Below are 214,784 nucleotides of genomic sequence, written 5' to 3'. Positions count from 1 at the left end.
CGTCGCCATGGAAACGGGTCCCCCACTCCGGTCACCTCCACGCTCCCGCCGCCGCCCTCCATCCTCCACCTTCCTCCTCGTTTTTCCCCGCCAGCCAATGGGAGCCCTGTTGCCAGGTGGAATGCTCATTTGAATCGTCCAATCGCGGGGCCCGTCCTCTCGCCCTGCCTTATTTGGGGATGCGAGCAAAAAACTGCCCCCCCTCACCTCCCACCCCCTCCCCTCCCCTCCTCCCCGCGGGGACCCGGGACCCCGCTGCCGCCCCCCGTCCTGCCCCCCCCCCTCCCTCGGCTCCCCGGGGCTGGTGGAGGGGTCCGGGGTGCCCCCGGTGGGGGCGGGGGACGGGGGGAGGGGGAGGGGTCCCGGCCCGGGGCAGCTGCAGTGGAAAATTCCAGGGAGGGGAGGGGGCGGGAACACCGAGTCCGGCCGGGCCGGGGGGCTCCGGGAGCCGGGATGCTCGAGGTCCTCGAGGGCTCCGGACCCGGGGCTCAGCTGGGCCTTGAGGGCCGCGGACGCGGGCTGGACAGGGAAGGTGGCGGGCAGCTGCTGAGCTAACGGGGCAGGCCAACCCCATTTGGGTCCTTCAATCGATCGATCGTATTCATTATCGTGATTATCATTAGACTGGTATTTGTTCAGCGCTTCCCAAGCGCCAGGCACTGTACTGAGGGCTGGGGTAAATACGCTCCTTCATTCATCCTCCCTCCCTCCCATCCCACAGCTCATATATATAATAATGGTAATAATGACGGCATTTGTTAAGCGCCCACTATGTGCAAAGCACTGCTGTAAGCGCTGGGGAGGATAATAATAATAATAATGTTGGTATTTGTTAAGCGCTTACTATGTGCCGAGCACTGTTCTAAGCGCTGGGGTAGACATAGGGGAATCAGGTGGTCCCACGTGCGGCTCACAGTCTTAATCCCCATTTTACAGATGAGGGAACTGAGGCACAGAGAAGTGAAGTGACTTGCCCACGGTCACCCAGCTGACAAGTGGCAGAGCTGGGATTCGAACTCATGAACCCTGACTCCAAAGCCCGCGCTCTTTCCATGATCAGGTGGTCCCACGTGGGGCTCACAGTCTTAACGCCCGTTTTACAGATGAGGTCACTGAGGCACAGAGAAGTGATGATGTTGGCATTTCGTTAAGCGCTTCCTAGGTGCAGAGCACTGTTCTAAGCGCTGGGGGAGATAACAGGGAAATCAGGTTGTCCCACGTGAGGCTCACAGTCAATCCCCATTTTACAGATGAGGGAACTGAGGCCCAGAGAAGTGAAGTGACTTGCCCACAGTCACACAGCTGACACGTGGCAGAGCCAGGAATCGAACCCACGACCTCTGACTCCCAAGCCCGGGCTCTTTCCACTGAGCCACGCTGCTTCTCATATATACCTGTATGGGTCTCTAATTGATTTAGTTATCTATTTATATTAGTGTCTGTCTCCTCCTCTAGAATGTGAGCTCATTATGGGCGGGACTGGTTCTGTTATTATATTGTACTCTCCTGAGCGCTTAGTACAGTGCTTTGCACACAGTAAGCGCTCAATAAATACGATTGAATTAATGAGTACTTGTTGTGGGCAGGGAATGTGCTTATTGTTTTATTGTACTCTCCCAAGTGCTCGGCACACAGTAAGCGCTTAATAAATGCCATCCAGTGAATGAATGAAAGGTTGGACGCGGTCCCTGACCCACATCGGGCTCACAGTCTTCATCCCCATTTTACAGATGAGGGAACCGAGGCACAGAGAAGTGAAGTGATTCTCCCAAGCTCACACTGCGGACAAGTGGCAAAGCTGGGATCAGAACCCAGGTCCTTCTGATTCCCAGACCCGTGATCTATCCACTAGGCCATGCTGCTTCTCTGCTGGGCGTTTACTGTGTGCAGAGCACTGTACTGAGCGCTTGGAAGAGTACAGTATAGGAGCTGGTACCACGACGAGCTCACAGTCTAGAAGGGGAGACAGACGGTAATAGAAATGGATAAATAGAGGATAGGGACATAAGTGCTGTGGGGCTAAAGTAGGGGTGAATAAAGGGAGCAAATCAGGGTGACGCAGAGGGAGTGGGCAAAGAGGAAACGAGAGCTCAGTCAGGGAAGGCTTCGTGGAGGAGACGGGCCTTCGGTCTGTCTTTCGTATATGGTAGAGAGGGTGGGGGGTGGGTTAAAGTTCATCCAGACTCTGGAAGTTCAGTCCAGACAGCTAATAATAATAATAATAATGTTGGTATTTGTTAAGCGCTTACTATGTGCCAAGCACTGTTCTAAGCGCTGGGGTAGACACAGGGGAATCAGGTTGTCCCACGTGGGGCTCACAGTCTTAATCCCCATTTTACAGATGAGGGAACTGAGGCACAGAGAAGTTAAGTGACTCGCCCACAGTCACACAGCCGACAAGTGGCAGAGCTGGGATTCGAACTCATGAGCCCTGACTCCAAAGCCCGTGCTCTTTCCACTGAGCCACGCTGCATCACGCAGCTGTGATGTAACAAGGGCAACGCCCCCAAATCTCAAAGCCAGGGCCACCAGCCCGTCGCCCACACAGCTGGGAACGGAGTGACACCCAACCTCTTGCCCTGCTGGAGTTGGCATCCTCAGACTGGACTCTTTCTCCAGTTTGGCTACCTCAGGCTATCAGACTCATTTTTTTCTTCCTCTTTCACTGATGTAGTTTCCTCTACAGCCCCACCTTTTTTTTTTTTTTTTTTTCAGAAAGGCAGGGGCCTGTGGTCCTGATTTTCCTTTTTCTCTTTTCAGAATTAAAATCTGGATCCGAAGCTCCCTGGAAGGCCTCGACCGGGCATAATCTGGAACCTAAAGGATAGCCTTACAGTCCGGGTCACAACAGCCAGTTGCATTGGTGACGAGAACACCCATCAGTCGACAACCACGGCCTAGGTCAGTGTGTTGGGAGGACGGTACCAGCCCCCTCCTCCCCCTCCCCCAAACCCACTTCTCACTGAGCACCCAGATGGGGGGCTCTTCCCCTAATCTTTGTGACCTGGGGGCTCAGAGGAGGCCTGGCGGAAGCAGTGAGGGTCAGGGAGAGAACTTGAGGCAACTTGTCTACCAACTCTGCAATACCGTTCTCTCCCAAGTGCTTAGTACAGTTTTCTGCACACAGCAAGCGCTCAGTAAATACAATTGATTGATTGATTGATTGAAGGAAGCCAGAGGAAGCTCTTGGAAGCGGCATTTGTTGAGCATCCCTTGAACTGGACTCCCGTATTGTGCTGAGCACCGTGCACAGCTTCTGCTAGGCCTTTGGGAACATATCATTTTCGTGGATGCAAATGATAATGGGTAATTGCCAAGTGCTTAGTACAATGTTTTGCACACAGTGCGTGCTAAATAAATACAACTGAATGAATGATTACATAAATAAACAGATTAATCCTTGAGGGTTGAGGTGACTGATGGGAAGACATTCATTCATTCATTCAATCTTATTTATTGAGTGCTTACTGGATGCAGAGCACTGTACTAAGAGCTTAGAAGAGTTCAATAAAACAATTAACAGATGCATTTCCTGCCCACAGCAGCTTTTTTGAGCAAGAAGATGGTGATCAATCAAGGAATTCCTCCCGGAGGAGATGGCTTCCTCCAGCCCTTATGTATAATATCTATACTTGATACATTTATATCAAGGAGCAGCGTGGCTCAGTGGAAAGAGCACGGGCTTTGGAGTCAGAGGTCATGGGTTCGAATCGCAGCTCGGCCACTTGTCAGCTGTGTGACTTTGGGCAAGTCACTTAACTTCTCGGTGCCTCAGTTACCTCATCTGTAAAATGGGGATTAAGACTGTGAGCCCCACGTGGGACAACCTGATTCCCCTGTGGCTACCCCAGCGCTTAGAACAGTGCTTGGCACATAGTAAGCGCTTAACAAATACCAACATTATTATTATTATTATTATGCTGGACTGTAGCTCACTGTGGGCAGGGAATGTATTTGCTAAATTTGTGGTATTAAATTCTCCCCACTTCTCTCTCTCCTCCCTTCCCTCTTCTGTCTCCCCTCTCTCTCCAGTCCCCTCCCTCTCCTCCTTTCTCCCTCCTCCTTCTTCTCTCCTCTCTCTTTCCTCTCCCCTCCCTTCCCTCTCCTCTCCCCCACCTCTTCCTTCTCTCCCACCTCTCCTCTCTCTCCAATTCCCTCCCTCTCCTCCTTCTTCTCTCCCCCTTCCTCCTTCTTCTCTCCCCTCCCTCTCCTCTCCCCCATCTCTTTCTTCTCTTCCACCTCCCATCTCTCTCCAATCCCTTCCTTCTCCCTTCCCTCCCCTCTCCTGTCTCCCTTCTCTCTTCAATCCCCTCCCTCTCCTCTCCCCCACCTCTTTCTTCTCCCCCACCTCCCCTCTCTCTCCAGTCCCCTCCCTCTCCTCTCCCCCACCTCTTTCTTCTTTCCCATCTCAACCTCTCTCCAATCTCCTCCCTCTCCCCTCCCTCCCCTCTCTCTCCAACTCCCTCCCTCTCCTCTCCTCCTTCTTCCTTCCTTCCTTCCTCTTTCTCTCCCCTCCCTCTCCTCTCCCCCACCTCTTTCGTCTCTCCCATCTCCCCTGTCTCTCCAATCCCCTTCGTCTCTTCTGCTTCTCTCCCCGTCCCCTCCCCCGTCCCCTGCCTTCCCTCTCCTCCCTCCTGTCTCTCCTGTGCCGTCCTGTGCCCTCCGCTCCCCTCTGTCCCATTGGGCCGGGGAAGGCCTGCGGGTTTCCCTCCCGGAACTGTCCTCTTGTCTCCCAGCCGCAGCCGCCCCCTCCGGGCCCAGTGACCTGGCCCAGGCGTCGGGGCGCAGTGTCCGGCTCCCGGGCCTTCTGTTTACCCTGCGCCCTGTTGTCGGTCCAGTGGCCAAGCGGTGCCCCCAGGTCACCCGGTGGGCCGGGAGGCCGGAGAGGGATGGGGAGGGATGCGGGGGTCTCCCGGTAACTGGCCCTCGCTCTCCCCTGCGGCCCACCCGGGCTGGGGACCGCAGGGCGCCTCGGCTTCCCCTCGGAGAGAGGTAGTTGGGAAGCAGCGGGGCTTAGTGGAAAGAGCACAGGCTTGGGAGTCAGAAGTCGTGGGTTCTAATCCCAGCTCCCTCACTGGTCTGCTGTGTGACTTGGGTAAGCCACTTCACTTCTCTGGGCCTCGGTGACCTCATCTGTAAAATGGGGATTAAAAGTGTGAGCCTCACGTGGGACAACCTGATTACCGTGGATCTACCCCAGCGCTTAGAACAGTGTTTGGCACATAGTAAGCGCTTAACAGATACTATCATCATCATCATTATTATTAGTTGTGCCCCCCGGCAGAGGGACGGGGGTGAAGAGGACCCCGAAGGAAAGGGGGGGGACCGGAGTGGGGAGGGGATCAGCCAGCCGGACCCAGCCCAGCGGGGAGGATGGACCAGAGAGGAGGGAACAGGGGTCTTCCCCTGGGGTCTCCGTCTTCCTCAATCAGTTGTACTTTCCGAGCGCTTACTGTGTGCAGAGCACTGGTCTGAGCGCTCGGGAGAGTCCGATGTAAGAGTTGGTAGACACGTTCCCTGCCCACCACGAGCTTACGGTCCTCTCCCTTACCTTCTGGTTCATTCATTCATTCAATTGTACTTATCGGGCCCTTACTATGTGCAGAGCACTGTACTGAGCGCTTGGGAAGTACAATTCGGCAAAGTGTCCTCCACCTTGGCCCTCTTAGAAAGGTCCCCAACAGCCGGAGCCCCCCGAAACCCATCCTCCCCCATCGGGTCCAAAAGTAGCATCTTTTCCTTCTTCTCCTCCCGGAGGGGCGCAAACCCTCCAACCCTCCAGTGCCCTCGGCCGGCCCTGATTCTTCAATCAATCACCGTGTGCGGAGCACTGTACTAAGCACTTGGGACAGTACGCTACAGCAGAACTGTTCATTTGTTCGTTCATTCAATTCAATCGTATTTATTAAGTGCTTACTATGTGCAGAGCAGTGTACTAAGTGCTTGGGAGTCCCAGACCCCGTTCTAGACTGTAAGCCCGTTGTTGGGTAGGGATTGTCTCTATCTGTTGCTGAATTGTACTTTCCAAGCGCTTAGTACAGTGCTCTGCACACAGTAAGGGCTCGATAAATACGATTGAATGAATGAGTGAATGACAGTATAGCAATAATAATAATAATAATAATGTTGGTATTTGTTAAGCGCTTACTATGTGCCGAGCACTGTTCTAAGCGCTGGGGTAGACACAGGGGAATCAGGTTGTCCCACGTGGGGCTCACAGTCTTAATCCCCATTTTACAGATGAGGGAACTGAGGCACTGAGAAGTCACACAGCTGACAAGTGGCCGAGCCGGGATTCGAACCCATGACCTCTGACTCCAAAGCCCATGCTCTTTCCACTGAGCCACGCTGCTTCTCAATAAACGGGGACGATCCCTGGCCACCACGAGCTCACAATTTAGAGTGGGGGGCGGCGGACACAGGCATCCATACAGATAAATAGCCATTGAAACAAATAAATAGAATTATAGATATATACATAAGTGCTGTGGGGCTGGGAGAGGAGGGAAGAGCAAAGGGAGCAAGTCAGGGCGACGTAGAAGGGAGTGGGAGATTAGCAAGCAGGTTCCCTGCCTGTAAGGAATTTACAAGGTAGGGGACCTTAGAGGACGGCCGGGTCCTCCCGGGCTCTTCCCCGGCTTGTCTGCCCACCTGTCATCTCCACCTCCCCTTCCAGAGGCCCCCAGCCCAACCCCGGATCCGATCTTTCCCTCCCTCTCCTCCGGCTCCACCAGCTGGAACTTGCCCCCACTCCCGCTCCCCGCAACCATATGCCACCTGAATAAATCTGAACGCTTAGAGTTGACTCCCTTCCTCTCCCGAAGGGCCTCCCCTCTATTATTTCCTTTAATCCGTGGTTGGGGGTGGGGGGGGGGAGCGGGGAAAGAGGGAAGAAAGGGAGAGAGGTGGGAAAGGAAGGAAGGATGTGGGAAGGAGGAGAGGTGGGGCAGTGATTATTCCCTCTTTTGGGACTGGGAAAATTGAGGCCAAGGGGTGGAGGGGGGTCCCAAGACCTCCCAGAAGGCACAGGCAGAGCTTGATCTGGGATCAAGGCACCTGCCCCTGGCCCAAGGTCTTAGCCCCTTGACATTTGTCTTTTCCTAGCATTTGTCGCTCTGTGGACAAACCAGTCTCTCTGGTCATCCCCTCCCATGGGTGCCATACCCCATGGCACCAACTGCCAACCAGAGTGGCTACCCCCAGGTCCTCAGCTGGTGCCCTTAACTGGCCCCAGTGCCTGCAGGGCCTGCCTAATATCCATATCCTCTTCATCCCCGGTGCCAAATCCCTCCTTCTCATATAGTAAGCGCTCAATAAATACCGCTAATCGATTGATTCCCGCGACCAAGGCAGGCCTCTAGTTTCTATAATTTACCAACCACTTCTCCTTGCATGCCTCTCCGCTGTACCCAAACCGTTATCACCACAGCCCACCAAATAGGGCCCCTCTTCTTCGCTTCCTGCCCTCCTGCAAACAAACCCCAGCCCAGCCCAATCACCCCTGCTCCCAGGCCTGACCATTTGAATATCCACCGGCCAAGTAATCAGGCCTCTCCCTCCTCCTCCCTAGATTATCTATTTTATTGCTTCCATTCATTCATTTAGTCAAATTTATTGAGCACTTGCTGCATGCAAAGCACTCTACTAAGTGCTTGGGAGAGTCCATACTCACCATAAACAGACAAAATCCCTGCCCACAAGGAGCTCACCGTCTTAAGGCCCAGACCATCCCTACCCCTCATAGCGGGGGACTGCTCTTCTCCACGGTCGGCTGTGTGACCTTGGGCAAGTCACTTAATTTCTCTTCCCTCATCTATAAAATTAGATTAGAGGAATTAGGATTTAATCCCTCTTACCCAGACGGTGAGCCCCATGCTGGACAGGGACTGTATCCTACCTGATAACCTTATATCTACCCCCGCGTTTAGAACAGTTCTTGGGAAATAGTAAGCGCCTATTAACAATAATCATAATAATGATACTTGATAATAATAATTTTCATATTTGTTAAGCACTTACTGTGTGCCAGGCACTGTACTAACGGCTGGAGTGGATACAAGCAAATCGGGCCAGACACAGTCCCTGCCCCACATGGGACTCACAGTCTTAATCCTCATTTTACAGATGAGGAAAGTGAGGCCCAGAGAAGTGAAATGATTTGCCCAAGGTCAGACAGCAGACAAGCGATGGAGCCGGGATTAGAGCCCACAACCTTCTGTCTCCCAGGCCTGTGCTCTAACCTCTCTGCCATGCTGCTTAACAAATACAATTATTATGTGTCTATATCTATGATTCTATTTATCTTGACGCTATTGACGCCGGACGACTCGTTTTGTTCTGTTCTGTTTTGCTGTCTGTCTCCCCCGTTTAGACTGTGACCCTGTCGTTGGACAGGGATGGTCTCTATCCGTTGCCGAATTGTAATAATAATGTTGGTATTTGTTAAGCTCTTACTAGGTGCAGAGCACTGTTCTAAGCGCCGGGGTCATCCGATTGTCCCACCTGAGGCTCTCAGTCTTAATCCCCATTTTCCAGATGAGGGAACTGAGGCACAGAGCAGTGAAGAGACTTGCCCACAGTCACCCAGCTGACAAGTGGCAGGGTCGGGATTCGCACTCATGACCTCTGACTCCCAAGCCCGGGCTCTTGCCACTGAGCCACGCTGAATTGTATATTCCAAGCGCTTAGTACAGGGCTCTGCACATAGCAAGCGCTCAATAAATGCGACTGAATGAGTGAATAGTATTGCTGTCGTTGTTATTCTGCCCATTTCCCAGGTGGGGAAACTGAGGCCGCCTTCCCGCATGATCCTCCGCAGTCCGGCGCAGCGGGGCCAGGTACGGCGGGCGGGCTCCCCCTGGCGGGCGGCGGCGCCCCTGCATCCCGGAGGGCTGCAGCGCCGCCAGGCCTCAATCAATCAATCGTTCAATCGATCGTATTTATTCATTCAGTAGTATTTATTGAGCGCTTACCCTGGGCAGCGCCCTGTACTTAGCGCTCGGTACTTGGGAGAGGACGCCGGAACAATAAACAGACACATTCCCTGCCCACAACGAGCTTACAGTCTGGAGGGGGAGGACAGACGCCAATTCAAATAAAGAAATGACAGATAGGGACATAAACTGCTGTGGGGCTGGAGGAGGCATGAATAAACGGAGCGAGTCAGGGCGATGCCGAAGGAAGTGGGAGAAAAGGACGGGGGGCTCAGTAGGGGAAGGCCTCCTGGAGGAGATGGCCCGTCAAATAAGGCTTTGAAGAGGGGGAGAGTAATTTTCTGTCGCATTTGAGGAGGGAGGGCGTTCCAGGCCAGAGGAAGGATGTTGGGGGGGGGGAGGGGGGATGTGTCTGTTTATTCTTCTATTGAACTCTCCCGAGCTCTCAGTACAGTGTTTTGCACACAGTAAGCGCTCAATAAATACATTTAACGGAGTGATTGAATGAATGGGAGCGAGTTGACCGGGGCCCGAGCAGGGGGAGAGGGGACTAGGGATGGCACTGGGACGGGATGACAAGGATGAGGTCCGGAGGAGGGATTGGGTGGCCGAAGGGAGGGCTGGGATGGACTGGTTTGACGGGGGGGGATTGAAGGGTCATGGTGGGGCCTCTCTGGGTCTGGGAAGGAGGAATTAGGATTTAATCTCCGTTTTATAGATGAGGGAAGAGAAGTTAAGTGACTTGCCCAAGTGTTGTAGTTGAGGTCAAAGACTGCAATAGCTACTTAATCAGGTGATACCCTGAGGAGGTGGTGGAATCCTCCCTGGGTCCCTGAGGGTGAAGAGACCAGTATTTTGGAGAATTGTCCTTGGGCCCTTGAAAGTGAAGAGGCCAGTGATTAGGAGTAAACAGGCTGGGGTGAAAGTAGGAAAAAGCAGGGGGTGAGTAGGTGTGAAAGCAGGCAGTCCTTGAAACGTTTGATGTATGTATGACGTATGAAATATATGAGGTCATAATGTATGATCATGTATCATACATTATCATTATTATTTTTGAAATGTATCAACCTGGGTCTCTGTCACCTGGGGGTTAGGCAGCCACACCCTGATCTGACTGTAGGGAAAGGGGGAAGATGAAGAAAATGGTCGCTTCTCGGCCGCGGCGGAGCGTGAACGAAACGTCCCGTAGTTCTGGTGGGCGGGCAGACGGTTGGCAGCGGTTCCGATGGGTGATGACCCAGTCAGGTTGACGCCGCTCCGCGGAGAGATCTCGGTGTCCCTGGTCGGATCCCATTTGATGGACCGCGCCGGTTTGTCACCCCCAAACCTCCCTGGACGGACCGGGCTCAGGAAGTTATTAACGGTAATAATAATAGTACTTGTTAAGTGCTTACTATTCATTCGATCACATTTATTGGGCGCTTACTGTCTGCAGAGCACTGTACTGAGCGTTGGGGTAGATACAGATCCCGGCTCTGCCACTTGGCAGCTGTGTGACTGTGGGCAAGTCACTTAACTTCTCTGTGCCTCAGTGACCTCAACTGTAAAATGGGGATTAAGACTGTGAGCCCCACGTGGGACCACCTGATCACCTCGTATCCTCCCAGCGCTTAGTACAGCGCTTTGCACATAGTAGGCGCTTAACAAATACCACGATTATTACTATTATTATTATCTCTACAGTGGGGATGAAGACTGTGATCCTCCCGTGGGCCAACCTGATGACCCTGTATCTCCCCCAGCGCTTAGAACAGTGCTCTGCACCTAGTAAGCGCTTAACAAATACCAACATTATTATACAAGTCAAGCAGGTTGGACACAGTCCCTGTCCTACACGGGACTCACACTCTTAATCCCCATTTCACAAATGAGACAATTGAGGCCCAGAGAAGTGAAGTGAGTCGCCCAAGGTCAGAGAGCGGACATGTGGCGGAGCCAGAATTGGAACCCAGGTCCTTCCGACTCCCAGGCCCGTACTCTATCCACTAAGGCACGCTGTATTTTACGCTGCTATACGGTGTCCATCCCACCTCCTCCCATCCTATAGGGAACCTGCCCCACCCCGCCCCTATCCTTACCCCTGCCCTATAGGGTGTGTGCCCCATCTCCTGACCCATAGACTCCCCCCATACGGTGCCCATCCCATTCATTCAATAGTATTTATTGAGCGCTTACTATGTGCAGAGCACTGTACTAAGCGCTTGGTACTATTATTGTACTATTATTGTACTAATCCCAACTCTTCTTGTCCTCCCGTGGCCTGGTGGATAGAGCCCGGGCCTGGATCCAGAAAGACCTTGGTTTTAATCCCTGCTCCGCCACCGGTCTGCTGTGTAAACTCATGGTTTAGTGGACCGAGCATGGGCTTGGGAGTCAGAGGTCGTGGGTTCTAATCCCGGCTTCGCCCCTTGTCTGCTGGGTGACCTTGGGCAAGCTCCTTAACTGCTCTGTGTCTCAGTGACCTCATCTGTAAAATGGGGATTAAGGCCATGAGCCCCATGCGGGACAGGGACTGGGTCCAACCGGATTAACGTGTATTCATTTATTCCTTCATTCGGTCGTATTTATTGAGCGCCTACTGTGTGCGGTACTGATGCTTGGGAGAGTACAACGCAACAAAAAATGCGTATGTTCCCTGCCCACAGCGAGTTTGCAGTCTCTACCTCAGCGCTCAGTACAGTGCCTGGCACATAGTAAGCGCTTAATAAGAACGATGGTATTTTGTCAAGCGCTTACTATGTGCCAAGCCCTGTTCTAAGCGCTGGGGTAGATACAAGGTGAGGTTGGTTGTTCCACGTGGGGCTCCCAATCTCCATCCCCATTTTGCAGATGAGGGGACTGAGGCCCAGAGAAGTGACGAGACTCGCCCAGGGTCACGCAGCTGACAGGTGGCGGGGGCAGGATTAGAACCCACGACCTCTGACTCCCCAGCCTGGCCTCTTTCCACTGAGCCCCGCTGCTTAAGAAATACCACAGTTCTTTATTATTTGGAGGGGAACCCGCCCCGCCTTCGCGCCCATCCCCTGCCGACCTATTCATTCATTCATTCGATAGTATCGATTGAGCGCCCGCTATGTGCACAGCACTGGACTGAGCGCTGGGAAGCGGCGTGGCTCAGTGGCAAGAGCCCGGGCTGGGGAGTCAGAGGTCATGGGTTCGAATCCCGCCTCTGCCCCTTGTCAGCTGGGGGACTGTGGGCAAGTCACTTCTCTGGGCCTCAGTTCCCTCATCTGTAAAATGGGGATGAAAACTGCGAACCTCCTGTGGGACCACCTGATGACCCTGGATCTCCCCCAGCGCTTAGCACAGTGCTCTGCACCTAGTAAGCGCTTAACAAATACCAACATTATTATTCATTCTATAGTATTTATTGAGCGCTTACTAGGTGCAGAGCACTGTACTAAGCGCTTGGAATGAACAATTCGGCAACAGATAGAGACAGTCCCTGCCGTTTGACGGGCTTACGGTCTCATCACGGGCTTACAGTCTAATCATCATATCTAATTATTATTCTCTGGGCCTCAGTGACCTCATCTGGAAAATGGGGATGAAGACTGGGAGCCTCACGTGGGACCACCTGATGACCCCGTCTCTCCCCCAGCGCTTAGAGCAGTGCTCTGCACCTAGTAAGCGCTTAACCGATACCAACATTATTATTCTTCTCTGGGCCTCAGTGACCTCCTCTGGAAAATGGGGATGAAGACTGCGAGCCTCCCGTGGGACAACCCGATGACCCTGGATCTCCCCCCAGTGCTTACAACTAGTGTTCTGCACCTAGTAAGTGCTTAACAAATACCAACATTATTATTCTTCTCTGGGCCTCAGTTCCCTCATCTGTCAAATGGGGATTCAGACTGGGAGCCTCCCGTGGGACAATCTGATGACCCTGGATCTCCCCCAGCGCTTAGCACAGTGCTCTGCACCTAGTAAGCGCTTAACATATACCCTCATTATCATTATTATTATTGGAATGTGCCATTGGGCGACAGAGAGGGACACCTATGTGGGGCGGGGGGAGGGGAGGAAGGGCCCCGCCCGGCCTCGCGCCGCGGCCGCCGCCGCCTCGCGCCGCCTCGCGCGGCGTCACGTGCGGCCGCGCGGCGTCACGTGCGGCCTCGCGGCGTCACGTGCGGCCGCGCGGGGTCACGTGTGTCGGCTTCCCGCCGGGCCCCCCCTCCCTGCCCGGGCGGGTGGGCGTGGCCTCGCCCCGGCCCCGCCCCCCTGGAGGGAGGGGGCGCGTCCCTCTCCTGACGTCACTTCCGGCCGGGCCTGGCGGCGGCTCGCTCGGCCTGCGCGGCTTCGGCGGCCGGGATCGAGCCGGCCCCCCCCCCCCCCCCATCCCCGCCCGCCGCGCGCGCGCACGCGCGCCCCCGCAGCAGCCCCCTCCCCCCGCGCGCCCCCGCGGCCGGATGGGCCCCTGAGCCGCCCCGCACTTCCGCGCCCCGGGGTCGGGGGCCGGTGAGCCCGGATTCGGGGGGGGACGGGACGGTCCTGGGGGGGGGCGGCGGATGCCTTCCTGCAGTAGTATTTATTGAGCGCTCACGAGGTGCAGAGCACTGCACTAAGCGCTCCGCGAATTTGCTATTTGAGGTCCCTGCGGGGGGGGTGGGGGGAAGCGCGTCCTCCCCCAGCTCGCTCGACTTCCTTTTCTGCTTGCTAACCTTTTCTCTCCCCCCCCCCCCCCACGCTCTCAGTGCCGAGCTCCGGGAGCTGCAGGATGTTCCGATTCCTGAGGGATGGGGAGCCCGAGGACCCCATGTTCCTGATGTGAGTGACGCCCCCCACCCCCGCATCCTCCGCTCCCCCCCTCCCCCGGTCCCCTCCCCCCTTGCCCCGCCGGTCCCGTCCCCCCCGCACCGTCCAGCCCGTCCCCCCCCCCGTTCCGCAGGGACCCGTTCGCCCTCCACCGCCAGCAGATGAGCCGCATGCTGTCCGGGGGCTTCGGATACAGCCCCTTCCTCAGCATCACGGACGGGACCGTGCCGGGGGCCCGGCCCGCCGGGCGCCGGATACAGGTGACACGCTTGGACGAAGTCACCTCCTGACCCGACGTGACCCCTGGGATGGCGGGAGGGGGTGTCCCCCCCGGGAACTGGCAGTGACTGTTTCAAGGAACCCCGAGGGGGGGTGGGGGGAAGCTTGACCTGACTCCCTTTGACCCCCCCCTCTGTCCCTTTAGGCCGGGGCCGTCTCCCCCTTCGGAATGCTAGGAATGGTGAGTCTTGCCTCGGGTTTCCCCTCCCGGATACCGTTTCCAATCCCCCAGTCTATCTTTGGAGCACTTACTACGTGCAGAGCGCTTCGGAGAGGACAGCGTTGGAGAGTATTTGCTGAGCGCCTACTATGTGCAGAGCAAGCGCTTGGAGTGGACGATTGGGCGACAGACAGAGACCATCCCTGCCCCTTGACGGGCTCGCGGTCTGACGGACAACAGAAGCGAGGGACGCCGTGCTCCGGGAATTTACACCGGAGCGGCCGTAGACGCGCCTTCTCGGGCCCCGTCTCTTCGGCAGCTCGCCTGAGAGCCCGTTTTCTAAACTTAACCGGCCCTGGCTAGTTGTACTTTGATAGCCATCGATGTCGGTCGCGGGTCGGCGGGTGAAGTGGGGAGATTCGAAAGGGGCCGAAGGGGTTGTACGGAGGGAAGAGAAATCTGTTCCTTGAGACTTTGGACACTCCAGCAAGCAGGCCGAGACTGCTTTTGGAGATGTGGGGGGTAAGCCCCGTGGGAGCGGAGAGGGGTCCCGCGACTCCAGCCTCCTCAATTTCCTCCCTTCTTTTTCTCTCTCTCTCTAGGGCGGCTTCATGGACATGTTTGGGATGATGAATGACATGATCGGGAACGTGGTAAAGCCTCTCAGCCGCCCTGCCCAGCCTCCTCCTGCTGTCCCACAGGCGGCAGGCTCCACGAGGACCCCCCCCCCCCGCCCCCGCCTCCCTCTCTGACCCTTTGGCAGCCTTGGTCCTGGAGGTGGGGTTCGGTGTTGGGGCGGGGAGGATCCCCCCTTCCGGGCTGGAGATCAGGGAGGCCTGTCCCTCCCTGCTGCCCTTTTCCAGCTGCAATAATCGTGGTAACTGTGGCGCTTCCTGGGTGCCAGGTGCTGTACTAAACCCCGAGGCACCGTCCTAAGCGATTTTCTCCGTGTTCGAAGAGAGCCCAAGATGAAAATCAGCTGATGCCAACCTAGACGGGGATGGTGGCGGCTGCAGGGCCCCTTAGAGTTTGGAGGTGGCTCTCGTGCTGACGGGTGCTCCCTCCCCTCACCCCCTCAGGAACACATGACCACTGGGGCCAACTGCCAGACCTTCTCCTCCTCCACGGTCATCTCCTACTCGAACCTGGGTGACGGCGCCCCCAAGGTCTACCACGAGACGTCCGAGATGCGCTCCGCGCCCGGCGGGGTGAGTGCAGCCGAGGCCGCCGGGCCCGCCGCGGGACTCCTTGGGCGGCCCAGGTCGCCCCGGAGAGGGTCCCCGGGGCCGCGCGTCCCGGGCACGTCGGCCTCGGGGAGTCTGGGGCGGGACTGGAGCCCGGCGCCCTCCCTCCCTCTTTCCCTCCCCGCAGATCCGGGAGACCCGGCGGACGGTGCGGGACTCGGACAGCGGGCTGGAACAGATGTCCATCGGGCACCACATCCGGGAGCGGGCCCACATCCTGCAGCGCTCTCGCAACCACCGCACCGGGGACCAGGAGGAGCGGCAGGACTACATCAACTTGGATGAGAGTGAGGCCCCGGCCCCGTCTCCCAAGCCCGGCCCCGCCCTCCTCTGGTCTCCGGCACCTCTGGTCCCTGGCCCTCACGCCGTCCCCGCACGGGCGGGAGCCGGGCGCCCGGCCCCACGCTGCCCATCGTCCTTCCGTCCACCCCGCAGGTGACGCGGCGGCGTTCGATGACGAGTGGCGGCGGGAGACGTCGCGCTTCCGACCACAGCGTCCCCTGGAGTTTCGGCGTCACGAGGCTGGGGGCAGCGGAGGGCGCCGGGCCGAGGGACCCCCTCGCCTGGCCATCCAAGGCCCCGAGGACTCCCCCTCCCGACAGTCCCGCCGCTACGACTGGTGAGGGCTCCAGGCCCCCAGCCCCTCTTGTAAGTGTAGCAGGGAGAGGGGCGGGTGGGGAGGGGCGGGGGTCCCGCACCTTGCCCACACCCCGGGGCCTGATTTGGGGGAGTCGGGCGGGAGGAGGTGCGGACCCCCTTGGCCAACATTCTTGCCGCAGCGGGAGCGACGACTCGTCCCTCCTTGACTTTGGGCACGAAGCCGGGGGTCCCGCTCCCCAGGAACATTTCCCCTCCTCCCCCGCACCTGACCCCTTTCTCCTTCCTCCCCTACGCCAGGTACAGACCATGAGGCCGAGGATCCAAACCCCAAAACGACCCCTCCCCAACCCCGTCCCCTGATTTAATATTAAAAAATGAGCAGGTGAGCCAGCCCTCTCCTCCCCTCCCGCTGGGGAGGCAGCAGGGGGCACCTTTGACCCACCCCTCCCCCCTCCTCTTGCATCCCCTTCCCTCCCCGACCGACGCCCCAGGGGTCCCCCAGGGGAACTTCTGTGGGTTTGGACTCAGCCCGTGATTTTGGGTCCTTTCCCACCTCGGAGCCCCTGCCGGGGAGGGGAGGAATGCGGGACCCTACATTCCCCTGCCTTCCCCAGCCCACAACGCGCCGCCCTCCCCCCTTTTATTTTTTTTTCTTTTTTGATTTGTGCAACTTGTATCTGGGTGTTTGCGGAATAAAGGAGGATGGAAAGGAGGATGAGTGGAGCTCTGGTTTGGTCCCTTCCTGGCTCCCCAGACTGCGCACCCCCTTCCCCGCGTCCCCAGCAACCTGTCCCACCCCCCTTTCTCCATCTCGCGACTCCTCTTTAATTTTTCCCCTCCCTCACCTTCCCTTCCTGCCTGTCCCTTCTCTTCTCCGCCCTCTGTGATGGCCGGACACGGGACCGACTGCGGAAGCCCGGTGTCCCGATTCCGGACCGTCTCCTTCCCCGGGCTCTCCCCGGTGTCCTGCCACAGGCCCCGCATCCCACTGGCTCCATGGTGAGGGGTGGAAGGAGCAGCTGATGGTACTCACCCCTGAGGGCCGCGGCCCCAGGGAGGGACAGGTGCCTGGTCAAAGGCAGAGGCAAGAAGGGATACTTGGAAAAATCCATCGCCGAGGCCGAGGGCCATCCAGAACGGTTTCTCCTGCTGTATCGGACCCTGGTGTTACCGCACTCCCACGAGCTTTCCTTCCCCCCACGTAAAAGACGCTTTGATGGATTTAAAGTGCTTTTAGCTTGGTCTTCTCACTTAGAACGGCTCGCAGCAGGTCTGCCCCAGGCCAGGGGGAGGCCACGGTGATCGAGGACAGCCAGGATCTGGAGTCAGTGCACAGCGGGAGCTGTAACTTTATTACCGAGCAGCTGCAGAAGTGGAGGAAGGCGAGGAGAAGCGGTTTGCGCCCTCCGCACCGGCCCCGGGTTCAAGGGAGGGTCAGGAGGATGACATCCAGGAGCAATCAGCGCCGAGGGCAGGCGGGCCAACCTAAACTCACTCCTCCCCGGCCCGGCAGCGGGATTAAGTCGCAAAGTCCCGACGTGGCGGGACTCCAGAGTTGGTGTGGCCAGTGGTGTGCCCCAGGAGGAGGGTTGGATGGGCACAGCCAGTTTGACAGCTGCAGAGGAGGGAGCCAGGCTACTTCTCTCTGCTTCAGTTAACTCATCTGTAAAATGGGGATCGACAGCCTCATTGGGCACGGGGACTCTGTCCAGTCGATCAGTGGTATTGAGCACTTGCTATGGGCAGAGCACTGTGCTAAGCGCTTGGGAGAGTTCAACAAAATTAGCAGATACATTTCCTAACCATAACGAGCTTACGGTCCATCCTGATTAACTCCATCTACCCCAATACTTAGTACCTGGCAAATAGTAAGTGCATAGAAGCAGCGTGTCTTAGGGGAAAGGGCACGGGCTTGGGAGTCAGAGGACGTAGGTTCTCATCCTGGCTCCGCCACTTTCATTCATTCAATAGTATTTATTGAGCGCTTACTATGTGCGGAGCACTGGACTAAGCTCTTGGAATGGACAATTCGGCAACAGATAGAGACAATCCCTGCCCAATGACGTGCTCACAGTCTAATCAGAAGAGAAAGACATTTGTCTGCTATGTGACCTTGGGCAAGTCACTTCTCTGTGCCTCAGTGACCTCATCTGTAAAAATGGGGCTTAAAAGTGTGAGCCCCACATGGGACAACCTGATGACCCTGTATCTCCGATTAGACTGTAAGCCCGTCAGAGGGCAGGGACCGTATCTGTTGCCGACTTGTCCATTCCAAGCGCTTAGTCCAGTGCTCTGCACATAGCGCTCAATAAATACTATTGAAGGAATGAATCTCCCCCAGCGCTTTGAATCGTGCTTGGCGCATAGTAAGCGCTTCACAAATACTGTTGTTATTAACAAATACCATTTGTTGAGGAAGAGTGTTGGGGAGACCCCATGGGAGGAGGAGGTGGGAAGGGGGAGTCTTTGCGGGCTTGGCCGCACGGTCAAGACTGGGGGGGGGGGCGGTCAGGTGCAGGTTGGCGTGGCCGGCTTGTTGGACAATCAGTGGTCTTGAACGCTGTATTAAGCGCTTGGGAGAGTCCACTAAAATAGAAGACAGATTTCCTGGCCACGAAGAGTTTAGAGGGGGGACAGCTTGAGGCCTGGGAGGATCCATCCTGTCCATCTTGTCCCCTCAGCCTGTGGGGGTGAGGAAGGCCAGGCCCCGGAGCATCACGGGAAAGGCGCTTCAGCCTGGCGGGCGCGTGGGCGGGCGCGTGGACGCGCGCGCGGCGGGTTCCGGCGTCCCTCGCCCCGCCCCTCCAACCTCAACCCCCCCCCGGGAACCAATCCCTGGCGTCGGCTCCGGTGACGTCACTGGTATCCGGGCCGGAGCGCCACGGGCCAGGGAAGAGCGCGCGCCTCCCCGCCCAACCGCCCCTTCATTCCTTCCTTCAGTCGTCTCGATTGAGCGCTTACTGTGGGCTGAGCGCTGCACCGAAAGCTTAGGAGAGGACCATAAAACAGATACTTTCCCCCGCCCACAACGAGCTTACAGTCTAGAGGAGGGGGAGAGAGACATTAATAGACTAACAATAATAATGTTGGTATTTGTTAAGCGCTTACTAGGTGCAGAGCACTGCTCTAAGCGCTGGGGGAGATGCAGGGTCATCAGGTTGGCCCACGTGAGGCTCACAGTTAATCCCCATTTTACAGATGAGGGAACTGAGGCACAGAGAAGTGAAGTGACTCGCCCGCAGTCACACAGCTGACAAGTGGCCGAGCCGGGGGTCGAACCCATGACCTCTGACTCCCAAGCCCGGGCTCTTTCCACTGAGCCGCGCTGCTTCGATGACAGATAGGGACAGAAGTGGTGTGGGGCTGGGACGGGGCGATGCAGAAGGGGGTGGGAGAAGAGGAAAGGAGGGCTTAGTCTGGGAAGGCCTCTTGGAGGAGATGGGCCTTCAGTAAGGCTGTGATGGTGGGGAGAGTCCTAGCTGGGCGGAAGGGATGAGGGGAAGGAGGGCGGCTTCCCTCAGCCCGAGCCTCTCCTGCCCGGAACATCCCTCCCAAACCGCTCCAGGACCCCCTCCTGTCCAGCCCCTGTGGGTGGGGGGCCAGAGGAAGGGGTGCCTAGAGGGGGGTCCAGCCCCCCGACCGCAGCTGCCCTGCACGGAGGCACCGCTGGCTCCAGCTGAAGGGGCCGGCGTCCCCGGGTGCCAGCTTCGGGGGGAGCTGCCCCTCGGATGCCAGCTGTGGAGGCGGTGGGGCCAGTGTCTCCAGGTTCGAGTTATGGGGGCGAAGGGGCTGCCGCCCCAGTTTGCCAGCTGTGCGGTTGAAGCCATTGCTTCCCCTAGAGTTGTCAGGGCCCCGACTCCAGCCTCGCTCCCCATCCTTCACGCTGGAGGGGATGTTGATTCCCCCGATCCAGGGTGTGGTGACACGGCCGCACATCCCGGTGTCCCGAGCTCTGGGCCAGGTTTGAGGGACAATGTGGTCTCCCCTCTGCAGACTGACCTGAGATTCAGGGCCCATTGCCTCCTGGAGGCACCCTCTTCCCACTGCCTCTCTGCTCATCCTCTGGACGCTCCCCTCCGCCCACTGATTCCAAGTCCCGCCCTGGGTTCAGGTTCACTGGACCAGCTCTGTTAACACGGGCAATAAGGAGGAAATGTACCACAGCCATTACTGCTGCCCAGAAAAAATGCCTGTGACATTTCTCTGCTCTAACAATAATAATAATAACGCTTGTGGTATTGGTTAAGCACTTCAATGTGCCAAGCACTGTACTAAGCGCCGGGGTAGACACGAGATAATCAGATCCCACGTGGGGCTCACAGTCTAGGAAGGAGAACAGGTATTCACCCCCTATTTTGCAGATGATGGAACTGAGGCATAGAGAAGTTAAGTGACTTGCCCAAGGTCACACAGTAGCCGAGCCAGGATTAAAACTCAGGTCCTCTGACTCCTAGGCCTGTGTTCATTCCCCAAGGCCATGCTGCTTCTCATTGCTGGCAGCAGTTGGATCCCTCCCGTACGACCTACTGCCCAGCTCCGTCATCTGAGCCCGGTCAGAAACCCACTGTGGCTTCAGGTCCCAGTTCAGGCCAGCTCTAAGACACACTTGGGCACGAGAGGTAATAATAATAATAATTATGGTAGTTAAGTGCTTACTATATGCCAAGCACTGGGGTAGATACAAGTTAAATCGGGTTGATGAGATGCCAGCAAGGCCTCAATCCTATCCATCCATCAACAGTAGTTTTTGATTGATCCCATTGACCCATTTCACAGAAGCATTTGATTCCACTGAGAACCTATCTCATCCTTGTGTATTTGTACCCTTTCCTGTTGAATGCCTATTTCTTCATTCTTCCTCTCACTCTTTGAAAATGATTCTTGTCTGTCTCCCTAATTGGTAAGCTCCTTGAGGGCAGGGAACCCTACTCATCCTCGTTGTACTCTCCCAAAAAGTACCATAACCTGCACACAGTAAGGGTTCAATAAATACTATTGCTGGATTGAAATCATTCATTCAGTAGTATTTACTGAGCGCTTACTATGTGCAGAGCACTGTCGTGGCTACTGCCCTGCTTCTCCTCCTCCTTCCTCTCCCCTCTTCCTGGTCCCCTTTCCAGCACAACAGGCGGAGGCCGGTTTCATCGAGGGAGGCTTTATTGTCACAGTTGTGCGGCCCGTGACCCGGCCACCCGGCAAGGCACGTACTGTTGCAGGCATTTTGGCCGACACGGAGTCAGGCGCGTTTTCCATCCAACGGGTGCAGGGGTAAACTTCACAGGCCGGCCGGCGGCTCGGCCCCAGGAATCCAGGCCCCCAGCACCCCCCTTACACAGACACTTTAAGAGTCCCCTACTCCTCCCCTTCACCCCCCCGAGACGGGCTGTACTTGAGCAGGGGCCTGGGTTGGGGAGGGTGGGGACCGAGGGGTGGTCGACATCCGAGTGACTGGTCTGCCCCATTCCCGGGAGTCACCCCGGGACCCTGCCCCCCGATTGACCGAGGCAGTGAGCACTCGAGGTGAGGTGGCGGGGAAGGGCGGAGGGGTGCTATCGGTCCTCCGGCCTCGTCCCCGGACCAGGGACCTCACCACGGTCGCCACAGGGGGAAGGTAGGAGACGGGGGATTGACCAGATTGGAAGGGGCAGGCAGAGGTGGGGGAGCCCTGGAGAGGGACGGGGAGGTCGTGGGCCCACTGGGGGGTATTGAGGAGGGCTGAGGGGACCCCATGGAGAGCGTGTGAGGGAGGGGGCACTGAATAGGAAGCGAAGGCCCCCAGGGGGTGGGCCAGTGTTCCCCTAGGCCCTCGGGGTGCCCGTCGGAGCCCTGTGGCCGCCACAGCTTGAGGTGGGGGTGGGGGTGGAGGTGAGGAGGGGGCTGCCTGAGCCTCTGCAGCAGGTGAGCGTGGAGCCCTGGGTGCAGGGAGGGGCCAGCTGAGTGCAGGAAGGAGCTGACGGCTTCAAGGCAGTGGCGATATCCAGCCTCAAAGTCCCGGCCTTCCGAGGGCTTCTCTGCGGGGAGACAGAGGGGAGGGCAGCTGGCTCGAGTGGGGGCCGGCGACCCCCTCGCCTCCCGCCATCCGCCCGTCAGGGAGGGGGCCGAGGGTGGGTCACAATCTGTAGCTGGCAGCCCGAGTCTTCTTTTCCAAAATCGCCCGTCCCAAGGGTAAGGGTCGAGCAGGCCCAGTGCCCAGGGCAAGGTGGCTAACTGGGAGAGACGGGCAGAGACAGAGCGAGGAAAGGATAGAGACGGAGACAAGCAGAGAGATAGGCTGGAAGCTCCCTCTACTCTGTCAGCTCCTTGAGAGCAGAGATGCTGTAGACCAACTCTATTATACTCTACCAAGCACTTAGTACAGCGCTCTGCACATAGTAAGGGCTCAGTTGATTGATTGAGAGATGGGGCCAGGGAGAGACAAGAGCACACAAATGTATTTAAAGGCACTGGGGACATTTCACAGATTTCTGGTCATCTCATTTTTAAAACTCGGCCGGCTAAATAGTAATAGGTCAAATATTTGGCCCAAATGGGTCCCGCCTCAAGGGTGGGCGGGACCGAGCCCTTCCCCACCGGTCCCTCCGGGTACCTCCTCGGTGGAGCCTCTGCAGGTGCTGAACGGTCATCTCCAGGATGTCGGCCTTCTCCAGCCGAGAGGCAGCCCGCGCGCTCTGGGGGAGCACAGTGAGATGGGAAGCACGGTGAGTTGGGGAGTATGGGGAGCACGGCGAGGGGGAGGAGCACTGAGATGGGGACAGGGCTGGCTTGGAGGTGTGGTGTGGGGGCCCCAAGGAGGGAGGATTAGGGTCCGGAGGACACCCCCACCTGCCACCGCTCCCCGGCCCATCCCGTAGGTAGCCAGAGACCTCGGTTACCTGCCTCCCCACGGGGGCCTGCGCCAGGAGCCGCTTCAGCTGGTCCAGGCTGGCGTTGATGCGGGCCCGCCGCCGCTTCTCTACCAAGGGCTTCACGGCCTGTGGGCAGCGGGGGCGGGTGAGGGAGGAGGGTCAGAGGCAAGGAGGAGAACCCGAGAAGGGGACTGTCGGGGAAGAGGGGGTATTGGGGACCGGTACTGTCGGGGGGGTGTTGGTGAGAGGAGGTCTTAGAGGAGGACGGTCGGAAGGAGGGGGATCCTGAATTCATTCATTCGTTCAAACATGCATTTATTCATGCGTTTGATCGTATTTATTAATAATTATTATTATTGTATTTAAGTGCTTACTCTGTGCCAAGCACTGCAATAATGATAATGTTGTATTTGTTAAGCGCTTACTATGTGCAGAGCACTGTTCTAAGCGCTGGGGGAGATACGGGGAAATCAGGTTGTCCCACGTGAGGCTCACAGTTAATCCCCATTTTACAGATGAGGGAACTGAGGCACAGAGAAGTTAAGTGACCTGCCCGCAGTCACACAGCTGACGAGGGGGAGAGCTGGGATTCGAACCCATGAACTCCCAAACCCGGGCTCTTTCCACTGAGCCACGCTGCTTCTCTGTACTAAGCGCTTACTGGGTGCGGAGCACTGTTTACAACAATAAACAGGCACATTCCCTGCCCACAGCGAGTCTACAATTTAGAGGGGGGATAATAATTGTAGTATTTGTTAAGCGCTGACTATGTGCCTGGCATTTTTCTAAGCAATGGGGTTGATACAAGTTAACTGAGTTGGACACAGTCCCGTCCCACATAGGGTTTACCCTCTTAATCCCCGTTTTCCAGATGAGGTAACTGAGGCTCAGAGAAGGTCACACAGCGGACGTGTGGCGGAGGCGGGATTAGAACCCGGGTCCTTCAGACTCCCAGGCCCGGGCTCTGGCCATGCTGAATCGGGGGGTGGGAAGGGGGGGGGTCCCCCTGCTCTTCGGACTCACCTTCTTGTAGATGAGAAAGGGGGTCTGCTGCGGGCGCGGCCGGTCAGCTCCGGCCCGGCTGAGGTCCATCCTGCCGGTCAGGGCCGGGGGTTGCGGGGTGGGGGGCGGGCTGGGGCAGGGGGCGAGCAGCTCTGCGGGGCCCGAGCCCGGGGGGCGACTGTCAGACACCCCCCACCAGGGCCCGGATCCTTCCTCCCTCTCTTCCCGGCTTTGGTCTCTGCTCCTCTGCCCCTCCTGCCCCCTCCTCCCTGCCTTTGTCTCTCTGAGAAGGGTCTCTAGCCCCTTCCCTCCCTCCCCCCTCCCCCAGGGGTGTGGCGACCGTGATGTCACCTGCCCCCCCCACACCCCAAGACCCTTCCCCAGGAACGGCCCCGTCCCTACCCGAGCGACCCCCGACGCTCTGCTTCCCAGGACCGGACCCCCCAAGAAGTCCCGGGCCGCCCCGACTTCCAGGACCCGAGGGAAGGGCGGAGGAAAGGTGAGTAGGGGGGCGGGGGTCCCGGCCGGGTCGCTGAGCCTTTGGGGGGTGGGCGGGGGCGGGTCCTCGAGGCCTGCGACAAACGTGGCCCCCCTCAGCCCCCCAAGGCCGCCAGGTCGGGGAGACCGCAGGTGGGAGTTGGCAGGTGTGGGAGGAAGGAAGTCCCGGGGCCTGGGTTCTAATCCCCGCTCCACCGCTTCATTCATTCAATCGTATTTATAATACTTCTACTAATGATGGTATCTGTGAAGCGCTTACTATGGATGAGGCTCCGTTCTAAGCGCTGGGGTAGATAGGAGGTAATCAGGTCGTCCCACGGGGGCTCGCCGTCTTAAATCGCAGCGTGGCTCGGTGGAAAGAGCCCGGGCTGGGGAGTCAGAGGTCATGGGTTCGAATCCCAGCTCTGCCACTTGTCAGCTGGGTGACCTTGGGCTGGTCACTTCACTTCTCTGTGCCTCAGTTCCCTCATCTGTCAAGTGGGGATTAAAACTGTGAGCCCCACGTGGGACAACCTGATCATCTTGTATCCCCCAGCGCTTAGAACAGTGCTTTGCACATAGTAAGCGCTTAACAAATACCACAGTTTATTTTTTATTTTTATTTAATCCCCATTTTACAAGATGAGGTCATCTGAGGCACAGAGAAGTTAAGTGGCTCGCCCAGGGTTATGCAGCAGACTAGTGTCGGAGCGGGATTAGAATCTACGTCCTCTGATTCCCAAACCCGGGGCCTTGCTACTAAATTATTGAGCGTTTACCGTGTGCCGAGCACTCTCCTAAGCGCTTGGGAGAGTACAATGCAATAATAAACAAGTCACACAACAGGCAAGTGATGTGTGACCTGGGGTAAGTCACGTCGTTTCTCTGTGCCTCAGTTTCCTCATCTGTAAAACGGGGATGAAATTCGTGCTCCCTCTTATTCGAAGTGCGAGTCCCATGAAGGACACAGAATAGCCGATCCGATCGTCTCGTTTCTGGCCCAGTGTACGAGCTTATCAAGGACCACGATTATTATCGTTATGGTTAGTCCGGAAGCCGCGAGCCCCCCGAAATTTGCACTGAGATTCCGGGGGCCCCACCCCCCTCCGCACCCGACCCGGGCCATTGGTTTTGCAAATCAAAGCCGATCGCCGAGATGCTCGGTTCAAAGGCCCGAGAGGGGGACGGGGAGAGGGTTGGGGGGCGGGGGGTGTCTTGGGGGGCTGCGGGAACGGGATGTGCGAGGCGCCCCCCAAGGCGAGAGCCCGGGGCCTTGTCTGGCGCCCCGCCCCCGCCACTCCCGCCGACCATTAGCGGAACACACTCCTGACACCTAGCCGGGGGTCGCGACCTGATGGCCCATTAAGAGAAATTAACTGTTTCCTCCGAGCCCGGCTGAAAGGCCGGGGTGTGGGGGGTCTCGCGGTTCAAAGGGGTTTCTGGAGGCTGGATTAGGCGCCGGGCTTCCGCTCCCACGGGAGCAGCCGGCCGTAGGTCTGGCGAGGGGGAAACTGAGGCACGGGCTCCCCTTGGAAATAGAAAGCTGTGTGACGGTGGGCAAGTCACTTCACTTCTCTGTGCCCCAGTTACCTCATCTGTAAAATGGGGATGAAGACTGGGAGCCCCACGTGGGACAGCCTGATGCCCCTGTGTCTCTCCCGGCGCTTAGAACAGTGCTCTGCACATAGTAAGCGCTAACAAATACCGACATTATTATTATTATTAGAAAGAGACCATTAACCGGCCCTGAACCCTCTCTCTCTCCCCCTTTGCCCAGCCCTCTTTGAACACCTCCCCAGACGGGAGGGCGGGGGGGTGCCCCTAGGCAAGTGTGAAGGCCCACACCCGCCCCCTTCCTGGGGACCCTTTCCCCTCTGAACTAGCAGACCCCCAGATTCAAGGCAGCTGGAAGCTTGGCCTCCCCCACCTCCCCATTCCCCAAACCCCCAGCCCGGGGGGACCCCCTTAGGGAAGGGCTTCCCTGGCGAGGGGGAGGGTGTCCCGCAGGCGGCCCCCAAGGAGTAGAGACGGGATAGATAGATCTCATAGATTTATTTCTGTGTTGTTATATAGTTCTCTATATACTTTTTTATACAATTTGCAACTCAATCCGAGGGAAAAATACATTCGGCCGGCTTGCCCCCCGGCCCCTCTCCCATCCATCCTCTGCGGCGGGGGTAGCAGGGCAGCTTGGGACTCCGACCCCCAGCCCTCCGTGGGGGGCCGGGTCTATGGCTCTTAGATATCTACCCCAGGGTGGAGGGGCCGGGAGAGGGCCAGACCTGCTCTTGCCCCCTCCCAGGCAGACCGGTGGACGCGGACTCCCAGAGGCAGAACTCGGCCCGTATCCACACGTGTACAGGGTACGCGCACGGGCACCTGGGACCTCTCGGGCCGAGGGGCAGGCTCACACACACACACACACACACACACACACACACACGTAGATCCCGCCCCGGAGGCACCGACGGGGCACAAGAAGAGCCAAGGAGGGTCGGGGGGAGCCACAGAGCGGGTGGGGAAGGGGGCGGTGGGAGATGACACACAAAGGGGGCCTCCCCGGGTCCCCCCGGCCCAGCCCCGGGGAGGCATGGGGGCTCAGCGTCCACACGCTCTGCCCGGAGCTGGGGCGGCCCCTTTTAGTTGGACTTAGACCAGATCTTGGCGCTGCCCCGGAGCCTGGGGGGGTGAGAGAGAGAGAGAGAGAGAAGAGGGGGGAGAAGGAGGGTCAGGCTGGTTGCTTGGAGGGCCCCCCCCAAATCCCATCCTGCTCCAGCCGGACACACCCACCCGGGGCGGGGCTCACCCCTTGCCCTTGGAGGCTTTTTTGCTGGGCTGGCGCTGGCTGGCTCCGGGCGCGGGCTCCCTCAGCTCCGTCAGGTGCTGCTCGGGGTCCTGGGATGTGGCCGCGGCCGCGGCCGCCGCCGCCGTGGTCACCTTGATGGTTTTCTTCAGGTTTGCCACCTGCAGGGGATGGGGGTTGGACACCTCTAGCCTGACCACCCGCCGCCCCGGGGGTGGCCCTACCCGCTACTAGGCTCTGGCTAGGTCTCTTCACCAGCCCCGTGCCCATCTGATGCCGTCAACCGCCCCCGCCCCACATCCGTCATCCACCCCCAGCCCAACCGACGCCCACCCCCCACCCACCTCGCTCTCAATCTGCTGCTTGAGGCCGAGCTGCTGCTCCTTGTGCTGGTTGGCCCGGCTGACCTGCTCCTCGATGCCGGCCAGCACCACCTCGCAGCCCACACACCTGGGGGCGGGACGAGCGGGCGGTGGGCTGAAGGGGGCTTGGGCTTGCCCAGTTGGGAGCGGGAGTGTTCCCAAGGCTGGTTGCGGGCGACAGAGGAGTGCTCTAACGGGAGGAGGTGGAAGGGGACTCTGAGGGGATAGGGGAGGGAGAGGAATGGGGGCGGGAGGGGGTCGCACTCCACTGTCAACTCCAGCCAGGGTCAAAAGACAGCGGCACCGCCCCCACAGAGCCGGCTGAAGCCTTGGGGAAAGTGAGGGGACGGAAGGAAGGCACCGCCTGGGGTTCTGGACAGGCCGGGGAGGAGACCGACCCTACCTGGGGGGCCTTCCCAAGCTCGCTTGGGGTCGGCCCGGGTCCCCCGTGCCCCCTGGGCCCCCGTGCCCGGGCTCGTGGGCCTCACCACTCCTGCAGGGTGCGGGCGATGGCGCTGAGGTCCTGGCGCTGGATGTCGCGCCCGATGCTGTAGTCGACCTCGAGCCGCTGGTTGCGCTGGTCCAGGGAGCCGCGGAGGACGTCGGCGTACACGGCCTCGATCACCAGGTCCTCCAGCTGCCGCACGTTGTGCAGTGCCAGCGCCTCCAGCAGCACGGCGTACGGGATGCACTGGGCCAGGGAGGGGGACCAGTGGGTGGCCGGCGAGCGGGTCGGGGTGCGGGTGGCGAGAGGGGGATCGAGGGGCAGGGTTGTGTGGGTGGCGAGCGGGGACAAAACCCAAAAGTGACACGCTCCCCGCCCACAGCGAGCTTCCACTCTAATAGCCCAGTCCTGAGATTTCCCACCATTTACATGTCTCTCGAAACCACGCTTTGATTAGATTGGAAGCCTGAACCATTGGATCCTCTGTTCCAGCGCGGAAGGCTAAGACGTCGCCCACTCTGCCCCCGTGTCCCATCAGGCCGGACCCCGGCCGAACAGGCTGGCGAGGACTTCTCCCACGACGGGGGCTCGGGGAGGAGACCCCCATCCCCGGCCTCTACCCCAAGGCATCGCTGCGGACAAGCCCCTCACCTTGACTTTGGCGGCCAGCGTGACAACTGAAAGGTGCCTCAGTTTGTTCTTCTGCGCTTCTGTGAGGGGGGGCAGGTTCCGGGCTTCCGCTGGTGTTGGGGGGGGAGAGGTTTGGGGGCAGTGAGGGGGAAGGCCCCATTTCAGCACCGTGGAAACTCCCTCCCCGGGACCCTCCACCAAGGCCCGCTAGTCCCCGCAGGCCCTGGGTCTTCACGAGGCTCCTTCCGAGCCGCCCTCCTTCCCGGGCTCCCCGTCCACCCGGGCCCAGGTCCGGACTCACCCAGGTAGTCTGAATACGTCCCATACGCAAACACGGTGAGCAGCCGGAACGTGGAGGCAAAGTCGCTCTCGGCCAGCTGACGGAGAGAGGGGTGGGGGTTACCCGCAGCGGGGGTTCCCCACCCCCAGCCCTGCTGAGACCCAGGCCTGCTGACTCTCTGCCCCTCAAGAGTATCAGCCCTATCCTGCCCGAGAAACTGAATAAGAGCACGAGGCCCATGTGAGACAGGGACTGTGTCCAACCTGATTAATTTGTATCTACCTCGGGCACTTAGAACAGTGCTTGGCACGTGATAAGGGCTTAACAAGTGCCATTATTATTATTATCTCTGACCTCCAGCCAGCGGCCTCACCTGCAATAGCTGAGGCTACTGTGGTAACTACTGTGATGGGGGGGAGTTGGGGTGATGTATGTGTGTGGGTGTTTTTGTGTAACACACGGCGCTAGGGGTGGACCCGGCTAGACTGCAAGCTCCCTGTCTGCTAACTCTATTATTTCTCTCCCAAGCACTGAGTACAAGGTTCTGCACGCAATAGTCTGTAAGCTCCTTGAGGGACAGGTACCTTGTCTAGCAATTCTGTTATACTTTCCCAAGTGCTTCGTGCAGGGCCTAGTGGATAAAGCCTGGGTCTGGGAGTTGGAAAGGCCTGGGTTCCAATCCCGGCCCTGCCACTTGTCTGCTGTGGGCAAGTCACTCGTTTTCTTTGGGCCTCAGTTACCTCATCTGTAAAATGGAGATTAAGACTACAAGCCCTATCCAGGTCAGGGACCGTGTCCAACTTAATTAGCTTGTATCTACCCCAGCAGCGAATACAGTGCTCGACGAACACCGTAAACGAGCAACAACTGTAGACTGTAAGCTCCTTGAGGAGGGAGGTCGTCTACTAACCCTATCGGACTCTCCCAAGTGTTCAGCTCCGCACCCGGTAAAGCCCTCGTTCAATGCCATCGATTGACTGGAAGGCCCTGGGGGACCCGTGTCCAATTTAATTAGCTTGTATCTACCCCCCAAGTGGTGAATACAGTGCTCGACGAACATCCTAAAGCAGCTTAGCTCAGTGGAAAGAGCCCGGGCTTGGGAGTCAGAGGTCATGGGTTCAAATTTCCGCTCCGCCACCTGTCAGCTGTGTGACTGTGGGCAAGTCACTTCACTTCTCTGTGCCTCAGTTCCCTCATCTGTCCAACGGGGATTAACTGTGAGCCTCACGTGGGACAGCCTCATTACCCTGTATCTCCCCCAGCACTTAGAACAATGCTCTACACCTAGTAAGCGCTTAACAAATACCAACATTATTATTATTCTCTGTGCCTCAGTTCCCTCATCTGTCAAACGGGGATGAAGACCGTGAGCCTCACGTGGGACAACCCGATGACCCTGTATCTACCCCAGCACTTGGAACAGTGCTCTGCACCTAGTAAGCGCTTAACAAATACCAACATTATTATTATTCTCTGTGCCTCAGTTCCCTCATCTGTCAAACGGGGATGAAGACCGTGAGCCTCACGTGGGACAACCCGGTGACCCTGTATCTCCCCCAGCGCTTGGAACAGTGCTCTGCACATAGTAAGCGCTTAACAGATACCAATATCATCATTCAACGAGCAGCAGCCGTAGACGGTAAGCTCCACGAGGGGGGAGGTGACGTCTACTAACCCTATCGGACTCTCCCGGGTGACCCCCTCCCGCCGCCCGGCCGGGCCCTCACCTCCCGGACGTTGGGCATGTCCAGCAGCTCCCCGAAGACGTAGACCCCGGGGGCCTCCAGCACCTGGTGGATGAGGGTGGCCAGGGCGGCGCCCCGGGCCGACTTGGCCAGCAGCAGGAACTGCTCCTGGTTCTGCCCCGTGACCTTCAGCTCGGCGCTCATGTCCGGGCCGCCGGGGGGCCTCGAGCTGAAGGGGTGCGGGAGACGGGGGGCGGTGAGCGGCGGGGCGAGGGGAGACGCGGGGCCCCTGGGGGTCGGCGCTCGGCCCCCTCCCCGGGGTCGGGGCCCGCCCCCTGCGCCCGCCCGCCGCTTGGGGGCGCCCACCACGCGCTGCACCCCATGGCAAGCGCCCCCTAGCGGCGGTCCCGAGGAGGCGTCGTTGAGGCGGCCACGTGCCCGACGTCACACCCTTCTTTCCCGCCCGCGCCGCCGCGCACGCGCGCCTCCCCCACGTGACCTCCCCCCTCCCCCCCCCCCCCGCCGCCCTTAAAGGGTCCGGAGGCGGCGGTCGGGCCGCGCCCGACGGGGTCGCGCTGACGCACCTCGTCCGGGGGCGCCGCTCCGTCACCTGCGGCCGCCGGTGCAGGCCGCAGCCGCCCTCCGAGAGGGGGGGGGGGGCCCCTCTAGCCGACAAACTCTATGCCCCGCAGCCCCGGCCGCCGCTTCCGCTCCGTGACGACAGAGACCGGGCTCAGCCCCGCCCCCACGCGGTGGGGAGGGGGAAGGCGCGGTCTGGGCTAGGCCCCGCCCACGCCGCGCTCCCATTGGTCGGGCGCGGAGAGTGACAGGCGCCCTCCGCTTTTTTTTTTTCCCCTCTTTGGATTTGAATAAAACTTTATTGGGGCGGACACTTGGGAGGCCGAGCAGTCCCTGATCAGGGATGGAGGACGGTTGGGCACAGTGGGAAACCGAGAATTAAAAGACGATGGGCGGGGGCAACCGAAGCTAGCGGGGACTTAGCGCTTGGCACAGAGTAAGTGCTCTGTAAAATGAGGATTAAGACTGTGAGCCCCATGTGGGAGATGACCCTGTATCTCCCCCAGCGCTTAGAACAGTGCTTGGCACATAGTAAGCGCTTAACATCTACCAATATTATTATTATCCTCATCCTCGAGTCTACTTTCCCAGTGCTCTGCACACAGCGCTCAAAGCAGAGTGGCTCAGTGGAACGAGAAGCAGCGTGGCTCAGTGGAAAGAGCACGGGCTTTGGAGTCAGAGGTCATGAGTTCGAATCCCAGCTCTGCCACTTGTCTGCTGTGTGACCTTGGGCAAGTCACTTCACTTCTCTGGGCCTCAGTTACCTCATCTGTAAAATGGGGATAAAGACTGTGAGCCCCACGTGGGACAACCCGATTCCCCTGTGTCTACCCCAGCGCTTAGAACGGCGCTCGGCACATAGTAAGCGCTTAACAAATACCAACATTATTATTATTATTATTAAAGAACCTGGGCTTTGGAGTCAGAGGTCATGAGTTCGAATCCCAGCTCTGCCACTTGTCAGCCGGGGGACCGTGGGCAAGTCACTTCACTTCTCTGGGCCTCAGTTCCCTCCTCTGGAAAATGGGGGTGAAGACTGTGAGCCCCACGTGGGACAAGCTGATTCCCCTGTGTCTCCCCCAGCGCTTAGAACGGCGCTCCGCACATAGTAAGCGCTTAACAAAATACCAACATTAAATACGCCTGAATGAATGAGCGAAAGAAATACCATCATTATGATTACAAGGGGAGGGCGATTCCCAACCGGCAAAGACACAGTTCAAGAAGTAGAGGTGATAATAATAATAATGGTGGTATTTGTTAAGCGCTGACTATGTGCTGAGCACTGTTCTAAGCGCTGGGGGAGATAATAAGGAGATCAGATTGTCCCCCGTGGGGCTCACAGTCTTCATCCCCGTTTGACAGATGAGGGAACTGAGGCCCCGAGAAGTTGACTTGCCCCAAGTCACACAGCTGATAATAATATTGGTATTTGTTAAGCGCTGACTATGTGCAAAGCACTGTTCTAAGCGCTGGGGAAGATGCAAGGTGATCAGGTTGTCCCACGTGGGGCACACAGCCTTAATCTCCATTTTACAGATGGAGTAACTGAGGCACAGAGAAGTGAAGTGACTTGCCCAAAGTCACACAGCTGACAAGCGGCTGAGCTGGGATTTGAACCCATGACCTCTGAATCCCAAGCCCAGGCTCTTTCCACTGAGCCAACGCTGCTTCTCTGGTGATGAAACCCTGAGAGTTTTTTTTCTAATGATATTTATTAAACGTTTTCTATCTGTCAGGCTCTGTACTAGGTTCTGGGGTAGTTACAAGCTAATCAGGTTGGACACCGTCCATGCTTCACCTGGGTTTCACAGTCTTAATCCCCATTTTACGGGTGAGGGAACTGAGGCACAGAGAAGTGAAGTGACTTGCCCAAGATCAAATAACCAATCAGTAGTATTTATTGAGCCCTTACTAAGCACTGGGCATTGTACTGAGCGCTTGGAGGAGTACAGTACAGGTCACATAGACAAGTGGCAGGGCTGGGATTAGAACCCAGGTCCTACTGAATCCCAGGCTCGAGTTCTATCCATCAGGCCATGCCGCTTCCCCTGGGAACAAATCCCCAGACACGGAGACAAAGACCAGACAGATAGAGACCCAGAGATTCAGAAACAGCCAGTAACCCCACCAAATAAAGAGTCCTGGGCAGAAGACCCCGAGACACAGAGGCATCAGGAGAAAGAACAATAACAATAGTGATGATGATATTTGTTAAGCGCTTACTATGTGCCAAGCACCGTTCTCAGCGCTGGGTTACTTGCCGGTACCAACCCACCCTTATACCCACATACACGCACACGCGGGCCTGCAAGGGCTCGGACGGCTGGATTAGCACCGTGGTCCCGGGGGTCCCCGGCCCCCGGCTGTTGTTAGAACCCCCGGCAGCCTTCCTAGATGAGCGCAGGCACACCATCGAAACGTCGATACACACGAACGCGTGCACCCCCATGCACGTGTACGCACAGACACACACACACACACTTCCTCTACCCCAATTTAGAGGCCCACTTCTCACGGTCCCCTTTCGAGGAACATCGGATGCAGACGGCAGCGGTCACCGCAGGTGCCGGTCCCCAAGACTCCTGTCGTCATGGCAACAGAGGGGAGTTTTTTGCTAATCGCAATAGCTGGGGACAACCGGGGATCTAAAGGGCTCGGGGGTTCGGCGGGTTGGAGTCGGGGTCAGGAGAGAGCTCCCGAGACCCAGACCCAGACGGGAAACTCCGAGGGCAGAGGGTTTTGACGATCCCCGCCGTGAAACAAGGCCCTGTCAGAAAAGAGTAGGGGGGTGTATAGGTGGAGTCGGAGTCTACGTGGAGTTGGGGTATCCCAGCCCAGGTCCCTGGAGTTGGGGCGTTGGGAGTAAAGGTGGCATTGGGAGGGTCACTCGGGGGTCGGGATGAAGTCGTTTCTGGGATCTGGGGTGACAGGGCGAGACACATGAGGTCACGGTGATGGATTCTGTGCTTCTGAGTCGGAGAGGCAGAGGAAATTCCGGGGAGTCGGGGTGATGGAGTTGGGGCTCCCGGGAGCTGGGGAGACCGAAGAGGTTCCATGGAGTCGGGATGATGGAGTTTGTGTTCCTGGGAGTTGGGAGAGACAGAGGGGCTTCCACGGAGTCGGGGGGATGGAGTTTGCGCTCTTGGGATTTGGGGAGACAGAGGAGGCTCCGTGGAGTCGGGGGGATGGAGTTTGTGTTCTTGGGAGTTGGGGGAGGCAGAGGGGGTTCCACGGAGTCGGGGGGATGGAGTTTGTGTTCCCGGGAGTTGGGGGAGACAGAGGAGGCTCCATGGAGTCGGGGTGTTGGCATTTTTCTTCCTAGGAGTTGGGGTGACAGAGGAGGTTCCACGGAGTCGGGGGGATGGAGTTTGCGCTCCTGGGATTTGGGGAGACAGGAGGCTCCGTGGAGTCGGGGGGATGGAGTTTGCGGTCCTGGGAGTTGGGGAGGCGGTCGAGGGTCCCCGGAAGGACGGGGTCGGTGGGGGGGGGGGGGTCGGTGGGGCTCCCGGGAGCGGCTCCGGCAGAGGGAGGGTTAAATGGGCGGGGGGAGGCGGAGACGGAGCCGCCGCCGCCGCCGCCGCCGCCGCCGGATCGAGGCGAGCCCAGCCGAGCTCCGCCGCTCCCGCCGCCTGCCCGCGCCCCCCTCCCTTCCCCTCCCCTCCCTCCCCTCCGCCCCCCACCCCCGGCCATGGTCCGGGCCCTGCGCCCCCCGCAGCCCCGCCCCGCCCGGAGCCCCCGCAAGGCCCCCGCCGCCGAACCCCAGGTGAGACCCCCGAGCCATCCTCCTCTCCCGGGGCCCCGGCCCCCCCCCGGGACCGCCCCTGCCCCTGCCCCCCGGCCTGCCCAGCCTGCTCCCCTCGGCTCTCTCCTTCCCTCCCTCCCCCCAGCCCGCATCCCCTCTTCTGCCCGCGCAGCCTTCCTCCGGCCGCCCTTGCTCCCCTCCATCCATCCCTCCATCCATCCCTCCATCCGTCCCTCCATCCCTCCCTCCCTCCCTCGCTCCCCTCCATCCATCCCTCCATCCATCCCTCCCTCCCTCCCTCCCTCCCTCCTCATCCCTCCCCCGCCTGTCTCTGCTTCCATCTCTCCTTCCCTCCTCCCCCGGCTCTCCCGCTTCCCCAACCCCGGGGGCGGGCAAGGGGCGCCAGGTGGGGGAAGCCGCCCCTGCCCTGGGAGGTGCGTGTGTGTCGTGGGGTGGGGGGGAGGCCAGATATTCCCAGGGAAAGGCCTCTGCCCAGCCTCCCAACCGGGGCCTTGCGCACAGACCTGTTGTGCAGGGGAGGGGGCGTGGAGCTGGGGAAAGGGGGAGCCGGGAGGGGGGGAGTAGAGGATGTGGGGGGGTCGGGGAGGCTGCAGGGGGTCCGGAGGGGCCGGGGTTTGGGAGGGGAGGGAAAGCCAGCGGGATCTGGGGGCTGAGGCTGGGGGTGGGCTATTGGGGGAAGAACCTGAAGCCAGAGGGTGGGGAGAAAGGAGGGGTCGGTCCTGTTGTCCCCTCTGGGATCCCCCCCCCCCCGCCCTTCTCTCTCTCTTTCACCCCTTCCCTCCCTCCCTCCGCCAGCTCCCTCCGGTCCTCTCCCTCCAGACTCATCGCCCCTGTCTCTGCGTCCTGCCTCCCCTCATCTCTCCCCCCTCTCTCCCCGTTGCTATTTTCCCACCTCGGGTCAGCGGTCTTGGGGGGCGCGGGGGTGGGGGTTGGAGAAGAAGGCCGTGGATGGAGCTCCTTCGGCGTTTAAAGAGAGACTCGTCCCTTGGGTTGCCCCCCTCCCCGCCGCCAACTTCCACCTCATGCCCCGGGGCAGCCTCCCATCGCCATCCCGTGTCTCGGGGCCATCCATGGGCCATCCATCGCTGGGGTTGCCAGGTTCGGGAGAGGGGTGATTTCTCCCCCACCCCTCAATGGCTCAGAGCCCCTCCGCCCCCCGTCCTGCACCTCTTCCACCCAAGCATTAAAGATCAAATCGTCGAGCCCCCCCACCTCCCCTTTACGCCTGGGCTGTGGGGAAGGGGCTGGGGCCCGTGCTGCAAGGTCATATCCAGGGCTGGAACTCCAGGGGAGGGAAAGAAGCCCCTCCCCAGACACACGGACACAAGGAGTCCGTGCCCCCTCCCTCTCCCCAGGGCTGTGGTTGACTGTAGGCGATCACCTGCTGGTTTACTGGCACAAGAAGAGCGGAGGGAAGGAAACTGGGGGCCTGAGGACTTTGGGGAGCAGAGGCTCGCCCCATCTTCACCCCTGGGATCACCCCCCCCCCCGCCAGGCCCCACCAATGAGTCTGAGGGGCAAGAGGCACCGGGGAGGGGGAATCCCAGTCAACAGCCAATACTGCTGGGATTGGGAAGAGTTAAGAGACGGTGAGCTGGGAAGGAAGGTCCTAGGCCAGCAGAGAGGTGGCTGTCTGGGTGTGGGGGGGCTGGATTTAGGAGGGAGGGGGCTGGGAGGTGGGGGAGGGACTGGAGGGAGGAGGGAGGGGGCTGGAAGTGAGGGGGGGCTAGGAGAGAGGGGCTGACTGAGACCTTCCCTTTTCTCCCCCAGTGAAGGCTGAGCATCAGGATCCAGGCAGGTGCCCAGAAATGGACTCCAAGATGTGGTAGGTTCTGGGAATCATCGGTGAGAAAATTCTCTCAGGCCCCCCCCAGCCCTTCTCCCCAGCCTGCCCCCCGCCCCCCCACCCCCTCCCCCCACCCCGGGAAGGGGAAGGAGGAAAAGTCCTGACAGGAATTCGGGAGGGAGGGCCTGGGCGGAGTTATTCTCACCCCTCGTCGTCGACATCCCGAACCCCGGGTTCCCGGCCGGGCCGGAGTTCAGGCCCCATGCCTGGCCCTTGTCTCCCCGCCCCAGGCCCACGCTGCTGACCTCCCGCCTCCTCCTGCCGCTGTGGCCGTTGCTCCTGCTGCCTCTCCCACCCCCGTCCCAGGGCTCCTCCTCCCCCTCTTCCCCCTCTTCCCCGTCCCGAGCGCCCCCGGCTCCCGCCCGCCCCCCGTGCACCCGAGGGGGTCCCTCGGCCCCTCGCCACGTGTGCGTGTGGGAACGGGCGCCGCCCCCCAGCCGGCCGCCCCGGCTCCCCCGCTCCCGGCGCCAGGCCTCGCCGGGCACCTCGCCCCCGGCCACCCCGTCGGGCTTTGAGGAGGGGCCGCCCTCGTCCCAGTACCCCTGGGCCATCGTGTGGGGGCCCACGGTGTCTCGCGAGGACGGAGGTGACCCCAACTCGGCCAACCCCGGCTTCCTGCCCCTGGACTACGGCTTCGTGGCCCCCCACGGCCTGGCCACCCCCCACCCCAACTCCGACCCCCTGCGCCACGGCGGGGGTGGCAACGGCCTCATCCTGGGAGAGGCTCCGGCCACCCTCCGGCCCTTCCTGTTCGGGACCCGCGGGGAAGGTGAGAGACCACCGGGCGGGCGGGCTCTGGGTGACTGAAGGGGTGGGGTCAGGGGTCACCGAGGGGGCGGGGGTCAGGGGTCACCGAGGGGGCGGGGGTCAGGGGTCACCGAGGGGGCGGGGAAAGGGAGGCCGAAAGGCGGGGTCAGGGGGTGCGGAGGGAGCCGGGTCAGGGCGGCTGATGGGGCGGGGTCTGGATGGCCGAAAGGGCAGGTCAGGGGGTTGCCGAGGGGACGGGGTCAGGGAGGCCGAGGAATTGGAGGAGTGAGGCTGGGGTCGGGGAGGTGGAGGGTTCGGGGGCTGTGAATTGGCAGGGGAGTAGAGGAGGAGGGTCGGGAGCCGGAGGTGAGGGGGAAAGTAGAAAGGGTGGAGGGGGGAGCTAAGGTTGAGGAAGGGGGGAGAGGGGCGGGATGGGCCGGGGCCGGGGCCGGGCAGGGGCAGCTCTGGAATCCTCCTCTCCTGAGCTTTCTGCACCGAGCCACCCCCCATGGATCTGGAATTGGGATGGCGGCTGGGGGCCGAGAGCCCAGGGAAGGCTCGGCAGGGCCAAGGGAGAGCCTCGGAGGGGGCGGTAAACGGAGGGGAGGGGGCCGGGCCGAGGCGTTGAGGAGCGGAGGAGGAAAAGGGCGGGAGTTGGGAGATGCCCTCCCCCCTCCCCCGCTCCAGGAGTCGACCCCCAACTCTACGTCACCATCACCATCTCCATCATCATCGTCCTGGTGGCCACAGGCATCATCTTCAAGTTCTGGTGAGTGACAGGAGGGACGTGGGGGAGGTGGGCAGGGGGCCTCTGCGAAGCGACCCTCCGGAGAAGGTGGGGGCATCGGAGCAGTAAAGCTGGAGGGAGAGAGGTAGGGAAACCGAGGGGCGGACAGATGTGGGGGGAGGAGGAACGAGTCCCCCGTTTACCCCTCCCCATCAACCTCTACCCCCTGCCCAAGTGCAGCTGGTCTAGTGGAAAGACCCCCGGGGTCTGGACCTTACTGGCCTGACCTCAGGGAAATCACCCCCCGCATTCTGGGCCTCAGTTTCCTCACCTGTAAAATGGGGAGGACAACGCGAGCCTCCTCTCTCCCCGGGAATGAGGACAAATAGGTGGCCGTGAGCAAGGCTTTGGGGACAGTAGGGGGTGGCTGCGAAGAGCGCGGTCTTCCCTCTCTCTGAGGACACACAGAGTGAATCACGGTGCTCAATCAGTCGTATTTATCGAGCGCTTGCCGTGTGCAGCACCCTGTACTAGACGCTAGAGAGGGTACAATATCCCGATGTAGCAGCCACGTTCCCCGCCCACAGCGTCTAGCGGGGGAGGCAAGGCATCGGTATTCCGGATGCCGATCGACGGTATCTATTGAGCGCCTCCGCTGTGCAGAGCGCCGTACTGAGCCGTCGGAAGCGTCCAGCACGACAGGAGGAGGGGACACGTCCCGGGCCCGCAAGGAGAGTAGAGGGTGGGGGGTCCAGGGCGGCGGCTGGGGAGGTCGGGGGTCGCTCGGCGGTGACGCGGGGGTCCCGGCGGGCGGGACGGGGGTCGCAGCTGGGACCGCAGCCAGAAGCGTCGGCGGCCGTCGGGGCAGCAGGGTCCGCTGCGGCAGGAGGACAGCCAGCAGCCCCTCACCGACCTGTCCCCGGCCGGCGTCACCGTCCTCGGGGCCTTCGGGGACTCGCCCGCCCCCACCCCCGCCCCCACCCCCGACAGGGACGAGCCCCGCGCCGGACCCCGGCCGGGGCCTCCGCAGCCCAAGGGGCCCCCCGCCTTCCAGCTCAACCGGTGAGCGCTGCGGGACACCGGCCGCGCACCCGGGGGGGGCACGGGGGGGGGCGGCGTCCGACCCCGAACCCCAGGGGCCCCACCTGACTGACCCTCACCTGACCCCCACCTGACCCCGAACCCCAGGGCCCCCACCTGACTGACCCCTTCCTGACCCCTACCTGACCCTGAACCCCAGGGCCCCCACCTGACTGACCCCACCTGACCCCGAACACCAGGGGCCCCACCTGACTGACCCCCACCTGATCCTCACCTGACCCCGAACCCCAAGGACCCCACCTGACTGACCGCCCCCCACTGACCCCGAACCCCAGGGATCCCCACCTGACCCCCCACCTGATCCCCACCTGACCCCGAACCCCAGGGGCCCCACCTGACTGACCCCACCGGACCCCGCCCCTCACATCTGACCCCGCCCCCACCCTGCTCCTGCCCCCACCCCTTTCCAACTGCCCCCGCCCCCTCTGTCTCTGCCCCCACCCCTTTCCAGCTGACTCTGACCCCGCCCCTCTCCCTTCTGCCCTCTCCCCACTTAGGATCCCCCTGGTGAACCTGTGACCCTCCCGGTGGGAGCTTGGGTCCCTCCCTGCCTTCGAGGCCCGGCCTCCCTCCCCCCTCCCCAACCCAGGCCGGGGGCGATGCCTGCGGAGCCGGGGGGGGGGGGGGTCCCAGGAGCCCCCCACCACGCTTCGGCCTGGGGCTGCCGGAGGTGGGGGCGGGGGGCGGGGGGATGCCCCTCTCTCTGTGAGGCGCCCGGCTCCTGCCCCTCGGCTCCCCTTCCCCCATGTGGGGTTGGCACACCCTCGTGTGGCTTCCGACCCCCCACCCGCCTCGCCCCCCAGACTTCCCCTGGCACACCCACTCGCAGATCTTGCACACTCACCTCCACGCTTGCACACGCACACTGTTGCACACTCACCGTCTTGTACAGCCGGCCTCTCGCTGGTCCTCCCTCACGTCCCCCGCTCCGTTCGTCGCCATCGTGCGTCCCGCGGCCTCTGACCCCCTTCCACGTGTCCGTCTTGTGCCCCTGCATGCTGGAGGGTGGAGGGGGCCGGGGGGCGGCTGGGCCTGCGCTCCCCAGGCCTTTCCTGGGGGACCCCCAAACTCCCCCCGAACTCTGTGTTTGAGGGAGGGCTGGGGAGAGAAGGGTAGCCCCTCCGCCCCCCTCCAGCCACCTCCGTCTTGCCCTCCTCGTCTCTGTCTGTGTTTGTCTTGAACTCAGAACGCCCTTGAGCTCCCCAGGTTTGCCTGGGTTTCTCCCATTTCGCCAACCTCTCCCGTCGCCCCTCGCCCCCACCCCAACCCCTCTTGCTCCCGCTTTACATCTCTCTCTCTCCATTTCTCTCCCTCTCTCCCCCTCATCTCTTCCTGCCCCTTATGCTGTGATATATATTTTTGTATTCTCTTTCCCCTTGTGGTGAAATCTTTGATTCTTGTGGGATGTCAGTTCAGGATTTTCAAATAAAATCTTTGCAAAATAGCTCGGCTTCAGCTCTGCCTGGCAGCTCTGCAGGGGGGCAGGGATGGAGGTGGAAGGAAGGGAGGCAAGGGGGGGGCGGCTGGGAGCAGCAGAACATCCGCACTCCCCCCCGCCACCGCCCTTCGCAGAGCCTCTGTGACTCCGGCCGGCCGGACGCGGGGGTGAGTCCAGCGGAGGACAGTTCCCACCTGGGGACAGTAAGTGGGGACGAGGGGGGATCCCCGGATCACCGGTGGCCGGATGAGGTGGGTGGGGTCGATGGGAGAGGAGAGTCGGAGGAGATCGGGGGCAGAGCGGGGAGATAGAGGAGGCTGGTAGGGAGTCAGAGGGGAGGGACCTGCCCCTTCCCGCTTTATTTCAGACCTGGATCTCCTCCCCTCCCCTCCCCCCCGCCATGATGAGCTTCCCTGCTCCACTCCATCATCTCTGGAGGGAAGGCCTAGATCCGGCCACGGCCGGTCCAGGGGGCCAGAGCCCGGGGAGGGGTGGGATGGAGCTTCGGGGGGCAGGCACGGGTGGGGTGGGGCCCTGCCAGGAGAGAAAGTCAGCCTAACCCGCGGCTTCCGACCGTTGCCGGTATCTGTTGCCATGGAGACCCTCTGGCTGGGACTCCCAGCCCATCGTCCCTCTCTAGGACGATGTCACGGGGCGAGTCAGACCTGGAGGGTGCGGACTGTGAGCGCGTCGTGGGCAGAGAATGCCACTGTTTATTGTCGTAGCGTACTCTCCCGAGCGCTTAGTACAGTGCTCCGCGCCCAGCAAGCTTTCAATCAATCCGCTGGAACGGATGTGGACGGCGGGGCAGGAGATGCGCGCTGGAGGCCGATGGGGGAAGGGACGATGTCACCTTCAGGACCCAGGCCACGCTCAACCGAGCACTCGGGGCTCATCCATATGAGGAAGGCGGAAAACCCTTGGGCGCCCTAATTAGCGATTAAATTAATTACCGACTGATTGAGCTGCCATTTCCACCCCCCCCGCCCCATTTAAGTCTATTAAAATAGAGCAACAAGAAGCGGAGCTTTGAAAGGCTCAACTGGCCTCCAGGGCTCGGTCAGTCTCCCTTTTTGCTACCAGGGGGAGTTCGGAGGCCGGCGGGATGTGGAATCCCCCTCCCGGGGTGCAGAGCACTGTACTAAGCGCTTGGGAGAGTTCAATTCAATCATAATAATAATGTTGGTATCTGTTAAGCGCTTACTGTGTGCAGAGCTCTGTTCTAAGCGCTGGGAAGGATTCAGGGTCATCAGGTTGTCCCACATAATAATAATGTTGGTATCTGTTAAGCGCTTACTATGTGCAGAGCTCTGTTCTAAGCGCTGGGAAGGATTCAGGGTCATCAGGTTGTCCCACATAATAATAATGTTGGTATCTGTTAAGCGCTTACTGTGTGCAGAGCGCTGTTCTAAGCGCTGGGGTAGACACAGGGTAATCAGGTTGTCTCACGTGAGGCTCACAGTTAATCCCCATTTTACAGATGAGGTCACTGAGGCACGGAGAAGTTAAGTGACTTGCCCATAGTCACACAGCTGACAAGTGGCCGAGCCAGAAATCGAACCCATGACCTCTGACTCCGAAGCCCAGGCTCTTTCCACTGAGCCCCGCATAAGGCTCACAGTCTTCATCCCCATTTGACAGATGAGGTCACCGAGGCACAGAGAGGTGAAGTGACTTGCCCACGGTCACCCAGCTGACAAGCGGCAGGGCGGGGATTCGAACCCATGACCTCTGACTCCCAAGTCCGGTGGTCTTTCCACCGAGCCACGCTGCTTCTCTAGAAGCAGTAGAGTTCACCACAAGAGCTGGCAGACACCGTCCCTGTCCTCAAGGACCTTACGATCTAGTTTACGGGATCTTCATCTTCCACCATACTCGGTTTATTTCGGATTACCTTTTCCTTCCCTGACCGAAGCCCCGGGGGCAGAGGGAAAAGGTGGGCAAAGGGTCTTGCGTGGGGCCGGGATGGGTCCAAAGCAGGCTGGGCTCCACCCTCCTAAGAAGGCTTGTGGCGTCTCTCCAAGGAAGCAGCCCTGCCCAGTGGGTAGAGCTCGGATCTGGGAGCCTGAAGGATCTGGGTTCTGATCCCAACTCCGCCATTTGTCTGCGGCGTGACCTCGAGCGAGTCACTTCTCTGCGCCTCAGTTACCTCATCTGCAAAATGGGGATCAGGACTGTGAGCGCCACGTGAGACGGGGACTGTGTCTGACCTGATTAGCTCTGTCTACCCCCGGGCTTAGTAGAACGTCTGGCACAAGGTAAGCGCTTACTAAATACCACTTTAAAAAAAAAAAGGAACCGAGGCTTTTGACCCTGGCTCGCAGGGATCCTCGGTCCCGCCGATCGAGGCCCCGTAGCCCGGCTGCTTCGACCTCTCAGACCTGCAGCCTCCCTACAATCTCCTCACCCCTCCGTGGGGGGTCGGGGGGCAAGAAGGCTGCGGAGTAGATGCGTCGCCAAGACCCGGTTCGGGGTCCTTCCAGTCCCGGCTGGGAAGTCTCGCGTCTCGGAGGAGAATGTGGGCAGTGAGCCTGCAATCCGGACCGCGTAATTTAAACCTGGATTGGCCTCCGCAGTCGCGACCAGCCAGGGAGTCCAGGGTCCTGTGGAGCCCCGCCTGCCCGCCAGCTCCCGCCCGACCTGGCCTAGTGGTTAGAGCCCGGGGCCTGGGAACTAGAAGGAACGGGGATCTAATCCCAGTTTTGCCACTTGTCTGCTGTGTGACCTTGGGCAAGTCACTTCACTTCTCGGTGCCTCAGTTCCCTCATCTGTAAAATGGGGATGGAGCCTTGATGACTTTGTATCTACCCCAGCGTTTAGAGCAGTGCTTGACACATAGTAAGCACGTAAATGCCATCGTCATCATCGTTATTATTATTAAAGATCCATCTAGCTGCCGGTCTGCCTCGTCCCCGTTTTCTGTGGACTTTTCCTAGGGCAGTGTGGCTCAGTGGAAAGAGCCCGGGCTTGGGAGTCAGGGGTCATGGGTTCTAATTCCGACCCCGCCACTTGTCGGCAGTGCGACTTTGGGCAAGGCACAGCTTCTCTGTGCCTCAGTTATCTTTCAAATGGGGATGAAGCCTGTGAGCCCCACGTGGGACAACCTGATTACCGGGTATCCCCCACCCCCAGCGCTTAGAACAGTGCTTGGCACATAGTAAGCGCTTAATAAATGCCCTCATTATTATTATGAGCGTCTTCTCCAGAGAATTTAACAGGGACCACGACGCTGATTAGGGGCCGCCCCCGCCCCTTGGTGGTTTGGTTCTTTCCTCTCCATTCATTCATTCAGTTGTGTTTATTGAGCGTTTTACTGGGTGCAGAGCACTGTCCTAAGCGCTTGGAAAGTACAATTGGGCAACAGATCCCTGCCCAACAAGGGGCTCACAGTCTTACCGTGTATCCCCCACCCCCAGCGCTTAGAACAGTGCTCTGCACAGAGTAAGCGCTTAACAAATACCAACATTATTATGATTAAACGGGAGACAGCAAAACGAAATAAGTCATCAGGCATCAATACCATCAGAATAGATCATGCATTCAATCGTATTTATTGAACGCTTACTCTGTGCAGAGCACTGTACTAAGCGCTTGGAATGGACAATTCGGCAACAGATAGAGACCGTCCCTGCCCAGTGACGGGCTCACAGTCTATTCGGGGGAGAGATCAATAGAATCAGAGGTATATACACATCATTAATTAGTGTAATAAATACTATATGCAAATATACGTAAGGGCTGTGGGGAGGGGAAGGGGGTAGAGCAGAGGGGAAGGGAAGCAGCGTGGCTCAGTGGAAAGGGCCCGGGCTTGGGAGTCGGAGGTCATGGGTTCGAATCCCGCCTCGGCCACTTGTCAGCTGGGGGACTGTGGGCGAGTCCCTTCACTTCTCTGTGCCTCAGTTCCCTCATCTGTCAAATGGGGATGAAGACTGTGAGCCTCACGTGGGACCACCTGATGACCCTGGATCTCCCCCAGCGCTTGCAACAGTGCTCTGCACCTAGTAAGCGCTTAACAAACACCAACGTTCTTCTTCTTATTCTCTGTGCCTCAGTTGCCTCATCTGTAAAATGGGGATGAAGGCTCCCGAGGGGCAACCTGATGGCCCTGTCTCTCCCCCAGCGCTTAGACCAGTGCTCTGCACACAGTAAGCGCTTAACAGATACCACCATTATTAAGGGAGGGCTCAGTGTGGGAAGGCCTCCTGGAGGAGGTGAGGCTCAGTAAGGCTTTGAAGAGGGGAAGAGAGCCAGTTTGTCGGCTGTGAGATGAGCGGAGTGGGCAGGGAAACTCGGGGGCCCGATCAAGCCCCAACTTCCGCCCCGACTGGGCCCGCTTCCGCCCCAACTGAGCCCAACTTCCGCCCCGACTGAGCCCCACTTCCGCCCCAACTGGTCCCACTTCCGCCCCGACTGAGCCCCACTTCCGCCCCAACTGGTCCCACTTCCGCCCGGCCTCCACAGCGGCTTCCGGAAGCGCAGCCCCCCCCTTCCCGCCGCGTCCTTCCGCCCTTCCCCGAGGCCACTTCCGCCCTGCCCCTGCCCAACTTCCGCTCCCCCGCCCCCCGCGGATCTCCTTCCGCCGCTTCCGGAAGTGACTCGGCCTCCTCCCCTCCACGCCCCCCCCACCTCCCCTTCTCCCCCCCCCTCCGCTTTCTCCCCCCCCCGTGGGGTTTCCGGTTGTCCCGCCTTCTCGCCGCGGCGGCCCTTCACTCGGACCCGTCCGGGGGGGGGGGAGGGGAGGGAGGGGAAAAGGAGCCGGGGGGGGGGAGCCTGGCCGGCGGGGAGCGAGAGCGGCCGCAGCACTTCCGGGTGAGTGTGGGGAGCTGGGCGCGCGCCGCGGGCCTTCCCCCCCCTCGCCCCCCCGCGGCTGTCTCGCGCCGTGTGCGCGCGCGCGCGCGCGCGGGTCTCCTCGCGCGCGCTCCCGCTCCCCAACCCCCACCCCACCCCCCCGCGCGCGCGAGGCCCGCGCCAGGCCCGCGCGCTCGGCTCTCGCGGGGGCCGCCGGGTGAGTCTCGCGCCGCGCGCGCGCCACCCCCTTCCCGCCCTTGGGGGGGGAGGGTGTCCTCGCGCCGGACCGTAGATGTGTGTGTGTGTGTGTGTGCGTGGGGGAGAGAGAGGAGGTTGGTCCGGCCCGGAAGCGGAAGTGGTTGCGGACTTGGGGGGGGGGGGGGATGGGGTGGGGGTCTGCGGGTCTGCCCGGCGGAGGGCGGGAGGAGGGGGTGAGGCTGTGAGTGCGACCCCCGGGCTCTCCCGGGGCTGGTCCTGGGGGGAGGGGGAGCCTGGGGCAGGTCCTGGGGGGCGGGGCACAGCTGGGAGGGGGCGGGGAGGGGGTGGGGGTGACCCCCCTGCAGGAGAGGAGGTCGGCCCATTGTGTCCCCGAGGCCCTGGGGTCACTAGGAGGGGTCCCGAGCACCCCTCGTTGGGGGGACCTGGGGCGAGCCGGGGGCGCCTCTTCTGCAGCCCCCCAACCTGCACCCCCGGGACCCCCGCCCTTCAGCAGGCTGCTGCCCCCCAGTCTGCCCGGGCGCCGGGCTCCGGCCGCCCCCCAGCGAGACGTCCCGCCCGCGGTGGGTGCCGGGGGCGCAGGCCGCCCGTGCGGGGACCGGACCGTCCTCCCCTAAGGAGGGAGACGGGCTCCGAATCCCCATCCCCTCGTCGTCGTCCCCCACCCCGGCCTCCCCCTCCCAGGGCAGCGCTTGACCGGAGGGAGGTCTGGGTTCACTCCAGACCGCCAGCTGACAGCCCGGAGATCCCCCGAGCCCTCCTCGCCTTGGCACTTCCCTCTCCGGACCCCTAACGCGGGCGATTTGGTTTGCAGAAAGCACAGGAGGCCCGAGGAGGAGGAGGAGGAGGAGGTGGACAGCGGGAGGAAGAGAGAGAGGGTAAGGCACGCGTGGTTGGCGGGCGGCGTTCGGGGCCGGAGCCCAACTGTCCGTTCCAAGGCGCTCTGCACCTAGTATGCACTCAATAAATACCGTTGAATGAGTGGATGAAGAAGAGGGGTCTCCCCTGAGCGTTGGCCGAGGAAGGGGGATTCCCTCCCCGTGCCAGGGGCGGGGCCGCCCGGTCCTGGTGTTCTGAGCTTAGAGCGCGACAGGGTGGACGGCGGCCGAGGCCCCGGCCGGACACGCTGTCGTCCGACGTCGCCCCGGGGTCCCAGCCGCCCGTCGGCCCGCCGGCTTTCCGGGTGTGGAGCGGACCGGCCGGGCGCCGGCCGCCGGCGTGCCTGGGTCCGCCGTCCCCGGGCCTCGCCGCCGGGTTGGGAGGGAGCTTCAGCGGCGGACCGGCCGTCTCCGAGGTGCCCGGTCGTTGCCGTCGGTGGGTGACCTCGCTGGGATGGAATTAGGATGGGCAGTGGGGTGCACGTCCCCGAGGGGGAATCTAGAGCGAGGCGTCACCCCGAGTCATTGCGGCGGCCAGCCCGGGGAGCAGGGACCGAGGTCCGGAGCATGCGGCCCCGGGTTGACGGTGGCTGCCGGTCTGTGGCCGGTCGCCCCTCCGCCTGGCTTTCTCCTCATAGATCCCCCTGACCTTGAATCAAGGACCTAGGCCATCCGGTCTCAGAGGCCTCTCCCCCAAACCGCTTCCAGAGCCTGGTTCGTGGGGCCCCTGAAGCCCCAACTGTCCCACGTTCCGCCCGACTGAGCCCCACTTCCGCCCCAACTGGTCCCACTTCCGCCCGGCCTCCACAGCGGCTTCCGGAAGCGCAGCCCCCCCCTTCCCGCCGCCGTCCTTCCGCCCTTCCCCGAGGGCCACTTCCGCCCTGCCCCTGCCCCAACTTCCGCTCCCCCGCCCCCCGCGGGATCTCCTTCCGCCGCTTCCGGAAGTGACTCGGCCTCCTCCCCTCCACGCCCCCCCCCCACCTCCCCTTCTCCCCCCCCTCCGCTTTCTCCCCCCCGTGGGGTTTCCGGTTGTCCCGCCTTCTCGCCGCGGCGGCCCTTCACTCGGACCCGTCCGGGGGGGGGGGGGAGGGGAGGGAGGGGAAAAGGAGCCGGGGGGGGGGGGAGCCTGGCCGGCGGGGAGCGAGAGCGGCCGCAGCACTTCCGGGTGAGTGTGGGGAGCTGGGCGCGCGCCGCGGGCCTTCCCCCCCCTCGCCCCCCCGCGGCTGTCTCGCGCCGTGTGCGCGCGCGCGCGCGCGCGGGTCTCCCTCGCGCGCGCTCCGCTCCCCAACCCCCCACCCCCACCCCCCCCGCGCGCGCGAGGCCCGCGCCAGGCCCGCGCGCTCGGCTCTCGCGGGGGCCGCCGGGTGAGTCTCGCGCCGCGCGCGCGCCACCCCCTTCCCGCCCTTGGGGGGGGAGGGTGTCCTCGCGCCGGACCGTAGATGTGTGTGTGTGTGTGTGTGCGTGGGGGAGAGAGAGGAGGTTGGTCCGTCCCGGAAGCGGAAGTGGTTGCGGACTTGGGGGGGGGGGGGGGATGGGGTGGGGGTCTGCGGGTCTGCCCGGCGGATGGCGGGAGGAGGGGGGTGAGGCTGTGAGTGCGACCCCCGGGCTCTCCCCGGGGCTGGTCCTGGGGGGAGGGGGAGCCTGGGGCAGGTCCTGGGGGGCGGGGCACAGCTGGGAGGGGGCGGGGAGGGGGTGGGGGTGACCCCCCTGCAGGAGAGGAGGTCGGCCCATTGTGTCCCCGAGGCCCTGGGGTCACTAGGAGGGGTCCCGAGCACCCCCTCGTTGGGGGGACCTGGGGCGAGCCGGGGGCGCCTCTTCTGCAGCCCCCCAACCTGCACCCCCGGGACCCCCGCCCTTCAGCAGGCTGCTGCCCCCCAGTCTGCCCGGGCGCCGGGCTCCGGCCGCCCCCCAGCGAGACGTCCCGCCCGCGGTGGGTGCCGGGGGCGCAGGCCGCCCGTGCGGGGACCGGACCGTCCTCCCCTAAGGAGGGAGACGGGCTCCGAATCCCCATCCCCTCGTCGTCGTCCCCCACCCCGGCCTCCCCCTCCCAGGGCAGCGCTTGACCGGAGGGAGGTCTGGGTTCACTCCAGACCGCCAGCTGACAGCCCGGAGATCCCCCGAGCCCTCCTCGCCTTGGCACTTCCCTCTCCGGACCCCTAACGCGGGCGATTTGGTTTGCAGAAAGCACAGGAGGCCCGAGGAGGAGGAGGAGGAGGAGGTGGACAGCGGGAGGAAGAGAGAGAGGGTAAGGCACGCGTGGTTGGCGGGCGGCGTTCGGGGCCGGAGCCCAACTGTCCGTTCCAAGGCGCTCTGCACCTAGTATGCACTCAATAAATACCGTTGAATGAGTGGATGAAGAAGAGGGGTCTCCCCTGAGCGTTGGCCGAGGAAGGGGGATTCCCTCCCCGTGCCAGGGGCGGGGCCGCCCGGTCCTGGTGTTCTGAGCTTAGAGCGCGACAGGGTGGACGGCGGCCGAGGCCCCGGCCGGACACGCTGTCGTCCGACGTCGCCCCGGGGTCCCAGCCGCCCGTCGGCCCGCCGGCTTTCCGGGTGGTGGAGCGGACCCGGCCGGGCCGCCGGCCGCCGGCGTGCCTGGGGTCCGCCGTCCCCGGGCCTCGCCGCCGGGTTGGGAGGGGAGCTTCAGCGGCGGGACCGGCCGTCTCCGAGGTGCCCGGTCGTTGCCGTCGGTGGGTGGACCTCGCTGGGATGGAATTAGGATGGGGCAGTGGGGTGCACGTCCCCGAGGGGGAATCTAGAGCGAGGCGTCACCCCGAGTCATTGCGGCGGCCAGCCCGGGGAGCAGGGACCGAGGTCCGGAGCATGCGGCCCCGGGTTGACGGTGGCTGCCGGGTCTGTGGCCGGTCGCCCCTCCGCCTGGCTTTCTCCTCATAGATCCCCCTGACCTTGAATCAAGGACCTAGGCCATCCGGGTCTCAGATTGGCCTTTCTCCCCCCAAACCGCTTCCCCAGAGCCTGGTTCGTGGGGAGCCCCTGAAGGTTGCTGGCGGAGAATCCCAGGCAGCTGACCCGGTTTGGCATGGGGCAGTGGTGCGTCCCCTCTCCCACCACCCCAGAAGGCCACCTTGCCCCCCCATCAACAGCCTGGGCCGCTCCCGAGTCACCTGGCCCCCGAGAACCTGGAGCTGAGAAAAGAGGGAGAGAGAGAGACAGCTTCATGGGGTCCGAGAAAAGGGAGGCCTCTCCTCCTCTTCTTTCTCTACCTTTTCCTCTTCATCCTTCTCTTTTTCTTCTTTATCCTTGTCCTCTTCATTCCCCCCGACCCCATCTTCCTCTCCTCCTCCTGTCCACCTTGTCCGGCAGGGCGGTTTTCGGCCTAGGCTGAAAAAACAGGCCCACCGCAGTTCGGGTCTCCCAGCTGGGAATGATTTCCGGCAAGATGGCCACAGTAGCATTCTCTGTATCTAGCAGCTCTGCTGCTTTCTCTCCCTAGCCCCGAGTGTGGTCCAAGGGGGCCCCTGTCTCCACGGCCATATATTCGGAGGTCATGTTCTCTAGCCCTTTTTTTCCCCACTGAGATCTGGGAATGAGTAGAGTCTTTCCTGGGCTCTACGGCAGCCGGGACCTCGTGCTGCCATTGTAGCGTGATGCCAGCTCACCGCTCCTCGCCTCGGCCCGTCGCTGCTTCCTTGATGCCTCCCTCCCTGTGCTCCTTCCACCCCTGCCCTTCCAGAGGGAACCTTCCGATCGACCGCTGGCTATCCTCCTGTCCAACAGCTGACTCCCACTTCCCTGGACGGTCTCTTCACTCACTTCCTCAGCTCATACTCTCCACTCCTAGCTGTCCCTCCTAGATATTTCTTCCTCTCAACTCTCCTAGTCCCGACCCCCCCCCCCCCTTTTTTTTAAAGATGGTATTTGTTAAGTACTTACTGTGTGCCAGGCACACTTTTCTAATTGCTGGGGTAGATACAAGCTAGTCAGGTTGGACACAGTCCCAGCCCTCATAGGATTTACAGTCTTAATCCCCATTTTACAGATGAGGTAACTGAGGCGCAAAGAAGTTAAGCGACTTGCCCAAGGTCACAAAGCAGACGAGTGGCAGGGCTGGGATTCGAACCCAGGCCCGATTCCCTGGTCCGTGCTCTATCCACTAGGCCGTATCTGCTTCTCGCTCACACCTTTCCCCTTCCTGGAACTGAAATCTGCCAGGCTACGTCCCTCATCAACTTGGGGATTTACCAAAGAGATCTTCCCCGATTGACCCATCCTCCTGGTCATGCTGCCTGCTTCCTCCTCCTGCCTCCCAGGACTTTTTAAAGTGTGTACCCTTAAATTTATTTCCCTAGCCTTAACTATGGTAATTTCAATACTGAGTTTACGTCAGCACTCTCTCCCGTGAAACTGTAAACTCCTTGAGGGCAGAGGGCACATCTCTTCCTGGTTTTGTATGCTTTCAAGTGCCTAGCGCGGTGCTGTGGCCCACAGCGAGCAGACTCCGTAAATACCATCGACGCTGACCCCACTAACAACCTCACATACCGTTGTGGAAGCTCTCTGGGCTTTTCTGTTAGTGTGCCCTCTGATCCCGTCCCACCCCTCTCCCCAATGTACCCAACGGAGGGGTTCAGTCGAGGACCAGAGAGAACCGGCGGTCACCGGGGCAGGCCGGGGCCGTGGAGTCCAGGCTCCCAGTCCTGGTGGTTTTCCCCGGGATTGGACGGCGGAAGCGGTTTCTTCCCACCCCAAGACAGGAGTCCGCCGGCCCCTCGTGGGAAGACACCCCTCCTGTGGGCCGGGGGGGGATGGCTCCGGTGTGGCAGGAAGGGTCCCCTGCCCTTGCCAGTCGACGGCGCCCGGCAAGCGGGCAGAGGCCCCGGCTGGCAGACGCGCTCGGGCCCTGGCTCCGGCTCTGTCCCGGACCAGCCGAGCGATCAGTCTTCCCATCTGAGGAGTGAGGGCGGATGCCCTGGGCTCCTTTTCTGTGCCCACTGGGTGCTCGGGGCTAGATGCCAGCCGGTTATTATCGATATTAATGGAGACCACCAGAGCGATTCCCCCAGGAGTCCCGGGAGGAAAGCGTGGGGGTCTGGAACCCCCAGCTGCCCCTTAACTCTGATAACCAGACCCCTTGGACGGTGGTGAGTCTTGGGACGCTGAACCCCGGAATTAGGACCAGATGGGACGAGGCTCTTGGCAGAGGCTGATAGGAGAGAGGATTGGAAAGAGCAAGGGAGTCAGAGGTCCTGGGTTCTAATCCCAGCCTAGACACTTGCCCGCTCTGTGATCTTGGGCAAGTCACTTTGCTTCTCTGTGCTTCAGTTGCCTTATCTGCAAATTGGGGATTCACTTCCTATTCTCTCTCTCTCTTAGGCTGGGAGCCTCGTGCGGGACAGGGACCGGATCCAACTTGTGTTTATCTGGGGCTTAGAACAATGCCGGGTACATCGTAAGCGCTTAAAAAACCCCACAGTTATTACTGTTGGGAATATTGTGTGTTTCTAGAGCCAGGGTCTGGCCTCCTCAGGCCCGGGCTCATTCCTCCACCTGACCTTGGGCAGCTGAGGGAGGAGGAGAGGAGGGGAGCCAGCAGACGGGGAGGTGGCCCGGCCCCGTTTTTTAGTGTGTTGTTTTGTGAGGCGGGGGGGTGTGGAGGAGGATTGTCCCGGGGTCGATAGCTCCTGTTTCTGCTCCTCATCCCCCCCTCCCGGGTCTCCTTCCTGGCTCCAGGCCGGCTAGTCAGCCCATCGTAATAATGATAATAGTTGTAGCGTTTAGGTTATTATACGCCATGCACTGTTCTAAACGCCGGGGTGAATACAAGCAGGTGGGTTGGACACTGTCCCTGTCCCAGTTGTGGCCCTTAATCCCCATTTTACAGATGAGGGAAGTAAGGCCCAGAGAAGTCGTGACTTGCCCGAGGTCACACGGCAGACACGTGGTGGAGTGGGGATTAGAACCCAGCTCCTTCGGACTCCCAGGCTCGCGCTCTATCCGTTAGGCCGCGATGCTTCTCCGTGTAAAGCTACCCTGGGCCCCGGGATCAGGAGGCCGGCGGCTGGGGCGAGCGGGGCCTTGCGGGGGTGGTGGAGCCACTGGGACTCCGGCTGGCAGCTCTGCCCCGGGTGGCAGGTGTGTCACTGTCCCTCCCTTTGTCGTCCCCCCGCCAACACCACCTGCCCATCTCTCTTGCCCACCCTGGCGAGAAATTCCCCGCTCTCCCCCAGCCTCCAGCGGCCCTCGCCACTCCTGGGGTCAGCCGGGAGCCCGCAGCAGGTGCCTCCCCCAACTCTCAGGCCCCGGACCCGAGGTCCGCAGTCCTCCGGCTGACCCCCGAGGGCCCGGCCCCCGGCACGGGCCCTCGCCCCACCGGCAGAGGAGGGAATGGGCACTCGGACGTTGCCTTTGCGGGCCGCGGCGTGGTTCCGGGAGAGCCGGACTGGAGGGTCCTCCCGGAGGAGCGGAATGAGGAACCGGGCCCTGGCGGGCTTCGGCGTTGGGCAGGAGCCGTGGGCAGCGGCGGAAGGCCTCAGCCCCGAGCCGCCAGTCTGCCCGCCCACCCGGTTCACCGGTCATCCCTCCTTGGGGCGTGGTGGGTCCCGTCCGCCTCTTGTGGTCTGGAGGGAGGCGGTCCCCGGGAGCCACGGGCAGCCTCCCTCCGAGCTCCCCGGCCCTCGGTGTCGCCTTCTCTTCCCCTCCCGTCCCTCCCACGGGGCCGAAGCATCCCTGACCCTACCCAGGGACGCTTGGGACGAGGCACTCGCAGGCGGCCGTGTGGCGCCCGCTGCCCCCCGCCCCCCCAGACCGGCGGTCCGGTGGCAGGAGCGTGAGCCGGGGGTGGGCGGTGACCGGTCTCTGGGTTCTGTCTCCCCCCTCTTGAGTCATTAGCTGCCCCGGTCCCGGTCTCCCGGCAGCGTGTGCACCAGGGGCCCACGGCAGAAGGGCTTCAGGCACTGGGTTTGAGAGAACTGCCGCCTGCCCGGCATCCCGGCTCTCTTCCCCTCGGAGTTGTCCCTCAGATCCAGGCGATGGGGGCTGCGAGCTTTCAGGCCCACCAGGAGGCCGCAGGCCAAAAGAACCCTCCCACCCCCATCCTCAGTCCCCCCTCTCCTGGAGCGCGTGGGCCGCCCCGTGCTCGGTTCCATGTTTTCGTAGTATCGGTCCCTCGAGTCCGTGAAAACAGGAACAAGGCCATTCCCGGCTCAGTCCCCGGCCCGTCCACCCGACGGCGACTCCAGGATGCTTGGGAGAGCCCAGTGCCCTCCCGGACACCCACCCTCATCGTTAGGAGTGGACCGACGTCCCTGACTCGCCTCGAGCCACCCAGCGCGGACCATCCAACCCCCCTGACTCTCCCCTCTCCGTCCCTGCCTCTAACTCCCCCCGCCTCCATCCTTGACTTTCCCCACGGTGATCTAGGCACGGACCATCAAACACCCCTGACTTTCCTCCTGTCCGTCCCTGACTCTCCCCCTCAGTGACCCAGCATGGATGTTAATCCACGGATCTGCCCCACCCCCCTGGGAGCCGCCGGTATTTCTGGCTCCCCGGCGCCCCGTGAGAACGGATCCCCCGTGCTCGCCCTGCCGCTGGGGAAGGTGTTTTTTTTTTTTTAATGGCATTTGTTAAAGTGTCAAAACACTGTTCTGAGCCCCGGGATAGGTAATAATCATAATAATCGTGGTATTTCTTTAAGCGCTTACTATGTGCCAAGCACTGTTCTAAGTGCTGGGGTTGATACAAGGTACTCAGACTGGACTCAGTCCCTGTCTCACATGGGGCTCACAGTATTAATCCCCATTTGACAGATGAGGTAACTGAGGCCCCGAGAAGTGAAATGACTTGCCCAGGGCCACACAGCAGACAAGTGGCGGAGCTGGGATTAGAACCCAAGACCTTCTGACTCCCAGGCCCGGGCTCTATCTATCCACTACACCACGCTGCTTCAGACGCAATCCTTGTCCCTCATGGGGTTCACAGTCTTAATGGGAGGGAAAACAGGTATCGAATCCCCGTTTTACAATTGAGGAAACTGAGGCACGGAGCAGTCAAGTGACTTTTCCAAGTCACAAAGCAAGCAATTGGCAGAGCCTGGATTAGAACCCAGGTCCTCTGACTCCAAGGCCCCTGTTCTTGCCACTAGGCCACGCTGCTTCTGGTTCTGTTGATCCTCGCTGCTGTTGGTGCTCAACTCACCCCGTCCCAGGTCCAGGATCGACCCCTCACCTTGGGGGTGGGAATTGGGGACAAACAGTCCTGCGATCGCCCTGTCCACCCCTTCCCTACTCCCGTAACGTCCATCCCAGCCTGCATCTGTCCGGACTGCAGAGTCTTGACCCTTCCTGTTTCTCTTCAGAACTGATGTTGAGTATTTCTAGGTCTGCTTTGGTTCTGATGAAGGGGCATTGGTCCTGTCTCCCGAATAGTCCTTGAGGACAAAAAGAACATGCCTCTGTATAGTACCTAGGGTAGGCAACATCCCGGAGCACCAACGCGCCTTGGAATAGTTTGTGACGATGCTCAGAGGGTGGGTGGAGGGGTGACCCATCCCAGAAGAGGGGGCAAGGGGGTCTTTTTCCCCCAGACAGGAATCGGGACCCAGCCAGGTCAAACTCTGCCCGGATCCTTTGAGCCGCCCGGTCTTTTATCCCCGATCCGGGCGGCCCTGGGGCCGGGGGAGCTGAGGGCCACGGGCCGAGGTTGGTGGGTCTGGGGATGGGGGCGGGCCTGCCGGGGGCCGACTGGGCGACCCGGGGCGGGTCCCGCCCCTCTCTGGGACACCAGGAGGCCCCCGGCGCCCCCTCCGCACGCACCCGTGAATCTCGGCTTGCTCCGCTCGGAAAGTGTCCTCCCCGAGACTCGGGAAAGACTAGGGCGCGGGAGGAGGGAGAGGGTACGGCGGCGTCAACCACCTCTTCCCCGACCAGAGGGCCGCGGTGCCAACCCCGGCACCTGCCAGCCAGCGGCGCGGGGAGCGGAGCGGGGGGGCCGGACGCCGACGGTCTGTGTTTCTCCCGCCAGGTAGAATGGAAGAATCTCACTTTAATTCTTCCCCGTACTTCTGGCCGGCCGTCCCCACGGTCTCGGGACAGGTGAGCCCTCCTCCCTCGGCCCTTCGGGGACCCCCGGGGACAGCCTCGCCTGGCGGGGAGGGGGCCGGGTCGCCGTCCCCCCGCCGCCGGCCGACGTCTCTCCCTCCTCCCTTCCCTCGGCGACCCCAGATCGAGAACACGATGTTCATCAATAAGATGAAGGACCAGCTGCTGCCCGAGAAGAGCTGTGGGCTGGCTCCTCCCCACTACCCCACTCTGCTGACCGTGCCCGCGGCGGTGCCCCTGCCGTCGGGCATCAGCATGGAGACGGACGCCAAGCCCGACCAGCTGGCCCCGCACAGCCAGGCCTCGGTCACCCAGAACATCACGGTGGTGCCCGTGCCCTCCACGGGGCTCATGACGGCCGGTGAGTGTTATCCGGGGGTGGGCGGGCGGGTGGAGTTGGGGGGCGCGCGGCACAGGGGATGGCGCGGGGCGGGACGGCTCGCCGGGGGGCGGGAGGGCATCGTGACGCGTCTCCCCTCTCTTCCACCCCAGGCCCGGGGCTGGTGATCACCTCCCCCTCCGGCTCCCTGGTGACCACGGCCTCTTCGGCCCAGACCTTCCCCATCTCGGCCCCCATGATCGTCTCGGCGCTGCCCCCGGGCTCCCAGGCCCTGCAGGTGGTGCCGGACCTCTCCAAGAAGGTGGCGTCGGCCCTGGCGGAGGAGGGGGGAGGGGGCGGCGGCGGCGGCGGGGGAGTGCCACCCAAGCCCCCCCGGGGCCGGAAGAAGAAGCGGCTGCCGGAGTCGGGGCTGCCGGACATGAGCGATCCCTACGTGCTGGCCCCGGACGACGAGGACGACCACCAGAAGGACGGCAAGACCTACAGGTGGGGGTGACGGCCGGCGGGCGGCGGAGGGAGGGCGCGGGCCGGGGCCGACGGCTCGGGGGGCCCCGGCCGGTCGTTACCCGGCCGGGACCGGCGGCCTCGCTGGCCGTGAGCGGGAAAGGCGGGTCGGTGGGCCGGCCGAGTCTGACGCTGCCGGCCGCGGGGCCTCGGGGTCCCCCTCACGGAGGGTCCCCCTCGGGGAGGCGGGATCCACCCGGGGCCAGTGGAGCGGGGGCCCAGGCAGGGGAGTCCGGCCGGGGCGGGGACCCAGGGCCGAGCGTCGAGGTCAGGGGGTCCCCTCCCCAGGCGCGTACCCGGAGGCGGGCACCTCCCCCGGGGTTGTCAGGGCCCAGGGGAGCTCACCACCACTGCCCGTTAGGGCCCCGTCCCTTGGCCACGGGCAGAGGATCTCTAGGGTCCGGACCGGGCCGCCCCACACCTCGGTCTCCCTGTGCCCTCGGTGCCGGGCCACGGCACCGTTCCAGAGGTCTTCCCCCCAGTGCCGGCTCAGCCCACTGGCACTCAGAAGGGCCCTCCCCGCTGCCACCCCCTTTTACCGGAGGGCCGTTGGGCCTCCGGCCCCATTACCGCCGGCAGCGTCCCGCCTCCGCAAGCTCCCCTCCGTCCCCGGTGGGGTGGCAGAGTCCCCAGATACCCCGTCGCTCCGTCCATGCAGGGTGGTCCGTACGCCGGGAGGGGCCGGGTGCTGACACTGGCCCCTGCCCCGTGCCCGCCTCCTCCCCCGCCCCCGAGGAGATCCCCCACAGACCACGGTCGGTCACTAGTATTTGCCGAACGAGTCCCGTGCACGGGGTATTGGGTTAAACCCAGAGACCCTCGTCGGCAGCCGAGAGCCCCCGCTCTGCCTGGGCCGGGGGGCCGGGGTCCCGGCTTCTGCCAGCCCCCCGGGGGGGGGCCGCAGGGCCCTCCACCGGCGGTGAGGGCGGGAGAACCGAGGGTCTGGGGGAGGAGGCGGATGGGCAACGAGGCGGTGGAGGAGCTGGGGCAGCCTCCCTAGCAGGGGCGCGGGGGAGCATCAGAGACCACCAGGTTTATCCCCGCTGCCCAGCCGGGGCCAGGGGTGACCCCGGTTCGGACCGGAGGAGTCGGCGATGGGGGCGGCCCCGGAGGTGGTGCGGTCGTGGGGATGTCCCCTTTGGGACTCCCTGGCCTGGGCCCCCCCCCCCCCCAGCCCCCTGGCCGTGAGGCAAAAGTCTGGGAGCTTCCTAACGCTCGCCCCGCTGGGCCCAGGTGCCGGATGTGCTCGCTGACCTTCTATTCCAAGTCCGAGATGCAAATCCACTCCAAGTCGCACACCGAGACCAAGCCCCACAAGTGCCCGCACTGCTCCAAGACCTTCGCCAACAGCTCCTACCTGGCCCAGCACCTGCGCATCCACTCGGGGGCCAAGCCCTACACCTGCTCGTACTGCCAGAAGGCCTTCCGCCAGCTCTCCCACCTCCAGCAGCACACACGGTAAGGGAGGGCGGCGGGCGACCGCCCCCAGGCCGGCCGTGCCCGGCCCGCTCGCCTGGCTCTGGTCTCTCTCCTGCGCTTCCCGCCCAGCTGTCTGGGAATCCAAGCGGCAGCGGCCACTGGGCCGGATCCCCCGGACGGCAACGGGGACCCGGCGATTCGGCTAGACCCGGGTCCCGCCCCGGAGCCGGCGGCTCGTGGCAGGGGCCCGTGCCCGAGGGCCTGCGGGGGTCCTCCTTTCGGCGTCGGCTGTGGCGCGGCGCCCGCCGGGCTGCGACCTGATTACTTTGAGGGGCAGCGCCACGAGCGGGCCCACCGAGGGTCCGGGGCACCCCGGGCCGTCTCTTAGGGGAATTCTGGAAGCGGAAGGAAGTCACCCTCGACCGCCTTCGCTCTGTGCCGGACGGCCGCCCCCGCGGTCCTCGCCGGGCGCCCTCGGCCCGGTCCGGGCCTCCCGGGAGGTTGGGCCGGGAGGGGGAGGGGAGGACCGCCTCCGCCCCTCAGCGCCGTTCGTCCAGCGAGGAGCCGAGCGCCACCGGCTCCCTCCCTCCGACCGTCCGTCCTCCGCTCCCTCCCTGACCGGCTTCCTCGTCGGCTCCGCCGCTCCTGCGCCCTCCCTCGCCCCCGCTCCCCTCCCTCCCCCCCTCTCCTCTCCGGCAGGATCCACTCCAAGTCGCACACCGAGACCGTCAAGCCCCACAAGTGCCCGCACTGCTCCAAGACCTTCGCCAACAGCTCCTACCTGGCCCAGCACCTGCGCATCCACTCGGGGGCCAAGCCCTACACCTGCTCGTACTGCCAGAAGGCCTTCCGCCAGCTCTCCCACCTCCAGCAGCACACACGGTAAGGGAGAGCGGCGGGCGACCGCCCCCAGGCCGGCATGCCCTCCCCCCCCGCCCGCCCGTCCGCCCCGGACCCACCCAACCACCCGCATGCGGGGGGCGGGGGAGAGACCCGGCCGGAGGACGGCACCGGGAGCTGCGAGGAGGAGCCAGAGACGGAGCGAGAGGGCGGGAGAGCCCGGCGGCAGAGGCGGCGGCGGAGGGACCCGGCGGGGGCCAGGCCGGAGCGGGCCCGCCCGGGGAAGAGAGACCGCCGGCGGCACCGGGGCGACGCCGGCAGCGGGCGGCACCGGGGCGACGCCGGCAGCGGGCGGCCCTCCCCCTGACGCTTGAGGGGCACGGATGGACCCGGGACAAAGATGACTCCCTCCTCCCCCCCCACCTCCAGGCTCTGACCCGCAAGACCCGCCCCGGTCGGGCCCCCGAGCGGAAGAACACAGGAGGACACCGGCCCCCTCCTCTCCCTTCCATCTTGGCTTCCCCGCCCCGGAGGGCGCCAACCAAGAGCCGTGACGGCACCCAAGACGCCGGATGGGCCGAGCGGGGCTGCGAGGACGGTCCGGGCCCCGGGGCCTCGATGAGAAGAAGGCGGACCCGAGACCCCGGCTACGCGACAGCTGCCTCCGACCCCTCGGACGCGGACGCCCGGCGGAGAGGCCGGGCGGTCCCTGAGCCACGCCGGACGTCGCCCCCCCCCGCCCCCCCACCCCGGGCCGGGGCCTCCAAGGGAGCGAGAGACGGCGGGAGCGACCCAAGGGACAGACGGGCCTTGGGCCGACGGGGGCCCCTCGGCGAGGACGGCGGCGCCGCGTCCGGCCAGGAGGCCGACGGAGGCCGGAGTGATGGGCCTTCCCACCCGGCGAGGCAGGGCGGGCCTGGGGCTGAAGAGCCGAAGCCAACAGGGCGGCCCGAGGGGCCCGGGAAGAGCCGCGGAGGCCCGGCCGGGTGGGCCCCGGGCACGGGCCCTCCCAGACGCCGAGAAGGGCCCGGCACACGCCCACCTCACGACCCCCACGCCGGGACGCCCGCGCCGACCCGGAGACCGGGTCCCGGAGCCGGGCCCGAGACGAGGCGGAGGGACCGACCGGGGCAGGCGTGGGCTGCGACGGACTGCGCTGGACTACCCTCCCTGACCTTTCCCTCCCTCCGCCCCCGCTCCCCTTCGCGGGCCAGGCCCGGGGGTGGCCGCCCCGCTGACCGCCCTCCCTCCCCCGCCCCCTGCTTCTCTCTCCCCTGCAGGATCCACACCGGAGACCGGCCCTACAAATGTGCTCACCCCGGCTGCGACAAGGCCTTCACCCAGCTCTCGAACCTACAGGTAGATGCTCCCCCCATCCCCTCGGCCCCCCCACCCCTCGCCGCGGGGATCGGGGTCGCTGAACCCGCCTCTCGCCCCCTCCCCGCCCCCCAGTCCCACAGACGGCAGCACAACAAAGACAAACCCTTCAAGTGCCACAACTGCCACCGGGCGTACACGGACGCGGCCTCGCTGGAGGTCCACCTTTCCACGCACACGGTGAAGCACGCCAAGGTGTACACCTGTTCCATCTGCAGCCGCGCGTACACGTCGGTGAGCGTCCGGCCGCGGCCGCCACTGGGAGAGCCCGGGGAGAGGGGGCCGTTGGCGGGGCGGCGGGGGGGCGGACGTCGACCGAGGGGAAAGGGCCCGGCGGGGAGGCGGGGTACGTTGACCCCAATATTGCCAACGCTCCGCTCTGGCCTTTAAGCTCCCCGTGGGTGGGGAACGTGTGTGTTAACTCTGTTCTGTTGTCCTCTCCCAGGCGCTCAGTACAGTGCTCTGCACAGAGTAAGCGCTCAATAAATACACCGCCTGAACACTCCTCGTTAGCACAGATGCAGAGAAGCAGCCTGGCTTATTGGAAAGAGCCCGGGCTTGGGGGGGGGGGACGGACGTGGGTTCTATTCCCGGCTCCGCCACTTTTCTGCTGTGTGACCGTGGGCAAGCCACTTCATCTCTCTGTACTTCAGTTACCTCCTCTGGAAAATGGGGATTAAGACTGGGTGTCCCACGTGGGACAACCCGATCACCTAGTATCCGCCCCAGCGCTTAGGACAGTGCTCGGCACGTAATAAGCGCTTAACAAATACGGTCGTCGTCTTTATTATTATTATTACCGGGGCGGGAAGGGGGAAATGCCACCGATCCCCCACTTCTGACTTGGGAAATGATAATAATAATAATGATGGTCTTTGTTAAGTGCTTACTGTTTGCCTGGCACCGTTCTAAGCGCTGGGGTAGGTAGAGGATCATCGGGTCGGACGCGGACCCCGTCCCAGATAGGGCTCACAGTCTTAACCCCCATTTTACAGATGAGGGAACTGAGGCACAGAGCAGTGAAGTGACTTCCCCAGGGTCACACAGCAGACGAGTAGCAGAGCTGGGATTAGAACCCACGACCTCCCGGGCCCGTGCTCTGTCCACTACGCCTTGCTGCTTCCCCAATTTTCGCCTCTGGACTGTAAGCTCCCTGTCTGCGGGGACCGCGTCTGTTCCGTCGTTCAGGACAGTGCTCCGCACACCGTAGGCGTTGAAGAAATACGCTCGATCGATGGATCGACCCGCCGGCCAGGGAGGGGGCTAAATGCGGCCCCGTGGGTCCTTACCCGGAGCCCGGGGGGGCGCCCGGCCCGGGTGAGCCCGGAGCTTCCCTCCGTGGAATCTGCAGTTGCCCTCTCGGGCGGCCGAGGCTCTGACCACCCCCGTTCCCGCCCCACAGGAGACGTACCTGATGAAACACATGCGCAAACACAACGCCCCCGATCTCCAACAGCAGCAGCAGCAGCAGCAGCAGCAGCAGCAAGCGTCGGCGGTGGCGGTGGCTCAGGCCCAGGCCCAAGCCCAGGCCCAGGCGTCCCAGCAGCAACAGCAGCAGCAACAGCAACAGCACTTCCAGCCCCCCGGGGCGGCTCCTCAGGGAGCGGGAGCCGGGGACAGCAATCCCAACCCTCCGCCCCAGTGTTCCTTTGACCTGACCCCCTACAAGACGGCCGAGCACCACAAAGACATCTGTCTGACCGTCACCACCAGCACCATCCAGGTGGAGCACCTGGCTAGCTCCTAGAGACCCGCCCCTCCCTCTCCCTCCCCCCGCAGAGGAAGAGGCCCCCTCCTCGCTCCCCGCCCCCAGTGAGGGCAGGGCCCGGACCCCCGGCCCGACCGGCCCCGGAGGAGCAGGGCCCCCGGGGCCAGGGAAGGACGCCGGGCCGGGAGCGTGCCCCGGCTTGGCCCCGGGCGGCGGGGCAGCGGCCCGGGCCCTCCCCCTCCCCGTGGCCTGCTCTGCCCCCGCCGTCCCCGGCTCCAGAAGCCGGGGTCCCTCCTCAGGACGGGAGGGGGTCCGAGCGGAGGCAGCGGTCCGGGCGGGCCCGCGGCGGCCCCCGAGGCGGGGGGCCGGGGCAGGGGGGCGCGGACCCGCCGCCGTCAGGAGGTGGAGCGGACCGCGTCCTCGGGCGGCGGAGCTCGGAGTCCCGCCCGCCCACCCCGCCTCAGCCCGCCCTCCTTCCGCCAGCCCCCGTCGTGGCCGCCCCGACGCCAGCCCCCTCGGGGTGGCCGCGGGCCGTCGGCGAGCTGGGGCCCTCCGCCTCAGACTGGAGTCGGCCTCTGAGGTGCCGTGGCCTCCTGCCAGGACACGGGTTTCTATATAAATATATATAAATATATATATATATATATATATCCCTCACGGCTGTCTTGGTTGTAACCGTTTCTCTGTTTATAAATGCATTATCTTGGAGAATTTTCATTTTCGATCCTTTTGGCATTATTTTTCCCTTGTCCATTCTTTTCGTCTTCACTTTCTTCTTCCCCTCCTGCCCCGGATATATTTTAATTTCCTCTGTCTGCCCCGCGCGCGCGCCCCCCCCCCCCTTTTTTTAATCTGTAAATCATGACAGGTTTCAGAGAAAAGAGAAAATGGAAAAAAAAAAAAATCAGAGGCAAACCAATTGTTAAAAACCGATTTAAATATGAAAAAAATAATGTACCAAACCAGGGGTGTTTTTAGAACATTGTATAGAAATAAATTTGTGTAAAAGGATGCAGGCAGTAGAGGTGCTGGTGTGAGCAAGCGTGGGAAAAGCTTGTGGGGTTGGGTCTTGGGGTGACACTGTGGGCTCTCCCAGCTGGGGAAGAGCCCCTTACCCAGAAAGGGTTGTGGGTGGTTCGGTCGGGGGGCTGTTTGGGGGTTAGGAGTGGGGCACAGACCAGCTCCCGGCCCCTCCGGAGAAGCTGGCCCGAGAGGGGCACCCACAGTGAGTAGCTCAGTTGTTGCCATTGGCAGTGGGACTGGGATTCTCTCCAGTCCCGGGATCGGAGCGCATCGGCGGGCATCCCCCATTTAATTCTCGGACCCGTCGGGACTCGCTCATGGTACCTGGGGCCACGAGACCTAGCTCGGGTTAGCCCAAGAGGGTCAACCCAACGCCCTTCGCTTGGGCGGGGGGCAACGTTGGGTTTTATTGCACTCTGGCCCCCGCCTGGCACCGGTGGGACGGGGGAGGTGGGCGAAGCAGCGTGGAAAGCGACGTCGTGGCCTAGCGGGTAGAGCACGGGCCTGGGCACCAGAAGAACCTGGCTCCTAATCCCCGCTCCGCCGCTTGTCTGTTGTGTGACTGTGGGCAAGTCACGTAATTTCTCCACGCCTCGGTTACCTCATCTGCAAAATGGGGATTAAGACTGTGAGCCCCGTGTGGGACAGGGTCGGTGTCCAACCTGATGAGCGTCTTATCTACCCCGGCGCTTAGAAGGGCGCTTGACACATAGTAAGTGCTTAACGCATGCCAGCGTCATTATTATTAGTAAGAAAGGGGTGTCTGGTGTTCTCGAGCGGCCGCTCGAGGTGTGGGCCGGGCCCACGAATCCTCTCGGGCCACCTTGACCCCCTCGTGCCCGCCAACACGGACAAGGGCAACCCGGAAGGGAGAAGAATCCCGGAGAGCGGAAACCCTCTAAAAGAAAACGCAAGGAGAATGTGGTTTGGGGGAGTGATAGCGAGGCTCAGTGGAAAGAGAAGGGGCTTGGGAGTCAGAGGTCATGGGTTCAAATGTCGGTTCCAGCTGTGTGACTTTGGGTAAGTCACTTGACTTTCTGGGCCTCAGTTCCCTCATCTGTCAAATGGGGATGAAGACTGTGAGCCCCACGCGGGACAACCTGATCACCTTGTAACTTCCCCAGCGCTTAGAGGAGTGCTTTGCACCTAGTAAGCGTTTAACAAATAGCATTATTATTATCCCGCTGTTGCTCTTTTTGGAGGGAAAAAGTTTGGTGGCGGGTTCAAAATGGCGGCTGGCCGGTGACGTCAGTCTTCCCCTCCCTCCCACCGCCGGGCCGAGGGAAGCAGGTGAGGGCGGAAGTGAGGCCCCTGAGGGCGGAAGTGAGACCCTTGAGGGCGGAAGTGAGGCCTTTGAGGGCGGAAGTGCGCCCGAGCCGGGGCAAGATCGACCTTCCAGTGGGAAAGATGGCCGCTGCGGGCGGAAATTCGTCGCGGGAGGTTTCCCCCCCGACCCTGAGGGCGGCCCTTTCCGTTCGGAGAACGGAAGAGCCTTCGGGCCGGGGGCGGTTCGGGTCCCCCAGGGGTCTCGCCTCACTTCCGGGGGCGGACCGGAAGTCGCTTTGTTTGGCTTCAAGATGGCGGCGGGAATGTATTTGGAGCATTACCTGGACAGTAAGGAGGCGGGGGGCGGGGGGGGAGAAAGAGGGGCAGGGGTCACAGGAGAGGGGGGTGGGAAAGCGAGGCAGGGGGTGACTACAGGAGGGGCGGGGCCGAGGGCGCTGGGGGAGGGGCAACAAGGCAGGTCCTGGGGGGAGGGGCGGTGCAGGCAAGGGCTGCAAGAGTCGGGTGACCCTTTTGGACGCCCCTCCCTTGACTCGATTAGACCGTCAGCCCCTCATTGGGTAGGGGATGGTCTCTATCTGTTCCCCAGTTGTCCATTCCAAGCGCTTAGCACAGTGCTCTGCACATAATAGTAATGTTGGTCTTTGTTAAGCGCTTCCTCTGTGCAGAGCACTGTGCTAAGCGCCGGGGGAGACACAGGGGAATCAGGCTGTCCCCCTTGGGGCTCACAGTCTCAATCCCCATTTTACAGATGATTCATTCAATCAATAGTATTTACTGAGCACTTACTATGTGCAGAGCACTGTACTAAGCGCTTGGAATGAGGGAACTGAGGCCCAGAGAAGTGAAGTGACTTGCCCACAGTCACACAGCGAACAAGTGGCAGAGCCGGGATTCGAACCCGTGACCTCTGACTCCAAAGCCCGGGCTCTTGCCACTGAGCCACGCTGCTTCTCAATCAGTAGTATTGATTGAGCGCCTACTATTGTTGGTATCTGTTAAGCGCTTACTATGTGCAGAGCACTGTTCTAAGCGCTGGAGGAGATACAGGGTCATCGGGTTGTCCCACGTGAGGCTCACAGTCTTCACCCCCATTTTACAGATGAGGGAACTGAGGCCCAGAGAAGTGAAGTGACTTGCCCACGGTCACACAGCTGACAAGGGGCAGAGCCGGGAGTCGAACTCATGACCTCCGACTCCAAAGCCCGCGCTCTTGCCACCGAGCCACGCTGCTTCTACTGTGTGCAGAGCACTGGACCCGCCGCTTGGAATGGACAGATGAGTGAATGAACTCGTGGTGGGCAGCTGGGTGACCTTGGGCCAGTCACTTCGTTCATTCATTAGCCTCACGGGGGACAACCTGATGACCCTTGTACCTCCCCCAGCGCTTAGAACAGTGCTCTGCACCTAGTAAGCGCTTAACGAATGCCAATACCAACATTATTATTCATTCAGTAGTATTGACTGAGCGCTTACTAGGTGCAGAGCACTGAACTAATCGCTGGGAATGGACAGTTCAGCGTGGCTCAGTGGAAAGAGCCTGGGATTGGGAGTCAGGGGTCGTGGGTTCAAATCCCGGCTCTGCCATTTGTCAGCTGGGTGACGGTGGGCAAGTCACTTCACTTCTCTGGGCCTCGGTTATGTCATCTGTCAAATGGGGATGAAGACTGTGAGCCCCACGCGGGACAACCTGATGATCCTGTATCTCCCCCAGCGCTTAGAACAGTGCTGTGCACATAGTAAGCGCTTAACAAATGGCAACATTATTATTATTATTGTTTGGCAACAGATAGAGAGACCATCCCTGCCTAATGACGGGCTCACAGTCGAATCGGGGGCAACAGACGGGCAAAACCATGACTCTTCTCTGGGCCCCAGGGACCTCCTCTGGAAAATGGGGATGAAGACCGTCAGCCCCACGTGGGACAACCCGCTCACCTGCTGTCCATCCCGGCGCTTAATAATAATAACGGCGGCATTTGTAAAGCGCTTACTAAGTGCAAAGCACTGTTCTAAGCGCTGGAGTAGGTACAAGGTAATCAGGTGGTCCCACGTGGGGCTCACAGTCTTCATCCCCGTTTTCCAGATGAGGGAACTGAGGCCCAGAGAAGTGAAGTGACTTGCCTACAGTCACACAGTTGACAAGTGGCGGGGATTCGAACCCATGACCTCTGACTCCCCAGCCCAGGCTCTTTCCACTGAGTCATAATGGTGGTATTTGTTCAGCGCTTACTATGTGCAAAGCACTGTTCCAGGCGCTGGACGGGGAGACAGGCCGATCAGGATGTCCCACGTGGGGCTCAGAGTTTTCATCCCCATTTTTTACAGATGAGGTCACTGAGGCACAGAGAAGTTAAGCGACATGCCCAAAATCACACAGCTGGCCAGCGGCTTAGCCGGGATTAGAACCCATGACCTCGGATTCCCAAGCCCGCGCTCTTTGCACTGAGTTACGCCGCTTCACTGTCTTAGGACAGTGCTTGGCGCAGAGTAAGCGCCGAACAAATGCCATCGTTATTATGGGCAGGGAACGTGCCTGCTGACCCTGTTGTAGTGTACTCTGGGCCTCAGCGACCTCATCTGTAAAATGGGGATGAAGACCATGAGCCCCACGTGGGACAGCCTGATGACCTCCTATCTACCCCCAGTGCTTAGAACAGTGCTTGGCCCCTAGTAATCGCTTAACAGATACCATCATCATTATTATTATTACTCTCCCAAGTGCTTAGTACAGCGTTCTGCACATTGGAAGCGCTTAGTAATTTCCACTGACTGACCGAAGCGCAGGTATCAGCGTGCGAGGTGGCAGCCGACCCGGTAAAGAGGGTCCGGTCCCCCAGACGACCTGGAGGAGAGCAGCCTCCCGCAGAAAAAGGATTATCATTTTTAGTTTTTGAGGGATTTGTCAAGCGTTTACTATGTGCCGGCATGGTACTAAGCGCTAGGATAGACACCAGCTGATCAGGTCGGACACAGGCCTTGTCCCACCTGGGGCTCACGGCCCGGACCCCCCATTTTACAGACGAGGTAACCGAGGCACCGAGAAGTTCAGTGACTTGTCGGAGGTCACCCAGCAGACGAGGGGAAGAGTGGGGATTAGAACTCGGGTCCCTCGACTCCGTTCGCTACTCCCCGCTGCTTTACCCCCCAAGTTCCCGCCGAGGATCAGTATCCACGCTGGCCGCCCTCAGCAGCCCCTCTGTGGCCGTCGGAATCCGAGGCCTCGGTACCCACCGGGAGCTTTCGGCCTAAGAGCTGAGTTCCGTTCCCGCAGCTCTCCTGTGCCTGCAGGGAGGGATCCCATTTCCTACCAGCAGGAACGAGGGTGGACTGTTTGCCTCTGCATTACTCACTTCCGCTTCCCTGAGTCCTTCCCTCTTCGGACTGTGTCAGCGGCACCGACCCGCAGCCCGCTTAGGCTCCACCCAGCAATCGATGGTTAATATCTGTCGATCGCTTCCTGTGTGCAGAGCACTGGTCTGAGCGCCTAGGAGGGCCCAGGCCTCCGCGGCTTAGTGGAAAGAGCCCGGGCTTGGGAGTCAGAGGTCATGGGTTGTAATCCCGGCTCTGCGGCTCGTCAGCTGTGTGACCTTGGGCAGGTCACTTAACTTCTCTGGGCCTCAGTTACCTCATCTGTCCAATGGGGATGACTGTGGGACAAGTTGATTACCTTGTATCTACCCCAGTGCTTAGAACAGTGCTCGGCACATAGGAGGCGCTTAACAAATACCAACATTATTACTACTGTAGCGGTAGAAGACCGCAATCACTGCCCTCAAGCAGCTTACGGTCTAGTAGTCTAGACTGTAAGCTCATTTTGGGCGGGGATTGTGTCTGTTTATTGTTATATTGTACTTTCCCAAGGACTTTAGTACAGTGCTTTGCACACAGTAAGCACTCTGTAAATACGATGGAGTGAATGAATAGCAAGGGAGACTTGGTAGAGTATATCCAGGGAGAGGAGGAGCTGGGAAAGATGGAGATGTGGATGAATAAGTGCTTAAATAGTAGCGGGTGTGAGCCGATGGGTACAGAAGGCTCCGGGCGGTTTGATCCCTGTTTGGGAACTACGGATTCGGGGAGGGACCGGTGCCCCACGGCGATTCTGAGGCCTCTCCCCGTCTCTCCCTCTCAGGTATTGAGAATCTCCCTTTTGAGCTGCAGAGAAACTTCCAGCTCATGCGAGATCTGGACCAAAGAACAGAGGGTGCGTATGGAGTGGGACACTGGGGGGGCGGAGGGCTGGGTCGCCAGGAGACGGGGGACGTGGGCCGGGGCGGGTCGAGGGGAGTCGGGGCAGGTGGGGAGGTGTTCCTTGGCTGTAGGTGACCAGTCGGTCCCCTTGAGGAGAGAGGCCGGCTGTCCCCGTCTGCCCCATTCCCCCAGTTCTGTTTCCCGGCCGAGGTTCGGGCAGAGAGGGCAAGGGCCGGGGACGGGACGAGGCTCCCGCGTGTAACCGTCTTCATCCGGCTCATCCGGCTCCGCCCTCTCCGTCCTGGCCAAGGCCCCTCCAGGCCAGCCACTCCGCACCACCACCCTCCGAGGGCTCCTGGGGCAGCAGGGCCTCCTTGGAGCGAGCCGGGCAGGCTGGGGGCTCCCTAGCCACACGCTCTCGGGGACCTGCTTCCGGAGAATTAGCTCCGATCTCCCTGCACACCGGCGTCCACATCGTGAGCGTCTGCTTCCTCCAGAGGCCCGGACGCTGGCAACCGCCAGACGCGTCCAGAGGAGCCCCTTACGGTCCCGAGGTCCCTCCGAGATCCTGGGTGAAGATCCCATCCGTTTGCCTTTTCCCGGCGGGGAATGGCTCCGTCAGTCGACGGCGCTTATTGAGGGTCCGGAGCGCCAAGCTGGGCACCGGCAGAGCGCTGCTTCTCTCTGCTGGAGGAAGGGCACCGTACCCGCCGCTCGGGGCCGCCGCGGAGGTAAAGGGCAAGGTCCTTCCCCGTCAAGGAACTTCCCCTCTAATCAGGAAGATCGATGGGCACAGGCTGCCACACGTAAAGTAGGTAACAGAGAAGGAGCACAGGCGCAATCAATAAAACGCATGAGTAAGGAATTAAACAATGTTGTGTCTAGATAACGAATCAACGGAGATAACCACCGGAGAGCCGCAGAGGCCGATGGGACGACTGGCCCGGAGAAGTGGGGGGGATCGACGGATGAAGGGGGCGGGGGGCTTAGGACAGCGCTCCGCACACAGTAAATAAATACCGTCGATTGTGTCTCTGGAGGACTCTGTTGGGAGGGGCGGGTGTGGTCTGGCGAAGCCGCGGGGGGATGAAGTTCCGTGCGGGGGGAAAGGCGAGAAGAGTGGGTCCGAGAAGAGTAAGGTCGTTTCGGTAAATCCCCCCCTTCGCTTGGACGTGCAACTAGCTCTGATTGTCCGCAAGAGTCTCAGAAGCCAAAAAGGCCCCTTGAAGCAAAGGTTTGTAGATACCCAGCCAAGTCAGCCCAGGACTCTGGACTGGTGAAAATAAGCTTAAAGGGATCCGACACGGTGTAAGATTCGTCCCCGAGGAGACCCTCCGTCCCACCCGGAACTTCCCTCCGCCAGACAAAGCTCAAGATGGTCGCTGGATTCTGCTGCCTTGCCGGCACCCTGACCGCAGACGTGCCTGTCGATGATAATTACCGAACCGGAGGCCCGGCTGGCGGTGGACTGGAGGTGTGGCCCAGGCTAGGGTCTTCCTAAAGCGTTGTACGGAGCGTGAACCTCACCTTCTGCGAAGCCTTCAGGAGCTTCCCGCCTCCCTCCTCATCCAACAGAAGCTCCTGACCGACGGCGTCAAGGCTCCCCGCCAGCGATCTCCTTCCCTTTCTGCTCTCTCCTTCCATTGCACCCCAGCTCGCACTCTTCACTCCTCCCAAGCAGACCCTTGAACAGAACCTTGTTCTCAACTCATCCCCTCATCCCTCTCTGGCCCGCTGCTCAGAACTCCCTCCCTTCCCACCCCGGTCAGTTCCATCCAACCGGTCAATTAACACTAGTATTTACTGAGCGCTTACTACGGGCAGAGCACCATACTAAGCGCTTAGGAGAGTAAAACAGTCGGTAGACACATTCCCTGCCCACAACAAGCCTGGAAGGGGGAGACCACTGCCCTCTCCACCTTCGGAGCCTCATAAAACCTCCCCTCCTCTAGGAATCACACAGTAAGCGCCCGGTAAATACAATTGATTGATCGATGGATCGAGTCTTTCCCTATCGGATCGGGAAGCGGCACGGTGTAGTGGATAGAGCCCGGGTGAGTCATGGGTTCTAAACCCGGCTCCGCCACTTGTCTGCTGAGTGACCTTGGGTGAGTCGCTTCGTTTGTCTGTGCCTCAGTTCCCCCACCTGTAAAATGGGGAATGAGACTGGGAGCCTCAATGTGGAACAGGGAGCGTGTCCAACCCGATTTGCTCGTATCCACCTCGGCGCTTAGTACGGTGCCTGCCACATAGTGGGCGACTAACAAATACCGTCATTATGACTATTGAGACCTCACCCACGTGGTCAGCCGTTCCGTCGGTTATCCCGAGCGGTTCATTCAACCGTATTTATTGAGCGCTTCCGACGTGCGGAGCACTCTGAGTTGTGTGGCTGTCGGTTTATTCCACTTGCTCATGTTTAGTTGGCTCTTGCCGGTTGTAGCCGAGATTTTCTTTTTGTTCCCACCGTGTATTCGCGCATTTGTGCCTGCCTGAATTCTCCATCAGATTAGAAACTCCTCGTGGGCAGGGGTTGTGTCTTCTACTTCTACTCTACGTCCCCAAGCGCGTTTTATAGCCCTGGGGCACAGCGGGGGCTTTCTGCAGCCCTCGGGGCACAGCGGATGGCCGGCGCAGCGCTGGGCACGCGGTCCGTGCCCACTCAGGCCCACACCCGTGCACCCGGGGCCAGGCCGTCCCGGCCGAGCCAAGCCCCTACGCCCTCCTGGTCCGTCCGTCTGGCCGTGACACAACCCTCCCACCCCCACGTCGGGTCTGATGGCCTGGCACCCCCTGGGCTTGGCCCGAAGCGCGGAAGTAGGGGTGGGTGGCGTGACCAGTCTCTGTGCCGCTCTCTCCTCCCCGTGTCCCCGGCAGACCTGAAGGCGGAGATCGACAAGCTGGCCACCGAGTACGTGAGCAGCGCCCGCAGCCTCGGCTCCGAGGAGAAGCTGGCACTGCTCAAGCAGATCCAGGAGGCCTATGGCAAGTGCAAGGAGTTCGGGGACGACAAGGTGCAGCTGGCGATGCAGACCTATGAGATGGTACGTGCAGCTCCTTCTCCTCCCCGTGCCTGGCGCGCACACTCACACGCACGTCCAGCTCCCCCCGGCCCCAAGCTCCTGGCCCCGAGGAGGACGGGCGAGGTCCACAGCGCCCACGGACGCTCTGGGCTGGGATGCCCCGCGGGGAGAGGCCCGCCTGGCCCCAGAGAGGGTCGGGGGCCGCACGGAGGCCCCCCACGCCGGCCTAGGCCCACCCTCCCCGCCCCTCCCCGGCCAGGTGGACAAACACATCCGGCGCCTGGACACGGACCTGGCCCGCTTCGAGGCCGACCTGAAGGAGAAGCAGATCGAGTCCAGTGACTACGACAGCTCCTCCAGCAAAGGCAAAAAGAGTGAGGATCCGGGGAGGGCCGGGCCGGGCGGGGGGCGCGGCCCGGGGGCTCGGCCCCAGGCCCGGCCAAGGGAGCCGGGGAGGGTTTGACCCACCTCCCGCTCCCCCCGCCCCCCGGCTCCCCCCTCCCCCCCAGAAGGCCGGGCCCAGAAGGAGAAGAAGGCCGCTCGGGCCCGCTCCAAAGGGAAGAACTCAGACGAGGAGGCCCCCAAGGCTGCCCAGAAGAAGCTGAAACTTGTGCGCACGTGAGTTCCCGGGGCCAGTGCCGGCAGACCCTCCCCAGAGGAGCGCCCCTGGGTCCATGCCCAGCCCCCAGGCTCAGGACCACACCCTTCTCCCCTCACGCCCCCCGACCCTCTCCACCGAGCCCGGGGGTCCCACCCCTTGCCCCCCGCTCTGTGCCCGCAGGAGCCCCGAGTACGGCATGCCCTCGGTGACCTTTGGCAGCGTCCATCCTTCTGACGTGCTGGACATGCCCGTGGACCCCAATGAGCCCACCTACTGCCTCTGCCACCAGGTCTCCTACGGGGAGATGATTGGCTGCGACAATCCCGACGTAAGCACCCGCCCTGAGGGGGAGGGTCTCCCCCTGCCCCCCGCCGGCCCCGGCCCCGGGACGTCCCCCTTGGGGGGGGCCTAATGGATATAGAGCAGCAGTCTGGGAGTCAGAAGGATCGGGGTTCTGATCCCGGCTCCTAATCCTGGCTCTGCCACTTGCCTGCTGCTGTGTGACCCCGGGCAAGTCACTTCACTCTGTCTCGGTTACCTCACCTGCAAAATGGGGATTGAGACTGTGCGCCCCATGTGGGACAGGGACTGTGTCCAACCCGATTTGCTTGTATCCACCCCAGCGCTCAGTACAGTGCCCGGCACACCTTAGGCGCCTAACGTGGGTTCAAATCCCGCCTCCACCGCTTGTCAGCTGGGTGACTTGGGGCAAGTCACTTCACTTCTCTGAGCCTCAGTTACCTCCTCCGTAAAATGGAGATGAAGACTTCGAGCCCCACACTGGGGCAACCTGATCACGTTGTATCCTCCCCAGCGCTTAGAACGGTGCTTTGCATGTCGTAAGCGCTTAAAAAATGCCATCGTTATTATTACTATTAACAGATACCACAGTTCTTTTGACGTGGATGTTCAGGTGCAAATGCTGTGTGCCAAGCACTTCGGAACGTACAGATGATCCAGGGCACATTCTTTGCCCACTAACCCCTTTGCCCTCCAACCCCTCCCTCCTTGCCTGTGCCCGGCGGGGGACACTAGGTAGCTTAGGGCAGCCGGGGGGCAGGCGGGGAGGGAGTCCTGCAGGGATCTACACCCCCACTCCGTCTCCCACAGTGCTCCATCGAGTGGTTCCACTTTGCCTGTGTGGGGCTGACGACGAAGCCACGGGGAAAATGGTGAGTCGGGGGATTGGGAGGGGTCCCTGTGCAGCCGGCGGTGGGGGAGACACCCGGGGGGTGGTCAGTCACGGCCTCTCTCCAGGCCAGTCCTTCCTCGCCGACGCCCGCTCTCCCTCCCCAATGCCCGGTTCTCCCTCCCCAGTGCCCAGCTTTCCCTCCCCGATGCCCAGCTCTCCCTCTCCAACGCCCAGCTCTCCCTCCCCGACGCCCAGCTCTCCCTCCGCGATGCCCGGCTCTCCCTCGCTGACGCCCAGCTCTCCCTCTCCGATGCCCACAGGTTCTGCCCTCGCTGCTCCCAGGAACGGAAGAAGAAATAAAGCGGAAACCCCGTCACCCCTAGCTCCGAGCGCCGCTGGCCCCGGCCCGGCCCCGGCGTCCGGGGTCTTCAGGCTGGGACCGAGGGGCTTGGGGGTGGGGGGCGCCGGGGCGGGGTGTCACCACGCCCCCTCCCCACCCCACCCCGACTCCTGGTGCTGCGGCCGCCTCCGGACCCGTCGGCCGCTAACGGTTCGGGGCCTTTCCTTCCCGCGTCCCGGGAGGGCAGAGCTCCCTGCCTCCTCTCTGCCTCCGTGCTGAAGTTGGTGCTGTATCTCGGGGGACCCCCCTCCCCCTCCCCGCCCCCCACTCACTGAGGGGGCCGGAGGGGCGGCACGGGCCCCTCTTAAAGGGAGGGCTCGGGTGAGACCCCCCCCGTCTCTCCCAGGCCCTTTCCTGGGGGGGCTTCTCTGGGGTGGAGCCCGCCCCCCCTCGAGCTTTGGGGTCTCAGCCCCCCCAGGGAATGGGGGGTGGGAATAAAGCTGTGGAACCTGCTCCGTGCTGGCTCGTCGTTTGCTGGGTGGGGGGCACCGTCCACATGCCCTCTCCCTGCACGAGCCGCCCCAGTTTCCACCCGCCCCCGTGAAGCCCACCGCCCTGTCCCTTCCCTTTAGCCCCCCCCCCCCAATAATAATAATTATGGAATTTGGGAAGTGCTTCCTACGTGCCACTGCTCATTAGGTCGTGCCTACTGGGTGCCGGGCACCGTTCCAAGCGTTGGGGTCGGTAGGAGGTGATGGGGTGGGGTCCGGCGCCCGTCCCACCGGGGGTTCCCAGTCTTCGCCCCCGTTTTCCAGGGGAGGGAACCGGGGCCCGGAGTAGGGCAGTGACTTGTCCAAGGTCACCCGGCGGGGGGGGGGGGGTTGGCGGAAGGACCTCCAGGCCCGGGCTCTGACCCTGAGGCCGCGCTGCTCCCACCCGACCTCCGCACCCCCACAGCCCCGCACCCCCCGCCTCGCCCCTTCCCCCCGGGTTGCCCCCCGCCCCCAATCAGGCCCAGCCCCTCCTCTCCAGGCCCCGTCCCCTTCCCCGGGTTTGGCCCTGCCCCCCTGCTCTAGAAGCAGCGCGGCTCAGTGGCAAGAGCCCGGGCTTGGGAGGCAGAGGTCACGGGTTCGACTCCCGGCTCTGCCCCTTGTCAGCTGGGTGACTGGGGGCGAGTCACTTCACTTCCCTGGGCCTCAGTGACCTCATCTGTCAAATGGGGCTGAAGACCGTGAGCCTCCCGTGGGACAACCCGATGACCCTGGATCTCCCCCAGCGCTTAGAACAGCGCTCTGTACGGAGTAAGCGCTTAACAGATACCAACATTATTATTATTACCCCCCCCCCGCCCCTTTCACCTGGTTTGCCCCGTGCCCTGACGAGGCCCCACCCCCTCTTCGAACCCCCCCCCCCTCCCCCCCACCCGCCCGGTGCGGATGCGTTGGGACCGGTTGGAGCGGACGGGTAGGCGGGCGGAGCGGCGGGGGCCATGAGCAGCCCGGGCCTCCGCCTCTCCCTCCTGGCAGGTGAGGGGGGGTGTCCGGGGGGGCGGGGATGGGTCCGGGGGGGCCGGTCCGGTCCTGGGGTGGTGAGGGGGGGTCCCGTCTGAGGGTCCGGTGCCCGCAGCGCTGCTCCTGGCGCCGGTGTGGTCGGGCCCGGGCCCGGGCCGCCCCCCTCCGCCGCGCCGGACGGCCGACGCGCTCTGCCGCCTCCAAGCCGCCCAACGCTGCCTCCGCAACGGACCCGACCCCCGCCACGACCCCCGCGCCTCTCTGCCCCGGGGTGAGGACCCGCACCGACACCCGCACTGCACCGGACGGCGGGGGCCGCCGACCTCCCGGCTCACACTCCGGGGGGTCTCAGGGGAGCCTCCCCGGACCCCTGGGGAGGGTCTCCTGGGGCCGTTGGGGAGGGTCTCCTGGGAAAGTTGGAGAAGGTCTTTTGAGACTCCTGGGGAGGGTCTCCTGGAGCTGTTGGCGAAGGTCTCCTGGAGCTGTTGGGGAGGGTCTCCTGGAGCCGTTGGCGAAGGTCTCCTGGAGCCGTTGGCGAAGGTCTCCTGGGACTCGGGGAGGGTCTCCTGGGCCCCGTTCAAGTTTGGAGTCGTCATCCCCCACCCACCCCCGCACCACGGCACTGTCCATCGGCACCTCTCCTGGCCCCCGGACCCCCCCAGACCACAACCCACTTCCTCCCAGTCCAACCCCTCTCTCCCCACAGCCACCACAAACTCCAGCCCATCTCCCCCTCCGGGGACAAACCCTCAACGTCCACCGGTCTCATGAATTTATGCATCCATCCAATTGTATTTATGGAGCGCTAAGTGTGTGCAGAGCACTGTAGTAAGCGCTCGGAAAGTACAGTTCGGCAACAGACGATCCCCGTCCAACAACAAGCTCACGGTCTAGAAGGGGGGAAGGTGAGGGTGGGAGGGGGAACGTTACCACCTCAAACGCCCGCTCTGTGCTCTCCCCTCTTCTCTCCCTCCCCTTACTACCCCTCGTGGGGGGGGTCTCTCCCAGGCCTGGTCTGCTCAGATTTCCCCTATACCTACTGGTTCCCGTTCTTCTGCCAGTTTGCCCCTTCCCGCTGTGTCGGCCATTTCTACTATGCCAAGGTGAGGCTGGGGGCACGGGGTGGCTGGAGGCAGGAGTGTGTGGGAAATGAGGCTCCCTGAGGGCACCTGGGGTTGGGTTGGGTGAGGTTGGGGGCGATGGGGCAGAATAAGACCTTAAGACCCTCCCCCGGGCCCCGACCCAGTCCGGGACTTTGTAACAGAGCCCCAGAACGGCCTACAGGTTTCCCTCCCGCACCAACCGTCTTCATTATTCGGGACCGATAATAATAATGACAGTGGTATTTCTTAAGCGCTTACTAGGCGCCAGGCACGGTACTAAGCGCTGGGGTGGAGACAAGTCAGGTAGGAAACAGTCCCTGTCCCTTGTGGGGCTCGCCGTCTCCCCATTTTACAGATGAGGTGGCTGAGGCACAGAGAAGTGAAGAGACTTGCCCGGGGTCACAAAGTGGTGGAGCACATGACTCGTTGTGGTACTTGTTAATTGCTTACTATGTGCCAGGCACTATACTAAGCGCTGAGGTGGATACAAGGTAATCAGGTTGGACACAGCCCCTGTCTCACACGGGGCCCACAGTCTTAGTCCCCACTTGACACTTTCCAGACACCCTTGACTCTTCCCCGTGTCCTGGTTGCCCTGTTGGACAACCATCCTACTTTGAAGGGCGAACCATCCGGTGCTCCTAACTCTCATCATCAATGGTATTTACTGAGTGTTTATTTACTGTGTGCGGAGCACTGTACTAATTGCTTGGGAGAGTACAGTACAACAGAGCTGGTAGACACGATCCCTGCCTGCAACAAGCTTAAGGGTGTGGATCCACAGTCCACAGTCTAGAAGGGGGTGGATGAGGGAGATAAAAGGTATTCGTCCGGGAGAAATGTAATTTTAAGGGGGTTTTGAAGGTGGAAAGAATGATGCGCTGTCAAGTATTAAGGGGGAAAGGAATTTCAGGCCAGAGAAAGACCGTGTGCGTAAGGAGTCGGTGACGGGGAGAACGAAATGGAGGAAAAGAGAATAGACTGGCACTAGAGAGATACAGGAATATATGGGGCTGTAGCAGATAAGTAAAGTAGATGCCAATACTGATTTAAAAAGCCACTACACAAATTTGCCCCTGAACACTCAAACTCGGCCCTTTAGGAGCTGCATCTTGGTTTTGCAATTACTCACCCCACAGTGACCCAGCACGGACCACTTAACATTCTCGAACTCCCCTCTCCATCCCTGACTCTCCCTCCGGTGATTAAGCATGGACCATCCGACACCCCCTGACTCTTCCCCCCAGTGATCCAGCAAGAGCACAGATCCTCAGATCTGTCCAAACCCCGCTGATCCTGCCGGCGTTTCCGACTGCACGGCTCCCTGTGGGAACAGATCTCCTGTGCTCACCCCCCCTGCTGAGAAGCAGCATGGCCTAGTGCCTAGAGCACAGGCCTGGGAGTCTGAAGGACCCGGGTTCTAATCCCGGCTCTGCCACTTGTCTGCTGGGAGACCTTGGACAAGTCACTTTATCTCTCTGTACCTCAGTTACCTCATCTGCAAAATGTGGATTAAGGTGGGGAGACCCATGTGGGACAGGGACTGTATCCAATCTGTTGATCTTACTCTTCCCCATCGCTCAGTAGGGAGCCTGGCACATAGTAGGTGCTTAACAAATACCTGAAGAAAAAAAAAAAAAGATACGTTTCCCAGGGTTTGCTTCGCATCTGTCACACTTCAACTCTAGCTGGGGGACTTTCACCCTGGGAAGGTGACGAGAAGAACATCAATTCCATGTGGGTCCTGGTTCTGTAAGCTCCAATCCTGCCCCCTCTCAGACACCGCCAAGGTCTGACTCTACCAAGCGTACTCATCCAGAACATGTTCCGTCCCCAGACTGTGCCCTTAGTGTCTGCTCCGGCTCTAATCTGTCCTTCAGTAAAGAAAAGAATTATCATCATTAGGACTTCCCAATGCCCCCTCCATCCACTCCCCATGTAAATCCCGTAAGCGTCCCGTGCAGTTAGACACTGTAATATCCGATGCTGGTGCCCCATCTCTGCTCACAGCGCCCGAGTGCTAAACATCTTCCATCTGGGGCATCCTTCTCGCTGCCCTGGCTTCCCCCCTCGGCTTCCTGTCCCTCCTCCACTCCTCCCTTTCTCCTCCCCCAATCCCTCTTCTCCTCCTCCTCCTCCTCTCCCCCCTCCATCCCTCCTCCCACTTCCACTCTCCCTGCTTCTCTTCCTCCCCCTTCGCCTCCACCCACCTCCACCAGTAAAAATGTCTTCCTCATACCTATCATCCCACGCCCCACCCCCCTGCCCAGAGTCTCTCACCACTTCTCCAGTTAAAATTCCTCCAGAGCAGAAGTGAAAACCTCGAGGGCACCCCCTTCCCTCCTCACCCCCACCCCTGGCCCGGTGACACCGCCCCCCTCCCCGCCAAGAACCTGGGTCCCCTTGGGACTCCTGGGAAGAGCTGGAGAATCTCGATCATCCAAAGCAGCGAGTCCAGGCACCGTGGAAGCCCTGGATAGCCGTGTTCTGAGCTCTGAGTGGGAGCGCGGGTCTTTTCACACGCATGCTCCCTCCTGGAAACAGGTCAGAGCCCCCTGCCCTTGTCCCTGCGCCATCAGGAAGAGGGGAGGCCCTTGGCCCTTCCTAGGAGACTCTGTAAAGACTCCGTTGCTCTCATAAACACCCATCATCTGTTCTCCCAAGCGCTTAATGCAGTGCTCTGCACACCGGAAGCGCTCAATAAACACGACTGAAGGAATGAATGAAAGGAACTCCCCTTGATAACCACATCTTCAACTGTGTCCTCAGATGTGCACTTGCAAGGGCTCTGAGCCTTCAAACTACTGCTCTCTCTCTGTCTCTCTCTCCCTCTCCTCTCCCTGCCCCTCTCTCTGTGCTCTCCCTACATCTCTGTCACACCATCGATCAATCAGTGGTATTGAGCATTTACTGTGTGCAGAGCACTGTACTAAGCAGTTGGGAAAGTAATAATGTTGGTATTTGTTAAGCGCTTACTATGTGCCGAGCACTGTTCTAAGCGCTGGGGTAGACACAGGGGAATCAGGTTGTCCCACGTGGGGCTCACAGTCTTAATCCCCATTTTACAGATGAGGGAACTGAGGCCTAGAGAAGTTAAGTGACTTGCCCACAGTCACACAGCCGACAAGTGGCAGAGCTGGGATTCGAACTCAGGAGCCCTGACTCCAAAGCCCATGCTCTTTCCACTGAGCCACGCTGCTTCTCCAAAGTACTTTAAAGTACTATAAAGCAATATAACAGACATGTTCCCGGCCTACAACCAGCTGCCCCTTTTCTCTTTCAAAATGACTAGAACCTCACCTCCCCTAAGAAGCCTTCCTAGACTGACAGACCCCCTCCCTACCCCGCCCGACCAAGAACCCTGGGGAGAGGGTGCAGGCGTATGCAGATCTCTTTGCAATAGAGGTCTATAGGTTTCTGTCGTCTGTGTTGGACGGATCTCTATTCAGGACAGAACGAGGATTTGGGATCCAGGGGCAGGAGTTCTGATTCTTCACCTACGGGTCACAGAAAGGCTGAGTAGGGAGGTGGGGGTGTTGAACAGACGGGAAAATGGAGGTCCGGGGTGTGGGTGGCTCCGGGTCTCCCTGGAGGTGCTGAAATTCCCAAGGCCACTCATTGTCCGCGGCCTGGCCTTGGCAGCCGGGAGGCCCCCGGGGTCCCTCGGGCCGAGCTACCCTGAAGCCACAAGAACCCCCAAACCCCGGGACTCTGCCTCCATGGCCGCCTCCCGGGCCCTTCTGGAGAAGCAGCGTGGCCTGGTGGATGGAACCCGGGTCTGGGAGTCAGAAGGACCTGGATTCTAATCCCAGCTCTGCCACTTGTCTGCTGTGTGACCTGGGGCGGGTCACTTCGCGACTCTGTGCCTCAGTCACCTCATCTGTCAAGTGAAGATTAAGCCTGGGAGCCCCATGTGGGACAGGGACTGTGTCCACCCTGATTAGCTTGTATTTACTGCAACGCTCAGTAGGGTGCTTGGCACATAGAAACACCATTAAAAAAACACACACTCATAAATAGGTGCCCAGAAAAAAACCTGCCCTTTTGGGAAGCAGTGTGGCCTAGTGCAAAGAGCACAGGCCTGGGAGTTAAAGCACCTGAGTTCTGATCTCGGCTCTGCCACCTGTCTGATGTGTGACCTAGCCCAAGTCATTTTGCTTCTCTGTGCCTCAGTTCCCTTATCTGCAAAATGGGGAATCAATACCTGCCTTCCCTCCTACTTAGATAGTGAGCCACAGGTGGGACCTGATTATCTTGTATCTACTCCAATGCCTAGCGTATAGTAAGCATTTAATCACTAAAAAAATAAGTAAATTGCCCATCTTCCTGGTGGGGCTGAACCCCTCCCTCCTCCCCGGGGTAGGGATTGCACCTTCCCCTCCCTCCAGCGACTCTGAGCCCGGCCAGCTCCTGGGCGATGGGTGGACAGTGTGATTGCCTAATACTTTCATGGGTATCTTTGGCAGAGGGAGGGAGACGGGCAGGTGGAACCAAAAGGCAGGTTTCCTGTCCCGCTCCCAGCAGAGTCGCCCGCTGGGCACCGTCACTCCCTCAACGGTTGTGTCCGGGTGAAGGCGTGGAGCGGGAGAAGGGTACAGGGATGAAGCGGGGCTCGGACAGGTCTGCGATAACCACCCACCCTCCTCGCATGCCAAGCCGGGCACTAGGACCCTTCCCAACCAGCTGGGTTGGGCGGGGGCTCTGCCCGAGCCCTTCTCTCTCTACAGCGGGTCCTGTGCGCCCAGGGACCTCTGTCATCCCTGCCCTCCAGGCGCCATCGCAGGATTGTCCCCCGAGCTCTGGACCCCTCCCTGACCCCTCCCACCCCTCCGCATGTCATGGGTGAGTTCCCCCGTGCCGTTTGGCAGCCCGTGGGATGGATCGAACGCCTCCTGTATGCCGAGCGCTATCCCGAGCGCTTGGGAGAGCAACAGAGGTGGTAGTCAGGCTCCCTGCCCGTGAGGACCTTATGATCTGGTGACCCCAGACTCCGAACCCCGGCGGGGACGAAGGGCGCCGGCCCACAGCCTCCGGGGGAGCCCCGCGGTGACTGCCCACTCTGACTTATGCTGTGGGTCAGCCTGGGGCTCACGAGGGCCGCCCCCCAACCCTCCCGACAGCCCTCCTTTTCTCTCACGTGAGTTCTGAGGTGGGTCGGCCTGAGGAGAGGAGCGTGGCCTAGTGGAAAGAGGCCAGGCCTGCGAGTCAGAGGACCCGGGTGCTAATCCCAGCTCCGCCGTGGAACCGCTGTGCGACCTCGGCCAATTCGCTTCACTTTTCCGGCCCTCCTTTCCCTCATCCGCAAAAATGGGGTTTCGATACCTGTGCTCCCTCCTACTTAGAATGTGAGCCCCACGTGGGGCTGGATTATCTTGCATCTACCCCAGCGCTTAGTACGGTGTTGGGCACGTAGTGAGAGCTTAACAAATACCGCAATCATTATCGTTATTCTTGAGACCCACAGCGAGGTCCCCGCCCCTTTCCTGACATCCCTCTTTTTCTCTCCCGTGAGCTTTGCGGCGGGTCAGCCTGAGGTCCGCAACCAAGGGACCCTCCTCCTCCTCCCGGCCTCAGCCCCCCCGCTTCTCTCCCGTGAGTTATGATGCCCCTGCTTTTCTGTCCCATCTCCAGCTCAGGGCCTGCGGTACCCCAGCCCCTCCCTCTCTCCGAGCTGGGCGAAGGGATTGTCCATCAGCATAAAGGAACTGCTGCAGTCTTCCCTCTCCCTGGAGGGGCCGGACCTCTCCCGGCCCAACGGCATCTCCCCGGGTCCCCTGGACAAGGCCCCGCCCGGTCCTAAGGCCCAGGCGAAGGCCCCGGCCCTGCCCCGGCCCAGCCCCGAGGCCGGGGCGAAGGCCCCGTCCGGCCCCGGGCCCGGGGCGCAGGCCTGGGCTGGGGGTCAGGCCCTGCCCAGCTCCGGGGCCGGGGGTCAGGCCCCGGCCCTCCACGCCACCCCTGGCGTGATAGACAGCGTCCGCCAGCTCATCGGCTCGGAGCAGGACCTGGAGCCCCACCCCCACAACCACAGCCGCAGCCCAAACCACACCCACGGCCACCATCACGGCCACGGCCACCGCCACGGGGGCGGGGGCGCTGGTGGTGGCGGGGGCGGCGGCGGCGAAGACATCGGCGAAGACATCGGCGAAGACGTCGGCGAAGACAGCCCAGTGTCCGGGAGGTGAGGGGCCTTTCCATGCCTCGGGACGGACCAGACGGCCCCTTTCTCCCACACCGGGGGGGATGCCCCTCTCTAGCCTTCCGGCTTTTTGCCGTCCCGGGGTCCTGGCACTACCCTCGGGATGGTTGCGGGGGGTGGTCCGGGAGCCGGGCGGCGGGACCGTCCGTCTGGACGGAGGGTGTCTCGCACGGTGGTCCCCTGCCCCTCCCCAGCCTCCAGACCCTGCCCCACGATGCCGCCCTGCTGGTGCTCTGCTTCGCCCTGCTGAGAGACAGCTGCACCCGCTCCCCGGCGGCCTGGGCCTGGCAACGCATTGAGAACGAGACCCTCGGTTTTGGTGATACGGTAACGGCCCCTCCCCGTTGGACCAGACACATCCGTTCATCCATTCAGTCGTATTTATTGAGCGTATACTGCGTGCCGAGCACTGTTCTAAGCGCTTGGGAGGGTACCGTATAACAAGAACAGGACACATTCCCTGCCCACAGTGAGCTTCCAGGCTAGTGTGGCAGGCATTTATATAAATGAATAAATTACAGATATGTACCTAAGGGCCGTAGGGCTGGGACGGGGAATGAATAAGGCGAGCAAGTCAGAACGACACAGAGGGATGAGGGAGAAGAGGAAAGGAGGGCTTAGTCGGGGAAAGCCTCTTGGAAGAGGCGGGCCTTCAATAAGGCTCTGAAGCGGGGAGGGGGGTAGTCACTGTCTGTCGGATTTGAGGAGGGAGGGTGTTCCAGGACAGAGGCTGGATTTAGACGTGGATCTGCACTCCGGGAAAGGAGTCCAGGTCCACGTCTTTCTTCCCCCTGAAGAGTCTACTCCCCTTCTTTCCCGTCCACCTCCTGGCCCTTCCCCGCTGAGCCCAAACCGGGAACTCGGACTCCAACTCTGGTTTTCCCATTTCCCCGGTCTCCCTTCCCGCCCAGCCCATTCCGAGAAGAGTCCAAGTTCTAGGCCTTCTCTTCCTCACCCAGGGGAAATCCCCTCGAAAGCCCCGGTCCCCACGCGTCGGTCCGTCCTCCCCAAAGTCCATTGTCAGTCGTTCATTCATTCAATAGTATTTATTGAGCGCTTACTATGTGCAGAGCACTGTACTAAGCGCTTGGGATGAACAAGTCGGCAACAGTCGTATGTATTGAGCGCTCATTGTGTGCAGAGCACTGCTCTACGCGCTGGGGAGAGTGCCACAGAACAGTCTAGAAGACACATCCCTCACATTCCTGGGGTGCGGGGACTCTGACCTAGCCGGACTTCACCCCCCACACACACCATCTCCTCCCCCCGACGCCCCTCCTTCTGTGTCTGCTGCCCCGGGTCCAGGTGTGCGACAGTCACGGGAGACGACACCTGTCCTCCTGCCCCCTCTGCGCCTTCTGCTCCCTGAAGCTGGAGCAGTGTCAGGAAGAGTCCACCCTGAAGCGGGAGTTCTGTGGACCCTCACACCAAACCCCCTTCTCCAGCCCCTTCCTCGCTGCCCAGAACCAGAACATCAAGGTACCCCGAGATTGCGTGGCCCGGCGGGGGGCAGGGGGGTGGGGGGAGTAGTCAGACCCCTCAGGGGGCTCTGAGGCCTCAGGGGGTGGCTGTGGAAACCCCCCCCCCCCATCTCTTTCCCTGACTGTCCCAGATGGGGCCAGTGACCAAGGGACTCTACTACGGTCTGGAGGTGTTCGGGGGGCTGCGGATGGCCTTCTGGTGTGGTCGGCTGGCCGTGCAGGGCTGCGAGGAAACCAGGGTCTCGGGCTGGCTGCAGGCCGAGTTCCTCTCCTTCCAGAGAGGAGACTTTCCCACCAAGGTCAGAACCCAAGGGGCTCCCAGCCCCTCCCCGGGCCCTTCTCTTCCCACCAGAGCTCGCCCCTGAGGGGTTCCCTGTCGCGGGAAGCTTCATAGCCTGGCCCAAGGGCAGAGACCCCCCCCCCCACTCTCCTGGGGGCCGTGCCCAGCTCTGGGCCTGACTCTGGGGGGTCCCCTGCCCCGCCACCCCAAGCCCCCTGCTCTTCGCGCTGCCTCTCTGGGCCCCTTTGCCACGGGCGTGGGATGCCCCCGGCCGGCACTCAGTGGCATGTGTTGAGCACTTCCCGTGAGCACAGTGGATAGTTCCTGGGTTTGGGAGTCAGAAGGACCCAGGTTCTAATCCCAGCTCCCCCCACTTGTCTGCTCTGCGACCTCGGGCAAATCACATCACTTCTCTGGGCCTCAGTTCCCTCATCTGTAAAATGGGGATTAAGACTGTGAATCCTGAGTGGCACAGAGCTTGTCCAACCAGATTAGCTCGTACCTACCCCAGTGCTCTGTACAGTGCCTGGCACATAGTGAGCGCTTAACAAATATAATTATTATTAAGCATATTTATTGAGCACTTATTGTACTAAGCGCTTGGGAGAGTACAATAGAACACCAGACACATTCCCTGCCCACAGTGAGCTCACAGTCCAGAGGGGGTATTAACAAATACCAAATAAAAAAGAGGGCAGGGAGAACCCGACATTTCGACTGCCCTCTTCCTCCACCCGAGATGTGGCCAGAAAGACCCCAGTGGACCCCATTAGAAAATTTTTTGCGGGGCGGGGGCATAGGCAGGCCTACCCCTCCAGCTGCAAGTGGTAGAGGCAGATAATAATAATTATAATGATGGCATTTGTTAAGCGCTTACTATGAGGGGCAGACAAGTTTGTTTCGGGGGGAGGCGTGTATCCGTGTCCAGCCCGATTTGCTTTCGTATCCACCCCAGTGCATAGTAGAGAAGCAGCGTGGCTCAGTGGTAAGAGCCCGGGCTGGGGAGTCAGAGGTCATGGGTTCTAATCCCCGCTCTGCCACTTGTCAGCTGTGTGACCTTGGGCAAGTCACTTCACTTCCTCTGTGCCTCAGTGACCTCATCTGTCAAATGGGGATGAAGACTGTGAGCCCCACGGGGGACCAGCTGATGACGTTGTATCCACCCCCTCCCAGCGCTTAGAACGGTGCTTGGCACAGAGTAAGCGCTTAACAAATGCCGTCACCCTTAATATTACGGCGCCTGGGGCGTAGTAAGAGCTTAACGAAGACCATCGTTATTACGATTGAGTAGCAGCGTGGCTCCGTGGAAAGAGCACGCGCTTGGGAGTCGGAGGTCACGGGTTCTGATCCAGGCTCTGCCACTTGTCAGCTGTGTGACTGTGGGCAAGTCGCTTGACTTCTCTGTGCCTCAGTTCCCTCATCTGTCCAATGGGGATGAAGACTGTGAGCCTCACGTGGGCCAACCTGATGACCCTGGATCTCCCCCAGCGCTCAGAACAGTGCTCTGCACCAACATTATTATTATTATGATTATGTCGGGGGGGTGCCTGCTCTTTAGGGGCAGGTTCCCGGCCCGCTCTGGGAGCTCCCCCAAATACAACCCCCTCCTCGGGGCCGGGGATGGGGGTGGGGGGTCCCGGGACCCCCGCCCCGCGCTCCAGCTCCTCCCCCCGTCCAGATCTGCGATTCCAACAAGGTGGAATACCCCAACTACTGCGCCTTTAAAAGCCGCCAGTGCCTTCTCTACAGCCGGGACAGTCAGAAGGTGAGGCCCCCGCCCCCCACCCCCAACCCCCCCCACCGAAACCACGCCCCCTTCTCCCCTTGGGTGGGGGGGGGGGCAGAGACACCATCCCGCCTCCTCATTGGTTGGGCGAATCCCCGGGTGGGCGCGGCTCCCATGGTGGGCGTGACTTGCACCCAGAACCCGCCCCCCTCCCCCGCCCAGGTATTCCGCCAGAGCTGTCAGAGGAACGAGTCCTACTCGCAGCTGAGCGAGGCCAGCGCGGAGGAGGCGGTGCTGAGCTGGAGCCGGGAGTTCGGCCGCCTAACTCAGGGCTAGGCCGGCCGGGGGGCGGGCCCGGGCCTGCCCTTCTTGCCCCACCCCCGACCCCCGTAGGTCGCACGGCCTTGGGGCTGCCCCGCCACCCCAGGGCCTGCGGATAAAAGATTTCGAACCAACCTGTGCGTGGGTGGTGTCTCGACCCGGGGTCCCCGACCCTTCGCCCAGCCTCCCCCCCCCCCGGGGCCTCGAATCCAGGTCCGAAGGGACGAGCTGCAGAGGAGGAGGCCCTCGCCAACCCCGTCCCCCCACGCCCAGGGGCTGGGGAGACTCCCCTCCCCATCCCTGAGGCCGAAGGCCTCGCCAGGGCCCGTGTGGATACCTGCCCTGGTGCTCTGGGACCGGTTGTGGGTCTGTGTGTGTCTGTGTGTGTCCGTGGGTGTCTGTGTGCTGGGAGCCGGGCCTGCTAAAGCGGTGGGTGTGACGGTTGGGGAGGCCGGAGAGGGAGGGTGTGGGTGTGTACGTGAGAGGGGAGATCACGGTGTGTGTTGTGAAGGGGGCGGGGAGGTTGGGTAGGGGGTTGCGTGAGCGTGCGTGGGTGTGTGGGCGTTTGCCGAGCCGCGGGAGGCTGGTGGGTGGTGTCGGGGCCGGGACCGACGACTCGGTCGGCCCGATAGGGCGGAGGGCGAAGGGCGAAGGGCGGGAGGGGGCAGGGTAAACCCGCAGGGAGAAGCAGCAATAGGTGTCCCGGTTAGTCATCCGCCGGGGCTGGGGATGGGCCCAGGGCGCGGGGGGGGGGCGGGAAAGGCTCCCCAGATCCGGGGGTGGGGTGCGAGGAAGACGGCCTCCCCCCCAGCCACACGCCCCCAGCCCCCACCCCGTGCCCGGCAGCGCCGGCCGGGCGGGGGGCTTCGCGCCTCCCTCCTTCCCTCCTTCCTTGCCCTCGGCCGCCGTCCCGCGTGGGTCCGGGCGTGTGCGGGGCCCGGGGGGGGGCGGGGTGGGGCGGGACGTGCCGGGATCTGCCAGGTGGGTGGGGCGGAGGCCGCCCCTCGATCAGGCGGCAGGTCCTTCCAGCCCCGGAGCGGGCAGCGGGGCAGCGGGCAGCGGGCACGGGCGGAGGCCCGGGAGGAGGCAGGGCTGCCAGGACCGCAGGTACGGCGGCGGCGGGGAGGGAGGCCGGGAGGCCGGGAGGCCGGGAGGCCGGGAGGGGACACCGGGCCCACCGACAATACACCCGGCGCCTTGGGCCGCCGCCACCCGAAATGGGGAGGGGGAAGGAGCCGACGGTCAGGGTTAGAGCTCCGCTCCAGGGAGGAGGTCCCGGCCGGCGGGAACCTGGTGGAAGGACCAGCGACCTGGAGGGGACAGCCAGGACACACGGGGACACACACATCCAGGGTCCCACGGACACACAAACACACACACACGCATCCGGGTACGGGCCCCCTAGACGGCATATAAGCGGGCGCACATGGAGAGACACACACAGACACAGACATAGGGTCCCACGGAGGGATGACCCCCCACCCCCCCACCCCCACATACACCCAGAGACAGAGGGACGACACCCAGACACCCAGACGGCCGGGCGCTGAGGACCGGCTGGCTGGCCCGGGGCGGGGAAACGGGACGGGACCGACCCGTCCGCAAGTCAGGCCCGGGGCCGCCCCCCCCCCCTCCGGGATCCCCGGGCCGCCCCCCACCCCCGAACCGGGCGGAGCAGCGGGGCCCAGCCCGCCCTCGCCGCTGGGAGGCCGGGACCCCCGCCCTGCGACCCCCGGGAAGGCGCCCGGACGGCCCCGGCCTCCGGGCAGCCCCCGACCCTCCCCTGGCCCTCCCCTGACCCCCGCGGGGCCGAGAGGACAGGCAGACGGACGAGTCGTCGTGGGCGGGAAGGGTGCCCATTTATTCTCGCCCTCTCCCAAGCGCTCCATATAGTGCTCTGCTCACAGTAAGTGCTCAGTAAATACGATCGAATGAATGAGCACATACAAACACATACACACCAAGGCAGTCGAGCGCCTAGCATGATCGACTCGCCAAACTGTACTCTCCAAGCGCTTAGTACAGTGCTCTGCACACAGTAAGCGCTCAATACATACGATTGAGTGAATGCAGAAAAAGAGACACACCCATACAGGCTGACAAATGCTATCAGGGACACACAAACACCAAGGGAGACTATAATAATAATACTAATGTTGGTATTTGTTAAGCGCTTACTAGGTGCAGAGCACTGTTCTAAGCGCTGGGGGAGATACAGGGTCATCAGGTCGTCCCACGTGAGGCTCACGGTTAATCCCCATTTTACAGACGAGGGAACTGAGGCACAGAGAAGTTAAGTGACTCGCCCACAGTCACACAGCTGACAAGTGGCAGAGCTGGGAGTCGAACTCATGACCTCTGACTCCGAAGCCCAGGCTCTTTCCACTGAGCCGCGCTGCTTCCCACAGGGATGTGCCCCAAGAAACAGGTGATGACACAAACAGGCAGGGATACGCAGAAACTGATAGGGACCCCCATGGCCTGGGAAGCGGTGACTCTCCTGGTGAACCCAACAGCCATTCCCTAGGCTATGCTCTCGTTAGGGATTTTATTAGTATCAATAATAATAGTTAAATGATTTGCCCAAGGTCACAAAGCGGACAAGTGGCGGAGTTGGAACGAGAACCCGGGTCTTTCTGACTCCCAGCCCCGTGCTCTATCTACAAGGCCACGCTGCACAGAGGAGTTAAGTGACTTGTCCAAAGTCACTCAGCAGACAAGAGGCAGAGCAGGTGCCAGGAAGAAGGTGGAAAACGGAACTTCCATTAGCAGGCACTTAATCAGAAAGGATTTTCAGGAGGAGATTGATGGTGGACTGGATCAAGTGACAGATGCGAGGGGGTAGCCGGGTGGGTGGGTGGGACGGAGGGGCTAAGAAGTGGGAAGTAATGTGGCCGAGTGGATAGAGAATGAGCCTGGGAGTCAGAGGCCCTGGATTCTAATCGCAGCTCTGCCACTTGCTGGCCGTGTGACCTTGGGCAAGTGACTTGACTTCTTTGAGCCTCAGTTACCTCAACTGAAAAATGGGACTTCAGCATCTGTTCTCCCTCCTACTTAGCCTGTGAGCCCCAGATGGGACAGGGACTCTGTCCGACCCGACTAACTTGTACCTACCCCAGAGTTTAGAACAGTGCTTGACACATCGTAAGCGCTTAACAAATGAAATCATAAATGATAATGACCCCAGGAGGAAGATGGGCTCGTGGAGGGGCTGAAGGAGTAAGGAGGAGCCAGGTGCTTGATGGGATTTGGAGTCGAAGAGAAGGCATTTTGGTATTCAGATTCCCCTCCCTATCACTCTCCCGTGAGTTTATGTACATACCTTTATACTCTCTTGGCCTCTTATCTGTATTTTATTTTAATAGTCTTCCCGACTAAGATTATGAAGTCCCTGAAGGTAGGGATCATGTCAATTAACTCTATCGTACTCCCCCGAGTGTTTAGTAAAGTGCTCGGCACATAGGCATTGGATAAATACTGACTGAGGGAGAAAGGGAAGTCTGAGGTCAGTTGAAAGTTTTGATTCGGCCCCCGCCATGGACAGAGAACTGTAGACAGAGCAGTGTACGCAGCGCACAGTACGAGCACCAGAGAGGGAAGACAGCACCTCCATCCTTGAAGGGCTTAGCGTGTTGCACTGTACTCTCCCAGGCACTTAGTTAAGTGCTCTAAACATAGCAAGTGCTTAATAAGTACCACTGACTGAGGAGACAGAGCAGACGCAGCGTTAAGACACGAAAATTCAAGCAAGAGGAACCTACTGGCTGCCACCACAAAGAAAGAAGCCTAGGAATCCAGAGGGGAGAAATGAAACCCGTATCCACAAGATCCAGTCTGGCCACGGGGGAAGCTCCCGCAGAGGGTAGTGGGTGGAGGTTGGGTTAATCTGGGAAGACTTCGAGGAGGTGGTGAGCGGTGGTGGTTGGAAGACGGGAAGGGGAAAAGAGATGCTGTGGGGCCGGGTGGCCGGGGCGGGGGGGACGCGGGGGGCGGCGGGGGCATTCCTGGTGAAGAGGATGTCCCGGGAAGGGGAAGCTGTCTGGCCGGGCTGGGGTGGAGACTCCACCTGGGGCAGGGGGAGAGGAGGCCTGGTGGGGGAGGGCGGGAAAGAGGGGTAAGGGAGAGGAGGCACTGGGCAGGATAGGGGATACTGAGGTGCTCGGCAGGGGTTTGGGGGGGGGCGGTCCACAGACTGTGGAGAGAGTGGGGTCCAAGGTGTGAGGAATACCCGATCAGGGGCTGTTGTTGATTTTTTAATGGTATTTGCTAAGTGCTTACTCTGGGTCATCAACTATTCAAAGCCCTGGAGTAGATACAAGATAGGTTGGACACAGTCCCCGTCCCACATGGGGCTCACAGTCTAAATAGGAGGGGGTACAGTTATGGAATCCCTACTTTGCAGTGGAGGAAACTGAGGCAGAGAAGCAAAGTGACTGGTCCAAGGTCCCGCAGCAGGCAAGTGATGGTTACCGGATTAGAATCCAGGTCCTCTGGCTCCCAGGCCCGTGCTTTTCCCGCTAAGCCCTCTCCGCCGCGGCAGGAGCCCGGTGGCTGAGCTGGGCACCGTTGGCCAGATGGCGCGGGCAGTCTGGGCCTGGCCAAATGGGCCGGGTTTGCTCCCCCAAAGCCAGCCCTTCGTGTTTCTGGGGGAGAGCGGTCCTGAGGGCCACCTTCGTTCCGGGAAGTACCCCGCCAAGGGGTGGCACCTGGCATCCTACCCACGGATGGCATCGGAGAGCAGCCCGCGGGGCCCGGGCCCGAGTGACCCATGCTGCCCTCACTGCCCCTTCTCCACTTCGGGTTCCCCACGGGCTCCCTCCCCAGCCAAGCGATCAATCCATCAGCCAGCCAATCGACAGCATTTATTGAGTGCCCCGCGTGTGCAGCGCACTCTGCTGAACCCTGGGGAGAGCACATTAGATATTAACTGGGACTTCAGTCTGGCCGGGGAAACAGAAAGTAAACTGAGACAAATAAAAGGAAGTAGTAGAGTTAAGTGCTCAGGTGGCCCAGAAGTGCCGATGTGGAGCTCGGGAAGAGGTGAGATTGATCAGGGAAGACTTCCTGTCGGTCTGTCGAATTTGTTGAGCACTCAGCGTGCCCAGAGCAGTGTACTAAGCGCTCGGGAGAGTCCAATACAACAATAAACAGACACATTCCCGGCCCACAAGGAGCATACGGTGTAGAGGGGGAGGCAGACAGTAATAGAAATAAATAAATTACCGATATTGTACCCAAGTGCCGTGGGCCTGGGAGAGGGGGATGAATAAAGGGAGCAGATCGAGGAGATGAGGAAAGGAGGGCTTAGTTCGGGAAGGCCTCTTGGAGGAGATGGGCCTGCACTAAGGCTTTGAAGCCGGGGAGAGTCACTGTCAGATATGAGGAGAGAGAACGTTCCAGGCCAGAGGCAGGTGGTGGATGAGATAATAATAATGATGGCATTTGTTAAGCGCCTACTATGTGTTGAGCACTGATCTTTGCGGTGAGATAGAGGAGATCGCGGTACGAAGAGGTTAGGGTTAAAGGAGCAAAGTGTTCAGGCTGGGTTGGAGTAGGAGAGTAGGGAGGTGAAGTAGGAGGGGGCCAGCATTCATTCATTAATTCATCCATTCGATCGTATTTATTGAGCGCTTACGGTGAATATAAGCGCTGTGGGGCTGGGAAGGGGGGAAGAGCAAAGGGAGCGAGTCAGGGCGACGCGGTAGGGAGTGGAAGACGAGGAAAGGTGGGGCTTAGTCTGGGAAGGCCTCTTGGAAGAGATGGGTCTTCAGTAAGGCTCTGTCGAGGTTGTTAAGCGCTTTAAAGCCAATGATGAGGAAGTGTGATCTCAGAAGAAGAAGGGAGCAGCAGCCCGTCACCTAGGGAGAGAGTTCCAGGCAGAGGGGAGGACGTGAACAAGAGGTCGGCATTGGGCCAGCCGAGAACAAGGCACAGTGAGTATGCTGGCTTGAGAGGACTGAAGAGTGCGAGCTGGAGTGGACTGAGAGAAGAGCGGTTAAGTAGGGAGACTGCTGTTGGTGGACGGGGAGTGCGTCCCTTTATTCTTATATCGAACTCTCCCAGGCACTTAGTACAGCGCCCTGCGCACGGTGAGCGCTCAAAAAATACGACTCGGTGAATGAATGAATGAGAGGGAACTGCCGGAGCGCGGATGTGAAGCCGAGGTTTAGGAGCTTTTGGTTGAAGTGAGGAGGAATGGGGGCCTCGGAGGAGAAGGAGGGGGTGCCCACCCGGGGGTGGGGGGAATGTCCTGGGGCGACCGTCCCACGGCAGCCTGTTGGAAACCTCGTTTCCCCTCGCCGCCCCACTGAGAACCAAACTGGGGAAGTAGGCTTGCCTTGCAGCGGGAGGGATTGAGGTCAGACTGCAGGAACACTCTCCCACCGGTCAGGGTGGCGGGAGAAGCGTCGACTGAGGAAAGTTGGGAAACTTCCTTCCCCGAAGACCTTGGAGAGCAGAAGAAGCCGGAGACCGTCTAAGACTCCCGGGAAGGAAGGAGTGGGACGGCTGGGACCCGACGGCAGGGAGCCGAGCAACCGGGGTCCCGGGGGAAGGGCAGGCGTCCCGGTCCCGGGTTCCTGGGCCCGGGGAGGGAGATGTTGGGGGGCGTCCGGGGGTCCCCCCCAGCTTCTTCTCGACTCGAAGGCCCGCAGAGGCCCTGTCTGAGGAACTACGGGGGGGGGGGGGGGTCCCCGGCCCCAACCCCTTTCCTGCCCCAGAAGCAGAGCCGGGCTTTGCCAGGACCGGTCGGGCGGCAAAGCGCGGCGGCCCTGCCTCGCTCAGAGGGCATCGGGAGGGCGCAGGTGAGGCCTGGGAGCCCACGGGGCCGCGGGGGTCCCGGGGGCGGGGGGTGGCCGGCCAGATCGGATGGAGGGGGGCGGTGGTCCTCCAGGGGACGCCGAAGCCCGCTCCCCCTCTCGCTCTTTTTCTCTCAGTCGTCCCGAGGTGGGGGGAAAGGTGGGTGGGTGGGTGGGCGGGCTCGGGGTGAAATGAGACCCTCTCTCGGCCCGCCTCCGCCCCGCCTCGGCGGGAACGAGCCCGGAGGCCGGCGGGAGGAGGGGGCCCGTCTAGACCCTCCGGGCCGGGGGTGGGGGGCGAGGCCTGCCTCCCCGCTCGGCCGAGTCGCCCCCGGGAAGATCCGCAGGTTCGGAGGGGGGGAGGGTCTCCTTGGGGGGGGGGGGCGGGGGCACGGGGAGACCAGGTGGCCGCCTCTGGGGACCCTCGCCTCCCGGGGTCGGGCCTCACCCACGACCCACCCCTTTTCCGGAGGGAGGTGGGCCCGGGAGGAGGGAGCCGTCGGGGGGCTCCCACGTGGGGGTCTTTCCGGACCCTTCCCCTCCTCCAACCGCCACCCCCCGCCCCGCTTCCTGTTTCCTCCGCCTCTCCTTCCCGGCGGAGGGCTAGGGGGCCCGCATCGCCATCTGGCCTGGCACCGTGCCCACCCCGAGCCCACCCCCGGGGGCCCCAGCGAGGCCGGGGGAGGGAATTCGGGGTTGGGGGAAGAGGGGAGGGATGGAGCCAGGGGGAGGGGGCGTCTCACACGGACAGGGGGAATCAAACCGCGATTGTGAATGGGGGGTGAATAGTTGTGTGGGTATCCGTCTTAGGAAATGACAAACGGCTCGGTGCGCGCCTGACACGGAGGTAGGGGTTTCATTCATTCATTCAATAGTATTTACTGAGCGCTTACTGTGTGCAGAGCACTGGACTCGGCGCTGGGAACGGACAATTGGGCACCAGGTAGAGACCCTCCCTGCCCAATGACGGGCTCACAGTCTAACGGGGGCGTGCGTGTCTGCGTGTGAGAGAGAAAGAGAAAGAGACGCTCGTCTCTGGCTCACCCTAAACCCGTTTCCTGTCCTTTTCTAGGTCCCTCCCGTAGATGGAGCCTTGACAAGCCAAGCCGGCGAAAAGCAGCCCCCGGCACCCATGCCAGGGCCTGCCGGCTCCCCGAGCCCACCACCCAGCCAGGACCCTCCAGCCCGGCCGCCGGTCCCGCCCCTCCCTCCCGCTAGCCGGCCGGGTCCTCCCGGCCCAACGCGGCAGATGGTCCCGAGGCGCCCGCTGTGACACCCCCCGGGTGGCCCCTCCGCACCCTCCCCGGGCCATGGGGAACAACACCACCTTCCCTCCGTGCCAGGACTACCGCGCCAACCACCGACTCCACATGGTGGGCTACAGCGTGATCCTGGCCGTGGGCCTGCCGCTCAACGCCCTGGCCCTCTGGGTCTTCTTCCGGGCCCTGCGCGTCCACTCGGTGGTCAGCGTCTACATGTGCAACCTGGCGGCCAGCGACCTGCTCTTCACCCTCTCGCTGCCCCTGCGCCTGTCCTACTACGCCCGCCACCACTGGCCCTACCCGGACATCCTGTGCCAGCTGGCGGGCGCCGTCTTCCAGATGAACATGTACGGCAGCTGCATCTTCCTGGCGTTCATCAACGTGGACCGCTACGCCGCCATCGTGCACCCCCTCCGGCTGCGTCACCTGCGCCGGCCCCAGGTGGCCCGCCTGCTCTGCCTGGGCGTGTGGGCGCTGATCCTGGTCTGCGCCGTGCCCGCCGCCTGGGTGCACCGCCCGGCCTCGTGCCGCTACAAGAACATCACCCTGCGGTTCTGCTTCGAGAGCTTCAGCGACAGGCTGTGGCAGGGGGCCCTGCCCGCCCTGGTCCTGCTGGCGGGGGGGCTGGGCTTCCTGCTGCCGCTGCTGGCCGTGGTCTACTCGTCCGTCCGGGTCTTCTGGACCCTGGGCCGACCGGCGGCCACCAGGAGCCAGCGCCGGCGGACGACCGTGCGCCTGCTGTTGGCCAACCTGGTCATCTTCCTCCTGTGCTTCGTGCCCTACAACAGCGTGCTGGCCACCTACGGGGCCCTGCGGGCCGAGTGGGTGCCGGGCGGGGAGGCGGTCCGGGCCAGAGTGCGCCAGGCGCTGGTGGTCACCGTGCTCCTGGCCAGCTCCAACTGCGTGCTGGACCCGCTGGTCTACTACTTCAGCGCCGAGGGCTTCCGCAACACGCTGCGGGGGCTGGGCCCGGCCCCGCGGGACGCCGGCAACGGGACGCGGAGCCGGCTGACCACCTCCGAGGGAACGCCCGGCTCCGACACCATCGCCTCCAGCCGGGAGCTGCTGCCCCACCGGCTGCCCCCGGGGAAGGCCTCGGTCCTGGCGGCGAAGGATTCGGCCATCTGATGCCCATCCCTCGACCGGCCCCCGCCGCCGCCCGCTGGGCGGACAGCGTCAAAGGACGGACAAGCCGACCCCTCCCCACCTCCAGGAACTGAGGCGAGGGGCTCTCGAGGGACGGGAGGGGCACCGGCGCCCCGCGCTCCGTCCCGGACTGAGGCGGAAGATAGGTCGCCGGACCCGGAGGTCAGGGGTTGGCGCGGCTAAGTCCCCCGCCGGTGCCACCCCCGCCGTCTCGGGCCTCGGTTCGCCCCGCTGGATGCGGAGGGGCAGCGATTGGAGGGTGGTGTGCTGCAATAAAGGCGAGGACTGTGCTCTCAGCTCGTTCTCCCGCCCGGATTCCCGTTCATTAGTGCCAGGCACGGATGTGTGTGTGTGTGTGTGTGTGTGTGTGTGTGGAGGAGGGTGATGCAAGTGGGCATCTGGGTGTCCTGCAGTTGTGTGTCCCAAGCGCAGCCCTTGGGGAACCCCCGGGTAGGGAATTAGGGGTGGGGGTAGGGCAGCCTCTTCAGAGGATGGGAAAGAGGAAGCGGCTGCCACAATCCGAGTGGGGTGGGAACGGCTGCAAGGAAGTGAGCGACCCGTGGAGGCCCAAAGAGTTATTGAGGTGAACTGTGGGAGACGTCTGGGGGGGAGAATTGGACAACTCACCAGCCCTGCCTCCCCCCGCCTCTTGGTAAGTGTGTGTGGTGGGGGGGGGGAGTGAGTGTGGTGGCCATTCATTCAATCGTATTTACTGAGCGCTTGCTATGTGCAGAGCACCATACTAAGCGCTTGGAAGGTACAGTGCGGCGAGAGAGAGAGACAATCCCCGCCCATCAACGGGCTCACGGTCTAAACGGGGGAGACAGACAACAAAACGAGCAGTCCGGCGTCGATACCGGCGTGGCTCAGTGGAAAGAGCCCGGGCTTGGGAGTGAGAGGTCATGGGTTCGAATCCCGCCTGTGTGACTGTGGGCAAGTCACTTCACTTCTCTGTGCCTCAGTGGCCTCATCTGTCAAATGGGAATTAACTGTGAGCCTCACGGGGGACGACCTGATGACCCTGTATCTCCCCCAGCGCTTAGAACAGTGCTCTGCGCATAGTAAGCACTTCACAAATACCAACATTATTATTATTATCATCAAGATAAATAGAATCGTAGATATAGACACATCATTAACAAAATAGAGTAATAAATAATATACGCGGATATGCGCAGCGCTGTGGGGAGGGGAAGGGGGGAGAGCAGAGGGTGGGGGAAGGGGGAATGGGGAGGAGGGCTCAGTCTGGGAAGGCCTCCTGGAGGAGGTGAGCTCTCAGCAGGGCTTTGTGTATTGTGTATGTGTGTGTGCGAACACCGTTACCCCACTCCCGCAGTGTGAGGGGACGTGGGTTCGAACCCCGGCTCAGCCACTGGTCAGCTGTGCGACGGTGGACAAGTCACTTAACTTCTCCGTGCCTCAGTTCCCTCAGCTGTAAAAAGGGGGATGAAGACTGGGAGCCTCACGTGGGACAACCTGATGACCCTGGATCTCCCCCAGCGCTTAGAGCAGCGCTTTGCGCAAAACAAATACCAACGTTATTATTTACAAGGGTAAAAAGCGCCCTCTGGTGGCCAAGCCCTAAAACTGGTTGAGGCTCAACCGGTCAGGTCGGGGCCTCCTGCCTCCCCGAGGGGAGGGAAAACCGGTTTCCGACCCCCTCGACCCCCCCCCAGACCCGTCAATCCGGGCTCGGAAGTGCCCCGGGGGTCGCCCACCTCCGTGCCCAGAAGATCCGCCTCCCCTGAACTCCGAGGCTTCGAAGCCCTCCCAGTCTCCATCCTGCTGGAGGGGTCTACGGGTCCCCGGGGTCCCGGGGCGGGAAGGGGGTGTTGGGACGAATAAAATCAATACTATCCTCGCCCTCCCGGTTGCAGAACACTCTTCTAAAGGCGTGTGGGCGAACGGTATAATTAAGAGACAGGATTCCCGCCCTCAAGGATCTTAACGATCGTACCTATTGAGCGCCGTCTGCGCGCAGAGCACTGTGGTAAGCTCTGGGGAGAGGACGATAAAAGGGAGGTGGTAGGCACGTTCCCTGCCCGCAGCGAGTTTACAGTCTAGAGTTTATTAAGGGGATCTGGGTTCCCTCCCTGACCCCAACTGCCCTTTGGGTTCCACACCCTCTGACCGCATCTGGAGGAGGCTGGTTTGGGGAGAAGCAGGAGGCGAGGCTGAGGGGAGGGGAAGAGTCTCCTAAAGGGAGAGGCGCAAGCTCCTTGGGGGCAGAGAACGCGTCTGCTAACCCTGGGTTGTGCTCTCCCAAGTGCTCAGTACCGTGTTTGCACGTAGTAAGCGCCCAATAAGGATCCTTGTTGACCTTGAGAGACGCAGACCGTTTGCCAATTTCGGGAATCTCTCTCCCTTCCCACCTTCCCTAGCTCTGTATGGACTTCTTCCCTCCTCCACCTTGCCCCCCGGAACTTTCTCCCCGTCCCCCGCTTTGCTCGTCCTCCGCCTCTTCACCGTGCTTCCCGGAGGGCCGCCCCGATCCCAACCGGGGAACCGTTCCGGTCCCTGGGGACCGTCTTGTCCTGACCCGGGGACCTTCCTGGCCCTCCGTGAGGAAATCCAGGTGAGTCAGTGGGGACCCACTCCCGCCCCATCCCCCCGGGTCTCTTCTCAGTCCTCGCGGGCACCAGGTCGGCACCATCGGTGAATCGCCTGGGCGGGGCCCGGGTAGAGGGTGCGCCCAAGACCCCTCGTGAGTCGGATGGATCCGACTGGGCCGGGCGGGAGGGGGGGAACCGGAAGGCCGGACGAGGCCCTTCGGAAGGCAGAGAGACTTCTACCCCCTCACTACCTCTCTCCCGGCACCCACCCTCTGAGCGGCGAGAAGAAGCACGGCCCGGTGGCGAGAGCCCGGGCTTGGGAGTCAGAGGACGTGGATTCTAATCCCGCCTCCGCCACTCCTCCGCTGTGCGACCTTGGGCGAGGTCCCTTCACTTCCCTGGGCCTCGGTGACCTCATCTGTCCAGTGGGGAATCAAGACCGCGAGCCCCCCGCGGGGCAACCTGACCACCCCGCGTCTACAACGGGGTACGCGCCTGACGGAGTACCCCCGTCGTCACGCCTGCACCCCGCCGATGCCCACCTCCGCCGGCCGAAGGTTGGGCCTCTGCCCCTCCCCGGACCCCCCGGCAGACCCCATCCGGGGGTGGGGGCGGCTCCTCGCCGCCGTCCCGAGGAGGAAACTGAGGCGAGGGGAAGGGCCACTGGGGAGCGGGGAGGGGGAGGAGGGTCACCGGGGTGGGGAAGAGGGTGACCCCGGAGGACCGGCCGACCCCCCCCCAACCCCGGACCGGTGGGGGGTGGGGAGGAGGGTCACGTGGTGCTGGGACCACGGGAGGGGGAGGGGGAGGCAGGGCCCGGAGGGCGGGGGGTGTGGATGGGGCTGGGGTTCGGCCCACGGGTCAGCAGCAGCCTGGCGCTATTATGGGATGGAGGCCCCCCTCCCCGGGGGAGTATTATGGGCTGGAGCCGGGGGGGGGGGGGGAGTATTATGGTCTGGCCGGAGGCGGGAGAAAGGGGGGGAGTATTATGGGCTGGAGGCCTCCTGCCACCCGGAGGACTATTATGGGCTGGCGAGGCCCTCGGTGGCCAGAGGGGGGAGCGGCGGGGGCTGCCATGTGACCGGGGTGGGGGTGGGGGGGGCAAAGGCGGGATGGGGGGGGGGCGGCCCAGGAGCATATTATGGGCTGGCTCTTTGTACCTACTGCGGGGCTGCCTCCGCCGGGAGATATTATGGGATGCGCGCGGGCGGGGGTGGGGGGCGGTGATTCTGGGTTGGCGGTGCAGGGGGGGGGCGGGGAGGGGACAGGGCCGCCCCCAACCGCGGGGGACCTTCCACCCACACCCCCTCTCCCCAACGGCCCCCCCGGGGGAAGCCATCACACCTGCCCCCGACCCTCCCGCACGGGGAGGACAAGGGGGCACGATGGGGGTGGGGAGGGGGCTGCCCCCCCCCACCTGTCACCGTCCCCTCCCCCCTCCCCGGGCGACCGTTAACAGTGCGGGGGGGGGGGGGCCCGGCTATTATGGGATGGCGGCTCCGGGCGGCTCGGCGGGGCTCGGCAGGGAGGGGGCGGTCACCGCGGAATGTCTCTTGTGGGTGGCTATTATGGGATGGCGGCCTCTTCTTAACGGGGGGGGGGGGGAGGAGGGTTATTATGGGATGGGCCCTGCGCAGCTGGGTGGGGCCCGGAAGGGGGAGGGGAAGGGGGCCCGGCCTGCAGGACCGGCAGGACGGGGGCCCTCCATCCCCAGGGAGGTCCTGCGGGCCCGGGCCTCGGGGCACCATCGTCCCGGAGGTCCCCATCCCCCGGGAGGTCCTGGAGGTCCTGCGGGCCCGGGCCTCGGAGCCCCATCTCCCGGAGGTCCCGGAGGTCCCGGGCCCCATCCCCCCCGGGAGGTCCCAGAGGCCCGCCCGGGTGGGCTGGGTGTCCGGGCCGCCCGGGGTCCGAGGGGAACGTGCCGAGGATTGACCTTCATAGGGCGGGGAACGTGTGGGCTTGAGGATTTAGCCCTGCCCGGGACGGCGGCACCGGGACCCGCCTGGGGTCGGCACGGGCCCCGAATCCCCCAGGGGCTGGGCCGGGCCCTCCACAGGACCACCCCCCTCTCCCCTCAGTGACCCCCACACACGCACCAAGCACCGGAGCAACGGGGACTTCGAGGCGCCTCACGGTTGATCTCGCCGATCAGGAGCCGACGGTGTGTCCGGCTCGACCGAGTGACCCCGGGGAACCTCCGGCACCGATGGGGAAGGGGATCCGAATCCGGTCCGGGCGGAGAGGAAGAGGCTTCCGGATGCGAAGGTCGCCCCGTCGTCGGCCCCCACTGATCTGCACCCTACCTGGAGACGTTAGACACTTCTCCAGTGGTCGCTTGGCTCAGAGAGAAGGTCAAGGCTTGGGGTCCTGCAGCTAGGAGAGAATCGGCCCCAGGGTGGGAAGGTTGGGCCTATCCAGCCCTAGGAGGATGGAGAATTGGGGGTGGGAAGGAGGAGAAAGAGAGATTGACGCCACTAAAGAGAATAAGGTGAGTTTTGCGTTCACCTTGAGAACAGAAAAGTTCAGGTTGCTAGCGGTATATCCTCAGAAGGGGCCGTGGGCACACAAAGCTGGGGGAGCCGTGGGTCCAAGACTGGTTTGAGAGAGAGACTGAGGTCAGGGTCAGAGCTGGACCCCAGGCCCCAGCATCCTGGACGCTGTCTTGGTGACAAACCGACTTTGAGAAGGGGGGACGGGCCACGGGGCCCCCGGTGAGATTGGGGAGGCGTACGTACGGTGGGCCAGGCGAGGTGATGGTGCGTCCTAGGACACAAGCGGGATTAGGAGTCCATCTGAGAGAGGGGGTACCAGGGCTGACTCCAGAAGGTAAGCTAGCAAGGTGTTACTCTCAGGGTGTACGGGCTGGGGTGGGGGGGTGCGGGGAGGTGGGTGTTGATAAGCCCCTGCCTCAGGATGGCCAAATCTGGTTGATTAGAGAATGGTGGTTGGTGCTACTCTGGGGTCGAAAAGCTGGGTTTGCGAGTGGTCCCCTCACTGACCAGGGCGGCCCGGGTGGAAAAGCCCCTATCCGAGGTGGACGGGGACGGGTTTCTGGATCGCCGCTGGATGTGACTCGAAGACGGTTGCTGCCGTTTCTGGATGTCGCGCTCTGTCTAGCGTCAGATTATACCTTATCCAAGAAATCATCCCGCTTTACGGGGAGCCAACCCTCCCGCCCCACAACCCACCCAGTTCTCCAAGGCTCCCTGGGATCCATAGTTGCCACAGCGGTGAATGCTACGTGATCCGGGGGGGCTAAAAGAGGACAGTGGGAAGGGTTACGGAGATGGGGGGGGGTCTGCATCTGGGGACTTTGGGGTGGGGGAGACGACTTGTGAGATGTCAGCCACATGGGAGCTGAGGGAGCCCATTTGGGGATGTCGTCGAGGAAGGGGCTGACAGGGTTCATTCATTCATTCAATCATATATATTGAGCATTTCCGTGTGCGGAGCCCCGTACGAAGTGCTTGGAAAGTACGATACAGCAATAAAGAGAGACGATCGCTGCCCACAATGGGCTCGCATTCTAGAGGGTTGCCAGAGAACTTTTTGGGATGGGAGTGATTGGGAGTCCACCGAGTGTTGACCTAGGACGGAAAACAATAGCAGGGGAACTGAGTCCATCCTCCTGGCCCCGGGCAAGGGCAAGCTGAGCATCTCCACCTCCCGAGGGGAGGGGAAAGAGATGGGCCAGAGAGTCCAAGGAGAGGTCAGCGTGATCAGATCCCTGGGGAGAGCAGGGTAATCAGGTAGGTAGGCAGGTAAGTAGAGAGAAGGGTGGGTGGGTGTTGGGGGTGGGGGAGAGGACGCCTTGGGACTGTCCTTGGGTCGCTTTGGGCCCTGCTCTGGGCTCCAGGGACAGGAAGGAGTCAGGGTTTCTGGAAAGGGGGGTTCCCCGTGGTGGCCAGTGCGCGGAGTTGCTAGGCCCGGGGCCCCAGGGTGGTGGGATCACCTGCCCCGCTGCTTCTGGGTGGGTGGGATCCGCCGGGAGCCGGGCACCGTCCCCTCTGGGACCTGAGCCCCGGTGGGGGGGGGGAGGTCGGGGTGGGCCGCAGCTCTCTCGGAGGCCGAGCCAGGTAGGGTCAGGAGGGGGGGTGCCCTCGGCCCCCCAGGTGGATTTGGCTGGCCCAGCCCCCAGAGGCTGCGGGCACCGGGTGGCATCTGGGGTGGGGGCGAGGCCTCGCCCGCCTAACGCCCCCCCCAAAAACGGTGTCCCTCCCTCCCTCCTCACCCCGCCCCCGGGCTCCCGGTGATTAGGACGGCCGGGGCCGGGGCCGGGGCTGGGGTTGGGGCCGGAGGTGGGGGGAGCCATGAATGGGATTATTATGGGCTGCCTGGCTGCAAAGGGGGGGGGCCGGGGAGGCGCCGGGAGTATTATGGGCTGCCTGGCTGACCGGCGGCTCCTGGGGATTGTTATGGGCTATCGGGGGGGGGGGGGGGGGGGGTTGAGAGAGGAGAGAGGGATTATTATGGGATGTGGGCGAGGGTGGGTTTTTTGGGGGGGCGGGTTAGGCCGTTTCCGCCCCTGGGGCTGATGGCGAGGGGTGGGGGTGGGGTCATTATTATGGGATGGTGACCCTGCTGTACAGGGACACGTGAGGGACTGTGCCTGTGTGTGTGTGTGTGTGTCTGGGTGTGTGTGTGTGTGTCTGTGTGCGCGCGCAGGGGAGGGTGGGGGTGGATCAAGGGATACTGGGGGGGGGGGGAAGGACTGGACAAGGGTCCGGTTTTTATGGGACGTCGGGGCCCAAATTGGGGGGCCCGGTTATTATGGGATGTGCCCCCCCCCCCTGCGGGTTGGGGGGGCATCTCCGAGCGGCCGTTGCCGCGCAGGGTGGGGGGGGGCCCGTGGGAGGGGAGGGGGGGATATTATGGGATGTCAAAGGGGGGGGTGGAGGGAGGGTAGCTATTATGGGATGTCCGTGGGGGATGGGGTGGGTATTATGGGATGGGAGGCTGGAGGGCGGGGAGGGGGGTGATCATTATGGGATGGCCGCAGGGTGAGGGATCATTATGGGATGTCGGTCTCAATTGGCCCCCCCCCGGGGGGGGGGGTCAGGAAAGTGGCTATTATGGGATGTCTGGAGGGGCCAAGGGGGGGGGGCGGGTATGATGGCATGCCCTCCCGTCGGACATGTGTTTGGAAGTTGTGTGTGTGTGTGTGTGTAAGTAAGGGGGGGGGGGTCGCCGGCGAGTATTATGGGGTGCCCAGGAGGTGGGCGGTTGCCGGGGTGACGCGCGCGCGCGCGCGCGCCGGGGGGGGTGGGGCCAGCGGTTGCCGGGGCGACGAGGGGGCGGGGGTTGCCGGGGAGACCCGGGGAGGAGGGTGATAGTAGTGGAGCGGGGGTGGCGGCGGTGGGGGGGTGGGGGGGGGGCGGGGGTTATTATGGGCTGTCGGCGGGGGGGCGGGGCCTGTGCGGTGGGATTTCCCGGCCGGTGTTTCGGGCCCTTTAAGAGGCGACGCCGGAGCCGGAGCCATTTTCCCCCCTTCGGCCGCGGCGAGGAGGAGCCGGACAGCCCCCCCCCCCTCCCCGGGCCGGACCCCCACCGACGCCGACACCGCCCCCGCCCCCCGCCCCCCAGGACCGGCCGCGGCTACGGGGTGAGGACGGGCCCGGGGCTTCGCACCTCGCCCCCCGTGGCCCCTTCCGGGGAGGGGGTCGTCCCCCTTCCCCCCCCCTCCTGCAGACCCCCCCCTCCCGGGACCCCCGCCGTCCCCGGCCCGGTTTGGGGGTGGGGGTCCGTCTCCCCCACCGCCCCGGGCCGTTCCCCGTCTGCCCCCGGGGACACGTGGCCCGGGCCGCAGACCCCCCGGCCGGGGGGAGCCTGGGCCCCCCCGGTCCCGGCCGCCCCCTCCCCCGGTGACCTTGGGTCCCGACTCCCCCCCTCCCCCCCAGCTCGGGGCCTCCTGCGGCTCAGCCCCAAGGGCCCAGCCGCCCCCGCCCCTCCTCCCGGAGCTGCAGCCGCTCCCCTCCCCCCCGGGGGCCGCCACCTCTGCCCTTGGGCCGGCGGGGGGAGGAGAGGCCTCTGCATGCGTGCATGCCTGCATGCATGCATGCAAGGGCGGGGGGGGGGGGTCCTCTTATCCCCTCCCCTCTCCCAACTAGCTGCAAGAACTAAGTTGCAGGTCCGGGGCCTGGGCCGGGTCGGGCCCAAGGGGCGGCCGGGGGTCCGGGGGAGGCCCGGGCACGTCACTGATTGTCTGTCCCCCCTCCCCCTCGTTTCTCCCCCCCCTCCCCCCCGCTCGTCGTCGGTGGCGTGGGGCGTCGCAGTGATCGGGGCGAGCGTTAGGGCGGCCGGAGCCGGCGGGCCGGGATGGCGTCGGGCCTCGGCTCCCCGTCCCCCTGCTCCGCCGCCAGCGACGAGGACGACATGGAAGCGCTGCTCAACCACAGCCTCCCCCCGGCCCTCCCAGGTAAACCGGAAAACTCTGCCAACTTTGAATCTGCGCTCTGGGCCGGGCACCGGGGGGCGGCGAGCTGTCACCGGGGGCCCCCCGGACGGGGGAAAGAAAGACCCACCCGGGCCGGTCCCTCCGCGGCCCCCCCAGTCTTTAAGGGGCGCCTCTCCCCCGGGCCCCTCGAAGACCCGGGCCTCTTTGTTCCGCCCCTGCCCCGGGCGGGGGTGGGCCGAGCTTCCCGGGGTCCCACGGCGTGGCAGGTCGGGGGTGGGGGAGCAGGTGGCCGGGCCGCAGGACCCCCCCCCCCCTTCCCTCCCCGCGCCCCTATTTAGGGGCCCCCCCGAAGCTCCCCGGGAGCCTGGCCCCGAGCAGGCCCGCAGTCTCCCAAGGTGAACTCTGCCCCGAGCTGTTGGGTGACCCAGTTTTTCCGCCCTGCCCCACCCCGTTCCTGCCCCTTTCCCAAATCTTCCCCCACATCGCCACCGGCCCGGCCGCCCCACTGCTGGGTCAGCGCCTTGCCCGCCCCCTGGGTCCCGGCAAAGGGGGGCGAGGAGGGCTCCCTTCTCCCGCCAGGACACGACGCCAGCCGGGGGACCGAGGCGGAGGGTGACCCCCGGGGTGTCGTCCCCCTCCGGGGAGGGGGACCGCCGTGAAAGCCCCCCGGGCCGGGCAGGAGGATGGTGTGTCCCCCCCCCCGGCCGTGTCCGGCTCTGGTGTGTCCGTTCTCTCCCGGGCAGGACCCTGGAGCCCCCTGGCACCCCGGGGGTGGCAGGCGAAGGATTCTCCCGGGCCACCGTGGCCGCCCTCGTGCCCGGGGGGTTTCGGGGAGGGAGGGTGCGAAGACCACCGCCAGGCAGAGTCTGGGAGGGTGTGTGCGGGGGTGGACGACACCCCGGGCGCCCCAGCCAATCCTGGGACATCCTTCCCCCCCCCTGCACCCCGCTGGGTGTGGCGACCCGCCCCCACCCCAGGCCCTACACGGAGCTGCCAGCCCCCAAGGGGGGGTGGGCAGGGGGCGACGGGCGAGGGAGCGGTCATCCGGGGCCGGTGGCCCCGTGGTGCCGCCTTCCCTCCCGTCCCCTCTCCCCTCCCCCTCCAGTCACTTCCTGCCCGGCCTCTGTCGCTGCTGGGTGCCCTGGGCTGGCTGCTGTGGTCAGGAGCCATTTTCCCTCCCCCTCCCCCCCACCTCCCCCCCTCTCCTTGCTGGCTCTGGCTGTGCGGTGGGCGGGGGTGGCCGCCACAGCCGGGCCAGAGGGAGGGAGCCGGTGTGGATTTCTGTCACAAAGGAGCGGCCGGCGGTCTGCCTCCCCCCCCCTCCCCCGAGCACGCCCACCCCCACCCTCTCTCCTTCCAAACCTCCCCCCCCCCCACCCCCCTGCCCGTCAACCCCACACATAACCCCGGGCTTTGTGTGAGTGCCTGGGGTGGGGGGGGAGGGGGGAGCCAGATGGGAGGGGGATGGGCGGGGGGGGGGGGCGACAGCTGGAAGGGTTTGGGCCCTGGGGGAAGGGTGGATCGCCGCCCCGGGGAGGCTGGGAAGGAAGCTTGGGGGGGCGGGGAGCGGCGCCCTATCCGGCCGTGCCCTGCTCCGGCCGCGCTGGGTGCCCGGTGGCGGTTAGGGAGCTGGTAGCCGAGCCCGGGCTTCGGGGCTCTGGTGGCTCTGAGCGGTAGCGGGCCCGAGGAGGTGGGCTTCGGCCGCCTCCTCGCCGCCGTTTCCAGTGCGGCCGGGGGGACCGGGTGGGGGAGGGACGGTCCGGGGCCCGCCGTCCCGTGGCGGGGCCGGGCGGACCGTTCGGCCGGACTCCACCGGGTGGGGGCGGCCGGGGCCGCCGGTCTTTCTCCCCCCCCCCCCGCCTCGTCGGGTCAACCTTGCCCCGGTACGGCCCCTTGGGGGTTGTGGGGGGGATGGGGTAGACACCCAACCACTGGGGACGGGGTGAAGACGTGGGCCCCGGGCTGACGTCCAGCCGGCGTGCCGACACCTGCTCGGAGGGCCCGGGCTGGGAGGGGCCCGGGCGGTCCGTTCCCAGGGCTCACCCGCCCCTTCGGGCTCACCCCCAGGGAACGATGAGGATCCCGAGGAGGACCTGTCCGAAGCCGAGACTCCCAAACTCAAGAAGAAAAAGAAGCCCAAGAAGCCCCGTGACCCCAAAATCCCCAAGAGCAAGAGGCAGAAAAAAGAGGTCAGTGGCCGTCGGGCTCTGGGGCTCGGCGGGGGCGGCGGGGGACTGGCGGCCAGGCAAGGTGGGCTGTGGCGGGCAGGGGTGGGGGGCGGCGGCGTGTTTGCGTCTCCCTCCCCCCGTCTCCATCCCGTGCTCTTGCGCCGGCAGCTGGGGGACAGCTCGGGGGAGGGGCCCGAGTTCGTAGAGGAGGAGGACGAGGCGGCGCTGCTGCGCTCGGACAGCGAGGGCAGCGACTACACCCCCGGCAAGAAGAAGAAGAAGAAGATCGGCCCCAAGAAAGAGAAGAAGAGCAAGTCGAAGCGGAAAGAGGAGGAGGATGACGACGATGACGACGACGACTCCAAGGTGGCCTTTTCCACCTCTCCCCCTCCGCTTTTCCCCTCCATCTTTTCCAGCCCATCAATTAATCAATCACTTGTTCGCTGGTAGTTAGCGCTTGGCCGTGGGTAGGGCGCGGTGCTCAGACGAGGACAGCGATCCGTCGGTCAGTGGCGTTTATCGGGTGCCCGTTATGTGCAGAGCACTGGACTAAGCGCTTGGGAAAGTACAGCAGAAGTAAGGGATGTGTTCCCTGCGCATAACAAACTTAAGGTCTAGAGGTGTATCGTCTCGTAGAGGCGAGAAGACGCCGTCCCCTCCCCGCCCTCAAGGAGCTTCCAGTCCCCGTCCCGCGCTTCAATTTGCCCCTTCCGGCTCAGTCTCGGGCCCTTTCTCCGCCCCCGCCGGCCCGGGTCCCGGCAGGGCTGTGACCCTTCCTCCCCTACCCAGGAGCCCAAATCCTCGGGGCAGTTGCTGGAGGACTGGGGCATGGAGGACATCGACCACGTGTTCTCCGAAGAGGACTACCACGCCCTCACCAACTACAAGGCCTTCAGCCAGTTTGTCCGGTGCGTGGCGGGGCCGGACCGGGCGGGCGGGGAGTCCTCCCTCCCTCCCTCCCTCCGTCGAGGCCCCTTGACCGGCTCCTCCTCCCACCCGCAGGCCCCTGATCGCCGCCAAGAACCCCAAGATCGCCGTCTCGAAGATGATGATGGTGCTGGGGGCCAAGTGGCGGGAGTTCAGCACCAACAACCCGTTCAAGGGCAGCTCGGGGGCGTCGGTGGCGGCCGCGGCCGCGGCGGCCGTGGCCGTGGTGGAGAGCATGGTCACGGTCAGCGAGGTCGCCCCGCCTCCCCCGCCCGTGGAAGTGCCCATCCGCAAGGCCAAGACCAAGGAAGGCAAAGGTGGGCGGCGGCCGGGCTTGGGTCGCGCCGGACTGGGGGCGGCGGCGGGGTCGTGGGGGAGCTCGTCTCGGCCGGGACGCCGTCTGCCAGTCTTTCTGAGTACCCGTTCTCCCCCCTCTTGTCCTCAGGCCCTAATGCCCGGCGGAAGCCCAAGGGCAGCCCCCGGGTGCCCGATGCCAAGAAGCCCAAACCCAAGAAGGTGGCGCCCCTGAAGATCAAGCTGGGTGGCTTCGGCTCCAAGCGCAAACGGTCTTCGGTGAGGCAGCCTCCCGCCCTTCCCCTCTCCCCGCCCTCGCTGGGGACCTTGCATCTTCCTCCCCGTGCCGCCCCCAAGGTAACCCTCCCGCGTCCCTCTTTCTCCCCCTCCCGCCCGGCCAGAGCGAGGACGACGACTTGGATGTGGAATCGGACTTTGACGACGCCAGCATCAACAGCTACTCCGTCTCGGACGGCTCCACCAGCCGAAGCAGTCGTAGCCGCAAGAAGCTCCGCGCCAACAAGAAGAAGAAGAAAGGTGGGCCGGGGCCGGGTGGCACGGAGGGGCCGTGGGGCCGGGGCAGGGGCGACCGGGGCAGATGGGCAGGGCCGACGGACCTCCGTAAATAAGCACGGGTCCCGTTCGCGGGGGCGGGGTGTCCAGGCGAGGAGGAGGTGACGGCTGTGGATGGCTACGAGACAGACCACCAGGACTACTGCGAGGTGTGCCAGCAGGGCGGGGAGATCATCCTGTGTGATACCTGCCCCCGCGCCTACCACATGGTCTGCCTGGATCCGGATATGGAGAAGGCCCCCGAGGGCAAGTGGAGCTGCCCCCACTGTGTGAGTGCCCGGGGTCCTGGGAGGGCGGGTCGACTCGGGGTGGGAGCCCCCTTTCCTCCTCCCATTTTCCCCCTGCCCCCCCCCCCCCCCCCCCACCGGGAGAAGCTGCGGATCCGAGGGTGGAGAGGGTGGACCCCGGGTTGAAACGCCACCTCCTCCACTCGCAGGAAAAGGAGGGGATCCAGTGGGAGGCCAAGGAAGACAACTCGGAGGGGGAAGAGATCCTGGAGGAGGTGGGGGGCGACGCGGAGGAGGAGGATGACCACCACATGGAGTTCTGCCGCGTGTGCAAGGACGGCGGGGAGCTCCTCTGCTGCGACACCTGTCCCTCGTCCTACCACATCCACTGCCTCAACCCCCCGCTGCCCGAGATCCCCAACGGCGAGTGGCTGTGCCCCCGTTGCACGGTGGGTGCCCGCGAGCCGCTCGTGCGGTGCAGCTGCCGCTTCGAGCCGGGGGGGAAGGGGGTGGGGAGTTGTCGGGGGGGGGAGGGGGGGTTGGGTCACATGCCAGCCCGGAACGGCCCGTCCCGGCCCAGCCTCGCCTCCGTCTTGCCTCAGTGCCCTGTCCCCGTGGAAACCCGGCCTGGCTCAGCGGGGCCGCTCGCAGCCTGCCGTGGCCGTGGCTGAGGGGGCCGGAGGCATGGGGGATTTGGGGGAGTGGGTCCCAGCCAGACCCGTTCGGGCTGGGCGCGGGCTGGCACTCAGACCCTCTCCCCTTTTCCTTTTCCCTCAGTGCCCCTCACTGAAAGGCAAAGTGCAGAAGATCCTCATCTGGAAGTGGGGACAACCACCTTCGCCCACGCCGGTGCCCCGACCCCCAGACGCGGACCCCAACATGCCCTCTCCGAAGCCCCTGGAGGGGCGGCCCGAGAGGCAGTTCTTCGTCAAGTGGCAGGGCATGTCTTACTGGCACTGCTCCTGGGTGTCGGAGCTGCAGGTGCGTGGGTAGGGGGTCGAGGGGCGGGGTGAGGATGCTCACCGGTAAACGGAGGGGCGGGGAAATGCGCTCCCGAGGCCGGAGAAGCCGACCCCGCTCTTCGTGCCCCCGCAGCTGGAGCTGCACTGCCAGGTGATGTTCCGGAACTACCAGCGCAAGAACGACATGGACGAGCCGCCGTCCGGCGACTTCGGGGGCGAGGAGGAGAAGAGCCGCAAGCGCAAGAACAAGGACCCCAAGTTCGCTGAGATGGAGGAGCGCTTCTACCGCTATGGCATCAAGCCCGAGTGGATGATGATCCACCGCATCCTCAACCACAGGTGGCTGGGCCGGCGGGGCCGGTGGCCGGGGGGACGGGGCGGGCCGGCGCAGGGCGGGGAGCCACCCGGAGGGGAGGCTCTCTTGCCCCCCAGGGCTGACTGCGCCTCTTCCGGCCTTGCAGTGTGGACAAGAAGGGTCACGTCCACTACCTGATCAAGTGGCGTGACCTACCCTACGACCAGGCCTCCTGGGAGAGCGAGGACGTGGAAGTGCAGGACTATGACCTGTTTAAGCAGGGCTACTGGAACCACAGGTGAGTTCTGGGGGCGGCCGGGGGGGTGTCCCGGGGGGCTGGGGGAGGCCCCGACGGGACCACCTCCTGACGGGCCCGGCCCCCGCAGGGAGCTGATGCGGGGCGAGGAAGGCCGGCCGGGCAAGAAGCTCAAGAAGGTGAAGCTGAGGAAGCTGGAGCGGCCACCCGAGACCCCCACGGTGGATGTGAGTGGGGGGCCGCCTGTGGGCGCTGAGGGCGCGGGGCGGGCGGTGAATGATGGCAAGAAGGAATGAGGTCTAATGGCAACAGCAGGGGCTTGGGAGTCAGAGGACGTGGGTTTAATTCCGGCTCTGCTGCTTGCCCCAAGTCACACAGCAGACAAGTCGCTTTGGGCCTCAGTTACCTCACCTGTAAAATGGGGATAAAGTCGGTGAGCCCTACACGGGACAGGGTCTGTGTCCAACCTGATGACCTTGTATCTCTCCCAGTGCTTGCCACGTAGTAAGTGCTTAACCCCCCCCCCCCACCTCCCTGAAAAAGTGCAGGCCTGATGGAGGGGAGGGGGCAGAAGCAGCCCGAGTGGTGCATCTGAGGAAGTGGCGGGGGGAGTTCAGGTAGCTCCGGGAGCAGACGTTGGAGGGCTTCTCCCCCGCCCCCCGCCATTTGACTACTGCGACGAGTACCTGCTCGAGAGACGCAGGGCCGGCTCCTGACCCCCACCCCCTCCTCGCCCTCCTGCAGCCGACGGTCAAGTACGAGCGCCAGCCCGAGTACCTGGATGCCACGGGCGGGACCCTCCACCCCTACCAGATGGAAGGACTCAACTGGCTGCGCTTCTCGTGGGCGCAGGGCACCGACACCATCCTGGCCGACGAGATGGGCCTGGGCAAGACCGTGCAGACGGCCGTCTTCCTCTACTCACTCTACAAGGAGGTGGGCGGCTGACAGGGAAGGGGGCCGGGCGGATGACCGGAGGGCGGGGGGGGGGGGTGTGTTCGTGTCTGACTGTTTTCCCCCATCATCCTCTTAGGGCCACTCGAAGGGCCCCTTCCTGGTGAGCGCGCCGCTGTCCACCATCATCAACTGGGAGCGGGAGTTCGAGATGTGGGCGCCGGACATGTACGTGGTCACCTACGTGGGGGACAAGGACAGCCGCGCCATCATCCGCGAGAACGAGTTCTCCTTCGAGGACAACGCCATCCGGGGTGGCAAGAAGGCCTCGCGCATGAAGGTGAGGCGGGGTGGACGGGGGTGGGACCCCTGTGACGGGTTGGTCCTCCCACTCGGCTCCTGTAATGCCAACCTTCTCACTGTACCTTGCCCGTGTCCTGCCTCTCGCCTGGAACGCCCTCCCTCCTCAAATCCGACGATGACTCTCCCCTGCTTCAGAGCCTTACTGAAGGCCCATCTCCTCCAAGAGGCCTTCCCTGATTCAGCCCTCCTTTCCTCTTCTCCCGCTCCCTTTTGCCGCACCCTTTATTCATCACCCTATCCCAGCCCCACAGCCCTCGTGGTACACGTCTGTCATTTACTTGTGTGAATATTTGTCTCCCCCTCTACTTGCTGTGGGCAGGGAACGTGTCTTTCTATTGTTGGACCGTACTCTCGTACAGTGCTTTGCACACAGTAAGTGCTCGATAGATACAACTGACTGCTCTCCTTCCCTCCTCCCACTTCCGCCCCGGCAGAAGGAGGCCTCGGTGAAGTTCCACGTGCTGCTGACCTCCTACGAGCTGATCACCATCGACATGGCCATCCTGGGCTCCATCGACTGGGCCTGCCTCATCGTGGACGAGGCCCACCGGCTCAAGAACAATCAGTCCAAGGTGGGCACGGGGGAGGAGTCAGCCGCCGCCGGGCCCTTCCGGGGTCGCGGCCGGGCCCGTGACTGAATCTCCTCACCTTCCCCCCGCCCCCTCCCCTCCAGTTTTTCAGGGTCCTGAACGGCTACTCGCTCCAGCACAAGCTGCTGCTGACCGGGACCCCGCTGCAGAACAACCTGGAAGAGCTCTTCCACCTCCTCAACTTCCTCACCCCCGAGCGGTTCCAGTGAGTGTCCGCCCGCCCACCCTCCCTTCCGTCCGTCCGCCCGCCTCCTCCGGCGTGGTCTCCAAGCCCTGCCATCCCATGCCGCTCCTCCCCTTCTCCAGCAACCTGGAGGGCTTCCTGGAGGAGTTTGCGGACATTGCCAAGGAGGACCAGATCAAGAAGCTGCACGACATGCTGGGCCCCCACATGCTGCGGCGACTCAAGGCGGACGTGTTCAAGAACATGCCCTCCAAGACCGAGCTGATCGTACGCGTCGAGCTCAGTCCCATGCAGAAGTGAGTGATGATGATGATGGCATTTGTTAAGCGCTTACTGGGCATCTACCTCTGTTGTAGGTGCTGGGGTTCACTTCTCTGTGCTTCCGTTCTCCTGTTCCTTCCCCTACTTTGTCTTTGAGTCCCACGTGGGACAGGGAGTGCGTCCAACCTAATGAACCTGTATCCACCTCCATGCGTAAAGCGGTTTGACACGTACTGAACTCTTAACAAATACCCTTAAAAAAATGAAGTCGAACACAGTCCCTGTCCCACAAGGGGCTCAGGGTCTGATTAGGAGGAAGAACGGGCCTTGAATCTCCATTTTATAGTTGAGGACACTGAAGCCCAGAGAAGGGAAGTGGCTTCCCCGAGGTCACCCAGCAAGGAAGGGGCGGAGCTGGGATTAGAACCCGGGTCCTCCGACGGCCAGGCCCGTGCTCTGTCCCGTTGGCCACACTGCTGCTCCGTGGGGGCCGGGGGTGGCCCTGGGCTCCGGGTAGGGGGTGCGGGTGGTTGTGCCGGGGGGTGGGCCGCCGCCGTTTCTGAGCCCTCCGCCGCCTCCACCCCCGTCCAGGAAATACTACAAGTACATCCTGACCCGCAATTTCGAGGCCCTGAATGCCCGGGGCGGCGGCAACCAGGTGTCTCTGCTCAACGTGGTCATGGACCTGAAGAAGTGCTGCAATCACCCCTACCTCTTCCCCGTGGCTGCCATGGTACGTTCTCGGGACACGCGGGCACCCCCCCCACCCCCCCACCCCCCCCACCCCGCTAGTCCCCTCACCCCGTGCCCCGCTGTGCATCCCCCCCGACCTCAGGAGGCGCCCAAGATGCCCAACGGCATGTACGACGGCAGCGCCCTGATCCGGGCAGCTGGGAAGCTGCTGCTGCTGCAGAAGATGCTCAAGAACCTGAAGGAAGGAGGCCACCGCGTGCTCATCTTCTCCCAGGTACCGGGCCCGCCCCAGCGGGCGGGGGGGCGGTGAGCCGGGGTGGGGGAAGGCCAAGGCTGACCCCCTCCACTCCTCCCGCAGATGACCAAGATGCTGGACCTGCTGGAGGACTTCCTGGAGCACGAGGGCTACAAGTACGAGCGCATCGACGGCGGCATCACGGGGAACATGCGGCAGGAGGCCATCGACCGCTTCAACGGTGAGGAGCCGGGCCGGGGGACGCGACCGGAGAGCGGCCGGTCCCCCGCCCCCATCCTGACGGGCTCTTCTGTCCGCCCTCAGCGCCCGGCGCTCAACAGTTCTGCTTCCTGCTGTCCACCCGGGCCGGGGGCCTGGGCATCAACCTGGCCACGGCCGACACGGTCATCATCTACGACTCGGACTGGAACCCCCACAACGACATCCAGGTGAGCCCGGCGGCGGCTGCCGGGATCGGGCCCGCGGTGGGGGAGGTCGGGGAGGCGGGCCGGGCCGGGCCCACCGGTGGGGTCTCAGCGGGCCCCCGCCCCTCCTCTCCCACCCCGCCCCGCAGGCCTTCAGCCGCGCCCACCGCATCGGGCAGAACAAGAAGGTGATGATCTACCGGTTCGTCACGCGGGCGTCTGTGGAGGAGCGCATCACCCAGGTGGCCAAGAAGAAGATGATGTTGACCCACCTGGTGGTACGGCCCGGCCTGGGCTCCAAGACCGGCTCCATGTCCAAGCAGGAGCTGGACGACATCCTCAAGTTCGGCACCGAGGAGCTGTTCAAGGATGAGGCCACGGACGGGGGTGAGGAGGGGACCGGGCGGGGGCTCGGACCGGGAGGAGGGGGGCTCCGTGGCCCGACTGGGCGGCGCCGGCTGACCGGGGCCGGGCCCCACGTGGCATCCCTGCAGGAGGGGACAGCAAGGAAGGGGAGGACAGCAGCGTCATCCACTACGACGACAAGGCCATCGAGAGGCTGCTGGACCGGAACCAGGACGAGACGGAGGACACGGAGCTGCAGGGCATGAACGAGTATCTGAGCTCCTTCAAGGTGGCCCAGTATGTGGTGCGGGAAGAGGAGATGGGGGTGAGTATGACGCCGGGGTGAGGGAGGTGCCGGAGGACGCCGGGAGGTCGAGAGCAGCGGTCAGGTTTTCTGCAGTGCTGCGCTCTCCGAGCACCGGCCAGAGAGCCCCTTCCCCTCTGATCTCGTGGCCCCCAGACGAGCCAAACGGTGCTCTCTGTTGCCGCCCCGTCTGTCCGTCCGGTCCCTCCCGTGACCCCTGTCTGCTGGGGTCCTCTGAAGGAGAGGAGGGTTGGTGGTGGTGGGGAAGGGTGATTCATCCCCCCTCGCCCAGCCCCGCAGCGCTTCTTTACACACTTATAATTTACTTATTCATATTAACGTCTGTCCCCCCCTCGAGACTGTAAGTGCGTTATGGGCAGGGAATATATCTGTTTACCGTTGTATTGGACTCTCCCAAGTACACAGTACAGTACTTTGTATCCAGTAAGCACTCGATAGATGAGATTGAATTGAATGAAAAGAGAGGATGTGGGGGGAAACCAGAGCTCCGGTCCGGGCAGCATCCTGGGGAGGACCCCACCTGCTCCTCTGCCCCCAATGGATTTAAACGTGGGCAGCAGCCCCTCCCTGCCCTCTGGCCCAGGCATCTGTGGTGGGCACTAGAACCCCCTGGAGGAACCGTGCCCTGGCCGGTCGTCTGGTAGAAGCGGGTCACCCCGTGCCCGCCGAGGTCCCCTCCACCCCCGCCAGGCCCTGCCTCTTCCCACAGTGGCCCAGCGTGGGCCTCCCTCACGCCCTTAGAGACCCAGGGTCCAGCGCCGCTCCCAAACCCTCCTGGGGACCCTCTGGTCAATCCGGGGTGGGGGGAGGGGCGGGCCGCATCCCCCTGAGCCCCGCTGAGTGCCGGCCCCTCCCTCGCGCCAGGAGGAGGAGGAGGTGGAGCGGGAGATCATCAAGCAGGAGGAGAGCGTAGACCCCGACTACTGGGAGAAGCTGCTGCGCCACCATTACGAGCAGCAGCAGGAAGACCTGGCCCGCAACCTGGGCAAGGGCAAGCGCATCCGCAAGCAGGTCAACTACAACGACGGCTCGCAGGAGGACCGAGGTGGGTGCGCCCTCCGGGCCCCGCGCCGTCGTCCCCAACATCTCACCCCGGCCTCTCACCCCCGGCTCTCCCCCTCAGATTGGCAGGACGACCAGTCCGACAACCAGTCCGACTACTCCGTGGCCTCGGAGGAAGGCGACGAGGACTTTGACGAGCGCTCGGAAGGTGAGGGTGGTGCGCGCCCCTCCTCTCCCCCCCCCCCCCCCCCCCGGCCGTGGTCCCACTCACCCATCTCTCTCTTTTTCTCTCTCTTCCCCTCCTCCTGCTGGCACAGCACCCCGCCGGCCCAGCCGGAAGGGTCTGCGGAACGACAAGGACAAACCTCTGCCTCCCCTGCTGGCCCGTGTGGGCGGCAACATCGAGGTGAGGCCCCGCGGTGCCCCCGGCCCAGCGGGCGGGAGGCGGAGGGGCCCGGGGGATCCTCCTCCTCCTCCTCCTCTCCACCCCGCTCACCGAACACCGCCCCACAGGTCCTCGGCTTCAACGCCCGCCAGCGCAAGGCCTTCCTCAATGCCATCATGCGCTACGGGATGCCGCCCCAGGACGCCTTCACTACTCAGTGGCTGGTGCGGGATCTGCGGGGCAAGTCGGAGAAAGAGTTCAAGTGAGGGCCCGGGGGGCACCGGGCGGTGACGGGGTTCGGGCCGGGCACGAAGCGGGGGAAGGGAATATGTCTAGGGGGCGGGTCCTCCGGCTTCTCGTTCTGGACCAGAGCTTGTCGCTGAGCCCCGGGTCGGAGGAGGAGGCCGTTTTCGGCCGCCGCCGCCTCGTCTGCTCACCCGTCTCCCTTCCTCAGGGCCTACGTCTCGCTGTTCATGCGGCACCTGTGTGAGCCGGGAGCGGACGGGGCCGAGACCTTCGCCGACGGCGTTCCCCGCGAGGGCCTGTCCCGCCAGCACGTGCTCACCCGCATCGGCGTCATGTCGCTCATCCGCAAGAAGGTGAGGGGGCTCCTCCTTGTCTCTCCCTCCCCCGACCTCCGGTTGCCGGCTCCAGCCGCTGGAGAGGGGCTGGACGGGGACCTCACTGACGGCCTCCCCGACCCCCAGGTCCAGGAGTTCGAACATGTGAACGGGCGCTGGAGCATGCCGGAGCTCGCCGAGGCGGAAGAGAACAAGAAGATGTCACAGCCCGGCTCACCCTCCCCCAAGACCCCCACGCCCTCCACCCCTGGAGACACGCAGCCCAACACGCCCGCCCCCGTCCTGCCGGCAGGTGAGGCCCCGTTTTCCCCCATTCCCGCCACCCCCAGTGCCCACGACAGCCCCAGTGAGCGCTTCTGGGACCTTGTGTCTGGACTCACCCTGGGTTTGCATTGAGGTGGGGCAGAGCGGCCCACGGAGAAGGGCGATGGGGATGGAGGGGTCAGTCTGGGAGTCCCGATGGCTCCTTCCCCGTGGAAAATGGTCAGTGCCGAGACGTGCCGGGCCCGGCGGGCATCTCGGAGAGGTCGGCGGCTACCCGCTGGGAGCCCGGCCCGCTTCGGGCAGCTTTCGCTGCGGACCGGTGGGCCCGAGCCGCTGGGCTCTGCCGTCCCCGTCCCGGCCCTTGCAGCTGCCCCCCTGTGCCGAGCTGTGGCGGGGGGGTGTCCGGGCGGGACACACAGTAACCCTAACCCTCTCCGTTTAGGAGGGCCCCCCCGAGGCTGGGGGTGGTCCTTAAAGGCAAGAGAGGACAAAGGGGTTCGGGGGAGGGGGTCCCTCAGCCCAGCCCGCGCTCCCCGCCCGGGTCCGACTCTTCCCTGTGTGTTGGCAGAGGATGGGGTGAAGGTGGAAGAGGGGCCCGGCAGAGAGGAGGACGGGGCCGAAGGAGAGAAAGAGACGAAGCCTACGCCTCCCGAGGGGACTTCAGAGGTGAGAGTCCAGGGAGGGAAAGGAGGATCCTCTCGCCTGTCTGTTTGCCTACCCTCCCGGGCGTTGCCCACTTCACCGGCTGCCCTCTCTGCCCCCAGGGCCCGCAGCCCCCTCCCCCTGCCCCCGAGGAGGAGAAGACCCCCGTGGAGCTCCCAGAGGGAGAGGAAAAGAAGGAGGAGCCCAGTGTCAAGGAGAGGCCGGAGGAGCCCATGGAAACAGAGACCAAAGGTCTGTTGTCTCCGATCACCCAGGGAGGTCGGGCTGGGGGACTCCACGGGAAGGGGATGTCACTGAGGCAGGTGGGGAGGGTCAGGAGGCGGACGGGTGAGAGCGCTCCAGCGGGCTCAGCCCCCACTTGCTCCCGCAGCTTCTACAGAGGTGGAGAAGGTGGAGGAGAAGCCAGTTGTGGACCTGACCCCCATCGTGGTGGAGGACAAGGGTGAGTGTGGGCGATGTGGAGGCCCATCGGGAGCGGGTGGGCCCGGGGAGCACATGAGCCCAGTGTCGGCGTGCCTGAGCCTGGCCCTCAGGAAGAGCAGGGAGAGTTGTGAGGAATACCAGATTTTGAGTGGCAGTCTGCCCCACCGGGTCAGTCCCGTGGCCCTTCGTGGTTAGGGATGGACTCCATCCCTGACTCCCCCTCAGTAACGCAGCTCGGATGCTCTTCCGTGGATCTCTCTGGACCCTTGTGGGCCTGGTGGCTTTTCCGGCTCACCGGCTCCCTGTGGGAACGGATTTCCCGTGCTCCCCCTAGGCTCGGGGAAGATGTTTCCTGTGTCCCTACAGCTCCCATGGGGGCCCCTCGCCCCAGGGTCCGGGATTTGGGGAACAGCAGTTCCGTGTCTGCCCCGTCCCCCCTTCCCTGGTCCTGTAACTCCAGACCGCAGAGCCCTGACCCTTCCCGCCCAGAAGCAGCCCCGTCCCCACAAGCGTCTTGGGGCCGGTGCCCGGAGCCAGGGCCGAGGGGGAGCTGACCCCGTCCCCTCTCCTGCCCACCCACAGAGGAGGAGAAGAAAGAGGAGGAGGAGGAGAAGAAGGATGTCTTGATGCAGAACGGGGAGACGCCCAGGGAACCGGGTGACGAGAAACAGAAGAAAGCGGTCAAGCAGCGCTTCATGTTCAACATCGCCGACGGAGGCTTCACCGGTACGTGGGGCCCGGCGGAGGTACCCCCGCCCCCCCCCGCCCCCCCAAGGGGAGTGGAGGCGAGGGCACCTCCCGGCACTGAAAGTGAAGCTGTGGAGCCTACGAGTGCCACGTAGAGGGGTGGTCTGCCCACTGGGCCCGGGACCCCCGAACTCACCCACCCTGTTGCCGCCCCGCAGAGCTCCACTCGCTGTGGCAGAACGAGGAGCGGGCAGCCACCGTCACCAAGAAGACCTACGAGATCTGGCATCGGCGGCACGACTATTGGCTGCTGGCCGGCATCATCAAGTATCCTTGGCCACCGTCCAGCGGGGGTCTGGGCGGGACCGGTGGGGAGGGGGCCGGGGGATGGTGAGAGGGCGGCGTCCCAGCTTCCCGCTTGTCTTCCTGAGCCCGCCCGCAGCCACGGCTACGCCCGGTGGCAGGACATCCAGAACGACCCACGCTACGCCATCCTCAACGAGCCCTTCAAGGGAGAGATGAACCGGGGCAACTTCCTGGAAATCAAGAACAAATTCCTGGCCCGCCGGTTTAAGGTGACGGGTCCGACGCGGGCGGCCCCGGGGGGGCGGTTCCCTCCTGTCCCTTTGGGTGCTGGGGCACGGGGGGAGCGGGGCCACGGGCTCCACACAGGAGCCCTGGGTTGGAGAGCCGGCTCCGTCACCCGGCCTCCTGAGGGGCGAGGCATTTCACCGCCCGCTTGGGCCTTCTTCCCGTCATCTGTGAAACGGGAGATGAGATCCCCGCTCTCCCTTCACGATCTCTTCAGCTGGGAGTCCGACCCGATTAGCCTGTTCCCGCCCCAGAGCTTGGGGGAAACTGTAACCGAGAGGAGGCCCCCAGGGGTGTGACCTCCCTTCTCCCCCTGGAAACTGGGGCATAGCCCTGCGGGGATCCCGGTGGGAAGGGAAAAGGGCAGGGGGTTCACCGTCTTCCCTCCCGCCCCCCAGCTCCTGGAGCAGGCCCTGGTGATCGAGGAGCAGCTGCGGCGGGCGGCCTACCTCAACATGTCCGAGGACCCCTCGCATCCTTCCATGGCCCTCAACACCCGCTTCGCGGAGGTGGAGTGCCTGGCCGAGAGCCACCAGCACCTGTCCAAGGAGTCCATGGCCGGCAACAAACCCGCCAATGCTGTCCTGCACAAAGGTAGCCAGTGGCTGGCGGGTGTGCCTGGGCTACCTTGGCGGGGGGGCTGCGAAAGAAGGGGCTCCAGGGCCGGGGGCCGGTGGCCGAGAGTCCCGCAGGGGCCGGGGAGAGGGTGCCGTTTCAAGCAGGGTGAGGAACGGAGGCTTCCTCTGAGGGGGGCGGAGGATAGGAACCGGGGTAGACCCTGCCCCTGCCGCCCCTCGCTCGTGGGGGGCGGGAGGGGCGCTGGGCATCGAGGGCACTGCCCAGACCCCAGCCCCGGGGCTCTGGCCGCTCACCACGTCCCTCCTGCCCGCCCCGTGCAGTTCTCAAACAGCTGGAGGAGCTGCTGAGCGACATGAAGGCCGACGTGACCCGGCTGCCGGCCACCATCGCCCGCATCCCCCCCGTGGCCGTGCGCCTGCAGATGTCCGAGCGCAACATCCTCAGCCGCCTGGCCAGCCGGGGCCCCGAGCCGCCCCCTCAGCAGGTGAGGACCCTTGGCCCCCCCGCCTCCCGGCCCCTGTCCTCCCTGGATGAGGAGGGGGCGGCTCCGTCCCCACTCTCTCCCCCTCCTCCTTCATCCGTGGTGTCTTGCCCTGCTCTGCCTCTGTCTTCCCTTTTAGTCATTAGTCATCCAGTCAGTTGTATGTATTGAGCGGTTACTGTGTGCAGAACGCCGAAGTAAGTGCGCGGGAGAGTACACTATAACAAACTTACATTCATTCCCCGCCCACAACGAGCTTACAGTCTAGAGGGGGAGACAGACATCAGTAGAAATCAGTCGGTTAGAGAGCTGCACACTAGCATGTACTGAGTAGCCAAGTGTGTGTGCACAGGGCGCTTGGGAGAGGACAGTAGAGCCGGTTAGACCTGATCCCTGCCCTCAAGAAGCTTCTGGTCCAAAACGGGAGCCACGGGCAGGGAGAGAGTCTGAGGATGTGGATACACCAGTGCTCCCAGAGTGAAATGGAAGTTGAGGGGGTGGGGAGACCAGTCAGGGAAGGCCTCCTGGAGGAGTTGGGGATTCAGATGGACTTTGAAGAAGGGGCCCCTCCGTCCGTGGGATGGGAGGGGCCGGAACAAGAGGCTGGCGGTCCGGGGAGAGGAGGAAGCCTTGAACTGTCCTCTTCCTGCTCCTCACGTGGCATCCTGCCTCTCTGTTAGCCTCCCCCCCCGCCCCACGTCCTCCTCCTCCCTCCTCCTGCGTCATCCTGCCTCTGCGTCCGGCCCCCGCAATCCCATCTCCCCCCTCCCTCCCTTCCTCCTCCTCCTCCTCACTGCAGCGTCCTGCCTTTGCCCCCTCAGGTAGCCCAGCAGCAGTGAAGATTCGAAACCGGACACCGCCTGCGCCTCCGAGCAGGGACCCCCGCCCCCTCCCCGCCATCGCCCATTTTTGTAAAGGAACAGCCTCCCTCTCCACTGGGAGAGGGGCAGGAGCGAGGGGCAGCCCCCTCCCCTCTCGCCGGAGACACAGGGCAGTAGCGCCGGCGCAATCTGCAGGGATCGGGCAGGGCCACGGGGGCCCACACAAAACACACACCAACACACACACACAGATTTACACGTCTGTTACACAAACTGGCGCAGGCTCCCGCACCTCGGAGAAACGATCTGAAATCTGCCTCCCCGCCCCCCCCCCCTTTACTTTGGTTTATTCGTCCTCCCCCTCCCCGTTTCTTTTCCCTTTTCGGGGCAGGCCGGACCCCCGGGCGAGACACAGCTACCTCCGTCGGCATCGTTTTAAGTACCAGGAAGCGAGCGGTTCCAGGCACTGGGCAGCCAGAAAGAAAGAGGGGAAAAAACAAAAAAAAGAAAAATTCCCAAAAAAAAAAAAAAAGGAAAGGAAAAAAAAATCACCAAAAAAAACCCCACCATGAACTTGTTGATAAAAATGGCAAATAAAGGTTTCCTTGTATTTTAGTCCTCTGGTCTTGTGTGGGGCCGGCGGGCGGGGGCGAGGTGAGGCCTGGGGGCGGCGAGGGGACCATGTGGCCCCCGCCCCCCGCCGGGGTCCTGCCCTGGCCTTGGCTGCCGAGGCGGGCAAGGTTAGGTTCTCCTCTCACCCTGCGGTGGTCCCTAGTCTCGCCCACCCAGCTGGGCCCATCAAGGCCAACCCCGCCTACCCACCCGCCCTCCTCTTCCTGGCCCACCCCGGCTCCCTCCTGCTCCGCGCAACGGCCTCCCTCGGGCGGCGAAGCGGGGCCGACGTCCTGGAAGAGACCACCTTGAGGGACTCGACCGGTCTGCCGGCCGACGTGGGGGTCTGTGCCTCTTCCTTGTAATATACTGTATTTATATGTAATGTTTATTTTCTGTTTGAGTCTCGTTTCGCCTCTTAGATTGGAAGCTCCTTGGGAGCAGGGCCGGTGTGTGTGCTAAAGTGTACCCCCGACACCTCCAGTGCTATGCACCCTGTGGGCGCTCAATAAACACGTGTTGATGACCCTGGTGGTGTCCCTGCTAGCCGGGGGAGGTCTGGGCCCGGCCGGGGTCACCCTGGCTCGCTGCAGTCCCTTCTCCCATCCTCCTTCAACCTTCCCTGGGGACCTGGGCCCGGCTGAGCTTCTCGAGGAGGGTGGATTAGTGGTCTTGTTGGGTCAAGCGCTTGGTACGGTGCTCTGCGCATAGTGAGCGCTCAATAAATACTTTCTCCACGGACACCAACTGCCCAGAAGTAGCCACGGGGAAGCAGCGTGGCTCAGTGGAAAGAGCCTGGGCTTTGGAGTCAGAGGTCATGGGTTCGACTCCCCGGCTCTGCCACTTGTCAGCTGTGGGTCTGCGGGCAAGTCACTTAACTTCTCTGTGCCTCAGTTACCTCATCTGTAAAATGGGGATGAACTGTGAGCCTCGCGTGGGACGACCTGATGACCCTGTATCTCCCCCAGCGCTTAGAACAGTGCTCTGCACAGAGTGAGCGCTTAACAAATACCAACGTTATTATTATTAGCCTGGCCTAGTGGATAGAGCTCGGGCCTGGGAGTCAGAAGGACCCGAGTTCTATGCCAGCTACCTGCTACGTGACCTTGGGCAAGTCAGTTGATTTCTCAAATGAGTGTTCAGTGAGAGCCCCGTGTGAGACATGGACTGTGTCCAACCTGCTAACCTTGTATCAACCCCAGTGCTTAGAACAGTGCTTGGCGTATGTAAGCACTTAAATACCGTAAAAAAACCCCAGCCTAGACAGGGGTGAAGGGGCTGATATTCCTCCAGTTCCAGCTGAGGGGATGATGGGGCCAGTCGCCCTTGGGTTCAGCTTTGGGGGGAGATGGGGCCAGTTACCCCGCCAGTGACCCATTTGTGGGGTGGTGGGTCCCATGCCCCCAGTGAAAAGGTAGCCCCCCACCAAGGTGAGGGGGGAGGTCTCTAGACCAGAGGAGGGATAAGATCCAAAACCGAAAGCCCGGGTTGGGGAGAAATCCCAGTTTAGGGAAGGGTTTTAATCCTGACTTCGATTGTAAATTTGTTGCGGGCAAGAAATGTGTCTGTTGTATAGTCATTTGTACTCTCCAGAGCGCTTAGTACAGTGCCCGGCACATGGTTAAGTGCTTAACGAATACCACTGTTGTTATTATTATTGTATCTGGCCCGGCGCTTAGCCCACAATAAGTGCTTAACGAATTCCATAATTATTATTATTACAGAGCCTCCTGCCACATAGTAGGCGCTTAAAAAATGCCATTGAAAAGATGCCATTAGAGGAGCAGCATGGCTCAGTGGCAAGAGCCTGGGTTTGGGAGTCAGAGGTCATGGGTTCTAATCCCAACTCCCCCGCTTGTCAGCTGTGTGACTTTAGGCCAGTCACTTCACTTCTCTGGGCCTCAGTTCTCTCCTCTGTAAAATGGAGATGAAGACTGTGAGCCCCCTTGGGCCAACCTGATCACCTTGTATCTCCCCCAGTGCTTAGAACAGTGATCGGCACATAGTAAGCGCTTAACAAATACCGTCATTATTATTCTCTGGGCCTCAGTTCCCTCATCTACAAAATGGGGATGAAGACTGTGTGCCCCCATGGGCCAACCTGATGACCTTGTATCTCCCCCAGCGCTTAGAACAGTGCTCGGCACATAGTAAGCGCTTAACAAATACCACCATTATTATTATGCCGCTTGTCAGCTGTGTGACTTTGGGCTAGTCACGTCACTTCTCTGGGCCTCAGTTCCCTCATCTGTAAAATGGGGATGAAGACGGTGAGCCCCCCCTCCATGGGCCAACCTGATAATAATAATAATGTTGGTATTTGTTAAGTGCTTACTACGTGCAGAACACTGTTCTAAGTGCTGGGGTATATACAGGGTAATCAGGTTGTCCCTTGTGAGGCTCACAGTCTTCATCCCCATTTTACAGATGAGGGAACTGAGGCCCAGAGACGTGAAGCGACTTGCCCACAGTCACACAGCTGACAAGTGGCAGAGCCGGGATTCGAACCTGATGACCTTGTATAATAAAGTTGGTATTTGTTAAGCGCTGACTATGTGGAGAGCACTGTTCTAAGTGCTGGGGGAGATACAGGGTCAGCAGGTTGTCCCACTCGAGGCTCCCAGTTCATCCCCATTTTACAGAAGAGGTAACTGAGGCCCAGAGAAGTGAAGCGACTTGCCCACAGTCCCACAGCTGACAAGTGGCAGAGCCGGGAGTCGAACCCATGACCTCTGTCTCCGAAGCCCAGGCTCTTTCCACTGAGCCACGCTGCTTGCATCTCCCCCAGCGCTTAGAACGGTGCTCGGCACGTAGTAAGCGCTTAACAAATACCATCATTATTATTCTCCCCCGATTAGACCGTAAGCCCGTCAAACGGCAGGGGCTGTATCTGTTGCCCACTTGTTCATTCCAAGCGCTTAGTCCAGTGCTCTGCACATAGTAAGCGCTCAATAAATACTATTGAATGAATGGATGAATGAATGAATATTCTGTGGGCCTCAGTCATTCATTCATTCAACAGTATTTATTGAGCTCTTACTATGTAATAATAATAATAATGTTGGTATTCATTAAGCGCTTACTATGTGCCAAGCCCTGTTCTAAGCGCTGGGGTAGACACAGGGGAATCAGGTTGTCCCCCGTGGGGCTCACAGTCTTCATCCCCATTTTACAGATGAGGTCACTGAGGCACCGAGAAGTGAAGGGACTGGCTATGTGCAGTCCCCCCCTCTGTAAAATGGGGATGAAGAGGGGGAGCCCCCATGGGCCAACCTGATGACCCTGTATCTCCCCCAGTGCTTTGCGCCTAGTAAGCGCTTAACAAATACCGTGATGATGATTATTATTATTTAAAATAATACTGAAAAGCCGTCTGGCTGCCCTGGGCCCAGCGGCCCCCTCGGGGAGGGGGTGAGAAGGGAATGGTTGATCCCGGCCCCGTCTCCCCCCCGCGCCCCGCGCACATGGTTGGGCCGAGGGGCTTGGCTCCTCCCCCCCTCCGCGGGCGCCCCCCTGCGGCCGCGGGGGGGATGGCGCGGGGCGGGCCGGAAGGGGCGGGGCTGGTGGGGGGGGCGGAGGCGCGGCCGGCGCGCAGGCGCAGTGGGGGGAGCCCGGCCGGGGGCGGGAGCTGCAGGCTGAGCGCACGTGGAGCTCCACGCCCGGAGGGGGTTTGCACGGTCCTGCTGCAAGGCCCGACCTCGGGGGTCTCCTCGGAGGCTTCCCCTCTTCCCGGGGCGCGCTCGTTCCCCTGCTTTGGAAGGCACCATGGGGCGCAAGCTGGACCCCACCAAGAAGGACAGGCGAGGACCGGGCCGCAAGGCCCGAAAGCAGAAGGGAGCCGAGACCGAGCTCCTCCGCTTCCTACCGGCGGGTGAGCCCAACCGTCCCTCCCCCACCCCCGTCGAGCCCCCTGGTCCCACCCCCCCAATAATATTGGTATTTGGTAAGCGCTTACTATGTGCAGAGCACCGTTCTGAGCGCTGGGGGAGATAATGATAATGTTGGTGTTTGGTAAGCGCTTACTATGTGCAGAGCACCGTTCTGAGCGCCGGGGGAGATAATGATAATGTTGGTGTTTGGTAAGCGCTTACTATGTGCAGAGCACCGTTCTGAGCGCCGGGGGAGATTATGATAATGTTGGTGTTTGGTAAGCGCTTACTATGTGCAGAGCACCGTTCTAAGCGCTGGGGGAGATAATAATGTTGGTATTTGGTAAGCGCTTACTATGTGCAGAGCACCGTTCTAAGCGCTGGGGCAGATAATGATAATGTTAGTATTTGGTAAGCGCTTACTATGTGCAGAGCACCGTTCTAAACGCTGGGGGAGATGATGATAATGTTGGTATTGGTTCAGCGCTTACTATGTGCAGAGCACTGTTCTAAGCGCTGGAGGAGACACAGGGGAATCAGGTTGTCCCACGTGGGGCTCACGGTCTTAATCCCCATTTTACAGATGAGGGAACTGAGGCCCAGAGAAGTGAAGTGACTTGCCCACAGTCACACAGCTGACAAGTGGCCGAGCTGGGATTCGAACCCATGACCTCTGACTCCAAAGACCGGGCTCTTTCCACTGAGCCACGTTGCTTCTCTACTATGTGCAGAGCACCGTTCTAAGCGCTGGGGGAGATAATGATAATGTTGGTATTTGTTGAGCGCTTACTACGTGCAGAGCACCGTTCTAAGCGCTGGGGGAGATAATGATAATGTTGGTATTTGTTAAGCGCTTACTACGTGCAGAGCACCGTTCTAAGCGCTGGGAGAGATAATGATAATGTTGTGGTATTTGGTAAGCGCTTACTGTGTGCAGAGCACTGTCCTAAGCCCTGGGGGAGATCCAGGGTCATCACGTTGTCCCTCGTGAGGCTCACAGTCTTCATCCCCATTTTACAGATGAGGTCACGGAGGCACAGTGAAGTGACTTGCCCACAGTCACCCAGCTGACAAGTGGCAGAGCAGGGATTCGAACCCATGACCTCTGACTCCCAAGCCCAGGCTCTTTCCAAGGAGCCACAGTGCTTCCCTAGCCCCGTCCCCCCTTCTGCCCCTTCCTCCCGACCGCCCCCCATTAAAGAGTCGGTCTCTCCGCAGCGGATGACAGTGGGAAGAGGCTGTCCAGCCGCGCCCGGAAAAGGTGGGTGAAGGACCCCCGTGATCCCCCTCCTCCCCCCCCCACGCGTGCAAGGCATAATAATAATTAGGCGCTTAGAACAGTGCTTTGCACATCGTAAGGGCATAACAAGTGCCGTCATTATTATCATTATAATAATGGTGGTATTTGTTAAGCGCTTACTATGTGCAAAGCACTGTTCTAAGCGCTGGGCAGAGGCAAGGTGATCAGGTTGTCCCACGTGGGACTCACAGTTTTAATCCCCATTTTACAGATGAAGTCACTGAGGCACAGGGAAGTGAGGTGACTTGCCCAAAGTCACACAGCTGGCCAGCGGCGGAGCCGGGATTAGAACCCATGACCCCTGACTCCCAAGCCCGGGCTCTTTCCACTGAGCCACGCTATTATTAATGATGGCATTTGTTAAGCGCCGTGTGCCAAGCTAAGCGCAGGGTTAGACACAAGCTAATCAAATTGGACGCAGTCCCCTTCCCTCGTGGGGCTCTGTCTTAATCCCCCTTTTACAGATGAGGTACCTGGGGTCCAGAGAAGTTAAGTGACTCGTCCAAGGTCACACAGCAGGTGTGTGGCGGAGCTGGGATCAGGACCCCGGGTGGTTCTGACTCCCGGGCCCATGCTGTGTCCACTAAGGCGTACTGCTTCTCAATCACGTTATTGGTATTTGTCTGGGAGTGGGGACAGGGGCGTGGGGAAGAGCTCCCCCTTTCTCACTCCTTGCTTTTCCAGGGCAGCCAAGAGGCGATCGGGGTCTGCCGGGGCCTCTGGGGGGAAGAAACTGACCCCCAAGCCGGAGGCGGAGTCCAAGAAACTACCAGCAGGTCAGGCGTGGTGACCGGATGGGAGTGCGGGCAGTGGGAGGGATAAGCCTTTCAGCTAACACTCTCATACCTCTGTAGGCTCCATCCAGTCCCCTGGAAAGAAAGGACCTCAAGTCCCTGGACTCAGCAAGGACAAATCCCTCCTTGGCCTCGCTCGGGGCAAAAAGCGGCCGGCGCCCCCTCAGTCGACCGACAGCGAGGAGGAGGAGGAGGAGGAGGAGGGGAGTGGAGAAGAGGGCTCCGGGGGCAGTGAGGGAGAGGCCTGGGAGTCTGCAGACAGCGATGCTGACATGGTCGATGACTATGGGGCAACTTCGGAGGAAGATGGCGACGATGATGAGGACGAAGAGGTGGGCGTGGGGGTGAGGGCGGCGGCGGCGGCGTCTTAGGGGGGCCGGGGGCAGATCTTAATCCGCAGCCTTGGCCCGGCTCGGAGAAGGAAGCCCATTGCTAGGGTCTGGTTTGGGGAAGAGAATTGGTGCTGGGATCAAACTCAGTTTAGGCCTTCGCCCACCCCTTTCTCTCCAGCTGTTGCCTATCGAGAAGGCTGCACGGAAACAGAAGAGCCGGGAGGAAGCAGCCGGGTGAGTCCTTGGGTCTTTGGGGAATCACCGTTCTCACCCGAGGACGCTGGGCTGGGCTCCTGAGGGGGACAGCGGGCTTCAAGGTATCACTCTTGCCATTGAGAGCTTGCAGTCTAATGGGACCCCCAGGCTGGCTGGGCTGGGGGGAGGGAGGGGGGTGCAGAAGCCCCTGTGACCCAGTGCTGCGTACAGGGTCGAGTGGGATGAGGAGAGCAGTGAGGAGGAGGAGGAGGAGGCTGCAGCAGCGGCGGAGGACAAAGATGACTCGAGCATCAGTCAGGAGAGCGAAGATGACGCCACTGGGAACCTGCAGCTGAACCTGGAGGAGGATGAGCGGTTTGTGCTGCCCAGTGCTCAAGAGATGGCACAGGAGAATATCCTTTGAAATAAGAGCGGTGGCGTTCACCAGGCACTAATTGGGTGCTAAGCATTGGGGCTGATTAAAAACGATCAGCAGGTTAGACCCAATCTTTGTCCCACGTGGGACTCAAAGGAGGGAGAAACAGGAATCTTATCCCCACTTTACAGAGAAGCAGTGTGGCGTAGTGGGAAGAGCCCGGGCTTGGGAGTCAGAGGTTGGGGTTCTAATCCTAGCTCTGCCACTTGTCAGCTGCATGACTTTGGGCAAGTCACTTAACTTCTCTGTGTCTCAGTTACGTCATCTGGAAAATGGGGGTGGTTAAGACTATGAGCCCTACCTGGGACAATCTAATAACCTTGTATCTCCCCCAGGGCTTAGAACAGTGCTTGGCTCATAGGAAGTGCTCAACAAATAGCAAATAGATGGGGAAACTGAGACCCGGAGGGTTTTTTGAGAGGGGGCGCCGGGGAGGTCACATGCTAATGTGTCCAACCCTGTTCTAAGCGCTGGGTTAGGTATAGGTGAATTAGGTTGAACACAGCCCCTGTCCCACATGGTGTTAGCAGTATGAGTAGGAGAGAGAATTGAGACTCAGAGTAGTCAAGTGATTTGCCCCTGGTCACACAGCAAACATTTGGCAGAGCCAGAATTAGAACCCTAGTCCTCCGTCTTCCAGGCCCATGCTCTCAGTGCTAGGCCACAATGCTTCTCTAAGGTTAAGTGTCTTGGTGACGATGGTCCTTATTAAGCGCTTATGTGTATCAAGCACTTTTTTCTAAGGGCTGGGGTGGATACAAGGTAATCCGGTTGGACACAGTCCCTGTCCCACATGGGGCTCACAGTCTTCATCCCTATTTCCCAGATGAGGTAATTGAGGCCCAGAGGAGTGAAATGACTCGCCCACAGTCACACAGCAGACAAATGGCAAAGCCAGGATTAAAACCCAGGCCCTTCTGACTCCCGGGCCCAGGTTCTATCCAAATGCCACCCAGGTGACATGGTAAAATTAGATTCCAGGTCCTCTGAGTGAGTCCTAGGCCCACCCTCCTCCTAAGGAGGTGCACCGGCTGAGGGGGCGGGGCTGTCCTTGCCCAGAGCCCTTCCTTAGCGTGACCACGTGGCCGGCCACCGGACCTGCAGCAGGTGCACCAACGCATCCAGGACACGGTGGAGGTGCTGCGGGACTTCGGGACCCGGCGCCAGGAGGGCAGGGCCCGGGCCGAATACCTGACCTTGCTGCAGAGAGACCTGGCCAACTACTACTCCTATGGGGACTTCCTGCTCAGCAAGCTCATGGACCTCTTCCCGCTCTCTGAGGTTGGTTGCCAACGTGCGGGCGGGCGGGCTCGACTCCTTTCTCCCTCCTTCTCTCTGCTGGGGACCCGCTCCAAACCATCCCAGCCTCTCCGCTTCGGTTCCCCGACCATCACTGACCCATTGCCCGGGCCCCAGGCACCCTCTGACCTCCTGCCCCCCTCGCCCACAGCTGGTGGAGTTCCTGGAGGCCAATGAGGTGCCACGGCCCATCACCCTCCGTACCAACACCCTGAAAACCCGGCGACGGGACCTGGCGCAGGTGAGGGGGTCCCTCCCTGCAAGATGACGGCGACCTTGGGGTCTAGCGGGGCGCGGGGCCAGAGATGGGATCCCCCCCCCCCGCTCCCGGAACCTCCGGCCTGAGCCGTCACTGTCTCTTCCCTCAGGCCCTGATCAACCGTGGGGTCAACCTGGACCCTCTGGGCAAGTGGTCCAAGACGGGGCTGGTGGTCTACGACTCCTCCGTGCCCATTGGTGAGTGCGAGGGCGACCTCGGCCGCCGCTCCCTTATCCCCAGCCCCCTTGCCCTGCGGCAGTGCCCCTCACCTGGCCCTCCCATCCTGTAGGTGCCACTCCCGAGTACCTGGCCGGGCATTACATGCTACAGGGGGCTTCCAGCATGCTGCCCGTCATGGCCCTGGCTCCCCAGGAGAACGAGCGGATCCTGGACATGTGCTGTGCTCCCGGCGGGAAGACCAGCTACATCGGTGAGGAGGATGGGGGGGGGCGGTCCTCTGGCACCCTCAGAGGTTTGTGGGTGAAGGAAAACTCAAGGGAAGTGGAAGATACAGCCCACAGTGCTCGTATGCTGAAATGGCAGCCCTAATGGTATTTGAGTGCCCTGTTCCGAACATTCAGGAAGGTGAAAAACATTCCCCGCCCGCCCGCAATGTACACTCTTAACCAATCGATCGGTCGTATTTATTGAGAGCTTACTACGTGCAAAGCACTGTACCGAGTGCTTCGGAGAATACAGTACAACGGAGTTAGCGGGCACATTCCCTGCCCACAACGTGCGTGCAGTCTAGAGGGGGGGAGCCAGGCTTAGAAATCTTTCACCGGAAGAGAGAATCGATCAGAGGGACAGTGGATTACACTGCTGAGGGTGGGCAGTTGGGAATTTCTCGGGGAAGATTTGTTGGAGGGGTGGGGTTCCAGGAGGGCTTGGGGCTCCGCACTCGCGGGAGGGAGCGGGGGAAGAAAGCCTGTGGAAGGGGAGCAGGTGAGAGGTTGGGGCTCGTGGCAGGGGGAGTCTCCTGCCCCCGCCCCGAAGGAAGGGCGACTGTGGGCCGGCGTAGCCGAGGTCGGCGTGACCGACCGCTTTTGCCCACAGCCCAGCTGATGAAGAACACGGGTGTGATCCTGGCCAACGACGCCAACGCCGAGCGGCTCAAGAGCGTGGTGGGCAACCTGCACCGGCTTGGCGTCACCAACGCCATCGTCAGTCACTACGATGGGCGACAGTTCCCCGAGGTGCGGCTTCATCCCCTTGTCGCCCTCATGGTGGAATCGCTTACTGTGTGCCAAGCACTGGGGTAGATAGGGCATAGGCGCATCAGACACGGTCCCTGTCCCGTGTGGAACTCGCGGTCCGAGGGAGGAAGGGCAGGTATTGAGTCCTCGTTTTATCGAGGCACAGAGACTAGTTAACTGTCCAAGGTCCCACAGCAGGCAAGTGGGGAATTAGAACTCAGGTCCTCTGACTCCCGCTTCCGTGCTGTTTCCGTTAGGCAACACTGCTTCTCCCTTCGTGTCTTCCCCTTCTTCATTTGAGAAGCGGTGTGCCTGAATGGATAGAGCACAAGCTTGGGAGTCAAGAAGGTCATGGGTTCTAATCCCACCTCTGCCAGATGCCTGCTGTGGGACCTTGGGCAAGTCACTTAACTTCTCTGGGCCTCATTTACCTCATCTGTAAAATGGGGATTAAGACTGTGAGCCCCATGTGGGACAGGGACTGGGTCCAAACTGATTATCTTGTATCTACCCTGGCACTTAGTTCTGTGCCCGGCACGTAGTAAGTACTTAAAAAATACTGTTGTTATTATTCCCTTGCAATTTCCCAGTGCCTGCGGCAGGGACCCGGGGTCCCGGACCCCTCTCCCTGGCCAGTGGGCTCAGAGTCCGGGTGCCACCCTACCTCAGCCTGCCTCCTCCTGCTCCCCAGGTCCTGGGCGGCTTTGATCGCGTGCTGTTAGATGCCCCCTGCAGCGGCACGGGTGTCATCTCCAAGGACCCGGCCGTGAAGACCAGCAAGGTGAGGGGACCGGGGATGCGGGAAGGGGGGATCGCGGGGGCCGCGTCCTCCGGGGCCCTTCCTCGCCCAGACCACAGGACTGACCGGCCTCCCTTTCACCTCCCCCGGGTCGGGCAGGACGAGAAGGACATCTTGCGCTGCGCCCACCTGCAGAAGGAGTTGTTGCTAAGTGCCATCGACTCAGTCAATGCCGCCTCCAAGAGCGGGGGGTACCTAGTCTACTGCACCTGCTCCGTCACGGTGAGCCCTGGGCCCCAGCGGGGAGAGGGGGACCGGGGGAGGCGGGGGTAACCTTGGTGCCCCCCCCCCCGGCTCCCGCACCCACCCACCTCATTCTCCCGCGGCCCCGTCTGCCCAGGTGGAGGAGAACGAGTGGGTGGTGGACTACGCCCTGAAGAAGCGGAACGTGCGCCTGGTGCCCACGGGCTTGGATTTCGGGCGCGAGGGCTTCACCCGCTTCCGGGAGCGACGCTTCCACCCCACTCTCCGGTCCACTCGCCGCTTCTACCCCCACACCCACAACATGGACGGCTTCTTCATCGCCAAGTTCAAGAAGTTCTCCAACACCATTCCTCAGTCCCGGACAGGTGAGGGGGTCTGGGGAGTCGGGATGGCAGGTTAATCCCCTTCGGCCGTGTCCCCTTGTCCCAGGCTCCCCGCTTTGGGGTCCCCTCATCCCATTAACGCGTGGCCGGGGGCAGGCAGCGGCACCACCAGCCCACGTTGGCCCGGCTGCGGCCACCCTCAACTGGGCGGGTTCGGGTCTCGCGTGGCTTGGGCTCCCCCCGGCCCACCGTCTGGGGGGGCGGACAACGCACACCTGATGATAACCTGATCCGCGGGGGGTGGGGATGTCTGCCTGTCTACCCTGGCGTACCAGGAGAGGATTCAACAGCCCCCACCTCAGAGGCCGAGCTACTGGCTGCCCCCGCTGAGGCCGAGGGCACCGTTCCACCCACCTCCGCCTCCAAGAGACCCGGGAAAGCCACGGTGCCCAAGAAGGTGAAGCCGCAGAAGGCCCCACAGAAGCCCCCGCACAAACCCTCGCAGAAGCCCCCGCAGAAGCCCTTGCAGAAGCCCCCTCAGAAGTCGCGCTTGCAACAGCAGAACGGCGCTCGGGGCGGGGGCCCACCCCCCTCTGCCCGCCCGCCGAGCGCCAGCCGGCCCCCCCGCAGCAAGAAGCGGAAAGCCTAGGTCGTGGGCGGAGAGTTATCAAGGCCTCAGACTCTTCATCCAACCTGGGGGTGTTCTGCCCACCCGGGTCCCGGGCTCCGGCCGAACCCATATTAAACTGCCCTTCCCCACCAAATGGCTGTGAGGGGTGTCCTTGGGTCGCGGTATTGGGGGGAGGGATGGGGGGAGGCTAGCCATTAGGAAGGGGGGGCATGGGATGAGGATAGGCAGGCCAGGCCTGCTGTGGCCCAGGGCCAGCAAGGGCTGACTGTTTGAGGGTTGGGGGGGTGGTTAAACCTGAGGAGGAAGAAGGAGCCTGCCACCTGAGAAGCAGCGTGGCTCAGTGGAAAGAGCCCGGGCTTTTGGAGTCAGAGGTCATGGGTTCGAATCCCGGCTCGGCCACTTGTCAGCTGTGTGACTGTGGGCATGTCACTTCACTTCCCTGGGCCTCAGTTACTTCATCTGTAAAATGGGGATTAAGACTGAGCCCCACGTGGGACAACCTGATTCCCCTGTGTCTACCCCAGCGCTTAGAACAGTGCTCTGCACATAGTAAGCACTTAACAAATACCAACATTATTATTACCTGGCCCTGCCTTCTGTCTATGTCACCTTGGTTACGTCACTTCTCTGGGCCTCAGTTTCCTCAACTGCAAAGTGGGGATTCAATCCTCCGTACCTCGACTGTGAGCCCCTTGTGGGGTCAGTATTTCATCCCGGCTACCCTGCATCTACCCCAGCCTGTAAAGATATTGACATATACTAAGCGTTTAACAAGTGCCATTAAAAAAAAATAAAACTTGAAGGAGTTGTGGGGGTGGGCCTGTTAAGGCTGGGGGCTAGCAGAGGTCCCACAGCCCTCCTGGGGGGTGAGAAGGAGATTGTGATGGTGGTTTTCAAGTGCTTACAGTGTGTTAAGCGCTGGGGGTGGGCCCAGTCCCTGTAATAATAATAATAATGTTGGTATTCGTTAAGCGCTTACTATGTGCCGAGCACTGTTCTAAGCGCTGGGGTAGACATAGGGGAATCAGGTTGTCCCACGTGGGGCTCACAATCTTAATCCCCATTTTACAGATGAGGGAATTGAGGCACAGAGAAGTGAAGTGACTTGCCCACAGTCACACAGCTGACAAGTGGCTGAGCCGGGATTCGAACTCATGAGCCCTGACTCCAAAGCCCGGGCTCTTTCCACTGAGCCACGCTGCTTCTCCCACTTGGGGCTCGTGCTCTTAATCCCCATTTTCCAGATGAGGTAACTGAGGCCCAGAGAAGTAAAGCGAATTGCCCAGGGTCACGGGAGCAGGGATTAGAGGCCGGGTCCTTGTGACTCATTTATTTAATCGTGTTTATTGAGCACTTAACTCTGTGCAGAGCACTGTACTAAGTGCTTGGAATGTACAGTATGGCACCGGAGAGAGAATTCTTGCCCGACAAGGGGCTCACAGTCTAGGAGTCTATGAGAAGCAGCCTGGCTCAATGGAAAGAGCACGGGCTTGGGAGTCGGTGGTCATGGGTTCTAATCCCAGCTTTGCTACCTGTCAGCTGTGTCACTTTGGGCAAGTCACTTCACATCTCTGTGCCTCCATTACCTCATCTGTAAAATGGGGATGAAGACTGTGACCCCCTGATTACCTTTTATCTACCCCGGCACTTAGAACGGCGCTCTGCACACAGAGTAAGCGCTTAAGAGATATCATCATTATTATGAGTATAGAGAAGCAGCGTGACTTAGTGGAAAGATCACGGGCTTCGGAGTCAGAGGTCGTCGGTTCTAATCCCGGCTCCACCACTTTTTGGCTGTGTCACCGCGGGGCAAGTCACTTCAGCCCCGCGGTGACACACGGGCTTTGGAGTCAGGGCTCATGAGTTCGAATCCCAGCTCTGCCACTTGTCAGCTGTGTGACTGTGGGCAAGTCACTTAACTTCTCTGTGCCTCAGTTCCCTCATCTGTAAAATGGGGATTAAGACTGTGAGCCCCACGTGGGACAACCTGATTCCCCTGTGTTTACCCCAGCGCTTAGAACAGTGCTCTGCACATAGTAAGCGCTTAACAAATACCAACATTTATTTTATTTTTTTTTCAGCGTGGCTCAGTGGAAAGAGCGCAGGCTTGGGAGCCAGAGGTCATGGGTTTGATCCCGGCTCTGCCACTTGTCAGCTGTGTGACTGTGGGCAGGTCACTTCACTTCTCTGTGCCTCAGTTCCCTCATCTGTAAAATGGGGATTGAGACTGTGAGCCTCACGTGGGACAACCTGATGACCCTGTATCTACCCCAGGGCTTAGAACAGTGCCCTGCACATAGTAAGCGTTAAACAAATACCAACATTGTTACTATTATGACTATAGAGAAGCCTTGTGGCTTAGCGGAAAGACCCCAGACTTGGGAGTCAGAGGTCGTCGGTTCCAATCCCGGCTCCACCGCTTGTCGGCCGTGCGACCGTGGGCCGGTCACTTCTCTGGGCCTCAGTGACCTCATCTGGAAAAATAGGGATTATAAACGGTGAGCCAATCTGATTCCCCTGAATTATTCAGTAGTATTTATTGAGCCCTTACTAGGGGCAGAGCACTGTACTAAGCGCTTGGAATGAACAAGTCGGCAACAGATAGAGACAGTCCCTGCCGTTTGAGGGGCTTACAGTCTAATCTTCCCCGCACAGCGCTTAGAACAGTGCTGTGCCCCTAGTAAGGGCTTAAGAAATACCATCGTTATCATCAGGGGGGGTTTGGGGGAGCCACGTGGGTCTCCCGGAGCGGGGGAAGGAGCCCGTGGGAGGGGGAGGCGCTGGGATTGGCTGCGGCGGGGTCCGGCCCGCCCCCCGGCCGCCCCCGGCCCGCCCCCCGCCCCGCCCGTCCCCCGGCCCGGGCCTCCAGGCCGCCGGCTCCGCCATGAATCCGTTATTCGGGCCCGACCCCTGCCCCCGGCCGCAGGAGCGGCGGGGCCCGGCGCGGCCCGTCCCGGAGCCCCCTCCGGCCGCCCTCTCCCCCCCGGGGGGACCCGGGGGTCCCGCCGCCATGGCGCTCCGCAACGACCTGGGCTCCAACATCAACGTCCTGAAGACCCTCAACCTGCGGTTCCGCTGCTTCCTGGCCAAGGTCCACGAGCTGGAGCGGCGCAACCGGCTCCTGGAGAAGGAGCTGCAGCAGGCCCTCCAGGACGGACAGCAGGCCCGCCGCGGCCCCCCGCCCCACCGCCGGCACCAGGCCGTGCAGACCTCCCTCCTGCCCCCCCTCCGCCCGCTCCGCCCCGCCGGGGCCCCGCGACCCTCCGCCCGGGTGCCGGCCTCCCCCGCCCGCCCTCCCGGGACCGCCCCGACGACCCCGACGGCCCCGACGGTCCCCCCGGCCCCGCCCGGCCCGGGCTACTCCTCGTCGGCCCGCTTCGTGCCCGGCACCATCTGGTCCTTCTCGCACGCCCGCCGGTTGGGGCCCGGGCTGGAGCCCACCCTGGTGCAGGGGCCCGGCCTGTCGTGGGTGCATCCCGATGGCGTGGGCGTCCAGATCGACACCATCACCCCCGAGATCCGGGCCCTCTACAACGTGCTGGCCAAAGTCAAGCGGGAGCGCGACGAGTACAAGCGCAGGTAACCGGCCCCGGGGTTGGGGGGGAGCCCCGACCCACGGCCACCCCGAAAGGGACCTGCCCCGTCTACGTACGTCGACGGTGTGGGTGCCGGTTAAGCGCTCGCTAGGGGCCGAGCGCCGCTCCCAACCCGGGGCTAGATACGGGGTGATGGGGTCGTCCCACGTGGGGCCCACGGTCTTCATCCCCATTTTCCAGAGGAGGTCACTGAGGCACAGAGGGGTTCGGTGACTTGCCCGAGGTCGCACAGCTGACCGGTGTGACTCATGATAACGATGGCATCCGTTAAGCGCTCGCTGCGCGCCAGGTTCCGTTCTAAGCGCCGGGCTGGGGCTTCTGTCGACGCCGGCGCTCGGGATGGAGCGACCGCTTTTTGCTGTTGTCGTTATTGTCGTTACCGTCATCGTCGTCAGCGTTATTACCATCACCGCCGTGAGGAGCTACAAACGGTCTCTTGAAATCTGGGGCCTAGGAGTCCAGCGGTGCCCCCGGATTTACTCACACCAAGCCCCCTTCCCCAGACCCTCCCTCCCCCCCCCCAGGGCCAGGACCTGAGGTGGGGGGCCAGCAGGAGGGGGTGACCGGAGGTCTCCGGGGCGGGCGAGGGGCCTAGCCGAGAAACGGATGTCCGGGACTGTGGCTGTGATGGCTGGCAGCGTAAAGGGACGTAAGCGGATCATCTCCCTATGAATCACTCACGTGCCACAGCGGGGCCTGGCAGGGTTGGGGGCACGGGCACGAGTGCTCTCTAGGGGTGTTGCTTCCCCAGCAGCCTGGGAGCCGGAGGGGGAGACCGGGGGAACCCCGGGAACCCCGCCGGGGGAAGGGAACAGCTGGCACCGTCCTCAGCCCGAGCTCAGAGAGGCCGAGGGCTCTGAGCAGCCACTGTGGCTAAACGCACTCATTCATTCATTCATTCATTCAATAGTATTTATTGAGCGCTTGCTATGTGCCGAGCACTGTACTAAGCGCTTGGAATGTACAAATCGGTAACAGATAGAGACAGTCCCTGCCCTTTGACGGGCTTACAGTCTAATCGGGGGAGATAGACGAGAACAATAGCAATAAATAGGATCAAGGGAAGGAACATCTCATTAAAACAATAGCAAATAAATAGAATCAAGATGATGTACATCTCATTAACAAAATAAATAGGGTAATGAAACTATATACAGTTGAACGGACAAGTACAGTGCTGAGGGGAGGGGAAAGGAGAGGGGGAGGAGCAGAGGGAAAGGGGGGAAAAGAGGGCTTAGCTGAGGAGAGGTGAAGGGGGGAGTAGAGGGAGCAGAGGGAAAAGGGGAGCTCAGTCTGGGAAGGCCTCTTGGAGGAGGTGAGCTTTAAGTCAGGAGCCATGCCCTGTGACGTGGGCTCTGGTGGGAGTCCACACTCCGCCCCGGAGAAATGGGCTCGGCTCCGGGTCCCGCCCGACATTACGCTGTGCCGGGGACGGTGGGAGGGACTGACCCCAGGGGTGCCTCAGACTCTCACAGCCATATCTCTCTCTCCCTCTCTCCTGATCCTAATCATTAATAATAATTGTATCATTTTTTAAGTGCATACTATTGCCAGGCACTGTTCTAAGCCCTGGGGTGGATATGAGCATATCGGGTTGGACACGGTCCCTACCCTCCATGGGGCTCACAGTCTTCACCCCCATTTTACAGATGAGGGAACTGAGGCCCAGTGAAGTGACTTTCCCACAGCAGACAAGTGGCCGAGTCGGGATTAGGACCCAGGTCCCTCTGTCTCTCGGGACTGGGCTCTATCCACTAGGCACGCTGCTTCTCAAGCGGCATGCCCGGGCGCTGGCTGGCAGGACCAGGACTGTGCCAGCCTTGCCCCAGCTCAGGCTGGGAGCAACCCTGGGAGGGGGGCACTGGCCGTGGTGGGGTGGACCCAGTGATGTCCAGGTGGGTTGTGAGTAGAATAATAATACTGATAATAATTGTCGCATTTATTAAGCTCTTACTATGTGCCAAGCATTGTTCTTGTCTGCCCGTCTCCCCTGATTAGACTGTAAGCCCGTCAAACGGCAGGGACTGTCTCTATCTGTTGCCGACTTGTTCATCCCAAGCGCTTAGTACAGTGCTCTGCACATAGTAAGCGCTCAATAAATACTATTGAATGAATGAATGAATTCTAAGCACTGGGAGCGATACAAGGTAATCAGGTTGCCCCATGTGGGGCTCACATCTTAATCTCCATTTTACAGATAAGGTAACTGAGGCACAGAGAAGTTAAGCGACTTACCCAAGGTCACACAGCTGACAAAGTGACAAGACGTCGGGATTAGAACCCATGACCTCTGACTCCCAAGCCTGGCCTCTTGCCACTGAGCCACGCTGTTTGGGGGGCAGGGACCTACGGACTCGGAGAGGACTAGAATGAGCCAGGCTATGAACTTAATCATATTAATAACAATTGTGGCGTTTTTTAAGTGGTTACTGTGCGCCAGGAGCTGTACTAAGCCCTGGGGTGGATACAAGCAAATCAGGTTGGACACAATCCCTGACCCACGTGGGACTCGCAGTCTCAATCCCCATTTTACAGATGAGGTAACCGAGGCCCGGAGAAGTAAAGCGATTTGCCTAAGGTCACACAGCCGACAAGTGGCAGGTGGTAATTGCAGTAATTTGTAGTTACGTTACCCGTAGTAACGTGGGCCAGCCCCGGCCACCACTGTGGCATCAGCCTCCAGGGGCCCCTGAGCTGGGGGCTTCTGAGAAGGGTTGGGCCTCCTGAGCTCCTGGTGTGAATCCCGCTCTGGGACCACCGGCGTGGGCATGGTCCCCAGCTGCGGGGATGGCCGGGCCGGGCCCTCGGGGCTGCTCGACTCAGCACGATGCCACTTATCCCGAGCCCCTGTGGTCCCGTCCCCTTAACCCCCGGCCTCCCCGCCCCCCGCCCCCACACCCCTCCCATTCTCTTCACCCTCTTTGAGACCCCAGGTATAACCTCAGCCTTAGCCCAGCCTGGCAGCAGGAGGGATGCTGAGAGAGGGAGGACCGCAGTGATTCCCGGGGTGACCTTTGTCAAGAGGGTCAGAGGTACTTGTGCAGACCTCCCTGGTTCCAATCCCACGATACCTTCATCCCCATGGATTTGGGGGACCCATAAAAAGCTGCTCTCCCCTCTCCCCAAGGACCCCCCCCATTCCCATCTGGCTCCCTGGGAGAGTGGGTGCTGTCGGCTTGGCCCCCCAACTCCCCCACGGGCCACAGCGTCGGGGTTCGATGGCCCTCTAGGGTGGAGGAAGCAGTGAGAGCCTCCGGCTGGGCTGGGCAAGCCGGGGAGCTGGCAACGGCGGCAGCGGGCAGCGGGCCCCAGCGTCCGGACGTCCGGTCCGCCTCCCCAGCGGGGCTGGGGGGCAGGCGAGCCGTGCTGCAGTGAGTTGTTATAATTAGGAGCGCTGCATTGCAGATGGGGGCGGCCAAGGCTCTGGCGGAGGAGGGCGAGGCCAGGGGAGCAAGGAGGAGCGGAGAGCTGGGGGCGGGCCGCAGGGGAGGAGGGAGGACGGGCTGGACTCCAGAACCGCCAGTTGGTTCTCTTGGGTCTCCGAGGACACCGGGGCCAGAGGGGGCCCTCGCCTCGGCCCTGCCTCCTGCCACCTCTTATTCAGGCTCTGCCTTCCTCCGCCTCTCCTGGATTGGGTTCTCTCTCTTCCTCTCTCTCTGCCCCCTCACTCCCCACCCTCCCTTCCAAGAGGTGATGGGGCAGAGATCTGTGAGAAGCCTTGGGCCAGACCCCATGCCACTGGAGGCAGCTCCCACTGTGATGGGTGATGGGGCCAGGCTCCCAACAAGGCCTGTCCCTCTGGGCCGGGGTCCAGGAGGAGTTTTCTTCCAAGTGAGGTTATTTCCACCATCTCCCTTCCTGCCATCACCGTCCTGAGCCTCCTCACTTCCCGGCTTCTCCAGGCCGGCCCTAGTCGGGATGAGGTGGGGGTTGGAGAGGGGCCTGGATATCCCCATCCGGGCTACTGGTCAACTCTGGCTGCGGGGGAATCCACGCCCTCCACACACCTCACGTGGCCCCCTTGGCAGGGGCACAGGCTAGGGCCAGGCAGGAGATTTCAGGGGAGTCAGAAAGACCCGGGTTCTCATCGCGATTCTGCCACTTGCCGGTTGTGTGACCTTGAGCAGGTCACTTCACTCCTCTGAGCCTCAGTTACCTCATCTGTGAGCACCCTGTAGGACATGGACTGTGTCCAACCTGATGAGCTTGTATCTACCCCAGTACTTAGTACATTGCCTGGGAACCGGTAAAGTGTTTAACAAATATCATAAAAAAGAAAAAAAGAGGGGTTAGATGGACTGGCCGGCTGTTGCTGGGAAGAGAAGGCAGCGAGCGGCGAAGGGAGCCTTGCGGTGGCAGCTGCTCTTAAATATAGTTGGTGGTGCGCGCCCGCGGAGAGCCGGGCCGGCAGCTGGCCAGCCTAGTCCTCCGACGGGCGGGCGGGCGGGCGGGCGGATGGGGGAGCGGCTGGGTCGGGGCCGCACTCGGCAGCTGCAGCCATGCCGGGACAGGGAGGGTCCGCTGGTCCCGGCCGGTCCCACCCCCAGGCCGCCCCTGCCGGCCGGAAGCTGGGGGCCGAGGGAGGACCTGCCGGTCACTCAACTACCGTCGCTTATCTTCCTTGTCTGCCAGGTGGGAAGAGGAGTACACCGTACGGGTTCAGCTTCAGGAGCGGGTGTCCGAGCTTCAGGAGGTGAGGGGTGGGACCTCTCCTCCCCTATCCTCTCCCCTCCCCGCCCCTCTCCTCCTCTCCTCTCCTCCTCTCCTCTCCCCTTCTTTACCCTCCCCTGCCCTCCCCTCCCTTCCTTTCGTCTCCAGAGACACTCCTTTTGGCTCCTGCACTTCCTCTTCCCCTTCTCTCACAGCTCTATCATGTAGTACTTTTATTTTCCCAGTCGCTGTCATTTCTGGCCTCACGTTATGCCTGTGAGGCAGGATGAGGCAGGGATTAGGATTACTTTCCCCATGTCACAGATGAAGAATCGGAGGCCCAGAGAAGTGAAGTGACTTTCTCAAGGTCACACAGCAGCCGGGCTGGAACTAGAACTGAGGACTACTGACTCCAGGCCCCGGGCGCTCTCCACTAGTCAATCAGTCAATCATATTTATTGAGCACTGACCATGTGCAGGGCACTGTACTAAGCACTTGGGAGGTACGATATAACAATATAACAGACAATTCCCTTCCCACACTGAGCTTACAGTCTAAAGGGAGAGACAGACATTGATATAAGTAAATAAATGACAGATGTGGACATAAGCACTGTGGGGCTGAGAGGGGGGATGAATAAAGGGAGCGAGTAAGGGGTACACTCTTCCTTTTGTCCATTTACCCTATATTTCCTCCCCTATTTCCAGTCCCCGACCTCATTCCCACCTCTGGGGATTGGCGGTGACCTCCTCCACAGACCCCCAACCCCGTGCCCATCTCCTCCCTGGGTCCGGCAGCGTCACCAGTGCCCGTCTCCTCCCTGACAGGAAGCCCAGGAGGCCGAAGCTTGCCAGGAGGAGCTGGCTATGAAGGTGGAACAGCTCAAAGCTGAACTGGTGGTCTTCAAGGGCCTTATGAGCAATGTGAGTGTAATGTGCCCGTGCCCCCGCCCGTGCCCTCGCCACCGCTTCCTCTCCCACACCTGGGGGTGAGGCCTGCCAAGGGGGCAAAGTCAGAGCAGAGTGCTGTGGGACCCCTGCCCCAGGTCTCTCAATCGCCGCTCTCGGGGGGCGTGGGGTAACAGGTGCCGTGGTGGGCCTGGGAGAGGGGGCTGCCCCCTGACCTCTCCCCGACTGCCTCCCCCGCGGGACAGAACCTGACGGAGCTGGACACCAAGATCCAGGAGAAAGCCATGAAGGTGGACATGGACATCTGCCGCCGCATCGACATCACGGCCAAGCTCTGTGACGTGGCCCAGCAGCGCAACTGCGAGGACGTGATCCAGATGTTCCAGGTGAGGCAGCGGGATGGGTGGGCAGACCGGCGGGCGGCCAGGAGGGTGGGCGGCCGGGGGGGGCGGCGAGGCCCGGCCGGCCCCCCCGGCACCTCCCTCTCCCCCGCTGAGCACCGCCTCCTCCCTCCTCCCACCCTGACCGGCGACGCCCTCGTCCCCGTCCCCCTTTGCCCCCCGCCACCCGGCCTGCTCTCTCCGGAACCTCCCCGGGACCCGAGGGGCACGGGGTTGGGGGGAGGGGCGAGGCGGAGCCGCGGGCGAGGGGTAACCTCCCTACCGACCCAGCAAGCTCTCGCTCTAACACCACCTCTCTCCCTCCCTCCCTCTCTCTCTCTCTCCCGTCCGCTTCTCTTCTTGCCCGCCCCACCCCCTCTGCCCGCACCCCCTTGCTTTCCCCAGAAGAAGCTGGTTAGTTCCAACCTCGCGCCCCTCCCTCACCAGCTTCTAAACTAACCCGGAGGGCTGGCTGGCGACTCGGACCCCTTCTTGGCTTCTCAGTGCCAACTTCTCTCGGCCGGTCTCTGTGACTCTCTGCCTGCCTCCGCGCCCCTCCTTCCCTCCTCTCCGTCTCCCCCTTTCCTTCACTCTTTGGGTCCTCCTCCACAGTCCGGCCCCCCCCCCCCCCCCCACCCCCAAAACACACACCTACACTGCTTCTCTGGCCTTCCCCAGTTAAGCCCTCTTCTCCCTGGCTCCCTCTCCCTTCCGCATCATCTATGCCCTTGGATCTCCGACCTTTGGGCATTTGGTACTAGCCGCACCCTCGGCCCCGTGGCGCTCAGGAACGTATCTATAAATTATAAATTATTTATTAATGTCTGTCTTCCCCTCTAGACCTTAAGCTCGTTGTGGGCAGGAAACATATCCGCCAACTCTGTCGTAATGTCCTCTCCCAGAGCTCTTAGTACTGCACGCAGGAAGCTCCCAATAAGTACCATCGATCTATCCTCTGTTGAGTCATTTTGGTAAAAGACATTTTAGGAATCGCCTTCCCTCCTTTCTGTGGTCAAAGCCAGCCCACCTCTCCCGGACCCTGGTCCGTCTCCTCCACCTGCCTCCTCCTTCTAGCCCTCTTCCCCGGCCCCGTCTCACCGTCCCCCCCACCCCGCTACCGCCCCACCCCCGGGCTTCCTCTCCGTGGGGGTCATCAGTGGGGGTCCGGCATCGGCGGGGAAGGGAGGGCTGGGCTGCGTCTCTCTGTGTCTGTGTTGGTGGCTGCGTTTCTGTCCCCTCCAACCCGTCCTCCCCGGCTTGTGTGTCCCTCTGCCCCCCGCCCCTGCTCCGGCCTCGCCTCTGTAGTCTCTGCACTTGTCTCCCATCAAGGTCCCGGCCATGGCGGGGCGGAAGAGGGACCGCAAAGCGGTGGGCGAGGAGGAGGCCCCCCAGCCCGAGGGGGATGGGCCGCGCCAGCCTGCCGGCGACGAAGACGAGAGCACGGCCCTGAGCATCAACGAGGAGATGCAGCGCATGCTCAATCAGCTGTGAGTCGGGCGGCAGGTGCTCGCTCAGCTGCGAGGCGGGGTATCTCCGCGCACCCCTCTCCCAGCCTGGGGAGCCCCTCGGTGATGCGACTCCCCCCCCAACCCCTCCGCTCCCCCATCTCCAGGCGGGAGTACGACTTTGAGGACGACTGCGACAGTCTGACCTGGGAGGAGACGGAGGAGACGCTCCTGCTGTGGGAAGATTTCTCGGGCTACGCCATGGCGGCCGCGGAAGCTCAGGGCGAGGTGCCAGTCCCCCCGGCCCCCCGGGGCCTCCCCATCTCCGGCTCCCTGATCCCATTCATTCATTTATTCATTCATTCAGTCAGTCAGTCACATTTATCGAATACTTCCTGTGTGCAGAGCACTGTACTGAGCGCTTGGGAGAGTACAATACAACAATGTAACGGACACATTCCCTGATTCTCAGCCTCCCTCGGCCTCCCCAACCTTCCTTCTCTTGGCCTCTCCTCTTTCCCCTCCTGCTTTTAATATTTCTCCCTCCTCCCCTCCCTCCCTCCCTGCCTGCCTTTCTCCCCTCCCATGCCTGGCCCTTCCTCCTCCCCCGCCTGGCCCCCAACAGCAGGAAGACAGTCTGGAGAAAGTAATCAAGGACACGGAGTCCCTGTTCAAATCCCGGGAGAAGGAGTACCAGGAGACCATCGACCAGATTGAGGTGAGGAGGAGGAGAGGAGACCGGTGGGCGAGAGGGCGACCGACTGGAGGGCCACGGAATGGGCCTTTTTTTTGAAAAAATGTTATTTGTTAGGCGCTTACTATGTGCCGGGCACTGTACTAAGCACTGGGGTACAGGTACAAACTAATCAGGTTGGACACGGTCCACATCCTGCATAGAGCTCACAATCTTAATCCCCATTTTACAGATAAGAACTGAGGCACAGAGGAGTTAAATGACTTCCAGAGGTCAATAGCTTCAGCTTCCCGCTCCCACTCTCTCCTCCTGCCCCAGCTTTCCAGCCTGCCCTTTGACCCGGTGACTTAAGCCCCAGCCCCCTCCTCCAGGCAGCAACCAGCTCCCAGCCCCTTTGTTCCCCCGTCCCGCCCCTCCCCTTGTTCCCCTTGGCTTCGTCCATCTTCTGGTGGCCCTGCCCTGCCCCCCTTCAAAGAGCCAGCTCTCTCCCGGGCAACTGGCCTGTGGGAGGAAGGAAATGCAGAGAGGGAGGGAGGAGCAGGGCTTGCCTGACGTTCCCGCAACAAGCAGGCCCACCATTTGTGAGGCCCGGTGACTTCAGGGACTCTGTAGCCTTGTAGAACAGGCCTGATTCTCCCCACCCAACACGCCTCTCCTCCCCAGCTTTGCACCCCTCTCAGGAACACAAACCTGTGCCTTTATTCCCGCTCCCATCTCGATTCCCTTGGCGAGAGAGCCCTGGAATTCCTTTAGTCCCCTGCCTGTCTTCCTCTGGACTCCTCGGCCTTTTGTTTAGGCCTCGATTCCGTGCCCGCCCCTGACCCCCATCTGGGGTCCACGGCGATGAGCTGGCGAGTCCGAATTCAGCAGCGACCCTAGGATTGGCCCAGTGCTGTATCGCGCACCTGTTGGGGGCTGGGGGTCGTACTGGGCACTCAGGAGCAAACCATAAGAATAGGAAAACCCAGTCCCTGCCCTGGAAGGGCTTCCAGGCTAAGCAGGGAAGCAAGAAGACCTACCCGGTAAACCTGCAGTGGGCTTGGCCAGAACAAACCAGTCTCTAGACCGAAAGCTCGTTGTGGGCAGGGAATGAGTCTATCGTTCTCTTGTACTCTCCCAAGTGCTTAGTACAGTGCTCAGCACCCAGTAAGCACTCAATAAACCCAACCGTATGAACAAAAACAGCCATCTGCTCGAAGCCAGCGAGCACCGAGGGAGAGGAAGTGGGTTGGACGTGAAGGGCGGTGGCCCTGTCCCCCCGCTTCCTCCTGCCTGATGTGGGACGGCCGATGACCGGTCCGGTCCACCTCCCCCACCCCCTCACCGCCTCGGGTCCCTCTCGCCGCAGCTGGAGCTGGCCACGGCCAAGAAGGACATGAACCGGCACCTGCACGAGTACATGGAGATGTGCAGCATGAAGCGCGGGCTGGACGTGCAGATGGAGACCTGTCGCCGCCTCATCACCCAGTCTGGAGACCGGTGAGGGCGCCGCCCGTGGGGTTTGTGGGGGGTGGGCACTCAGCCCCCGGGAGCCGGCCCCGATCCGTCCAACCGAAGTCGGGGAGCCACAGCCCCTGCCCTCGGTCCCTGCCCGGGAGGAGTTTAGAGTCTTGAATGGTACAGGAGATGGGCACCGACACGGCCCGAGTCCCACCGCTTCCTGCAAAGCCTGCCCGGGGACCATTTGCCGGGGGGACCGGAGCCGGGGTAGCCCCCTCAGTCAAGGAGTCTCCCCGAGTCAAGGAGGAAGTAGAGTTGGGGTTGAGGGCCCGCCTTGGGGGAGCCGGGAAGGGGCGTTCCACCCACCCCGAGGGAGGGAGAGAGGGGCCTCCGGGGTGACGGCTCTCTTCTTCCAGGAAGTGTCCTGCTTTCCCCCCGGCTCCCTCCACCGACGCGTCGGCCAGCCAGGCCGAGGAAGCCGATCACCATGGCCCATCTGACGACTCCACGAGATAGGGGACGCCCCTCCTTCGGCCCCCCACCCCCACTGCGCCCACTCCAGGGGCCTCCCCCAGACGAAGGGACGGAGGGAGGGATGGGGCCGCGGTGCATCCGGCTGCCGCCCCTTTCCCCTTCCCAGGCCCGGACTACAGTTGCTGCTGGATGGGGGCCCTGCCTTCCTCCTCCTCCCTGCTGGCTGGAGCCAGACCTCCACCTTTGGCCCCTGTTACTGGTGCTAACTGGACTCACTGGTTTGAACTGGACAGTGCTGGTGGGCACAGGCCCCAGCCGAGGTTCTTGCTGCCTCGGGGGGAGGCTGGGACGGAGCCGACCCCGCTGCTGGCTTCGCTGCTCTGTCCGTGTTTTGCGTGTTTGGGTGTGTGTGTACGTATGTATGTATGTAACCCCCAGAAGAGGGCACACGCCCCTCTGCCCCCCTCGCCCCAAGTGCCATGCATTAAAGGGGTCATTCTGTCCACCTCTGGCCACGCTGTGGCGTCTTGACAATGGGGAGGGGGCAGGATGGGTGGTGGGAGCCCGGGGCAGCCCAGCCACCGCCCAGTCCACCCTGTCTCCCCCAACCCCTATCTTAGGACTTGGCTGTGGAAAAGGAAAAGGGGATGGTGCATCCCAGGCCCCATGGGGGTTAACTGAGCTCCCCCTCGGGCCCAAGCTATGTAGTACTAAAGGCATGGGATGGTGAATGAGGGACCTGGGATGAGCAGAATTTTAATTCCCTGCCTCCCATTCCGTTAAGGGACAAACTCCAGATAAGGGAAGTGTAAATAGAAGTAGGGGCCCATTCCAATAGAGGATAAACCTCAAAAATATGTAGCTAGAGTGGTCTATTGGGAAGAGCAGGGGCCTGGGTTCCAATTCCAGCTCCGCCACTTGTCTGCTGTGGGAGACTGGGTAAGTCACTTCATCTGTAAAATGAGGATTAAGACCGAGTCCCATGGGGGAGCTGGGCTGTGTCCAACCTCACTGACTTCAAGAATAATAACGGTGGTATTTGGTAAATGCTCACTTTGTGCCAAGCACTGCTGTATCCCCCTATTTGGCACCAAGTGCTTGAATACCATAAAAAAAAACTATACAGAGAGACACTAGTGCTAAGGAGAGTATAAATAAAATCAGGACGCCCCAATCAATCACCCCTTCAACCCCCCTCAAGCAGGGGCATCCTCTCACTTTCTTCCCCCTAATTTACAAATGTATCGTCCACTACTGCTGCTTTCCCCGACCTGTGATTCATTCTAGCCTAAATCTCCTCTACTCTACTAGGTTGTTAGCTCTGTGTGGGCAAAGAGCAAGGGTGCCTCTTGGCCTTGAGTTTGCTCATGCATGCTTAGGACAGTGTTATGCACAGAGGAAGCCCTCTGCAATAGCATTGGGTTAAGCGGGATGGAAAAGCACCAACTGGGCTTCCCTTCAGCCACGCAGTGAGCTGAGCTCATCTGCCCCTGCTGAGTTGCATGGTGCCGGGTAACGAGGGGGCCACAGTTGCCCCCCACCACAGCCCCCCCCCCCAGGCAGAAAGGAGAGGAGAGTCGTTGGATACAGTGCTGACTTTATTGATGGTACAGGGCACAGCTCTAGGCCCCTTCCCCTCCTAGGGGGTTGGGGACTGGTTGGGGTGGGGAGGGGAGGAGGAGGAGGAGGAGGAGAGAGGCTTCAGTGGGTGAGGAGGAAGAACGTGAAATTGGGGCAGGGGGCTCCCCAGCGGCAGAGCTCCGCTCCCCTTCGACCGTAGCAGGGTGGGGAGGACAAGTGGGGGCCGGGGCCCGCTCACTCCTTGGAAGCCATGTGGACCATCAGATCCACCACACGGTTGCTGTAGCCAAACTCGTTGTCGTACCTGCGGAGAAGGCAGAGGGGGTGAGAGGGAGCAGGCCGCCGCCTCTGCCCCGTGCGAGGCCCCGCCCTCTCCCCCTCCCCACCTGCCATCCCACCCCCGCCTGCATACCAGGAGATGAGCTTGACAAAGTGGTCGTTGAGGGCGATGCCCGCACCAGCGTCGAAGGTAGAGGAGTGGGTGTCACTGTTGAAGTCACAGGAGACCACCTGCGGCGCCAGGGGTAAGTGTTACATGAGGTCGCGGCCCGGCCCTCCCCACCCCCTGCCCCCCGTGACCCCTCGCCCCCGCACCTGGTCCTCCGTGTAGCCCAGGATCCCCTTGAGAGGGCCCTCAGAGGCCTGCTTCACCACTTTCTTGATATCATCGTATTTGGCCTGGAAGAGATGGGACAGGGTGGTGGGGGGCAAGGGAAGAAAGGACTCTCTACTTAACTCACTCCAGAACGCCCCCGGTCCAACCCCCATTTACGAAAAGAAAAGGGTATTAAGTGCTGACTACTTGACAGGCATTGATAAGCGTAAGGGTAGATCCCACATGGGGCTCCCAGTCTTAATTCCCATTTACAGATGAGGTGACCGAAGCCCAGAAGTGAAGTGACTTGCTTAAAGTCACACAGCAGACGGGCAGAGTCGGGATTAGAACCCAGGTCCTCCCGACTCCCCCTCTTACCGGTTTCTCCAGACGGCAGGTCAGGTCGACCACGGACACGTTAGGGGTGGGGACACGGAAGGCCATGCCTGTGAGCTTCCTGCACGTGGGGAGGAGAGGAAGGCAAAGTGGTGAGGGGTGGGGTTTGGAGGGTGGGGAGCCACACCCCCTCCACCCCCAAAAGTCACACGCTGTGCCAACTCTTACCCGTTCAGCTCAGGGATGACCTTGCCCACAGCCTTAGCAGCCCCAGTGGAGGCTGGGATGATGTTCTGGGCAGCCCCACGTCCATCACGCCACAGCTTGCCGGAGGGGCCATCTACCGTCTTCTGGGTGGCTGTGATGGCATGGACTGTGGTCTGGGGGGTGGGAGGAGGGAAAAAAGCGCCTGTGAGGAGGGGGTCGGGCCCGGCCGGCTCTGCCCGCTGGTGAGCAGGGTCCTGCGGTGCCCCCATCCACCGCCGGAAGCCGCCCCCGCCCCTCAACGGGAAACTTAGGGTGGGCCAAATGCTAAAGTGTGTTTTTTTGTCCCCCACTCACCATGAGTCCCTCCACGATGCCAAAGTTGTCATTGATGACCTTGGCCAGGGGAGCCAGGCAGTTGGTGGTGCAGGAGGCGTTGCTGTAAAGGGGGGGGGGGGGGGCACCAGATAGAGTCAGAGTCCAAGGCGGTGGAGGGGCTGGCTTCACTCGTCACCCGTCCACCGAAGGGCAGCGTGACCCCCGCCCCCTCACCTGACGATCTTGAGGGAGTTGTCGTATTTCTCGTGGTTCACACCCATGACGAACATGGGGGCGTCAGCCGAAGGGGCCGAGATGATGACGCGCTTGGCTCCTCCCTTCAGGTGAGCCTGGGGAGGGGACAGGTTCCGTCAGAGTGGGGCCTGACCTCCCAGGAGTGGGCCCCACCCCCACGGCCTCACCCCAGACCCCCACTCACGCCGGCCTTCTCCAGGGTGGTGAACACACCGGTGGACTCCACCACGTACTCGGCTCCGGCCTCACCCCATTTGATGTTGGTGGGATCGCGCCTGGCACGGGGAGAATGAGAGTTAGAGAGCGGGTAGGGCCGGGGGAGGGGGGTTGGGAGCCCCGCTTCCCGGTTCCTAGCGACACTCACTCCTGGAAGATGGTGATGGGTTTCCCGTTGACTACCAGCTTCCCATTCTCTGCCTTGACAGTGCCATGGAATTTGCCGTGGGTGGAATCATACTGGAACATGTAGACCTGGGTGGGGAAGAGGAGAGGGGCGAGGGTCAGGGGGCTCCCCCCCCCCCCGCAATTACCTCCCCCCCTCCGGAGCCACCACCCCCCTAGGGAGGGGGAGCGATGTGTCCCTCACCATGTAGTTGAGGTCGATGAAAGGGTCATTGATGGCCACGATTTCCACTTTGCCAGAGTTAAAGGCAGCCCTGGTGACCAGGCGCCCGATGCGGCCAAATCTGGAAAGAGAGAGACGGCACCCAGGGTGAGAGGAGGGGGCTGCTGGGGGTGGGGGAGGGGCTGGGCAAACCCCCCGGGTGCCGGGAAGTGAGGCAGATGGGTGGCTCTCGGGTCGTAAGTGGGGCAGGAGTAGTGTCTCCACTTCCTTCCCCACGCCATTGGGCAACCCTGCCACCCGGGGTGGGGTGGGACCCCACCGGTGCCACCTGGCCCAGACTTTGCTCCCCCGGAATCACTGGGAACAATCACAGGCACAATCTTCCTGCCACCTCAGCCCACACGCCAAGCACATGCCAACCCTGAGCCATCCCCGCCCCGGCCATCCAAAGGGCGAGAACCAAAGGTTGGCGATTAACCAGGGAGCGGGAGGGGGCGTGACCCCTCGCCTCCACCAGCTCTCAGGTCAGCCCCGGTTGGACGGCACTGGACTCTGCTCCCGAGGCCCTGACCGGAGGCGGAGGAGGGAGGAGGGGGATAAGAGGGAGGGTCGATCCCGCCGCCCCGGCCGGCCGCCCGGGCCCGGAAAGGTCAGGTGGCTAAATTTGGCCGGGGCGGGGATCTGGTTTCTGGGATCCCCGGGGCGGGCGGGCGGCCGACACCCAATCCCCAGGGTGACCTTTAAGGCTCCCCACTTAGGGGTGCGGCCCGGCCGGGGTCAGCGGCCGGGGTGGGGGGCTGCTCCCCGCTGGCCGGCCACCGGAGCCCTCGGCCCCGGCGCCTGCGCGCGCGGGCAAGCCGGACGGGCTCCGTCACCGGCGCTCCGAGGGTGGGGAGACTGAGTCACGGACAGGGCCGGAGGCTGCGCCGCTTCCTAACGGCCGCTCCCGCCCTCGTTTCCTCCCGTTGCAACATGGCTGCCGGGGTGACCGCAACCTCCACCACCCCTCCCATCCCCGGGTGTGCGTGACACGGTGATGGTGGAGGGGGAGGGAGGGAAATGGGAATGGGATTCGGTCAATGGGATTCGGTCTCCCGCTCCGACCCCGCACGTGGCCGGGATGGCGGGAAGGGGCAGCCTCAAGTGGTTTCCCCCCCAACTCCCACCCGAGGACGGATGGAGAAGGGACGGGGGACGGGCACAAAGCACCTTGGTGGACTAGGGGCGAGCGGCTAGCGGGCCCCAGCCGCTGACCTTGAGCTCTCCTTGGGGTGCGCCCCTCTTCCCCCCCTCCCCCGGATCGAGATTCCCAGCCCCACCCCAGAGGAAGGTGGGCTCGGTACAGCCCCGCCCCGCCCACCCCCACTCACCCGTTCACTCCGACCTTCACCATCTTGTTTCAGGGGCGACGGCTGCTGCGAGGACAGGAGGAGACCCCCGAAGGGGTGGGAGATGGGGGGGGGGGGGATCCGGGAAGGGGCATCCTCCCCCCACTAACCCCAGAGCCCCCCTCCCTCCCCGGGGCCGGTCTCCATGGCCGGCCTCCTCTTCCTCACGTCCCCCCTCCGGCCCCTCCCACCCTGCTGGAGCATCGCCCCCCATCATCCTCCCCACCCCCGCAGCAGGGGTCGACCTCCCCCCCCCCAGCAGAGAGGGAGAGAGGAGGCTTGCAATACTCCTTCTTTTGCATGATTTTTTTTTTTTTTTGGCTTTTTCCCTCGTCTTACCTTGCAGGGCTGGATGGGGCGTGAAAAAGGGTGGCAGAGAGGAGCCGAGAGCGCAAGGAGGAGGTCGGAACGGCGCCTTATAAGCGGGTTGGGTAAGGCCCCGCCCCCCATACTGCGCACCCACTCTTAGCCCAAGGGCGCCCAGGACTGGCCTACGTGCGGCCGTATAGCTCGGAGAAGCCGCGCCCCCCTTTCTTCCCGGCCCCCTCCCTCCCCCTCCCCCGGAGACGAGGGCGAGGGGCGGGATGGAGCCGGAGGCTGGCGAGCAACGTGGCGGTGGGCTGGGGTGGGGAGGGGGCCGGGACCGGCCGGTGCGGGGCAAGGAGAAGGCCCAATGGGGAGAGGGTGTCGTGGGCTCTGCGGGGGGGCGAGGCTGGGGGGGGGGCCCGATCCGAGGAGGGGTCGGAGTGGGGGGGGGGGGCGTGAAGGCCTGGAAGCCCCCCGGCCTCCAGCCCCTTCTCTGGGCCGCACGTGGCTGCCCCGTTCCCGCCAGGGCCGGGAAGGGCTGGTGCTTCTCCACGAGACAATACGGTAGTGACACAGGAACAGCTGAGGAAGAGGAAAGGGGGGGTCCCCTCCCCCCAGCCTCCCCCCTCTCCAACCCCCCCCCCCCCCAACTTCCCCCGCAGCCGCCTGCAGCGGCCCAGGCCTGAGCCTGGTGGTGGAGAGATGGAGGGATGGATGGTTGGATGGATGGAGGCGGTGGGGTTGGTGATGGTGGGGGTCTCGGGCCCCCCACTTGCCCCGTCGATGGGGTGCGGGCCCGGGTAGGGTGGCCCCCCATTCCCGGGCCTCCTCCAAGTCCCAAGTTGGGACGTGAGGGCGGAAGTCCCTCCCCGCCGGGGGACGTGCGGGCCGCCCCGCGCCCCAGCCGGGGAGTCGGAGAGGCTCCTGCGGCACCCGGGGAGGTGGGGAAAGGGGGGGGACCAAGACACGGGGGGCATGTGGGCCAGTGAGGAAGCGTGGGAGGGGCTGGAGTCGGGGGAGGGGGGCAACCTGAGCCCATTGCCCCCCCACTCCCGCCCCAACCACAGTCCAGTGGCTAAGTTTAGCTGGGCCCTGGGTGGCGACCTTTCCTTAAAGGGCAGAGAAGGGTTGGGAGACCGGCCTCAGCCCCTTCCCCTTGCAACCCCATCCCAAAGCCTGCACGGCCTCAAAAAGACTCCCCTTCCCCGGGCCCCCTGGCCCCGGCAGCTTGTGCCCATTCCTGGCTCCCGGCCCACGGGGCCGACTCCCGGGGCCCTAACGAGCGGTGGGAGCGAGCCGGCTTCCCGGCCAGCGGCCGTCTGGGGAAAGGCACATGGCGAGGGCCCCGTGCACGGCCGACCCACACGTGGGTCACTCCCCCAGTTCACGTGCACACGGTGGGGCGATGGAGCCTCCAGGGACCACCCCCTCCCCAGGGCTGGGCCCGGCGCCTTTCCCACGTCTTGTCTAACGAGGGATTGCACCTGAAGCCCCTTCACTGCGGTGGGCAGCTGCAGCACCCCGGACACCCACCCGTGCACCACCTGCCACGCCTGGCTCCCGGGGAGCACAGCCCCGGCTGGGGGCCAGCTGACGGGGGGGGGGGGGCCTGCAGTCGTCATGGCAGCAGACACCGGTGTCGTCATGGTGGAGGGCGCCGCCTGTTCCAGGTGATTCACTGTGCATAAGCATGGCACCCGCAGGGAGGGACTACGGGCGGCATCGTGCCGAAGACCAGCGGGGGCTGCAGCCCAAGGACACCAGGGCTTAAGATTCGGGCGGTTTCCGAGCCGGCTGAGACCCCGCGCTGCCCTGGCCAGGTTGGTCCACGTTGTCTTTTATAGACTGGATCCAGGGCCGTGAGAAGAGGAGTTGGAGAGAGAGACGGAAGGGAAGAGGAAAGAGGAAGAAGAGAGCGGGAGAGACAGGGGGAGAGGAGAGGGGAAAGGCAGAGAGGAAGAGTCCCTAACCATCTGACCCCTGGGAGTGAGGGGGCAGGCAGGAGCTTAGCTCAGCTCTAAGATGGCAGCACCAGGCACAGAGGCCAGGCTCCCCCCAGACACGTCTCCCCAAGTCAGGAAAGTATATTAAAATGGATTTATTCACAATAAACACAAACAGGCCGACAGACAGACAGGGAAAAGGACACTTCCAGCCAGCTAGGCGGCTGGTCAGAGACAAACGGTGGCAGACGGACGGAAGGAGAGAGAGTAGGAGGTCGGCCCAGCCTCTGCCTCCGCACAGTCTCCCTGCATGGCAGGAAGAGGGGGTTGGGGGGGCGGCGGCCTCAGGCTCGATGGCTGCGTGTGGACGTCCGGCGAATCGGGGTGGTCTTTCTGGGGGTCTCTTCTTCCATCAGCTCGGCCGAGCACTCTGGGGAGGGACGAAGAGAAGGCGATGATGGGGGGTGGGGGGACGCCCAAGGGGTGAGGCCCCTTCCTGACCCGCACCCCCCCCCCGCCATCCGGCCCCCAGCCCCCCGCACCATCCTGGCTGCTGCTCTCCTCGTCGCTGGAGAACACTATGACAGCCTTCTTCCTGGCCTTGGCCTTCTGGGTCCGCTGCGCTGTTCGGGCAGCGCCCCGACCTTTGGGGGTGGCCAGGTTCTGGTTGTTTGAGGTCGAGCGGGGTGGGCGACAAGCTGGTGGCACCACGGAGAGGAGAAAAAACACCGGGGGTCAAGATGATAACAATAATAAGGACGGTATTTGTTTAGGGCTACGTGCCTGGCCCTGTACTAAGCACTAGGGTGGATACAAGCAGATCGAGTTGGGCACAGTCTCAATTCCCATTTTACAGATGAAGTAACGGAGGCCCGGAGAAGTGCGGTGTCTTGCCCAAGGTCACAGAGCAGACACGCGGCGGAGCCGGGACTGGAACCCATGACCTTCCGACTCCCAGGAGCATGCTCCATCCACGAGGCCTCGCTGCTTCTCCATGGTAAAGCTCCCTTGCCCCCCACCCCCTGGCTAAGTGCGACCACCGGCCCCACGGGCTCGGTGGGAGGGGAGGGGGTGGGCTCATACCCGTGGAGGGTCTCGCGCTGGCCCGCTGGGCCTCCCCGGGGCCCTGCTCGGCGCTGGGCTCCTCATCTGAATCCAGCCCGCGGTTGTGGCCGGCCCGAAGCTTCTGCTCAAACTCGTCAATCAGCACCTGAGCGGGAAGCGGGGAGACACAGAGACACGTTCCCATCTCCCGGCCGAGGAGACCGAGGCCCGGTGTGAGAGGCCAGCTCTGGGCTCCCGGGGGCGATGGGGCTGACGAGGGTGGGGGTTGGAGAGGCTCAGCCCACCTTGCCCTCGGGCTTGGCCCAGCGCCGCAGCTTGCCGACGGCCTGCGAGAAGGCGCCGAAGACGGCCTCGTCCGTCAGCTTGTCCGCGAAGCAGTCGAAGTTGTCCTGCATCTTGCGGAGCCCGCGCTCCGACAGGGGCAGCAGTGCCAGGCAGTGGGCCAGATCCCGGTACTGCCGCTCCGTCCTGCCAGCCGGGGAGGGGGCCGTGAGCGGGGAGGGGGCCCCGGCCAGCCCCTCCCCGCGCCCCCCCATCCCTTCCACCCCCCGAAGGGCCCCGGTCAGAGCAGCGGCTGGGCCGTACCGGGCCGTGCGGAACCTCTGGCACAGCTTCTCCACCAGGCTCTCCGTCTGCTTATCCTTGGTGATGTATGACAGGAGCTGCCTGGGGACAGGGTTGGTTTGGGGGTGGGGGAAGATGCAGACCCAGCCGGGGACGGGGGTCCGGTGATCCCCGCCCCGAGCCCCCACGGTGGCGGCGGCTACCTCATGATGGTACGAAAGGGCTGCTCCTCCACCCCGCCCTGGGGGTCCGACAGGCGGCTGATGATGTCTGGCAGCAGGTTGTACACGGCGTTTCCCTGCGGGGGACGAGGGGAGGGGGAGCTCGAGGGTCGCCCTCCTCCGTGCGTCCCCCACCCCCGTGGCCCCTCGGTCCCCCCGTGCGCTCCCCCACCTTGCTGGCCAGCTCGTTGAAGAAGTTCTTGGCCAGGGCGGCGATCTCGGGGTCCTCGTCGACGAGCAGCACGGCCATCTCGCTCACCTGCCCCTTGACCTTCACCAGGTCCTTCAGGATCAGGTGCGTCATGACCCTGCCCGCCGTCCTCCGCACGGCCGCCGCCGGGTCCCGCAGCCTGGAACGGGCATCCGGCTCAACCCCGCCGTGGGGTCCCACCCGCCCCGGCCCCCCATCCCGGGCCGGGGAGCCCCCCATTACCGGGCGTAGAGGTGCGGGGTCCAAGGCTCCACCAGGTTGGGGAAGCGGATGGCCAGGTCCCCGACGGCCACCATGAGGTTGGAGCGGACCACGGGCAGGGGGGACTTCTCCAGCAGGGTGAACAGGAGGCGGAGCTGGGAGTCGCAGAAGGACGCGCTGGGGACAGAGCGGGTTGCCGGTCAGGCAGGGGGTGCGGACCGCCGGTCTGGCGGGGCTGTAGGCTGCCGGTCAGGCAGAGGATGGGGACCGCCGTTGAACGGGGGGTGGCGTGTGGCCCCACGTAGGGGCTGGGTCCGGCCTACCTGATCATGCAGAACTTGCCCAGGGCCAGCGAGGCGGCGCTGGAGAGAGCCGGGTCGCTGTAGAGGCCGGGGTTGTTACACACCTTGAGCAGAAGCGGGACGAAGGCAGAGAGCAGCTGCTTGTCTGAGAGGGGAGAAGCTGTCATCTCCCTCTGAGGCGGGCGGACAGGACCGCCGCCTCCCCCCACCCTCCCTAACCCCCGTCACCCACCCTCCAGGAGTTCCGCCTCGCAGATGCTCCGGATCAGCTCCGCCTCCGTGTCGTCGGCCGAAGCGCCCACCAGCCCCAGCTCTTCTTCCATGGTCGTCTCGCCGGTGAGGTTCTGAGGGGGGGCGGGGGGCCGGAGCGCGCCGTGAGGTGGGGGTGGGAGGCAGGCCCCAGCCACGGAGGGGGCCCCCTGCCCCACCACGGGCGGATGGCGGTCCTGGGCAGGAGCTGCTTGTCCTGGGCTGGTGTGACCCCGCCCACGGCCCGCCCCCTCCCCTGCCCCCGAGCCCTAGCCAGGGGGTTTTTCACTCTTCGGCTTCTTTTGGGGAGGTGGGGGGACCTCAGGAGCCCGGCTCTGCCAGACAGTTGGGAGGGCTGGGGGAGTCGGCAAGGAAGGCGTGCGGGAAGGGGAGCCGGAGCGGGGTTGGCCGGGAGGGCCTCGTCGACTGACCGCCTTCTCCGCGGCCTTTTTGGTCTTGTCGTCCTGCTCCTCGCGCAGCACCCGGCGGCGGCGCAGCTCCGCGCTCACTGCCCGCTCCAGGTGCACCAGCTGCTGCAGCGCCACGTCGCCCGCCAGCGAGACCAAGTGGCTCAGGACAAAGGTGGGCAGCCTCGGGGCTTCCTCTAAAGGGGGGAGAGGGGCCGGAGTCGGGATGGGTGTGCCCCGGCTCCACGGCTCTCCAGCCCGGGGCCCCCGACGGCCCCATCTCCCCGCCCCCGGCGCCTGCTCACCGGAGCCCTCCTTGGGGGCGAGGGGCTCCTGCAGCGTCTCCGTGGCCCGCTGCCCACAACGCCGAAGGATCTGGGCGCAGATGACCTCGGGCCCTTCCGCCAGCTGGTACACCAGGGCCACGGCCACCTCTGCGAAGGGGATCCACAGGGCGTCGGGACTGGTGAAGCCTGCAAAGGACGGGGAGAGCCAGAGGAGACATTCACATGAAATTATTGAGCGTAATCGTGTGCAGAGCACTGTGCTGCGCGCTCGGGAGAGTACAGTACCACAATAAACAGACACGTTCCCTGCCCAGAGAGGGCTTACAGGCTAGAGGGGGTGGGGGCACCCCCTCCAGCTGCTCACCTGCTACGACCACCTCCTGCAGCTGCTCGAACAGCCGGTGGTCTTGGGGCAGGCGGAACGGGGGAGCGCTTCCGCCCGTCGTGGGCTGCGGAGAGGGGCGAGAGGGAGTGAGGAACTGGACCGGTGGGCACCGGCTGTTCCCCTCAACACCGGGCACCCGGGGAGGCGGGGGGGAGCCGATTCCACTCGCCCGGCCCCCTACCTTGCCTCCGTCAGCGATGGCGGCGATAGCGAGGCACACCTCCCTGGCCAGCCGGTAATCTGCGGGGGCCTTCTCCGCCAGCCCGACGCTCACGAGCGTGTCCAGGTTGCTGCCCACGATCTCTGGCTTCCCCCTGTGGGGGTTCAGGTAAGGCCCGGCCGGGGGTGAGCGAGGGACCCGGCCCCTCCGTGAGACGCCGCAGCCCCCCGCCCCCGGCTGACCGGTCCTCGGCCGCTCTCACCGGGCCATCATGCCCAGCAGCCTGACGGCGGTACGCCGCTCCGGGGGCGAGCAGGGCACCTTCTCCGTGACCATCTCCCACAGCAGCTGGGTCACCGCCGGCGCCAGCTCCCCGTTCCGCACAAACTCCCGCAGCTGCTCGGGGGGCGACGGCCATGGGACGGAGGGGGAGAAGATTGAGGTGAGCCGCTGAGGGGAGGCCGGGGGAGGGGGATGGGGGCACGTCCGAGACGGGAGAGGATGGAAGAGGAGGGGGACTACAAACACGATTTTGCCAGGCACGGTTTGGTCGGGGGCCGGGGAAGACAGGGCTGAGACGGGGAGAGCACGCACGATTTCACCGAGGCACTGGACGGTGGCGGCGGAAGCCTCCAGCAGGAGCAGGGAGAGGTTCTGCACCAGGGTCTGGGCCTTGGCTCTGGCGGGGAGGCGACGGAGACGGAGAGGTTCCAGAAGGCGTCGGCACCCCTGCCTCCCCCCTCCAGCCCGCCCCGACCTCCGGCGGTGGCAGTACCTGGCGGGGTCCCTGCCGGCGGGCAGGTACAGCTGGCGGTAGGCGTCCAGCACAGCCTCGCGGATGCCGGGCTCCTTGGACCAGATGAGGGGCAGCATGCGCCGGACGCCCATCAACGCCTGGGGCACCCCGAACCGCGACACCGTCACGAAGAACTCGATGGCCTCCTGCACCACTGGGAATGGAGTGGGGTCAGTGGCCGGCTGCCCTACCCGCCCGGCTCCCGGGCCCCGCCTCTGCCCGCCGGCGGCCATACCCGTGCTCGTGTTCTCGTACATCATCTTGCTGACGGCGCCGACGGCCTCGGTGACCTGCAGGGAGAAGCTGTAGGCGTCCTGCAGGTACTGCACCAGCATCTCCTGCTTCACCAGCTCTTCCCGCGCCTGTTCCTCGGGCCCGGCCCGCCCGCCGGCCTCAGCTTCGGGGGGCGCCCGGGGGTCTTCCCCTCCAGGCCCTGCGGGGGTCGGTAAGTCTCAGAGGCATCTCGGGGGCGCCCCCGGCCCCGCCCACCCCCAGCAGCCCGGCTCCCCCGCCGTGGGCTGCTCACCCGACCGGGGAGGCGGGGGGCCGGCGGCGCTGAAGAGCCGATGGAGGAGGCTCAGGAGCCGGACGTCCTCGGGCCCGTCTGGGTCGCTGCAGTTGAAGGGTTCCGCTCCCTGGAAGTGGCCCACGGCGGCCCGGGCCAGGAGGATGGCCGGCCTGGGGAGACCGAGCCCCGTCAGCCCTCCGCCACCGCTCCGCCCGCTGCTCCGAGGCCGGGGCCCCCCGCGGAGGGCCGAGGCAGACTCGGGGAGACGTCCCTCCCTCCACCCGCTAAGCGCCCACCCGCCGCCTTACTCGTAGCTGGCCTTGGCCAGCAACTGGCGGATGTGCGCTGCCGTCTGTTCGGCCGCGTCCGCGTGGTCGATGGCGGGGGGGGCCGGCTCCTCGTCCCCCGTGCCGGGTGCCAGGAGGCGGTGTAGGGTGAGCTTCAGCTCGGGAAGCATGGCCGCCCACTCCTCCTCGGGATCCAGCTCCGCCCCTGGCAGACGGAGTCCGGTTCAGCCCCGGCCTGGGCCCGAGGTGCGGAGGCCTGGGCCGCCGGGGCTCGGGGGACGGGACAGTAAGCTCCGGCCTGCGGGCCTCCTTGCCAGGGACCCGAATCTGGACTGTAAGCTCCTTGAGGGCAGGGAACGTGTCTACCGATTCTGGCCCCAAGCACCTAGGTGCTCTGCGTATGGTGAGCGCTCGATAGATACCGCTGATTGAGGAGGAGAAGGGGATTTTTCTCTTTTGGGTACAATTTGGAGCGGGTTCTCTTCTGGGGTCCGGAAGCTAGGGGGCGGGGGGCGGGGTCTCACCGGCCACCGGAGGGTTGTGTCGGGCCTTCAGCTCCTGCAGCTTCCGGGTCTCCTTCTCCAGGGGTCCGGCCAGGTCGGCACAGCTCAACTGCAGGCGGAAGGGGTGGCGGTGGCAGTGGGGTGTCACTCTGGCCCCCGGTCTGAAGGAGCAGGTCCCCCCACCCCCCATCCCCACCCCGACCAGGCGGCGGCTCTCGCCTTGCAGGTGAAGGGGTTGTTGGCGAGGAAGGCGGCCAGCAGCTGGATGGCGTTCTTACAGACCAGCACGGACTTGTCTTGCAGCCGCTCCACGGCCAGGGCCACCACCGTCTGGAACCTCGTCAGGGGGAGGGCCTGGGGGCGACGGAAGCGGGGCTGAGCGTGCCAACCTTTGAAAGTCCCAGGGCGGCGGTCCCGCGTGCCCCCCCCCCCCCCGCCCACCTTCTGCTGGACGATGCGGGCGAAGAGCTGCAGTACGCGGCTGCGCACGAACGAGTGGACGTCGTGGCCGTGGATCTGCAGGGTGTCCAGGAACTGGTCCCGCGTGTCCCGGGCGCGCTGGTCCAGCTGGTCGCCGTTCAGCAGTTGCAGCAGCAGCTCGGCCATGGCCGCCAGAACCGCGTTGCGCATCAGGTAGCTCTGGGGGCGGGAAGGGCGGGACGTGTGGGCGAGGGGTCGGTCCCCGGGCGGGGTCAGGGTGGAGTTCCGGGGACCTCCTCGGCCGCCCTCTCACCTCGCCGTCCAGGTGGTCCAGCAGGACGCTCATGCTGGTCATCAGGACGGCCGGGACTCTCTCCGCCAGCTCCGTCAGGAAGGCCGCGTAGCCCTTGGCCCCCGCGGGGTCCCGCCCCAGCTCCTGGGGGCATTTCTGCCCGATCTCCCTGGAGGGTGGGGGACGGGGGGGGGGCGACCTGTAACCCCCAGAGCAGGGGAGCCCGGCCTTCACCCTCCCTCCCCGTCCCACGGGCCGCCCCCGGGGAGGGACAGAGGACGGGCCGTCCTTGGATCAGGCCCACCTCACGATCTCGCCCACGATGGTCTTCATGCCGTAGTCAGTTGCCCAGCAGCTGACGGCGCCCACCAGCACTGGCGCGACGTGTTCGAAATGCTGCAGCATCTGGGTGATCTTGAGGGTGGCACCTGGGGGCCGACGGATGGATCCTCCTGACCGCCAACCGCTTTGGGCCCCATCTCCCTCCCTCCTGCAAAACCTACACGACTTGAGTCCAGTTCTCCTGAGAACTTAGGTGCTCGTCCCACTCACTCCCCCCACAACTCTTGTGTACACATCCTTACCCTATCGGTAATGATTTTAATTTCTGTCTCCGCTGCTAGACCGTAAACCCCCCGAAGGCGGGGATCGGGTCTACGAACTCTGTGGTAAGTACAAGTGCTAAGTACAGTGCTGGGTGCGGAGTAAGCTCTCGATAAATACCACACAGACTGACGCTGGTTCGGTCGAGTTGGAGGCAGAGGAGAGGGCAGAGATGGAGAGCGGGGCACGTGTGGGTGGGAAGAGGGGCTCACAGGAGGCAGGGAGGGAGCATGCAGGGGGCAGGGGAGGGGGTTCTCTCACTGAGCATGTGATTGTAACGGGTCAGGGCGACCCCGAGCAGGTGGGTGATGCCCTCCCGGGTGGCTCGGTTCTTCTGGTGGCTGACTGTCGGGTTTTCCAGCAGGCGGTAGCAGCAGCCGGTCACCAGGCTGGAAGACGGACAGACGGCGAGGGCTGGGACCCTCTCAGACCAAGCAAGGCGGGGCCCGGGTCTGCCCCGTCACTGGGCCGGGGGCCGGGGTTTCCCCCACCTGACAAACTCCTCCTCCACCAGCGCACGGGGCCACAGGCGGCGAACGTCCAGCTGGAGGAGCTGCGTTAGCAGCTGGAGAACCTGCGGCCGTTCTTCCTCCCAGTCGAAGCCAAAGGTCTTAGGGCAGCCCTTCCGGCCCTGAAAGGGACACGGCAGGGAGGGTGGGGCTGTGGTCATCTCTGACTCTCGCCCGTTTCAGAGCCTGCACCGCCCGGGCCGCGCACCTGACCCGAAGCTGAAGACCAGGCCCCAGGGCCGGCCGATCCCGGAACCCGCTCCCGACGGCCAGGCCCCGAGTCCCGTCCACGCCGCCCGGAAGCCACGACTAGGCCTCGACACTCCGGTCCCGCGGCCTACCCCGTCCTCACTGCCCAGAACCCACGACTAGGCCCCGAACCCGCAGCTACCCGGGCCCGCGCCCACCTTGCCGCCGGGATCTAGGCCCACGAGACTGGTCTTGCCGGCGGTGGCGGTGGCCTCGAAGGACTCCAGCAGGCGGGTCAGGGCGTAGCAGCTCATCTTGAGGGCGTTGAGGTGCGCGCCGCGGTCGGCCGGGCTCAGAGCCGCCGCGTCCAGGACCGCCGGGAGCTCCTGGGAGTGCCGCGACACCACTGCCGGGGGAGGGAAGCGAGTGGAGCGGACCTTCCCCACCCCGATCTACCCTCCGCCCCTTCACCCGCAGCCATCAGATTACCAAAGATCAGTGCTCATCTCTCGGGGGCCACTACGTCTCCAGGCTGAGCCACCGCGGGCCCCTGACCCCGAGCCCCTGGGCTTGCCCTGTGCCCGTCGCCCGGCCCCAGCTGCCGGGTCCCTGGCTCGGAGCTGGCGGAGGGCGACGGGGGCTTGCTTTCGGTCTGCCCTTACAGCCAGCGCGCACGGCTCTGCAGCGCCCGCCAAGATTACAGACCTGGTTGATGGGTCGGGGCCCCGGGACTGAGCCGGGCCGGTCGAGTCACCCTAAGCCGCACATCATCACGAGGCTGCCCGCCCCCCCTGCCCCCCGCCGCCGATTCCTGCCCTCTCCCACCCCATCACCTTTCATCAGCAGTTCCAGAGCATCTTCTGGGAGGCGAGGGTCTGCGCTGCGAAAGTGACTGCCGAGAGAGAGACGGTATGCGCGCCACGGGTCAGTCGGGAAACCAGGGTGCCCATTCCCCAGATGGCAGGGGGACCCAGCCTGGGAAAACCAGGGACCAGGACAACTGGCAGAATCGATGGTGCTGAGGGAGAGATGGGGTGCCTAGGCTTCCCGGACCCCCACATCCCGCCCGCCTGCCCCCGGGACATCCAGACTCACTGCAGGACACTGTAGAAGGTGTCAAAGTGCTCCAGAAGGGCGAGGGGGCCCTGGAAGCGGAAGGCCCCCTGGAACGCTGCCGGGATGACCAGGACACAGAAAGATCCATCAGAGCTGGCAGACACTTTGGTAGGGAGGGCAGGACCCGCGCTTGGGGGAGCCCCTTCAGAAGCCTTCAGGCCAACGACCCTGGTACGGTGGACGGGGAGGGGGAGCCCTCTCCGATCCCTGCCGTGACCCAGCCGAGACCGTCTCATCGAGGGACGAAGACGGAGCCGAGGGGAGTGTTCCCCTGAGCCCCTGTCCCCACCGGGGCACGGATTAGGGGTGCGATTGGGTGGGGGCAGTCCCTCGCAGGTCCTGATGCCCAACCAGAACTCTCCTGACCCTTCCAGTTAGGTTGACCGGGCCAGGTATGGAAAAATGGAGTGGGGGTCACGGCCCTCCTAGGTCCAGGCGGCGGGCTCGGCCCTAGCTCAGTGGGGCCACTAGGTATTGAAGCCTAGTGGAAAGAGCGTGGGCCTGGGAGTCAGGGGACCTGGGTTCGAGTCCAGCTCTGTCCCTAGCCTGCAGGGCGAACGAAGGCATTTGTCTCCGGGTCGTAGTTTCCTCCTCTCTAAAATGGGTATCAAATTCAGCAACCTCCAAAGTCACTGGAGGGGAAGGATGTGTGTTTGTGGAAGAAAGAGAGAGAGAGTGAGTGAAAGAGTGGCAGGAAGAGGTCAGTGTGTCTGAGAGATTGACAGGAAGAGGTCAGGAAGGGTGAGTGTGAGAAAGACGGATGTGAAGGGGACAGGGAGTGTGAGAATAAGAAGCAGTTGTGGTTTAGGGGATAGAGAAGTCTGGGAGTCAGAAGGACCTGGGTTCCAATTCCGCTCCGCCACGTGTCTGTTGTGTGACCTTGGGCAAGTCACTTCACTCCTTTGTGCCTCTGTTACCTCAGCTGTAAAATGGGGATTAAGACTGTGAGCCCCATGTGGGACAAGGGACTGTGTCCACCTGATTAACTTGTATCTACCCCATTCATTCAATCGTATTTATTGAGCGCTTACCGTGTGCAGAGCACTGTACAATTCGGCAACAGATACAGACAATCCCTACCCAACGACGGGCTCACGGACTAGAAGGGGGAGAACCTCAATCATATTTAGTAAGCAGTGGGTGCAATACAACACCCCAGTGCTTAGAATAGTGCTGGGCTTATAAGAGTTTAACACGTACCGTGATTATCGTAGGAAAGGAACTGACGGACAGCGAGAAAGAGAGTGCTTGTGCATGTGTGTCCGTCCGTCCTTACCGGTGAGCTGCGGCCGGAGCTGGCTGACGGTCAGCACCTCCTGCACCACGTACTGGTTCACCCCGCCGCTCTTCAGCAGCTCCTCGGGGGCCAGGGGCAGGTGGAACTCCCACTGCTGCGGGGGCATCTTCCCTGGCCACGTCTGAGGGGGGCAATAATAATAATTATCGTGTTAAGCGCTCACTACGTTACTGTAACTTACTATCCTAAGCACCGGGAGAGTTAGAAATCAATCAGGTGGGGCCCGATCCCTGTCCCACGTGGGGCTCACACTCTTAATCCCCATTTTACAGATGAGGGTACGGAGGGCCAGGGAAAGTGAAGTGACTTGCTCAGGGTCACGCAGCAGACGTGTGGCAGAGGCAGGGTTAGAATCCAGGTCATTCAATAGTATTTACTGAGCGCTTACTATGTGCGGAGCACTGGACTAGGCGCTTGGAATGTACAATTCGGCAACAGATAATGACACTCCCTGCCCGATGACGGGCTCACAGTCTGATCACAGAGAAGCAGCGTGGCTCAGTGGAAAGAGCCCGGGCTTGGGAGTCAGAGGTCACGGGTTCGAATCCCAGCTCCGCCCCTCGTCAGCTGTGTGACTGTGGGCAAGTCACTTCAATTCTCTGTGCCTCAGTTCCAGCGTGGCTCAATGGAAAGAGCCCGGGCTTGGGAGTCAGAGGTCATGGTTTTGAATACCCCCTCTGCCCCTTGTCAGCTGTGTGACTGTGGGCGAGTCACTTCACTTCTCTGGGCCTCAGTTACCTCATCTGGAAAATGGGGATGAAGACTGGGAGCCTCCCGTGGGACAAACTGATGACCCTGTATCTACCCCAGCGCTCAGAACAGTGCTCTGCACCTAGTAAGCGCTTAACAAATGCCAACATTATTATTATCTGTAAAATGGGGATTAAGACTGTGAGGCCCACGTGGCACAACCTGATTCCCCTGTGTCTACCCCAGCGCTCAGAACAGTGCTCTGCACATAGTAAGCGCTTAAAAAATACCAACATTATTATCCCCCCTCTCCCACTTTGTCAGCTGTGTGACTGTGGGCAGGTCACTTCACTTCTCTCTGCCTCAGTTCCCTCCTCTGTAAAACGGGGATTAACTGTGAGTCTCCCGTGGGACCACCTGATCTCAGCATGGCTCAGTGGAAAGAGCACGGGCTTTGGAGTCAGAGGTCATGGGTTCAAATCCCCGCTCTGCCGCTTGTCAGCTGTGTGACTGTGGGCAAGTCACTTAACTTCTCTGGGCCTCAGTTCCCTCATCTGTAAAATGGGGATTAAGCCTGTGAGCCCCACGTGGGACAACCTAATTGCCCTGTGTCTACCCCAGCGCTTAGAACAGTGCTCTGCACATAGTAAGCGCTTAACAAATACCAACATTATTATTATCTCCCCCAGCGCTCAGAACAGTGCTCTGCCCCTAGTAAGCGCTTAACACATACCAACATGATTAATCGGGGGAGGCAGACGGCGGAGCAAAACGGCCACCGTGATGCCCAGATTCGTGTTCTTTCCACCAGCCACAATACTATCCATTCAACAGTATTTATTGAGCGCCTACTAAGGGCAGAGCACTGGACTAAGCGCTTGGAATGGACAACTCGGGAGAAGCAGCGTGACACAGTGGAAAGAGCCCGGGTTTTGGGAGTCAGGGCTCATGAGTTCGAATCCCAGCTCTGCCACTTGTCAGCTGGGTGACCGGGGGCGAGTCACTTCTCTGGGCCTCAGTGACCTCATCTGTAAAAGGGGGATGCGGACTGTGAGCCCCACGTGGGACAACCTGATTCCCCTATGTCTCCCCCAGCGCTTAGAACAGTGCTCTGCACATAGTAAGCGCTGAACAAATACCAACATTATTATTACAACCGGGCAATACTAGGCCCTTTGCTCCCCATCCCAGCATCCTCTGGGGCGCCGGTCCTTGACCATCCCCCCCCCCCCCCCCCCGGGGGCCCCTCGATCCCCCAATCACCTCCGTCTCCCTGGGGTCCGTCGGGCCCCTGTGCCCCTTAACCTCTCTCGTCCCGACCGTCTCCCTCGTCCCTCCGGCCTCGATCAACCCGGCAGCAACGCGGGAGAAACCCCCCCACCCCCGCTCAGTCACCGCCTTTCCGATTTCCACCAATCAGCGCGCCGTTCCCAGGCAGAGTCCGACCAGGCCAGCCAATGGGCGGGCGGCTGGACCCGCCCCGCCCCCCCCCGCCGGGGCGCGCGACGCCGCGTTTAAACCCCAACGGCCGGGGCTGCGGCCAATCAGCGAGCGGCTCGCGCCGAGCCGGCCAATCACGGCTCGGGAGCTGGGGGCGCGCGCCGCACTCTCGAGCGCCCGCCCAGGGGCCTTATTAGGGGGGCGGGGAGCGGCCTCCAGCTGGCGGGGGAGGGTCAGGGCGCATGCGCGGTGCCGCGGTGCCGGCCGGGAGGAGCAAGGTTTGGTCAAGGGGAGGCCCAGCATGTGGGTCGTGCCAAGCATGGCGTGGAGCCTGGCGCTCCGCCTGGGCGCTGCCAGGACCTTCTCCCTGGGTGAGTAGCCGGGCTCCCACCCGGTTACTCCCCCTCTAAGCTCCTTATAAGAGTATTGGTATCCGTTAAGCGCTTACTAGGTGCACAGCACTGTTCTGAGCGCTGGGGGAGATCCAGGGTCATCAGGTTGGCCCACGTGGGGTTCCCAGTTCATCCCCATTTTACAGATGAGGCAGCTGAGGCACAGAGAATATTAATAATGTTGGTGTTAAGCGCTTACTAGGTGCAGAGCACTGTTCTGAGCGCTGGGGGAGAGCCAGGGGCATCAGGTTGGCCCACGTGGGGCTCCCAGTTCATCCCCATTTTACAGGTCAGGCAGTTGAGGCACAGAGAATATTAATAACGTTGGTGTTAAGCGCTTACTAGGTGCAGAGCACTGTTCTGAGCGCTGGGGGAGAGCCAGGGTCATCAGGTTGGCCCACGTGGGGCTCCCAGTTCATCCCCATTTTACAGGTCAGGCAGCTGAGGCACAGAGAATATTAATAATGTTGGTGTTAAGCGCTTACTAGGTGCAGAGCACTGTTCTGAGCGCTGGGGGAGAGCCAGGGGCATCAGGTTGGCCCACGTGGGGCTCCCAGTTCATCCCCATTTTACAGGTCAGGCAGCTGAGGCACAGAGAATATTAATAATGTTGGTGTTAAGCGCTTACTAGGTGCAGAGCACTGTTCTGAGCGCTGGGGGAGAGCCAGGGGCATCAGGTTGGCCCATGTGGGGCTCCCAGTTCATCCCCATTTTACAGATGAGGCAAGTGGGGAACAGAATACTAATAATCTGGGTATTTGTTAAGCGCTTACTAGGTGCAGAGTGCTGTTCTAAGAGCTGGGGGAGATCCAGGGCAAGTGGAGAACAGAATAATAATGTTGGTATCTGTTAAGTGCTTACTAGGTGCAGAGCACTGTTCTAAGCGCTGGGGGAGAGCCAGGGTCATCCGGTTGTCCCATGTGAGGCTCCCAGTTAATCCCCATTTTACAGATGAGGGAACTGAGGCACAGACTAATAATGTGGGTATTTAAGTGCTTACTATGCGCAGAGCACTGTTCTAAGTGCTGGGGGAGATACAGGGTAGTCAGGTTGTCCCATGTGAGGCTCACAGTCTTCACCCCCATTTTACAGATGAGGTAACTGAGGCACAGAGAAATAATGTTGGTATTTGTTAAGTGCTTACTATGTGCGGAGCACTGTTCTAGGCGCTGGGGGAGATATAGGGTAATCAGAATGTACCATGTGAGGCTCCCAGTTAATCCCCATTTTACAGATGAGGGAACTGAGGCACAGAGAAGTGAAGTGACTAGCCCAGTCACACAGCTGATGTAGCAGAGCAGGGATTCGAACCCAAGGCTTCTGACTCCCAAACCCAGGCTCTTTCCACTGAGCCACGCTTATGGGCAGGGACTGGGTCTGTTAGGTTGCCGGGTCATAATAAGAATTGTGATAATTAGGGTATTTAAGTGCTGACCCTGTGTCAAGGACGGGTCTAAAAGCTGGAGGAAATACAAGCCTAACAGGCGGGGCCCCATTGAGACTGTGAGCCTGTCATTGGGCAGGGATGATCTCTCTCTGTTGCCCAATTGTATGTTCCAGGCGCTTAGTACAGTGCTCTGCACAGAGTAATAATCCTAATCTGGTATTGGTTAAGCGCTTACTATGTGCAGAGCGCTGTTCTAAGTGCTGGGGAGATAGAGGGTAATGAGGTTGTCCCACTTGAGACTCACAGTTAATCCTCATTTTGCAGATGAGGAAACTGAGGCCCAGAGAAATTAAGTGATTTGCCCACAGTCACACAGCTGACAAGCGGCAGAGCCGGGATTAAGGGCTCAATCAATAGGATTGAATGAATGTCCCACGTGGGGCTCATGCTTTTATCCCCATTTAACAGGTGAGGTGACCGAGGCACAGAAAAGTGAAGTGAGTTGCCCAGGGTCATAGAGCACACCTGTGGCGGAGTTGGAATTAGAACCCAGGTCCTTCTGGCTCCCAGGCCAGTGCTCTATCTGCTAAGCCACAGTGTACTCGAGCGCTTAATACAGTTCCCTGCCCACAGTAAGTGCTCAATAAAAATTACAGTGGAAAGAGCCTGGGCTTTGGAGTCGGAGGTCGTGAGTTGGACTCCCGGCTCTGCCACTTGTCAGCTGTGTGACTGTGGGCAAGTCACTTCACTTCTCTGGGCCTCAGTTCCCTCATCTGTAAAATGGGGATTAACTGGGAGCCTCACGTGGGACAACCTGATGACCCTGTATCTACCTCAGCGCTTAGAACAGTGCTCTGCACAGAGTAAGCGCTTAACAAATACCAACATTATTAAAAATGACTGATAGTGTCAGCTCTTTGTGCGTGCGCACAGACTGTCTCCCAACTTGGTTGTAGTGGAGAAGCAGCGTGGCTCAGTGGAAAGAGCACGGGCTTTGGAGTCAGGGCTCATGAGTTCGAATCCCAGCTCTGCCACTTGTCGGCTGTGTGACTGTGGGCAAGTCACTTAACTTCTCTGTGCCTCAGTTCCCTCATCTGTAAAATGGGGATCAAGACTGTGAGCCCCACGTGGGACAATCTCATTCCCCTGTGTCTACCCCAGCGCTTTGAACAGTGCTTGGCACATAGTAAGCGCTTAACAAATACAAATACCAAATAGCGACCTTCTTGAGGGCATTGTTAGTGTTCCACAGGTGATTGATGTTAAATAATAATGGCATTTGTTAAGCGCTTACTATGTGCAAAGCACTGTTAATAATTTTGGTATTTAAGCACCTAGTATGCGCCAAGCACCGTTCTAAATGCTGGGTAGATTGAAAGTAATCAGGTCGTCCCACATGGGGCTCAGTCTTAATCCCCATTTTCCAGATGAGGTAACTGAGGCACAACAGTGAAGCGACTTGCCCAAAATCACACAGCTGATGCAGCCGGGAGCTGGGATTAGAACCCACAACCTCTAGGCTCCCAAGCCTGGGCTGTTTCCACTGCTGGGGAGGTTACAAGGGGATCAGGTAGTCCCAGGTGGGGATGAACACCCATTTTACAGACGAGGTAACTGAGGCACAGAGAAATTAGATGACTTGCCCCAAGTCACACAGCTGAGAAGCGGCAGGGGGGGATTTGAACCCATGATCTGTGACTTCCCAGCCCCTGCTCTTTCTCCTGAGCCACGCCGCTTCTCCACTGATCACCTTGGTCCTTCCCCAGGAGCCCCCTTCCAGGCTTCTTTGAGGAACCACGTACCGGCCCCCAAGGAGGTGGATCGCTGGACAGAGAAGAGGACCACGTTCGGGGCATACGACAACATCGGGATCCTGGGTACGGGGGCTGCAGAGCTCCGGGGTGGGCGAGGCAAATGGGGTCGGCAGGGGAGAGGACAGAGGGAAGCGGGGTCGCGCCGGCTTCCACCCTGTGCTCTAGCTGACGGTTTCTCTCTCTGCTGGCCTCCAGGAGGGTTTCAAAGACACCCTAAGGATCTAATCACCGGGCCCCAGTGGCTGCGGGGCTGGCGGGGGAATGAACTGCAGCGCTGCCTCCGCAAGAAGCAGATAGTGGGGCCCCGCATGTTCAAGGAGGACTATGAGAAGCTCGTGAAGCGCATCAGATACCTCTACAAACACTACAATCGCCGGGGGAAATACCGCTAGCAAGGGGCGACACCACCGCCGCCCCGTGAAATCCACCCATTTTGGCACCCATGGCCCCTGTTCCCCAGCACTGGGTTCCCCGCTGGATTTAGCCAGGGTCCCTTGATTCCATCCCCAGGCGCTTAGCACACTGCAGTGCACCCGGTGGACACTCAATAAATACCATTGCTACCACTCACAGGGGTCGGCTCGCTTAGGTCGGGGTGCAGGGAGTGAAATGCGGGAGAAGACGGGGCAATGAAAAAGGGGAGAGATCCTGGGGGAGAAACCTGGCTGTTGGCAGCCCCATGGGGGCCTCTCAGGGCAGGGGGAACAGCGGTGGAGGGGCCCGGGTCTCCGGTTCCTCAGTTTGGTTGCTAACTCAATAGTACTTATTCAATAGTATTTATTGAGCGCTTACTATGTGCAGAGCACTGTACTAAGAGCTTGGAATGGACAAATCGGTAACAGATACAGTCCCTGCCGTTTGACGGGCTTACAGTCTAGTCGGGAGAGACGGACAGACGAGAACGATGGCAATAAATAGAGTCGAGGGGAAGAACATCTCGTAGAAACAATGGCAACTAAATAGAATCGAGGTGATGTACATTTCATTAACAAAATAGGGTAATGTAAATATATACAGTTGAGCAGACGAGTACCGTGCGGAGGGGATGGGAAGGGAGAGGGGGAGGAGCAGAGGGAAAGGGGGAAAAGAGGGTTTAGCTGCGGAGAGGTGAAGGGGGGGCGGTAGAGGGAGTAGAGGGAGAAGGGGAGCTCAGTCTGGGAAGGCCTTCTGGAGGAGGTGAGTTTTAAGTAGGGTTTTGAAGAGGGGAAGATAATTAGCCTGGTGGAGGTGAGGAGGGAGGGCATTCCGGGACCGCGGGAGGACGTGGCCCAGGGGTCGACGGCGGGACGGGCGAGACCGAGGGACGGTGAGGAGGTGGGCGGCGGAGGAGCGGAGCGTGCGGGGTGGGCGGTAGGAAGAGAGAAGGGAGGAGAGGTAGGAAGGGGCAAGGTGATGGAGAGCCTTGAAGCCTAGAGTGAGGAGTTTTTGTTTGGAGCGGAGGTTGATAGGCAACCACTGGAGGTGTTTAAGAAGGGGAGTGACAGGCCCAGAGTGTTTCTGCAGGAAGATGAGCCGGGCAGTGTGATGCCCAGAAGCGGTGGTGGGAGGTATTTCCACTGATTTTCTTTGGTTTCCTACCCCTCTTGGTCATTCCGATCTCAGGAACACGGATGCATGGCTTCTAGATCCGGCCTTGTCTTGGTTTCCTCCGGTGAAGCTTCCGGTTCTAAAAACCTCTCATTACAGTCAGTGCCACCATCATCCTCCCTGCCCCAGGTAATCACAGTTTTGGTCGATTGGGTCTTTTAGCCCTTTGGCCGGTTGTGAACGTGATGGTACTTACGAGCCCTAATTGCATGCAGAGCACTGTTCTAAGTGCTTGGGAGAATACAGTACAGAAGGGTTGGTGGGCAGGTTCCCTGTTCACAAGGAGCTTACAATCTAGAAGGGGAGACATTAATAAAAAGTTACAGATGTTTCCTGGATCTGCCCCTTGCTCTTCATCCAAACGTTTGCCACCCTATTAATAGTAATAATAATTATGGTATTTGTTAAGCGCTTACTATGTACAAAGCACTGTTCTAAGCGCTGGGGTAGTTACAAGGTAATCAGGTTGTCTCACACAGGGCTCAGTCTTCATCCGCATTTTACAGATGAGATAACTGAGGCAGAGAGGAGTCAAGTGTCTTGCCTAAAGTCACACAGCTGACGAGTGGTGGAGCTGGAATTAGAACCCATGACCTCTGACTCCCAAGCCCGGGCTCTTTCCACTGAGCCACGTTGCTTCTCTATTCCAGCTTGACTCCCACATCGGCCTCTCTAATAGTCTCCCTGCCTCCAGCCCCATCCTGCTGTTATCCCTGCCCTTGGCTGCAGTGCCACTCAGCTCCTCCCTCCTCCAAGGGTTTCCGTTGTCTTCCCATTTCCGTATCTGTTGCCGACTTGTTCATTCCAAGCGCTTAGTACAGTGCTCTGCACATAGTAAGCGCTCAAATACTATTGAATGAATGAATTTCCCTCCACCTGAAGTAGAGACTCCTATCCGTTGACTTGAGGCATCTCCACCAGCCCTCTCCCTCCTCATATCTACTGCCTTCGCCGCTGTTTCCATCGGCGATCTTCGCTCCTCCAAACTCACCCTCGCTGAGCCTCACTCTCAACATGCCCGCTTCCAACCTCTCGCTCGGAACTTCCTCTTCAAATCTGCCAAACGGCGCCCTTTATCTTCCAAGTTTCCTGAAAAGCCCCTTCCACCCACCCCCACACACACCAGGAAGCTTTCCTAAATTAAATTCCACCAATTTGGTTGCCCCAACATCCACCTTCAGCAGTTCCACCCCCTGCTCCATTTCTAACCTCACCAGCGTCAGTCTACTAGAATCACTTATCCTGCTGCTTCACCCCAAAGCTCTTCAACAACCAGTCCATAGTACCTATTAAGCACCTACTGTGTGCAGAACACTGCACTGAGCGTTGGGAGAATTCGTGTGATCCCTGCTCTTAAGGAACTTACAAGACAAATGGAAACACTAAAATAAATTAGAGGTAGAGGCTTCTGCAGGGAGTTCCTGGTCAGGGTGGTGGAGGTTGGGGCAGCCCCTGGTGAGAGCCAGGAGATGGTGAATGGGCACGATCAATAGTGGCTCCAATCAGTAGTTTGTACCGAGAGCCGACTGTGTGCAGAACACTGTGCAATGAGCTGGGGAGAGTATCACAAACTAGTAGCCATGACCCCTATCCTCAAACAGTCTACTGTGTTCAGAGCACTGGACTATCCACTAAACATTTGGGAGGAGTCCAATAGAATTAGACCAATCCCTGTCCTCGAGAAGCTTGGAGAAGCGTGGCTCAGTGGAAAGAACTCGGGCTTGGGAGTCAGGTCGTGGGTTCTAATGCCGGCTCCGCCACTTGTCAGCTGTGTGTCTTTGGGCAAGTCACTTAGCTAATCTGAGCCTCGCTTATCTCTGTAAAATGGGGATTAGGACTGTGAGCCCCACATGGGACCAGCTGCTGACCTTGTATCTACCCCAGCGCTTAGAACAGTGCTTGGCACATAGTAAGCGTTTAACCAGTACTGTAGTTATTATTATTCATGCAGACCAGAGGAAGAAGGAAAGTGGATGCTTCAGATGGGTTTGTAGTAAAGTGCTACAGGTGCTGAGTAGTTCTAGGAGCACACTGGTACAATGTGCTGTGGAATTGGGGTGGGATTCAGTTAAGGGGACACAGTGAAGATAGAAATGATAAAAGATCCAAGCATCCAATAAAGTACACAGTAATCATTCAGGCTATGCGCTCCGTTTCTGAGAGGGATTTAGTAAAGTGCCTGGCACGTGGTAGGCACTTAAGGTACCATGAAGAAAAATCAAAAGGAGCACTGAGGTTGGGGAAAGTAGAAAGGTGGGCTCCTTTGGGGATGGACAGCTGGTCTTTTAGGGAGGTTCCGGAGCTGGGAGGTGAGGGGGCAGGGTTGGACAAAAGAAAATCCCCTGCTGCCTGCCCAGCCTGAGGCTAAAATACACCCTCGAAGGGCACTAGGAGCTCCCCAGAAGTATTCTTAAATGGTGTTGAAGTGCTTACTATTCCTGCCCTGCCGGACAATGGGCCGGGGAATCAGGACCTGGGTTCTAATCCTGGCTCTGCCACTTGTCTAAGTGACTTGGGGCAAGTCACTTCACCTCCCTGTGCCTCAGTTGCCTCGTCTGTGAAATGTCCTCTCTCCTCCTTAGACTGTGAGTCCCATGTGGGGCAAGGCCTGTGTCTGAACTGATAAAACTTGTGTCCTCCCCAGCGCTTAGTACAGTAGACTGTAAGGCCGTCAATGGGCAGGGATTGTCTCTATCGGTTGCCAAATGGTCCATTCCAAGCGCTTAGTCCAGTGCTCCGCGCATAGTAAGCGTTCAATAATTACTATTGAATGAATGAATGCATAGCACAGAGTAAGGGCCTAATATATGCAGGGATTGTCTCTATCTGTTATCGAATTGTCCATTCCAAGCGCTCAGTACAGTGCTCTGCACATAGTAAGCGCTCAATAAGTGCTACTGAATGACTGCTTAGCACAGAGTAAGGGCCTAATATATGCAGGGATTGTCTCTGTTGCCGAATTGTCTATTCCAAGCGCTCAGTACAGTGCTCTGCACATAGTAAGCACTCAATAAATACTGTTGAATGAATGCTTAGCACAGAGTAAGGGCCTAATATATGCGGGGATTGTTATTGAATTGTCCATTCCAAGTGCTTAGTACAGTGCTCTGCACATAGTAAGTGCTCAATGCTATTGAATGAATGAATGCTTAGCACAGAGTAAGGGCCTAATATATGCAGGGATTGTCTCTGTTGTTGAATTGTCCATTCCAAGCGCTTAGTACGGTGCTCTGCATATAGTAAGCGCTCAATAAATACTATTGAAGGAATAATGTTGGTATTTGTTAAGCGCTTACTATGTGCAGAGCACTGTTCTAAGCGCTGGAGTAGATACAGGGTGATGAGATTGTCCCAAGTGGGGCTCACAGTTTTAATCCCCATTTTACAGATGAGGGAACTGAGGCTCAGAGAAGTTAAGTGACTTGCCCACAGTCACACAGTTGACAAGTGACAGAGCTGGGATTCGAACCCCTGACCTCTGACTTCCAAGCCCGGGCTCGTTCCACTGAGCCACGCTGCTTCTCTGAATGCTTAGCACAGAGTAAGGGCCTAATATATGCAGGGATTGACTCTGTTGTTGAATTGTCCATTCCAAGCGCTTAGTACGGTGCTCTGCATATAGTAAGCGCTCAATAAATACTATTGAAGGAATGCTTAGCACAGAGTAAGGGCCTAATATATGCAGGGATCGTCTCTATCTGTTGTCGAATTGTCCATTCCAAGCGCCTAGTACAGTGCTCTGCACCTAGTAAGCGCTCAATCAATACTATTGAATGAATGAATAATGAATGAATGACTATGCCGGGCAGGTAGCGCCCGCAGCCCGCTGAGCGAGGGGATCGGTCTGCGCGTGCGCCAGGCAGCAGCGGCGATTGGAGGAGCGGCGAGCGCCGTCGAAGCTCCGGAGTCTCCCCATTGGCCCGGACCCCGACCGAGCCAAGGAGCCGCTCAACGATTGGTGGAGGCCGTTCTCGCGACGGCCCGTTGCTGGGAGACGGGCTCCCCCCCCCCCCCCCCGCCGGGAGCGGCGTGGGATTGGGCGGCGAGACGGCCGTCCGCCAGGGGGCGGCGCCGACGAGCTGAAGGCAGGGGGGCGGGGCCGAGGGGCTGGCGCGCGCGGGGGTGGGCGGGGCTCGGGGCAGCGGCGGGCGCCGATTGGTCGGGCCGGGGTGGGGGACGTCACGGGCCCGGCGGTTATAAAGGGAGGGCGCGGCGCGCGGCGGCCGCAGTGACTTCGGCCGCGCTGCGGGTGCAGGGAGGCGACGCGCAGGGGGTCGACGACCGCAGCCGACGCCGCAGCGTCCCGCGCCCACCGCCCTGCCCGGGGACGACACCGACCCCCGCCCCCCCTCCTCCACCAGAGACATGTGAGTTGAGCCGGGTGGGGGCGGGGAGGGGGGGCTCCCTCCCCGCCCCCACCCCGGTGCACCCCCGCGCCGGCCGTTGCAGGGGGGGGAATGGCGCATTGCAGCAGCAGCAGCGGCGCGGGGAAAGCCACGACCGCACGCCGCCCCCGGGCCTTGTCACCCCCGCGAGGGACCACCCCGCTGCACCCATCTCCTGCCCGGCCTCCCCAGCCTAGGTGGAGACGAGCGCTTAGTACGATGCCCTGCCCGTAGTAGGCGCTCAATAAATACCACGCGTGGAGCGACTCCAGGTGGACGCGGCGTCCCGTCCGCTCCCCTTCCCCAGCCCCGGCCTCCCTGCAAGAGGGCATCCCCCTGCCTCCGGGGTCACCCCGGTGGGCTCCCTTTCTCCCGGGGCTCCTTCGCCGCCCGCAGGGAGCCTGCGGACGGTCCTCGGCCGGAGCCCCCGACCGGGGTGGGGGTCCTCCCGGCCGCGGGACGCATCCGGGCCTCGCGGCGGGACGGGGGCCGGGATGGTCGGGGTCACCGTGCCCCGGCTCCCCCCGCCGGGTCGGCTCCTCGGAGCCTTCCCGGTTCAGCGGGCGCCCCGTCGGCTCCCTCGCCGCCCGTTGGGATCCGGAAGATGCTGCCGGTCGGCGGTGCCCGCTCCGGCCCCGCGGGTCCGGCCGGCCCGTCCGGGGATCGAAGCCAGCCCCTCCGCATCGCCGGCGTCCCCTCCCGCCGTCCGCACCGCAGCTGAGGTCGCCCCGCCGCCAGCCTGGCGTCACGAGATCTCCGACCTGGAACCTGTCATCGGCGGCACCACCATCCCGCCACTCTGCTTGGCTCGGCTCCAGCGGCGAGGCCGATGCCAGCCCGGCTGAGCCTGCCCCCTTGTCGGCTCCCGGCTTCCCTCTCCCGGGGGGGTTCCTGCGAGAAGCTTGGGCCGGAAAAGCCTCCCGGGCTGTGGCATCTTCCTCCCGGGATCCTGCAGCCGGAACCTCTCCTCGCTAGTGTTCGGCTCTGATGGGGCACGGGTTGGCGGAGACTTCACCCGGCTCGAAGGATGGGCTCCCTCTCATCTGAAGGACTCGTTCTCTAGAGGGTCCCTGCCCCGGGGCCATCTCCAGGATGGGTGCCGCTTGATCCTGGAGAGGCAGGGGCTGGTGCTTCTCCCCCCTCCCCATTTCTCGAGTGAGGAAACTGAGGCCCACAGAGAGGTTAATGTAATGGACTGGCCCAAGATCACACAGGAGGCTAAGGACAGAGCAGAGGGCTCAGACCTGCAGTCAGCCGGGGGATTCCCGGGCCTGAAGGAAGCACATGGCGGGCAGGCATGGAGACAGCTTATTTACCCCGAGACGCTGGGCTCTGTGATGAAGGGTGGGAAACTGAGGGGGAGGGAAGGGGGTTCGGTCTTCTCTGAAGATCTTTTCGGCCCTCCTTCCCTTGATGCTCTAGCATGTAGGATGTCAGCACCCGTGCTCCAGCAAGACAGATGCGCTCTCCATCAATGTCGCTTTTTGGACCTATAGAACCACCTGTGTTCTTTCCACCTCCTGCTCCAGCCCCAGAATCCCGGGGCTCAGACCCCCTGCTCCAGGCCCCTGATGCCACCAGACCATACCTTCCCAGTCTCCTGGCACCTTCCCATCTCCTGGCCCAGGCCCCACAGCCCCCAGGTGAATTGGACAGCTGCCCCCAGGGAGGACTGGGCTGCCTTCTTGCCTGGCAGAGACATGGAGGAGACCCCAGGGCCCGGCCCAAACCATCTGCTCAGGGTCCTCCCCGGAGCCTCCCAGAGCGGGGAGGGGGGCTCCCGGAGGACATCCTCTCGATTCGGTTTGGCCAGCGGCGGCTCCAGGTCCCACCGCCGAGGGATGCGATCTACCCGGCATCCGGGAGTCTGCTTCCTGTGCCGGAGCCTCGAGACCGGCAGGAGGGCAGCTCGGAGCCATCCGAGTGTCACAGCTTGGGGAGGGGGGTGTCCCATCTGCCCTGCCCGGACCCCCCTCAGGGCACCCGCACTGGCCCCTTGGAAGAACAGCATTTCTTGGTATGACCGGGTCTTCTCTTGGGCCCACAGGTCTGCTCCCGCCCAGCCACCCACCCCTGGGGGTCCAGAAGGGGCTGCCCCCGGCGGGGGGCCCCCTGGCCCACCCCCCAACACGACCAGTAACCGGAGGCTGCAGCAAACACAGGCCCAGGTGGAGGAGGTAGGTGGATGAGCTGCCTCCCGCCCCCCCCCCCCCCCCGGCTACGGGGCTCAGGGTTAAGGGGAGGGGGTTGGGATGGAAACGTGTGCTGACCCGCACCCCCTTTCCTCCCCCGCAAGGTGGTGGACATTATGCGTGTGAATGTGGACAAAGTCCTGGAGCGAGACCAGAAGCTGTCGGAGCTGGACGACCGGGCGGACGCGCTGCAGGCTGGGGCCTCACAGTTCGAGAGCAGCGCCGCGAAGCTCAAGAGAAAGTACTGGTGGAAAAACTGCAAGGTGGGGCGCGCCCTTGTGTACACACACACACACACACACCCTGCTCTTCCTCCCTCCCCCTTTTTTATGATGCATTTAAAAAAAATGGTATCGAAGCGCTGTGTGCCGGCTACTTGACAAAGTGCCGGGGCAGAGACAAGCTAGTCAGGTGGGACACAATCCATTTTCCGTATGGAACGCGCAGTCTTAATCCCCATTTTACAGATGGAGAAACTGAGGCACAGAGAGTGACTTGCCCATGGTGACATAGACAAGTGGAGGAGCGAGGACTAGATCCAGGTCCTTCTCCCAGGCCCCTGTTCTTTACACTGGGCCACGCTACTCCAACACTGCCAGTCACCGTACTGAGCGCCGGGGTAGAGACAAGCTAATAAGGTTGGACACAGCCCATGTCCCACGTGAGGCTCACGGTCTCAATCCCCATTTTCCAGATGAGATAACTGGGGCTCAGAGATGTGGAGCGACTTGGCCAAAGTCACACAGCACACAAGGGCCGGAGGCAGGATTAGAACCCGGGTCCTTTGACTCGGAGGCCAGTGTGCTCTATCCTATGGGCCAGGCCGCTTCTCACTCCTTTCCTCCTGGCCTTCCTCCACATCCCCCTGCCCCGGGGACCTCCCCCCACCCCAGTTGGGGCGTGCAGTTCCTTGTGGTGACACTAGGGAGGGCTGGAGGTCTGAGATGTGAAGGACGACCACGGGTGGGGGGACTACGGGCCAGGGGAGGGGGCGGCCGGGAAAGCTTCGGCCCCGGGGCAGGGGTCTCCAGGCTCCCTGGTTGGGCACCAGATGCCAAGGGGACAGATTGCCCCCATCGAAGAGCCCGGCACCCTCCCCTCCATACACGCTCCCCCTCATACTCTTACTCACCCTCACACACTCATATCCACGCTCCCACTCCCACACAGTCGGGGCCGTGATCCCTGAATCTAAACGTCCCCTTACGTTTGGGTGCCTGGGGTGGGCGGTGGGGTTCCGGGCTGACCCCGTCCCTCCCCCTTGCAGATGATGATCATGCTGGGAGCCATCTGTGCCATCATCGTGGTCATTATTGTAAGTGAGTATCGCCGAGCCCCCGCCCACCCCTTCCTTCCTCCCCGTGCCCGGCCTGCCCCCAGGCCGGGGGCCACGGACACGCTCGGACTAAGGTATGAGACGCCCCCCCACCCCTGCCCCGTGGAGCCGGCCTGGTGGGTGGGGGAGGAGGGTGGCTGGAGCAGGACCCCACTACTCGCCCTTCCCCACCTCAGGGGAAAGGGGGTCATTGGGTTGGGCTCCCTGCTGACCCCATCTGTGTGTCTGGTGTCTTGGTGTAACTTTCCCTGTTGTCTCTCCTTTCCCTCTGTCTCTGTGCATCTCTCTCTCTCTCTCTCTCTCTCTCTCTGTGTCTGCGGCCTGCGGTCTCCCCACCTCCTGCCTCCAGTCTACTTTTTTACTTGAGAATGTGCCCGCCTCTTCTCTCCCCTCCCCTTCCCACCTCCCCTCGCCTCCATCCATCCCAGTTCCCTCCAACCGCCCCAGGCTGCTTTTCCATTGGTTCCTCCTTTTGCCTTGGTTTAGCCTCTCACCATCCTCCCCTCTTACCCCCACCGAGCCACAGCGGCTCCTCTCCGCCGCCCCTCCCCACTGCCGGCCTGGGGAAGGAGCCGGGCTGTGCTAAGGGGGAGGGGGCAGCGGGTGGAGCCTCGTGGGGAGGGGGACACCCTGAGCACCAGCGATGGCGGCGCTGGGGGAGGGGCAGTGTGCTCTGCCCGGTCCCGTCCATCTGTCCGTCCCCGCTTCCCCTCCTTGACCTCACTGGAGCCCGTGGGGCAGCGGAAGCCCCTTAGAGCTGGCCCGGGGCCGGGGGCCGTCGCAGGCTCTCCCGTTCCTCGGCCCGGCCCGCGGGGGAAGGAAGGAAGGAAGGAAGGGAGTAGAGTAGGCTGGGGCCTGCTCAGGACTTACCGGGCCTCCTGAAGCCCCTCTGCCCCCACAGAGAGGGAGACACGTGGCAGGGGGCCCGGGGCCCACCCGGAACACTCTCCGTTGGGGGTGCTGTGCTGCACTGTAGTACTGCCCTTCTGGGCAGAGCCCCTCCTCTCCTCCCTCATGCCCCAACCGCCTCCCCCTCTGCTCGTGCCCTCTCCTCGCAACCTCTCCCGGCCCTCACCCGTGTCTGTGGGTCATGGGGCCCGGTGCTGCCAGCCCCGGCCCCGGCTCGGAGGGGCTTCGGCTGAGCCGGGGGGGCCGTCCGCATGTGCACTCTCCACGCCCCACCATTTCATTTGTGCTAAAGCATTTCCCTCCCCCAGCCCTCCCCCCCCCACCACCCTTCCCTCGGTCCCGGCGCGGCCGAAGAGCGGGAAGGAGCAGCTGCCCACCGGCCCCCATCGCTGAAACAGCGCTGTCTTCGCCGCCACCCCCCACCCCCCCGCCCCCATGCCACGGCCCCTCTGTTGGGGCTCAGTCCCGGGGCAGGCGGGCTGCGAGCCCACCCCCAGGATGACCAGCGGTGGCGGGACCGGCCTCTGTTCTGTCTGCTGTCACTTTCTCCCTCCACACCCCGAGTCCTGCGGGGGCTGAAAGCGGCTCCCCATGGACTAGGCCTCACGCACAGCCCCCGCCACCCCCCCCACCCCCCAACCTCCGTCACAAGCTGCTGGGCGAGGGTCCCGTCTGTCGTCTCTGCCCCCCTCCCCGTCCGTCCGTCTCCTCCCCCCGGATCTCATCCTTGTACAAAGTAGTTAGAGTCGTGATCCCACCGAGGCATGTAGCAGACTGACCACTTTCGTGTATTCTGAATAAAGAAAGAAAACTCCCATTCCTCTCCCCCGGCCTGGTGGGGAGGGGTCTGGCAGCGAGGTGGGGGCCACGGCCAGTTCCTTGCAGCCTGGGCAGGGAGGAGGTGTGATGGTCTTGGATGCCGTGGTACTAGGAAGGGGGGCACTGCATTCAATCTCTGCTCAGGCCTGCTCTCTGAGGAAGAGGAAGTCACTGAGCCTCTCTCGGCCCCGGTTTCCTCTCCTGCAAAATGTGGGGAGGTTTTGCTGTCCTAGTCTTCTCTCCCCCTCCCTCATTTCCTGTACCCCAAGAGAAGGTAAAGTGGGGTCGTGGGAAACTTCAAAGCACCGGCTAGGTTCGAGGTGGGTCGAGCTTTATTTATGCTGTTAGTATGCTGTTGTTCAGGGGCGGGAGACTGGTCCATGGCCCCACGATGGGGCTTGGTCAGTTCCTGGAGAGTCACCTGGCTGGGAGGCGGGCAGCCCCCCGACCCTTGGTGAACTCCACCTCTCCTCCACCTCCACCTCCACCTCCACCTCTCCTCAGGACAGCAGATTCGAGCTCACCCACTGAGGTCTGGTTCCCCTGGGAAGGGGGTAGTCAGCTACCCAGGACCACCTGGCTGGAAAGCAGGGTGGGGTGGGGGGGCTGCGAAGACAGGACGTTAGACACGGCTGGTCTGGGGTCCTTCCTGCTCTGCTTGGAAGTTGTCAGGAGGTGGGAGCCTGAAGGGGGGAACTAGGCTGGATTTGGGGCCGGCTAGCTCTGGTAGTCACAGTGGTCAGCACAGCTGGAACCTCGGGTACTGGTCCTTTGGCTCCCACAGCTGGGCCCCGAGAGCACCGGCCCCCAAAGCCTCGGTAGGCGTTGCTTTATTGGGAGGGGGATTAATTCGGAATCTGCATGCTGCCTCCAACCTCCAGCTTCTCTCCTGGCACCACCCCCTGGATGGGAGACGGAGGAGAGGACTGGGGCCAGCAGAGGATGCCGCTGCCTCTTCCTGCTCTCGGTTCCTGAGGCTTAGCTGTGTTGGGGGTGAGGAGGGCAGCCCCCCTACCTGGCAGGGAGAAGCTGGGGAGGGGGCCGTAGGAGCCCTTTACCCCAAGTCTCTGAGGGGAGGGGGGTCTAGGTTGAGCTGGGTGGGAGAGGGACACCTGCCGAGAGAAGGGAAGAAGCAAGGTCAGTCGGTGGGCTTCCCGAGAGTGGGGAGGCCAGAGGGGGCAGGACCGACGTGAGAGCCGGGCACCTTACCAGTCCGTCGCCGAAGCCCCAGGACCAGGAGCCCGAAGAGGAAGAGGCCAGTGGCCACCAGGAGACCAGAGGAGGTGGATTCTGGGAGGGGAGAAGCCCATGAAAGTGGGTCAACTGTGGGGAGAAGGGTGGGACCGGGGCTGCGTGTTACAGTGTGCACATACCGGGGCAGGGGTCTTTGAGGGTGTGCAGGTGTCGGTTGTATTTATTGAGCGTTTTCTGTGTGCTGAGCGCTCTCAGTGGTTGGGAGAGGAGGTTCACGTGTGCAAGGGGTCTGGGGGTATGTGCAAGGTTTTGTGTACGCGGGGGTGGGTGTGGTGGTGTGTGTATGTGTGTGTACACACACGTTCATGGGAGGCCCGTGGGGAACCGGTACCTGGTAGAGCAACCCTAGTAGTTGCGGTGAGAGGCTCCTCCAGGGAGACGTGGGCAACCTGGCAGGTGTAGGTGGCACCTGCGGGGCCGGGCTGGACGCGCAGGGTGGAGGAGACGCTGAAGGTGCCGGCGGCGTTCTGGCGGTGGCTGGACAAAGAGGAGCCTGGCACGGGGGAGCGGGGAGGGGCGGCCCCGGCCTCCCCCTGGATCCACGTCACATCCACGTCCAGGGGGTAGTAGCCGGCGATGTGGCACGTCAAGGTGGTATGGGAGGGCCCGGGGGTGACCGTCAGCCGCACCTTAGGTGGTTCTGGGTGGGGGGGATGATGGACGATGAGACCACCCCCCACACTCACGCACTGCCCGAGGGTCAGACAGATGACCTAGAGAGGCCCCGTCCCCTTCCCTTTCCCCTGGTCACGAGCTCCCCCCTCATCCGTCCTCGGGAGGCCCCCGGGCACGGACCCTCACCCCGAATGCGGAGCTGGACGATCTGCTGGGTCTTGTGGCGGCCAGCGGAGACCTGGCAGATGTAAGCCCCCTCGTCCTCCACCGCCAGGCCCGACAGGGCCAGGGTGGCGTCCCACAGCCCGTGCTGTTCCTCGGGCTCCAGCCGGGCCCCTGCCCGCTCGGCCTGGCCCTGGCCGCCCCCCGCGGTCCAGATGGCCACGCCCCGACCACGGCCCTTGTGCTGAAGGCGCCAGTCCACGCTGAGGGGGCCGGAGTCGGTGGCAATGGAGAAACTGCAGTGCAGGGCCGAGGAGCCCCCGAGCCGGGAGTGCAGGGCTGCCGTCCTCGTGCTCACCTGGAACTCCACTGCAGGGGAAAAGAGGAGGTGAGGAGGGCGTGAGAGGGACGGATGGACGGACAGATGCAGGGCAGGACTGGGAGGCCCAGCCACCAACAGCGGGCGACGGGGCCCTGGTTCTCTTACCCTGCCTGAACCTCAAGGTGAGGCGGGAGGACAGTTGAGGGAAGAGCAGTAACATGGCCTAGTGGATACAGCACGGGCCTAGGAGTCAGAAGGATCTGGATTCTAATCCTACCTCTTGACTGTGTGACTTCGGACAAGTCATAAGTTTTTTCGGCCTCACCTCACTTGTAACCTCACTTGAAAATGGGGATAAGATCTGGGAGCCCCAGGTGGGGAATGGAATGGGTCCAAGGTGATTAGCTTGTATCTACCCCAGTTTAGTATAGCCTGGCCCGTTGGAACTGCTTAGCAAATACCATACATCAAAAAAGAGTATCTTCTCTCCAGAGGTCAGAGCCCAGAGCAACTGCTTTGGGTTGCAGGAGGAGAGATTTCACCGAGGTGTCAAGCGGGGCTTCCTCCCAGGAGAAGGGGGACGGGGGCAACCTTCGAACCAGGCTTCTCGGACCGGTTTGGGTGCATATCGCCGGGTGGGAGGGGGATGGAGAAAATGACCCCCTTCCTACCTGCCACCCGATCCCTGCCCGGTGTCTACAGAGCTCTGTGACCCGCCGCCCCCCACCCTCCCCAATCCCCGGCTGGGGCGTGCGGGAGGAGGACCACCCCCGGGGCTTCCCTGGCTCCTCTCCTCCGACTCTCACCTGTCGCCAGGACCGTCCCTTGCGGGCTCAGGGGCAGCCGGAGCTTGGGGTGCAGGGCAGCCCCCTCCCGGACTTCCTTCGGGATCCTCATCACCAGAGAGACGTGGGGGCCGCTCCCGGATACGTGCAGGGTCCCGATGAACCAGGCGGCCGCCCCCGGCCCCCCACGGGGGAAATAGGGCGAGATCTCGCAGGCCACCTTCTCTCCCTCACAGTCGGCGTGCAGCAAGGCCTGAGCCTGGGGGATCCGCACCGAAGGCGCTGGGGAGGCGAGGGGCTCGGTGAGTGGTTGTCCCGGCAGGTTGGCCGGGGGAAGGGGATGGGGCACGGGGGCCGGGCGGACCCAGGGCGTTGGTGTAAAGGCTGGAAGGGGGTGAAGTAGAGGCTGGGAGAGGCCAGGGATGTGAGGTAGAGGCTGGGTGAGGGCGGGACACGAGGATGGGAGGGGCAGGGATGGGGTAGAGGCTGGGTGGGTCCAGAGATCTGGGGGTAGAGGCTGGGCGGGGTGAGGGCAGATGGGGCACGAGGCTGGGCAGGACGGGATGATAATAATAATAATGTTGGTATTTAAGCGCTTGCTATGTGCAGAGCACTGTTCTAAGCGCTGGGGTAGATACAGGGGAATCAGGTTGTCCCACGTGAGGCTCCCAGTCTTCATCCCCACTCTCCAGATGAGGGAACTGAGGCCCAGTGCAGTGACTCGCCCACGGTCACCCAGCTGACAAGGGGCAGAGCCGGGATTCGGACCCATGACCTCTGACTCCCAAGCCCGGGCTCTCTGGATCGGAGGCCGGGGTGGCCCAAGGTTGCGCGGAGCCAGGCCAGATCCGGGCCAGAGGACGGGCAGGGGCGGGGCACGGAACTGGATGAGGGGCAGAGGGGGTGTGATTCTCACCCGAAGCCTCGAAGACGATGGGGTGGGGATCCCGTCCCGGGGGGACCCCCTCAAAATCGGTGAAGCCGTCCAGGGCCCCGTCGTCGGGCACCGGCAGCCGCTTGAGCACCAGGGTGGCCGGGGCCCCGCCGGCCCGGCTGCCGAAGCCTCCCGACTGGACACCGGCCGCCGCCGCCTCCTCCTCCAGCCAGAGACAGTCCAGCACCACGTCCACCGGCCGTCCCGGGTCTGCGGGTCCAGGCCTGGGTGGGCGGGGGCCGGGCGAGGGGCGAAGGCCCCCCAAATCCCCCGCGCTGGCCCTCCCCATCTCGGACGGCGCTTCCTTCTCCCCCGCCCCGCCCGAAGCCACGGTATCTGCCCCCCGGGCCTCCTGCTCCCCGGTCCCCGCCGCCCTCGTCCCCTCCCCGGGTCCCCGCAACTCTCACCGGGCTCCGTCGCCGCGGCCACGGCCAGGAGCATCCAGACCGTCCACATGGCCGCTCCGGGACCCTCCCCGGACCCGCGACCCCCGTCCTTCCCCAGGGGCACGGCGGGGCAGGGGAGGGCCGGGGCCTGGGGGAGCCTGGCGGGGCCTGGGGGTCTCCGGAGGCGGGAGCTCCCTCCGGTCCTTTCACTTTCGCCTCGGCGCTGCCTCGCTGACGCTGCTGGGGAAAGCGGAGGCTTCCGCGCAGGCCGCCCCTCCTCCCTCCCGCCCCCGACCCCCCGGTGCCCACCGCGGGCCTGGCACGCCTTTGGTCCGGCCCGCCCGGCTCGGCCGCAGCTCCTCTCGCTTCCTGCTTCTGCCCCTCCCCGGAGAGTGGGGGGCAGCACGAGGTTGCTTAAAAATAATAAATGACGGTACTTGTTAAGCGCTTACTGCGTGCCGAGCACTGTTCTAAGCGCTGGGGTAGGTACAGGGTCATCAGGTCGGCCCACGTGGGGCTCCCCGTCTTCATCCCCATTTTACGGATGAGGGAACTGAAGCACGGAGGATAATGATAATGATGATGATATTTGTTAAGCGCTTACTTTGTGCCGAGCACTGTTCTAAGCGAGGGGGTAGGTACAGGGTCATCAGGTTGGCCCAGGTGGGGTTCACCGTCTTCATCCCCATTTTACGGTTGAGGGAACTGAGGCACGGAGGATAATGATGACGGTATTCGGTAAGTGCTTACTATGTGCTAAGCCATGTTCTTAGGGCTGGGAGGGATACAAGGTAATCAGGCTGTCCCACGTGGGGCTCGCTGTCTTCATCCCCATTTTACAGATATTTTACAGCGGCCCAGAGAAGTTAAGTGGCTTGCCCGAGGTCACACGGCAGGCACGTGGCGGAACCGGGATTAGAACCCAAGTCCTCGGACTCCCATGTTCTTGGCACTAAGCCACGCTGCTTAGCAAGGCCTAGTGGATAGAGACCTGAGTTCTACTGCTGGTCCCACTACTTATCTGCTCTGTGACCTTGGGCATGTCACTTCATTTCTCTGTGCCTCAGTTATTTCACCTGTAAAATGGGGATTAAGACTTAAAGCCCCACGTGGGACAGGAACTGTGTCCAACTTGATTAGCTTGTACCTACCCCAGCGCTTAGAACAGTACTTCACGCATAGTAAGTGCTTAACAAATATCATCATTATTTGCCGGTTTCGGGGAGGGGCCCAAGTGCCAGACACGCAGACGGCAGACACACAGACAGGACCAGGCCGCTGGTTGAGTTTTTGTATTTTATTAGACGTTTGGGGTGGTGCCAGGCCCCGCCAATCTCCTGGAGCCGAGAGGACGGCCTGAGGGAGGGTCGTCGTGCCCCTGACCCCCTCCCCCTCTCTCACCCTTACTTTCTTTACTTTCTTCCCTGGTGGTGGGCACTTGGTGCCGCCACAGACGGACGAGGGACCCCGGAGTCAGATCCGGCCCCTCTCCCCAGCTCTGGTGCTCTAGTCTGCCCTCCCTGTGGCCGGCTCAAGGGTAGGAGGCCAAGTCCGGCTTGTGGCAGTCCTCTTGGATGGGCAGGGTGCTGCCCTCCTCCTCCTGTGGGCTCCTGCAAGGGCACAGCTCCTCTCCCGAGCTTGGCCGGCGCTTGGCCCCACCCTCGGCGTGGGGGTCTGCAGGGGAGGGGCAGCTGGTGAGGGCGAGGAGGAAGGGCTGGAGGCCTCAGCCCTGGTCCCATCGCTCCAACGGCTGGACCCCACGGTCACCAGCCTCATCACGCCCGTAACTGGACGCCGGGGACATCAGCCCCATCCCCCCCACAGCTGGATCTAGGGGACACAAAGCCCCTCATCCCCACAGGTGGCACCCGTGGACATCGGTCCCATCACCCCCCTCAGCTGGCACCCGCGGCCACGGCCTCACCGGTACCTGGTTTTCCACTCAGCCTCCGTCCCTCGCAGAGCAGCCAGCAGACTGTGAGGATCAGGGCGACGAGCAGGCTAGAGAAGACGGCCAACATCCGGATGAAGGCGGAGCTGGGAGGGAACCAAACTCCTGCGATGATGCGATGGGACGGACCGAGGTCGGCGGTAAGAGGATGGATCCGTGGGCGTGTTGGGGAGTGGGGAGGGTGGGACCTCCCGGGGTCAGGGATGGGGGAGCCCTGATGGAGTTGGAAGGGTGGGACCCCGGGGGAGAGGATCGGGTGAGACCCTGGGGGAACGGATCGGGTGGCCCCATCGGGGAGCGGGATGGGGGACCCCAGGTTCAGATGAAGATCCGTGGACTCACGTGGGTGGGAGGTGGTGACCCCCTGAGTGGTTGCTGCCCAGCTGCCGGCTGAAGCTGACGAATCTCCCCCGGCGCTGATGGCCGTGGGTACTGCAGGGAAGAAGGAGAGTCGCGGGTGGGGAGAGGGAGACTGGTGCGACCAGGTTAGCCCTGGGGGTGGCCTTCCCCTGATCAGGGTGGGCTGAGGGGGCAGGCTATGACCCTCTGACATCTGGACAACTGGGAGGCAGTGTGAGCAGGGTGGCAGAGGGTGGGGGTGGGAAAGTAAGCCGCCCCTGTCCCCCAACCCCCGCTCCTCTCTTCTCCCTGCCCTCTTCTGCCCAGGAGATCCGCGATTGCTGACCGTGGAGGCGAGGAGCTCCCCTGGCTCCTGGGCCCCTCGTGGCTGTGGGCAGGTGAGGGTGGGGGCCCACCTGGGGAACGGGGTTGACCGGTGCCTGCCGCGACCAGGTGGTGCCTGGCGGTGGAGCGAGCTTGGGGGCTCTTTAGCTGGGGGACACAGTAGGTACAGTCCTGGTCCTGGCACTGCAGTCCCGGCTGGCAGCCACACTTACTGTTGGAGGTCACGTTGCATTTTTGAAGAAAGGCTGCAGGGGTGGGACCGGGCGAGGGAGAAGGCGAAGGGAGAAGGGCCGTGGGGGAGGAAGAGGAGAAGGGGAGGAGGTAAGAAGGGGGTGGTGGAGGTGGGAAGGAGAAAGAAGGGTGGCCTCTGAATAGAGCCCCAGGGGCTCCTCAGTATTCACCCTCTGCCCACCCAAACTGATATTCTCTTTGGTCCCTATCGGCAGCCATGAGGAAGCAGCGTGGTCTAGTACAGAGCCCTGGGCCTGGCAGTCAGAAGGACCCAGCTTCTAATCCCGGCTCCACCGGTTGTCTGCTGCGTGCCCTTGGGTAAGTCATTTCACTTTTCTGTACCTCAGTTACCTCATGTGTAAAATGGGGTTTAAGACTGCGAGCCCAGTGTGGGATGTGGGCTGTGTCCAACCTGATTAGCGGCTTAGTAGAATGCCTAGCGCATAGTAAGCATTTAACAGATAACATACAAAAATTGGGCCTTCTCCAAGTCAGTGTCTGCTCCAGACTGGAGCGCTACCCACCCACCCCGGGCTCCCCAGCCCGGTACACTCCTGCCCGGATACGCTCGGACAACCCTGGCCCCATGCCCCCTGCCCCCTTGCCCCCCGCCTTCAGGCCTCCAGCCTCCTTGGCGGGTCTCACCGTGCCTGCAGATTTGGCAGCTCTCACACTGGCGCTGGGAGTTAGGTTTGGGGGTGAAGGAGAAGCCAGAGGAGCAGGGGGAACAGCGAGGTTTCAGCTCCCCTTCCCCACAGTCTTCCTCCAGGTACCTGCCTGGGGGAAGAACAGGGCCTCAGAATCCCGGGGTGCACATCCCACTCCATCCCGTTTCACCTGGTCTGCACCCCCGGGTTTCCAGCCCCTGACCCAGGCTCAGTCCCGCCACCCCCCCGACCCAGGTCTCAGTCCTTCCCGTCTCTACCTCCCCCGCAAGCTCAGTCCTCCCTCTCTTCCGGTCTCTGCCTTCCCTTGATCTCTGACTCCCCTGTCTCTGTCCCGTCCCGGCCCCTGTCCTGCCCTCGCACCACTCTCCCTGCTTGGGGGTGAGGGGGTGGTGTCTCTCTGTCTTGGCATTGCCATCTCTGGGCATCTCAGATCTGTGCATGCATCCCTCCCCTCCCCCCCGCCCGGGTCTCACCTGCATCACACAGCAGGCAGCACCGTGTCCCTGCTCCAACCAGGTACTGACCCTCCGGACAGCTGGTGCCCAGGGCCCCAAGGGCCCCCCAGGCCCAGAACCACCTCAGCGCACCCAGCCAGAGAGGCACCGCTTGGACCATGGCGCCCACCGCCCACTCGGTTCCGGCCTTGCTGCCCCTCGGCCCCACTGCCCCGCGGCCCCGCGGCCCCGCTGTCGGTCAGGAGCGTGGTCCCTGTTCCTGTGTGGGCTGCACCGAGGGTCCCGCCCGCCCCACCCAGCTGCCACTGTCGTCTGTAGGGCTGGGTTGCTGTGTGACTCATCTGCCCGCCCCCCGCCCCCCACAGCCCCCGATCCTTCCCCTCCCCCGCCGCTTCCTCCCCCCCTTCCTGAACTAAACTTGTGGTGCCCGTTGTATGCCCAGCCCCCCATCTCCGCCCACCACCAGGGCACGCACACACACACACACATGCACAAATGCACGTACATGCAAACACAGAAACATGCACACGCACATACATGCACATACACGCACACCACCATCACCGCCACCACCAGGCTCCCACTCAGCCCCCTGCCCCCACCCCCGGCCCAGCTCAATTCTCTCATGACTTTGCCTCACGTGGAAATGGGAAGGGGCCTTGGGGAGGCGGCACTTTGAGGGGAGCGGTTTCCTGCCCAGACCCTATTTATCTCCCCACCCTCCAATACTATACTCTCCCAAGTGCTTAGCACAGTGCTGTGCAGACAGTAAGCGCTCAGTAAACACGAGTGACTGACTGAATACAGTCCCAACTTAAATGTCACTTGCTATCACCTCCCCTAACCCCTCCGCCCGCAGTTTTTCCTGGCTATCCCCTCCCGTCATTTCTCACTTCCGAAGGGGGGCCAGGAGGGGAGCCCCCCAATCATCAGTCCCTTCCTCGTTTCCAGTGACTCCAAGATCTAGGGGTCAAAGGTCATCCTCCCCCCCCCCCCCAAAGCCCCGTCCTTTCCCAGCCTGGAGGGGGTTTGTGGGAGGCAGAACAGGACCGTCAGGTGTCCCCACGTGACTGGGGGCTTCCTGCACGCGAGACCCCCGGGGTGATGGGGCTGTGGAGGTGAAGGGGTCTCGCTTTGCACCCACCTGGCTCTGTTGGAGCCGTCAGCAGTTCCACCCTCCTCTTCCCTCTGCCCCCCCAAACCCCCCGTGACGACATTTTTTCCATTTCTCTCCGGATTCCCACCAGCCACATCCCCCCACCCTCTGCAGACGTGGTCTCCGTTCTGATGTTAGGTCACAGCCGCCCCCGCCCTGCCTGCTTTACCTTCCTTTCCCTTCCCTCTCGCGGTCCGTCTGCTTCCCCCTGCGAGGGTCCCCCCCCCCCATCACCCCGATCCCACCGCGGCCCCTCCAGCCTCAGTTTCCCTGGCTTTAATGGTTCTAATCTTGGCTCTGCCACTTGTCTGCTGTGCGACCTTGGGCAGGTCATTTCACTTCTCTGGGCCTCAGCTGTCTCATCTGTAAAATGGGGAGTAAGACTGGGAGCCCCATTTGGGACAGGGACTGTGTCCAACCCAATTTGCTTGTACACCCCCAGTATGTGCCTGGTACATAGTAAGCACTCAAGTACCATAATTATTATTTCCCTGTCCACCCAGGGGAGATCTGCCGGCCCTGCTCAGAGCCAGGGGTTGCCGGGGACACCGAGAAATGGTGCAGATAAGTCCAGTTTGGGAGAGGAGGGGTCTTCCCTCCCCAGCCCTGAGTCTCCCCCCACCCAGTAAAGGAGAGGTCAGATGGTCTTTCCCTCTGTCCACCCACCTGTCTCCCTAAGACTCTCCAGACTCTGGGGAAGTGGGACCGGGCAGGCCTCTGAGAGGACACTTTTGGAGTTGGGTTAAGGGGTACCCCTCAGGGAGTGGGAGGGGTGCAGCCCGGGGACCAGGGGGCTGGGCAGGGGGCTCAGTAGTAAACTTGAGAGGAGGGGCTGGATCCTGCCAGGAGTTGGGACCTGGGGGCTGTCCCCTCGGCTCGGCTCGGGGGCCCGGAGAGCAGTGAGTCAGAGTGAGAACAGCAGGGGCGGGGGATTGGGACCTGGGGCCAGGCAGGGTGAGAAACAGCCAGGCTGGAAGTGGGGAGTCGGGGGGAGGGCAGGGGGTGGGGACTGGGGGGGGGTGCCGGGAGGCTGGTAAAGGGAGGCCTAAGGGATGGCAGTGACCTTTGGAGGTCGAGGCGGCGCAGATCAGGGGAGGACTCCGGGGCCCGCGTGGTCGGCACGCCCGCAAGTCAAACCCCCACAGGGTCGCCCTCGGAGGCCAATCCATCAGTCGGCCGCTGGGGCTCCTGGAGAACACGATGTCCCCAGTTCAGGCGGGCCAGGGTCCTCACCCCGTCAGCCCCCTCCCCTCCTCCAAACCTGGGGGCAGGGGATGGGCAGGGCCAGGATCCTCCATCCAACTCCCCCCCCCCCCCGTGGCTTCTACTCCCTCTGCTGGCCACGGAAACCGAGCTCAGGTGAGCTGGGGAAACTCGAGGGGTGGGAGGGGGAGAGAGGGGAACCCTCTGGGAAGGGTTTAGTATCCGCTCCCCCTGCCCTCGCGAGCTTCTCTCCTTCAGACACCGACTTCCCAGTCTCCGGTTTATTCCCATGGTTTTACCCGGGGTCCATTAAAACCTCCCCTTCCCCTCCTGTGCCAGGGCAGGAGCCCCTCCCATGAGGGGAAGGGTGCAGGGGGGAGGTCACCCCACTGCGTGGGGCCTTTGAGGATCGGGGGGTAGCACCGACCCCCTCTGCAGGCCCAGCGCCTGAGCCGTCTCGTCGTAGCTGAGTCCTCAGGATGCCGAGCTCGACAGGTAGGTGCCCGGGCCCTGTGCCCGTGGGCAGCCTCAGTTTCTGAGTCTCTGGTGCCTGGCACCCAGGGCTGGCAGGGTCCTTGGGCCAGCACCTTCCCCACCCAGCCGCTGCCCGGCTGGTACTGCCTCCTTCTGGGGCTGGTAGGACTTCATATACTGGTCCCGCTGGCTCGTGCCCCTCAAATCCTGCATGGGGGAGGGAGGAGGAGCAGGTGCCCGATGCCGGGAGCAGTCTGGTCAGGGGGCGCGTTGTCCAGGGGTCTCTGCCTCGGGTGTATGCCAGGCTTTGCCGTCCTCCTGATGGGGCAGGATGAGGCCGGGGGGTCCGAAGGGGCTGGGAAGGCCGGGGGCCCCCTCCTCGGGGATGGGGTAGGGAGGCTCAGGTGAGGCTTGGGGGTCTCCAGGGCTGCGTCCCCCGCCCCCCGGAGGCAGGTTGTAAATGTAGATGTTGCCGGTGACGGTGACAGAGCCCCCGGTGACGTGGAAACCACTGGTGCCTGGGGTTGGGAGCGGGGAGACAGCAGAGAGTGAGGTTGTCCCCCTCACCCCCATACCCAAGACCCCCACTCACAGCTCTCCCCCCTCCCAGAGTCTCTCTGTACCCACCCCCTCTGCCCTTGCCCTGTGTCCCTTCCCTCAATCCCTGGACCCTCTCTCTGCCCTGCCATGATCCTGCCCCTTGTGGGGATCTGGCTCTGACAAGGAGCAGCGTGGCTCAGTGGAAAGAGCCCGGGCTTTGGAGTCAGAGGTCATGAGTTCGAATCCCAGCTCTGCCACTTGTCAGCTGTGTGACTGTGGGCAAGTCACTTAACTTCTCTGTGCCTCAGTTACCTCATCTGTAAAATGGGGATTAAGAGTGTGAGCCCCACGTGGGACATCCTGATTCCCCTGTGTCTACCCTAGCGCTTAGAACAGTGCTTGGCACATAGTAAGCGCTTAACAAATACCAACATTATTATTATCAGGCTATCTCAGCCTGCTGGTTTGGGGCTCTGTCTTTGGGTTTCTCTGCGTCCTTTAGTTTCTCCCCGTCTCTGAGTCTCTGTTGGTCAAGTCTCTCTGGGTTTGGAATCTCTGAGCCTCTCTCGGCGTCTCTGAGTCTCTCTGCCTCTCCATCTCTCTCTCTCTTTCTGTCTTTGAGTCCACATCTTACAGAAACCCCTTACCATCAGCTTTAAGGCACTCGGGCAGCCCTCCCCTTCCTACCTTACCTTGCCGATTAGAGCCCACGACCTCTGACTCCCAAGCCCGTGCTCTTTCCACTAAGCCACGCTGCTTCGACTTCTGCTTCTACTCGATCTCATCTATCTCCCCACCTACTCTTTGACCACGTCCCCACTCGGTTCTGGAACTTTGTTCCCTTTCCTATCCGACGGACCACTGCTCTCCCCTCCTTCAAAGCCATATTAAAATCACATCTCCTCTGAGACTTCCCCGACTAACCCCTCATTTTCCCTAGTCCCTCTCTCTTCTGCACTGTCTACGCACTTGGATCTGTCCCCTTTGAGCATTTGATATTCCCCTCACCCCCACAGGATTTATGTACATCTCATTAGTTTATTTTAATGTCTGTCTCCCCATCTAGACCATAAACTCTTTGTGGGCAGGGGGCACATCAACCATTAATCTCCCAAGCATTTAGTCCAGTGCTCTGCACGCAATCGATTACGCAGTGAGCGCTCGATAAATACCACTGATTGATTGTCTGTTTCTCTGAATCTGTACTCTGAACCTCTGAGTCTCTCTCGGTCTCGGAGTCTCTGTTTCTCCTAATCTCGCTGCCTCTGAGTCTCTCTCTGAATCTGAGCCTCTGTGCTCTAAATCTCTCTGTCTCTGATCTCTGAACCTCTTTCAGTCCCCCCTCCAAATTCCCACTCCCCCAAATCCCAACGGGTCGCTTTCCCTCCCTCCCTTGGTCATCTCTGTTCCCAGCCCACCTGGATGTAATTCCTTGTCCCTGTCTGCGGCTTCGGGCCCCAGCTCCCTGGCCTGACCCTGGGGATTCTGCCTGTGCTGTAGCAGCTCCTCCTCGGGCACAGGCGCGGGCACGGGTGGGGGGACGGGTGCGGGCACGGGGGCGACAGGCCCAGCTTGGGCTCTCAGCAGCGGCTCCACCAGGTCTGGAGGGACGAGGCTGGCACGTGGTCCGATGTCTGGGGTCTGGGGGAAGGAGAGACCAGTGAGAAGCCCTGCCCCCTGCCCTCCTCCCCACACCTCCACGTTCTGCTCACATCCCCTGGCTTTACCTCTGGGCTCGTCTTCAGCAGGAAGCCTAAGGAGAGAAACAGTCGGTTTAGCTGGGAACCGGCCCCTCCCATCTTATCCTCACGTGCCCGCTCCCCACCCACCCCCGGCTGGGGTGCTGCGGGGAGACCCTGGCCATCTGATGGTGGGGAGGTCATCCACAGGGACTAGGGCGACCCCTGCCTGGCCCCACCCTGGGTCCTCACCCAGCTTCCTGCAGAGGGACGGATGCCTCTTCAGGGCACAGAGCAGAGTCAACACGACAAGGCCCACCGAAACCACGGGCAGGAGGATGACCGACAGCATCACAGGCCCTGGGAAAACAGGTCGGGGACAACAGCGGTCAGTACGTTGGGGTGTACAAGGCCACTAAAATCATTCATTCAATCATATTTATTGAGCGCTTACTGTGTGCAGAGCACTGTAATAATAATAATACTGTTGGTATTTGTTAAGCGCTTACTACGTGCAGAGCACTGTTCTAAGCGCTGGGGTAGATACAGGGGAATGAGGTTGTCCCATGTGAGGCTCTCAGTCTTCATCCCCATTTTACAGATGAGGGAACTGAGGCACAGAGAAGTGAAGTGACTTGCCCACAGTCACACAGCTGACAAGGGGCAGAGTGGGGATTCGAACCCATGACCTCGGACTCCCAAGCCCGGGCTCTTTCCACTGAGCCACGCTGCTTCTCTGTATTAAGTAAGCGCCGATCCCAGCGATGAACTCGGAGACCCAGACAGCGGTTATTTTACAGAAGAGGAAACTGAGGCTTGAAGAAGGGACGACCTTTAGGCTTTGGGCCATGATCACCAGCACGGCTTAAGGTGCCAACTGTGAGGCAGTGCTGTGCTGGGTGTCTACTGTGTGCAGAGCGCTGTCCCAGGTGCCTTCTACGTGCACAGCGCTGGGCTGGGCGATTACTGTGTGCAGAGCGCTGGGCCGGGCGCTAACTGTGTGCAGAATGCTCTCCCAGGTGCCTTTTGTGTGCAGAGTGAAGGACCGGGTGCCTACTATGTGCCGAATGCTGTGCTGGATGCTTGGACACAAACATTGGAAGGAGAGGTCTGGCACCCTGCCCTCGAGAAGTTTAGTGAAACTGGGGCAACAAGCAGCTGCAGATGCATACTGTTTGCCAAAGCCAAAGAGCGAAGACCCAAACCAGGGAGGTAAGTAGTACAGGGGGTCTGCCTATCCCGCAGTATTTCCCTTACCTGGCATCACTGTGGGCACATCGGGGCTGACCGTGGGAGGTGTGGGGCTGCCCACGGGGGGGCTGGCTGGCACCTGGCACCGAGCGTCGGCCTCAGCCGTGCCGGGAGTCTCCGTCCTCAGACCTTGCTTCTGGCAGCTGGGAGAGAGGGTGACACAACATGCCAGCTGGAGCCCTGGCCCACCTGGACGCCCAGGCTGGCACCACAACCAGGCCCAAGGGTTCACCAACTCCCATGCCCGAATAGGTGGGGACGGGGCAATTAGGGTGATGGGGTCAGTATTCTCGGGTTCTAGCTCTGGGGACGACGGGGTTGGTACCCTCAGGTTCTAGCTGTGGGGGCAATGGGGAAAAGTGTTCCCGGGTTCCAGCTTTGGGGCTGATAGGGTTGGTACCCCCAAGTTCCAGCTGTGGGAGCGATGGGATTGATGTCCTGAATTCTAGCTGTGGGGGTGAAGCTGGGGACAGACTCCAGCCTCGCTCCCCAGCAGGGAGGGTCAGGGAGGAACTCGAATCGAGTCTGTCTGACCTTTTCCCTCAGCCCACCTCCGCCACACTCTCCCGACCCCGCGGAGAGCCGGCGTCGACAAGCCCCACACTGTCATCCAAATTATGACCCCTGCGAATGGGTGGGCAGAAGGAGAGAGAGAGAGATGGGGGGGCTGTCAGGAGAGGGGAGGAGATTCCAGGGGCGTCTCCGGGATGAGGGCACTCACTCTGTGTGGGGCTGGCAGCGGGCTGCGGGTAAGGACGTATTCTGGAAGGTGCCATTTGTACAGGGCACGCACGCGGGGACAGTGTTTCCGGTTTCTGCTGGTGAGAGAGGAGGGTACGAGATGGGTGGGGCCCCGCGGGGGGATGCCGACCCGCTTTGGGTACCGTGCCCTCCTGCGGAGCCCCCACCCCGGGCTCCATGTGGATGCGTGCCCCTGTCTCTCTTGCGACCTTCTTTCCTCGAATTCTCCCGTCCCTCATCGCTACCCACGTCGACGGCCAGCCTCTACCAGGGACCCGGCCCTCCTCTGCGACCACCTGACAACTCGCCTCGATTCCTGCCATGAGCTGGGTGAGTGGGGTCAGAGTAGGGGCTTTGGGGGTGCCCGGCGGGCACGGGGAAGAGTCCTCTGGGTCCTGGACCTAGGCGACCCTCCCCCCGCCCCTCCAGCCTCCCTGGTCCGCCCCGTGTCCCACTGCCTGCCTCACGCCCCCTCGGCCTACTCCATCCCGTCCCCTCCTGACCTTGGAAAGCGGCCTCGGTGCCCGGGGGGCAGGAGGGGAGTGCCACGCAGTGGTCGCAGTCGGCGTAGCCCCTCGGGCAGTACGTCCCCCGGCGGCACCGGCACTCGGTCTGTCGATCCGCCCGACAGGGACTGGTCTGTTCGAAGCCCAGCACTGGGGACGGGGGAGGTGGCGGTCGGATGAGGGGCCGCGGACCCTGGCCGTCCCCCGTCCCCTCCCGGGGGAGGTCACGGACCCTGGCGCCCCCCCCCACCCAGACTCCCTCCCCCTTCCTCCCCAGGAAGGACCCAGCCCCCGGCGCCCTTCCCGGGCGTCCTGGCCGGCGACGTTACCCTCGTCGCAAGAGCGGCAGAGCTGGCAGTAATGGAGGTGGTTCCAGTACTGGTTGTAGGAGTTGGCCGGACACAGGGAGCAGAGGGTGTCCCGATCCCCGGTGCAGGGGGAAGAGATGAAACTGCCTGCGCGGGGGGATCCGAGGTCAGGGCGCCAGCCTCCGCCCGCCGGCCCCCCGGCACCTCCTCCATCCCAGTGGGCGTCGCGGTAGGCAAGGCCTCGGTCCCCGTCCCCCGGGGTGGCGCCCGGCTGGACGCTCCCCGGGCTCCCCCGTCCGCCCCTCCTCCTCCTCCTCCCGCTCGGTCCTTGCCCGCCCTGCCCGGGGACCGGCCGGTGCCACCTGGAGGGCAGCGGGAGCAGCAGGCCCCGCGGCTGGTCCTGTAGTAGTGGGTCTCGTTCCCCCGGCACGGGCTCCGGCTGTCCGCAGGGTCGGGGGGCACCTGGGCCAAGCGGGGTTGGCGAGGGGGAGACGTGGGGTCGGCAGGGGGCCCGAGGCCCGCAAAGGGGAGACCCTCATCTCCCTTCCTCTGCCCTCTTCCTTCTCTCCCGTCCCTGCCCCTGCCTCCCTCCTCCCTCCCCTCGCCCCCGCCCCCGCCTCAGGGGCCGGGACTCACCTGTCGGGGCTGAGCGCGGGCCAGGAGCCCGCAGAGGCTCAGGAAAATTGGCCCCCAGGCCAGGGCCCGCGGCCGGCCAACTGCCCGAGGGCGGGCGGCGTCCATGGGGACGGGGGCGGCGGGGGGCGCCCTGGGGGGCAGCCCGCGCCCCCGGGGCCGGGGTGGGCAGGGCTCGGGCCCCCCCGGGACAGCAGGGGGGTGGGGAGGGGGGCCCGGGGCCGCGGGGTGCGGCCGGGCCTGGCCGGGGCCTCCAGCCGCCGGGGTCTGGGAGTAGGAGCGGGGCCGGGGCGGGGCCGGGCTGGGGCCGGGCCGGGGCTGTCGCAATCGGGAAGAGGAACAGGCTCGGCCGGGCCGCGCTGGGCGGGGGATTCCTGACTGGGAAAGCACGTGAGGGAGGAGGGAGCAAGGGAGGAAGGGAGGAGCGGCCAGTGGGACCGGAAGGCGGGCCGGGAGCTGGACGCCGCTCCCCCCCGGCCGGCCCCCAGAGAAGCCCCCGGCCTCCCGGGACGGTGGGGACGGGGGACGGGGCAGAGGAGAGGGGGCTCGCACTGTCCGTTTGTCCCCAAACTGTCGGCCCGTCTAACTGAGCGGGGCCCGAGGCGGCCAAACGTCCCGTGCTGACCGACTGCAAGACGGACGGGCCCCTGGACGGACAGACGATGGGGCCCAGTAGCCGGACAGGCAGGCCCGGCTCCCCCAGAAGGCGCGACGGCCGGACAGGCCAACGCGACTCCCTTTCAGCGAAGCGGCGGGGCTCAGTGGAAGGAGCCCGGGTTTGGGAGTCAGAGGTCATGGATTCGAATCCCGGCTCTGCCGCTTGTCAGCTCGGTGGGCAAGTCACTTAATTTCTCTCTGCCTGTTACCTCCACTGGAAAATGGGGATGAAGACTGGGAGCCTCCCGTGGGACAACCTGGTGACCCTGTATCTCCCCCAGCGCTTAGAACAGTGCTCGGCACATAGTAAGCGCTTCGCAAATACCAACATTATTATTTGAGACTGTGAGCCCGTGGTTGGGCAGGGATTGTCTCTATCTGCTGCCGAACTGTACACTCCAAGCGCTCTGCACCAGTAAGCGCTCAGTAAATACGATTGAATGAATGAATGCGGGCCCTCCGCTGCCCTCTCCTCCTCCTCTCTTCCTCGCCTTTCCTGGATCCATCAGGTTCCTCCTGGAATTCCTGGCCTGGAAAAGGCGATCCCTCCCTTCCTCGACCCGCCTCCCCGGGAGGCCACCCGGCTTTACACCTATGGGTTTGTGCTGCCCCCTGCCGGCGCACCACCGTCTCTACAGTGCGCCCCCCTGCAGAGCCGGGGGGGGGGTAAATTAATCAGTCAATAATAATAATAATAATGTTGGCATTTGTTAAGCGCTTACTATATGCCGACCACTGTTCTAAGCGCTGGGGTAATAATAATAATAATAATAATAATGTTGGTATTATGTTGGTGGGTAGATATAAGGTCTTCAGGTTGTCCCACGTGGGGCTCACAGTCTTCACCCCCATCTGACAAATGAGGGAACTGAGGTACAGAGAAGTTAAGTGACTTACCCGAAGTCACAGAGCTGATAAGTGGCGTGGCTCAGCGGAAAGAGCCTGGGCTTTGGAGTCAGGGGGCATGGGTTCGACTCCTGGCTCTGCCACTTGTCAGCTGTGTGACAGTGGGCAAGTCACTTAACTTCTCTGTGCCTCAGTTACCTTATCTGTAAAATGGAATTAGAACCCATTCCCAAGTCCGTGCTCTTTCCACTAAGCCACGCTGCTTCTCAAGTTAAACGGTTTGCCCAAGGTCACACAGCAGGCAAGTGGCGGAGCTGGGATTAGAACCCAAGTCCTCTGACTCCCAAGCCCTTGCTCTTTCCACTAAGCCACGGTGCAATCGATCAGTCGTATTTATTGAGTGCAGTGCAGGGCACTGCACTAAGCGCTTGGGAGGTTACGGTACAACAGTTGATAGATACGTGGAGCTTTGAAGCAACGCTGTTGGGGCTTGGGCGGGCGCTGGCACCTCCCTCCTCCTCTTCGCTTGGGGGCGAGCGCAGGGCGGGGAGAAGGGATAGAGAGAGATAAAATACCTTCGTTTTTGCATAGCGCTTTTATCCTCAAAGCTTTCCCCCCTCCATTTCAGGAACCCCTTCCTTAACAGGTAGAGTTTGGGGAGGTGAAGGTGGTGAGGGTTAAATCAATGCAATGTTAGTGTGGTGTCAACAGCAAATCAATCTAATCAAATCTCCCCCATAATCAATCAATATACTAAGTGGTTGGGTAGTTTCCCCTATCTCTGTTTCTGGCCCTTCAGTGGCTGATGTGGGGCAAATGTGTCAACCCCTCCAGGCTGAGTTTTCACATGTGTGAAATGGGCTGAGGGATCTCTTCTCCCTCTCCTTTTTCTCTCTCACTGATAACCTACGTGATAATAATAATCTTCGTGAAGCGCTTAGTCTGTATCAAGCACTATGCTAAGCTCTGGCGTAGATACAACACAGTCAGGTGGGACACAGTTCCCTCTCCACACAAGCTCCCAGTCTTGAGTTCGCTGGAAGAAGCAGGTTCGGGGTCACTCAGATGGTCAATGGGAAGAGCTGATATGCCCTATGCACACCCCCACTCCCTCCGCGGGGCTCTTCGTTGTTTACCCATCAGGACGGTGTAGCGCTCCTGGAGCTACACATATACACACACACACCGTCCCCACCCACCACAGTCAGTACAGCTGTGCTGACCCAGCCACATTCCCCCTCCCCACCACAACTCAACTCTCCAGATCCCTCCCACCTGCTTTTCCCAGGGCCCACTGGCTCTGCACCCCATCTGTCCCCAGCTTCCCCTGCCTCCGGTCTTGGGGCTCTGCCCATCCTGTGCAGCCATTCCCCCCCATCCCCTGGTCCCTGGCTCTGCCCATCCTGTGCCCCCGGCCCCTCCTGTCCCTTGGGCCCTAGCTCTGCCCACTCTGTGTCCCCAGCCACCCCCTTGGGCCCTGGCTCTGCCCACCCTGTGTCTCCAGCCACCCCCACCCCCTGTGCCCTGGCTCTGCCCATCCTGTGTCCTTAGCTCCCCTTGCTCCCTGGGCTCTGGCTCTGCCCATACTGTGTCCTCAGCTCCTCCTGCCCCCTGGGTTCCTCTCTCTGGGTCCCCTTAGGCTCCTTGGCTTGGGCCTGGCTGCCTACATTCCTGTTGTCCCCGTGACCATATTGGGGACATTTTGTCCCTGCCTTGGCAGCCTCCGGTGGAAAAGGAACAGAAGTGGCCAGCCCCACCCACCTCACCTGGGTCCGCCTCCCCTGGGCCCCTCCGTGGCCCGCAGCCTGATTTGGGGGGGCTGGGCAGGGGACCGGCTACTCTGCCTACCAGCCTGGCATTCACCCCCACTGCTAATTTTGGAGAAGATAATCTCACCACCATCGCTAGGGCGGGGGCAATGCCACCCCCTTTTCTCCCCCAACTGTCCCCAGGAAGGTGCCAGTCCCCTTTCCCCGCTAACTCGGTGTGCCCCCTTCCTATCCTGATCTTTCCTTCTAGACTCCCGGTTCATCCCGGTGCCCAAATCCAGACCCAAGCCCTGCCCTTCCAACCTCTGTCTCTCTGTCCCTCCCTGCTCCTCTAAACCCATCCCTCTGCCCCTATCCCTCTCTCTGTCCCCTATTTGTCTGTCTTTCTGCCCCATCTCTATCTCCGTCCCTCTGTCCCTGTCTTTCCGTCTCCTGTTTCTCTGACCTCCTTCTCCTGTCTCTCTGCTCCCTGTCTCTGTCCCCCGTTCCTCTGTCTCTATCTCTCAGTCACCTGTTCTGTCCCTGTCTCTCTCTCCTTGTCCCTCTCTTTCTGCCGCTCTGTCCCCGTCTCTCTGATCCTGTCCTCCTGTTCCTGTTTTTCGGTCTCTGTCCCCGTCCCCCCGTCCCCTGTCCCTTCGCTCCTGTCTCCCTATTTCCCGTCCCTCGGTCCCTCTGGCCCTGCCTTTCTGTGTCTCTGTCCCCCGTCCCGTTCCCCAACTCCCCGTATCTCGGTTCATCTATCCCCCCCGTCCTCCTGTCCCCTTCTCACCCTCCCTCCCACCTTCCGTCCTTCTTCTTCTCTGCGTTCCCGGCGCCGGCCCCGACCGGGGGTTCACCTGTCTCCTCGGCCCCTCCCCTTCCCTCCTCACCCCTCCTCTCTCTTCCTCCCCTACTCTTCCTCCCCTCCCCTCGCAGCCATCCCCGGGCCCGCCCCCGCCCCCGCGCCGGATTGAGATGCTAATGACGACCCGCCGCCTCCGTCCCCGGCGGTACCGCCCGGCCGGGCCGCGCTGCACCTGTCAGGTGAGGGGGAGGAGAGGACGGCAGAGAAGGGGAGGGCAGAGAAGGGGAAAAGAAGGGGAGGGGAAGCCGGCTGCCAGCCGCAACTGGAAACGAACCAGTCTCAGTCCAGCCGGGGCCGGGAGGGAAGGGGAACGGGGAGGACCGGACCGGAGGGGAGGGCAGGGGTGGAGTGGGGAGGAGGGGGAGGGCCGGCCCCGGGGGGAGGGGAGGCCTCCAGACCTGGAGGAGCCTGCCGGCCCCGGGGGAGAACCGGGCGGCCGGCCAGAGACATAAGGCGAGAGAAGCCAGTCCTGCCCCAGAGCCGGAGAGAGCCGGGGCGGACAGAGGTCCGGCGCTAGCGTGGACGGCCGGGGGTCCAGGAGGAGGGAGTCGCGCAGAGAACCGGCGAGGGACGGACGGAAGGCCGGCCGAGGGAGAGCCCGACCCCGGCCCCCGCTCCGGCCCGAGCCCGGAGGAGGGGTCGGCAGGAGCGGGGGGTCCCGCCCGCCGGGACCATGAAGGGGGAGAAGCGGGAGCGGCGGAGCCCGGGCCGATGCCGGCCCTCGGGGTCGCCCCCGCCGCCCACGGGGTCGCCCCCGCCGCCCCCGGCCGCTCCGCCGCCGCCCGCCGAGGGTTTGATCGAGTTTCACCGCTCCTACCGGGACCTGTTCCGGTTCTTCTGCAACAACACGACCATCCACGGGGCCATCCGGCTGGTCTGCTCGCAGCACAACCGCATGAAGACGGTCTTCTGGGCCGCGCTCTGCCTCTGCAGCTTCGGCATGATGTACTGGCAATTCGGCCTGCTCTTCGGGGACTATTTCAGCTACCCCGTCGGCCTGCACATCAACCTCAACTCCGACAAGCTCGTCTTCCCGGCCGTCACCGTGTGCACGCTTAACCCCTTCAGGTGGGTCCCCGCTGCTCCCCCCGCGCTCCCCCCCCTCACCCCGCCAATTCTTGCAAGCCGGACGAGCGACTGAGACCTCAGACCCCGTGTCCGACCCCCGACCGATCAGTGAACCAGCATGGCCCAGTGGCAAGAGCGAAGGTTTTAGGAGTCAGAGGACGTGGGTTCTAATGCCGGCTCCGCCGCTTGTCTGCTGTGTGACCTTGGGCAAGTCACTTCTCTGGGCCTCAGTTCCCTCATCTGGAAAATAGGGATGAAGACTGGGAGCCCCATGTGGGGCAGGGACCGTGTCCAACCTGATTGCCTCGTGTCCACCCCAGCGCTAAGAACAGTGTTTGGCACGTAGTAAATGCTTAACAAATATTATTATTATTATTTTTATTATTGGGGTGCTCTCCCTGTTCTCCCGGCCAAAGTGGTGAGTTGAGGGAGGGGATGGAGGGGGTGCTGCTGTGATCCCAGGCCGGACCCGAGGTCAGGGGGAGGCCGGAGGGTGGAGGGATGGAGGCTGACGTGGGGAGGTGCAGAGAATGAAGGGGACAAAACTGCAGGTTTCATGTTCAACGCCCCGATTTGGGCCGCCCTCCTTCCTCTCCCCGACTCCCGCAATCGTCCAGGCCCCTTTCCTTCTTTCAAAGCCTTTCCATCCCATCCCATTCCTTCTGCCCAGCATCTCCGGAGGCGTGGAGCGCCGGGCTTCGCTGGACCCATTTTGTAGACTAGGAGACTGAGGTCTCACGACTTGTCCAAGGTCTCCCAGCAGGCCGTGGTTGGGGGGCTGCAGAGGCCCAGAGCTGGTGCTAGGCCCCGCTCCTGCCCAGCGCAGACGGCGCGGACTGGTGGGCTTGGTTGGACAGCCGTGGGACCCGGACCATGGCCTCCTCCTCCTCCTCCTTCTCCCTTCTCCCTGCCCGGAGGCTCGGAGGCTCGGACTGGAAGGCTCCTCGCACCCCCGAGCCCTGCAGCCCTCACTTCCCGGCCCCGGCCCTAGCCTGGCGGCTCCGAACCAAAGCCTGGACCCTGGAGTACCCCAGAAGTCCTCCTTCGATGACCCCCCCCCACCCCCTGTAGTTCAGGGCGGACCACTCCGAAGGCCGCCACCACCTTCCACAGGACAGTTTGGGAGACGCTCCTGCTCGCCCCCCGGAGAGGGTGGGTCACTCCACTGACCCCCCAGAGCAGGGAAAGGTCACACCACCGGGCCCCCCGAGGACATGGTGGGCTATTCCGCTGCCCCCCACCAAGATAGGGTGGGTCACTCTGCTGGACCTCCTCTCCAGGGTGATTCACTCCACTGGTGCCCCTAAGGCAAGGTAGGCCACTCCGCTGCCCCCCATGTCCCCTCCCTCCCACCCGAGGATGGCGTGGACCACTCCACTCCGGATCAGGGAGGACTACTCCACCCGCTTCCCCTCCGCTGGGTGGCACTGCAGGGTGGGGTTTGGGGTTAAAGCAGTGAGGGGGAGGCCGGGGACGGAGACGGGACCCGAGTGATGTTTTGGACCAAAGACAAGGGAAGAGCTGGGGTGGGAGGGGCAGGCCAGGCTGGGGATGATCTGAGTCTGAATCAGAGCCTCTGAGGCTGGAGGCTGGGGCTGAGCGACCGAGAGGAGCGTCGAGGCAGCAAGTCATGGGGATGAACTGGGATTGGGCAGGGGTGAAACACACCCAACCAGGTGGGGGGGGGCCCGGGGGCCTGATAGCCCCCCACCTATCCACCCCCGACTCCAGCCCCCTGCCGGCTCGGGCTCAGCCTGGGGTTTGTGGAGCTCGGTTACCTAAACTGCAGATGCCGTTCTTGACCTGGGGTGGTCCGTAATTTATTTATTTATATCCGCAAATCATTTATTTATATTAACGTCTTTCTCCCCTTCTAGACTATTAGTTCTCTGCGGGCAGGGAACGTGTTTACCAACCTTCTTATACTGTACTCTCCCAAGCACTTAGTACAGTGCTCTGCATACAGTAAGGGCTCAGTAAATACCATTGGTGGTCGAAGGTGGGGGGGCGGCGGTTGAACGCTGTTAAGTCGTCTGTCTCGAGAAGTAGCAGCAGCCGAGGCAGCCCAAACCAGCCGGACCCTTCTCCCCATCTTACAGATGAGCAAACCGAGACCCAGAGAGGTTCAGTGACTTACCCAAGGGCACATAGCAGGCCAGTGGCATAGTTGGCACTAGGCCACGCTACTACTCCGGAGTAAAGACCTGACCAGCTCTGCCGTGTATGAGCCTCACTCTAGACTGTAAACTCATTATGGGTAGGGAACGTGTCTGCAAATTCTCTTATTATTTATTATTATTATCATTATACTTTATTAATATGAGTGATATCTTATTAGTAATGTTAGTAATGTAATGATATATTACTAATAGCCAATTATAATATATCATCATATATTATAATAATATCGTAATATATACTAATTAGTAATACTTTGATATATTATGATATTAGTAATATTTATTATTATTTTTAAGCGCTTACTATGCGCCAGGCACTGTATTGAGCGTTGCACGCAAATCGAGTCCGACACAGTCCCATCTGGGGCTCCCACTCTCACTCCCCATTCTACAGATGAGGTAACTGAGGCAAAGAGAAGTGAAGTGACTTCTTCAAGGTCGCACTTGTACTCTACCAAGCGCTTCGTACGGTGCTCTGCACATAGTAAGCAATCGATAAATACCACTGATTGATTGACTGATTGATCGAGCCCGGGCCGCCCACTCTTGTTTTCTGAGAGCAGGTCTGGACTGTGCATCTCAGGATGAACAAGACCAAGGCGGGGCCCGGGCCGGGGAGGGAACCGGGTTAGTCGAAGGGCGGAGTTATTTCCAGGTGCGGGCGGAAAGGGTCTGGGCGCCGCAGCCTGGACAGGTGCAGGCTGAGAGGGAGCGAGGCTGAGGTTACAGAGCCAGGAATGGTCCGCCCAGGGTCACTGGGCGAACCAGGAATTCCTGATTCCCAAATCACCCTCCCTCCCTCCCCCCCCTCACTCCCCAGGGCGAGAAAACTCCGGCCGGTCCGGAGGGGTTTGGACAGGGCTGTGGACGAAAGGGCGGGCCGGATCTCTGGGAGAAAGCGAGGGATGGAGAGGGGCGAGTCAGGGCTGTTGAATGGTCCGAGCTGGGTCACTGGGGAAGAGGCAGGGATGGAGAAGGGAGAGCCGGGGTGTGGGATGGCCCGTATTGAGTCACTGGGGAGAGTGAGAGACGGAGAGGGGAGAATCAGGGGATTGGATGGGTCGTGCTGGGACCCAGGAGGAGAGTCAGGAATGGCGAGGGAGAGTCAGGAGCTTGGATGGTCGGCGCAGGGTCACTGAGGAGAGTCAAGGGGCTGGATAATCTGCGCAGGGTCACTGGGGAGAGTGAGAGATGCCGAGGGGAGAGACAGGGGATTGGATGGTTTGTGCGGGGGTCACTGGGGGAAGAGTCAGGGATGGAGAAGGAGAGTCTGGGGCTTGGATGGTCGGCGCGGGCTCACTGGGGAGACTCAGGGGCTTGGGCGGTCCACCCAGGGGCACTGAAGAGGGCGAGGGGCGGGGGGACGCAAACTGGACTTGGCCATCATCGGGCCCGGAAGGCTCCCCGAGGCCGCCGGCCCTGACCCACCGGCCCCCGTCCCTCCCCGCCCGCCCCGCCAGGTACAGCGCCGCGCGCGAGGAGCTGGAGGAGCTCGACCGCGTCACCGAGAAGACGCTCTTCGACCTCTACAACACGACGGCCGCGCTCCCCTCGCGCCCCCGCTCCCGCCGGGGCCTCGGGAGCCCCCTGCCCCACCCCCTGCAGGTGCTGCGGCGACCCCCGCCGGCCTCCCAGCCCCGCCGGGTCCGCAGCGGGGCCAGGGGCGTCCGGGAGAACGGCCCGCGGGTGGGCAAGACCGACTGGAAGATCGGCTTCAAGCTGGTGAGGCACCTCCCCTCCACGGACATGCCCCCTCCGATTCCCGGGCTCCGCCCACCGCCCCTGCCCGTTCCCAGGCCTCACCCACTCCCCAACTCTGCCCGCTCCCACCCCAACTCCCTCCTCACCCACCTTGACCTTTAACCTCCCCCGCACCCCATCCCCAATTCCCCAAGGCCTTTCCTCACACAAGGGTTCCCTGGGCTTCCATCCCTCCATTCGCCCCCTCTTCCCTCTGGCTCCCCTTCCCTTTGACTTCCTTTCTCCTCTCTCTTCCCCTTCCCTCTAGCTTCCCTTCTCCTCTCTTTTCCCCTTCCTTCTGGCTCCGCTTCCCCTCTGTCTTCCCCGTCCCTCAGGCTTCCCCTTCCCTTCCATCTTTCCCTCTTCTCTGGCTTCCTCCAGCCCCCAGTCTTCCCCCTCCCCTTTGGCTCTCCCTCCCCTCAGTCTTCTGACCTCAGGCTTTCCCCCTCTCCTCGGGCTTCCCCTCCCCTTGGGCTCCCCCTCTCCTCGGGCTCCCGCAGCCCCACTGACTCTGCCTTGGCGGTATCCCAGTGTGACCAGAATGGCTCGGACTGCTTCTACCAGACATACTCGTCAGGAGTGGACGCTGTGCGTGAGTGGTACCGCTTTCACTACATCAACATCCTAGCCCGACTGCCCGACCCTCTGGTGCCGAACGAGGCCGCTCTCAGCAACTTCATCTTCGCCTGCCGCTTCAACCAGGCCTCCTGCAACCAGGCGTGAGTCTCATTTGACACCACTGTTGCCTCCTCCCTCTCCAGCCTGCCCAGCTCCCCCAGCCCCCTCAGTCCACCCAGCAGCTCAGCCCAGCCAATGGCCACTTCATCCTTCGGGACCCTCCTCCCCCTCTGGCAAGGTGGATTGGGCTGCTGGGGTCGTTTCGGCCCCTTTTGCAGGATAAACTTTCTGCCTCCTGGACACGAGCTCTTTGGGCTGGGGGTGGATGGGCCAGTGGCTGGATTTCATGCGGGACTTCTCTGGAGGAAATCTGAGGGGTCACCCTCCAAGCTCTCTGTCTTCCCCTCCTCTTTTGATGCTCTGAGTCCAGGGACCCAGCCCCCCGACCCTCGTCCCATTGTCTTGTGATACTATCCCTCCCAGTCCTCTTCTCTCCCCAGTTTCCCCCAACTACACCTCTCCTCCCGACCTAGTGTGAAATGGAGGAGGGTTTGTACACAGGTTTTCTCCATGGGTTTGGAGGGCATTTCCTAAGTGCTCCAGTCTCTCTCTCTCTCTGTCTTCCTCGCTCTCTCCCCCCCTCTCTTTTTCTCATTCTCCCCTTCCTCCCTGTCTGGGCTGAGAATGACACTGCCAACTCAAGACGTCACTTTTATTCCCTCCCCCCAACATTCTGGGTTGGTTTAATCTGGACCATGGTGTTCCCTGGAGCTAACACACAAGTGCCTATGGACAGCTTAGGCCGTATAGAAAGCAAGGTTCTTCTGGGCTTCTGTAGGTGGGGTCTGGGGTCCCCGCCCTCCAGATTCCCCTGCTCTTGTAGGAAGCTGGTTCTCCAGACTCCCCCTTCCTGCTCTCCTCTGATCCAGGAACTACTCTCAGTTCCACCACCCCATCTACGGCAACTGCTACACCTTCAATGGGAAGAACACGTCCACCCTCTGGATGTCTTCACTGCCCGGGGTCAACAACGGTGAGTCCAGCTGATCCAGCCAACACCTTGGCCTCTGCTCCGGTCCCCCCACCTCCCAGTTTCTCCAAACCCCACCTGGAGCTCTCTCCCCTGCCCAGCGGGGCATACCAGTCTACCCTGCCTCCATCCAGCTCAATGCCAACTGGACTGGGCATCAGACACTTCACTGCCCCTCCTGGTCTGCCTCTGGTGTGGCCAGTATGGGACACTGTCTCAGACAGGCACACGAAGATGCTGGAGAAAGCGTAGACGGGTTGCCCTCCTGGCCCCCTGCCCTCCCCTGTGGCTGGGGCAGACTGTCCGACACCCCTGCTTCCCTCCCTGCCTCCCTCCTTCTGTCCTGCACCCTCAGGCCTGTCGCTGACCCTGCGCACGGAGCAGAAGGACTACATTCCCCTGCTGTCCACGGTCACTGGCGCTCGTGTGACTGTGCACGGGCAGGACGAACCAGCCTTTATGGACGATGGCGGCTTCAACCTGAGACCTGGCGTGGAGACCTCTATCAGCATGCAGAAGGCATGGGCCCCCAGGGCCGGGGTTGGGGGGAAGAGGACGGGACAGTGGGATGGGATAGAGGGCAGGGACAGAGGAATGGAATCAGATGGGCATGAATGGAGGGGTCCCTGGAGGGACAGGGTTAGGGATGGGAGACATAAGGGTGGGTATCTGAAGAGTGAGGGACAGAGGGGTAGGGAGGCAGGAGGTCGAGGCCCTGGCAGGCCTCCGGGGGAATCAGGAGAGCCAACTGGGCACTGGATAGGGGATAGACAGGCTGGTAAAATCTATCAGTGGTATTTATTGAGTGCTTACTATGTGCAGAGCACTGTACTAAACCCTTGGGAGAGTACAGCTCCAAGGATTTGGAATACATGCTCCCTGCCCACAAGGAGTTTACAGGCCAGAGTGGGAGACAGACATTAATATAAAGAACTACATAAATACATAAACAAAGCACAGAAGGCTTGGGGCAGCACTCCCAGTCCCGGGGCAAGGTGGGCCGAGCGGCCGGGCATCTGGCAAGGAGGCTGATGGGCAGTCACGGACCTTTGCCCACTTTGTGTGGAACAGGAGACCCTGGACCGTCTTGGGGGTGACTATGGGGACTGTACCAAGGATGGCAGTGATATCCCCGTCAAGATCCTGTATGCAGACACACGCTACACGCAGCAGGTACGGCCCTCGTCTCCGTGTCCCCTTGCCCCCATGGCCCCATAGCCAGGTAGGGGCCCTGGGTTGAGGGCAGCGAGGTGCGGGGGCCCCGAGCTGACCCCTCCTCACTGTCCTGTCCTGTCCCATCCCTACAGGTCTGCATCCACTCCTGCTTCCAGGAGAGCATGGTTCAAAAGTGTGGCTGCGCCTACTTATTCTACCCACGGCCGCCCGGCGTGGAGTTCTGCGATTACCGGAAACACGTTTCCTGGGGTGACCGGCCCAGAGCCTCCCCAGGCCCCCTGCTGACTCCCCCTCCTCCTCTCTGATGCTCTGCCTGTCTCTGCAGCTGTCTCCTCTTACCGTCTCTCTCGGTGTCTCCTGACTATCTCAGTAGATCACCTTCTTTATGTATCTCTTCTATGTCGCTGCCTATCTGTCTCTGATCTTACTTAGGGTTTCCCCCCCAAACCTCCAGAGGTTGGGTTGGGTGGGGAGCAGGACAGTGTGGGCTTGGGCCGAGCTGGGGGCGGGAAGGCAGACATCGGGGTGACTGGGCTGGCAGTGGGGGTGGTCCTGAGTCCCCGTGCTCTCTGGCTGGGGGTGGGGAAGGTTCCCCGGGCTGGTGGTCAGTGGTCCCAAAGCCGCCCAAGGGAAGGGCAGCGGGGCCATCGGACCATATCATCAGGGACAGAAAGGGGCGGGCGGATGCGGAGGCAGGGGGAGGGAAATGATGACCTGACCTGGGTTGGTTGGAGGTGACCGGCCATCTGGCTCCCCAGGCTACTGCTACTACAAGCTCCAGGCCGCTTTCTCCTCCGACTCCCTGGGCTGTTTTACAAAATGCCGGAAACCCTGTCTGTGAGTGCCCATGCCCCTGCCACCTCCCTCGGCCTCCCTGCCCAATCCAGACCCCTCTGCCAAGACCCAGCCCGGCCCCCGCTTCCCCGGAGGGACCATGGGGCAGAGGGTGGGAGGGAGAAGGAGGAAGAGAGGTGGGGGGCAACGGGTAGAGGAGGGCAACGTTTCCCCATTCCCGTCCTCCCCCTCATGGACCCCTTCCTCTCTCTCTAGAGTGACCAGCTACCAGCTGTCTGCTGGCTATTCCCGCTGGCCTTCTGTCATGTCTCAGGTGAGCACAGAGGAGGGTGTGCACGTGTTTGTGCATGTGTGTATGCACGTGTGGTGTGGGAGGGCATCCCCAGTGACCGCCCTCCACTCTCTGCCCAGGACTGGGTTTTCCAGATGCTGAACAAACAGAACAACTACTCCCTCAGCTCTCGCAGGTACTTGCCCCACTGCTACCTGGGGTTGGAGGTGGGGCGGGAGGTGGGACACGGGGGCAGGGACAGCCGCGGGGTCAAGGAGGTCTGAGGGGGTCAATAAATTCTCCCTCCCCCCTCAGGAGCGGTGTGGCAAAGCTCAATATCTACTTCAAGGAACTGAACTACAAAACCATCTCCGAATCTCCCTCCGTCACGGTGGGTCCTGGGGGGCTGGTTTCGGGAGGAGACTGGGTCCCAAGGGAGGTGCTGGAACACAGGGTTCCCGGGACTCTGGAGGTGGGGGAAAGAAGGGCGCACAGTCGGTTTTCAGGTGGCTGGGCAGGGCAACGACCAGAGGTGTCTGTGGGGAAAAGAGCAGGGTCGGGGGATGCCACGCGTCTGGCTCTGGCCCCCGGGGGTGATTCCCAGCTCCGGCCCACCGCGCTGACCCTCCTGATCGCTCCGCCCAGTAGATGGTAACCCTGCTGTCCAACCTGGGGAGTCAATGGAGCCTGTGGTTCGGCTCCTCCGTGCTGTCTGTGGTGGAGCTGGCCGAGCTCGTCTTTGACTTCTTCGTTATCACCTTCCTGCTACTTCTTCGAAGGCTCCACAGACGCTACTGGGCCCCAGGGAGAGGCCAGGGTGGCTCTGAAGAGGTGGCCACCGCCCCGCTGCCCACCCTCCCTGACCTCGCCCAGCTCACCCGGCCTCCGCTCGACTCCTCCCCCTCCACGGCCCCTCCGCCTGCCTATGCCACGCTGGGCCCCCCGCCGCCAGGCCCCTGCCTGTAGCTGAAGGAGGGGTGGGCCAGGTCCAGCCCCTAGGACAAGCTCCTCTTCCTCCCTTCCATGCCCTGCTCCCAAATGGGACCTAGGACTGGATCAAAGCTCCTCCCAGGCCCAGCAGGCAGTTTCAGGGGTGAAGCCAAGGCTCCCACGGGCATTGGTCTGGGTATTAAAGAGCTACTGGAGCCATGTGTGTTTCTCCTGTGTGAGGTGGTGCAGGGTGAGGGAGTGGGGGGAGGGGCAGCCCCTCCTCATGGTAAGCCTCCCATCTTCCCCCTAACCCTCCACTCCCTCAGCCTGGGTTTGCTACTGGTGGTATCAGTCAATCAATCCATCAGTCAATCACTGGTACTTATCGAGCACTTAATATTTATTTATTTATTGAGCACTTATTTATTGAGCAATGTACTGAGCTCCTGGGAAAGTACAATATTAACAGAGTTGGTAGACACATTCCGTGCCCACAGTGAGTTTACAGTGGGTAGACAGACAAGAATACAAATTGAGAACAGCGTGGCTTAGCGGAAAGAGCACGGGCTTGGGAGTCAGAGGACATGGGTTCTAATCCTGATTCCACCACTGGTCAGTTGTATAACCCTGTGCAAATCACTTAAATTCTGTGCCTCGGTTACCTCATCTGTAAAATGAGGATTAAAAATGCGAGCCCCACGTGGGACAACCTCATTACCCTCCATTTACCCCGGTGCTTAGAACAGTGCTTGGCACATAATAAGCACTTAACAAATACCATAATAATAATTATTATTATAATAAATTACAGATATGTACATAAGGGCTGTGGGTGGGTGAATGGCATTCTGGGTAGGATAGGGATGAGGTTTCGATGGCCTGAGGTGCCCCAGCATGTTCTGCTCTGCCTTAAAGCCTTTGGGGTAGGGAGTGAAAGGCACTCCTTGGAGGCAATCAAGCAACACAGTATTTACTGAGTACCTACTGTGAGCAGAGCACTGTACTGAGCACTTGGGAGAATACAATAGAGTCAGAGGCCATGATCCCTGCCCTTATAGACTTTACAGATTAGTGGAAGAGGCAGATGCAGATGATTTACAAACAGGATATAATATAAATAATTTATATTAGTTTCTGTCTCACAAATGATTTACAAACAGGATATAATACAAATCATTAATTTATTTAGTGTCTGCCTCCCTCTCTAGACTAAACTTACTGTGGGCAGGGTTTGTGTCTACCAACTCCGTCGTATCGCATTCTCTCAAGCACTTAGAACAGTGCTGTGCACATAGTAAGCACTCAATAAATACCATTGATGATGATGAAAAAGAGAATGGAAACATGGATGAGTGGTAAATAAGGGCTTATAAAGGAGGGTGTATAAATCGACATGAACGGAAGAGCTGTGGGTACTTATGAAAGCAAAAGTGCTGAGATGACAGTGGGGAAGCTGTTACTTGTGGAGAAGGAAAACTATTACAGGGAAAGCCACTTTGAAGAGGAGGACTTTGACAATAGGGAAAGCTGGGGTCTGGCAGATGCGAATGGGGAGGGAATTCCAGGCGGGAGAGAGGGCACGAGCAAGGGGTTGGAGGTGAGACAGATGGGAATGGGCCAGAGTGGGTAGGTGAGCTTGAAAGGAATGAAGAGTGTGAGCTGGGGTTCGGTGGGAAAAGAAAGCGGATGCGTAAGGAATGGTTAAAACGGGTAAGGAATTTCTTCCTGATGCAGGAGGGCCCTTACTTGCTGGAAGAGCCACGAGGCCTGACTCCCACAGGCTCAAGCTGCAAACACAGGGACCCCAACCCCCATGGGCCCCCTTAGAGAGGATGGGATAGATTGGTATGTGGTGTGGAGAGAGCTTTCTGTAAACCAAACGGAACAGAAAGACTGTGGATCTGGGGTCCTTTCCGTCAGGCTCGGGAGCTCTTAGGTCTGGTCAGGGCCCTTGGGGGAAGGAAAGAGGTTCGAGTCCACCCCCAGGCAGCTGAGGCATTTCACCCTCTAAGCTGGAACCCGGGGAAGCTGGACCTATTGCCCTCACAGCTGGACCCTGGGGCCACCAGCTCCAACGCCTGACATGGACCTGGTCCACCCTTCTGCTCAGCTCTAGGCTGTGTCCCTTTCGAGAAAAAGGAAATGGCTGTCCGTTCCCCTTCCTCCCAACCCCTGGGAGGTTTTCTTCTGGTCTTCTGGTTTTCCTTCCTGTCTGGACTCAAGGCCTCCCCGTTTTCTGGAGGACTGGAGAGGGACCTTCTCCACTGGAAAATGGGGGGCTTGACCAGGTTGTTTCTCCCAACCCCCCCACACTCCACAGCGAAGCCCACTCCCCACTTAAACTCCCTAGCTCTGCAGGCTGGTGAAATCGCACCGGTAAA

The 214,784-nt window shown here is 62.0% G+C and overlaps 18 protein-coding genes, 1 long non-coding RNA gene and 2 other non-coding genes across 40 annotated transcripts; 14 read left to right on the top strand and 7 right to left on the bottom strand.

Moving 5' to 3' along the window:
• The first annotated feature begins 13,309 nt into the window (after positions 1-13,309).
• MLF2 (myeloid leukemia factor 2) lies at positions 13,310-16,694 on the top strand. The gene is made up of 9 exons (XM_029054538.1): positions 13,310-13,391; positions 13,628-13,700; positions 13,822-13,948; positions 14,113-14,148; positions 14,730-14,780; positions 15,207-15,335; positions 15,499-15,658; positions 15,807-16,019; positions 16,269-16,694. The coding sequence occupies exons 2-8, from the start codon at positions 13,651-13,653 to the stop codon at positions 15,992-15,994; spliced, it is 741 nt and encodes a 246-aa protein (XP_028910371.1). The 5' UTR covers positions 13,310-13,391; positions 13,628-13,650; the 3' UTR covers positions 15,995-16,019; positions 16,269-16,694.
• Positions 16,695-26,328: 9,634 nt separating this feature from the next.
• On the bottom strand, positions 26,329-31,220 carry COPS7A (COP9 signalosome subunit 7A). Its single transcript, XM_029054519.2, has 8 exons — positions 31,085-31,220; positions 30,543-30,729; positions 28,837-28,912; positions 28,557-28,645; positions 27,949-28,151; positions 27,443-27,548; positions 27,102-27,259; positions 26,329-26,974 (listed from the first exon to the last, which is right to left on the bottom strand). Exons 2-8 carry the CDS (start codon positions 30,702-30,704, stop codon positions 26,935-26,937), a joined length of 834 nt encoding a protein of 277 aa, XP_028910352.1. The 5' UTR covers positions 30,705-30,729; positions 31,085-31,220; the 3' UTR covers positions 26,329-26,934.
• A 3,590-nt stretch (positions 31,221-34,810) lies between these two features.
• Positions 34,811-40,710, top strand: LOC100682106 (PILR alpha associated neural protein). 3 transcript variants are annotated; one of them, XM_029054227.1, is made up of 6 exons: positions 34,811-34,845; positions 36,616-36,670; positions 36,922-37,460; positions 38,126-38,207; positions 38,994-39,227; positions 39,764-40,710. In XM_029054227.1, the coding sequence occupies exons 2-6, from the start codon at positions 36,654-36,656 to the stop codon at positions 39,783-39,785; spliced, it is 894 nt and encodes a 297-aa protein (XP_028910060.1). In that variant the 5' UTR covers positions 34,811-34,845; positions 36,616-36,653; the 3' UTR covers positions 39,786-40,710. The 3 variants fall into 3 exon arrangements, with proteins under 3 accessions (XP_028910060.1, XP_028910061.1, XP_039766643.1); XM_029054228.2 differs by lacking the exon at positions 34,811-34,845 and adding an exon at positions 35,211-35,258; XM_039910709.1 differs by lacking the exon at positions 34,811-34,845 and adding an exon at positions 35,920-36,434.
• Positions 40,711-46,373: 5,663 nt separating this feature from the next.
• On the top strand, positions 46,374-62,841 carry ZNF384 (zinc finger protein 384). Of its 4 annotated transcripts, none has more exons than XM_029054499.2 (9): positions 46,374-46,586; positions 55,566-55,636; positions 55,766-56,003; positions 56,135-56,468; positions 57,720-57,803; positions 58,647-58,787; positions 60,026-60,104; positions 60,198-60,356; positions 61,525-62,841. In XM_029054499.2, the coding sequence occupies exons 2-9, from the start codon at positions 55,571-55,573 to the stop codon at positions 61,867-61,869; spliced, it is 1,446 nt and encodes a 481-aa protein (XP_028910332.1). In that variant the 5' UTR covers positions 46,374-46,586; positions 55,566-55,570; the 3' UTR covers positions 61,870-62,841. The 4 variants fall into 4 exon arrangements, with proteins under 4 accessions (XP_028910332.1, XP_028910331.1, XP_028910329.1 ...); XM_029054496.2 differs by having other exon boundaries at positions 46,400-46,586; positions 55,570-55,636; positions 57,720-57,944; positions 58,605-58,787; XM_029054495.2 differs by having other exon boundaries at positions 46,401-46,586; positions 57,720-57,944; positions 58,605-58,787.
• Positions 62,842-64,331: 1,490 nt separating this feature from the next.
• On the top strand, positions 64,332-73,942 carry ING4 (inhibitor of growth family member 4). Of its 2 annotated transcripts, none has more exons than XM_029054188.2 (8): positions 64,332-64,467; positions 68,273-68,344; positions 71,209-71,375; positions 71,614-71,728; positions 71,867-71,972; positions 72,136-72,283; positions 73,066-73,127; positions 73,408-73,942. In XM_029054188.2, the coding sequence occupies exons 1-8, from the start codon at positions 64,431-64,433 to the stop codon at positions 73,445-73,447; spliced, it is 747 nt and encodes a 248-aa protein (XP_028910021.1). In that variant the 5' UTR covers positions 64,332-64,430; the 3' UTR covers positions 73,448-73,942. The 2 variants fall into 2 exon arrangements, with proteins under 2 accessions (XP_028910021.1, XP_028910020.1); XM_029054187.2 differs by having other exon boundaries at positions 71,864-71,972.
• A 913-nt stretch (positions 73,943-74,855) lies between these two features.
• Positions 74,856-86,179, top strand: LOC103168975 (acrosin binding protein). Its single transcript, XM_029054171.2, has 10 exons — positions 74,856-74,953; positions 75,054-75,209; positions 75,947-76,041; positions 80,769-80,883; positions 81,673-82,219; positions 82,432-82,564; positions 83,543-83,716; positions 83,850-84,017; positions 85,677-85,763; positions 85,947-86,179. Exons 1-10 carry the CDS (start codon positions 74,917-74,919, stop codon positions 86,058-86,060), a joined length of 1,626 nt encoding a protein of 541 aa, XP_028910004.1. The 5' UTR covers positions 74,856-74,916; the 3' UTR covers positions 86,061-86,179.
• Positions 86,180-87,037: 858 nt separating this feature from the next.
• On the top strand, positions 87,038-95,553 carry LPAR5 (lysophosphatidic acid receptor 5). 2 transcript variants are annotated; one of them, XM_029054215.2, is made up of 2 exons: positions 87,038-87,152; positions 93,915-95,553. In XM_029054215.2, exon 2 carries the CDS (start codon positions 94,153-94,155, stop codon positions 95,230-95,232), a length of 1,080 nt encoding a protein of 359 aa, XP_028910048.1. In that variant the 5' UTR covers positions 87,038-87,152; positions 93,915-94,152; the 3' UTR covers positions 95,233-95,553. The 2 variants fall into 2 exon arrangements, with proteins under 2 accessions (XP_028910048.1, XP_028910049.1); XM_029054216.2 differs by lacking the exon at positions 87,038-87,152 and adding an exon at positions 93,569-93,689.
• Positions 95,554-104,074: 8,521 nt separating this feature from the next.
• CHD4 (chromodomain helicase DNA binding protein 4) lies at positions 104,075-121,828 on the top strand. 5 transcript variants are annotated; one of them, XM_029054263.1, is made up of 39 exons: positions 104,075-104,217; positions 106,264-106,385; positions 106,533-106,730; positions 107,154-107,272; positions 107,367-107,608; positions 107,737-107,864; positions 107,987-108,122; positions 108,288-108,427; positions 108,595-108,834; positions 109,163-109,366; positions 109,481-109,686; positions 109,809-109,940; positions 110,029-110,125; positions 110,643-110,834; positions 110,932-111,132; positions 111,590-111,727; positions 111,829-111,950; positions 112,052-112,225; positions 112,782-112,923; positions 113,026-113,157; positions 113,242-113,359; positions 113,443-113,567; positions 113,693-113,930; positions 114,038-114,213; positions 115,078-115,258; positions 115,337-115,423; positions 115,533-115,621; positions 115,729-115,862; positions 116,055-116,199; positions 116,308-116,473; positions 117,014-117,111; positions 117,210-117,339; positions 117,479-117,550; positions 118,114-118,257; positions 118,437-118,545; positions 118,661-118,793; positions 119,208-119,406; positions 119,709-119,872; positions 120,691-121,828. In XM_029054263.1, the coding sequence occupies exons 1-39, from the start codon at positions 104,118-104,120 to the stop codon at positions 120,706-120,708; spliced, it is 5,691 nt and encodes a 1,896-aa protein (XP_028910096.1). In that variant the 5' UTR covers positions 104,075-104,117; the 3' UTR covers positions 120,709-121,828. The 5 variants fall into 5 exon arrangements, with proteins under 5 accessions (XP_028910096.1, XP_028910095.1, XP_028910094.1 ...); XM_029054262.1 differs by having other exon boundaries at positions 108,249-108,427; positions 115,081-115,258; XM_029054261.1 differs by having other exon boundaries at positions 108,249-108,427; positions 119,208-119,403.
• On the top strand, positions 116,795-116,937 carry LOC114807852. Its single transcript, XR_003755891.1, has one exon.
• A 3,090-nt stretch (positions 121,829-124,918) lies between the features above and the next one.
• On the top strand, positions 124,919-133,072 carry NOP2 (NOP2 nucleolar protein). The gene is made up of 15 exons (XM_029054518.2): positions 124,919-125,173; positions 126,390-126,432; positions 127,156-127,247; positions 127,326-127,597; positions 127,776-127,831; positions 128,024-128,205; positions 129,310-129,509; positions 129,679-129,768; positions 129,896-129,983; positions 130,076-130,216; positions 130,843-130,982; positions 131,674-131,763; positions 131,881-132,003; positions 132,122-132,350; positions 132,644-133,072. Exons 1-15 carry the CDS (start codon positions 125,068-125,070, stop codon positions 132,955-132,957), a joined length of 2,166 nt encoding a protein of 721 aa, XP_028910351.1. The 5' UTR covers positions 124,919-125,067; the 3' UTR covers positions 132,958-133,072.
• A 2,729-nt stretch (positions 133,073-135,801) lies between these two features.
• IFFO1 (intermediate filament family orphan 1) lies at positions 135,802-147,032 on the top strand. 5 transcript variants are annotated; one of them, XM_029054161.2, is made up of 10 exons: positions 135,802-136,518; positions 141,168-141,228; positions 142,014-142,109; positions 142,340-142,480; positions 142,880-142,888; positions 143,804-143,961; positions 144,087-144,207; positions 144,545-144,637; positions 145,962-146,092; positions 146,470-147,032. In XM_029054161.2, the coding sequence occupies exons 1-10, from the start codon at positions 135,824-135,826 to the stop codon at positions 146,567-146,569; spliced, it is 1,605 nt and encodes a 534-aa protein (XP_028909994.1). In that variant the 5' UTR covers positions 135,802-135,823; the 3' UTR covers positions 146,570-147,032. The 5 variants fall into 5 exon arrangements, with proteins under 5 accessions (XP_028909994.1, XP_028909992.1, XP_028909991.1 ...); XM_029054159.2 differs by having other exon boundaries at positions 143,780-143,961; positions 144,548-144,637; XM_029054158.2 differs by having other exon boundaries at positions 143,780-143,961.
• A 1,075-nt stretch (positions 147,033-148,107) lies between these two features.
• On the bottom strand, positions 148,108-152,188 carry GAPDH (glyceraldehyde-3-phosphate dehydrogenase). Of its 2 annotated transcripts, none has more exons than XM_029054272.1 (12): positions 152,109-152,188; positions 151,752-151,793; positions 150,403-150,502; positions 150,181-150,287; positions 150,001-150,091; positions 149,796-149,911; positions 149,601-149,682; positions 149,268-149,419; positions 149,082-149,160; positions 148,703-148,786; positions 148,521-148,618; positions 148,108-148,412 (listed from the first exon to the last, which is right to left on the bottom strand). In XM_029054272.1, the coding sequence occupies exons 2-12, from the start codon at positions 151,772-151,774 to the stop codon at positions 148,343-148,345; spliced, it is 1,002 nt and encodes a 333-aa protein (XP_028910105.1). In that variant the 5' UTR covers positions 151,775-151,793; positions 152,109-152,188; the 3' UTR covers positions 148,108-148,342. The 2 variants fall into 2 exon arrangements, with proteins under 2 accessions (XP_028910105.1, XP_028910107.1); XM_029054274.2 differs by having other exon boundaries at positions 151,752-151,796; positions 152,109-152,162.
• Positions 152,189-154,157: 1,969 nt separating this feature from the next.
• NCAPD2 (non-SMC condensin I complex subunit D2) lies at positions 154,158-166,697 on the bottom strand. Its single transcript, XM_029054271.2, has 32 exons — positions 166,544-166,697; positions 164,570-164,711; positions 163,273-163,348; positions 163,011-163,069; positions 162,396-162,583; positions 161,971-162,110; positions 161,741-161,868; positions 161,181-161,304; positions 160,898-161,045; positions 160,606-160,803; positions 160,384-160,518; positions 160,186-160,273; positions 159,683-159,866; positions 159,393-159,544; positions 159,102-159,299; positions 158,846-159,020; positions 158,665-158,749; positions 158,333-158,466; positions 158,092-158,224; positions 157,890-157,974; positions 157,544-157,711; positions 157,263-157,435; positions 156,815-156,926; positions 156,604-156,727; positions 156,302-156,457; positions 156,041-156,218; positions 155,851-155,945; positions 155,669-155,749; positions 155,368-155,551; positions 155,102-155,228; positions 154,561-154,716; positions 154,158-154,448 (listed from the first exon to the last, which is right to left on the bottom strand). The coding sequence occupies exons 2-32, from the start codon at positions 164,694-164,696 to the stop codon at positions 154,363-154,365; spliced, it is 4,197 nt and encodes a 1,398-aa protein (XP_028910104.1). The 5' UTR covers positions 164,697-164,711; positions 166,544-166,697; the 3' UTR covers positions 154,158-154,362.
• On the bottom strand, positions 162,838-162,982 carry MIR1354 (microRNA mir-1354). The gene is given in 1 exon segment (NR_034712.1): positions 162,838-162,982. It is a non-coding gene; the product is annotated as a microRNA mir-1354 (primary transcript).
• A 249-nt stretch (positions 166,698-166,946) lies between the features above and the next one.
• MRPL51 (mitochondrial ribosomal protein L51) lies at positions 166,947-170,881 on the top strand. Its single transcript, XM_001518610.5, has 3 exons — positions 166,947-167,091; positions 170,266-170,376; positions 170,509-170,881. Exons 1-3 carry the CDS (start codon positions 167,022-167,024, stop codon positions 170,703-170,705), a joined length of 378 nt encoding a protein of 125 aa, XP_001518660.2. The 5' UTR covers positions 166,947-167,021; the 3' UTR covers positions 170,706-170,881.
• A 5,246-nt stretch (positions 170,882-176,127) lies between these two features.
• VAMP1 (vesicle associated membrane protein 1) lies at positions 176,128-181,539 on the top strand. Its single transcript, XM_029054431.1, has 5 exons — positions 176,128-176,267; positions 178,333-178,462; positions 178,582-178,740; positions 179,745-179,796; positions 180,163-181,539. Coding segments are annotated over exons 1-5 (360 nt in total). The 5' UTR covers positions 176,128-176,265; the 3' UTR covers positions 180,180-181,539.
• On the bottom strand, positions 181,442-186,275 carry TAPBPL (TAP binding protein like). Of its 3 annotated transcripts, none has more exons than XM_029054427.2 (7): positions 186,021-186,275; positions 185,596-185,823; positions 184,701-184,961; positions 183,597-183,941; positions 183,127-183,435; positions 182,751-182,831; positions 181,442-181,694 (listed from the first exon to the last, which is right to left on the bottom strand). In XM_029054427.2, exons 1-7 carry the CDS (start codon positions 186,067-186,069, stop codon positions 181,444-181,446), a joined length of 1,524 nt encoding a protein of 507 aa, XP_028910260.1. In that variant the 5' UTR covers positions 186,070-186,275; the 3' UTR covers positions 181,442-181,443. The 3 variants fall into 3 exon arrangements, with proteins under 3 accessions (XP_028910260.1, XP_028910262.1, XP_028910261.1); XM_029054429.2 differs by lacking the exon at positions 181,442-181,694 and adding an exon at positions 181,852-182,653 and having other exon boundaries at positions 186,021-186,274; XM_029054428.2 differs by lacking the exon at positions 181,442-181,694 and having other exon boundaries at positions 181,852-182,831.
• A 1,003-nt stretch (positions 186,276-187,278) lies between these two features.
• CD27 (CD27 molecule) lies at positions 187,279-190,248 on the bottom strand. The gene is made up of 6 exons (XM_029054430.2): positions 190,007-190,248; positions 189,511-189,642; positions 188,706-188,879; positions 188,293-188,382; positions 187,930-188,055; positions 187,279-187,673 (listed from the first exon to the last, which is right to left on the bottom strand). Exons 1-6 carry the CDS (start codon positions 190,146-190,148, stop codon positions 187,531-187,533), a joined length of 807 nt encoding a protein of 268 aa, XP_028910263.1. The 5' UTR covers positions 190,149-190,248; the 3' UTR covers positions 187,279-187,530.
• LOC114807823 lies at positions 188,007-189,119 on the top strand. The gene is made up of 3 exons (XR_003755876.2): positions 188,007-188,090; positions 188,617-188,687; positions 189,081-189,119. It is a non-coding gene; the product is annotated as an uncharacterized LOC114807823 (long non-coding RNA).
• A 2,365-nt stretch (positions 190,249-192,613) lies between the features above and the next one.
• LTBR (lymphotoxin beta receptor) lies at positions 192,614-198,590 on the bottom strand. Of its 2 annotated transcripts, none has more exons than XM_029054553.1 (10): positions 198,483-198,590; positions 198,209-198,308; positions 197,868-197,993; positions 197,536-197,688; positions 197,013-197,109; positions 196,298-196,434; positions 195,293-195,400; positions 195,089-195,114; positions 194,780-195,002; positions 192,614-193,339 (listed from the first exon to the last, which is right to left on the bottom strand). In XM_029054553.1, exons 1-10 carry the CDS (start codon positions 198,585-198,587, stop codon positions 193,080-193,082), a joined length of 1,335 nt encoding a protein of 444 aa, XP_028910386.1. In that variant the 5' UTR covers positions 198,588-198,590; the 3' UTR covers positions 192,614-193,079. The 2 variants fall into 2 exon arrangements, with proteins under 2 accessions (XP_028910386.1, XP_028910387.1); XM_029054554.1 differs by having other exon boundaries at positions 197,013-197,106.
• A 4,393-nt stretch (positions 198,591-202,983) lies between these two features.
• On the top strand, positions 202,984-212,624 carry SCNN1A (sodium channel epithelial 1 subunit alpha). Its single transcript, XM_001512541.5, has 12 exons — positions 202,984-203,663; positions 207,304-207,565; positions 208,115-208,302; positions 209,131-209,234; positions 209,587-209,750; positions 210,303-210,404; positions 210,539-210,656; positions 211,166-211,244; positions 211,458-211,515; positions 211,614-211,669; positions 211,789-211,864; positions 212,122-212,624. Exons 1-12 carry the CDS (start codon positions 203,269-203,271, stop codon positions 212,437-212,439), a joined length of 1,920 nt encoding a protein of 639 aa, XP_001512591.3. The 5' UTR covers positions 202,984-203,268; the 3' UTR covers positions 212,440-212,624.
• The last annotated feature ends 2,160 nt before the right edge of the window (positions 212,625-214,784 follow it).

The sequence above is a fragment of the Ornithorhynchus anatinus genome, chromosome X4 (genome assembly GCF_004115215.2).
Source record: "Ornithorhynchus anatinus isolate Pmale09 chromosome X4, mOrnAna1.pri.v4, whole genome shotgun sequence".
NCBI lineage: Eukaryota > Metazoa > Chordata > Mammalia > Monotremata > Ornithorhynchidae > Ornithorhynchus > Ornithorhynchus anatinus.
The sequence above is the reverse complement of the archived record's forward strand: the minus strand, read 5'-3'. Positions and strand labels throughout refer to the sequence as shown.

Coding starts and splice junctions, on each gene's coding strand:
- NOP2 (XM_029054518.2), top strand. CDS start 125,068: ATGGGGCGCAAGCTGGACCCCACCAAGAAGGACAGGCGAGGACCGGGC. Junction 130,217..130,842: donor CGGGAAGACCAGCTACATCG/GTGAGGAGGATG, acceptor TTTTGCCCACAG/CCCAGCTGATGAAGAACACG. Junction 132,351..132,643: donor CATTCCTCAGTCCCGGACAG/GTGAGGGGGTCT, acceptor CTGGCGTACCAG/GAGAGGATTCAACAGCCCCC.
- LOC100682106 (XM_039910709.1), top strand. CDS start 36,350: ATGAGTCTGAGGGGCAAGAGGCACCGGGGAGGGGGAATCCCAGTCAAC. Junction 38,208..38,993: donor GGCATCATCTTCAAGTTCTG/GTGAGTGACAGG, acceptor CGGGGGTCGCAG/CTGGGACCGCAGCCAGAAGC. Junction 39,228..39,763: donor CCCGCCTTCCAGCTCAACCG/GTGAGCGCTGCG, acceptor CTCCCCACTTAG/GATCCCCCTGGTGAACCTGT.
- ZNF384 (XM_029054496.2), top strand. CDS start 55,571: ATGGAAGAATCTCACTTTAATTCTTCCCCGTACTTCTGGCCGGCCGTC. Junction 56,469..57,719: donor AAGGACGGCAAGACCTACAG/GTGGGGGTGACG, acceptor CGCTGGGCCCAG/GTGCCGGATGTGCTCGCTGA. Junction 60,357..61,524: donor GCAGCCGCGCGTACACGTCG/GTGAGCGTCCGG, acceptor CCCGCCCCACAG/GAGACGTACCTGATGAAACA.
- MLF2 (XM_029054538.1), top strand. CDS start 13,651: ATGTTCCGATTCCTGAGGGATGGGGAGCCCGAGGACCCCATGTTCCTG. Junction 13,949..14,112: donor CCGCCGGGCGCCGGATACAG/GTGACACGCTTG, acceptor CTGTCCCTTTAG/GCCGGGGCCGTCTCCCCCTT. Junction 14,149..14,729: donor CCTTCGGAATGCTAGGAATG/GTGAGTCTTGCC, acceptor CTCTCTCTCTAG/GGCGGCTTCATGGACATGTT.
- COPS7A (XM_029054519.2), bottom strand. CDS start 30,704: ATGAGCGCCGAGCTGAAGGTCACGGGGCAGAACCAGGAGCAGTTCCTG. Junction 28,913..30,542: donor ACATGCCCAACGTCCGGGAG/GTGAGGGCCCGG, acceptor TCTCTCCGTCAG/CTGGCCGAGAGCGACTTTGC. Junction 28,152..28,556: donor CGCTGGCCGCCAAAGTCAAG/GTGAGGGGCTTG, acceptor TCCCTGGCCCAG/TGCATCCCGTACGCCGTGCT.
- MRPL51 (XM_001518610.5), top strand. CDS start 167,022: ATGTGGGTCGTGCCAAGCATGGCGTGGAGCCTGGCGCTCCGCCTGGGC. Junction 167,092..170,265: donor TGCCAGGACCTTCTCCCTGG/GTGAGTAGCCGG, acceptor GTCCTTCCCCAG/GAGCCCCCTTCCAGGCTTCT. Junction 170,377..170,508: donor CGACAACATCGGGATCCTGG/GTACGGGGGCTG, acceptor GCTGGCCTCCAG/GAGGGTTTCAAAGACACCCT.
- IFFO1 (XM_029054158.2), top strand. CDS start 135,824: ATGAATCCGTTATTCGGGCCCGACCCCTGCCCCCGGCCGCAGGAGCGG. Junction 143,962..144,086: donor CAGCGCATGCTCAATCAGCT/GTGAGTCGGGCG, acceptor CCCCATCTCCAG/GCGGGAGTACGACTTTGAGG. Junction 144,208..144,544: donor CCGCGGAAGCTCAGGGCGAG/GTGCCAGTCCCC, acceptor GGCCCCCAACAG/CAGGAAGACAGTCTGGAGAA.
- ING4 (XM_029054187.2), top strand. CDS start 64,431: ATGGCGGCGGGAATGTATTTGGAGCATTACCTGGACA. Junction 68,345..71,208: donor TCTGGACCAAAGAACAGAGG/GTGCGTATGGAG, acceptor TGTCCCCGGCAG/ACCTGAAGGCGGAGATCGAC. Junction 71,376..71,613: donor CGATGCAGACCTATGAGATG/GTACGTGCAGCT, acceptor CTCCCCGGCCAG/GTGGACAAACACATCCGGCG.
- CD27 (XM_029054430.2), bottom strand. CDS start 190,148: ATGGTCCAAGCGGTGCCTCTCTGGCTGGGTGCGCTGAGGTGGTTCTGG. Junction 188,880..189,510: donor CTGCCAAATCTGCAGGCACG/GTGAGACCCGCC, acceptor CCACCCCTGCAG/CCTTTCTTCAAAAATGCAAC. Junction 187,674..187,929: donor GAGGCTGAGTGGAAAACCAG/GTACCGGTGAGG, acceptor CCTCCCCTGCAG/ACCCCCACGCCGAGGGTGGG.
- LTBR (XM_029054553.1), bottom strand. CDS start 198,587: ATGGACGCCGCCCGCCCTCGGGCAGTTGGCCGGCCGCGGGCCCTGGCC. Junction 197,689..197,867: donor CTGCCGCTCTTGCGACGAGG/GTAACGTCGCCG, acceptor CCCCGTCCCCAG/TGCTGGGCTTCGAACAGACC. Junction 195,115..195,292: donor GTCCCTCTGCAGGAAGCTGG/GTGAGGACCCAG, acceptor TTCTCTCCTTAG/GCTTCCTGCTGAAGACGAGC.
- SCNN1A (XM_001512541.5), top strand. CDS start 203,269: ATGAAGGGGGAGAAGCGGGAGCGGCGGAGCCCGGGCCGATGCCGGCCC. Junction 208,303..209,130: donor CAGGCCTCCTGCAACCAGGC/GTGAGTCTCATT, acceptor CCTCTGATCCAG/GAACTACTCTCAGTTCCACC. Junction 210,657..211,165: donor CCGGAAACACGTTTCCTGGG/GTGACCGGCCCA, acceptor CTGGCTCCCCAG/GCTACTGCTACTACAAGCTC.
- CHD4 (XM_029054259.1), top strand. CDS start 104,118: ATGGCGTCGGGCCTCGGCTCCCCGTCCCCCTGCTCCGCCGCCAGCGAC. Junction 108,123..108,248: donor CAACAAGAAGAAGAAGAAAG/GTGGGCCGGGGC, acceptor CGGGGTGTCCAG/GCGAGGAGGAGGTGACGGCT. Junction 118,794..119,207: donor TCCTGGCCCGCCGGTTTAAG/GTGACGGGTCCG, acceptor CCCGCCCCCCAG/CTCCTGGAGCAGGCCCTGGT.
- LPAR5 (XM_029054215.2), top strand. CDS start 94,153: ATGGGGAACAACACCACCTTCCCTCCGTGCCAGGACTACCGCGCCAAC.
- GAPDH (XM_029054272.1), bottom strand. CDS start 151,774: ATGGTGAAGGTCGGAGTGAACGG. Junction 150,288..150,402: donor TCATCGACCTCAACTACATG/GTGAGGGACACA, acceptor TTCCCCACCCAG/GTCTACATGTTCCAGTATGA. Junction 149,683..149,795: donor AACTCCCTCAAGATCGTCAG/GTGAGGGGGCGG, acceptor CCCCCTTTACAG/CAACGCCTCCTGCACCACCA.
- NCAPD2 (XM_029054271.2), bottom strand. CDS start 164,696: ATGCCCCCGCAGCAGTGGGAGTTCCACCTGCCCCTGGCCCCCGAGGAG. Junction 160,804..160,897: donor TGGACCACCTGGACGGCGAG/GTGAGAGGGCGG, acceptor TCCCGCCCCCAG/AGCTACCTGATGCGCAACGC. Junction 156,927..157,262: donor AAAAGGCCGCGGAGAAGGCG/GTCAGTCGACGA, acceptor GCCCCCCCTCAG/AACCTCACCGGCGAGACGAC.
- VAMP1 (XM_029054431.1), top strand. Junction 178,463..178,581: donor CACAGGCCCAGGTGGAGGAG/GTAGGTGGATGA, acceptor CTCCCCCGCAAG/GTGGTGGACATTATGCGTGT. Junction 178,741..179,744: donor ACTGGTGGAAAAACTGCAAG/GTGGGGCGCGCC, acceptor TCCCCCTTGCAG/ATGATGATCATGCTGGGAGC.
- TAPBPL (XM_029054427.2), bottom strand. CDS start 186,069: ATGTGGACGGTCTGGATGCTCCTGGCCGTGGCCGCGGCGACGGAGCCC. Junction 183,942..184,700: donor AGGGACGGTCCTGGCGACAG/GTGAGAGTCGGA, acceptor TTTCCCCTGCAG/TGGAGTTCCAGGTGAGCACG. Junction 182,832..183,126: donor TACTAGGGTTGCTCTACCAG/GTACCGGTTCCC, acceptor CTCCCCTCCCAG/AATCCACCTCCTCTGGTCTC.
- LOC103168975 (XM_029054171.2), top strand. CDS start 74,917: ATGAGCAGCCCGGGCCTCCGCCTCTCCCTCCTGGCAG. Junction 74,954..75,053: donor CCGCCTCTCCCTCCTGGCAG/GTGAGGGGGGGT, acceptor CGGTGCCCGCAG/CGCTGCTCCTGGCGCCGGTG. Junction 82,220..82,431: donor GACAGCCCAGTGTCCGGGAG/GTGAGGGGCCTT, acceptor GCCCCTCCCCAG/CCTCCAGACCCTGCCCCACG.